The sequence below is a fragment of the Lissotriton vulgaris genome, chromosome 2_1 (assembly GCF_964263255.1).
Source record: "Lissotriton vulgaris chromosome 2_1, aLisVul1.2, whole genome shotgun sequence".
Classification (NCBI taxonomy): Eukaryota; Metazoa; Chordata; class Amphibia; order Caudata; family Salamandridae; genus Lissotriton; species Lissotriton vulgaris.
Genome location: NC_141687.1, coordinates 583,556,925 through 583,845,282, shown reverse-complemented (window position 1 = coordinate 583,845,282; position 288,358 = coordinate 583,556,925). Strand labels below are relative to the sequence as shown.

Sequence of the window (288,358 nt, the reverse complement as noted above, 5' to 3'; positions counted from 1 at the left end):
ACAGCAATGAGGGCTCGGTACAGCCCAGTACTGCACACTACACAACAAACAAATATCCGTCCATGTAGGGCACGCACAGCAATGAGGGCTCTGTACAGCCCAGTACTGCATTTAAAATTTAAAGCACATTAAAGCTCAATGCTCCGATAATAAAAGAAACGTTGTGCCGGCAGTGAGAGTGGCTCACAGAGAAAAGAAAAAAGTGCTTAGCTGCTAATTAAGAGACACTGGGCTAGATGTAGGTAATCCTAATTTATCGATTCTAAAATACCAAATTTTACCGATTCGGTATTTTAGAATCGGTAAATGCTATGTAGGGAAAAATTCAATAAGTATTACTGAATCGGTATTAGCCGATTCAGTAATTCCCATTTATTCCTATGGGCATGGCGGCCCATACGAATGAATGGGATTTACTGAATCACTAAATACCAATTCGGTAATGAGGGAATACATTCAAGGGTGGAAGGGTGTGACATTTACACCCTGTTGCACCCCTGAATCGTGCATGTGTGCACATGTGGCACACATACATGCCCAAAGGGCATGTATGTCTGCCACATGGCACTTTTGAAAATGCACAAAAATGCTTTTCCAAAAGTTTTCAATATTTACCACCAACTTTTAGTTGGTGGAAAATTCCGAATCCTTAACTATGCAATTCACTCATTTGAGCGCTCCCTACATTGCTGATTCGGTAATTTACTGATTCTGTATTTTAAGGGATCGGTAATTTACTGATGCCTTAAAATACTGATTCGGTAAATTACAGAGTCTGTAAATTGGCCACCTACATCTCAAAAGCCTAATACCGGTTGGTAACGGCCGAAATTTGGTAATTTCGACCGTTACCGACCGGTATTAGGCTACCTACATCTGGCCCACTGTCTCCCGCCGCAAGTAACAGATCCAATCTCAGTGGGCGGGTCCAAAAGTGGACAGGTTGGACTAAAACGCCTCCTGGACAATCGTACACCTGGTTTTGCATAATTGGTGACGCAAAATGACACGCACCAAAGCAAAATACGGGCGGGGTAGAAAGCGAGCTTCTGGAATCGTATTGATTCCAAGAAGCCCTCGTATGGCGAGTGCAGCACATACGTGCTGCTAACGCCACGTGAGACCTAAAAATAAACAAGACAAACTTCACCTACAGAAAATTAACTGATTATACACGTCAGCTATAAAAAAAGCAAAGTAAAGGTACTATTCAGACAGAATTCAAAATGCAAAATGTGCAAATAAAGAATTTTATAAAATACTCAATGAATTTTGTAAACCAAATTGCCTAGAAGGAACTCATCCCGTTACTCAAGATTTCACAGACAAACTGGCAAATCATTACATGAACAAAGCAAACTTGTTGGACTCATACTTAAAACAGAGACAACGCACCAGCACTAACCTTTTTATAAAACAACAATTCCAAGAATACTCTAACTCAGCCTCTCCGTTCCTTCTAACAAATTTCACACAATGAATTTATGGACCTGGTCAAAGCAAGCAGGCCTGCCGGCAGCCCTTCTGACCTTTGTCCACCAAAAACTTTCAAGACAATTCTTCTAACAACCTCTGCTGCCAATCCAGTAAGAAGAATCATCAACGATTCCTTAATTACCAGAATATTTCCAGAAGAACTGAAAAAGTCATACATATATCCTTCACTGAAGAAAACAAAGTTAGACCGTTGAACCCTGACAACTACAGACCCCTTACAAAGGGACCTCTCCTGGGCAAACTGATAGAAAGAGTAGGGTTCGCCCAGATGTCACATTTTATTGAAGACAATGCCATACTTTCAGACTTCCAAACGGGATTCCGTCCGGGAAGAGGCACAGAATATGCCCTCCTTGTCATCTGGGATGACCTGAAGAACACAGTTGTCCGCAACGGGGTTGCTGTGCTACTCCTCTTGGACCTCTCAGCTGCTTTTGAAAAGGTTGAACATGACACTCTGGTACAAAGACTCTTTGAAGCCGGCATAAAGGGGACTGCTTTAGACTGGATCACGTCCTACTTTCGAAACAGAACTAATGTCATCCATACCCCAGCTTTCTCGTCCAAATCATACTCCACAAAAGCTGGGGTCCCTAAAGGCTCTATCATCTCACCCATGCTTTTTAACAGTTACATGAAGTCATTACTGGTTCTGATCAATCAATTTCACCTCACGTGCTATAACTATGCAGATGACACGCAAATACTCCTTCAACTGGAATGCCCCAAAGACATCAGAAACTCACCAATTTTCAGTTGTCTCAGAACCATGGATCAATGGATGACGTGGAGCCTTCTCAAATTGAATGCTTCCAAAGTGAAATACTCATGTGTGGCGATTGGAGACATTATGACCCACTTGCCGCCTGGCTTGATGAACTGCCATCACCACCTAAAGTATCGAAGGAAGAAAGAAACCTCGGAATGACCATGGACTACAAGCTGTCAATGAATGCTCAAGTGGACAAACTACCATGATCAAGCTTTGTTACTATAAAAACTCTGCGACAAATTTTCCCCCATTTGGGATTTCCACACAAAGTCCAAACTACCATCTCCCTTGTTCTATCCAAACTCGATCACGCCAATAGCCTCTACCACAGATCAGCTTTAACGACTATGAAAAGACCACAACAGATTTAGAACTCGGCTGCTAGACTACTCTTGCATATCAAACTGCAAGACCACATCTCCCCTGCCTTGAAAGCCCTGCATTGGTTACCGGTTGCGAGAAGATCCACGTTCAAGCTGCTTTGTATCCACAAAGCGATTAATGGAATGGGACCGCTCTTCATCAGGAATAACATCACCAACACACATTCGTCAAAGGAACCTCCGCTCTAGAGTAGCACCTCGCCTCAAAATCCCAAGATACAAGAAAAAATCCATGGGTAGCACATCCTTTTCTGTTCAAGCAGCCAAAATATGGAATTCTTTACCTCCAACATAAGATCCACCAACAACCACCTTATCTTCAGAAAAATACTCATGAATTGGCTCTTTCCCACATAAGCACCATGCGCAAACAGAAATATACAGAATATCTCTCTGTATATAAGCATTTATTTGTAATATAGATAGGTACCTATATATGTGTATTGCTTTATATAAACATGACAAATAATTATGTTCAAAAAAAATAATGACTATATAAATACATTTTTAAGTACAACACTTGAAAACCATACGGCTTTGATAAGGCTAATGGAGGACAATGGATTAATAGACATCTGGGAACAACAGCACAAGGTTGGGCGGGGCAGCACGTATTTTTCCGCACCCCATAAAACATTAGCAAGACTGGATTATTTTTTGGTATCCCCTATAATAGCAACCATGAGCAAAGTTAGTAAGCTTCCCCGTGTCATATCGGACCATAACCCACTGATTTTGGACATTGTAATCGCAACACAAAATAATCTAAGCTTAAACTGGACATTTGAGAGGGCACTATTACAAGATGTCAAATATATTGAATACATGAGAGGTTGGTTAAAAGAATTCTTTGAGGTCAATAGAGGAACAGCCTCCCCAGCTATAGTATGGGATACTATAAAAGCACGCATAAGGGGGGAGACACTCAGATATTCAATTAGACGAAACAAGGTTGAAAAGGAGGAGATGGCAGGAAGAATAGGAACTGTGGCAAACATTGAGGAAGAACTAGTTGGAGCTATAAGGTCTAAACAAGACACTGTTGTAATATCACAGAGATTAGCAATGGCTAAAGCAGCGGTGGGGGAGATACTTGCATCTAAAGCAGCAGGGAAGTATCTGGCCTGGAGAAAAGAACAGTATGAATACAGCGAACAGATCGGCCGCATACTGGCCGTGCGAACTAGACAGGAGGCCACAAAGGGTGATATCGCAGAGGTAATGCTTCAGGATGGCAGCATGGTTACAACACCAAGGGATATATGCGCCAGATTTCAAGAATTTTATCAATTACTATATAATCCTGATCAAGGGGTTGAGAAGTATGAGACAGAGGAATTTCTGGAAGGTGCTAATTTAGAACAACTGGGAGATGCTGACAAAAGGGCTCTGGACACGATGGTTAGTCGAGGGGAAATGCATAAAGCAATTTTGGATCTTCCAGCAGGGAAAGCTGTTGGTCCTGACTCCATACCACTAGAATTTTATAAAATCTTTTTTCCTGAAATAGAAGAGGATTTTTATAATTTAATAATTAATATTCAAAAAGATATCCCTCCTCCAGAGTCATGGACCGAAGCAACTATGATAGTGTTTATCAAAAAAAACAAACCGCCAACTAATCCAGGGTCATATAGACCAATAAGTTTAATGAATAGCGATGCGAAAGTTTACTCGAAAATTATGGCAAATAGATTAGGGAAAGTAATAGGTAAGATACTATCCCCTAGACAGCATGGGTTCATCCCTGGGAGAGGCACCACAGAACATATCAGGAGAGTTGTAACCCTGTTTGACGGAACGACAGCCTCACGAGACCCTATGTCATTAATATTATTAGATGCAGAAAAAGCATTTGATAGGGTCTCGTGGGGGTTCCTTTGGTCAGTATTAGAGAAGGTAAATCTTGGGAGTGGTTTTATAAAGGTTATCAGGGCTTTATATGTCAATCCAAGAATTAAACTTAGAATTATGGGCGAATGGAGTAAAGAGATAATGATTGGACGGGGAACTAGACAGGGATGTCCTTGCTCTCCACTACTCTTCGCCCTATATATAGATGCATTTATTAGGAAAATAGAACAGAATATAGACATACGGCCAATAGTCTTGAATGGACACGAAACTAAAATCCTGGGGTATGCGGACGATCTGGCGATTACCTCTTGCGATCCTGAAAATGCATTACGGGCAATAGAAACAGAGGCAGCTATATATGGAAGATTATCAGGATATAAGCTAAATGTAGATAAAACGCAAGTTGTAATAAATAACAAAATAACGCTGGCGGATCAAAGAGTCACTGAGACTGCGATATATTTAGGGTTTCAATCTCCTCCGATATCACAACCATAGTAGAGAAGAATCTAGAACCTATAATATGCAAGGCTAAAACTGACTTTAACCGATTAAACAACCTACATTTTGACTACAATTGGCCGATGCAACTTGATAAAAATGTCCTTTCTGCCTAAAGTGTTATATCTTTTTAGGTCCATTCCCCTACTATTCGACAATAAATGGTTCAGAGAGCTAGAAGGGGTAACAAACAGGTTTATATGGGCAGGAGGAAGAACGCGACGTAGTCAAAAATTTTTGTCGCTGCCCCGAGAACGTGGTGGGTTGACACTCCCAGACTTCAAAACCTATTATTGGGCATCAGTTTTACAATTTATAAGAGGGATGCTGGGGGGAGATATATCGGACAAATGGAGAGGGAGGGATATGACTCCGGATGTATATGAGTTTCTGGTCAAAGATTCGGATAGCTGGCTGCTCAAATATGATGAGAAAAGTTACTACAAGAAGGTACGGTTTAAGACCCTGGGGGCTGCCATAACAATATGGACTGTCCTTAAAAAGAAGCTAAAATTGGGTAGAATGAACTATTATACACCATTATATGGGAATCCATCGTTTCCAGGAATATTTCATGATTCCATAATGAAAGATTGGGACAGGCAAGGGGTAAAAACTTTAGGAGACCTTGTAAGTCCGACAGGGGCAATTATCACTTACGAAAACGCGCAAAGGCTTTATAATTTAAGGCGAAGAGATTTTTATAAATATTTACAAATTAGGTCAGTCCTATCAAGAAAGAGGGGCGGAGAGGCTGACATGCAAAAGGTAGATTTGATGGAAGACTTGAGAAAGGAGTCAGGCTGCTCTATTTCGCAACTGTATGCCGAAATATGTAAATTTAAGAAGGATGACTCTAAAAAAATGTTTGAGAAATGGGGAACTAAATTGGGGTTGACTGGGAATGAGGCGGAGAAGTCGTTAATAATGTCAAATAAGGTGCTGAGTACAACAAATCTGCAAACACAGCAATATAAAACATTGTATGAATTGTATCATACCCCCCACAGGGTGGCACAGTGGGGTGGAACAAGTGGGATAATCTGTCCAAGATGCCACTCTACCCAAGCTGACACGATTCATATGTTTGCTTCATGTCCCAGGTTGGATAGCTATAAACAGGATATGGAACAATTTTTTCAGAAAACACTGGGAATGAATATAACACTGTCAAATAAAGTTATGATCTTAGGAGTTGCTAAGGATGGCGTGGTAGTTCCTCACCATGAGTTTTTGTATATAGCCATGGTATTAAGCAGACTATGTATAGCATCGCTATGGAAAGATCCTAGTCCACCGACTGTACATCAATGGATTTCTAGGTTGCTGGCAATTTTTACCCTGGAACAGGCTCTATACGAAAAAAAGGGAAGGGTAAGAAGGGAAGTTGCAAGGCGAATATGGGCTCCAATAATAACATGGAAGCAAAAGCTGGGGGAGTTATAAGCATACAGTAAGATAACTAATAATTTGTTTTAGGCATTAAATTGAATTTGTAAGATCTATCATGGATAAAATTTATTAAATGCAAGCACGAATTTATGAACTTGATAAGGAATTAAGGTAATAATGAATGTCATTTGATTTTCTTATCCCGTTGAAATACATAATGAAAATGTAATTGTAATCTTGATGATGATGAATAAAAAAATTAAAAAAAAAAAAATGAAAACCAGAGTTTATCAAATGCATCTTTAATCAACTTATACCTACTTCCTTTATGCATCTATATACCTTCCTTGTACTTGGATCTATGTGTTTATTACTTCCCCCCCAAAAAAACACTATTTCAATGCACTACTATATTGCTCACCCTATACCTCTATCAATATCTTTAATCTACACCTACTTACTTCCTGCATGCATCTATAAGCTTTCCATGTAATTATGGATCTATATATTTATTACTTTCTTCTAATTCAGCATATCCAATTCACTACCCTATTTCTTACCCTGTTCCTCTCTGAATATATCTTCTACCTCAACTCTCTGACTCATCTCAAAACTCTTTCTACTCCTCTTTCCAATGCACTACTCTATTTCTCACCCTAAACCTCTCTCAATATATTCTCTGCATCCTGTTGTATGGCGTTTTAGATTCCGAATGGATTTTCCCGATTCATGCCCTTATATAGGTACAATTCACGTTGCCCTTATATAGGCATAGAAATCAAGCCCTTATTTAGGCATAGCCCGTGCTGCCCAAATACAGGCATGGCTACTTCCATCCGTTCACCAAACGTCACAACGATTTCTTGGAAAACCAGCTTAAGCCGTTAGGGACTTCCCCTTGCTTGAATATTGATTTCTCCAAGAACTCAGTTACTTTACAATGAACAACTATTCCTCAGGGGTTCATTCATGACGTTCATATGCCCGACTTTATGTCAAACATGGCATTCTTAAGCACCTTCAAGGTATAAATATACCTTCACTTGCTATGGCAAAGCACAGTGGTTCGGAGCAGTTCGAAGACCTACTTGCCCCACGCAGCTCGCTACAGCAAGTGCTGAAGGAAACCGACTCTCCAGCCGACACACTGATCAGGAAGCTGCCCTTCTCTGCCGAGCATCCAGCCCCAGTGTTCCTGACTCCCCTTGCGGGGTGTTGGGAAATCGAGTCCCGAGACAGAGAAACTAGACCTCTTTCATTCTAAAAAGTTATGGAGCTGATTAGATCCTAGAGGAACCTTTGGTAGATTCTTGGCAAAACTAAACCTATGCAAAAGACCATACTTACTTCTTACCACGTACTAGACCTAGGTTAGGCACATTGGGGTAGGCATATTGTAGAAGCACCAGTTGAGTATTTTAGTCTATGTTATTTATGTATGTATTTTTATATGGCTTAGAAACCATACACTGCTCTTACAGTATTATTTCATATTACTGTTTAAGCTGTACGCATTATACTTTGCATTCTGCCTAACGATTGTAGCAGTTCACCTCTCTTGCATGAGAAAGAAGACTGTTCAATAAACCTTTTTATTGAAAATGCCTGTCTCACTATTTCTCTGCAAAACTCTGTAGAAACTAAGAATGCACGATTGACCGAGTAAAATAGTTATCTATTGTTTCCACGACTCTGAGAGATATGTTCTTATTCTTGGGGAAACAAAGTTGTCATGTTTATGCGGTTGTCAGAAACTAATCCCTTCTTGTGTATTCGAGAAAGTTTCTAGTGACCTCTGAGCTAGCTGGCACCACTATTAAGTTTAGTATATTCGATAGAGACCTCTTGACCTAAGTCCTACGTCAAATCTATAGGATATATTATTCCAATGAGCAGAGCCTATTGGGAATATAGGAACTACACTACATAGCGCCCAACGTTTGGTAAGGCACTAATTTAACTCTAGATACTAAAGTAACTCAGTTGTGCTTTTCTCAGAGACCCCTTTTTCCGTAATACTCCAATAGACGTCTGGAGTGGGTAAAGGGATACAATCCACCATAGCTGAGTAGGACGAAAATCCTATGTATTCGTTTTTGGTTTGTTCATCGTTGAAGGATACAGTGTTCCAAAATATTGTGCACCTTATCTTTGTTTCCTTGAAACTTGCTCTGCAATTTTCATTAAACAATGTTGAATAACGGCAACAACACCGAAACCGGTGGGGCTGTGGCTGATCCAGCCACTGCAGCTTTAAACTATTCAGGTTTCTAAGAAACCGACGAAGATGCTATAATAATTGCTCCAAGTTTAAGGAGAGCCATCACTATAAAATCTATGAGAAATGGCCTAACATCAAGAGGTGGTAATGTAGTTTTTGTGACAGAGGCATATGAATATCATCAGACAGAGGTATTCTTTTCATGGATAGTCTTCCCTGAAGTAAATCCAAGAACACATGAGTATCACTTCTACAAAGAAGATGAACTACCAGAGGAATACATTCCTTTCAAGGATGTTGAAATTCCACTAACTTACCAAGAGCATGCTCTCTGGTTTAAAGGCCCCCTAAAACATATAAATCATATTACCAGGCTCGGTCCACTAGGTAGACCAGGAGCAACATGGCTGGCTTTTGCCAGCTACAGATCTGACTCTGATATTGAAGCAATGTCGGATGAACAATTATTTAATAATATACAAAATAGAATTATATAGTTAAAGGTCTTTACAAAAAACACGGCTATTCCTATTAAAAGGAAGTGGGAGAATAGCAAACAAACTTCTAAAGAGAAGCGTTCTCATTCCAGAGGTAGGTCTCCTCAAAAGGAACCCTCTGAAAGGAGGTATAACTTCAGGAACAAGGATCATTTGAGAAAACAAGATACTGATACACGTTCCTCTCGTAGCTTTCAGACTTCATCACAGAAATCCGAAAGAAGAGGATGGTCAGAAAACAAGGAAGAACATGTGAAGTCCAAAGACGACCAACACGTTCAGAAAAACAAGAAAACTTAAATCACCAAAAAGAAGGTAGCAGGTCTAAAAATCAGACATGCCGAGGATTTTGAGGACACAACTCAAGAACGGGGAATGGGCTCAAACAATGTTGGACAGCGCAGCAGAAGTCACCATAGCTCGCAAGAACTTGAAGGATCACCTGGAGACAGTGGACTTGAATGAATTCATTCAAGTTGAAACTGCAGATACCAGTGTTAGTTGTCAGGGGTGGCTCCAGGCTCATGGTGGCCCTGGGCAGGGAGCGTAGGTAGGGGGCCCCGGAAGAGGGGGTCCGAGCAGGGTGGAGCGCGGAGGCCAGTGAAGAGGGGGGGTGAGGGTGTTTGGAAGTGGAACAGAGCTGAAGGCCACCAAATCCCTGCCAGGGGCCACCACGCAAATATGTATCCAACTTCAGAGGATTATTATATTAAAGATATATATTGGCGTGGTGGCCCCTGGGTTTTGGTGGCCCTGTGCAGGTGCACAGCTTGCACATGCCTAAGGCCGCCCCTGCCCACATAAGTTATATGAAATAACACTCCGGATGGAGGGGGACTGTCCCAGGTCAGGAGAACTCTCTAGGTCAGATTCGGATCTTGTGGGACTACCCTGGGATGTAGAAGGAACGATAGAGCAAGAGTCTTTAAGACGGTTTTATTTTTATATAGCAGCGTCTCTGTATACTAGTGATTCTCTCCCAGGCAAAGGCTGCAGGGTCAAAGGGTGGCTTTCGCGGTGGCTTCAGTTTGCTTCACCGGATCCACAGGGCTATCTTCTTCACGTCTACCTCCAGAACTCCTGGGGAGCCCAAAAACAAAAGAGAAACGGGTGTCAGGCAGCCATACGCTGTGATACAGTTCATAGGGCCGGGGGTGAGGAGGCAAACAACCGGTGTTAGTGCTCAGAGTCTACACGCCGTGTGGGAGTGCTCGTGTAGGGAAGGGTCTTGGAAGGGGCTATTTTACACTGGGGCTGGACACTATACAGTCGGAGGTACCTGCAGAGACACCCAACCCGCTACCCGGCCCCGTACCTGTTGCAGCCACGCCCCTCCCTTGGGTGCGTGGCGGGGCGACTCGAGGGTACGTTGGCCTCCGGGCTTGGTCTCCGCTTCTCTGCTCTGCTGCTCTCGTCTCGGGGGGTATTCACAGGATTCTCCTCTGCTCTCCGCTCTCGATCCGCCAAGCTCCTCCAGGGATACGCCGTCCATCTTCTCCGGGGCCGGGCTCCCTTTTCCTGTTTCCGGCCTGCTGATGGGCGGGGCCTCGTCCGTCCATGCCGAGGAATTAAAGGGACCGCCGACCTCCGTCTCCGCCGGCCAACCTGTGTCTAGCTCTTCCCTCCATGTCGGGACAGGCAGATGTTGGGAACGAAAGGCAGTGGGTGAAAGGGGGGTGGCTTCCCACCAATTGCGGTTCAGTTCGGTGTCCGGAGTAGGGACCCCCTCACATAGCTCCCCCCCTGGCATCTCCCGATCGGGGAGAGGAAAGACACGGGACAAAAAGTCAGCGTTTCCGTTCTCTCTACCCTTGCGATGAACTACTGTGAAGGAGTAGGGCTGCAACGACAGGATCCACCTCAGCACCCTCTCATTCCTGCTACTGTTTTGGTACATCCACTTTAGAGGGGCGTGATCGGTATGCAGGATGAATGGTTTCCCCTCTATGTAATACCGTAACTTTTCTATTGCCCTCTCAATGGTGGAATACCGACATTCCCTGGGGAACAGCTTCCTGCTAATGTATAGAAGGGGATGCTCCTGTCCATCAGCACCGGTTTGTGACAGTACGGCCCCGATGCCGATATTAGAGGCATCGGTGGCCAGAGTAAAGGTCTTATTGAAGTCGGGGGACATAAGCACCGGGGCTGAGGTCATACTTTCCTTTAGCTGATGAAATGCGCCAAGCGCGGCTGCTGAGGGATGAGTCAGGTTTCGGGTTTTGGTCTCTTTGCCTAGGAGATCCGTTAAAGGGGCAGCTCTCTCGGCAAAGTTATGAATGAAGCGGCGATAATAGCCTATGAGGCCCAAAAAGGCACGTAGATCCCGTTTGTTGCTAGGGAAGGGGACATTGGCTATGGCTTTCACCTTCTCACTTTGGGGGGCTATGGTTCCCTCACCCAGGACGTACCCCAGATAACGGACGCTAGTAAAGGCCAATCTGGATTTTTTTGAATTGATGTACAATCCGGCTTGACGTAAGGCATCAAAAATGAGGGACAGATGTTCCAGGTGCGTTGTCCAGTCTTTGCTGTAGACCACTATGTCATCCAAATAGACCGAGCTGAAAGTAGCGTAGGGCTGTAGTATTGAGTTCATGAGTCTCTGGAATGTCGCAGGAGCTCCATGAAGGCCAAAGGATAGCACCGTAAACTCATATAATCCGCTGTCCGTGACGAAGGCCGTTTACTTGTGATCCTCCTCACGAAGAGGCACCTGCCAATACCCCTTCGTGAGGTCGATGGTCGTGATGTACTGAGCCTCTCCAATCTTTTCGATCATCTCATCCACCCTCGGTATGGGCTAGGTGTCGAAATTAGAGATGGCGTTTAAGGCCCTGAAATCCATACAAAACCGTTTGGATCCATCCGGCTTGGGTATCATTACTATCGGGGACGACCAGGGACTAGTAGAGGGGCGTATCACCCCTAACCGGAGCATTTCTTGGACCTCTTTTTGAACCGCTTCCCTGCGGGCTGCCGGGATTCGGTACGGACGTTGTCTTACTGTTTTCCCTAAGGGTGTATCTATGCAGTGTTCTATTCTATCGGTCCTTCCGGGAAGGTCTGAGAAGATGTCTGTGTACGACTGTAGAACGGCCTGCAGGTCCGACGTCATCGAAGGGGTTAGCTCCGGATTCAGTACCAGCTGGTCTGCAGTGAATACCGCCCGAGGGGGGGCTGCTTCCATCCAATGGGCTTCCTGCGGTACAGGTCCGACCACTCCTTCAGTAAATTGATATGGTACGTCTGCGTTTTGTTGGCGGAGAGTCGTAACCGGTAGGTGGTCTTCCCTATGGTCTCTATGACCTGAAATGGACCCTTCCACTCGTTTTTTGCACTGCTGCTGATGGAGGGGAGAAGTACCAGGGCCCATTTCCCAATGGCAATGGTTCTTAATTTTTTTCCTTTTCGTAGTTCTTCCTGTACCGGTTTTGGTGGTGTTCCAAGCTGGTGTGGGCCAGGTTCTGCAGTTTCCCCAATCTGGACCGGAGCTGAGTGGTAAACTCCAACATGGATTTCTGCTCTTGGAGTTCCTCGTTTTCCCACAAGTCCCGGGTCATTTCTAGGAGGGATCTCGGCACCCGTCCGTACAACAGCTCAAATGAGGAACACCCCAGACTGCTTTGTTTCTGTGATCTTAGCACATAAAGAGCCAACGGAAGCAACCGGTCCCAGTTCGTGCCTTCTGAATTTAACATTTTCTTCAAAGTTGCTTTCAAGGACTGATTATACCGCTCCACGAGACCATCGGTCTGCGTATGGTACACCGACGTTTTCAGATGTGTAATGTCTAAGGATTTACAGACTTCCCTCATAAGTTTGGAGGTGAACGGGGTGCCCTGATCACTCAAGACTTCCTTCGGGAAGCTGACGCGGGCGAACAGTTCCACAAACCGTTCGGCTATAGCTGCAGGGGTAGTGGTTTTCAATGGGAACGCCTCCACGAATCTAGTGGCGTAATCCACTATAACGAGGGCATACACGTTTCCTTTTGTTGACCGGGGTAAGGGTCCAATAAGGTCCATGCCTACGCGTTCAAACGGAACCCCTATAATAGGCATGGGTTGCAATGGAGCTGCTATAGGACGATGGGTGTTTTTTCTTTGACACACCTCACATTTAGCACAATACTCTTGTACCTCCTTATAGACTCCAGGCCAGAAGAAATGACGGGTTATGTGCTCTGTAGTTTTCTCCTTCCCCGCATGTCCTGCTGTGAGATGGGTGTGTGCGAAAAACAACACTTGGTCTCGAAAGGAAGAGGGTACCAACAGTTGGCAACCGCTGGTTTCGGTGGCCTGTCTGTACAGTAGGTCATTCATTATCAGGAATCGGGGGTACGCCGGGGATGGGTTATCCTGAGTCTGGTGAGCACAGTCCCATGCATTAACAAGTGTTCTATCTTTGCTCTGCGCGAACCTGAAACTCCTATCGATTTCCCAGGGATCTGGCGTTAGGTATGCGGGGTAGGGGTTGTCCTGTCTAGAGGGACTCGGGTTTAACTTCTCTTTGAAGAGGGATAGGAACTCGGGGTTATCTGTGCCCAAAATCATCTCTTCCGGTAAGCTGTCCACCACTCCCACCCGGACTCTACAGGTACTCCTATTTGGTAGTTCCACCGAGATGGAAGCCAGAGGGTAAGGCTTCACGTCTCCGTGGACACATCTTATGAACACCTGGGTCTCTTGTAGGTACTGCTCGGGTCTGACAAAGCGCACCTGTACTACTGATTGTTTGCACCCAGAATCAAGAAGGGCTTTTATCTTGAAACCATTCATCCGCATACTCACGTGGAAGGAACTTCCCAACTCTGCAGAATACATCACTGTCTTTGGGAGGTATCCAACCTCCATTGGTTCCTCCGGCTGTCTTTTGCGGGGACACATCCTTGCTATGTGTCCCCACTCCCCACACTCATAGCACTGAGGTCCTCTAAACATCGGGGATAGCATTCCGCTAGCCCGGGGCCTCGGGGCTTCTATCGGGGGCCTTGGTTTCTTCTCAATCTTTGGTGGCGGGAGAATTTTGCCAAATTTATCCGAGTCCCCGATACCATGTCGGGGCTGTGCCCGGGCATACTGGGCAGCCATCTCAATTGCCTGGTCTACTTCCATGCCTACGTGTTGTCGAAGCCACCTTTGTGTAGCATACGGCAAAGCATCCATGAATTGCTCCAGATAAATTTTGTTGAGGATTTCCTCCTTACTACAGGTCTCAGGTTTAAGCCACTTATTGGCGGACATCCTCAAACGGAAGAACAGTGTCTTTGGGTTTTCTCCTGGTAGGCCTCGTTCTTTCCGGAACTGCACCCGGTAAGCTTCCTGGTCTAAACCCAAATGGTCAAGAATAACCTCCTTCACGACCACATATGGGGTGTTGCCTAAGGTGTTCGCAGCTTGGTACGCTGATTGCGCTTCCCCGGTTAGGAGGGGGGCCAGAAAGAACGGCCATTTGTCCTCAGGCCATCCCAAGGCCCTAGCTGCTCGCTCAAAGTTAAGCAGGAAGGCATCCGGGTCTTCTCCTGAAATGTACTTTTGCAGAGAAATACCGGTTGGATGCGGTGTATGAGGACGGGCATCGCCGGTAAACAAAGGCACAGGAAGGGGCGCACTCTTCAACCCTTCGATCTGGGCCGTTAAGGAGGACTTGAACAACTCCCTGTCCGCTTGAGCGGCTGACAACTGGCGTTCCACCGCCCACTCAAGTTTCTGTTGTCCCTTGATGAGATGCTCAATTAGGGTATCCATCTTGTTACCACAGATGGGGGATGACACCGATCCCACTTCTGACACCACTTGTCCCAGGTCAGGGGAACTCTCTAGGTCAGATTCGGATCTTGTGGGACTACCCTGGGATGTAGAAGGAACGATAGAGCCAGAGTCTTTAAGAAGTGCTTTTAAAGATGGTTTTATTTTTGTATAGCAGCGTCTCTGTCTACTAGTGATTCTCTCCCGGGCAAAGGCTGCAGGGTCAAAGCGTGGCTTTCGCGGTGGCTCCAGTTTGCTTCACCGGATCCACAGGGCTATCTTCTTCACGTCTTCTTCCAGCACTCCCGGGGAGCCCAAAAACAAAAGAGAAACGGGTGTCAGGCAGCCATACGCTGTGATACAGTTCATAGGGCCGGGGGTGAGGAGGCAAACAACCGGTGTTAGTGCTCAGAGTCTACACGCCGTGTGGGAGTGCTCGTGTAGGGAAGGGTCTTGGAAGGGGCTATTTTACACTGGGGCTGTACACTATACAGTCGGAGGTACGTGCTGAGACACCCAACCCGCTACCCGGCCCCGTACCTGTTGCAGCCACGCCCCTCCCTTGGGTGCGTGGCGGGGTGACTCGAGGGTACGTTGGCCTCCGGGCTTGGTCTCCGCTTATCCGCTCTGCTGCTCTCGTCTCGGGTGGTATTCACAGGATTCTCCTCTGCTCTCCGCTCTCGATCCGCCAAGCTCCTCCAGGGATACGCCGTCCGTCTTCTCCGGGGCCGGGCTCCCTTTTCCTGTTTCCGGCCTGCTGATGGGCGGGGCCTCGTCCGTCCATGCCGAGGAATTAAAGGGACCGCCGACCTCCGTCTCCGCCGGCCAACCTGTGTCTAGCTCTTCCCTCCATGTCGGGACAGGCAGCTATTGGGAACGAAAGGCAGTGGGTGAAAGGGGGGTGGCTTCCCACCAATTGCGGTTCAGTTCGGTGTCCGGAGGAGGGACCCCGTCACAGGGACATACCAAGAAAAGTGAGAGCACTATTGTGGGAGCGACTTTCTAAGGGTTATGACATTTTTCTAGCTGAACAAGACTGGCCATCAGAATTTGTCAGGGAGTGCCCACATAGCGAAGAAATCATCATGCCAGCTTTCTCCAACCACATTCGAATTCATTTAAAATATACTTATGCCAGGAAATGGGCAGTAGCCCAGGCTCCTGCATTATATAAAAATCATGTAGGATGGGATGACGATTCTCCTCACCATGAAATCCAGTTGAAAAATCAACCAACAGCACAAATGCAGTATTCAGTTAAGCCAGAAGTTAAAAAACAGGTCAGGGAGATCTTAGATCAACTTGAATACCAAGGGGTGATTGAAACATGCAACTCGTCAATGAACAATCCTTTGTTTCTTGTCTCCAAACCAGACAATACATATTGTCTAGTATTGGATTACAGACACTTAAACTCTTGCAGCAAAACTTTTGCAGTACAAAATGCACACAGTGCAGCATTAATGAATAACATTGTGCGGAAAAAGTATAAAACCATATTAGATACTTCTAACGTTTTTTTCTGTCAAAACATTGCACCAGAAAGTAGGTATTTGACCGCTTTCTCAGTTATGGGGACACACCATCACTTCTGTCGTCTGCCACAGGGATTCAAGAATAGTCCTGGGTTATTTTCAGCAAGGGTAACAGAGTTACTACAAACATATGATGACGAAGCATTGTCATATGTAGATGACATCTATCTAACAGACGATGACTTGGACAGGCACTTGAACAGGGTGAATACAATTATATTGGGATTCGCCTACGAAGGGTACAAATTCAATTTAAAAAAATTGAGAATTACCCATTTAAACGTCCTCTTCCTTAGATATGAATTATCAAGTGAAGGCAAAAGCCTGGCAGCAAACTTTCTAGAGAAATGTGCGCTGCTCCACCCTCCAAAAATGCTGAAAAACTTACAGTTGATTCTAGGTTTCCTAAATTTCGGAAGAACTTACATTCTAAATTACACAGAAAGGGTTAAACCTCTCTACGAACTAATCAAACCTGATTTTAAAACAGTTAATTGGACACAAAAACACACAGCAATTTTGTGTTCATTGCAATCAGACATGTTAGCAACTAAACACTTGCACACACGCGTAAACTTACGCAACTTAGTGATCCGAATCATTCAAGGACAATGTGGATTCACGTACTTAACTTATCAACAAAGGAGAAAAAGTACCAGTAGCTTACAAATCACACTTGTACACACAAGCAGAAATGAAATTCACTTCAACAGTAAACATTCTGACAGCGGTTCAAACTGCAGTAGCAAAAGGAAGAGCCCTCGCACAGGGTAAGCTCATTATGGTCATTACACCTGTACCTGCCTTAGAAGCAGTGACAAAAGCAAGCTTTCCAAATGCAAAAGCTTTACATCCAAGATGGATTCAATGGGTTAATTCTCTTGCTGCAACAGACGTTGGATACATTTTTGATCCTTATTTGAAAACACAAGCATTTTTACAATATGAACAAGAATGTCCTCTGCCTACTGAAATTCTGCCTCTAGATCAGTATGAATGTATAATTTATACTGACGGATTAGCTCAACTCGCTACGGGGGGTAAACAAGCCTATGGTGTGGCGTGCGCGATCGTTAAAGGTCGTTGGACCGATGGCAAATTCAGACCAATGGTCACTAAAACACAATCTCTAGGAGATTGTACAGCTCAGCGAGCTGAACTACTAGCATTCAAGATGGCGCTTGAGAATACGGACTACGAATTCCCAACACTCACAGTGTGTAATTCGTATGATTGTGTTCAATCTTACAATGAATACTTGCAGAACTGGGTTCTAAACGGTTTCAAAGATGCAAAAGGTGGCACAAACAAGCATAAACTGCTTTGGGAACAAGTAGTTCAGTTACGACACTCACGGGATACATACGCTGAGTTATCAACGTGGTGGCGTTCATGCTGCAGGGAATTAATTGGTTGATGAAGCCGCGAAGGCAGCTGTGCAAACGGCTTCCGTAGCTACAATCACTTGTTCAAAAACGAAAATAGACGGCAAAATAATGCAAGCTGTCAATGCTTCAAGCAAAGACAGTGGAAAAACATTACCTAAAGGGTTTCCACTCAAATACTCATATGTAACTGATGCTAACAATGTTCCATTTGCTCGAATCCCTGGAGTGGGGGATAGGGTAATTCCAAACAGGAAACGTAGAGTAGCTTTGATACACTAACCATATTTGGGAGAGGGTCTGATACGTCAGGAGATCTATAAATCTATACTAGAATTAAAAGAGTCGTACTGGTGGCCAGGGATGAATGCTCACATTCACACATTTGCAATTAACTGCCATGACTGCAATAGAGAACACAGCAGAGAATGCCGCCCAATACCTGACTACAATGTAGCCAGCCCAGTACAGATACCATTATTAGACATCATTAGACTTTCTACATTCAGGCGTCCCTATGGACAAATGCGGTCCCACAAATATTAAGACAAGATTCATTTGGATGTGGCCTCAGCACTCGGCTGATGCTCAAACTGTTATAAAAGATTTGCGCGTCTTTATAGGCACATACGCAGTCGGCACGCTACATTCTGACCAGGGTCCTGTGTTTACCTCTCAAGCTTACAAAGAGGCCATGGCCAAATTGGGCGTTGCATTGCGGTACTCTAGTCCATTCCATCCTGAGGGAAATTCGGTAGTGGAGAGAAAAAACCGGGACATAAAGCAATCTATAACAGCTGGGGTATTAGGCTCAGGTGACAGGTGGGTCAAACATCTAATGTGTCCAATGTAGTATTACCAATCTGCCAAGACGTTCTCTAGGGGGTATCACTTCATATAAAGTCCTTTTTGGGACCAGAATGTTAATATTGGACCTCGATTGTCAGACTTTAGTGGTAGACCAAAATTCCTTTGATATCAAGAACCGATTGGCTGTTTTACAGGACTTAAATGAAGTAAGAATGAAACAAACTAACGTGTTCCTGAAGCCAACAACCACTGAAGAGAAACTGACCGTCCCAGCAAGGCCTGTCTGGATTCCTAAGCTTGGGGATCTAGTCAGATAGAAGATCGCGGACAAGAAGGAATTTGGGCCTTCTTACAGACAACCAGTACCTGTCCTAGCAATCCGCAGATCAAGAACAGTATTACTGCCGCCCCTTGCTGGTAACAAGGAGAACAGGTTTGTGTTCATCGACCTGGTCAAACCACATCATGTTGCCGATCATAAGCAGTAGGCCAAGTGGACTCCGCCAATGTAGCAGATGCCCAGCTCTGGCTACTATCCCAGAGGTTCAAACTGAGAGACTCATCACCTTTGAGGAATCTGCAGTGCAAAATGAAGGACTAAGCAACCATGCTATAGAACTTGTACCTCTTGAAACCCAAATAACAGTACGTCAAGAAACGCCTGTCTACAATGAAGTATCATCTAAATACACAAATGTAACAAGTGATCGGGAGATTCCAGAGATTTCAACGAATCCTGATGCAATCCCAACAATTGACAAAACTGCCTCTGGCTATTTCATTAACTTTGATACGTTTCTTGAGGATCCCAGCGAGCCTGAAACGACGCCAGTAAAAATACATTTGAAAGAACAAGCAACAGACCTTTTTCACCACTTGGAAAAGACTTATCTGGTTTCACCATGGATTGAACTTTGGATTGTGTTGGGTGTACTTTTTCTTCTACTTTGGTTGACTCTGGTAGTAACTTTGGGAATGCTGCTAAATGGAAGATATGTTGTAAAGGAATCAGCAAGTAAGAACATCAACTTACTACTCAAGCCACACAAACCGTCTCATCATGAACAGAGAGACTTGTAATCAGTGAATATCACAGCAGTTCCTATACCAGGGGGTATAGCTTGGAACAGAACTGATTATGACATTTTTGGCCCTGCGGAGCTGTTGAAGATTCCACACAAGTTCAAGATTTCCTTGAATGACTTTGTTTCATCTAGTACCTTTTCTGATGATTGGGACTTTAATAATATGATGTCAGACTTAGAAATGTCTGCTGTATTTACAAATCATGAATACTTAGAAGGTTCATCAGATTATGAACAAATGTATTGTTATAATCACTATGGTCATCATTTCTTGCACACATCTGCAAACCCTAGAAATGTATTGATGTATAACCAATAGGAACCTTGTCCTACACCACCAAAGGGTAGATCAAAAACATTTTTGGAAAAATTTCCATACTTTCAGGTTTTAATGTATCCAATCCAGAATCAGTTTACTTTAAAAATGGTAATAAGACAGGAATGAAAAGTATGTTGACAAATACCAAGCAAATTTATTTTGCAGCCTTTTATGCTCAGCTGTCTGCACTCGGTTTTGACTTTTGGAAAGACAACATTGAGACAAAAACTGTCTGGCGCACAAAAGATTGGCAAGTGCAGGGATTAGAAGCCTTATTTAGAGTGTGTATCATCCCAGAGCAAATTATGTTTGTGAATGACACTGTCCAACAGACATCTTGTCTTGGGTTAGCCAAGATAAAGGACCTGAACAAACCATCTATACCGACTCAGACTCCTGTTATTGGCAACACTTCAGAGAGTGAGGCCGACATACATACTATTTTGCATCACAACAGAACAGATCCAGATTGGAAAAGATGGTTATTCTGGCCCAAAGACACAAACAACTGTCAAGATAGATTCTTGAACAAAACACAAGGTTTCACATTCACTAGGCCAGATCCAAGATATGTTCAAAGACAGCATCCAGGTATAGTAACAATATACAGTGTAGGGAAACTGTGCCTTGAATGGTTACATAGATCTACCCTCAAGGATGTAAAACAACACTTATCTTTACTTAAGGGACTTCTTGCAAGGACCTACTAAACCGCGTCATAAACATTTTATATATGCCGGTATCTATGCTGCTTATAATGAAGCGTGGAAGATTACGCAAGCATAGACTGCAGAACAAATACGAGAAATTGATCGTATTAATTTAGAGAAAACTCTCTCTGTAGTTGACAATTGAGGTTCTGTGACAATCATAACGATGTTTTTGACTCGTTCGAATATGGACGAGTTTGGTATCTATGAACCGCAAATGACGAGTTTAGTGGGTGTACGCGTTTTCGCTACGCTGGCCTGAACCGTTCGTCTTATTCGTGGGTTTCTCCATCTGAACCCACAAGCTCCATTTTAGATACGGCATCCATTTTGTCTCTTGCCCTCAAGTAGCCAGCGAACGGACACTGTCCGCTTCGTGACCCTGGGATTCCCAAGCTCTTGCGGAAGACACGTGTTCCTTTGAGGACGTCTTTATGATGAGGGGGATGACACTGCAAAGGCAGATGGCTCCGCTCGAGGCTCATCTTGTCGTGCCGGTCTATTGTTTCAGCCGTGCATGCATTAGGCACGAATCCTTTGATCCTGCAATCGTGTTTCCGATATTGACCCCTACACTCTTTTTCAATCTGTTGTCTATCTTTGTCTTCCCTGCACCTGTTTCTGCTTCTTTTCCTCTACTCGTTTACAGCCAGAATGGAATGTACTTAATGATGGGATAACGTACTTTTACAGTTGGGAACCGGCGATGCTACTGTAATTATGTTCCGGGCTCTTGAATACATGAAAGCAACCCTTTTGTGGTTTACTGTGGGAACTGAGTTGTAACCTTTTGTTCGCCATGTTGTGCTATGACTAAAATATGTATAAAAGGAGCGATCCACTGTTGCAATTCGAAGCAGTCTCTCAGAACCTACACGTAGTGTACTTCTTGCGATTTCTGTATCCCTAGAGTAAATAAACCTTGATCTTTGACGCCGAAGGAAGTGTCCCGTGTCTCTGTGATTTGTACGCCGGAACAGGTAACCCACAAAGGTTTCAGGTGTTGTTCCCTGGCACCGCTGGGCCTTAGAAAAGCGACATCAGCGGTACCGGTCCAAAGCCCGACGATCGTGAGGAACTTCGTGTGAAATCTCCGAGGAAAGGTGCACCCCGCTTCATCGATCCTGTTGTCGAAATAAGTGGTCCGAAGACTTTTCCCGCGAAGATTCCCGCCTCCTGACGGCTGCAACGGACTGATGCCCTGACTGTCGACCTGTTTTGGCGCCTGGCGTAGTCCTTTGTACAGCGAGACGATAGACGGGCCTTCCTGGTGACGCCATCGTTCTTTCAGTTAAGTATTTGTGGGTCGCTCCCAGAAGCCTTGGTTGTTGTTGAAACTTGGTTGTTTGCATGGTTTCATTGCATTTGTGGTTCTTAGTTGTTGGTTCTTAGTTGTTGGGTTTTATTTGACGATTGCAATTGCCAAAAACCGAGGGTCTTGCATTTTTGCGAGGACATCGTAATTCGATAACCCTTGAAGTTTGTAAACTCGGTTAGTGTGCACGATGCCTGGCCGTAGTACTTTGTTTGGTTTCTTTAAGTGTTGTGGTGCGGATTCCCGATTGGAGGACTCATGTCCGATACCTCCAGTTAGAACTCCAATTTATGAGCTCTATAGTCGCCATGGAGTGGGTCCCATCGTGTATAATGATTATTGGATCCGCTATACTAAAGACGATGGTGTCCTTAGTTGGCCACCCCATGGTAGTTTCGAAACTGCAATTTTGGACAATCTCGAAGCAAAATTGTTTAAAAAGAAATCTAGGCCGGCCATCTTTGATTCCTTTCGGTTATGGCGCAAAGAGGCCAAGCAGAAAGAAATCAAGCAGATTAAGAAAAATAAGAGAGAAGGTATCGTTGCGGTGATGAGAAATGCAGAGCAGTTTCAGCGAGACAAAGAAGAGAAGGAAAAGGAAGTTTTTGCTAGACTGCAACACATGGCGGTGGATAAGTGTTATCCGGTTTTACCGTCGAGTTCTGATAAGAAGGGAGAAGAAGCGGTAGAGGACCCTTTGTTGTCCTATCTACTGAAATCACCACCTCCATATGCACAGGATACTACAGCCCCTGTGGTTCCCCCTGTTCCTCAACCTGTCGTTCCGGCAGCTGCTGGCCAGCCTGCCGTTGGTCCTGTCCTTCCGAATCCTCTTGTTCCTCAAGTTGTCCCTGCTCCCTTACCTGCCCTTCTTCCTACTGCTCCACTGTCTATACCTTCTCAGTCTGCTGTTCCCGCTACTTCTGCTCTTTTTGCTACTCCTACTGCTCCTACGTTTAGCCCTCATGTTGTTGCCCCTGTACTTCTCTCCTCTTCTCCTTCTGTCCGGAGTCGCATACCTAATGCTGTTGCTAATCTTTACTCTCCATTTGGACCGATCCTCGGGTCCGATGTTTCTGATGTTCCTCAAAGACGAAGTCAAATTCCTGGTGGTAGGGAGAGTGATACGTTAGTGAAAATGACTCGTAAATGGATTAGGTATCCCGTTAAATACACCCCGCGCATGGTTTGTGAGACGTTCTCTCAATTTAATGAGCCCACGCAGAGATTTGTGTTTGAGGAAATGTGTAAATCCTTACGAGAGGAGTGGAATAATGATGAGGTAGACAATGTGCCACCCGAAATGACTGAACTCCAGAATCAGTTTTCGAACGGTATGATTGTGGGTAGTAATGTTTGACATGCTTTAGAGCGCCTCCTATCCTTTCGATCTATAGTACAACCTCGAGCATTGTTTAAGGACGAAACTGAGGAGTGGATGGCACAACCTGGTCAGTATCCCATGCGAGAAGTCCCCCCAGTGTGGATGCCAGGTGATGCTACTGCTAATCCTGCTATTCCGCCACACTTCCAGAGAGTTTGGATACACCTTCCATGGAAGCGATCGGAAGTTTTGCAGGTGAAGCAAACTTTGCCTGACCCCCGCAAAAATCCGGCAGGTTATTATAAGGAGTTTTCCCAATTAGTGGATGCTACTGTTATGAACCTTGCCGATATCGACATGCTGTTCGGTAATGTAGTACCTCAACCAATTTGGGCTAAAATCCGTCAAGAGAATCACGTAGCCAAGCTAGGCGGTGATTGGGCTGCTCTTGCGGCGGACGACGGACGACAAATTGGTGGGGCTAAGCCTGAACAGATCATTGAGAATCTGCCCCAGAGGATAATTACACTTATGAAGACACTTATGCCAGCAATGGAAGTTAATTGGGATAAACTGTCTGCGTGCAAGCAAAAGAAGGACGAGAGTGTCTCCGATTTCTTTACCAGATTTGAGGAGGCATTCATCGATCATAGTGGTCAGGATATGAGCACTGAGGGAGGTCAGCGATTATTTGTAGATAAATTTGTATCGAATTTGTTGCCTGAACTCAGCAACAAGTTGAAAAATTCTGAAAGTTTGTGGGCTGTTTCTACTTCTGCTCAAATATTGGCCACGGCTCAATATTACGAAAATAGGGAGAAGGAGGAAAATGATCGTGCGGATAAGAAAACAAAGTATCTTAAAACTAAAGTTCTGTTGCAGTAAGCGTATCCTCCGCGCTCGAATCAAAATGACTCACAACAGCAAAATCGATCGCAATCACAGTCTTCTAGGACGCAGTCGCGTACTGACTCCTCTACACCGAGATCTATGCTTGGTTATAATCAATGCGCATATTGTAGGGGCGAGAGCCATTTGAAGTTTAATTGTCCGGTTTTACGTGACCGAAATAATGGTGTTTCGGCTCGAGGAGGTCGTAGTGGTCCTCAACAAGCATCACGTGGTAGAGGCCGTGGTGCCACTCAAAATCAGAATGAACGTTCTACCACTTCATCAGATTCGAACAATTGCTTTGATCAGCCCGATTCATCATCTGGTAGATCTGCACAGTATCATGTGGACGACTATTACGTCGAACATGATATCGATGCTGACGGTAAATACTAGGACAGCCGCAGACAAAGAGAGGGAGTAGTATCAGTTCCGGTTGATCAGAGAGGGCCTTACGTCGCAGTTGCCACATCGGGCGTAGTTGAGCCTTTTCTGTTGGACACTGGTGCAGCGAAAAGTTCCATCATGCATTCGAAACTCCCTGGCGCACCTTTGTCTGGCTTAACAAATGTTTCCGTTGGATTCTCTGGCGCCCCCGTTAGCAATTCGGTTTCTAGCCCTTTGCCCCTTACAATTGGGCCTCGTGAGCTAGAGGCTCCTTTGATTTTAACTACTGGTTGTGGTGAGAATCCTTTGGGCCTGGATTTGTTAAAACGGTTATATGCGACTCTGTACTGTTCTCCAGCGGGAGTGGAGCTTACATTGGGTCAGAGAGTGATCTCTCCTATGTACTTGTCAACTGATAAGCTCCCACCGGGATTGAGTTCTCTTCCTGAGTCTTTGTGGGCAACAGGTCCCAATGATGTGGGCATGCTGGACATATCACCTTATGTTGTCCAATTGAAATCGAATGTGCGATTACCACGTATTCCCCAGTATCGTATCTCTCTTGATGGTGAACGAGCGCTATTAGCGATCATATATGACTTGATCAAGAAGGATGTCATTGAGGAAACTCGGGGAAATGTGTGTAATAGTCCTGTGTTACCTATTCTAAAACAAACTGATCCATCCAAGCCTCCTGTGTACCGTTTTGTCATTGATTTAAGAGAGGTAAATAAAATTGTGATTCCACAATTCCCTGTGGTGCCTGACATTACGGCTTTACTGACTCTGATTCCAGCCTCTGCCTCTTGGTTCTCGGTGATCGATTTGAAGAATGCTTTCTTTAGCATTCCGATTGCTGAGAAAAGCAGAGATCTATTCGGTTTCTCAATAGGAGGTCGCAGATTTAGATTTAAACGCGCTCCTCAGGGCTACTGTCAGAATCCATCGATCTACAGCCAAGCTCTTAAGAGTCAACTTGATGCGTTTGTGTTACCAGCTGGTGCGGCCTTGATTCAGTACGTCGATGACTTATTAGTGGCTGCTGACACTAAAGAGATTTGCAAAACGGCTACAGTATCGCTGTTACAGCATCTATGTGACTTACATCACAAGGTGTCACCTTCTAAGTTACAATATTGTTGTCAAGAAGTAACCTATCTAGGTCACTTATTGTCAAAGGAGGGAAGAAGGTTGACCCCAGAAAGAATTGCAGCAATCGCTCGAATGACTGTGCCAACAACTCAGAGAGATGTGCGTGCCTTTCTAGGTATCACGTCGTACTGCAGGCAATGGATTCCAAATTTTTCATTGCTAGCTAAGCCATTGGTCGCCCTCACGTGCAAGGATGTTCCGACTCCTTTGCCATGGACTGAAGAGTGTCAGAAAAGTTTTTCTGAATTGCGTGATGCGTTGTGTTCGGCTCCTGTGTTAGGTACCCCTGATTACAGTAAGCCGTTTACATTATACGTTCACGAGAGAGAGGGTTGTGCGTTGAGTGTTTTGACACAACAATTTGGCGGTAAGCAGCGTCCATGTGCATATTTTTCCTCGACCTTGGACCCAGTAGCTAGAGCATTACCGAGTTGTATGAGAGCGACAGCGGCAGCTGCAGTGTCCATCCGGCAATCTGCAGGATTGGTTATGGATAATATGCTTACGGTGATGGTTCCGCATGCAGTTGACACTCTCTTGAATCGTACAAAAACTCAACACTTGACGAGCGCAAGGTTGTCCGGTTATGAGTTGACGCTTTTGGCAAGTCATATACAAATAAAGCGCTGTTATGTACTGAACCCGGGGTTATTGTTGCCGACTAATATGGAATCAGATGATGTACCACCACATGATTGCTATTTACGAACTGAGGAAGAAACAAAGGGTCGTGTTGATCTAAAAAACACTCCATTGGCAGACCCCGATGGTACTTTGTACGTTGACGGTTCGTGTTTCAAGTTGCCGAATGGTGATGTGACGACTGCGTATGCTGTAGTGACGTTGAGTACGGTTGTGGAAACTGCGAGATTGAGTCAGAATTCCGCGCAAGCGGCAGAGTTGATTGCGTTGACAAGAGCGTGTGTTTTGTCTAAGGGAAAGCAAGTGAATGTGTTTACGGATAGTCAATATGCATTTGGCGTTGCACATAACTTTGGTCGTCTGTGGAGAGAAAGAGGATTTATGACATCGCATGGCACGAAGATCCAACATGGACAGCTCGTGAACGATCTTTTGGACGCACTTACATTGCCTAAGCAGGTGGCAATCATTAAATGCAGCGCGCACCGAAAGGTTACGGATGATGTTGGTCGTGGTAATGCATTTGCGGATGAGATTGCTAAGGAAACAGCTAAGAATCTTGCAACCCGAATGTATTTTACGAGTTCAGTAAGGTGGCCTGCGAAGACTAGTATGTGTGAGGACACTGTTGAGAGTGTGAAAGCGATTCAGAATGAGGCCACTGAAACTGAAAAGACTAAGTGGAAAGAAAGAACGGGAAAGTTGGATGCGCATGGATGTTGGATTGATTTGTCGGAGTGTCAGAGGTGGATGTTACCGGATGCATATGTGCTAGCCGTTGTGACTATGGCTCACGGCTTGTCACATATTAGCGCGAAAGGTATATGTAAGTTGTTGTCCCCTGTATGGAAGAATGATGGTATTGCTAAGTGTGCTGAGAGAGTGGTTAAGAATTGTATAGTATGTATGATGTACAATCCCGGCAAGGGCACCCCCACTCCACCTGGCCATTTTGCTCCTCCTACATGTCCCTTTGAGGTTATCCAACTGGACTTCATCCATATGGAGAGATGCAATAACCTGAAGTATGTTTTAGTTGTGGTTTGCGCGTTCTCCAGATGGATTGAGGCCTATCCTCTGAAAGATAATACTGCCCTGTCTACCGCGAAAGTCCTGCTGAAGGAATACTTTCCTCGGTATGGAATGCCACGGATTGTATGGTCGGATAACGGAAGTGAGTTTGTGGGGAGTGTGATGAAGAGTGTGTGTGAGGGCCTTGGAATTCGACAAAAATTCCATAGCGCCAATCATCCCCAGTCAGCAGGTTTAGTGGAAGGGTACAATGGCACTCTGAAACTAAAACTTGCTAAAATTCAAGCTGCGACTGGTCTGTCATGGCCTGATGCCTTGCCTCTGGCTCTCTTGTCGACCAGGGCGACTGTACACTCTCGAGTAGGGCTTAGCCCATATGAGATTGTGTTCGGCCGTCCTGCGAACATTTGGGGAGTCCCGAGGCCTAAGGCCTTTGATAGTCTCGAGTATCCAATGTTAATTGATTATCTTCATGATCTGACTGCTAAACTGAGGTTAATTCATCAACAGGTCTTTGAAGCCCTACCGGCACAGACAGAGGGTCCTGGACTTCGGCTCCAACCGGGTGACTGGGTCGTCACCCGCAACTTTGGCAGAAAACGTAACTTGGAGCCGAGATTTGTGGGTCCTTTCCAAGTCCTGCTGGCTACAAGGACTGCAGTTCGGTTGGAAGGCAGAAAGAATTGGGTGCATGCCACCCACACCAAAAAAGTTCAGATCCCTTTGCCAGCAGATTCTTGGGTGAGGACTGGGATTGCCGCAACGGAAACAGAGACCCCAACAAGTTTTGTGCCGTTTAGTGATGCTCAACCTGTAGGAGACACTTCATTGCAGCCATATACATCTGTTGAACCATCAGCATTGGAGAATTCAAGACTTGAACTGTCGTCGGATCGATTGGACGCTGTTTCGCAATCTGAACAATTATTTGAAGAACAGACTCGACCTGGCAGAAGTCGATATTTTCTTCGTTCTCGTGACAAAGACTAATAAAACAATCCTTTTTTTTTCCTTTTGAATTCACATTACCCCTTATTGTTGCCACGAACATTATGAACAATTGCATCCTCTAATAATTCTTGAGGTTTTTTTTTCTCATGTGTGTTCCTTTTTCCACAGCTAGGAGATTTGCATTAAAATTGAATGTTTGTTTAAGAAAACCTTTCATCCGGGTTGACCGTAGGGCCGTGCGGGTACTTCCTTCTGTTTAGCAGGTTCCTGACACTAGGTCGGTTACTTTTGTCGATTCCTGGGAACTCCTGGGAATTGATAATCGCTACTCAGAACGAAGTGCGTCAAGAACGTTACGGATGGTTTTTAGAGGATGGAGTTCTCTAAGCTGTCGGAAGTAGAGAGGATGTCAGCTCAAAGATCGAAATTGCATAGGGTTGTATGAACAAAATGCTTTCTATTTCAAGTATTCCTGCTGTTTCTGACTGTTTCCATGCTATTGGTGGGTGGAGTGTATTTTGGAATACAATCGTTATTGCCTTCTGCTTCACCTACTTTTTCTTCTGAACCGAAATCTATTCCCACTGTTTCTCCACATTCCTTTCATCCTCTGCCCCAACATGAACAGGTTAGACGTGCGGAATTCATGAACAACTCCTTTGTCCAGCTCCTACATCAGCATCAGTTGGTGATGAATACTACTAACTGTTGGGTATGTGGGTTAATGCCACATACCATGGATAGGGGTATTCCGTATTTGGTTCTTCCTTACAGCTCCCATGGGTCAGCTCGAGCATTCCAAACTATGTTCCGTAGCGCACTAGATTCCTACCCCCATCGAGAGCCACGCTCTGCAGATCCTGGTCCCGGCCCGTATCACAAGCCTTTGGCAAGAGCGATTGTTGACTTAGATAGAGATATTTTTGATGCATCGCTTATTCCAGAGGAAGAGGTGCGAGCATATAAGGATATGAGTGAGGCTGAGTATAGCATGTCAGTGGGTGATAGACAGCTCAAAAGCTCGTCTCCGATCTGGATCGTACCCCATCTCGGTAATTTCTGCTTGCAAGGCCTTGGTCGAAATCCGCGAGCCAAGCTTGGGAAGAGTGCTTGCACTGAAACGTACGTTTTACCAATGCTCTCTTCCCTGTATTTCTGACTGCCAAGGGTACATACTTTGTATGTTACGATCGCGCATATACATGGTTGCCCCGTGACTTCTCGGGCACCTGTTATATTGCAAATTTGTTGCCACCGACTTTCACAGTTGCCTCGGACTATCACAAGACTAGAGTTGTGAGAGGCGTTATTAGCAAAGAGGACACTGCCGGTCAAGAAGCAGGAGACTTCTTCAAGGGTTTCCTGCCGTTTTGGGGACCTATGGTTAACAGTAGGAACCTGAGACAGTTGACTCGTGTGGTGGAATCGACTGCTAATATAACTGCAAGTGCCCTTGGTAATTTGACAGCAGAGCTTCAGGCGGATAGACTTATGACGTTGCAGAACCGTATGGTTTTAGACGTTGTACTTGCAGATAGAGGTGGTGTGTGCAAGGTGATCCATTCGAGTTGCTGTATTTTCATCCCTGATAACGCTCCAACTGTATATCAAGCTATCTCAAAGTTGCATAAGATCTCCGAGTCCATACACGTGGACGTAGGTGATTGGACGCTACTCGGATGGTTTTGGGGCCTAATGTCGACGTGGGGTTGGAAGATTCTGATGATCATTGGAGTTGTTGTGACGTTCCTGTTCACGTGTTGCCTTTGTGTACAGTGTGGTCCTGCCTTATGTGGCCTCTGTGCTACGTCGTGTATAAGACGGCCATCTGTTACCAAGGAAGCATTGATGGATAGAATAATGTTGCAGCAACATCTGAATGACCTGATGAATATCGAGATCGATTCTGATATCGACTAGTGCTTGCCTACATGAGGGCAAAAGGAGCGTCTGAGGTTCTGTGACAATCATAACAATGTTTTTGACTTGTTCGAATATGGACGAGTTTGGTATCTATGAACCACAAATGACGAGTTTAGTGGGTGTACGCGTTTTCTCTACGCTGGCCTGAACCGTTCATCTTATTCGTGGGTTTCTCCATCTGAACCCACGGGTTCCATTTTAGATACGGCATCCATTTTTTCTCTTGCCCTCAAGTAGCCAGCGAACGGACACTGTCCGCTTCGTGACCCTGGGATTCCCAAGCTCTTGCGGAAGACACGTGTTCCTTTGAGGACGTCTTTATGACGAGGGGGATGACACTGCAAAGGCAGATGGCTCCGCTCGAGGCTCATCTTGTCGTGCCGGTCTATTGTTTCAGCCGTGCATGCATTAGGCACGAATCCTTTGATCCTGCAATCGTGTTTCCGATATTGCCCCCTACACTCTTTTTCAATCTGTTGTCTATCTTTGTCTTCCCTGCACCTGTTTCTGCTTCTTTTCCTCTACTCGTTTACAGCCAGAATGGAATGTACTTAATGATGGGATAACGTACTTTTACATCTGATCTGAGTTGTAACCTTTTGCTCGCCATGTTGTGCTATGACTAAAATATGTATAAAAGGAGCGATCCACTGTTGCAATTCGAAGCAGTCTCTCAGAACCTACACGTAGTGTACTTCTTGCGATTTCTGTATCCCTGCAGTAAATAAACCTTGATCTTTGACGCCGAAGGAAGTGTCCCGTGTCTCTGTGATTTGTACGCCGGAACAGGTAACCCACGAAGGTTTCAGGTGTTGTTCCCTGGCACCGCTGGGCCTTAGAAAAGCCCAGTCCTTCACAATGGGTAAAGGACTCTGTCGTCCAGGATACATTCTTTGGACAGCATTGTATCCTCTGCCATAGACATATTGGAACAGGACTTGGTCATGTTGCAACATGGTCAGTCGCAATTACATTCTATCATGCTATTAGGTTCGACGTTGCAAAAGCTTCGTTCGGGCTATGTGCCTTGGCGTTTAATCAATACTACAACACTATTTTCAGAATTTAATCTCACTGATATACAGATCAAATTGGCACAGAGGGGAGCAGACTATAAGATACTGAGCATTGAAAAATTGGAATGATTGCCATTTACAGTTGCTGAAAAACTAGCCATTGAATGGTTTATACATGGAACAATCACTCTTCCTGTTACAATTTTCCATTTTCAGTATTGTCTAAAACATATATCAGCAGGCACATATGAAAAGTTGGGTAAAGAATACATCAAGACATCCTGGGAATTACCGTACACACACAGATGTTGGAGTGGAGGAAGAGAAGTGTTTCTTAGTGGTGTAAATTGTGAAAACGCACTTAGCGGTTCTCTCCTTTGTCAGGGTATTAATTTACACGGGGCCTGCGATGGTTCCTCTAACAACTTATCCTGCCACCTGCAAGGTTCACCAGCTGCGGTGATTGATCCAATTTTTGGACAACTTTCTAATGGAAGTTACATTATGTTGAACGATCACAGCTGCTGTGGCATGTTGCCAGGTTTACCCTATCTAGTAACTGTGTCAGCCAGGGTCACTTGCTGTATGCAAGTATTGTTTCCAAAAACCAAGACAGACCGGGAGTCGCCTTTATGGCCTTCACTGAACATCGCTTCTTCACGAATTGATACTTTAAGCAGAATGAAAGCCATTCTTTTAGAGAAAACTGTGCTACTGGCCTCGGCCAAAGAGGCCTATGATCTGCAAGTCACAAGGACTTCTGTTGAGATACATGCCCTCTTAACTACAAATTGCCCTGTACATTTCTCAGAAATGCTAAGTCGTATCTTAAACATGTCTGATACGAGTGGTATTGTACATGTATTTAAGGCAGTTTTTTCGGGACTGTTAACAGTCCTAGAAATATTTCTAAACTTCATGCACTCTGTGTTTGATTAGAGTGTTAGCAATTATTGACGTATACAATGGTGCTATCTTGGGTAGATTAATACATTTTATAGGTCACAATTGCACTTTCTAGCATCTTTATTTCAATGTGTTAACAGCTTTTTTATTGCCATGTTTAGTATGCCACAGGCTGAAGTACTGATCAGCATAATACTTGTTAAATCTCTTAATATATATAAAAATCTGGGGCTCAGAGGCCACCTTGTTAAAGTGGCAACGTTAGCACCTCTCATTCCAGTCTCGGCTGTTTTCCCGCCCATGCCAGCTTAACATAAGAGTTCAAAGTTGGGCAAAGAAGACCTTTGTTTGTGGCATGGGCAGATATATGAAAAGATACAAAAACTTTGGCAGAAACACACTTTTGGCTGGCAATGGATAGTGACAGTTTGGTCCAACTTGAGACCCGCTCCTCCATCCACACAACTGCTCTGCCGTAATTCTCCAGCCAAAGTTCCCCCGTCACAATTCATCCATAGTCTTAATGGGAAGTCCAAGTTAAATTTATTTGTGGCAGACATCAGTGGAAAATTACTGGTTTGGACCAACTAATGGTTATTCCCTCCAAGTTTGCCAAAGTAGATGAACTCATGCAGGATGGGCAATAGATTGACCTCGTGTTTCCTGATGTAGGTGATAACATTGTCTGTGTACATCGACACAAATAGATTCCAGGAGGTGTAAGCGAACCCATGTTCCACATGATGCTGCCGTTATCATGCAGCGAGCTGTTCAATTACGATGGTGTAGAATATCATGGATAGAAGCATCCCTCGCGGGTGCCTGAACCCACTGGAAATGTGCCCAATACATCCCCGTGCACCCATATGTGAGCATTGGGCTGGAGGAATGTGGAACTAAGCCCGATTTTGCAAAGAAATGTAAAGAAGCATTGCGATTCCAGGGAATCAAACACCTCAGTGAATGGCCACCACTTAAATTTCAGGATTCACAGAGGAGAGCACAGCAAACATTGCTAGCAGATTGTGTGCGTGGACCTGCCTGGTACAAATCTGGACTGGTTAGGGCAAACAATCTCTGGGAGGTGGAGGAGGACCCACTGATCCACTATAAGTTTGGTCAGTATTTTATTATCGACATTGATCATGGATAGTTCGCTGAGAGTCACAAAGACCTGAGGGCTTTTGAGGCTTGAGTACAGTAACCAGCATGGCCTCTCTTCCCGATGGCGGGTTCAGGCCGGCAGTTCTTGCCTCCTTGTACTCAGGTTTCAAATGTGGGGCCAGAAGTACCACGTATTCTTTATAGAATTGAGTTGTGAGGCTATCCACTCCAGGAGCTTTGCCGCTCCACAAGCTCCTTATTATGCACAGAATGCCCTTTCTATCAAAGGGGCACGCAGACATTGCCTATGGGTATCATACAGCCACAACAACTGGCTGGAGTCCCAATAATTAGTCATGCCACCCGGGGCCAAGAAGACGCCAAACCAGTAGTGAGCAGCATATTACTTCATCATTGCTTGCATAATGTTGCCAATAAAGTGCCATATATGTTTCTCTTCAGTCAACAGGTCTGTGATGTGGGAGCTGCAACCAATTTTCTGCAGTAGGGCAGCAAGAGTCCTGCCAACTCTATCCTCCTCCCTGTATCGTCTGGCTGATTCTTCTCTAAATAGGAAATGGATTTCTTGCTTAGCAGTCTCACTGTATTCAGAGAGGTTGCCACATAGGGCAGCTACATGGAACACATCAGTTGAGATGAAACATTGAGATTCATGTTTGCAGAGCTTACATTACAGTTAACTGAGGAGAGCACTGAGAGGGCGCAGAACCCTATTCAGTTTTTACATACACATTCCGCTAATGTAGACTTTGAAGGCCTGCCAGAGCACACCAAGGGATTCAGCAGACTAGGTAATATTATCAAAGAAGTCCACAATGTCATGGCTGATGCCAGATCCCACTACCGTGCCTCTGAGAGCATTGAGTGATACGCTCCAGGTAAAGGAATGGTCCCCGGCAGCCATCAGAGTCCAGGTCAGTGCTAAAGGTGCATAATGGAAGAGTGGTTCAGGCTTGTGTTCCACTCGCTGTGTCCACTTGGTGCCGTCTCTTGCGACTAGCAAAAAGTCTATATGAGACCAGTCTTGTGGGACGTTGTAATACATGTACCCCTCATTACCCCTCTGTGTCTCTCATGCCAGATATTCACAGATCCTAGTCCGCCATAATGTATTGTAAGCTGCATGTGAATGGGGCAATGCTTCAACTGGGACTTATCAAGAGTTGGGTTCAAATCCACATTGAAATCGCCAGTGGACTGTCCTAGGAAAATTATTTTATGCCAGAGATAGAGGAAAAATGAGGGCGATCTGTATTAGGGCCATACATACAAGCCACTGTAACTAATTTTCCCATAAGGATGCCATGCATGATAAGATATCTTCCTTCCTTATCGCTGATGACGCCAAGCCTTAGCCACTGCCCAACTCTTCTAATCAAAATTGCTACTCCCCTGTCATGGCTAAAGAATTGTCCATGAGGAGCAGCTCCTGGAGCAGCCATACATTAAGCGCAGGTCTCCTATAGTAGCTGAATAACTGCCTGACCTTCCATGGATCGCTAAGGCCTCCCATACTCCCGGACATTAGCGTAACTCCATAAATCTTTCCACACATGGACAATGCGTAAAATCAACCCAGCTACAGCTCGTCAGTTGCTGTCATTTCAGTCATACAGCACAACCTGTGTTCCCATCAATAGTTGGTAGGTGTACAAAAATCCTCAAAACAATAGAATGAAAAGTCAAATTTACACCCACTTCAACACCCTTAACTAGTTGAAGAACATCCAAAACAGAAAACTCAGGAGCCCAACATGAGAGGCCTGTTAGGCCAAGTGGGAACCACCTCAGGGGAGCCCAGGGAGTCACACAAACCTTCATGATCTGGCTGCGTGGCCGAGACATCAAATGGGAGCCAACATCTCTGGTGTGATTATTTGTGTATCTCTCTGTGGGGGACGGCAGGTGCCGAGGGCCTGTATTAGCCAGCTGGGACACTGTGAGATGTGAATAAAAAAGAACTGATAATTAGTAAGGGCAGCCAAGTCAAATTATGCGTGCACCCGTCCAGAGAAGCAAGGCATAAGCCGTCCACATGATTAATAATATGACATATTTTACAAAGAAAGAGAAAGATATTCTGGCAGTAGAAATTACTTGCCCATAGTCTAACTAGATCATTTCTGATCACAAGCATTCCATTGATTACCGTCAGTTGGAGAACTAGTAGTATATAAGGCCAAGCTATAGGGGATCAATCATTATTGCTGAGGCAACCACGAAGTGTGTCTGCGGTGCACTGTCGCCCTTAGGGGCATCTGGGTGCTCTCTCTCAGTCGAAGAACAAGATCTTGAGTATGTTTCTGAAGTCTGTCAGCGAGGGGGCTGTACGGAGATGGAGGGGTAGGTTGTTCCCGGTCTTGGCCATGATGTAGGTGAAGGAGCAACCACTGCGACGCATGCAGGGTGTGTGTGTGTGTGTGTGAGGGCGAGGGTGGCGGAGCGCAGATGTCTGGAGGGTTGGTGGAAGTTAAGTCAATGGTTGCTGTAGGAAGGTCCTAGTTCATGGAATGCTTTATAGGTGTGCATGAGGATCTTTAACTGGTATCTCTTCTGGATGGGGAGCCAGTGGTGGTTTCTCAGGTGGGGGTTTATAGGTGTCCATTTAGGGAGGGCCACCATGAGTCTGGCTGCAGTGTTCTCTATGGTCTGGAGCCTTCTGAGGATCTGGGTGAAGATGCCGACATAGAGAGCTTTGCCGTAGTTGAGGCAGCTGGTGACAAGGGCCTGAGTGATGGTCTTTCTGGTGTTGGTTGGGATCCATTTGAAGATTCTGCGGAGCATGTGAATTGTGTGGAAGCAGGAGGAGGCAACTGTTAACTTGTGACTGTCGAGCTGAATGTCGTGGATGCTCCCTAAAAAGTGCACGGTCTGTCGGTGTGGAGGTTGGTCCAAGTTGAGCTGGCCACCAGTTTCAGTCCCAGGCGGAGGTGTTGTTCCCGAGGGTCGGTACTTCTATTTTGTTGGAATTAATTTTGAGGTATTGGTCTCTCAAACAATTTGATAATTCGGTCATGGCATTGGAGAAATTGGGTTTGGCATTTGCAGGGTCCTCGTTGAGCGAGACAATTCGTTGAATGTTGTCTATGTAGGAGATTATAGTGAGCTAGGCATAAAGAGTACCTCTTAAGAGACCTATATTGCTTTTGTCAAAAGAATATATCCAAGAAACATTTACATGTAATAGGATGCTATAGACATGAGCCAAGACTAATAAATATTACAAAAACATTATTTTATTTTCTTTTCTTTTTTATAATTTTTTTCTTCTTTTTATAGATTTGTACAACTGTACATTTTATATTTTATCATATAACAATACAAGTAGAAATTTGCAAATGTTTGTTATACATTTTATAGATTTCAAAACAGTGCAGTTGAATAGAGTGCAGTCGAAAAAAAGTTTGTGCCCCTAACAATATTGTGTCATACTAACATACATACTCTCTCACATACCAGTCATACATCTACATTCATTTAAAAATACATGGAAACATGAAAACAGGACTTAACAAAATAAAACGGTAACCCGAAGGTGCATGTGGTGGTTCACTATTGGTACATGCATTTGAAAATTACACCAATTAAGCATTGATCTGTGTGTTGTTGACCAATCTTTGATTTATTGTCCAGATCTTATTGGAGTGTACGGCCTACGTACGTTTCGGTGATAAGATCACCTTCCTCAGGGCCAAGATGATTAAACGCAAAAGAAAACCAACATTTACACTCAATCAGTATACCAGGGTTTAAAAAGAAGGGGCAATGCGGTTTGTTTCTTTTCTATTTTTAGTCACATATGTACTGATAATATGTACAAGGGGAGAGGTTCGTATCCACTCTTTCTGCTACAGGTGGAATAATATCTGCTAAGCAAAATAGGTCGATATTATAGAATGATCCAGGAGTTGATTGTAGACTGGGTGACACCGTATATTTGTAAAGTTAGACGATGTACATTTTTTATATATATTGTTTCTTCATATGATTCTGGATATTAAGCTCTATCCATTCTGATGCCAGAGTTTGATTGAGGAATTTTATCCTCTCCACCTTTGGAGTATTGGAAATCGCTGTAACCGGGGGTTCCAAGCGTGTCCGCACAACGTACAAAAATCATAGTAGATTATAGTGAGGCCATGGTGTGGTAAATATATTTTACCGTATACTATTTTTCCGTATAATGACAAGTAAATGAATAGCTCAATAAAATGAGAGGCAGAGTCCGGGGTGTCTGAGTCTTAAGGGCTTTAATTCAGAATGACTCGAGTCATGGAAATCAATTCCATCAATACAAGGGTTCGGGGGTATATGCAATGATGGCAAAAAGATGTCAACGATTTATTAGCAGTACATGACATATATAGTAAAATGACACAATGGCAGTGAATACAGTAGGCGTGACAAGTGAAATGTATATGATAAGAACACATGTGCGTAGCAAAAAGGCGTGATCAAGGGTGTGCACAGAGGCGTGTACTAGAAACGTCACAGAAAAGTGTCATAAGTGGGTGGATACATAGAGAATTCTGCAGAGTCAGCTGAAAACTGTAACTTGGGTGCGCGCGCAGCTAGTATGACGTGTGATTGACGTGTATCTGAAGAAAGCTAAGGGTCTGACTTTTAGCACTAGTAGAAGAGACAGACGTCTGGCATGTCAAATTCGATTGCGGAGGGAAGTTACATGCACCTTAATCTCGTACACGGAGACGATGGGGTACTCGTTAGGGGACATACCTGACCATAAAAATTTCAATTACCTCATTCCCTCCTTGTCCCCTACGGACCCATTAGGATATATCTATTTTCATGAGACCATCTATTTGTTCATATAACATCATCTGTTCTTCTTTCTTTAATCGGGAGTGGGAACGTGAACTCGAGCGGGGAATACAAGCTGTGGCGCACAAGCCGCAAATCGCTGGCCCACATTGGAGACATAGACAACAACTGAATACTATGGCCAATATAATCCCTAGGAATGACAATAGCTTCCATCCCCAGGCTGTTATTACACTCCAGAGCCAACCGGACCAAGTCCAGGAGCCTGGATTCTGGTGTATCTGATGGGCAATTTCGTGAAGTCTGGTGATGGCCTTATAGACTGATGGCGCGTTATTAGGAATAAACACACAACAACTGGATCCGATGACTCTACAAGCTCCGCCCCTATCGGCCAAGATGACGTCAAGGACAAGGCGGTTCTGAAGAACAACAAGTCTCATAGCAGACTGCTCCTCTGTTAAGTTGCCCAAAGCTGAAGTAGTCTCATTCACTACTGGTTCGAGAATTCTGGTTAATTTGCGTATCAGTTTACTATTGGAGACAGTACCTAAATAGGGAAAGAATCCTTTATTGAAATCTGTATATTGTTCCCATGCGGTTTCAGTCTGATCTACTAATGGGAGATCTCTCTTGTGCCTAACAAGATTGAGGCGGGAATTCCTGTGATAGTCAGATGGGGCTAGAAAAACTGGTGGCAATAGGAATGCAATGAAACAAGTATCATCCCAGTCTAGAGGTAAACGTACATAAGCTGTATGGCCACAAACGAAATAGGAATGTCGGGTAGCTTTGAATGTAGACTTGCCTTCATCACTAAATTCGACCACAGTAGTACAGTCACTATGGCCTAGATGTACTGAACCATTCTTTCTGACGCATAATACACCCTTTGCTGGTAAAACTGATATAGATGGCAAGTCTGGACTAGTTTCTGACTGAACATTTAGAATCATGAGGTTGAGTGTAAAGTTGCCTAATCCATATACTTCATTTTCTAAATCGGTCCCTGTCATTTGTGGAAGACCTTCTTCATCTGGGAAACATGCTTTGTTCATGACTGTGTTCAGGTTCCCCCATATCCATTTGCCTTGGGAAACCCTTGATTCAGTGTCTAAAGAGGATATTAAACTAAACCATGCACCACAGGAACCATTATGTGTAAACGGGTAAGGAAAGAGGGGCAGAGCTCCCTTGTAATTCTGATAGGGAGGGATCCGGCCACATATCCAACAGTTAGTAGCATTGTTGATCTGGTGTGAATGGTGTAACATACGAATGAATGTATTGTTGCGCAGCGCAAGTCGATAAGATAATTTGTGTGGGGGTAGTTCACTAAACGTGTGCTCTGCAGTGTCATTAGAAGAATGTACAATCGGAAAATACATATATAACATCCAACTGATGCAAGTTAACGTAAGACTCAGAAAAAACATAATAATCAGGGTGCAGATGCACCGACTACGGAGATTTTTACAATAATGATTTCTTTTCAGGATCTCCTGTCTATCTCTCTCTCTATTTGGGTCTAACTTGTACATTGTCAGAAACTGCCTAACCGCTTCACCCAGGAGGGGACTTAAACAATTAAACTGTCTGACTTACCAGACCTCAACTTCATGCGGAACTCCTGCTGAGGAGTTTTCTCTACCAGGGGGAGTTTAGTATCAGTCTCTGGAATGTGGCAGGGCTGGGAACCAGTCTTTGACGGAAGTCCATGAAAGCGTTTCACATGACTGGAGTGAACCCAGCCCTTCCTCCCCTCCAATTTAACTGCAGTCCTGGTTGTTAACAAAACGATCTTCGGCTCCTTCCAGCGGGGCTCCAGAGGGCTTGACCTGTCGAAATTCCGGACTACAACAACGTCCCCCGGGGCCAGTTCATGTGGTTTCACCTCGGTGTTGTCTGGGAAGGCTGCCGCAACCTGTGAACGACATGATTGTAGTGCAGACATCAAGGAAGCAAGGTAATCTGTCAGCATATTACTGTCAACATCAGTGATTTTGCGCAGCAGAGGCGTCCCCCACATATTAGGAGGTCTACCGAAGACCACCTCATACGGGGATAGCCCTGTCCTAGAATGGGCTACCATTCGCATATAAAAAAGGGCAACTGGCAAAGCTACTATCCAATCTACACCCTTCTCTTTACATACTTTAGCAAGACGTGTTTTCAGAGTCTGATTATGACGCTCCACGAGACCTGCTGCCTCAGGATGTCGGACACAGTGAAATTTCCACTGATACCCCAATAGAAGAGAAACCTGCTTCATAAGTTCAGATGAGAATAGCTGACCGTTATCTGAATACACGACACGGGGCAAACCGTATCGAGGGAAAAACTCACGAACCAGCTGCTTGGCAGTGGTCGGGGCAGTGTAATCTGGAACGGGATATGCTTCTGTCCATCGGGATAGGGCACATACAACTACGAGGACATATTTAAAACCTCGACATCTTTCCATCTGAATATAATCCATCTGGAGGACTTCAAAAGGATGGTCGGGAGGATGAAATCCACCTCGTTCCACGGGAATACCTTTTCCTGGGTTGAACTGACAACAGATCATGCAGGTACGCACTTTCTGTTTTGCTGCTGCTCGTAAATGTTTGTTAAACCAGAGGTTCTGTAAACTGTCTAACATGGCTTTTTCACCTAAATGTGCTGGACTATGTGCTGTGTTGATGATAACCTGAACCATAGAGTCGGGGAGAAACCATGTGGTCTTTCCCCTCGTCATCCATCCCTGGTCTGTCTGGACCCCTCCTTGTTCAGCCCATTTCTTTATTTCGTCTGGAGTAGCATGTGTCTGTATGTCAATGACATCTTGTGTGGGGTCTCTGACTGTCATGCAATGTGTCAGTGATGATACGTCCGTCTTCGTCATGTCAGTCATATGAGTATGGGTCTGTGCTGTATGTTTCGCTGTTCGATCTGCAAAGTCGTTACCCTGAGAAATCTTGTCTGTGACCTTTGTATGTGCCTTGCACTTCATGATGGCTATGGCTATAGGCAAATGTATTGCTTCTAACAGAGCTTGAATGAGGGGACCATGCTGGATTTTGGCTCCATGAGAGGTCAGAAAACCTCTTTCTTGCCAGAGGACACCGAAGTCGTGTACGACTCCGAATGCATAACGTGAATCTGTGTATATGTTTACTTTCAAGTTCTTGGCTCGTATACAGGCTTGAGTCAGAGCAATGAGCTCTGCTGCTTGAGCTGACAGGGTGTCAATGCGATGTGTTTCTAAGACTTCAGTTTCAGTGGTCACGGCATATGCGGCCACTAGTTCACCTGTATTTGTTCTCATACATGAACCATCCACATAAAGTGTCAGGTCTGGATCGGGTAAGGCCACATCTGTCAAGTCTTGTCTGGGCTTCGTGATAGTATCAATGACTTCCACGCAGTCATGTGGAGTAGGATCTGAATTGCTCGATGGTAAAAGTGTAGCAGGATTCAGTGTATTGCAACGTCTGATTTCTATGTGTGGTTGGAATAATGTCAATTCATAACCTGTCAGTCGTGCTATGGTCAAGTGTTGAGTCTGTGTTCTGTTTAGGAGAACTTCCACAGAGTGTGGAACTTGTACTGTCAATTGATGTCCTAACACAATGGAGTCACTTTGTCTGATCGCTAGAGCTGTTGCTGCAACTGATTTTAAGCACGCAGGCAAGGCCTGGGCTACTGGATCCAATGTACTCGAAAAATAAGCACACGGTCTATGTTTGTCTGCTTGAAGCTGAGTGAGAACCGACAATGCTGTGCCATCGCGTTCTGTGACAAACAGTGTAAAAGGTTTGCTGTAACATGGTGTCGCTAAAACAGGTGCTTGACATAAGGCTTTCTTTAACTCGTCAAAGGCTTGTGTAAGTTCCTGAGTCCATGGGAGGACAGCCGAAGACGCTGCCTCTTGTGTTGTCAACTGTATAAGTGGTTTAGCCAGAAATGCGTATTGGGGAATCCATTGTCTGCAATAGGAAGTGAGTCCAATAAAGGCTCGTACTTCTTTCTGTGTCTTGGGTTGTGTAAGATGTGCTATTAACTGTATACGATCTGGTGTCAACTGTCTTCCTTCCTTGGATAGCAAGTGCCCAAGGTACACCACTTGCTGGGCACAGTATTGTAGCTTCGAAGGAGACACCTTGTGTCCCTTGTCCGCCAGGAAAAACAAAACTGTCAGTGATGCTTGTTCGCATTCTGGTTCACTTCGGGCGGTGATCAATAGATCATCGACGTATTGGAGCAGGGCAGTATTAGGAGGCATGTGAATATTGTCAAGTTGTCGTTTCAATGCTTGGCTGTAGATGCTGGGGCTTTCTGTGAATCCTTGAGGGGCGCGTGCAAATTTGAAGCTTCGGCCATTTAAACAGAATCCGAAAAGATACTGGCTTTCCGGATCAATGGGGACACTAAAGAAGGCGTTCTTGAGATCGATTACAGTAAAGAACGTCGCTTCTGAATCAATAGATGTCAATAATGAAGAGATGTCTGGGACCACAGGATACTGTGGTATAATGCATTTATTCAATTCTCTTAAATCAATCACCAGTCGATAAACTGGAGGTGCATTTGGATCAGTACGTTTAAGAATCGGAATGATAGGGGAATTACAAACATTGGAGTCGGTCTCTACAACTACTCCTTGTGCAATGAGCTCGTCAATGATTTTCAGTAAAGCCACTACAGCATCAGGTGGTAACTTGTATTGTCGGATTCGGGGCAGTACTACTTCTGGCTTGAGTGTGACACGATAAGGTGTAATGTGCATACAACCTACATCAGTGGGGCCTTGTGCCCATAAATGTGCAGGAACATTCTGTAACCTGGGATCAAAATCTCTCAACACATAATGGCCCTTGAAATCACGAAGAAACAACCTTACTCCTTCCGGAGAACAACAAATTACAGCTCCTAGAGCTTTCAGAGTTTTTATACCAAGCAGGTTTTCTGGACATGATTTCGTAAGCAACAAATCAATAGTACGGGATAATGGACCAACTGCAAGGGGAACAGGTTTCGATACTTCGTTAACAATGGGCTTTCCTGAAAATCCAAGGGAAACATTCTGTGAGCCTGAGAGGGGTGCCCCTGGGACCTCGTCATGACTGATGGTAGTTCTGCTTGCCCCTGTGTCAATCAAAAACTTTCTATCCTTCCTTAATACCTGACTATGTACATAAGGACCCTCTTGGTCTACAGGAACTTCAATAAGAGGCAAGCCAACCTCCCTCTCTAGGCTGTTTCATGTGTACTGCTGATAATCGGGGTAATCGGATTGTGCATACTGGTACATCTGTTGTGTGACATGTTGTGTTGCGGCAATAGGTTGGGGCTGTGGTACCGCTACGGTCTGTTGTAGAATCTGCATAGGCTGAATATTCTGCGGAACGTGTTGTCGGACCTGGTCCTGTCGAGGAGGACGCGATCTCTCTTTAGTTTTACCTGTAGCTATGTTGTGTTTCAAAACTGCACAGTCGTTTACATAATGGCCTGGCTGTTTACAATAGTTGCATGTCCCTTTAACGGGAGCCGCCGAATTATTGGACTGTGTCGTACCCTTTTTCTGACCATCAGCTGGAACTGACTGAGCAACTAGCATTTTCATTTTTGTGTCTTTCATTCGTCTTTGTTCGTGATCATGTTCCTCCCTGATTCTGTTCTGGTGGTACTGTAACATTTGTAACATTTGGGAAGGTGTATTAGCTTGCCATGTGCTCTCGACTTTCAATACACGGTTCTTAACCTGGGGCAATGAATTCTCAACCAATTTGGTTACAAATAGATGCGGGTATGACTCGCTACTTGTTTTCAGGCCACTATTAATAATAAAACATTTCTCGAATCTGGAATAAAAATCACTAGTGTCTTCATCGTGTTTCTGTTTGCAGGCTGAGATTGCATCCCAGTCCTCCTTTTTAGTTGTCAACAATCTTGGTAGGACCTGTACTAATAATCCTGGTAAAGCTTTAGTTTTCTCCCCAAGACCTAAACCTGGGGTTCGACCAGTTTCTTCGTTTTCTAATTCAGTCCAATTAATCTTTTTGTCTCCCACCTCCCATTCTTTTTCTTTGAGTTTCTCGTAAATACCGGCAGGCAATAACACTTTCAATATTTTCATAATGTCGGGATAGGTGTAATCTCCCATGAGTAACATGTCTTTTATTTCACGGTGAAAACCTGCAGGGTCTTTATCATGACTTGGCACTATTTTCTTCATTTCCAATAATTCCATTTTAGTTATGGGCGTGTATACAAACACGCGTTCCAATGTATTATCTGGTTTCCTGACTGGATGTACTTCTCGTAAAGGATTCTGTTTGTCTAGGTGATATGATTGCCTAACTGGGGGTGGGACGGAAACAAGATGTGGAGTCAAGAAAGTTCTATATTTGTGACGTTGTTCCAAAATGATGTCAATTAAATCGGTACCTAGACCTCTCCATCTTCTCAGGAGTAAGTCTTGCAATACATTATATAACGGACCTGGATCAGATGCTTGATTTTCATACTGTACAATGAGATGTTGAGTCATGTATATACCAGCCAATTGCTGTTCTTCTGGAGTAAGACTTAAAAATGTTTGCACTACTGAATCGTCTTTATATATGCTGTCATCCCCGGCCCACTGGACTGCGGACCGGGCTAGTTCCTGATCACGTAAGGTATTGAGTTCTTGATAACCTACTCGTTCTTTCAGCATTTTATCAGTAATTTGGAAAATATGCTCAAGAGTACATCGCTCTGGTATCGGACAAAGGTAACGTTTCTTGTTTTCTAAACGAATGGGTCTGTCGAAGGGCCTATCAAGAGGATACTGTCTAGGGAGTTTCTCTCTACCTACGTATGCTAACAGGTCTCCCCTCGCCGGTTGCGAGGTTTCTGCGGCATCCTCTGGTTCTTCCTCATCTGAGGTTTCCTTATCGTCTGACTCGAGATGCCTTTCAGACTCTCGTCGGGCATGTATTGCTACTATTACTTTACGGATTTTTCTAGTCATAGCCTCTATACATTTCTCTTTATCATGTTTACACTCTGCAATATTCTGACTCCATTTTGACAATCCCTCCATCTCTTCTTGCGGAAAGTTGGGCTGGTCTTGTTCCCTTATCAAACAATTAATTAAAAATCGCATTATTAAAGTTTTTGTCTCGACTTTCTGATGTGCCATGGCTTCACGAATACTCTCTGGTCTCTCTCCTGTTCTGATAAAATGATATATATTGTCTAGATCCGGGGTCTCCAACCAGTCGATCGCGAGCTACTGGTAGCTCGCCGAGACCCTGCCAGTAGCTCGCGCTGGATTGTGCTAAAATGTGCCTTGTCATGTGGCAATTATGCAAAAGCCATTGTAAATACCCAAAATGTATTTCCGTGAATGTTGTGGATTATAATTATTTACGCAGGCAAGACTGAGCGCTTAATCATGTGCTTATTGTTTATAACCCACCCACTCACTGCCTCGAACAGTCCTGGCCTGCACTTCCACAGAACCCGCCCTCCCCCAAACCAGCTGCTAAGATTGTCCGGCAGCTTAGCTAGTGCGGGGCGGGGTGAAGAGTATGACGTGAACAGGGTCTCGTGACACTCTGTAAGCGCCCCCTGCCTCTTCCTCGTAGGCACCACGCTGATCAGTGACGAGTGCGGAGCAGCATCGGGAGTGGCAGGGCAAAGCAGCAGGTCACGCAAGCAGTAGATTAGATCTGTTTAGACGCGCGCCATCTGCCTTCAGTACAGCCCCGCTGCCGCCTTCTATCAACCGAGCAGCAGGTAGTCCTCTTGGAGGTGTTAACACGGATGTGTAATATCTTTTCATTCATACCTGTGATAATTGTTCCTTTTACTTGTCACACTGGAGGCTGTCACACGTCGCAGGGTGTGTACCCGCTCCATGAACCCTTCTCTGGCTCAATCCGTCTCTTTGAGCCAACGCGTTCTGTGCTGAAATGTGGGCCCCAAATCGATGCCTGCAGAGTCAGTCAGGGCCAGGGGTTCTAATTAATTTCTGTGCAGCTGGTTGTAAATGAGTTAATGTTGCACCCCAAAGCTCTGTTCCGGTGGTGGTGCTTTAGGTTGGATATCTGTTCCCGAATACCAAGGCTAGGTGGAGTTGAAATAAATTCACCCTGCCTCGGATCGGCAAGGCGGTCCTTCGGCTGAGGCCAGTTGGTGGGCCGTGTTTTTTTTGTCTGCTCCATTTGATTATGATTAGCACTTGCTTTGCTGGAGACTGCAGCAGTGGAGAGGGCTGGAGGGGTGGTGGTGGGTTGGCGAGGGGCAGCGAGGGAGCTCCTCAGTTTGTCTCCCCCTCCACACAAGAGGCGGTGATAAATCAATATCTGCTCTTCTTCGTCTGCTCTGTCAGATATGAATTACTCTGCAATCAACAGGGACAGGTTGTGCATAGGCCAGGGTGAAAAGAGTATGTAATGGCGTTCACAGAGTTGTAACCCAGGCATACCTGCCAAAACTACTGTCTTTTTTCAGCAACACAACCTAACTAACGTTTTGTGAGTCATTCATCTTGATTTGCACTTTTGCAGTATTTGTATGATGTTGTGGATTTGGTGATCTCAATGTAAAAATATGCCTTGCATTGTGCATCAAACATTATTTATTAACCACAGTATGGTGGACTCGGAAGAAAATAGTTTTTTTAACCTTAACGTCAATGAAACTGGGCGTGGGAGGTTTCTCGGAAAAATGCGCGAGTTGCATGGGGTGTGGTAGCTCACGATAATTTTCACTGACCAGAAGTAGCTCTCACTACACAAAAGGTTGGAGACCCCTGGTCTAGATGTTCTGGCATTTCTGGTAGTAACATCAAATAATCTGTAACCCGTCTTAAACGTAATGAGGCTAACATCATGGGTCCTACTCTGCCAGGCACTGTATCATATCTGCAATCTGTAAGATATTCTTTAAGCTTTTCGGCAGGGGTTGCTTTAGGTGTACGCTGCATTGCTAATTCTCTCATTGTCATACGTCGTACATGTGGCGGGGTGCGATAACCTCCTGTAGCACCTCCTGAGGCGGAAGCTTGAGCATAACCTGACTGTAGGGTCGGTATCTGTAACGGAGTTGATCCCTGAGTAGCAGCGGGCCCAAAAGGATTAAGCGGATGTATACCAGGAGGAACAGTAGGGGCAGTAACAACAGGTGCGGGAATTTGGTGATGTGGAGGGGTCGTGGCTTGATCAGCAGGAATTTGCTGTTGCAGGTTATTATTAACAGGCGGAGGCAGATTACGGTTAACAGGTTGTACGGGTATATTGGTATATGCGGGAGCTACATCGTCTAAATAAGAAGAAAGGAAAATGTCTGCTGCGGTCTTTTTATGACGTAATTTAGTCTGAACCAATGGAGGGGGCAGATCTTTCGGTATTTCCGGGGTCGCCTTGGGCAGGCCCTCGGCCACAACTGGATACAGTCCTGTTATAATTGCATTACTCTGCCTGTCGTGTTGTTCCATTCTGACTCGCTGTCCTTCTTCTAGTAGTTCTTTTTCTTTAGCTTTTTCGGAATCTTCTCTACTCTTTTCTACTTTTCTGAGTGCTTTCTCTGTCCGTCTATGTGATTCTTTGCGCCACAATTCAATGGCATCTTTCTGTGATTGTCTGGCTTTCTTTTTCCATAACGCTTCTTCTACTCTCATGATGCACTCGGCATCCCATGTCCCTGTAACGGGCCATCTCTGATTCTCTGCCAGGTCTTTAGTATAGTCTACCCATAAGTCTAAGAACAGTATGGCATCTAAGCCATGTTTGTGGTACATAAAATGTCCAGGAGTGTCCCTAGGTGGGATGGGAACTGCTTCTTCAAGTATCCCTTTCCTAGTTCCTATCTCTCGTAACTTTGAAAACAAAGGCATTGCTGCCTCTAGATTGGACGCAAACACAATGAACACAGTAGAATATGCAAACAATCACTCATACCACGACATTAAACACATTGAAACATTTCGAACAGATATTGACTACCCATAAGTTCTATAACGAAAACAAAACTGAATCGTTGAATAATTGTATTACTCGATGTACTGCTAAACAGCACAGATACACTGCTAAAACAGTGCAGACCGGATCTGTGTACCCAAACCCGTCTTGACCGGATACAAAGTGATGCACCCGTCTTGATGCGTCCCCAGCAACGGTACTCACCGGGAAGCACGGAACGGAAGGCCTCTGAAACTCGACTGGACTGGACCGCTACGACGTCACTGCTGCTGCTGCGCACTACGCATGCGCCTCGACGCTTCGGACAGGTGGGCCTTTGGACACCTCGGACACTGTTCTCTCGGCTGGGCTCTGGTCGAGATCCTCCGCACTCCTCACCGCCTCGTCTGGATGTCGATCGCGGTCTCCGTCACCTCCGTAGGCCTGAGGGAGATACAGGAAAACCTGCAGATGCGCATGGGGTCCGTCACGGCTGTAGTCGGGGGCAAAGCCTGCGACGCATCACCGGCGTGTGGGGTGGGGGAGGGGTCCCTATTCGGGCGCCAAATTATGTGGTAAATATATTTTACTGTATACTATTTTTCCGTATAATGACAAGTAAATGAATAGCTCAATAAAATGAGAGCAGAGTCCGGGGTGTCTGAGTCTTAAGGGCTTTAATTCAGAATGACTCGAGTCATGGAAATCAATTCCATCAATACAAGGGTTCGGGGGTATATGCAATGATGGCAAAAAGATGTCAACGATTTATTAGCAGTACATGACATATATAGTAAAATGACACAATGGCAGTGAATACAGTAGGCGTGACAAGTGAAATGTATATGATAAGAACACATGTGCGTAGCAAAAAGGCGTGATCAAGGGTGTGCACAGAGGCGTGTACTAGAAACGTCACAGAAAAGTGTCATAAGTGGGTGGATACATAGAGAATTCTGCAGAGTCAGCTGAAAACTGTAACTTGGGTGCGCGCGCAGCTAGTATGACGTGTGATTGACGTGTATCTGAAGAAAGCTAAGGGTCTGACTTTTAGCACTAGTAGAAGAGACAGACGTCTGGCATGTCAGATCGACCTGTTCCTATAACATGTCTGCTATCTGATATTTGGGGTAGGCGTAATCTGAAGTAAAAGGTCTCTCGGGCAGAGGCTATTCTATACGGGATGCATATGTGTCTAAGTGCAATGCGCGGGGCCATGGGCCTACCATGGTAACGGGAGCTATGAATTACATGAGGGAGACAGGGAGGCTTGGCCCTTTGCGCTGCAGCCGGGGAGCTGTTTACCTATTTCACTAGACAGGAATGTGTTTTCGAGGAGGCTGAGCCGGCTACACTGATAACTTGAAGGCAAAATACTGTTTGGCAGGCAGGTCAGGCCGAGCTAGGCACCGCTTCGCTTGACAGGAAGTAAGGCAGAGGTCAGGGATGCATCTTCACGCTGCAGCTTTCGGAGACAGAGACAAAAAGTGGTTCGAGGGCAGGAATCAGGGCCTAGCTCTGCAGAGCCAGGAAAACGTGAAAGTGCACCATGTAAAGACGGTGGCACGGCATACTTAGGAACTGAATTATCAATCCATTCATGGTGGATCTGATAGAGGACATGTTAACGTTGGACGCAAATGTATTTGCGTCTTCAAATTCGATTGCGGAGGGAAGTTACATGCACCTTAATCTCGTACACGGAGACGATGGGGTACTCGTTAGGGGACATACCTGACCATAAAAATTTCAATTACCTCATTGGGATCTTACAACATGAGCGAGGGAGGTCATGTAGGGGTTGAACAAGAAGGAGCTGAAGGGTGATCCTTGGAGTATGCCACATATGATGTCTTTGGTGCCGAGGTGAAGGGGGGCAGCCTGGTGCTCTGCGTGCTTCCTGTGAGGAAAGAGGCAATCCACTTGATGGCGTCTTGCTGTATTGTATTCTCATGTGTTGGAGTTTGTTGATGAGGGTATTGTGGGAGACGGTGTCTAACGCTGCGAAGAGGTCGAGGAGAATGAGGGCCTCAGTTTCTCCATGGGTGAGGAGTGTTCTTGGCTTCCTTGATGTGCGATGATAGTTTCTGAGGGCTGTTTTGTAAAAGACACACAATTGATGGACAGAATGCAGAACAAATCAAAACATTCATCCCCAGTCAAGAGTTCTGGGTTAAATCAATCATTCTTTTGCTCACCATTCCACCCCTGTTTAGACCTGGCTATGGGCAAATCAGTCTTGACCCTGTGCTGCATGGGAACAGTCTAGCCAGAACTGCCAAGCCTAGTCCTCCCTGGACCGGAAACAAGCTCAAGTTTTGTGAGCAGCTCTGTCAGTTGGGTTCTTACTGGTGTGCCATTGTTTCTTCAGTTGGCGGCAGATGTGCTTGGTGGTTGTGAGCTCTGGGGTGTACCAACTGGCATGTTTCCATGTCTTGTTGGATTTTGTTGGTTTCAGTGGGTGACTGTCGGCACAGCTGTTGATCCAGGCAGCAAAGTTCTGGACAGCCTGATTGAGGTTTGCTGAGGGTTCGAGTTGGGAGATGGTGAGGGCCTGTGACCACTGGGTATTGATGACTTTGCTCCAGCTGTGTTGGGAGGAGATCCGTTGCTTAGTGTTTGTGTGCTGTGCATCTGTGATAGTGAAGTGTATGATGGTGTGGTCAGTCCAGGTGGGTTTTTTGGTGTGGCTGAATTTGATTCTATCACTGGAGGTGAAAATGGGATCGAGTTTGTGTACAGCTTTGTGAGTGGGTTTGATGACCAGTTGGAGGAGGCTGATGTTCATGTTTTCCAGGAGAGCGATGGAGTTGGCGCCATATGGGTCATCAATGTGAAAGTTGAGGGTGCTGAGTAGAACATAGTGGTAAAAGCCGATTGCTAGGAGGGGACGATGAGGTTGCGGATGATGTTGCAGAAAGTTACTCGTGGTCCTGGGGGTAGTGTGCCTCTTATCGTGGTCTTCACATCAGTTTGTAGTAGGAAGTTGAGGTGTCCCCTGAGGGAAGTGGGTTCGTCATTGTTGAAGGTGCATTGGATGGTTTACTTGAAGATGATGACTGAAGGAGAATAGGATCTGCTTCTTATAGTTACCCCCACTTTTTTCTGATGTTTCACTGTTTTCGAATTAGTCTGGCTGGGAGTCTAGCTGCTTTTTCCTCTAAATTGATTGCATGTACTTTAGATACACTCCAGATTGGATTCTGCAGTACCCCTATAAGTCCCTAGTATATGGTATACTATGTACCCAGGGCATAGGTACCCCAGAGGCCTCTCAGGGGCTGCAGCATGTGTTATGCCACCCCTGAGAAACCATTCAAAATGACACAACAGGTCTGATACTGCAATCTGTGTAAGGAGGTGCATGTACCCCTTACTTAGATATAGGTTCACTATATCTATCCCTATCACTGCACATATAAACCTATCAGTCACCCATACCAATCCTGAAGGTAGGGTGCTGAGTTTTATGTGAGAGGGTGCTCCTGTATGTGCAGAGCCCCTCTGCAGCCTTCAGAACCTCTATTCCGGGGATGTTTGCGATGCAGCCAACCATATACTCTTAAGTGCATTATAAGCTAACGGTAAATGCTAACTTTAAAACGGCTTCAAGGAAACATGTTGTGTTTGGTGTCAAACACCTTGGAATCATACCTCCACACCAGTAACTGGTGTTGAAGGTATGATTCCACCCTCTTAGAGGGAGAAATAGGACAACACCGGTATACCCGGTACCAGCTTTCTCGACCCTGGCATCACAAGGTGGATGCTGCCAGCCACAGACACGCGTCTGCCCTCCTGCTGCTGGACGAAACTCCAGCAGGTGAGCCTGGGCAATAGGTTTCCTGACACAGAGAGGTGTGACCACCTCCCAGACAGGCAGAGTGCTTTGATGTCTGCACCGGGGGCACATTTGGTGTCCCTGTGCGTAATCCAGCTCAAACCGGTTGCAGGGGCTACCAGCCCCTGCTCTGGCGTGAAACTGGACAAAGGACATGGGTGTAGCCACCCCTTTGTCCTTACCTTCCCATAGGTGGGTCCCCAGAGTTTGTACCACCCCTTCCTTGGGTATAAAGTAGGAACCCCTGACTACAGGACTTTAGATTTTACCTGGACTAAACTCTGCTACAGAAACCAAGTACTTCTATGATCTGCACTATGCTGGATGACTGAAGAATCTCCCTTGGAGTAAAGGAGTTACTCCCCTGCAAGACAGGCACCTAAACGCATCTGACCGGTTTGCATCTACGCAGCTACCGACGGACTCCGAAGATTGCAACACAGGAGGTGGGTTCCCAAGCTTCCCGAGGCCGACCTGTGCTCTAAGCAAACCTGAGACCCGCAGCCCTCATGGGGACCGTGCAACCTGAATCCCTGGGCACTGTGAACATTTGCAGCAGTATGTGCCTTTTGGCCATCCCTGAGGCTGAGCTTTGCGCTACTCGTAGTCCAAGCCCCAAGCAGTGTTTCCACTGAAGATTACTGGCCTATACTCGACGAGTGTTCCATGGGCTGGTGTTAATTGATTCCTCTCGAGGCCCCTTCGCGATCCCTGGTCCTTAACTTTCCATGGGCTTACCTGGTTTCCCCAGACGTGCCCTAATTCTCCATAGCTTGGGGAGTCCCAAGGACCTTGCTGGTCCTCACCTAAGCATTTTTCTCTGACCACATGGGTTGCAGTTGCCAACTCTTGTTGGTCTTCAATCCGGACACCGACCCCCCAGCACTCGACATCCTTTGTGGGATAGCTCTCCTGCGAACTTTGGTCATCATCGACGTCTCCTGGTACCCACGGCGGCAGAGTTAAGCTTCACCTCTTTCCACCTGAGGCACCCAACATCAGTGGACATTTGTCTACCGAGCCCCTGGTCACTGGCAAGTGACCCAGACTCTGTCCCTTCTGCTTTCAGGTTCTTCTCATCTCCGATCCAGGCTTGGATAACACCGGACACTTTCCTCCTTCACGGCAGCAGCACTTTGCAGCATCTCGCCATTGAAAATGACAAAGATTCCCGACACCATTTGACACCTATGCACCCGGCTTCCCTGGGTGAGGTAACACAAGTACTCCGGTGCTCACATGTGTGCTGGTCTTAGAACCTTCTAAGTCTAAAAGGGTTTGCTCAAAGTTCTCTTCTACGTGTCCTTAAACTCCAAAATTCCGACTGCGACTTTCCCATAGGATTGAACGGAGCTCGCGGCTGTGTTCTCACACTGCACGCATCCCCCGTGGGTCCCCTGTGTCACTACCTTTGGGTGGTTCGTTGGGGGTCCCAGCGATTCTACATGCTCTAAGCACTGTGTCTAGTCAAGTCGGGATTGTTATACTACTTTCTTAATATATGGTTTGGTCTCCCCCTGGGGTCCACTGTGTATTGTGCTATTTACTGTTGTTCTAGTGTTTTCATTTTGAGTACCCTGCTCTCTAATCTCATATAGATTATTAGAGAGTGTTTTGTAATAAATACATATATTTTATATATACCTGGTGGGGTTCTCCTTTCATTTGGTCATTCAGGAGGTTATAATCTGGTAAACCAAGCTGCTTTACATTCCTTCGAGACTTAACTGGAAGGCTGCTGTCCATAGCTACCACTAGGATAGCTTTCATTAAAGGTTGTCTTTAACCTAATCCTCAATAAGGTTTGTTTGGACTGGTACAAGGTACCCACTGTAACTAGTAGACAGCATATACCAGGCCAACTTCTCACAATGGTAATGCCTTCGCCTTGTTTGTTGGTGCAGCCTCAGTGTATCATCTTGTAGGCTTCAGGAGTGGTGGTTGTGATTTTGGGGTTCGAAGAAGAGTTGAGACACGTTTCTGTGATGAAGGCAACGTCTGTGGAGAGGCTGGTGATTGTGTACCAGATTTCAGTGGCAAGTTTGCACAGATAACGGATGTTAAGTAGTATACATTGGAGTGGTTGCATGGTCTTCTAGTAAAGACTGATTTGCATATGCCTGGGTCCAAACTGGAATGGCATGGTGAGCAAAAAAACGATGGATTTAGGACCAAATCTCTTTACTGGGGTGAATGTATGACATTGTTCTGCATTCTGTCCATCAATAGTTCTTTTTGCAATTGTAACTCCGAGTGGGATGGGTATGCTCAGATGTGAGCCCATGCCACAGGAATCAAGCTATCCTGGCTCAAAAGGGGTAAACCCCCAAAACTGTTCCTAGGATGCTTGTTTCCAGTCCAGGGAGGACCTGGCCTGGCAGTTTGGTCTGGACTGTTCCCATTGGGCGCAGGGTCAAGACTGATTTGCATATGGCTGGGTCCAAACTGGAATTGCATGGTGAGCAAAAAAACAATGGATTTAGGCCCAGATCTCTGTACTGGGGTAAATGTATGACATTGTTCTGCATTCTGTCCATCAATAGTTCCTTTTGCATTTGTCACCCCGAATGGGACGGTTATGCTCAGACGTGAGTCCCGTGCTCTCCATGCCACTGGAATCAAGCTATCATGGCTGAAGAGGAGTGAAACTCCAAAACCGGTACTAGGATGCTTGTTTCCAGTCGAGGGAGGACCTGGCCTGGCAGTTTGGGTTGGACTGTTCCCATTTGGTGCAGGGTCAAGACTGATTTGCATATGGCTGGGTCCAAACTGGAATGGCATGGTGAGCAAAAAGCGATGGCTTTAGGCCCAGATCTCTGTACTGGGGTGAATGTATGACATTGTTCTGCATTCTGTCCATCAATAGTTCCTTTTGCATTTGTCACCCCGAGTGGGACGGGTATGCTCCGATGTGAGTCCCGTCCTTTCCATGCCACTGGAATCAACCTATCCTGGCTGAAGAGGAGTCAAACCCCAAAACCGGTACTAGAATGCTTGTTTCCAGTCGAGGGAGGACCTGGCCTGGAAGTTCGGACTGGACTGTTCCCATTGGGCGCAGGGTCAAGACTGATTTGCATATGGCTGAGTCCAAACAGGAATGACATCGTGAGCAAAAAAACTATGGATTTAGGCCCAGATCTCTGTACTGGGGTGAATGTATGACATTGTTCTGCATTCTGTCCATCAATAGTCCCTTTTGCATATGTCACCCCGAGTGGGACGGTTATGCTCAGACGTGAGTCCCGTGCTCTCCATGCCACTGGAATCAAGCTATCATGGCTGAAGAGGGGTGAACCCCCAACACCGGTCCTAGGATTCTTGTTTCCAGTCCAGGGAGGACCTGACCTGGCAGTTCAGGCTGGACTGTTCCCATTTGGCGCAGGGTCAAGACTGATTTGCATATGGCTGGGTCCAAACTGGAATGGCATGGTGAGCAAAAAAAACGATGGATTTAGGCACAGATCTCTGTACTAGGGTGAATGTATGACATTGTTCTGCATTCTGTCCATCAATAGTTCTTTTTGCATTTGTCACCCAGAGTGGGACGGGTATGCTCAGACATCCGGTCCTAGGATGCTTGCTTTCAGTTTTAAAACGATGCAGCGTCAATCATTTTTTTAAAAGGTCTGCTCGCTGTGTTATTAAATATAATGGGCCAGACCCAGTGCTGATCTGAAAAGGCCTGGCTGGCAGTTCGGGCTGGTCTGTTCCAATTGGGCGCAGGGTCAAGACTGATTTGCATATGGCTGGGTCCAAACTGGAATGGCATGGTGAGCAAAAAAACGATAGATTTAGGGCCAGATCTCTGTACTGGGGTGAATGTATGACATTGTTCTGAATTCTGTCCATCAATAGTTCTTTTTGCGGGATGTGTAGGCTGGCAGAAGGGATCTTAAAGGCGGCGCCTGGGTGGGAAAACAAAGGGCAACGTAGCGGCCATCTCATCCTAGCAGCGGAGGCTGCTGGGAAGTGTAGGCAGGCTGGAAGGATCGGAGGGATTCCCGTGATGCGGGAGGCGGCGTAGGGTCTTAGAGGCTCCTGGGTGGGAGAATACCACATTTTCCAGCTATTTAGATTTTATTAGGGACATGGAGGAGAGGATTATGCTTACTCAATTTCTTTACTGACTCACAGCAGCCAATGAGAATAAAGTAAATATTGCAAAAAACGTCATTTCCCATGAGGCTTTGAACCACGCCTCCTCAAACAACCAATAGTAACATATCACAGTAAACAAAACAGTTAGGCACTATCTTGGCTTTCTCTTTCTTTCCAAAACCAGTCCCTAAGTGTCCAAAAAACAATTAACAGACCTGACTCTCAATGGAGAGCAATAACAGCAAAGCCAGTTCTCAACGGAGAAAACGAACCAAGAATCCTGGGAGCAACAGCCATCCTCCAACAAGGTGATCCATCTCAAGGAACAGCAGAGCATTAATTCTGTCTAGAATCAGTTTCTGAAAATAGAAACAAGTTTGAAAATAGGCAATATGAAAGGTTTGATATCTCAAGGTGGGTATAACATTGCCTAAGTAAATATCAGACAACATGACAGTTGACATGTTACCTGTCCCAATGGGTGGGATAATCCTCGCCTCCGTGTCCTTAATAAAATCTAAAATTCTTCTTGCAATAGCTGTAAAATGTTGTATTCTATGGCAGGACCGTAGGCTCAGATTATGCTGGTTCAAAGCTCATCAATAACAACCGATGAAACATGCGTAATAGGTTTATAGTAAAATACTTTAAACATTGAATCCGAAGACCAATCTGCGGCTTTCGAGCTGTCTTCTAATCAAGACCCCAACATATATGCTTTAGAGGCCATAGCTCCTCTGGCGGAATGAACACCATACACCGAAATGTCAATCCCTGCATCAGACATTACCCATCTGACCCAGTGCGCCAAGGTGGCTGCTGAAACTGGTCGAAAGGGCTTTGGTATTGCTAAAAACAATTGACCCAAGGGGCCGGTCCTTTGCACCAGTGTACGTTCTTTATAAGCTTTTAAGCATTGTAAAACACAATTTATCGTTGTGTGGAAAAGCAGCGTATCACAGAGATATTGAAAAACAATATTCGCACAGAGCTGATACTCTGTGATGAACCCGCACACCGGCATCCATAGCTGGTTTTCACCACGTCATAATCCTGTCAAATTCGGCAATTCTGCTACCGGAGCACTGGCGGATGAGTCAAGACACAACGCCGCCTCGCTGTGATCCCGCCGCGACGAGATATGACCCACAACATCCCCGCGTGGAAATTGACCAAGATGGCGCCCGGGGAATTATGAGTATACACCCGGCGGCCAAGAGAGGTAGACCGCGATGTCGCCGGCCGCCGCTTTGACATCCGATGGTGGCCTTCCCCTTCCTGCCCTCTAATTGAAGCACGGTTCTGGCAGCTGACTTCCCTGGGGGAGAGAACTCCGTGACCGGAAACCCACTTGTCAGCATCATCAGCGAGGTGCGAATACGACTGGAGGGGGAGGAGCCCGTGAGTTTGAGTCAGCTGCCCTCACGCAACAGGGCCCCCTCTGGAGACTGGAGTCTTGCCAGGGTATATATTGTTACCCATTAGCCTGATTCACTATATATGAATCAGGCAGCCGAGCACAAGTAGGACTACTCATCCCTGTCTGAACCGTTTCTCTTCCTGTGTGCTAAGCTCCACTGGGGTATTTGAGGGCCATTGTAGATGGGGTGGATTGCGGGTTGTGCCTGTAGCTCTGGAACAGTGTGGTGGTCGCCTGGCAGTTCAGAAAAAAAGGTGCACTGGACAGCGAATCTCAGGATTGCATCTCAGGGCGATGACCCCCCTGTTAAAGCACACGCACTGCTTCCCACGGGGATGAGACAAACTATGAAGAGGTGAGCCCTCCCTCCGCCCTCCCTATTACTACCTGTTAATCCCTTGCCTGACCCCAACATGGCTGCCACTGGGTTCCATTCCACATCGTGCTACTCCTCTGGAAAAACAAAACGGACTTTGACCAGACCTCAAACACTTCCCCTACCCTTCAGGACACCGAATCTGTAAACCTACCTCTGACTATTGAGATCTAGCTTTTTGGCCGATGCCCATTGGAGCTACTTGATAGCTATAAAGGAGATGGGCTGTGGACTACTCCTTCGCCCGTTACCTACCCAGCCGGACATTGGGCAGACCTTACTTCGTCTCTCCATCATACTCTCCCTCCCACCCCTTTACTCCATCCACTTTCTCCTTTACGCTCCCTTTATCCCTCCTCTTTTCTCTCTAATTGTTTTCTCATTGAGACCTAGCCACTTGACTGATGCCCGGTGGAGCTACCTGATAGCTATAGAGGAGATGGGCTGTGGACTTCCCCGTCGGCCGTCACCTACCCAGCCGGACTTTGAGCAGACTCTCTTTCATCTCTCTATTCATCCTATCTCCATCCTTTCTCCCTCTTGTACCTTTACCCCACCCCCTTACTCTTCTAAGCTCGATTTATTCCATCTTCCGATGTTCTTGAAATGTTTTCTTGTAACTGATGTAACTTGTAACTGATGTAATTTTGTGGATCCTTATGTAAAGTGCACTGATACTTCTGGGTCTAGCCAGTGCTATATAAAACTCAAATAAATAATTAAATAAGTAATAAGGCACTCATCTAGGCTGAGGAGCAGCAAAGAAAGAGGGAGCCAAGATGGTGCCTCACTGTTTTGTTTGGTATGATATGTTACTATTGGTTGTTTGAGGAGGCGTGGTTCTAAGACTCATGGGAAATGACGTTTTTTGCAATGTTTACTTTATTGTCATTGGCTGCTTTGAGTCAGTAAAGAAATTGAGAAAGCATAATCTGAAGTCTCCAGTCCTGCCACAGAATGAAGGTCAATGTAGCTCAAATCTCATCTTAGTAGCGGAGGGTGTTGATTGTGTAGGCTGGTGGGAGGGATCGGAGGCAGCGAGTCCCTTTATGTGGGAGGCAGCGCAGGGTCTTAAAGGTGACTGGGAGGGAAATCGAGGGCAATGTAGCTCCAATCTCGTTTTAGCCGTGTAGGCTGCTGGGATATGTAGGCTGGCAGGAGGGATCGGATAGAGCACTGCAATGCGGTAGGGAGCGCAGGGTATTCAATGCACCTGGGCAGGAGAATGAAGGGTAACATACCTCCAATCTCGTCTTAGCAGCGGAGGCTGCTGGGATGTGTAAGCTGGCAGGAGGGATAAGAGCAAATCCTGTGACATGGGAGGGGGCAAAGGGTCTTAAAGCCACCTGGGCGGAAAAACGAAGGGCATCTAGCTCCAATCTCATCCTAGCAATGGAGGCTGCTGGAATTTGTAGGCTGGGGGAAGAGATCAGAGGGAGTCCTTCCTGCTAGCCTCCCACCAACTTACTGATGACAGAATTTCAGGGCCAACAGCCGGCGTAAAGTCCGGGTAGATGGCAGTCTTGTTGCCATATTGTTATACTTCTTTTATCTCACATGAGCCCACAGGATTGTGCCTCGATCTATGTAATGGAGAAGGCTGGTGATGATCAGTCATGCCATGCTGGAGCTCCCAGAGGAAGGCGGGGGGTTTGTGGGTATGGAGGGCAGAAACCCAATGAGCGTTGTGCATGTTCAAGTCAAAACAGACTAGTAAGATGGTTTCCAAAGAAGGACTTCAGTAGGACTTCAATAGGCATCTCAGTTTTGTCCAACTTAGTGGAATCGGGGATGCCCAGGGTCCTAATGTTTTTTCTCCTGGAGCAGGCCAGCGGTTCCTTATTCTTGTCATTAATAACTTCCAGTACTCTTTTGGTCCTCTGCAGTTTTTCATTACGCATTGTTGCGTTAGTGTCTGATACCCTGTGTTTGAGCTGTTCAAGTCGATTGTCACGCTTGTTCATCCTATCGTTCATGCGACCAAGTCTGTTGGTGAGTATGTCGATATTGGCCTCAATAGTGCACAGACTGTGGCACATCTCCCCCGCACCCTTACTTCCAGCTCCTATGTTGCTATCCCCACATAGATTTGAACCCAAGGCCCCCCTCTCACGCTCATTAACAGAGACAGCGCTGCCTATTCTAAAACACCACTATTTTTCACAACTCATCATGGTTGTCTATCATTTGATTTTGCCTCCAGCTTGTCTGGGAATCAATTCTGATGAGCATATCCTCGTTCACTAACAACCCCATGCGCCAACCTGGACAACATATTTATTTCAGAGTAAACCCACTTGAACAGGCCTCTAAGCCAGTCTCCCATCAAAAGTACCACGGGGGACTTCCAGCCCATGGCAATATGCCTTACATTTAAATATGTGCTTTGTTTTCTTTGTGCACCTCACTAGTCCCAGCAAACACCAGTGGCTATCCAGTCACCTTTGATTGACACAACCGCATCGCCTCTCAGTATCGAGCCACCACTGGACACTGCCACACCATGTGACAGAACCCAGCATCCTCTTCCGCACACCTAGGACTGACAGTCGAAGCCCATGAGTAAATCTGATTTAATTGGGTGCATTTTAGCCTTTCATTCTTAGTTATTGCGTTCCCATTTACTCAAGCATTGGGGCCCAGTCCTTCGATATTTGTTGCTGGTCGAAATGTGTCTCCCACCAGTCCTTAAGTGGGTTCTGTTGCCCCACAGTGTTGAGCAGTAACACATTTTATAAACATGCGAATGCCCTCATATTATGACCATGTGTTCGGAGTATCTGTAGGAGTTGGGAGGGGTTCGACTCCACCTAATCACAGCTTCAAAGAAAGAAAGACCTGCATGTAACTACGGTGTACAATAAAAGGAGTTACCTGGGGTCAGTTTATACATTTCCATAATATTTACAAACGAACGAACGCAAGGACCTATTTATTATCAAACACATCTCCCCATAAAATGAGTACTGCCTCCATCTATATATTGTATACTCTTTTAAGTTTGGTATCATTGGGTACCCCTCCCCCAGCGCCTTGAGACCCTCCGGGTGAGTAGTGCGCTATACAAATGCTTTGATTGGTTGATTGATTGATTGTTTGGGTATCGACCATAGAGGCAATTCGGGGGTGTAAGGTATCCAATATGCTTGGGGCTGCAATTCGTGGTTAGGAGCACCTAGCACCCCTTCAACCAAAGAAGCATGTCATGTTGATAACACTACTCTTTGCCTCCCCTAGCCCCAGGTCAATGCTGTAAGAAGGCAAACCCCCTCCTTCAAACATCCCTTATTCAAAACCACAGGTACCGTCGCAAAGAAGTACATGAGCTGGAGCAATGCCAGCAATGGAGCTCCAGCCATTCTACCCACTGGTGACAGTTGCAAACGGGAATGACTACAGCCCATCCCACATTAGCCTCCACCAAATCCATTTCCGAATGATACACATTCATCCCCAAATATCTGAGCGTATCGCAGCCCCCCTGTAAATCCATATGCGACAAAGGCCGACGCCGCACATCCATCCGTCTAGAGAGGGAGATAAACAATATTTACCCCAATTTACATTCAGCACGAATACTTCTCCAAAAGTCTCTAGTGAGGACATTAGCTGTCCTTAAACTGTAGGATCTTCCCGAATATCTAAATGAGCATCGTCCCTATAAAAGGAGACTGTATGTCACCTTTGATTTTAGCAAGATAAAAACTCTTGAAGCTATAAACTGCTCTCCAGACTGAGTAAATCCGTTTGTTGCTACAAATGTTTGATTCTAAAATAAATAGTACAACATCAGACTTATTATTATTATGACTTTTACTAATTCAAATGCAATGCTAATATAAAAATAGCTCTTGCATTTTAAAGAGTTATTTGCATTGCCTTTTAACCTCTTAAGCGTTCAAGGACTTGTTACATGCTCAGAGGACTGACTGTTTGCTCTCAGCCCCGAGTCTGCAGTCAAAGAGCTGTGAACCCTTAAAGAGGAAATAAAGATCAATGCATTACAAAGTTCGTGATCACGGTCATGTCATTTAAAGTACTGTTTGAGAACATATGCTACAAATAACATAACATGTGCCTATGGCAATCTACCACTCACAAAAAAATTGATCAAAAGCGAATACTTCTAAGCAACTGAATAAATGGATGAATTAAGGAAATGCTTTTTGAGGGGCAGCTGAAAAAATAAATGAAGGGAAAACACAACACGACGTGCCTGATTCACTCCCTCCGGAGTAAAGCAATTGGCTTACTCTGGTTTGGGTAGGTGACGTCCCTCCCTAAACCTCTCCCTGACCCTCTTACACCTCCCTAATCCCATCCCCTTTTAGAAGTAAGTCTGTCCTTTTTCCCTTCTACTCCCCTGTGTCCCTCCAACATTTACTACTAAACCTGTACCTAAATGTGGGGAGGCGCCACAGTCTGAGTAAGCATGGGTAAAACTTAAATTTTGTAGTACGTTTTGTACTACGGTGTGCAGTTTGTGAATCAGGACCTAAATGTTCCAGATTTTGTGAGCTTTAATACTAAGTATTTGATGTATTGCTTCAGTAAAACAATAATTAAGTCAGCTGCCCTGATAGAGGTGTTTTAGCACACCATGGTCCTTCCATGTTTAAGCCTGTCACGGTCTGGTTTCTTAATACTGTAATAAACATTTATTGGGTCTCGCCTGCCGATGCGCTTGCGCATTCGAGCTGGCGTGAGATTAAGGGGCTTATCCAGAGTTTAACCAGACTGGCGATTTGATGCATTGTATGTGCGCTTTTAGCTCAATGCGCAAGCGCAATGAGTTAAAATGCGCGTGCACAGCATCAAATCCTCAGCTTGGTGCCGCCAGCAGCTCTTTCCGCTCCACCCCCTGCTGCATCAAAGGCTTTGCGCTCTGCCTCAGCCCAGCCATTCTCCACCCCTAATTGCCCCCTGCTGCATCAAAGGCTTTTTCACGGCCGGCCGTGCTTTCAGTTTCACGGCCGCCAGGCCGTGTCTCCTTCTTTTAAAAACTTTCATTTGTGTCATCTATGCTGGTTCTCACTCGTTCCCAGTCAGCCTCCTTTCCCCTGCCTTCCCTCCTTTTCTCTCACCTCTTTCCATCCCTTCCCTGGTTCTATATACCATCCTCCCCCTATAATCTATGCCCTCTCCCTCCTCCCCTTCCCTCTGTCTCTTCCCTGACTCCGTTCATAGTCTCTCCCTTTCTATTCGATCTTCCTCGCTCCCTCCTCCCCTTCCAGTCTTACTCTCACCCTTCTCTTCCCTCTGCCTCCACCCCTGTGCCCCGGATACCGAGCTCCTTCCCTCCCTTTAATCTCCCTGCTGTGGAGCTCTGGCTGCTGACCTCTAGCCCTCACCTGACTGGAGGAATGTCCCTGGGGGTACTGGGGCAGCCCTGCTTTCATGGAGCAGCTAACAGTTCCTGTACCTGCTGGCACACGCTCACCTCCCTCCGCCGCCCAGGGGCTCACTTCAAAGCTCAGCTCCAGAGCTGATCCCCCCTCTGCAGTAGGCCTACCGTCTGCATAAACATCCAGATATGTCAAAGGCTTAATGCGCAATTTTTCCAGTGATACCAAGGCTGTCATGCGTTGTGCCCAAGATCACACGGACTGTCAGTCGAGTAAACTCAAAATATATTCTAGTTCTTCAGGATAGTTTCCAACTGATAAATGCCATTTAAATGCACATACACAAAACACTGTGATGCCATTAATGCCAGATTTGATGAAATAATTGTATTTTGAACCCATCTATGTTCGTATTGGACTAGGCCTCTCTACTTGTTGCAGCAGTGTCTGTAGTGATATATGTGGCATAAGGAGATGCTTGGAAGTTGTTCGTGGTTAAATAAACAGTGCAGCCACGCCGTTTTAATTCGGACTTGTTCCTTAGCAACACAAGAACCTGCAAAGTGAAAATATGCATTCTTAACAGCCCTTGTTGGGTAAACATCAACAAGGACATGATCTGTGAAAAAACAGCCTCCTTTAAAAAAATAAAACACCGCTGCTGCTGCACCCGAAAACACGCCAGACTGTTTTATTTATTCTTTCCACTGTAACCTTCATCAAAATGTTTAAATTACATTTATTGTTAAAAACTCTTCCACCTTTGTCATTTCCTTCCCTCTTACACCCCCCATCCCTGTTCCACCGTCCCCTGGCATGTGTTTACGGTTGAGAAGAACCGTTACAGACAAATGTGGCAATAAAAACCATATGCTGGTTAGAAGGACGATAACAATCTTTACAGCTAAGCACAGCCACAAAGGATTCTTCTGTCTCTCACCACTACATTTACTCTTCAGCAATTACAAACTTTCCAAAGGTGCTTTTTGGAGTCAATTCTGTATTTTAAAGCCTTTAGACTATTTTTAGCACGCAATCACTTTATTCAAAGCGAGAAGGATGCGACAAGGACTCTGCTGTCCGAAAACAACATTGTATACTTTGCAGTTTGGTAACAGGCGATAGGTACACTATATAAAAGACGATATTAGCACAACTGTTAAGATTATCACTGCTAAAACATATGTTTTTTTTTACAACTTCCACAGCATTGGAACTTACTTTTCAAGAGGCTTAGTTATTGGATGTAGATTACAAATTACATTAGTGTGGTTTGGGCGGTTTAAAAGTTTTAAATTAATGAAGGAAAAATTGAATATTCATACTATCATTTTTGTGCATGCTTTACTCCACTCCCCACCACTCTGCTTTACTCCGTATTACTCTGCTTTACTCCACTCTGCTTTACACCACTACACTCAGCGCCACTCTGCTTTTATCCACTCTACTTTACACGACTCTGCTTTATTCCACTACGCTCTGCTTTACTCCACTCCCACCACTCTGCTTTACTCCTTATTACTCTGCTTTTCTCCACTCTGCTCTACACCACTACACTCAGCGCCACTCTGCTTTTATCCACTCTATTTTACTCCACTCTGCTTTATTCCACTATGCTCTGCTTTACTCCACTCCAATCTGCTTTACTCCACTCCCCACTTCTCTGCTTTTCTCCACGTCAGTTTTACGCCACTCCAATTTACTCCATCCTGCTTAACTACATTCTACTCCACACTGCTCAACACCACTCTGCTTTACTCCACACAACGCCACTCTGCTTTACTACACGCCATTCAGCTCAATGCCACTCAGCTCTACTATACTTCATTCAGCTCAACGCCACTCTGTTTTAACTCACTCCACTCACTGCCACTCTGCGTCACCTCACTCTGCTTTACTCCACTCAACTCCAATCCACTCAATTCCACTCTGCTTTACTCCACCACACGCACTCTGCTTTACTCCATGCCATTGTGCTGTACTCCACTCTACTTTACTCCACGCCAGTACCTCTCTAATTTTTTCTCTATCCTCTCTCGCTCCACCCTTTTATTCTCTGTACACCCTTTCTCTCTCTTTCCACCCTCTCTAATTCTCTTTCTCTCTCTCCACCCTCTCTTATTCTCTCTCTCTCTCTCTTCTATCGCTCCACCCTTTATTCTCTGTACACCCTTTCTCTCTCACTCAGGAACACCACAGCGTCACTGTGCACTACCACAGCATCACTCAGCTTGACCACAGCATCACTCAGCACCCCCACAGCATCACTCAGGGGCACCACAGTATCACTCAGTACCACCACAGCATCACTATGCGCTACAACAGCATCACACAACGCCACCACAGCGTCACTCAGCACCACCGCAACATCACTCAGGAACACCACAGCATCACTCAATACTACCACAGCATCACTATATGCTACCACAGCATCACTCAGAACACCACAGCATCGGTGAGGGGCACCACTTCAACACTCATCACCACCACAACATCATTCAGGAATACAAGAGTACCACCACAGCATCACTTTGCGACCACAGCATCACTCACTACCACCACACCATCACTAAATGCTACCACAGCATCACTCGGCAGCGCAACAGCATCATCACAGCATCACTCAGTACCACCACAGCATCACTCAGCGCCACCACAGCATCACTCAGGGCCACAACAATATCACTCAGTGCCACCACATCATCAGTCAGCACCACCACAGCATCACTCAGCACCTCCACAGCATCACTCAATGCCACCACAACACAGCATCAGTCAACACCACCACAGCATCACTCAAAGCCAGCACAACATCGCTCAGCACCACTGCAGCATCAGTCAGCACCACCACAGCATCACTCAGCGCCACCACAGCATCACTCAGCGCCACCACAACATCACTCACCGCCACCACAGTATCAATCTGTGCAACCATTCAACAACAACTGGTTCAAATATGTTCTCTCAGTGTTTTAAGCTTTATTACAAATGTCACAAAAAGATGTTAATATTTCACTTCTTGGATTTTTGTCACAATAAAATACACTGAACATAATCGTCACAAAAGTTTTTTTACAAAACTTTAAGCTATTACCATTATAAATTACAATAACTTTTATTTAAGTATTAATTATTTAAAAAAATTAAAAGCCATTGCTATTTGTAATATCAATACATCTAAGTCACGTAAATACAACACATATTGCATTACAAATGCTATTGGTGTCACATTTGCGAAAGTTATAACTATTGGCATTGTAAATGACAAAACTACTAATTTCGCTATTTTCAAAACCAACACATAAATAAAAAAAATTGTCATTTACAAAAACAGTAGCTCAAACTTTCCTAATGCGAGACCTATTGCATTGCAAATGCTTGTTTATTTATTTAGTTATTTTAGTGTTTTATAGAGCACGAACTTGACCCGTTAGGGTATCAGAGTCAAAGAGTCATACAAGAGGCATGATAAAACAAGAGTATACTGGAACTTATTCATCAGTGTGAAGGAGTGGGTACCATGGAATGCTGCGACCATAAGCATCTGAGTTAAAAAAATGATATTTAGGGCAAGCAAAATCCTCTATGCTGGGCCAGCTTTAGCTCTGGCGGTGCACCGTGTGCCAATCATTTTTGGCCCATGACATCCTTCTCCACAGATGCCCTCACAACAATCCTAAAGCAGTGCCCCTCATTTCCCCGTAGCCCCTCTCTCACATGCATTTCATTTGTTTTAAACGGCTACTCATACCTGTGTAGGGTGTCAGAGCACTTTACATCACACACATTATACAGAGACAATGAATCACACATACATATGTGTGTAAATCCTTCTATAGGATATATTACATAAGACAGTGAGAATTACAAGGAATAGGAATCACGTCATTCAAGTTAGTAGGCAGTATATATTAAGAGAGTTTGGTCAGGAGACGCATACATTCAGGATTTAAAATGTACCACAGAGTTTGGGGTTGACTTTACTAATAGGAATTTAGTTCTACCCAAATAAACCCTTTTTTATCAACATTAGGGGGATGAAAGACAGGGGAAAAAACATAACATTCTAACCTATACCATGCAGTTTTCATGCAGATCTTTCATGATAGTTAATATGTCACTGTGCTGTATTAGGATTGTAACTTAGTAAATGCAAGTAACAAAAGGATCCCTCTGATAAAAGCAGTAACCCACTGAGATATCCACATAAAATACAGTTTTGAGATTTGCATGGTACATGTTATTTGCTGCAGGCATATTAAGCCTTTGCACTACTTAACGAGGAGTCAAAACTGCCACTAGACAAAACTTAATCTCTCTCCAGCAGAAACACTAATTACCAGAGTTATCTTGACATTGTTATTGTTCCCTGAAAACTGCTGGACACACAAGGAACACTGCAGCAGGTTCTTTTAAACCCATAAGTTATTTCTAAGCACTGGTCCCCCCTGAACTCTGTGCCAGATGTGTATGCATCAGTTGCACTGCCCTAAAGCAGGGCTGGACTGAGAACCAAAACCGGCCCTGGCAAAGTGCTCGGCCGGCCCCCTGGGGGTGCGACAGAGCTCTTTGCCGGGGCCGGTTTTCGGCGATTTTGTTACAGGGCCGATTTTGCAGCTATCCTGCAAAAACGGCCCTGTAACAAAAACGGCCCCCAGGGCCCAAAACCGTCCCCCACACTTGCGGCGCACCGGGGGATTGCCCGGTGCCCGCAACGGCCAGTCCGGGCCTGCCCTAAAGTCAGCCCTGCTTTACGGGCACCCAAATTCATTGAACTTCAGAGGTGCAGGGTACCTAAAGGAGTCTTTGGAAGTCATAAACACCATGCAACCTGTCAAGATATGCTTTCCTTTTTGGTATACATTTTTATTGGCATTGGAAGTAAACCAAGACACAACATATTTCATCAATATATGTGTGATCGTAACCTACCCTACACTCCTGTGCTCTACTTCAACAACCATATAGGACAATGCATAGTATAACAATGGTGGATGTCAACGGGGAGCTGGCGAGAAACACAGGCATAAGTCTTGTGCACCTCAGGTTCACAGCACTCCAAAAACTAGCATCCTTGTCTATCCCCCTTCTCTTACTTGCACAATCTCCATCTGGTAGCCAGACCATGTATCATCCCGCAGCATTCATCCACAATTGTTCCTCACAAGGGCATAGCATCAGGCACATCAAGTAGCTCAGCAAGCATCGCCGTCCAAGCCTGTAAATCATGTGCTACCTTATTGTCTCTCTGAGATTTCTGCATGTGGCTTTTTTTGCCACTGCCCTCTCAGACATGTCTCTCATCCAGTCATCCACCAGTGGAGGCTATGGGATATCCAACCCAATAGCCTCCCTAGGCTTAGTAACCATCTTCATCAGCAATAGGAATCTTCTTCTGAGCGTTTTCTTCTATCGTGCTGGAATCATCCCTAGTAAGCACTGTTTGACATCTCTGGGGACTGCCCATCCCGCAGTCCCATTTCATCGATCAATTGCTGTCTGCCAGTACACGTCCAGCTTGGGACACCGCCACTGCATGTGTACAAAGTCTGCCCCAGTCGTATAACAGTGAGGGCAGGAGGACGCCCACTCAGGGTAAATAGCATGCAATGTATTTGGAGTGAGATACACCTGTTGTACTATATTGTATTGTAAACAACATGTCAGGACAAAGTCCCAGGTGGCCAGAGATTTGGAAATTGATTGGTGTGTAATATAATGAGGCTTTCCTGTTTTCAGTCTCTATTTTTGGTAAATTCTGGTGTTTTTTTCAGTGTTTTCAAGTGATTTCAATACCTTGAAAAAAACAGTTGTTATCAGTGGTTACATATTTTCGCGCCATTAAAAACAACAGAAAAAGTGTTTTTTCGGTGTTTATGGAATGTTTTGGTTTTATTATTGCTTGCTTTCTGCACTGATAGAACATGGTATATAGACAGTGTATGTATAGTGTATATGAGTTCCAAATAGATTTTTGCAAATTAAGCTTCTTGTGGTACACCATACAATATTTCTTCAGTGAGTCTTTGGCCACGTGCGCTCGCTCTTTCCTTCCCATGTAAACTTCTGTGAAAAGGCCCTCTCAACATTGGCACTTGAGACGGGCCACGCCAAAACATCCAGTACACAATTTGTTAAGTCTGGCCACTGGCATAGCTTTCAATGCCAATACTGGTGCACTCGAAGATTGCGATTCTCAGGGCAGGTTCTGCAACATTTGCATTGAGCTAGGTGCTTATGCCCTCAGAGTTATTGAAGCGGTCAAAAATAAAGCAGCACTTTTGAGACTACGTAGGAAATTCCCCTTTACTGAAGGGATCTAGAACTTGTACAGAGTACTACAGTGAGGTATCATTGACTTCAAATGCCATTGGTGGTGAAGGGACATTTCTATGCATCATTGCAAGCCATTTCTCATACCGTATAAAATAAAATTCCTGAATTGCTCTCCAACATTGCATTGCCTACCAAGTGGCAAGCACTCTAACATGGAACATGTTGCAGTACCATGCACTAAAGGTGTCGCCCAGCCTACTCTCAAGGAGATGTTTCACATCTACACCGATTATACTGAAAACTTGACCGACAAGGGTTTTTTCAGATTCCATTTTTTTTATTATGTCCACTACAGCAGTTATGTTTTCCTGTAAAAATCTAATAATGCAGTAGAGTACACTTTTTTCACATCACTATCTTTATGCGACCAAAGATCCTCACATTTCTTGCCTTTGGCATCATCACTCAGCAAAAATTCTGTAAATGGTTGCCACATGGATAATATAGCATTCATAGCCCCTTGGACTGGGAACCATCAGCTTAGGGACACAGTTGGGATGACTCTTTCTTTGATGCCACACAAAGCACAACATTATAAATATTTGCATTTTAGTTCCTGTGCATAAGAAAACAGTACACCAGAATAGACCAAAAAGTCAATAGCATCCTTCATTAACTCTGAAGAATGTAAAGATGCTTTCAGCATACCATCTAACAAGTGGCAAGGATCTCCTATAGGGAATCACTTCAGCTCGGGTATCAATTTTGACAGGTCACCACACAACGTTTTCATATACGTAGCTGAATCACTGCAAATACAAACAATATCACTCCAATCTTTGTTGAACTTGGAAAGAACCTTTTTTGCAGATCATTCCAAGTGACACTGCGTTCCATGTTTTCCAAAAGTCTGGTGTCATGTTTTTACCACTATCCCAGATGCTTGGTGATAGCACTCTTTATACATATACTTGTCACTATACCTTGCATTGAATTTTATAAAGCCTGAGGTGTTGGCAATTCACCTACTATCAATACTGGCCCACTAGAATCTGTGGGTTGATGTATTAAGGGATTTTACCCATTCTCTGCGGGTAAATGTGATGACACATATTAGGAAAGTTTCTTATGAAACCAGCCATTTAACCTATCTGTGAAAGAATTAAACACAGCCAAAATATCAAATATGATTTTTCCTGATTCTTTACAGTTTATAAAATAATTAAACAAGACCTAAAACATGCTTCTAAACCCTGCATCTTTAGACCAAAGACCACAAAATTGAAAAAAGGAAGAAGAAACAATATTTTAGTGACATCCCTAAACAACAAAACTGAAGCAGAATAATGTTAGCCCAGTCTTTCTTACTGCTAGCTTGTATAACAAAGTTACATTGTATTGGCCCCTTCAGGAAGAAAAAAATTACTCATTCACTCTCTTTTTCCTTTTTTTGAATGGCATTTATTTTGTGGTTGTGCAGGTGTTTTTAAGTGTTTATATGTTTTCACTGATGAGGGCTATTGCTCTTTCAGTGGAGTTTTATCAGTTATTATAGGTTACACCTAAAACCCCAGGCCTAAATATAATTAAGTGACTACTTGCTTTTTAAAGTGTTTGTTTGTTTAGCCAGTTAATTATTAATTATTGTTTCTCTAGTGACGGCCTAAATCAAACACTTGTAAAACTATTTTGAATAATAAAAGGCCTTGGTTTATCTGGAAAATATATGTTAAAATACCAGAGCTGGCAGGGCCTTGTGATACCACAGAGAAATGGGTGTGCAAAGGGATTTTTTGATCTTTCAGATAGGAGCATTAAAAGGGAAAAATCGGTTTCTCATTGAGTCCCTCTTCCTTTCCCACTTTCAAAACAACAACAACAGAGGTCTGAATCTCATCTCTGAAGAGACTAAGAAGCAGTGATGAAAAGATAGGTAAGCTCCTTGGACACTAGCTGTAAGGTGGATTGGATTGAGGTGACCTTGATGCTGCTCAAAATTCTCGTTCACTACACAGACTACTCAAATGGTGGAATGATAGCCTACTAAGGAGCGCACAGCATGGTGGTGGGGTGGAGTAGTGGGACATTGTCCAGGAGGACTGTGTTGCCGAGCAGTGCTTGATCCATTAGGGATGTCATTGGGTCCCTTTGGATAGGGACCACCTTGGTTAACTGTTTGCTGTGACTCAAATCATGAATCCGTTTGGAGGTTCCTACTTGTGTCTATACTCATGAATGATTAGTGTGTAACGCCATTGAGGGACTCTTTATCTGAGTACAGGAAGAGTTCATTGGCCACCATAAAGTGGCTTAGTCCCCAGAGTGTGTCGTTCAGAGGTGGAGAGGTTCTGGAAGGGAGTTCACTCCAGAAGTGTGTATGTCCAGCTGGCACTTATGTGTTTGACGAAAGGCCCCTATTCTTAGGTTGAGCCTAGGGCAGCGTGCATGCGGTGCTTTAGGAAAACGGCCTCTTGGAATCAATCTGGCCTTTTCACACGCTTGTGTGTGTGTTTTTTTAAAGCATTTTTTCTATTGGGCTTTGTATGCGTCTTTGTAAAAAGACAACACGTAATTGGGCAATGGCGGGTGCATGTCCCACCTTTCCCAGGAAATGTATCCGCTCACGGCCTATGGCTTGCAGTTACGAGCAGCGGCGCGTAGTGTGCCATCTGTTATGTGTCAGATTTCCCACGAGCTCGCGCGCACCACTCGTGGGACGCTGCAGCTGCCTTCCTCGTATCCCACGGTGTTTAGCCTGTGGGAGCAAGCAGCTGCAGTGCCAACTTGTTTTTAGGTCTCGGCTAAACGCGCGGAAGCGCGTCTCGCCGAGATCTTTTGTTAGCGAGTGTGCTTCCCAGGAGACAGTTCCGGCCGCGCGCATCCTTGGAGCCGATTTGAAACGGGAACGCGCGCTGTGGCCAGGCGCTGTCTCCTGGGAAGCTCAAGCACCATACACGCATGCGCATACACACACACAAGCGCCCATGCATGCACGCACATACATACATACAGAGACACCCCCCCTGACACATACACACACGCGCGCACACACACAAGTGCACCGATGCCCCCCCTCCCTCCCTCCCCCGCCGTCACCGTCGCACACATACATACACACACGAGCATACACGCACACACACACACACAAGTGCACCAAGCCCCCCCCAGCCTTTTGGAACTTACCTGGCCAATGTCGGGGACTCTGCTCTCAGCACGCGGCACCCAACCTCCTGCTGGCGCGGCCCCGGGGCTCCACACCGCTCACAGGAGCCCCGGGCCGCGCGACGCATCGACTCCGCCTGCCTCCTCTTCCTGTCTGGACGTGGCCCCGCCCCCGTCACAGGCGACCGTGCCTGACTACCGGGGCGGCCGCGGCGGGCTTCCGGGGGCATTTAGGATGCTGCTGTTATTTACAAAATATCTTCTCTGTTATTCACAATGTGTCTTTAAATTAGTTCAGCTCTACAAGTTTTTTTAGCAGCAGATGCAGAACATTGCTGTAGGCACTCCCTAACTTAATGAAACCTGACATACGCACAACACAACTCTTTTTCTCCCTTTGGTTTTAATTACATGTCTCCATCTATTATCCACTCTCCTTTTCAAGAAAATGTTTTGGGGTGCTGGGGTGCCTTAGGGAATATCGTCAGGCGGGTTGCTGTGTGCTGTCCACTCCCTCCCCAGCCCATAGCCTATGACAAGGATGCCATGGGTCTATTTCACTCCTCGCCTGAGTACACTTTAGCCAACTGAAATTCCAAATATTGGCATCATGTACAGACTTCTGTTTCTCCCCTCAGATTGATGCTTGCGTCGGTGTTATGCAATCAATTAATCACTCTCACGTCTGGCAAACGTCACTCAAAGCAGAGAATTAGCTAAACATGCAAAACAAACAAAATTGCTGAAAACGTTAAATGAAATATTTTTAAACGTTATCTGCCCCTCAGTTTCCATAGATGTGAAATGAATGGTGGTCAGCCATCAGCGGTAGTATTTTTGTGAGAAATATTTTAAATATGCATCTGCTCCACTTACAATTTTTGAGCACACCTGAAATCTGCTACCACGTCTGTGCTTTCTTGAAAGTAGCCATCCGGGCCAGTAGTGAGTGCAGAGTAGTGAGTGCAGAGTAGTGAGTGCAGAGTAGTGAGTGCAGAGTAGTGAGTGCAGAGTAGTGAGTGTGCAGAGTAGTGAGTGCAGAGTAGTGAGTGCAGAGTGAGTGTGCAGAATGCAGAATAGTGAGTGGAGAGTAGTGAGTGCAGAGTAGTGAGTGCAGAGTAGTGAGTGCAGAGTAGTGAGTAGTGGAGTGCAGAGTAGTGAGTGCAGAGTAGTGAGTAGTGAGTGCAGAGTAGTGAGTGCAGAGTAGTGAGTGCAGATTGATGCTTGCGTCGGTGTTATGCAATCAATTAAGCACTCTCACGTCTGGCAAACGTCACTCAAAGCAGAGAATTAGCTAAACATGCAAAACAAACAAAATTGCTGAAAACGTTAAATGAAATATTTTTAAACGTTATCTGCCCCTCAGTTTCCATAGATGTGAAATGAATGGTGGTCAGCCATCAGCGGTAGTATTTTTGTGAGAAATATTTTAAATATGCATCTGCTCCACTTACAATTTTTGAGCACACCGTAAATCTGCTACCACGTCTGTGCTTTCTTGAGAGTAGCCATCCGGGCCAGTAGTGAGTGCAGAGTAGTGAGTGCAGAGTAGTGAGTGCAGAGTAGTGAGTGTGCAGAGTAGTGAGTGTGCAGAGTAGTGAGTGCAGAGTAATGAGTAGTGAGTGCAGAGTAGTGAGTAGTGAGTAGTGAGTGCAGAGTAGTGAGTAGTGAGTAGTGAGTGCAGAGTGAGTGTGCAGAATGCAGAATAGTGAGTGCAGAGTAGTGAGTGCAGAGTAGTGAGTAGTGAGTAGTGAGTGCAGAGTAGTGAGTAGTGAGTGCTGAGTAGTGAGTGCAGAGTAGTGAGTGCAGAGTAGTGAGTGCAGAGTAGTGAGTAGTGAGTGCAGAGTAGTGAGTGCAGAGTAGTGAGTAGTGAGTGCAGAGTAGTGAGTGCAGAGTAGTGAGTAGTGAGTGCAGAGTAGTGAGTAGTGAGTGCAGAGTAGTGAGGGCAGAGTGCAGAGTAGTGAGTAGTGAGTGCAGAGTAGTGAGTGCAGAGTAGTGATTAGTGAGTGCAGAGTAGTTAGTGCAGAGTAGTCAGTAGTGAGTGCAGAGTGGTGAGTAGTGAGTGCAGAGTAGTGAGTAGTGAGTAGTGAGTGCAGAGTAGTGAGTGCAGAGTAGTGAGTAGTGAGTAGTGAGTAGTGAGTAGTGAGTGCAGAGTAGTGAGTAGTGAGTGCAGAGTAGTGAGTAGTGAGTAGTGAGTGCAGAGTAGTGAGTAGTGAGTGCAGAGTAGTGAGTGCAGAGTAGTGAGTGCAGAGTAGTGAGTAGTGAGTGCAGAGTAGTGAGTGCAGAGTAGTGAGTGCAGAGTAGTGAGTAGTGAGGGCAGAGTAGTGAGGGCAGAGTAGTGAGTAGTGAGTGCAGAGTAGTGAGGGCAGAGTGCAGAGTAGTGAGGGCAGAGTACAGAGTAGTGAGGGCAGAGTGCAGAGTAGTGAGTGCAGAGTAGTGAGTAGTGAGTGCAGAGTAGTGAGTAGTGAGTGCAGAGTAGTGAGTGCAGAGTAGTGAGTAGTGAGGGCAAAGTAGTGAGGGCAGAGTAGTGAGTAGTGAGTGCAGAGTAGTGAGGGCAGAGTGCAGAGTAGTGAGGGCAGAGTACAGAGTAGTGAGGGCAGAGTGCAGAGTAGTGAGTGCAGAGTAGTGAGTAGTGAGTGCAGAGTAGTGAGTAGTGAGTGCAGAGTAGTGAGTGCAGAGTAGTGAGTGCAGAGTAGTGAGTAGTGAGTGCAGAGTAGTGAGTGCAGAGTAGTGAGTAGTGAGTGCAGAGTAGTGAGTAGTGAGTGCAGAGTAGTAAGTAGTGAATGCAGAGTAGTGAGTAGTGAGTGCAGAGTAGTGAGTAGTGAGTGCAGAGTAGTGAGGGCAGAGTGCAGAGTAGTGAGGGCAGAGTGCAGAGTAGTGAGTGCAGAGTAGTGAGTGCAGAGTAGTGAGTGCAGAGTAGTGAGTGCAGAGTAGTGAGTGCAGAGAAGTGAGTGCAGAGTAGTGAGTAATGAGTGCAGAGTAGTGAGTGCAGAGTAGTGAGTAGTGAGTGCAGAGTAGTGAGTGCAGAGTAGTGAGTAGTGAGTGCAGAGTAGTGAGTAGTGAGTGCAGAGTAGTGAGTAGTGAGTGCAGAGTAGTGAGTAGTGAGTAGTGAGTGCAGAGTAGTGAGTAGTGAGTGCAGAGTAGTGAGTAGTGAGTGCAGAGTAGTGAGTAGTAAGTGCAGAGTAGTGAGTAGTGAGTGCAGAGTAGTGAGTGCAGTGCAGAGTAGTGAGTGCAGAGTAGTGAGTGCAGAGTAGTGAGTGCAGAGTGAGTGTGCAGAGCAGTGAGTGCAGGTGCAGAGTGGTGTGTGCTGTTGAGTGCAGAGTGCTGTGTATTGGCAATGTAAATGACAATGCCATTTATTTATGATTTAAAGAAGAAAAAGAAATGTCATGAGCAATGCCAATAGCTCTACCCTTAATGATGCCGAGACCATTGCATTGCAAATGCTTGTTAAACATGCAGCAATATCACCGGTTTCACTGAATGCTCCCCAGCTACACCAGACAACAAAATAGTACACAGAAACGAAATGCGGTATTCCTGTTAGAAAAAACTGATATTTAGGAGAGGTGTTTAATTCAAGTGCCTATTTCCAATACTGAAAGTCACAAGCTGTGGCTTCCTGCAGGGCTTCGCATCCGGCTGACGTTTTAAAAGCACTTTAAGAAACCTACGATACCGCCATTCACATAGGGCCATTGTTTATATAAAAGATAACAAAAATCAGACTAAGGTGAAAGGAACTCAGATTTTTGGCTTAAAACAAATTCACTATCACCAGGACGTCGAGCCCCTTTGTGCTAAGAAACAACTTCCTGTGAAGTCGTGTCCCCAGGACTCGGAGTTCAAGACTTAGTCATTACTGCGTCACAGCACCACCGTCAGCAGAATCAGTCATCATAGCACCCTGCCATAGAGTGGGGAGCAAACGCATTTCAGCCTGCCTTTAGAACAATCATTGGCAGTGAAAAAAAATCCCAAACCCCGCTGTGCACACCCACTCACGGGGGCTGTCTGTATGTCTTGAGACCTTTCAAGTACAAAAAAAGGCAGGCATGAAGGACACTTGCTAAGCAGGTTTGTATGAGTGAATATGCAAATTTGACAACGATGGCACATTGCCCCACTGCTGCGATCCATTTGATATTAATATTAGCCTTAAAACTAATTCTACTTAAAAACAAGCATTGGCATAGCCAATAGGTCTCGCCTTTGGGACCTTATAAGTGTTTAATTATCCAGCACAATATCCTTGGTGCAACAACATCAACTGTTGCATGGCAAACACATATAAGGTCCCAAAGGCGAGTCCTATTGGCTATGCCAATGCTTGTTCTGTTTATGCTGCTGCTGATTGTCAAGATTGCTGATGTCAGTCCGCATGTGTTGTGTTGTGTTTTCGCTGGTATATAACCCTGCTGTTAAGAGTTGCTGTTTTCACTCAGCCTGGTCAAGCATTCTCAGACTGGAGGACGAACATGTGATAATTTTTTTGAGCTTGTTGTTGTGGATGCCGCTATGAGGATACTGTTAGTGTATTTTTAAATATGACGTGATGGGCCTGTGATGCCAGTGTGCTACAGATATCTACAGTAAGCTGCAGTGGCCTCACTGGGCTGTGCTATGGAGCTCTTTGCCACATTTGCTATTACTAGGCTGCTTGTGTGTTTTCTTCTCAGACACACCTGGCTGTTCATGGTCTGCATTGAGCCTCAGTGTGTACAGTTGAATATATATTTGACTATAGTAAGCTGTTGGTAGCATCAGCATAGGACTTTGTGCGAGTAAATAAAAGTGTATTTGATGCAAGGAGCCCACGTTACCCCTGCACTCATCTTCAACCTCCACAGACTAAAGGCGTATTTATGAGCCCCTGCATCACTTTTGCGCCGCCGTCGTGTCACTTTTTGTGACGCAGCAGCAGTGTAAACAATACACCATGTTGCTCCATATTTACGGAGTGTCGCATCTAGGCAGATGTGTCACTTCGTAAACCCCTGCGTAACATTATACCTGCATCAGGTATAATGTATGCAGGCTGGGTGTTTCCCCGCAAGAAAGGATCTTAGGAGTGGTGCAGTGAAATCTATAAGTTTTCACTGCGCCACTTCTAGGATGCCAATGCGTCAATATCTTACACCCGCCTCATGGCAGGCATAAGGGTGACGCTGGCCCTTTCACATGGAGTTTACCCCATGTGAAACGAACATTGCTAGAATTCCGTCATGCTTCCGACCCAACTCCAGCAATGCGCCACTTTTGCGCCAACAGATACGTCAGTAATACTGGTGTATCTGTCATTCCTTGCGACATGATGAGTCATACAGTAAATATGACTGCATTCATCATGTCGCATAGAGGGCGCACTGAGAAATGTCACATCGCTGCTTTCACGCAGGGATGCAACACTTCTCATACATGGGATACATTCTGGTTCCCAGTCCGGCCCTGTAGAGCATGCGATGTTGAGACCATACCAAGAAAGTTATATGGACATACATACCATAAGTGCCTTCTCTTTGTTGTTTCAGCTTTGGAAATTTGAGCCAACGAATAAAACATAAGCAAACCAACATATAAAATGACATTCGAATGTAAGGGTTACATCATGTCCGATCATCATCCGCACTCAGGCAATCAACAGTCTGTGTTGATTCAATTTAGCTATGCTGAAACTCTGCTCTGATATCTAAAGCTGATAGCAACTAACCAACAGCACTTACAAGATAATATCTGATACTAAATTTAATAAAAATCATGTGTGTATCAGCTAACAGAATTAAAAGAGAAAGATATTAGCAATGGACCAGATTTTATCACCATCTTGTGCAAATAAGCATTTCATATCAACCGGTCAAAGATAGTAACCAAAATGTTATTAGCGATTCCTACAGATTCCAAAAGGCCCATAGGAATGAATGGGAAAGCCATTCCTTATTAGCGATTAGCTATTACCGAATCGTTAATGTTCCGCTATTTCAAGGGTGCCAGGGTGTCCAAAGGACACCCCGTTGCACCCCTGAAATGGACCTGTGCACAAATGTTACACACACACATGCCCTAAGGGCATGTGTGTGCGCAACATGTAACTTTGAAAAATTCACAAAAGTGCTTTTTTCAAAGTTTTAGCAAATTACCACGAAGTTCAACTTCATGGTAATTTGCTCCCCCTATTAGCGAAATCGCTATTTTTTTGGGTTTCATGCATTGCATTTAAGGAATCTCATTTTGGGATTCCTTAAATGCAAGAGCAATTTAAGGAATCGCTATTTAGAGATTCCTTAAATTGCGATTTCTGCATTTGGGATGATGCATCCCAAATGCAAAAATACCGGGAGCAAACGGCCAGATTCTGAGAATCTGCCCGTTTGCTCCCGGTATTTTCTTTGATGCATCTGCCTGTGTATTCCTTAGAATGAACAAGCCAACATGCATTTGTGTTTGTTGTGGTCATTTGTTGGCCGCAGTTTTATTAGGAATACATGGATACACTTTGGCATTATTTGCATGCCCTGGACATAAATCATCGTCATAGAACTGCCATATTTGCGTCATAAATCATATGCATTTGTCATCCGTAATATCTGTCATAAATCATATGTACATCACCAATTAGCAAATTGGACTGACAGTTCGATGGTTAGCTCCTTTGGATGATTGTCTTGTTTCTTGTCCTTTCTTTTGGGTCAGGTTTCCGGGATCTTCTGTACATGTCCATGGCATCGGTCCTATCCCACTTGTGATGTAAAGGCTAGCTGTAGAGTGTCCGACCTGCCGGTTTAGGGGGCCATCTCGTCCAATCTAGCCTGCAGTGCCAGTACCAGTGTCCCCCGCTGCGTAATGGGTGTCCCTGTCCCATCCGTCTGTGCATACATGTCAAGTCTTTCATTTAGTGGTGCTCCATTTAACCAGGTCTCGGGTCAAGCACGTTATTGGGAAGGGATGGGAGCTTTCCAGTGCATTGATATGTTCCATTTCCCCAGGAGAAGCGCTATATCTATAGATTTAGTCGTGTGTTTTGATTTCAGGAGTCTGAAGATTCGTCCCAAGGCATACCCCCACAGTGTATATTTGTGGGCGGTGTCACACCATATGGAAAAAAATCTTCTGGCATCTTCGGCAGTCTTACAGGAGCTGGAGGTTTAATTTTGCCAGTCTTGCCGGAGAGAGAGATATGTGCAATGAAAATAGCTGAGTTGGTGTTCCTGCTTATTTTTTGTGTGTATTCTAGGATACGCCCCCCATTGCCTGCAGTTATTGTGCAGGCAACAGGGACATTATTTGAATGGTGCAGCAGGTGCAGTAGCACCATTCTTTAGCAGATACACCTTCCCTCATTGGTTGCTCCCATTTGATTGCAGTGGCGGCTCCTCCGCTATAGCAGAGGAGCGTCACCCCTTCCCCAAAACAAGCATTTGCAATGCAGTAGGTCTCGCATTATTTAAGTTTGAGCTATTGGCATTGCTAAATAATGCAACACCAATAGCTCAAACTTTAATAATGCGGGACCTATTGCATTGCAAATGCCTGTTTCTTAAGGAGGAAGGATTAATTACATTTAAGCCAATTAGAGTTCATGTATGAACAAGCTGAGCAGGACCAACGAGAATATTGCCTGATGGTCTCAGTTTGACCATGAACATAATGCAAGCCCCTGTCTTAGGCTGCAGCAGTGACTCCTGGGTAAACCATTTGTACATATAGGAGTAGATTCATCACTCAAAGAACACGTGCAAGTGTATTGAGCTCACTGGGTCAGGTGACGGGGTGTGTAGCAGTGCACATTATACTGAGATTTATAGGGGAGGATGTGTGTTCGCAAATGTACAGTGGTGCAAAGTACCCTGAAGTCCGGCGCGAAGGGTGTGTGCACACACTACAGTATTGCAGCGTACAGTGTGGCCTGGAGTGGATGCGATATGAGCATACATGTGCAGGAGTGCAGAATACACAGACCAGGACTGGCTGATATATGTGCATACATGTGCAGTGGTGGAGAGTACAAAGGACTAGAGTGGATGATGTATGTGCAGACATATGCAGCACTACAGAGTACACTGATGCCTGTAGTGGCTGGTACATGTGCATAACTGCATACACGTGTAGTACTGCAGAGTACACAGAGGCCTGTAGTGGATGGTATATGTACATACATGTGCAGTACTGTAGAGTACCTTGAGGCGTGGAGTGGGTGGTATATGTCCATATATGTGCAGAAGTGCAGAGTGCACTAGGCCTCGAGTACAGGGTGTACGTGTACATGTGTAGTAGTGATACATACACTAAGGTGTGGTATGGCGGGTGTAAGCATGCATGTGCAGGAATGCAGTGTACACAGACTAGAAGCGGGTGGTGTATGTGTACATGTACAGTACTACAGAGTAGATTGAGGCTGGAGTGGCTGGTTTATGTATATACATGTGCAATGCTTCAGAGTACACTGAGGCCTGGAGTGGATGGTGTATGTGTACATGTGCAGTAGTGATACGTACACTAAGGTGTGGTATAAAGGGTATTTACACACATGTGCATGAGTGAAGGGGGTGTGCATACATGTGCAGTTCTCTGAGGCCTGGAGTGGCTGGTGTATATATATACTTGTGCAATGCTTCAGAGTACACTGAGGCCTGGAGTAAATGGTGTATGTGTATAAGTGCAGTAGTGATACGTACGCTAAGGTGTGGTATGAAGGGTACATACACACAGCCCAGGAGTGAAGGGGGTGTGCAAATATGTGCAGTACAATGAGGCCTGGAGTGGGTGTTATATGTGTATACATGTGCATTACTGTTGACTACAAGCTAAACACGCATTTGCAATGCAATCGCGGCACTCACGCTTTAACTGTAAACATCTTAAGTTAAAGCACGGGTACCCGGATTGCTTCAAAAGTAAAGAAATAGAAAACAAAATTTTTATCTATTTCTTTAATTTTGAAGCAATCAGCCCACCTACGCTTTAGCTTGAGATGTTTACAGCCAAAGCGTGAGTGCTGCGATTGAAAGCAAAGTAAATAAATAAATAAAAAAACGGCTGACACACATTTTCTTTCTCTTTATTTACTTTGGTTGTAATCGCTGCACTCACGCTTTAACTGTAAAGATCTTAAGCTAAAGCGGGTGCCGCAAATGGTTCAAAAGTAAAGAAATTTAAAAAAAAAAGGTTTTATTCTATTTCTTAACTTTTTGAGCAATCGTGGCACCGCGTTTTAGCTTAACATCTTCACAGTTGCATTCAGTTTAAGCTGCTGGAGCATTTGAATGGCAAATGGTGATCACCCGCGGCCGCTTTGATGTTCTCAGTGGCCACACGGCTCACTGAGAACATCAAAGCGGCCGCAAAATTGCTCCAAAGGCTGCAGGCGGACAAATAGTGCGCGCGCCCGGCACACATGCACTGTTCCTGATCCGCAGACTTTGGGAGCATTTTTTAAAGTCCCCACTTGATTCTCGCAAAGCATCACTTACGCGATGGCTACAGCGAGACCTAAAAATGTCAGGAAAGGAAAAAAAAAGTGTTCTTTTATTTTTCCTGCCGAATCTTAGGGGTGGGGCATGAGGGGTGACGGCACTGAGGGGTGTGGTAGTGCACTCCCTTGACTCCGCATGACGGTTTGGCCGGCCATCTCAGGCCTCTTTCCATTGCTGGTTTGAACTGCACTGTATGTCAGGAACTGGCCTTTATGTAATAATCCATATTAATCCATAATCTTCCACTAGGCAATGAAAAGCGCAAAGTTTGGCCTCTGTGTATAAATCACCTTTCGTGGTGACCTCAGCCTGGTACCATGCGTGCATTGTGCGATTGGCTGCTACCGCCACCAAATGTTGTGGCACCCACCAGGGGAGCTGTATCAACTCAAAGTGCCCAAGTATATGGGCGTTTTGTTCTGCTGTTATTTAGTAGCACCGTCAACAAACTCCCTTCAGCCAAGATGTGGCCGATATTCAGCCTCTCAGGGTATGTGTCTACTGATAGCCATCTTGCAAACCATATCAGTTGTGCTGCTATGTAGTAGGTCTCTGGGTTAGGCACCCCCTTATCACACTCTCTTAAGGGCGCATAGCAATGCCTATTGCTAGGCATCTACTTTTAGTCCCCCATATCATATCTGAGAGTATGGATGACAGCTCGCAGAAAAAGCATTTAGGTAGGTTTTAAAGCAGGGCTATAACGAAATACAGACTTTGGAGGTAGAGAGATCATTCTTAGGTCCGCCTGCAAAGCACTTGCACTGTGCACTGTGCTTGTGAAATCTCTTGTGTTTAATGTATTGCGGAGGGGGCTCTTATCAGTTCCCATCTCCGAATTACTGTGTTCATTTGCTTTTGTGTGGAACCTTTTTTTTTTAACTTCCCCTGGCTGCACGCATCTACGATACTTCTAATAAAGCTGTTCACATGGTTTAAGCCCCAGTCACCTCAAGATAAGATCTCTTTCCACAGAAAAGGCAGACAACTTCTAACAATAGGCTGGAATGCATGCATTTTATTACTTAGTTGTGTAAAGCAGATGTTTAAGCCATAGAACGTTTGTGGCCTTTCCTGTTCATGCCTCGGTACCTTTCTTTGCACTATCACTTTGCATTATCAGATTGATTGTTTCAACTTAATCTATTTGGTCTTTATGATCAAATTCTAAATGTTGGAATAAACATTGCACATTAAAAATAAAGTTAATATACAAGAGCTCTGCTATATTTTACTGCTAAACAAGCAGTCACAATTCCAGTTCACTTGCAGACAACAGTGTCATGATTTGAATGGTGCAGCAGGTGCAGTAGCCTCGGGTCCAAAAGTTGTCAGAAGTCCTTTAAACACATACTATTGCTATATTTGACTACTAAACAAGACATCACAATTGTAGTTAAAAAGAATTGATTTGAATGATGCAGCAGGTGGTTGGACTAAAAGCTTTAGGGACCCCACTAAACCAGGATTATTGCTAAAATTGAAAACTAAACAGGCACTCACAAGTGCCGTTATCTTGCAGACAACAGAGTCAAGATTTCAATGGTGCAGTGGCACCGGGCCCTAAAGTTGTCAGCACTCATCTAAACCCATAATACTGATATATTTTACTACTATACATACATTTGCAATTGCAGTTTACTTGCAGTTAAAAGGGGCTTGATTAAATGGTACAGTATAAACATATGGTATCCCAACTGGTATTATTTGGAGACAGTTACAAAGGATATGTTAAAAACATTATCAGAAAGGAAAAAGGCAACCGGGTTTTACTCGCCCCGAACAAGCCAACTCGTCCAGAGAGATTGAATCTCCCGTCGTCGATCACACCAGGATAGACCTCCCCCCCCCCCCTTGATGATTATCAATGCTATTCCCTGATTGATGCCCGCACGGGACGGCAGATTACCTACCCCCGCTCTCCCGTTCATCAGATTCTCCAGACTCCCTCAAGTATCCAATGGGCGCCCCTAACTCAGCTCCATATTGAAAGGATCCGCTTTATTCCCTGCACTCCAAAACCATCAGCACCGCTCATCATTCAACCCTGTCCTGAGGAAGATCCCCATTAAAGAGGATCGAAACGCCGTCGACCACTCAGCGCAATCCAAGGCGCAACATACAATGTGGTTCATCTAAAATTACATCCAGCCTGCATCTAAACCAAAAGACCTTAAATCAGCTGGACCCCTATTGTTTCTTCTACCCACTGTATATATTCATGCACCAGTCACCTTGCGCCGTCTTTGCTGATCACTTTGTCACTTGCGTCGCCACCGTGTATATCACTAGCACCACTTGAGCACCAAGTACAAATAGGGTTGTTTTTATTGAATTGTCTACAGTGCTGATACAACTGTAATCAGTCCTATTGCGTGTTTGGATAAATATGATGCCATGAGCACATTTAAAACTATGTACAGGCCTCCTTTTTCCTTTCTGATAATGTTTTTAACATATCCTTTGTAACTGTCTCCAAATATTACCATTTGGGATACCATATGTTTATACTATATTATTTACCCCAATCCCAACGCGGTTGATGGGTTTATACTCCTGTGGTCTATACATGATTAAATGGTACAGCAGGTGTAGTGGCACCAAGGCCAAAAGTTGTCATAACTCCAGTAAACACAATATACATTGCTGTATTTTACTACTAAACAGGCAGTCACAAGTGCAGTTATTGTGCAGGCAAAGGGTCATTATTTGAATGGTGCAGCAGGTGCAGTGGCACCAGGCCCCAAAGTTATCAGAACTCCTCTAAACATCTAATAATGCAATATTTTACCGCTAAACAGGCAGTCACAAGTGCAGTTATCTAGCAAGCACTAGTGGCACTCGGACCAAAAGTTCCAGGCACCCACTAAACACCTAATATTGCTATATTTTATTCCTAGACAGACAACGACAAGTCAAGGGACTTTGCAGACAATGGGGTCATGATTTAAATGGTGCAGCAGGTGCAGTAGCACCTGGTCTAAAAGTTGTCAGAACTCCTGTAAACACATATTATTGCTATATATTCGACTACTAAACAGGCAGTCACAATTGCATTTACTTTGCAGTTAAAAGGGACTTGTTTTGGACGATGATGATTGGAGAGAAGCATTAGCATCCCCACGCGAAGTAGTGATTCGATCACGATTCAGACTCATACAGCTAAAATTGCTGCACCGGACGTATTATACCAGCTCTGTACTGGTCAAGATGGGTGTGAAGGGTTCTCCTGCCTGCCCCCGTGGATGTGACCAGGATGGTACCTATATACATTAATGGTGGCACTGCCCTGTCCTTCGGAGGTATTGAGAAAAAGTTGTCGCTGGTACATCTCGTGTTTGTACTGCAGCTGCTGCTGACTTTACCCGGCTGTGTCTCCTTAATATCTCGGATGCCATTGACTTGTCACGGAATGAGAAGATCTGGGTTACCCTGGGCTGTATGGTGGCGAAACGCAATATAGCTAGAACATGGAGGGGTGACATACAGTTGAGCTATAAGGATTGGGAGTCAGACATGGACTGGTGCCTGCAAGCTGAGAGGGTGGTTTATGAAAGTAGATGTTGCCCACAAAAATGGACCAAAATATGGGGCCCTTGGAACGAAAGTAGAGGTCTGTTGTGTACTCCTGTTCTCCTCTCTCCCTCCCTAGTGGTGGACGACGAAGATATTTAACTGCTTTAAATATGGATCAATGATTAATCTCTTTTGTAACACTGCCTAACGCCTATATATGTAATTGTATTGTGTAATGTGTTTTTTTTAAAGTCTCAATTAATGTAAAGTATTGTATTTTTTAATTTATTTTTTATTTTTATACTTTATCTTTGAATACAAATATATATATATTTTTTTAAAAGGACTTGTTTTGAATGGTGCAGCAAGTGCAGTGGCTCTGGGGCCAAAAGCTCTAGGGAGCCCAGTAAACCCAGATTGTTGCTAAATGTTACCACTAAACAAGAGAGTCACAAGTGCATTTATCTTGCAGGAAATAGGGTCATGATTTAATGGTGCAGCAGGTGCAGTAGCACCAGGACCAAAAGATCCAGGCACACCTAATATTGCTATATTTTATTCCTAAACAGGCAACCACAAGTGCAGGTACCTTTCAGACAACCGGGTCATGATTTGAATGGTGCAGCAGGTGCAGTGGCACCGGGCCCAATAGTTGTCAGAACTCCTCTAATAAACAAATATTGCTATATTTTACTACTAAACAGGCAGTCACAAGTTATCTAGCAGGCACTAGGGCCATGATTTCAATGGTGCTTCTGGTGCAGGGGCACCGGGGACCAAAGTTGTCAGAATTCCTGTACACACCAAATATTGCTATATTTAACTACTAAATAAGCAGTCACAAGTGCAGTTACCTTTCAGGCACTAGGGCCATGATTTTAATAGTGAAGCAGTTGCAGTGACACCGGGGTCCAAAGCTCTAGGAAACCCTCTAAACACCAAATATTGCAATATTTAACTACGAAACAGGCAGCCACAAGTGTAGTTACCTTACAGGCAATAGGGTCCTGATTTGAATGGTGCAGCAGGTGCAGTGACACTGGAGCTAAAAGTGATCATAACTCCTCTAAACAGCATATATTGCTATATTTTACTACTAAACAGGCAGTCACAAATGCAGTTATCTTGCAGGCACTAGGTGCATGAATTGAATGGAGAAGCAGGTGCAGTGGCTCCGGGCCCACAAGTTGTCAGAAGTCCTTCATACACATAATATTGCAATTACATCATTGAATCATATTATTTCCCTTTTTCATTTCATTTGTCAAAATTTAGCTATTACTTCCCCGCACTATACCACTAGCAACAGCACAATATATTGCCTTTGTATACATCAACAAGTCATAATACTTTAACCGATTTTATGTAACCTATATTGTACAACTACTTAGCAAGCTACAACTCACAACAATAAACAGCTTATTATTAATCACATGGGTGAAACCTAATGCATTTACCAATGCTTGTAATTATATCCTCTCGGCCGAGAGGGGTAAAGTCTGATGGATCATAGATATGCGTTTTTTCTAAGTTGCCCTCCACCCCTCAGGTCCTGATCTGTGTGATATATTTGGACTCCCTTAAGTCTCAAGGCTTTCCCAAATTCACTCGGTATTTGTTAAAGTTGGGGTACGGCATGACTGGGTCTTTGAGGAACATTAGTACATTGTCTGCAAACCACGCTGCCGCAGAGTGGCTTCCTCTTATTTTGATTCCCCATGCTGGCCCTTTATATTTTAGGAGGCAGGCCAGTGGCTCGAGGGCCAGTTAAAAAACTAATGGATGACAGGGGACAGTCCTGTTGGATTCCTCTACGAAACCACCCTCTGTTAGAGCGTACCCTGCTAGTGCATACCCTGGCTTGAGGTTCCATGTGGAGGTTACCTTTAATCCCCATTATAGTAAGTACTTCCGACAAGTAGGGCCATAGAAGGGTAACAAAGGCCTTTTCTGTGTCCAGGGAGACCACGGATGGTTCCTCCAAACGTCCGTCGACCAGGTCTATGCTGTGTAGCAGTCGCCAAATATTCATGTGTGCGTTTTGACCCAGGACAAACCCACATTTTTCTGGGTGTATCAGTCTTGGTAGGTGTGGGAGTAATTGGTTGGCTATGGTCTTCCCATATATTTTAAATTCTGTAGTTAGGAGGGAGAGTGCACAATATTATCAGACATCTAATGGGTCTCCGCCATGTTTTGGGAGGACCACAGTGGCAGCCTCCATGGTAGAGTCATGGATCAGTTCCATGTTGAATGCCCCAGTGTACACTGTGTGCAGCCTGGCCACTAGCCGGGTTCAGTAGGTAGCATACAATTCAGGGAGGAGTCTATTTATTCCTGGCGACTTCCCTTTTGCTAGTTGATAAATAGCCACCTTAATCTCATGTGCCTCAATGGCTAAACTGAGAGACTCCGTCTCTGCGGGTGTGAGGCCAAGGATTCTTATATGAGCCAGGAATTTGACAATTTGGGTAGGTTTAGGGGTTGTGGGGCCCGTATATATGACTTTGTAGTAGTCCACAGAATCCCTGTTTATTTTGGTCCGTGTCTCGACTAGATGTTCCATGGACAGTCATATATGTAGGATATATGTCCTCATCAACCAGGCCAGAAGACGGCCCATTTTATCCCCTTCCCCTTACTGTATATTCTTTGTAGTGTATGGAACTAAGTTGCTGCATTGGGGACCAGCCAGTTTTGCCAATTTACTTAGGTTTGGTTTATCTCTGGGGGTATCCACTGCAGTGACTTCCATTTTGCAGACGCGAGACTCCACGTCTATGACTTTCCTCATCAGTGTTTGCTTGACTTCGTAGGAGGTTTTAATGCATAGTCCTCTGATAACTACTTTAAACATGTCCCACTCTATATTTGAGTGGGAGGCTGTGCCCTCATTAACTTTGAAATAATTGTCTATTGCTTCTACAACTGTGGCTCTGAATGGGGGTCCAGGAGTGCATCAGGTTGTAGTTTCCATGCCGGTATCACTGACAATTCCCTCTCAAATGTCAGTATTGCTAGAAGGGGTTTGTGGTCAGAATCGGTGCGACACAGGTATTCCGTGCTGTGGACATCTGGGATAAATGGCATAGATCCCATTAATCTGTGTCATTGCGTAAGTATTCCATGTGCTTCCGAGTAGTAGGAGTACTTCAGATTCACAGGGTTTGCCTCTCTCCACAGATTCACCAGTTCTCACCTTGTTGTCCGCATCTGGATCCCCCATGCAAGTGGCTCACTGGGGCCTGATGGGACAGGTAGTTTGGAGTTATCCAGTGTACAGTCAAGCACCATCGTGCAGTCCTCTCCCCATATTTGGTATGTAACTACGGACCGGAGAAAGGTGTGTAGTGAGATATTTGAGGAACTGTAGTTGTCTGGTATTATGTACATATATGCTAGTGATTGATACAGGCATTCTGTCCAAAGCACCAACTATTATGGTGAATCTGCCATCAGGATCTGTAGCTGTCTGATGAATCGTAATAGGGGCCAATATCAATGTGGCTCTCGCGAAGGCAGAAAACACTGTACTGTGTAATTGGCCTCTACATCTTTTCCCCAGCTTCTCCTGCTCCCAGGCTGTCATGTATCTCCTTCAGGCAGGCAACCTGCACTTTCCTTTGGTGGAGGAAGGAAAGGAGTACACCCCGTACCGCTTCGCTGGGGAGCCAAGACCCTGACATTCCAAGTAATGAAACTGTATCTATGAGTCATGATGTCAGGTCAATAAGGAAGCAGGTATTCGGTGATGTCTCTGGTATGTATGAGTGTGTTGGGTATCTTATATGGAATGTCACAAGTGTGCTGCTTGTCCCTCCCTAATAAGTACAGTAAGGTCACATCACATAACATAAACATAAACTAGCAAATTAAAGAGTTGCCATTATGATATACTGTTACCATATATCACATATCTCCTTCCTTACATAATGAAAATGAAAAATTAATTTGAAACATAGTCCAGAAGTTTAGTGTGTAACAACCGCTTTCATATAGTGAAATGCAAACCCTCTTGAGAATGATCAGATCTTCACAGGTTAGCCCACAAACCTCTTCTCCAAACTCCACACATAAACCAAGACGACCGTTAAGTTAACCCACATCTTCATCTTACCTGACACTGCACCACTAAATTTGTTCAACAAGATTTCTTGAAAACTGCATGACCGAATACTGACATAGGGGACATCATTTTCTACATAACTCGTTTCAAGTGTACTGAAATACTTCACCAGTCTAATGAGACTCTACAACAGACCAAAGCTCAAAATGGCAGATTTGCCTTGAGAAATCACTTTGAATGGCCTTGAAATGTTAGCAGATCTTTTTTAACAGCACAATGTATTTAAATATTACCAGATTTCAAACTTTGGTGAACTTCTCAGACACAACCTTGTGTTTGCTGTCATACCACTATATTTCTTTTTCTTCAATTTAAGACTAGTGATCAGTACCAAATGCATTTTCTTAATAGACATATACTTGGTTTACTTAAATAAACACCTGCAATACCTTTTAGGCAATGGCTTGGGACTATTAATACATTAACATAGAGAAACACTTGAAGTACTGTGAGTAGTAGCAGTGATGAGACCTACTTTTCTTTACAAATTGTTAATCACATTTAAATGAGCCAACATTGCCAATTGCCCAGCTTTGTCTCTTGACCAATACAATAATGTTGGGTGAAAACAATGCATTTCATTTGTCAATCAGTCAAAGGTTTATAAAGCATGCTAGATCACTCATAAGGATCAAAAGGCACTGGGATTGCTAGCTGCTGCAAGGTGATATGTTAATTTGAATAGCCAGGTCTTGAGTCCTTTCCTGAATTGCTCGAGCGATCGGGAGGTCCTGAGGTGCCGGGATAGTTGTTCCAGGCTTTGGCTTCCATGTGTGAGAAGGAGAGTTTTCAGCTGTTGGCTCAGGGGATCTAGAGGGTGTCTGCGAGGAAGAGGGAGGCCGATTGTAGGTGTCTGGTTGGTTGGTGGAAGGTCATGTGTTTGTTGATGTATGATGGTCCTTTATTGTGCCGAGCTTTGTATGCATGGGTCAGCATCATGAAAAGGCATCTCTTCTGGATTGGGAGTCAGTGTAGCTTCTTGGGGTGGGGTGTGATGTGGGTCTTTCTGGGGAGGTAGAGGATGAGTCTTGCAGCTGAGTTTTGTATTGTTTGTAGTCTCTTCTGAAGGCATGTGGAGATTCCTACGTAGAGTGTGTTCCCGTAGTCTAGCCTGCTGGTGACAAGAGCATGCATGACGGTCCATCTGGTGTTGACTGGTAGCCACCTGAAGAACTTGCAGAGCATTGGTATGTTGAGGGAGGAGGCTAATGAGACAGCATTTACTTGTTTCTTCATGGATAAACTTGCTGTCCAGGATGATGCTAAGGTTTGGGGCGTGGTCTCTCGGGGCATGGGGTGGGCTGAGTTTTGCGGACCACCATGCATTGTTCCATGGTGAGGCGTTGTTCTCAAAGAGGAAGACTTTTGCCTTGTCCGTGTTTAGCTTGAGATGGTTGTCCTTCATCCAGTCAGCCATGTCAATCATGCATCTTTGGAATTTGGGTCTGGTGGCTGAGGATTCTTCTGACAGCGAGAAGATGAGCTGAGTGTCATCAGTGTAGGGAATGATGTTGAGTCCATGCGATCTGCCAGTGTTGGCCAAGGGGGTCATGTAGATGTTGAAGCTGGTGAGGCTGAGGTAAGAACCTTGGGGGATGCCGCAGATGATCTCATTGGGTGCTGAAGTAAAGGGTGGGAGACAGATTCTCTGGGTTGTGCCTGTGAGGTATGAGGCAATCCGTTTGAGTGTGTCTTCTTGAAATCTGAGGTGAAGGAGTCTGTGGATCTTGATGTGATGAGAGATTGCGTCAAAAGAGGCTGACAGGTCCAGGAGGATGAGGGCTACTGTTTCTCCACAGTCAAAGAGGTCTCTGATGCCTTTGGTGGCTGCGATCAGGGCTGTCTTGGTGCTGTGGTTGGCTCGAAATCCAGATTGAGAGGAGTCCAGGAGGTTGTTGTGTCCCAGGTGTACTCTGATTTGCTGGTTGATTGCTTTCTTGAGAGATTTTGCTGGGAAGGTTTCTTAAGGAGAGGACTCACTGCAGCCTGTTTCCAGTCCAGCCATAGTGATGGAGGTGTTCAGGACTTTCTTGAGCTTGTTGCCAATCATCTTGCTTCCAAGGTTGTAGATGTGGTGGGGACAATAGTCTGTAGGTGCTCCCGAGTGCACAGAGTTCATGAGAACTTGTGATTGTGGTTTAGCTGTGGGAGGGTCCCATTGGATTAGCAGGTGTTCTGAGTTTGTGTTCCTGGGCATGAGCAGGTTGATGCTGTTGGCGATGGGGTGTGGCTTGTGAAGCTTTTGTAGTTGGCTGTGATCTTGTTATGGAAGAAGTCTGCTAAAGTGTCACACAGTTCTTGGGAGAGGGTAACATCATTCTCTGTGGCTACAAAGTTGAAGAACTCCTTCATGATGGTGCAGAGTTCCTTGCTGCAGTTTGTGCTTGCTTCTATATGGTCTGCAAGGGCGTTCTTCTTTGTTACTTTCAGGAGGCAGCGGTACTGGTTGAGTGCTCTCTTAAATGCGGTGTGGTCTTCTGCCTTTATGCTGGTGAGCTACTGCCTTTCTAGTTGACTGCAGTTACATTTCATAGATTTCAGCTTCTCTTTGAGCCAGCTTACTCGTCTGGTGCGTCTTTTAGATTTGGCCTGCTTGGCTTGGGCGATTGTGTGGACGCACTATGTGATCCGTTGGGTGAAGTACTTTGCGGCTTATTCTGGGTTGAGTGATGTGTAAGGAAGGTGGGAGTTGAGGCCTTGACTTTGTCACTGGAGGTGAAGATGGGGGTGGAGCATGTGTCCTACGATGTAGGTGGGGTCAGTGACCAGTTGCTTGAGGCTGATGTTGCTCATGCTTTCTAGGAGGTCCGTTGTCTTGGTATTACTAAGGTCATAGAGAGTTGAGATTGCCTAGTAAGATGTAGTGCTCGGAGTAGATGGCAATTGGGCGACTATGTCAGAGTTGCAGAAGCTGATATGTAGTACTGGTGGTTTGTAGTGGAGGGTGCCTCGGATGGTCTGTAGTTGAGGGTGCCTCGGATGGTCTTTTACCATCTGTGTGGAGTTGGAAGTTGTGTTTCATTATTGGGGTGGAGTCGCCTAGGGAGGTTGTGCAGCAGATGGTGTCCTTGTAGATAATGGCAATTCCACCTCAGTGTTTGTTGGTTTGGTATCAGTGTTTTATTGTATACAATATCATTAAAAAACTGACTATTGTTTATGAAAGTAAACTACATATCTTGTAAGTAGTGAAAGAATTTAGAAAACCGATCCTATAAAAACTCTAACTTAAGACATCCAAAACCGAATCTGTGCTGAGTTGAACAAGCTACTAAACTTTGTAAAAGTCAGTGAGAAAAATTATATATATTATATATTGTTATTGTTTCCGAGGTCCTTAAAATGACCATGGAAATCCAATGCCAAATCCTGCCAAAGACCACTTGGGACCGACACTTAAATCAATGGTCTGCTGTGAGCTTTAAACATGTTTTCTGTAGTGAATCATTTGCTGCATCTCTTAATATGCAGACAAAATGTTCGTCCATGAAAGGCCACCCTAACATCTTTCAGACTCTTCTTTTGTATGCAGTTTCAACCTAATACCCCAAATTGGCTGCTTATATAAAAACATTTTTCAAACATTCAAGTGCAAATAATGTATTATTCTTCATTACCGTTTCATCCGTAATGCTTAACTTTAACTTTTTTCTGACTTTCCATACATGTGAGATTCTGGGACCCATGCTTTCTCTGTCAGCCAACTTTCACTGATGAATCTGAGGGCATTTTTTATTACCATATAACTGTGTAAGTCTTAGTTCGTGTTTAAAAGACATTTAGTTTCAATAAATACCATAATACAACATAAAGAACTCTGATGAATAGTTTGCAACTTACATATGGCATTAAGTACATGGAATAAATAATAAAGTATTTATTAATTTGTAAGGGAGGGAAGGAAGGAGGGGAGAAAAGGATAAAAATGAAATAATAAGAATCCTAATTATAACGATCTAAAAAACAACATTCTCTTCTATATCTTAGAATAAATAAGTGAAACAAATATAAGAGCAGAGAGAGAATATTCATGGGGGAATAAAAATTCCCAGATAATACATTGGTAGTGTACATAACATTTTCAATCTGGTTAAGAAATGTAGTGAGAGTTAGCCATAACAAGTCAACATTGTGAGAAGATAAACATTGCGCATTATACACAATATTTAATGTGTGATGTGAGCACAGCGAACCCCATCACATCTTATAAGATAACTTAGATGATGATTTCTAATTAAAAGTAGTTTGCTGAAAAGCAATTGCTAATAAAATGTCTAATAACTTATGCTTAGGAAAAGATGATACAAGATAATAAGTTAAAGAGCCTAAAAAATATACAGAATATTAAAGGAATAATTAAAACCTAAAATCTTTCTAATCTACGACCAGACCTTATACCAAAAAGAAAGTTCATTGGGACAACTGAATAACATATGCATAAGATCTGCCTTTGGAAAACTGCAAGTCCAACAGCTATCAGAGGTGACTGAGGAAAATCTGAAGCAGTGGAGAGGGGTACAATACAGTCTGTGATAGGTCAAAAATAAGGACTGAGTAATACTTGCTGATCTAGAAATATTATAAATTTGTACTCAAATCTTATTCCAAAAAGTAACCTCCCAATTAGTATCAAGATCCTGATCCCATGGGTTCGAGAGGGGTTCGGAAGAGAGAGAGTTTTATAAGTAAGTGAAACTTTAGGACCATTTTTCAGAAAGTCAGTTAATCTGGAAAAGAAAACTGAATAAGTAAACTGCTGAATTGAAAAATAGATGTCAAGAACCACATTCATTAGTGATATAAAACGAGGATAAAAGGATTTGGGACAGTAATAAGCAAGACAAAATTGAGGTAAGGAGATAGGAGAATTGTTATGGAAAAGTTGTGATATCCACATAATACCTCTGTTTTTCCGAGTACGCCAAAACAGAGGTCTGTTATTCAGCGTATCAGAGACTTATACCAAAGGAGCATTTGCAAAATATAGAGGAAGTCAAAGTGACTGGAAGATATGTGGATTTGATAAATGAAACAGTTTTTTCCAAAATAGAAGCCACTTTGCAGAAGAAAAAGACAATACCTCATTAAATGTAAAAGGATATACAAGGGCTTTTTCAAGCTCAAGCCACAACAGAGAAAAAGACGAAGTCAACTCAGAAGCCCAAAATGATGCTTGACGGAAGACAAAAGATTTATGATAATCATAAAAATGTGGAAAATCGCACCACCTTCTAATTTGGATCTTTGTAGAGTAACTAAAGCTACCCTTGTTTTTTTGTTATGCCCTAAAAATCTAATAAGCAGAACATTCATTTTCTCAAAGAAATACTTCGGAATGTGAACTGGTAACATAGAAAGAAGATATAACAAAAGAGGAGAGATAATCATTTTAATAGAGTCTAAACGCCCCCACCAAGATAAAAATAAGGGATTCCCGGAATATAATCTCTAATTTAGTATTTCATTCTTTAAAGTTAATTTTGATTGTCTCAGGAATAGAACTGGTGAACCAAAACCCTAATTACTTAAACTTGGCAGAAGTAGACCATTTATACCCTGTAAGGTGATAATAGTGACTAAAAGTATATTTTCGCTTTGTTTATTTTATTTTATTTTTTTTATTTTTATTTTCTATTTTTTTAATTTCAAATCGTTTTTATTGAAAATTTAGGAAAAAGAAAGGAAAAAACAATACAGTAAAGCTGCAATTACATAGATTGATTCAAACATACTATTAAGTGACACTTACACGTAACTAAAAGAAAAAGAAGGTAAAAGGACCAAATACATGACATCCAAGCTAACAGCAATTATGGTATTCACATTGTGATCAGGTGCAGAGCTATACAAGCAAAGGACCAAACATGAACAAATACAGCATTATATGCTACTTCAAGGGGGTCCTCTTTGTTTATTTTATAACCAGACACCGGCGAAAATGGGGAAATATACTGTAAAAGCGGGGGCAAGGAACCATCAGGAGAAGAACTAAAGAAAAGAATATCATCTGCATGAGCAGCAAATTTTAAATGCCGAACCCTGTAAGGAAAACCAGTGATAGAAGAATTATAATTTTTGTATTGACCAGTACTGATGTCTGAGCAAATGTGAATGTGAATTTAGGACCAAAACCAGGCCATTGAAACGATTGTAGCATAAACTCCCAACGTATTCTATCAAGTACTTTATCACCATTCATTGTTACAACTGTAAGAGAGGTTTTCAATGCAGAGGCTTTACTGAGACCATTAAGAAATAGTTGAGCATTATCTGATATAAGTCTCTCTTTAATAAAACCAGATTGTTCTTTCCCAATATGAATAGGAAGAAAGGACTCCAGACGACAAGTTAACAGTTTAGAAAATATTTTATAGTTCACATTTAATAAGGAGATTGGTCTATAAGTTCTACAATCTTGGGGATCTTTACCTTCTTTGTGTATAAGACAAATAATTGCTTCCGGTAAGGTTTCTGAAGTGATGGAGGAATTAATAAATGAGTTAAACAACCAATATAAATAAGGAAGAAGAAGATGAGAGAAATGAAGCTAAAATTCCACTGTGAAACCATCAGGACCTGTTGTATTCCCTAACTTTAAAGAATTGAATGCTCCAGATAGTTTATCAGAAGTATGATTACCCTCTAAAGAATCAAAATCCAGGTTGGGGGAGTAGTATGGTAAGTCTGACTTAGATACTCTGCAATTCTGGAAGATTGGGGTACCGCCTCTTGGATGTATAAGGACTTATCCAATTTAACAAACTCTTCCAAAATAGCTTGATGGTTAGTAACAGAGTGACCTTGTGAAGATGATATAGAGTCCATAACACATCTCTCTTTTCTTACCTTTGAATAATTTGCTAGCAGTTTACCAGCCTTATGTTTCCCACCATAATACTGAGCATTTTCTCTCAATAGTATGTGATTAGATTTATCTGAAGAAATAATATTGAATTTCACAGCTCTGCTAAAAGTAACTCTAAATTAATTAAATATCCGCACCTGCAGGCATGCTGTAACAAGCTGGATGGGGGGCGCATCAAACATCTTAATTTGCCATGGAGTAAAATTCATGACACTGCCGGACAACCTCCTACAGAAAGCGGACAAAGAATAAATGATTGGGGTTAGAACAGGACTGGAAATTTTATATAATTTGTAAATATTTCATTTTCTTTATCGGAAACCCTTTACTTTTAAATTTTGATTGTCATAAATGATTTATTGCATGCTTTATGGTGTGATAAACCAAATAAAGTAGTTTTTTGACTGACTGACTGACAGAGGACAATTTCGAAAAAAAATATTGTTGTACCAAGCTCTTAATTGAGGAAAGCAATGCATTATGTTTTTGCATTCTACGTCTCTTTTTATTAGAAGCAAAGTTTAAATTAAAGTCCTGTGCAAACGCTTTAAAAGTATTCCACAATGAAGAAGGAGAAATGTCTGAATTGCCATTAAAGGAGAAGAATCCAGAAGCAAACGAGATAAAAGAAGTAGAAAATTGAGCATCCTGAAGTGAAAAATTATTGAATCTTTATTTATGGGGCGGAGATCTAGAGGGAACTAAGTCCAAGTCAGTGACAACCATGACATGGTCAGAAAGTACAACTGAAGTAATGTGGGAATGTATAAGGCACCGTGAAAGAGACTTGGAGAGAAAAATATGGTCTAGTCAAGAAAGTGTACCATGAGTGGCAGAATAAAAGCTTTTCTCTCTAAGAGTGGGGTCGGATAATCTCCATGAGTCTTTCGATGCACTTTTCGAAATGGCAGTGTGTAATTGTTTAGATATTTTATGCGACAAAAAGTGAACTGACGACTGTCTATCCAAAAAAGGATCTAAAATTTGATCACAATCCCCAACTAGAACAAAGTATGCATCACAGTACTGTGTACATTTTATATAAATGGAAGGCCAAAAGTATGATCAGGTTATCTAAGAGCTTTTAACCAGCTAAAAACGACACAATAAATATTGACATATTTAAAAAAAACAATGAGGAAAAGCGAAGGAGGAAACAAAAGAAAAAAGAAGGCGAGCCAGTAAAGCAGAAAGGGAGAGCAACAAGAAAGAATGAGAAGCAGGAAGAAGCGACAGTACATATCCAAAAAGGATAACGTGATACCCTTGCACACAACAAATACTTTACAACAAATTGTGTCTATGTAGACACTACTACGAAATTCAGGTAGAAACAAAGCATGTGAGATCAACGGGTCTTTGTGAAATACAGTATTTTAATGTTCTTAAGAGCAGTCCAGCTGACACGTGTTTCGTCGCATATGGGAATGTCCTCCCGCGACTCCTCAGGGCTGGGAAAGATACAAGTGACATGGGTGAAAAACTTGACATTATGCATGTAAACACTGTTTTTTTCTGACACGTCCTCAAGACGGACTGTCCATAGAAAGTGTGCCATAAACAAAGGAAAAACACCTAACACGTGAAAATACCTTGTGGTAGAGAGTCTTTCCATGTCTTACATATCTCCCTTCTGGCCAGCAAAATTAAATAGAAAACGAGCGTCTTCTCCAGACTCTGAACACCATCCAGAATACCAAAGATGACAAGTGGGAGATCAATAACAATGTTCAAGTTCAAGGACAATGACAGAGTTTTACTTATTGCTTCCCAGAATGCGGTCAGGGAGGAACACTCAAAAAACATATGGCAGTCCGAAGCGGCCGCTAAACCACACTTAGGGCATGCCACCACGCTACCCGAAGAGAACTTTGAGAGCCTTACAGGGGAATAGTAGGCTCTATGCATGGAAAAGATATGATTTCTTCGAAGCCAAGATGGTTTCACAACCTCCCACAACATTTCACAAGATGAGGTCGAGAGTTCTTGTAAATTGCTGTCTCCCATAGAGGAAGACCAAAGCTTGTCAGGAAGTGAAAAGACCCCCTCTCTTTCTTCGATGATCAGTTTATACCATGTTGAGATTTATTTTTTTGCAGGAGATTTATCAACCAAAAGGGATATTAACTGGCTATGCCCACCTAGGGGAAGTTTGTTTCCACGGATTGGCCTGGAGCTATGTGCTTGGGACCAGCTAGATATTTGTATGTACTTAAACCTAGCAAAGCTAGGGCCTATAATGTTTCTCAGGTATTCCCATGAAAATAATTCACCCTCCAAAAATAAATCGTCCCATACAGCCAACCCAGCTTCCTTAATCGGGCCACCAGACAATAATTCAACCAATCTGGGCTTTCTGGGAGATCCCAGAGCGGGGTCCCCTTCTCCTGTAAGGAGGGTGGAATACAAAGACCCCACCCACTACAATAGAAGATTGGTTCACTTCCATATTGGCTGTCTCCAAGCTAGATCTGGGAAGGGCCGGCATTTCGAATAAAAGAGCGTTTTGGCACTTATTGGTCTGGGCACATTGAGCATCCGTTTTTTTTTTAGTTTTTTTTTTCCCGGGTCCTATGATTAAGCCACTAAAACTAAATCTGGGGCCTGACACGATTGTGGCAAGACTCTCCACCTTTCACTGGTTTTTGTTTGATGCCTACATATGGTTGAAGTTGGATGAGCTGAGGGTAGAGTACAGTTGGACAAGCTAAGCCCTGCCAGATATTTTAATCTGAGACAGCACTCCGCTTGTATACCATTGGATTTCATAAAAGCAAAATCAAGGTGACAAATGAGGACAAAAAAATAAATAAATAAATAAATAAATACCTCGTGGTGTATCAGGGTTAACTAGCGTAGGGTTGGTGTGGCGGAGAGTGTGTTTGTAAAGGATGGAGTGGGTAGGTTCGAGGGGGAGGGAAAAAAAGGGGGGTTTTAAATGCTAAATGAGGCCACCGCTGTTGGTATTAGACGAGTAATCGGATATGTAAAAAGTCATATTGAGAACAAACCGTCCAAGTGTATCTAAGGTAAACATGCAAGTGGCTGAATGGAGAGAAGACCGAAAAGAAAACCTCAATCATACCTATGATGCGATGAAGGTCACTGTCGAAGTCTGAATAGAAAGGGGAGACAACGAGTGGGGAAAGAATCTGAAAAGTGGGGAGGGGGGTGTTTTAGGCTTAAAGCTGGCATATACAGAGCAAAGGAGCTGAGAGACTCACCGCTCCGCCGGTGATACTTCCGACCCGGCAGGGCCCAGGACTCAATTGTCAACGTGTGTAGGCTTTATTTTGTAAGAATGTCTTCCTATCTCCCTCATAAACGTTGATTATATAAATTACTTGCTCTACCTCTCAAACCTCTTTTGCCTGCTCTAATTGATTTAGAACAATGCAGCTTCATTAAAGGCAGATTAACTTCTGCTAATTCTCAGCTGTTTTTCAATGTCCTAAATAAAGCTTCCACTCTCTCTTATTCTCTAGCTGCAGTTTCTAATGATGAGGATAAGGCATTTCACAGGGTCGATTGGTCTTTTTTATTCAAAGCCCTGCACTTGCATGGTTTTGGTCCCAAATTTATCTACCTCATTTCTTTACTTTTTACGTCTCTAGTGCCTCTGTTTTAATTAATGGCCTTATTTCTCAATTCTTTCCCCTTCAGTGGGGGGTTTGTCAGGGATGTTCCCTATCCCCTCTTTCATTTGTTTTATTTATTGAACCCTTTTTGCTTTGTCTCCGTCAAAATTCTTCTGTCACTGGATTTATTTACGGGAATTCCCTTTTGAAATTGTCAGTTTATACAGATGATATTTTGCTCTCTATTTCTATTCCTGAAACCTCTGTTCCCTCTTTATTGCAAGAGTTCTCTGATTTTTCTTTGATTTCTGGGTACAAAATTAATCCTGATAAGACAGAAATCTTGCCCATCACCAAATTTTGTCTTAAGCAGTATTTTGATTTGACTTGCTTCCGCTGGAATAACTCTAAAATTAAATACTTAGGTATCTGGTTTAATAATTCAATTTTAAATGATGATTACTCCATATATTTTAAAAATATTTGATTCACTTTTCTCTAAATTCTTATAGCATGAGAAGAAACCTAGAATTTTCTTGAAATTTCTCAAAGAACTAAAGTCTAGTGGAGGAGAAAAATGAACTGATTTTTGACTCTATCATAGGGCTTTTTGCCTGAAGCAAGCATCTAAATGGCTTCTTACAGACATCACCTTTTATACACCTTCATGGGTTAAAGTGGAACGATCTTTGCTCGCTCCGTTCTCTGTAAAGGAAATTCTTACCTTTACTGCAAAGGCAAACATTACATCTTTTCCACTATTTCACCACATATGTTCTTTATTAAGACCTCATTATCAACCAAAGATATCTACGAGACAATCTTTCCTATAATCTTCTCTTTGGTATAATTGTCTTATTACTATTAATAATAAACCTTTATATAAGAGATCTTGGAGACTTCAGGGAATTGTTTGAATGCAAGATATATTTGACGGTATGATCCCTTGTTCTTTCCCTCATTTTCAAGCTACTTTCAATTGTCCACGTTCTTTTTGGTAGAGGTGCTCAACTCTTGTGGAGATCATTCTAGATGTCTTCTACTCCTTCCCTTCTGATGCTTCCTCACCTTTAGCTGATCCATTTTTAAAAAACATTGCTACTATTTCTTGATCTATAAACACCTTTCCAGCCCAGATCCTTCACGGTCTAAAACAAATTTGGAACTTGCCTGGGAAGTGGTTTTGGATTGTGTATGGAGCATCGACTTCTGGAACAAGATCTGTGCAAGATCATTGAAAAATTCTAGATCCCCTTCTACCACTCAAATCATATTTTGTCTATATCATACACTATATTTCACTCTCCTATCAATAGCTACATACACTAGTAATTATCCTTGCTGGTCCTGTAAATCTCCTTTAGCCGATTTGTCACATCTTTTATTTTCCTGTCCCAATGTAGCCTACTTCTGCGTGGATACATGGTCTCTCATATCCAAAATCTTTAATTTACCCATGCCCCTTGTGAGAAGGTGGTATGATATATGCTGTTCACTAATTAAAGTGGGCACCCTGTACCAATCCACACAACCCTTATGATGTATGAGGTCAAAGATAACCTTATTGAAAGCTATCTTAGTGCTAGCTATGAAGAGCAGCCTTCACTCTTAATCTTGAAGGAATGTAAAGCAGCTTGTTTTACCAGAATATCACCTCCTAAATGAAGGAGAACCACAAACTAGTTATATCAAAATATGTATTTATTAACAAAGCACACAATACTGGATCAATAGAACAGTTGTAAGTAGCACAATACACAGCGGGCTCCGGGGGAGACCGAACCATATACTAAATTAGTGGTATAACATTTACAACTTGGCTAGAAACAGTGCCTAGTGCACGTAGAATAGCTGGGACCCCAAGGAACCACCCAAGGTGATGACACAGGAGACCCACGGATGAATGGGTGCAGTGAGGAAACACGACTGCATGCTCCGTACAACTCTATGGGAAAGTCGTGGTTGCAAAGTTAAAGTTTAAGGACCCTTCTAGGAGGTCTTCAAACCCTTCAGAACTTAAGAGTTTGAAGAGCCACCCCACCCATAGATACCATAATATCAGAGATACCTATCATATGGAAGCCGGGTGCATAGGTCTGAAGTGGCGTCAGAATCTCTCGTCCGACGCCACGGAAGGAAGTGAAGAAGCACTGCTGCCATGAAGGTTATGTTATGTTATAGCCATACTTTTAGAGCGCACGGCTACCCCGAGGGGTGTCCCGGCGCTTTAGCAAAGAGGCCTGAAAAACTCAGAAAACAACAAAGCAGAGACGCAGCAGTCACAGAGATCATGTAGAGAAAAGCACGGTCTTCAGCTCCTTCCTGAAAGCCAGAAGATTATTGGCTTTGCGGAGGGAGAGAGGGAGCTCATTCCAAAAACGAGCCGCCACGTATTGGAAGGACCGGCCTCCCATCCGGACTCGTTTCACAGCAGGAACTACCATTTTTGCCAAATCGGCAGACCGCAACATCCTCCGCGGAACATAGGGAGCAATGCGCTTCCTAATGTAGCCGGGGCCAATAGAATAAAGGGCTTTAAATGCCAACGTGAGAATTTTGAACCTAATTCTACTCGAAATAGGTAGCCAGTGCAGCCTTTTAAGCAGCACTGAGGCGCTGGCTCTCCTTGGCAGGCCAAATATGGCTCTAGCCGCCGAGTTCTGGACGATTTGCAGTCTGGACAAGAGGTACTTTGGCAGACCTGCAAAGAGCGCATTAGCGTAATCTAATCTAGATCCCACAAGCGCCTGGACTACGGTTTTACGGTATTGTAGGGAAAGCAGTGGAAGGAATTTCCTAAGCATCTTAAGGATGCCGAAGCATTTCCCCGATAGCCCCAAAATGTGGGGTCGAAAAGAGAGATCGTCATCGAATACAACTCCAAGGTTTTTCACTTGGGAGGATGACGTCTCAGGAGGAAACATATCCTGGGGCCACCACGACTTCCACCCAGGGTCAGGGGCACAGCCGAAAAAGAGCAGCTCAGACTTATCTGAGTTGCATTTCAGGCTGTGCCGCTGAAACCACTTGAAAACTGCACTCAAACAGTCTTTAATTCTGTCGCCGTCAAACACCTCTCCCTTCCTGCATGTAAACAGGAGCTGAGTGTCATCAGCGTATGAGATGACCCGGGCCCCATAAGCCTCCGCTACCCTCGCCAGAGGGGCCATATAGATGTTAAATATGGTGGGGCTCAGAATGGACCCTTGAGGCACCCCCACCTCTAGCGATGGCATTTCCGCGGAGAACGGTGGAGCCCAGATCACCTGCCGACGGTCGGCTAGGAAGGATTGGAACCAGTCCAGCACCGTCCCCCTCAGTCCTATCTCCCTGAGTCTTAAAAGGAGGCCTGCGTGGGGGACGGTGTCGAACGCCGCCGACAGGTCGAGCATGACTAACATAGCCTTTCCCCCCAGATCGAGCGTCTCCCTGATGGCGTCGGTCACCTCCACGAGGGCTGTCTCCGTGCTGTAATTAGCCCGGAAGCCAGATTGAGAATCGTGGAGCAGGTTGTTATTCTCGATAAAGGTGGTGAGAGAGTGTTGAACATGTTTCTCAACCACCTTCGCCAGAGCAGGGAGGAGGGAGATCGGTCTATAGTTAGCCAGCTGCAGGGGATCCAACAAAGGTTTTTTGATCAGCGGCAGAATGAGTGCATGTTTCCATTCTCGAGGTACCACCCCGGAGCTCAGTGACAAATTGAGCAGGGGGTTCAGCAAGCTGTTCACTGCCGAAGCCACCTTGGCCAGACACTTAGCTGGACAGGCATCCAAAGGTGAGCCGGATTGAAGCCGGGATAGTAGCTCAAGTGAGGTTTCACAGGACAACTGGGGAAAAACCGATAATGTGGGCCCTGGCTCTACCTCTGAGGTAGAAGCCGACCTCCAGTTGGAAACTGGGGCAGCGGCAACCACAGAAGGAGCCACAGGGGGAAAAGAGTCCTGAATCTTTATGATTTTTGTGACAAAAAAGTCAGGAAGCTGCCTAATCCAATCTTCCGTGTGAGAGTGTGAGAGGGCGCCTGCAGCCGGATCTACAAACTCCTTCACAATTCTGAACAGTTCCCTGCTCGTGTTATCAGCTTGGTCTATTCTATGTTCGAGGTAGTCCTTTTTGGCTACGGCAATCTGTTTGTGATACAGTTTCATAACATCACGATACTTGGTCTTCTCCACAGGATCGTACATACGGCGCCAGAGTCTTTCCGCCTTTTTGCAATCTTGGCGCATTGTACGTAGTGTGGGGGTAAACCAAGGAGCGGAGTCATGGCAAGGGGCTGTTCTAGCTGCCTTCAAAGGGGCTAACTTCTCAAATCTTGTTTGTAACCAGTTCTGTACCAAGGTTACATCAACTTCTAGGTGCCCTGTCAGTTGACACGGGTGTTGATATAGCGCATCAGAGAGCATGTCAGCTGTCACTAAGTGAAAAGCTCTAGACTGTCGAGTCTTCTCCCTCTGTGATCTTTGGCTGGTCCTAGACTCATGTATTATAACAAAATTTATTATAAAATGGTCTGACCAGAGAACAGGGAGCGGCGGGGACACCTCGATAGGCACCGTAGAAAAAATTAAGTCAAGCGTGTGGCCTTTGACATGGGTGGGACTATCTATGAAAGGGGCGAGGCCCAGCAGTGTAGTGAATGTCCCGCAATTTGGACGCTTCAGCGTCTGTTATTGAATCCATGTGCAAGTTTAAGTCGCCCAGCAGCATGCAGTGCTCTACTCGCATGCAGGGTGTAGCTAAAGCAGACTGCAGGTCCTCAAAAAAAGAGCCAATGGGACCCGGTGGTCTATAGATGAGGATCCCTGTACACGTCTGAGTGGCCGAAAGATGGAGATTGAAGCCAAGGGCTTCACATCCTGTGATATTGTCCACCGGGAAGGACGAACACCCCAAAGCCTTGTCTACTATCAAGGCCACTCCACCACCTCTGCCCCCAACTCTGTCTTTCCTTAAGATGGTATAGTTAGAAGGCAGGGCACAGGCAATGTCCGGTTCCGAGCCTGCCCCTAACCACGTCTCAGTCAGAAAAAGACATGATAGTTTAGAATGTGCCAAAAGATCCCAGATATCCGAAGAGTGACAAGCCAGGGACCTGGTGTTCAAGAGGGCACTATGACAAGACAGAGTGGAGACAGAGGGGACAGGTGTTGGCGTAGGCGAAGCGCGCCACCCACAGACGGGACAGCCTTTACCCCGAAGGCGACCTCCGGGGAAAAGAGAATTGCATCCCACTCGAGGGGGACGAAGAGCAAACAAGGCAGCAGCGCTATAGGAGATCATCGTGGCAAAGCGGGGCAAAGCGCCGGCTCAACAATCATGAAAAGCCTACCTGCTAGATAGATAAGATGAGTTCCAGAGTCCCGCCTCCACCGCCTCCGGATCGCGGACGGGCGCAGACGGGCAGGACTCTGGCACGACTCAGGCGCAGTGAGGGCGCCACCGCTGCGCGTAACCGCTGCGCGAATTCAAGCGAGCTTTAAATAGCGTGCTCTCCGCGTCCCAGCTCACCTGGACGCTCCAAGATGGCGCTCACACTCCACTACCCAAGGCAAGATGTCCGCCGTCAACCACAACCTCCCCAGAACCGGACCCGCCAAACAGCGGTGGTTGTTCCAGAAATTATGTGCAAGGTAGGGGGCAGGAGGGGAGCTAAAAACGAGGGATAATGCAAATAAAATAAAAATAAATGCCAAAAACGGGGCTTTAAAATGCAGCAGTGCAATGCACAAGGAAACGCGACCAGCGCGACCAACAGCGAGGCGCCAAGTGAATTCTCAGCCTCAGGATACCTTACCAGGTAATCCCCTCGTGATGCTCGCCCTAAATAGCGTGCTCTCCGCGTCCCAGCTCACCTGGACGCTCCAAGATGGCGATCACACTCCACTACCCAAGGCAAGATGTCTGGTGAAATGGGTCTGGTGAAATGGGTCTGGTGGAATCCAAGTCTGGATTCTAGATGGAAGGAACCTGAAAGCAGAGGGGACAGAGACTGGGTCTCTTCAGAGTGGCCAGGGGCTCGATAGACGATTGCCCACCGATGTTGGGTGCATTAGGTGCAAAGAAAGGATGCTTGACTCTGCAGCCATGAGGTCCCAGAGGCATCGAGGACAACCAGGAACTCGATATTAGCTGTCCCACGAAGGATGCCGAGTGCTGAGGGGTCGGTTTTTAGCAGTAGCACCAACAAGTCTTGGCAACAGCAACCCACGCAGGAAGGACAAACAGATTACAGTGTAGACCAGCATGGTCCAGGGGACTCACCAAGCAATGGGGAGTCAGGGCACATCTAGAGGAACCAGGAAAGCCCAGGAAAAATCAAGATGACCCTCAGGGGGACCCAGAGGTCGAAGGACCAGGAGTCGCGAGGGAACCTCAAGCAAGATTGCAAAGCACCTGCCCTCGGAGCACTCAGTGTGAGGAGGCCAGAGTTCTTTGATGCAAATACTGCTCAGGGTCAGGACTACATGGAGTCCAATGCACAAGCTCAGGAATCACCAACAAGCTTATGCACTTGCAAATGGATGCGGTGCACAGGGGTTTGGGTTACACAGCCCCCACAAGGGATACTGGCCTCAACCTCGGTGAGAGGGCAGATCAACCTCAGGGACCTTCAGGAACCCACCTCCTGTGTTGCTGAAATCTTTGGCTTCCACAGATCTTCAGGATCAGCTACAGGTCAGTTGCATTTTAGGTGTCTCTGAAGCAGGGGAGTGACTTCTTCTCTCTAAGGGAGATTCTTCTGTTGTCTTAAGTGCTCCACAGGTCCTGCACGGAGTCGGTATGGAGTCACAGCACCAACTTGGCTTTGGATGAAAAGAGGGACCAAGACAAGCCCAGTCGAGGTCCAGCGAAGTTCAAGGTGTCCAGATGGTCAAAGGTCAGTGGTTTCTTCTTGTAGAATCTTGTCCATGTAAAATCTAATGTCCTGTAGCCAGGTAACCCATTTTATACCCACGGGAGAGGGTTGGATAGATTCAGGGGACCCTCCAAGGGGAGGGGCAGGACAGAGGGGTGGTTACACCCATGTCCTTTGTCCTGTGTCACGCCAGAGCAGGAGCCAATGGCTCCCAGAACTGGTTTGAACTGTACTATGCACAGGGATACCAAATGTGCCCCCAGTGCAAACTTTCAGACACTTTCAGAATGCACCTACCCAGCCCAATACACTAAACCCTGTCTGGGAGGTAGTCACACCTCCCCGTGACAGGATGTCTATTATGCTGCCTTCCTCTGGTCGAGCTTGGCTCAGCAGCAGGAGGGCAGAAATGTGTCTCTGCCCGGCAGCATCCATTTTGTGCTGTCCGGGTCGAGAAGGCTGGCACCGGGTAGGCCTGTGACCCCATGAAGCTCGCTTCAGAAGGGTGGAATCATACCTCCACACCAGTTACTGGTGTAGAGGTATGATTCCAAGGTGGTTGATACCAAACACAATATGTTTCTATGCAGGCGTTTTCGAGATAGCATTTACCGCGAGGTTATAATGCACCTCGACCTATATGTCCGGCTGAGTCGCAGACAACCCGGGAGAATGGTCTCCGAAGGCTGCAGAGGGTCTCTGCTCATGCAGGGGCACCCTTTCACATAAAACTCAGCACCCTGCCTTCAGAATTGATAAGGCCTGCTATGGGGGTAACTTCTAAGTATAAGTGTAGTGACCATTAGATATAGTGAATCTATATCTTACACAGGCTGCAGTAGCTGACCTAGAGTTACATTTGGCATTGCCTCTCATGGGTGGCATAATACATGCCTCAGCCTATGGGAGGCCTCTGGGTACCTATGGGCTGGGTACATGGTGTACCATATACTAGGGACTGATAAGGGCACCCCAATATCCAATCTAGAGTGTACCAAAGTACACGTATGTCAATTTAAGGGAGAAAACGGATAGCCTGGGGTCCTGATTAGCAGGATCCCAGCCAAACTAGTCAAAAACAGGGAGACATAAAAAAAAAGTGGGGGTAACCATTAGAAGCAGATCCTACTTTCCTACACAACCCCCCCAAACGAAAGGACATTAAACTAACCTTGGCCAGTTGTGTCTTCATGTTCTAAGTGGAAATATCTGGAGAGTCCCTCTGCATTGGCATGGTTACTCCCAGGTCTGTGTTTCACTGTATAGTCCTTCCCTTGTAGGGAAATGGACCACCTCAAATGTTTAGGGTTTTCACCCTTCATCTGTTTAAGCCATAAGAGGGGCTTATGGTATGTCTGAACAATGAAGTGAGTGCCAAACAAGTATCGCCTCAGCTTCTTCAGAGCCCAAACCACAGCAAAGGCTTCCCTCTCAATAGCTGACCAACGTTTCTCTCTGTGGGTCAGCCTTCTGCTTATAAAAGCTACTGGCTGAACCTGCCCCTCTTCATTGAGTTGTGATAACACAGACCCTACACCCTACTCAGATGCATCAGTTTGAACAATGAATTGTTTGGAATAGTCAGGAATTTGCAGAATGGGAGCAGTGCACATGGCCTGCTTCAGGTCATCAAATGCCTTTTGACAGCTAACTGTCCGCTGAACCTTCTTAGGCATCCTTTCAGAGGTCAGATCCTTCAAAATGGTCACTATGGATCCATATCCTTTGACAAACCTCCTGTAGCACCCAGTCAGGCCCAAGAAAGCTCTGACCTGAGTCTGGGTAGTTGGAGCAACCCATTCCATTATGGTCTGGATTTTGTTCTACAATGGTTGAACCTGACCATCACCCACAAGGTGGCCCAGGTACACAACCTTACTTTGCCCTATCTGGCACTTAGTGTCCTTGATAGTGAGGCCTGCCTTTTGCAGGGCCTCCAAAATATTTCTCAGGTGGACGAGGTGATCCTCCCAGGTGGAACTAAATACAGCAATATCATCAAGATAAGCTGCACTATAGTCTTCCAGGCCTGTGAGAACTTTATTCACCAACTTTTGAAAAGTGGCAGGTGCATTCTCCAAACCAAAAGGCACCACAATAAATTGATAATGTCCACTAAGAGTTGAGAATGCTGTTTTGGGCTTAGCATCCTCAGCTAATCTGAATTGCCAGTAGCCAGCTGGAAGGTCAAATGTACTTAGAAGCTTGGCTGAGGCCAAAGTGTCAATCAGTTCATCTGCCCTTGGAATAGGATGAACATCAGTCCTAGTGACTGCATTGAGCCCCATATAGTCCACACAAAACCGCATCTCTCTTTCACCACTCTGGGTGTGAGGTTTGGGTACCAGGACCACTGCACTAGTCCAAGGGCTGTCTGAGGGTTCAATTATTCCCAATTATAGCATATTTTGGACCTCTGGCCTGATGCAGTCCCTGACATGGTCAGGTTGTCTGTAAATGTTGTTCTTTATAGGTAAGCTCTCCCCTGTGTCCACTTCATGGGTTCACCAGGTGGTCTGACTGGGAGTCAGTGAGAACATGTGTCTATACTGTTTGAGGACTTTCCTGCAATCAGTCTGTTGCCATTCAGTGAGGCTGCCTGCCAAGGCTACACCATCTACTGAACCATCATCAGGGTTCTGTGAGAGGAGGTCAGGGAGTGAGTCACTCTCTTCCTCCTGTCCCTCTTCATTAGCCATGTGCAAGCCCATGTCTGCCCTGTCAAAATATGGCTTGAGCCTGTTCACATGGAGCACCTTGTTGGCGCTCGATGGGAGTTTCAAGGACCACCAGGTAGGGAACCTCTTCCTTCTGCTCAAGTATGGTATGAGGTCCACTCCACATATCTTAGAGAGCTGCTAGGGCCACAGGCTCCAACAATCATACCTTCTGTCCTGGTTAGTACACAGTCAAAACCACATTTTGGTCATGCCAAGCTTTCTGTAATTCTTGGCTAGCCTCAAGGTTTTTGGATGCCTTCTTCATGTATTCAGCCATCCTGGAGCGGAGACCAAGTACATAGTTTACTATGTCCTGTTTAGGTGGTTTGAGAGGTAACTCCCATACCTCCTTCGCTAGACACAAAAGACCTCTAACTGGATTTCCAAGCAGAAGTTCAAAAGGGCTGTACCGAACCCCCTTCTGAGGGACCTTTCTGTAAGCAAATAGAATGCAGGGCAACAGGACATCCCATCTTCCCCTAAGCTATTCTGGGAGGTTCATGATTATGCCCTACAGGGTATTGTTGAACCTTTCAACTAATCCATTGCATTGTGGGTGATAGGGTGTGGTGAATTTGTAATTCACTCCACACTCCTTCCACATAGCAGTTATACAACTTGACATGAAGTTTGCACCTGTCAGTTAAGACCTCCTTAGGGAAACCCACTCTGGAAAATATTCACAGGAGGGCCCTGACCACCACAGGAGCTGTTGTGGCTCTAAGGGTTATAGCCTCTGGATACCTAGTGGCATGGTCCACCACCACTTGAATAAATCTGTGCCCAGATGCAGTTGGACCAACAATGTCAATCCCAACCCTCTCAAAGGGAACCCCCACCACTGGTAGTGGTATCAGGGTGCCTTTGTATTACCACCTGCCTAACCACTGACTTGACAGGTAGTACAGTAGCGACAAAACTACTTTGTGTCCTCTGATATATGAGCCCAGTCAAAGTGAGGGACAAGCCTGTCCCAGGTCTTACTTTGGCCTAAGTGTCCTGCTGATAATAGGAAATCCCTAAAATTCAGAGGTATGACCAACCTCCTGGTGGCACCAGGCTTGTGGTCTCTAGCTGAATAAATGAGTCAATCATCCCAATAGATCCTGTGGGACCCACTGGCACTCCCAGCAGCCTCAGCAGCAGCTTACTGTTTGAGGGGTTCAAGAGAGGGGCAGCTGAACTTCACCAGGCTCAGATCTGCTCTGGAAGGGCCTCCTGTCCCCAAGAACCCAACCTGATCAGGCTCAAGTTCCTCTGAGACAGTACCTTCACAGGGACTGGCATCATCTTCCTCAGGAGACTGATCCTCACTCTGAGTCTGGGAGAAGACACTGCCTTACCCCTACTGCTCCTTCTCTTGGAAGGTACCCGGTCCATTTTTCCAGGACCCAGGGCCTGTTCAGTGGAAGACATTTTTGCCTGTGACCTAGTCACAGCAAACACATCTGCAGAGATGCTCAATATTGCTGCATGTGTCCTGAGTGCCACTTCAGCCCAAGCTGAAGATTACAAATCATTGCCCAATAAGCATTCCACAGGGAGGTCTGAGCTACCCACAACCTTCTTAGGGCCAGTTACCTCTCCCCAGCTGAAATTCACAACTGCCAAGGAATGGTCTGTACTGACATTGCATGCATTGGTCACTTGGTACATCTCACCCAGTATAATCTGATCAGGTCTCACCAGATCCTTAGTCACCATTGTGGCACTGACTCCTGTGTCCCTGTATGCCTTGGCCTCCTGTCCATTGATTAGAGGCTGTTGTCTATATTTGCCCAGATTACTGGGACTGACAAATATGGAGGCAATATCCATGCCTCCATCACAGACTAGAACAGCCTGAGCTGGAGTTCTGACTAGGTCAGAACCCATCTCAGTTCCCAGGGTCAACTCTACTAGAGCCTTATTTACAGTACCACCACTTGTCGCTGTACTACAGGCAACAGTTGCCTCAGGGGCAGTGGTGTTGGTAGGAGGATCCTTGGCTCTGGCACAATTGGCATCCCTAGGCCAATGTGTCTTGTCCTTACAAAGGTAACACCAAGGCTTCCTTCTGCCTTTTCCCTTGTTAGATTGTGAACCACCCTCAGATGCAGGTTTTTTGGGGCCCTGAAGAAGATTTCTGGGCTTTACCCTTCTCCTCACCCTTATCTGCAGATTTAGAATCAGAGTTTTTTTGGTCACCACATTGGTTCTGAGTTGTCTGCTTCACCCTAGTTCTGACCCATTCATCTGCCTTCTTTCCCAATTGTTGGGGAGAAGTCAGATCAGAGTCAACCAGGTATTGATGCAACAACTGATGTTAGCAATTATTAAGGATCTGCTCCCTCATATTTAAATTGTACAATCCGTTGAAATCATTCACTTTACTGCCAGGTAACCAGCCTTCCAGAGCCTTAGTCGTACAATCTACAAAGTCTACCCAATCCTGAGTCTGTGCTGTCTGGTTGTCTCTGATCTTAATCCTGTATTGCTCAGTGGTTAAGCCAAACCCATCAATGAGAGCACTCGTCAGAACTGATTAATTATCAGCATCCTCTTCTCTAACAGTGAGGAGCTTATCTCAAAAGGGGGTGGTGATGGTCGGAGCATCTGAATCAATCACTCACGCCCTGTCAAATCCATCACCGTTCTTTAGCCCACTCTGCCACCCCAGTTCAGACATGGCTATATGCAAATCAGTCTGACCCTGTGCCTCATGGGAACAGTCCAGCCCGAACTGCCAAGCCATGTCTTCCCTGGACCGGTTTCTGGCATTCCAGCCGTCTTCAGCCCGGCTTGCTTGAATCCAGTGGCAAAGTGAGCAAGGGACTCACGTCTGAGCAACCCTGCCACACTTATGGCGGCCAAAGCGGTACAAAAGGGGGTGGTGATGGACGGAGCATCTGAATCAATCAAACACTCACACCCAGTCCTCAGTTGCTCAGACGTGAGTCCCATGCTCTCCACACCACTGGATTCAAGCAAGCCGGGTTGAAGACGGCTGGAATGCCAGAAACCGCTCCTCGGAAGCTTGTTTCCGGTCCAGGGAAGGCATGGCTTGGCAGTTCGGGCTGGAGTGTTCCCATGAGGTACAGCGTCAGACTGATTTGCATATGGCCATATCTGAACTGGGGTGGTGTGGAGTACAAGAAAACGATGGATTTAGGCCCAGATCTCTGTACTGGGGTGAATGTATGACATTGTTCTGCATTCTGTCCATCAACTATGGTTTTTGCAGTTGTCACCCCGAGTGGGATGGGTTGCTCAGACGTGAGTCCCATGCTCTCCACACCACTGGATTCAAGCAAGCCAGGCTGAAGATGGCTGGAATGCCATAAACCGGTCCTCGGAAGCTTGTTTCCGGTCCAGGGAAGGCATGGCTTGGCAGTTCGGGCTGGACTGTTCCCATGAGGCACAGGGTCAGACTGATTTGCATATGGCCATGTCTGAACTGGGGTGGTGTGGAGTGCAAAAAAACTATGGATTTAGGCCCAGATCTCTGTACTGCGGTGAATGTATGACATTGTTCTGCATTCTGTCCATCAACTGTGGTTTTTGCAATTGTCACCCCGAGTGGGATGGGTATGCTCAGATGTGAGTCCCATACTCTCCACACCACTGGATTCAAGCAAGCCGGGCTGGAGACTGCTGGAATACCAGAAACCGGCCCTGGGAAGCTTTTTTCCGGTCCAGGGAAGGCATGACTTGGCAGTTCGGGCTGGACTGTTCCCATGAGGCACAGGGTCAGACTGATTTGCATATGGCCATGTCTGAACTGGGGTGGTGTGGAGGGCAAAAAAACGATGGATTTAGGCCCAGATCTCTGTACTGGGGTGAATGTATGACATTGTTCTGCATTCTGGCCATCAACTGTGGTTTTTGCAGGAGCTTATCTCTACCTTTGTCAGCAAAGGAGAGCCATAACATAGCTGCCCACTGCTCTTTGGGACCTTATGTACCTTACACGCCCTCTCCAGGGCAGTTATCCATTTGTGGTTGTCAACCTCACCATGGTAGGGAGGGACTATCTTGCTCAGGTTCCTATGGTCATATGTATACTCCTTAACCATAGGGACACTGTTGCTGTCACCATGGGACTCTAGTCACAATCTCTTTGTAGCCCTCTGGGGCTCTCGGGATTCCCTGTCTAGGGCTAACTGCTCTTTCCAGAGCATAAGCTTTAATTTCTTAAGCTCTAGAAATCAGCACTGTCTATCATGAGTTATATCTCTTATTGGATATGGAAGTCCATACAGAAGTTCCCGAGTGTTGAGATTCTAACAGGTAATAGAGGGCCACTGAGGCCTTCACCCCCACCTAATGAAAGATCTAAGTTGTCCAGGTTGTCCAGGTTGGAATCATCTTGATCCTCCTGGTCAGGGGTTGAGTCCAGGTCAAAGAAGGTTTCACTTCCTGGCCTTTCCTCATTCCCTGCACCACCCACTCTTTCTACCTCATCAGGCCCTGGGGTCTTCCTAAGGTCATCTAGGAGTAACACCTCAATGAGATGTTGGGTGTTTGCATTTCTCCCTGTCCTCAAATTCCTAGACACACACATGGCTTTCAATTCCTGGAATGAGAGGCCATTGTACCTAGTTGGCAGAGAGCTACTGGCTTCTCCTCTAGAAGACATACTAGTGTTGTGTGGTGTAGGCACCTAGCTGACCTAGTGGAGACTAAACTCTCTTGAGTTGGAGAAAGGGTGTGCTAAACCCTTAACTTATCCAACTCCAAGTTCAGTAGAACTTACTTATTCAAATCTTGAAGTATAAGTATTATATGTGCCTAATACTTTTAGTGGTTTTCAGTTAATCACTCAATGAGATTTATATGGTAAAACAATAGCTACCTTGAATCCCAACCGCTGCACACCAATGTGAGAAGGTGGTGTGATATATGCTGTCCACTAATTAAAGTGGGCACCCTGTACTAAACAACACAACCCTTATTATGTATGAGGTCAAAGGTAACCGTATTGAAAGCTATTCTAGTGGTGGCTATGGAGAGCAGCCTTCAGGCTTAATCTTGAAAGAATGTAAAGCAGCTTGTTTTACCAGAATATCACATCCTGAATGATTCAATGAAGGAGAACCACAAAGTAGTTATATAAAAATATGTATTTAATAACACAAAGCACACAATACTGGATCAATAGAACAGTTGTAGGTAGCACAATACACAGCAGGCTCCGGGGGAGACCGAACCATATACTAAAATAGTGGTATAACATTTACAACTTGACTAGAAACAGTGCCTAGTGCACGTAGAATAGCTGGGACCCCAAGGAACCACCCAAGGTAATGACACAGGAGACCCACGGAGGAACGGGTGCAGTGAGGAAACACGACTGCGTGCTCGTACAACTCTATGGGAAAGTCGTGGTTACAAAGTTAAAGTTTAAGGACCCTTCTAGGAGGTCTTCGAGCAAACCCTTCGGAACTTAAGAGTTTGAAGAGCCACCCCACCCATGGATACCGTAGTAGCAGAGTTACCTATCCAAGGGAAGCCAGGTGCATAGTTCTGAAGTGGCATCGGAAACTCTTGTCATTCTCTATGGAAAGAAGTGAAGATGCACTGCTACTGTGAAGGTGAAAAGGGTCTGATGGAATCCAAGTTGGGATTCTAGATAGAGGGAACCTGAAATCAAAGGGGACAGAATCTGGGTCAATTAAGAGTGACTAGGGGCTCGGTAGACGAATGCCCACCGATGTCGGGTGCTTCAGGTGCGAAGAAAGGATGCTTGACTCTGCAGCCACGAGGTCCCGGAGGTGTCGAGGATGACCAGGAGCCGGAGGTGAGCTGCCCAATGAAGGATGTCAAGTGCTGAGGGGTCAGTGTCCGGCGGGAGCACCAACGAGCCTTGGAAACAGCAACCCACGCAGGAAGGACAAACAGGGTATGGTGTGGACCAGCAAGGTCCAGGGGACTCACCAAGCAATGGGGAGTCAGGGCACATCTGGAGCAACTAGGAAAGCCCAAGAACAATCAGGATGACCCTCAGGTTGACCCACAGGTTGAAGGACCAAGAGTCGCGATGGGATCTCGAGAAAGATTGCAAAGCACCTGCCTCCGGAGCACTCATTGTGAGGAGGCTGGAGTTCTTTGGTGCAAATACTGCTCAGGGTCAGAACTACACAAGGTCCAATGCACAAGCTCAGGAATTGCCAACAAGCATATACACTTGCAAATGTACACAGTGCACAGGGGTTCGGGTTACACAGCCCCCATGAGGGATACTGGTCTCAAACCCAGTGAGCAGGCAGATCAATCTCAGGGACCTTCGGGAAACCCTCTCCTGTGTTGCTGAAATCTTTAGACTCCACAGGAGCTCAGAAGCAGCTACTGGTTAGTTATACTTTAGGTGCCTGAGAAGCAGAGGAGTGACTCCTTCACTCCAAGGGAGATTCTTCTGTTGTCTTAAGTGCTTCACAGGTCCTGCATTGAGTCTGTATGGAGTCACGGCACCAACTCAGCTTTGGATGGAAAGGGAGAGGGAGTCAATCCCAGTCGAGGTCCAGCGAAGTTCAAGGTGTCGAAGGTCAGTTGTTTCTTCTTGTAGAATCTTGTCCACGTAAATTCCAATGTCCTGGAGCCAGGTAACCCATTTTATACCCACGGGAGAGGGTTGGACAGATTCAGGGGACCTTACTAGAGGAGGGGCAGGACAGAGGGCTGGCTACCCCCATGTCCTTTGTCCAGTTTTGTGCCAGAGCAGGAGCCAATGGCTCCCAGAACTGGTTTGAGCTAGACTGTGCACAGGGACACCAAATGTACCCCCGGTGCAGACTTTCAGCCACTCTCAGATTGCTCCCACCCAGCTCCAATACACTAAACCCTGTCTGGGAGGGGGTCACACCTCCTCGTGACAGGATACCTATTGTGCTGCCTTCCTCAGCTCGAGCTTGGCTCAGCAGCAGGAGGGCAGACATGTGTCTCTGGCTGGCAGCATCCATTTTGTGCTCTCCGGGTCGAGAAGGCTGGCACCAGGTATACCGGTGACCCCACAAATCAACCTACCACACCAGTCATAGAACACTGCAGTGACACTCCACACAGTGGTGTATATACCACCTAAAAAATAAAATCCTCCACAGTCTCAGGTAAACCTGCAGCTTTTACTGAATGCATTCTCTCACAAATTCCAAATTAATTAAAACATTAAGTGCGTTCCAAGGCTCCCAGCAGTATGCTCAATTTTTCCTCATCTTCGAGAGAAGAAATGAAAATGGCGACTGCTACATGTAAGGAGTCTGTGACGAGACCAGACTCTGCGCTCCAGCATCCAAAACATCACAGCAGGAGCTCTTCATGTTCCTCTCATCGCTGCAGCCCAAAACCTCCAGAAAAGTGGCGCCAGGAACGCTGAAGAGACCCAATCAAGTCTGTGGTGCGCAGGAGCCTTCCCGTCAGGCGGCCATCTTAGGTGGCACTGAAACCACGCCCCTCCAATGTAAGTCTTCTTCGCATGCCTGTTCTCTCATCACATTTACATGAATTAATGGCATAATAATCATTGACCACAATCAAAGGCAATCTGTAACCAAGTTTCTAGATCTGGATTGTATATCATTCTAAAACTATTGTTGTACATTTTTGACAAAATGCGGACTAATCTTGCACATTCCTTGCTCATCACATTATTGATCCGTTTTGATTTCCAATGATTTCAAAATACAAGTAAGAGATATGTTCAAACCCCGTCGCATGCTAGTGAATCCCAAAGACAGAAGATCTACTTTCAGCACCAGTAAGTATTCTTGATGTGAATTAATTTTTTTTATCCCTTGAATACTTTGAGCAAGTACAGCACCTAGACTCTCACAGGGATCATCAGCAGTAGAGAATGAATTCCGCGGAGGCAAGATGGCGGTCTGGCCGTAGACCGCGATGCAGCACTACGCCGGAGCTCCGCTGAGCTGAGCAGAGTGTAACTTATTCATACCTAGCTTATCGGCGTCCTGTGAACGGAAAGCCCCCAAGGAGGAATGCGGTTTTAAAAAAGACTAAATGGACATTGATAAGTGAATGCCGAGCAGAAGGGGGAAAAAAACAAAAAACGGCAGTCTCACCTAAAGTTTCACAGATATTCATAGCGCTCTTCACGACCTTCACCTGTTCCCTTGCTCGTCTGCCGTCTGTTTGGAAACAGCATGTCATGCAGCGCAGGGCAAGAATCCATTGCCGAATACGTTCAGCTCCTTGAGCTCCGCTGCCTGCTCCTCGGGTGGACTGCTAGCAAGGTGCTGGGCGTGACTATTGACTCACACAGCTGTCCTCTCTCCCGCCAAGCGCTGCCTGACTCACTGCTTCAGTGGAAGCAGAAACAGCAGAGAGAGTATTACTTTCAGCTTGGAAACGAAGAAAATGAAGAAAATTCAGACAGAAATATACTTTGCTCCGTTTTAGCTGAAGTGTTACAGCCTCTTTTTGGACAGAAAGTTTGGAGCCGAATTAGAACCCAGCTGCTGCTAGTCTGCAGTGAATTGTTCACATTGCCATTTACTCGTAAAATGCCTTCTAAAGCTTCATCTGCAGCTGCAGCACGCACCAGGTTGGCAAAAGCCGCTAGAGCTTTACGTGAGGCAGAGCAGGATGAGATGCAGCAGGGGGAATCCTCGAGCAGTACTAACCCCTGTCGAAATCCAAATCCAAAACTCAGAGACCACCTGCTGGGGAGATCACGCCAAGGCAAGCAGCCCTGGCTGCCAAAAGGAAAATAAATAAAGAAAATACTCAGACCATAGTCCTACCCGGCAATACAGTTATGGATATGCTATTCAGGAAACAGGGGGCTCTTGCCTCTCCTGCCTCTCCCACGACCGGTGTACAAACAACCACAGTAGAGAATCAAAACTAAGCATGAGCGGATTTTGCGGATTGGCAATCCGCGAATTTTGCGGATTTGCGGATTCGCAATCCGCAAAATCCGCGAATTCCCGCGAATTTGCGTTTTTTTTTTTTTTTGTGTTCGCCCGTGTTTCTGCCAGTTCGCGAGGGTTTTTACAATTTCGCAATTTGTGAACTTACCTGTCGGGTCGCAAGTTTTGCGAACTTGTTGTTTCTACGTGTCCAGCCTGTTTGGGACACTCTTCTTCATCACTGCCACTCTCTGTCACCACTGCCACTCTCTGACTACTCATGCCACCCTCTGGCCCACCCATGCCACCCTCTGTTTCATCACCACACCCTCTGGTTGTCCAGTGTACATTATTTTCGGCAAAGCAAAGCACACCTTCCCTGCCTCAAGTGACCTGAATTAATTTGGGGCTGATTAATGTGTCACAGAATATTTTTTTAGCTGGCACCTGCTTCCTTAGTGCGCCCTGATTAGTGATCTTTTGCACTTGCTAAGTGCTTTCATTGTTGCAAAATTAGTTACAACACCTGCCCTGCCCCAACTGACAATAATGAATTAGGGGCTGATTAATGGATTTTAACTTCCAGCCTGGCTCCTGCTTGTCTCCCTTAGCTGTAATTCAGGACCTTTGTGGCATATGTGTAACTATTCTGAGGTTCAGAGCAGGGTCACATAATAGTTTCAACTGGCAACTGAACTCTGGAGGGGCCCCTCAGGAAGCACTACAGGAAATGGCTACTAATGATGTGCCTGAACTTTTGAACCTGGTAAGTAGTTACTTTCAGTTTTGCTAAGATCGTATTTCTGCAATTTTGCACTTATTCGCGGGGCGCAAACTCACGCGAACAGTGCGAGCAGCGCGAGCAAAATCCGCTGCTCGCGGATTTGCGGATTTTGCGGGAAATTCGCAAATCTCGCGGATTGCGGATTTCCCGAAAATCCGCAAAATCCGCGAGCGTAACGGATTTTCCGCCCATGCTTAATCAAAACCTGGTCTCGCATGAATCGCATGAATCGCAGGAATCAACGCTACAAAATCCTGAAGGCTCCGGGGGCAATTCGGACTCTATCTCCATTATCGCTGAAGTACAGGCAGCGACTGCAGAGACTGCCATACTGACCCCAGACAATCGAACTGTGAGTATTCCACTTATTGAAACACAGGAGAAGCCGTATGATGATGTTACTACTATCCAGATAGCTGAAAATCAATCTATGTCTTTTTCTGGAGTGGGCGCGAATATAATGGGGGTGCAGGAGGTGCAGGAGGACGTTAGTGAAACAGTATCAGTCTTATCTGTTGTCCCGGCTGGAGATATAACCTCTTTAACAGCTTCAACTACACCTGAATGTATGGTCGAAGCTCCGTACCCTGATGAACTCACTGAACTCACTAACGCAGGAGGTAAAGGGGTGCAACTCGAGGGGCATCATACTTCTAATCCACAAGGGGCTACCCTGGAGCCAGATACGGACCGTAGTGAGTTCTACTCATTTACTGATGAGGCAGGATTCGATATTGAAGTTGGTGGGGAAAGTCAAGGCAATTTGGGTCTCAGTGGGTCTAGCTCAGAGTCAGAGGATGGTGGTGAAGACGAGGAAGTAGACTCGGAGTCTATGGGGGTCATCAGTAGTGAATTCAGTGAGGAAGAAGACGCGAGGGCCAACACCGTGAGATCCAAACTGAAGCCCATGACGAGGCTAACCCAAGCAGGGGGCTCACTGCAGACACCAGCCTTACCCCACCCATCTGCACAGGCTTCGGACCCCGATTCTGGAGGAGCTAATATACATGGTATTTCTAACACTGCCGTAGAGACAATCCTACAGGCCATTGGCGCCCACAGAGAGGAGACTGCTCAGGATAGCAGGCGATCACAGGCGGCTATCTGCAAAATGCAAGGTGTGGTTAAAAAGCTATCGAAATCATGTAAGCAGATTGGTATCAGAATGGCGGAAGTGGAATCAAGGGTTCTTTCCACAGAAAATGAGGCTATGGCTAACACGGAAAATCTAAATCTTCAAGCAGCCGAGCTAACTGACATTAAATGGAAGCTCGAGGATTTTGAAAATCGTCAACGCCGCAATAACCTGCGCGTACTTGGAGTTCCCGAGAAAATGGAGGGGGAAAATGTACGCACTTTTGTGATTAGGTTATTTAAAGAATCATTGCCCGAATTAAAGGATTGGACTTGGGAATTCGAAATCCAGCGTGCCCATCGAATGCCGTTCAACCCTCCCGCTAAACCAGGCCCTTATCCAAGAGCAATACTGGTTTATTTTGGCAACTTTTTGTTAAGGCAAACTATAGCTGAGAAAGCCAGGCCAGATCATAAAGTGACATTTCAAGAGATATCATATTTCACGAGACCTGATTTTTGTCATGCAACGGTTGAAAGGCGCTGGCGATTACGTATGTTAATCAAGCCTTTTCAGGAGAAAGGAGCCCAGGCCTATTTAAACAATCCTGCAAAACTTAAGGTGGTTAAAGGGGGTCTGACAAAGTTTTTTGTATCCGAAATCAAAGCTCAGGCATTCCTTGAACAGATGAAGTAATCAACTCTGCATGACTTTGTATTAAATCTTAGCCTTACAGTCTGTTAAGGATGGGGACTATGATCAACTGAAAAAACAGTATATCTCCTTAATCATATCTCTTTGATCAGTAATAGTAAGACCAGCCTATAAACTAGCTGGACGTGATTTTGCCCATATGTAGGGCAACAGGATATTAGCCTCTAGAATTTTGGTTTCATATTCTTTTTTCACCTTGTGATCTCGTTTGAATTTAATATAGTAATCATAGGTTATGGTAGTTAATCCGTTGCACGTTACATTTTTTTTTTTTTTTTAGACACTCTGTTTATTATCACTTAGCATTTTCTGTCTCAAATGAAGATAGCGGAAGCTCTGGTGTTGTTCTGCAGCCATCACCCAGACTCTAATTGAGTCTGATCGCCTCACAGATTGGGGGGAGGGGGGAGGGCAGCGGGTAGACGGGGCTACTCGGGGCGGGGGGGAGGGAGGGGGTGTGCAAAAAATAAAAAAATACGAACCTAGCCGGACGGCAGATGCCTCACAAATAAACATAGAATTTGCAATGAAGATAATTGTAGAAATGAAAGAAACTATATCAAGTATCAACTCTAATAAAGGAATAAGTTTTACACCAGTTCAGTTTATCTTATACGACAATGGGTAGGTTGAGTATTAAAAGCTGGAATGTTGGAGGGCTCCTAAATAGTGAGAAACGCAGGCGATTGGCGGAGTTAATTGGTTTAAATCCAGTGGATGTTATATGTCTCCAGGAGACACATGTGCCTTGGGATAGGAAATTCTTGTTAAATGTAAGGGGCTATAATTTAGCAATAGCTTCAACCCAGACGTCAAATATTAGAGGGGTTGCAATATTAACCAAGACACATCTGGGGGAGGCATCACGCTATCTCTCCGATCCTCACGGCAGATGGGCTATAGTTAAGCTCACACTTGGTATTACTGTATGCAATGTGTATGGATCCAATGATGATGATCCTGCTATATTTGAACATTTAGAAGCAGAATTAGCTACCTGGCAGGGACCCTTAATTATATGTGGGGACTTTAATATTTCTCTTAATCACTCACCTAAAACCGGCTTCATGACAAAATATGTGGGCCGAAAACCCAAAGTTTATAAAGCAATTAAAAGGCTAGTCAACAGTTTTGGTTTAACAGATGTCTGGGCTCAAACTAACTAACAAGATCCAGGGTACACGTATTTTTCGCACCCACATCAGAAACACGTACGTATAGATTACATTTTTGTCACCCAGGAGTTAGCCCCTCAGTCTACGATTGTTAAATGTCCCCAAATAATATCAGACCATAATGCCCTCCTCCTTTCTACTGAATTTGGCTCCACACAAAAACAACCTAGACACTGGTCATTCGATCGTAAACTTTTGGTTAACGCTGATTATATTATGTATATCAAGAAATGGACAGAAGAATTTTTTAATATGAATCGTTTTAGTTCTTCAAGAAATATAGTCTGGGATTGTTATAAGGCAGCGCTTAGGGGAGAAACTACTAGCTATCAAAATAGGATTCGAAAAAAACAACTTAATGAACATAACATGAAAATATCCACCCTAGCTAAAGCTGAAGCAGATCACACCAGGCTAATCTCTTTGGGGCAGGATGCCAAGCAATTAATGTATCAAGTAATCACATTGAAATCTGAGATTAACACAGCTCTTAGCCAGAAAGCGGCGCAAACATATAGGGCCCATAGAAAAGATCTGTATGAGAACGGAGAGAAAGTAGGCAGACAACTGGCTCTAACCACCCGGCAAAAAAATGCTGCCAGTAATATCAGTTCAATTCAGGAGGGTGGTCAAACATTTACTAAAGCGACTGATATAATACAACTATTTCAGCAATACTATCAAAGCCTATGCACTGAAGATTTAGTTACCACCGACACCCAAATAAATGTCTTTCTTAACAACTTTTTGGATAACGATAATGAAGAGAAAGTTCTCGATGAGGCTACTCGTGAAGATCTGGAAGGGGAAATCTCCATCGAAGAAGTATTAACAGCACTTACTGCACTACAAGCAGGAAAAGCAGCGGGGCCTGATAAAATTCCAATAGATCTGTATAAAATTTTATCTGAACAACTAGCCCCAATTTTGCTTGATCTCTTTTTAGGCATACAATGGAACGGAGTTTCTCCAGCATCTTGGTCTGAAGCCAGTATAGTTGTATTTCCTAAAAAAGGAAAATCACCCGTACTTCTTACTTCATATCGCCCCATATCCCTTATTAATTCGGACTCCAAATTGTTTGCTAAAGTAATGGCCAGTAGATTAAGCAGGGTTATTGAACATCTGGTCTCCCCTTGGCAGCATGCTTTCGTCCCAGGTAAAGGGACTACTGATCATACCTGCAGAGCTCTAGCCCTCTTTGATGCCACTGCTGTTAGGGGAGGGCAGATGTCAATGATCCAGCTAGATGCCGAGAAGGCCTTTGACCGGGTCTCATGGAAATTTCTCTGGGCGGTTATGGCAAGAAATAATTTTGGCCCCAAATTTTTAAAAGCTATGAATTCTATGTATACGTCCCCCAAAGCAAAATTACAAATTATGGGTTCTGAATCTGGACAGATTAATATATCTCGTGGTACCAGACAAGGCTGTCCTTGTTCACCACTGTTATTTGCGCTTTATATTAATCTGCTTATATTAAAACTCTTAGAGCATACACTTATTACCCCCATCCAGAGTCATTCATTTGAGACTAAAGTATTAGCCTATGCGGACGATATCGCTGTTTTCACTGCTGATCCAGTAGTGGCCATGCGTGAAATCGAAACAATAACTTTGGAGTTTGGCTCATATTCAGGTTACTCCCTGAATAGGGGAAAGACTATTATACTGGCTACAGCCAATACAGTATGTAACGATCAAAGAAGGAGTCCTAAAGCTACCTATTTGGGAGTCATTTTAAGCCCCGACATCAAGCATATCGTAGCTCAGAATTATGACCCTCTCATTGCCAAGATTAAACAAGACCTAGATCGGGTCAATAATTTACACCTCACGATCATAGGAAGAGCTAACTTCCTTAAAATGAATGTCTTACCCAGATGTTTATATCTATTTCGTGCAATACCGTTAGTAGTAGAGTCAAGGATATTAAAAACACTCGACTCACTTATGTCGAAATTTTTATGGCAGAATGGAAAGATTAGGAGATCACATAAACTGCTCTCTCTTCCTATAGAAAGAGGAGGACTTGCTGTTCCAAACTGTACGCTTTACCACTGGGCTTCGATCTTAAAACTCTCAATTCCGATGTTTTGTAATAGTAATGGAACTACACATGTTGATATTGATTACATTCCTTCAATATATGAGCTGGTTCTTGGTAAAGAAGTAAAGGGGCTTTTCCTCCAGGCAATTGACACTAAGTATATGAAAAAGAAATGCAAGGTCGAAATTATATCTAGTGCTTGGAAAGTCTGGGAACGGGTTGTTAAGCTTTTACAACTTAAGAAACTTAACAGGTATACGCTATTATGGAAACATAGTACTCTTGGCGCACCATCCTATGATGTGATAGCAAGAAAATGGGAAAGGATGGGTATAATCACAATTGGCGATTTCTTGATAAACGATTTTGAAACCACTTTTAATGACCTAAAACAGAAATATCTACTCTCAAATGGCGACTTCATTAAATTTGCGCAGGTAATAGCGTATTTAAGAGCAAAACGTCTCTCTATCTATTTGGGGAGAGTAGAGATAATTGAAGCCCTTCACAATACAAACAATAGAATAGGAGCATATTATAGGCTACTACTAATTAATATGTCGGATGACTTGGAGAAAACTGAAACTAGCTGGGCTACAAAATTAAATAATCCTGATGTGGATATCGATAGGATACTAGAGATGAGCCAACTTTTGGTTATGGCCAGTAATTTAAAAGCCCAAATATATAAAACAGTTTTCAATCTCTATTATACACCCGCCAAGCTGTTTCTATGGGGGAAAAGGGAGAATGACATCTGCCCAAGATGTTCGAAAGGTCCCGCCACCCTGATACACATGTTTAGTAGCTGTCCCTCACTTGTTTTAATTAAGAACATGCTTTCAAATTTTTGGGAAGAACTTTTTGGGCATAGGGTACCAAATTCAGATACACTCTTTGTTTTAGGATACGATTCTACTCTAAAATTGACTAAAACAGAGCAAAAAATACTTTATATTGGGACCGCTGCCTTTAGAATCATTCTGGCAGCTCGCTGGAAGGAGCAAGAAGCTCCTAGTTTCCAGATGTGGCTATCCCGTTTTCTTGCAATCTATAACATAGAGACGGCTATATATACTACAAAGGGAAAGAGAGCAAGGAAACATGGGGAGTCACTCTGGCTTCCGATAACTAATTGGAAATCTAAACATAATCCTATGACTATATAAGGCTTCTAGTTCGCTCCATTCTAGAAGCTTGCTCTAATGTTATACGAAGTATTTCTGTTATTTCTTTTCTTTTTAATGAATCTGTAATGTTTTGCTTTATATGTATTGTATAGATTTTGTCCGGCTCTGCCTGTGTTGGGTTCGTAATAAAAAAAAAAATAAAAAAAAAGAGAATGGATGCCATGCTAGAGCAGATAAAGTCATTCTTTTGAGCGCTTAAAATACCATCTGATGATCATCTGACCAAATAAATGTAGTACCAGTGGCGGTGCGTCCATTGGGGGCGTTGGGGCGTTGCCCCACTAGCCTGGACGACCGCCGACTGAACTAGTGCCAACATGTTATAATAAAAGAAATATAATTGAATCCAATTAAAAAATGAATCGCGGTGAGCGCACTAATGCCCCGGGAGAAGCCCGACAGGATCGGGCATTCATAAGGAAGTGGGCCGGGCCGGCCCGTGGGGGGCGGGGCTGGCGCTGCGACAGGCAGGCAGCGCACAGGCCAGTGGGTGACGTGACAGTCTGTGAGTGCGCAAGCAAAAGGCCGGAGTAGTCCTGATTTTGACTGGCCCACGCATGCGCACACTTTAGACTCCCCCCCCCCTCCCCTCTAGCACTATGGATATACTAGGCATGGACCCGGGCCCCGGGTCTCAAAAAGGACAGATTTCAGTCTGCTCGTAAGCCAATCCTGGCGCAGTGGCGCTGCTAACTCTGCGCCAGGATTGGCTGCTGCAGCAGGATGGTGCCGCGCCTGGGTGTTCGTCGGTGATTGGCCATTCATTGTCCCTCGTCACTACGCGGCGTGCTGGAATCATGATGCCAGGCAGATGCCCAGTCTGTGGACTCGACCGCCTGCTGCCAGTGCCACCCACCACGTAAGTTATAACTTTACTTTTACTATACTTAAGATGATCATGTCATGATGACCAATCTGCTGTTTTGTTTCGTTATTATTTATATGTCCGTCTGTCTCTCGACTCTCGCATGATAACTTTCTCGTGCTCCCCATGTCCCGCTCTCTCTTATTCTTTATTTTTGATCCTCGCTCAGTCGCTTCGTTTCTTCTTCTGCCTGGCTGCCACTCCTTATTTCTCTCTCACCCCAGTATCAGCCTCGGCTCCGGCTCTGCTCCTCCTGTGCTGCTCAATAATAGTATTATTTGCGCAAGGTCACTGGTTTGGGATTGGGACTAGGCCTAATTGGGACAGAGAAATAAACTGACCAGTGAGCAGGCAGAGCGCCTGCTGCTGTGCCTGTCTTTCCTTCCTCCCTCCCTCCCCACCTCCTGGGTCCGACTGGGACAGAATTAGAAAGCAAGCCCTTTGCACCAAAATAAAAGTACCCCCGGCCGTTAGCGGATAGGATAGCTAAACAGTGGCCCCATGGTGGGCCATGTGTGCAAATCGGGCAGTTGGGAACTTTTAAAGACTGCACGCCATATAATTGTTTAATTTGTCATGCAAATACAACCTACAAATATTGTTTACCAGTTTAAAAAGAGCTGACTAGCTCATCTCTGGCCAAAATACACGAAGAAATGTGCAAATCTCAGCTGACAAACACCCCAAATCACTGTGCTAAAATAAAGTTATTTACGGTGAGGAGAAAGCCGTCAGTGATAAGTACCATGTGGCAAATCAAGGGACGAAGAAGCATGGTTTGGGAGGGTGAAAAATTCAGTACCTCAAGGGCTGTGTATCTTTCATGCCCCCCCGAGGCAGCACTTTTTACCAGCTTATACAACACAGACGTGGGCACAGTCAGTGTGAATGTTAAGTATAACATAGAACTACGACCCTTTGACCGACACAGCCTAGGCTGTCACCAAGCTCTACAGACAGGTACCGTCATTCAAGACGATTGGCCTGCCACATGCGATAAAAATACAGACATAATCAGGCAGGCGCGCTGTCTTCACCAAGTTGTTTGGAAACGTTTTTAAATTGATTAATTGCGATTATCATTCCCTTTCTATCCCGGAAGTGCAGAGAAAGAATCGGGAGCTCGGCCTTCCTGCAGGCTATCAAGTTGCTACTGTCCAAACGAATTTCCAACCACAATTGCCCTAGTATTTCCTTCACAGGTCTGATAAGATGACCGGCTGCTTCCAAACGCAGGACAGGCCATTTATTTTCATTTCGGAAATGCAGAGTTAGAAAATAAAAGTATAATCCCGAGACCATAAAACTAGCGCTAATGCAATACTTATGCTCGGTTTGAAAGAATCCAGACTGAGTCAAGGGGCATTTCGATTTAGTTCTCAGAGGAATGTACTCGAGGCCCCTTTTTTCGTATTCAAGATATATTGTCAGTCAGCCGTTTCCTCACACAGCACTGTTGTGTACCATCGTGCAACCTTAATTAGCCCCAGGCCTTCGCTCCACAAAGGGGATAAAGTTTAAAACACACTGGGTGCAGATTCTTGGACTATACTCTTGAACTAATGACTGGAGAAAACATCAAAGAATAAAGTAATTTGACCAGTCGTGATGCTGTGATTGCTCACTGTTATATAATCCTTACATGTTAATTTTAAATATAACTACATAACCATGTGAATTAAAATGTGATATGTATCCTTCCAAACCCTATTTGTCATTTCTCTGCCCTTTACATTAGACCATGGCGCAAACTCCTACTGGCAATGCATGAGATCCCTAGCTCCCTACTGCTACCTGGCCATCATATTTCCGGTTTGTTGGTGGCCTTGAGTTGAATTTGGGACATGGGAAAATGCTCCTCGTTCCTCTTCTAGAGGCTGAGCCCCAAAGATGTTTTTTTTGGTTTATCTTTCTTGACAATAATTGTTGATTTCAAGCATTACTTTTCACCAGCCTTCGCCAAACACGAGCGAAGCCCATATCACAAACATTTGGGGCTATCAAGCAAAGCACGTCCACTGAGTGACACTGGAAATTAAACAGAACATTTCAACTTACACATTCGTAAAAGAAAAGCAAAATCTTCAGTCCTATCCTTCAAGGTCTGCAGGTTCAATGCACTCGAAATGTAAGCCGAGGGTCGGATCCTGAAAATCCCTTTCAAATGTTCTCTCATCTTACATCATTTTGGAACTCATGATGAGCCTGACACTCAAATACGTAATATGAGGCTGCGAGTTTAAAATGACTGCACAAGGTTTACGAGCCTTCCAGTAGCGGGCATGGCTCTGCAGGCAGCGCTGAACAATGCCTTTGTGGTAATTCTTTAAAAAAACTCACTTCCGCATATTTTACAGTGTTTCAAATTTCCGCCTAATATCCATTCTGCTGTATTCTCATGAAGCTACTGCTGCAGGAGAGACACTGAGCAGACATAACACATTATTTACCATACAACATCACGGGTAAAGCCAATAGCTTGGCAGTCGCTCTTTAAAGGCATCATTAGCTTTGCAATGTCACTCCTTCACCTATGTGCCCAGGTCCAAAACCAAGAATATAGGGCTGCCTTGATAGTTCGATTACTGTAAAGGTCTTGCATATTCAAACTATAATTGGCAGCCTCCATAGCATGTTCTCAGTACCAACGGACAATTCCCTGCTTGCACTGATCCGCAAGATCTCACAGCACAGTTAAAGCAGGCAGGGAAACAAAAAGATAAATAAAAGAGTGTGGGAGGAGCCCACTTCAAAAGAAAAAAAACAGGTGTGCGGAAGGGAGGGAGAATGGGGGCCGTAAGAAAAATAAGAAGACACAGTAGGCGTGTCTTGGAAGCAAATTAATTATTAATTTCCAGTTCTTGTCCACCACCATGAAAGTCAAATGAAAAGCATCCTTGTTGGAATCCCCCCCCCCCCAAAAAAAAACAAATGTTGCAGGGAAGAGCGGTGCAAAGAAAAGCGTGCTTACTGCGTGCAAATCACCGACTCGAAGCACACATCAGGTCGTTTTTCGTGGATTACCACTTTTCACCATTTTTATTCGTTTCAGGCAAGTAGGTTGAGGACTGCCATCAACTCCAGAGTACCAATTGGTCTTCAGTAGTACATATACGAAAAGCAACTTCTTAGCACATGCAGCTACTACAAACCTCCTGACCTAACCCAAGCCTCCCTCTCACAAAAGTACAAAATAACGAGAAAAAAGGCAAAACACCTTCTCTGTATCACCGTCCAGTGTACGAACTTAAGAATTCATTCCCCACCAAAATCTGATAAAGAAAGCAGACTGACTCTTTTGCTCCAAAAACGGATCTACCTAAATGGATCCATCACTGTACCTAGTACCTACTCATTTATGGTAGAAATCCCTTAAACAAAACCCGTGTCCTGGAGAGGACGAAACTTGTGTGTCCGCATGCCTATAATGCTGCGTTGCCAAACTTGCCATGCCAATGCCATCTGTCCATAACCCTTCGGCAAACACCATCTGCCCATAAAGCACACTGTCCACTCCCCACTGCCGTCCCTACTTGTGTACACGTTTCTTGGTTAGGTTGGTTGGTTACTGTTTTTGCTGTACAGGACATATAATGTACCTTGCTTAAGCTATAAATGATTTAATATCAACTCCCAATAAAAACATAAGGATATTTATTAAGGGAAGTAAGGAAATCACGCAGGCTTTCTATAATATGCCGGAATGTAGCTAAAAGACAAATAGGTTTGCTGTAAGATGGCAAATCCGCAAATGAGATTTGAAATTGGTATTTTATTTTTAGAGAACGTCATGCAGCTGCATACATTACTTGATTTAAGACGGTCACTATGAAGGACTAGAACATTCAGGTTATTCCAGCAAATATGCCCGAAACTGACCTTCATACCTCACAAAATAGAAATGTATATAAAGCTCAGAGCGGGGCTGCACATGCTTCGTGCTCTCCCACACTCACAGCCACACGCTGCTGGCAGCCGCTCCGCCATGTGTGCCCTGCGCCCAAAACACTGCAAGGCAGCGCCTTGGGGTGACTTCACGGTCTACGCGCGGCAGACAGTGGGCTTGTGTGAAAGGCGCGAGTTGGACTCTCGCCCCATAACTAAGTGCGCAACTTTCCCTTCAGACTTTGTTTGTCCTCACCCTCCGCCCATCGCCCCCGCTCGCGTTTGACGAAACGGCAGTACTTGATTTCATTGGTTATGTTTATTGGTTTTCCTGGCCCGGGATTCATTCAGTCTTGTTGAAACTCAACTCTATGTACAGACATTTAGCTGAGACCGGTGTCCGGATGATTGCTCTCTAAGGCTGGTGTGCTCGGACTTTCTCCACTGGCACAGGCACGTGAACAGGGGTCACCTGGGCACACCAACCCTGAAAACATCTGTTAACAGTCATTAGTTTATTTCTTTGCAGTTTGAAACCACTATTTTAGCCCTATCACTTCATAGACTTCAATTCACCCAAAAATCATGGGTTAATGCAATGGAAGTGACCTCACGTACCCCTAGAGCTCAGATGACATCACAGTGTGGAACCCTGTAACCCCAGGGGCAACAAGGACCGTGCAAGCAGCAGTGCTTTAGTTGGGCAGGTGCTAACAGGTACTCAGTACCTGCGCTCTTTTCATTCGGTAGGAGTGGTGCCTGCACAGCTCAGCCCTGCGCCAGTGCTTTTAATGGACGAGTATCTGCACTCAACCCCTGCAATGTGTCCGCCCTCATCAGCACTGCCTGCCTCTTGTGTGCAGCTGTCTCGTATTTGTACTTGGACTTGCAGCCTGAGCTCTTCCGGGCAATAACCAGAATTACTGGTTGTGATAAGGTTCTCATCCCATTAAACTTCAGCTGTTCAAACCTGCCCCAACGTAATAATTGAAAAATGCTTTCTAAGCACCGGAACATTTAGATTTAATGTGGTAAGCACCGCAATCCTCATGCTATGCCACATTTTCAGGACAAAATTCACGCAAGGCCAAACTTATCGCACCCAATAAACTGCTTCCAGCCGATCATATTTATTTTAATGCGATACATTATGCATACCTGTCTGGGTAACTCGTAATCAGGCCCAAATTAGTCGGGTCATGAGGGAGCAGCACTGACTCACATCAAAAGGCAAAATGTGGGTTTTTAATGGGGCAGCACAGTGCAAATTATCACTACTTTGCCTCCTCTTCTCCAACATTCAAATGCTTCCCTTTTTTACCTATTTTTAACATTTGCCGTCACTGGGTGAACATTTCTAGAAGTGTTAAAGTTCTCTGCCAATCTCTTTGCTGTTTATTAAATCTTTCTCAGTTGTTACAGACTAGTGCCTGAGGAATAAGGCCTGTGACTAAGCGGGTGGCCATATCATGGACTAAGTTCTGTTCCATTAACGATATTGACATGGCAAAGTTAAAATAATGGCTACTCTGGGACCCTTACCCCAATATTTCTAATCTTTCTTTCTCTGATTCTTGTTTATGTTTTATATTTTTTCATACATTGCAATAAAGCACTTCTGCGGAGGTATTTACAGGCCATTGAGTGCCTTTTCTTTATTGTTGTAGCCCCCCCCACTTGTGCTGCAGGCCTTTAATTAAGATAGAGATAATTTAACTGCAATAGTTCAATGCAGTGGGCTCTAAGAGGATTTCTGTAAAGGTTACAAGCTTTGTATGGTTGTAAACAATCACCATAAAAAGTTGCTGCCATTTTATTTCAAACTCTGTCATATTTTGAATGCAACAGCTAGACTGTTTGTTTTATCATTTGTGAGTGCTTTGTAGGTTTAGCTAACTGTGTTGCATTCTGTCACTACTGACAGACACCTTCTTGTGTTTGATTGAACCATGTTTAGCTACTATAATATCAACTTTTTTGGGTTGTTGTTAGCTAAGTAGAGGTTTCATGAGAGTGGAATTCAGAAGAATGCAAGGCCAGCTGTTGAAATCTTCATGAATCTTTTTGCATAGTGACAGCTCCTGAAATGTGTACTGTTTAGGGATAGCAGTTGTTGTAGCACCACTGGGCAGGTTTACTTTTTCTCACCTTGTCTACTAACACTACACTTCAGGTTTCATATACCTGGTTTTCCAATGGTTCTTGATTGTGCTGAGAGGAGTCAGATATAGGGGACCCAATGTAGTTATCCAGTGAGGACCAGGAATTGGAAAATTGACCTACAAACTAGTAATTAGATTCATATATATAATCCTCAACACTATGCAATACAGATACAGAATTATCACATCTAGACCAAATCTCTTTAAGAAATTCACTCGGTCTAAAATCATACAAACCAATAACTCACTTAGAGCTATGCAGACTATTTAACATTAGAATTTGCTATTCAGAGATCTCTCTATTCAGATTCCCGGCTCTCATTAATACTCAGTTGGAATGCACAATCAATAATTGAAGATGAGACATGGATAGGCAGAAACATGATTTGAGGATGGTTTAGTTTTATCAGTACATTTTAAAAGAGTAAATACATAAATATCAGGCCTTTATTTCTCCTCGGAGTGCAGAGTAATCAAATTTAGTCTTTTCCTGTTGTCCAAAGGGGAGCGTTATGTAGGAGAGTAGGGTCTGCTTTCCTATGGTCACCCCATTTTTTTGCTTTTTGCTTTACTGGTTTACAACTTAGAAAGGCTGTGGTCCTTCTAATCAGACCCACAGTCCAGCTGTTCTCTCTCTAAATTCACACAATGTACTTTAGGTGCATTGCCAATTGGGTATTGGGTCACTCTTGTGAGTCCCTGTATAGTGTACCATAGGTACCCAGGGCATAGGTGCACCCAAGGCCTACCAGGGGCTGCAGCATGTATTATGTGCCACCCCTGGCTGGCCATTCAAATGAGCTGTTGCAGCTATATTGCTGTCCTGCACAAGATATATGTATTTGTACTGAAATTTGATATTGGTGATAGTTTGTGACCTGTTTAGTTGGTTCTTTTGTTGTTTGCAGTTTAAATCAAAAAAGTTTTTTTATTGTTTGTTGTTGTTTGCAGTTTAAATAAAAACAATCTGTGAGGTTTTCAGCATTGTATCTTGAAGTCTGTGATGAAGCTCTGTTGTTATACTGAATAAGCAGCTACCTAGTATGTTATATGACAGCTCTTTAATAATGTAATCCCTGCACTTTCACAATTGCTTTATTAACCTTCTTGCTTACTCAGATTTGCTTGGAAATGCACCATTTTTCCACTATTTTTTCAAAATTTTCTCGGGGGGAATTCCCCCCGAACCCTCCTTAGGGGTTCCGGGCTCCCTCGCAAAGCTCGCTCGCTACAGTGCAGTATGAATATCAGTTTCCGCCCCACCACTTTAAAATGTCACCAGCCGCCACTGTGTAGTACTGAGAAACTGTCTAAAATATTTAGTAACCTGGGAAAAATTCTCAGCAAATATTGAATAATATTTACACAAACCAAAAAATGATTAAAGTCTGTATTTGTTACATGATTGTGAGACCAGCTCATTAGCTTGTAACACATTTTTTTTTGGGGCGAATTCCTTTTTGTGTAATCAAGTCCCCAAGTACTTCACTCCCTTAACTTTGCAATTGCAGAATGCTCTCTCTGGCCTCCAAAATATATAATACTCCATTTATTTTCGGATTATGTAAGTTAATAGTATTGGCAAACACCAAGACAATGTACTAGAAGATCACAACACCGTCCTTGCTCTCAAACAGGGAATGCATGAGTTTTTGGAATAGAAACCGCTAAAATCAATTAAAGTGGTTTTCTGATGTAGAGGAATGCTCCTTCAGGAACATGAATGTTGACAGGAATCGACACTAAGCTCAATCAGATGATAGATGGCTTTATGACCCAATGTGAAAAAAATACCTTGCAACCTCTGAAAGAGTCATAAGTTCCCGAATCCTGGGTAAGGAGTGACAGTTGAGCAGGATTTGCTTATTCACTAAATGGAATACAAATTCTTAATTAGATTGTCTTTTTCATTACTAAGTCGATTGGTAAACCCCAAACCCAGTCCAAGGAATCCACAGGTTCAATTACCTCTCAATTGCACATTGTTTATAATATCTGGTTTACTTCCTTCCTGACACTTATTGAGACGTTCTTTGGCTTACTGTGTCGCATTCTCCTTTAGCGCAATTTGAGTGAATGGTAACACTTTGCACACATATTTGCGGAGAACACCCGTATCCACATTTAATACATGTTCAATGTTTGGGCGTTCTAGAGTGACAACAATAAATGGGAATTTAGAACCAGCAGTTAACTGGATGCACACATTCCCTAGATGCAGCCACCCTTCACCATCTGTAGCTACGCGCACCTTCCCAGTAATCCTCTTCTGGAAAGAGATGGTGGTAACAAAGCCATCCAACATATCTATCACAATCATAGTCGACCAAAAGCAAAAGCTTTCACATCATTGAACTCCAACTTTTACTATCCTAATGCTCAGGAAATTTAATGTCAGATAAAATAGTGAAAAACGATCCAGAATGCTGTGCAATTATTTCCAGTGCCCTTGAATCCACCACTATGTTGCATAAAGACTCCTCATTTACACCTAAACATGTTGGCCACAAAAAAATGTCCACACTTCCAAACTGCACTTTGGAGCCTCTGCTTATCAAGACAATTTACATGGTTAACGATTACAACCTTAGCATTATCAACACTTTTTTATTCATCAAGGTCGTTTACAGGGTTGACTATCCTTACGGAACTATTAGATGCTTCGAAACATTTAACAACATAGTGTTTTTTAAACACTCTTAAAACATTTAACGTTAGTTGTATTCAATCCTCAACTTTATTACATATAACACTTTTGTTCGTTCTTTTTAAGAGTTGGGTTCACACTTAATAGCTGCTTCAACAATACATGGATGTTTGTCCTCATTCAAAGTTTTGATTGTTGTTATAGAACATTCCATACTTCTGGCAATATCCAAGGTCTCTTCTTAAGAAGAGAGGTTGTTCTTGAATGTTTTCATTCGAACACTGGGTAATCACTCACTAGTGCTGGAAGAGTTTTCAGAGTGGGAGTTCTGCCATCTCATAGCCCGGCTCTAACGCCCCGCCCAACATCCACCCGCTATGAAACCATCAACAGAGAAAAAACACTGGTATAACTTGGGCATCAGGTACAGTAATATGCATGCATAACCAACCCACGTATGAAAGTGTCCTATCCATTGAAAGAGTCACCAGGTGTCAAATCTGGGGGGATTTGGGGACTTGTGGAGGATCAACAGAAAAGGATGGCTAAACTACACATGCCCAACCGGACAGTAAATACCCTTTCTGAAAACCGACACAATGATTCTGTGACATCGGATACTGCTATCCAGTGGTGATGGAACAATCCATATGGCTAAGTCATAGGGATTGTGAAAAATTCAACCTTCACACAAAGAACAAGTGTGACAAATAAGCCACGTCCCTTCAGACAGGGAGAGGTAAGGGTGTAGTATGTACCCAGTGATACATTTTGGAGAACACTGTCACAAATATATTACAAAAGCATGGTGTGACAGTGCCCTGTCATTTACAGACAGCATATTTTCCATTGAAGACAGCACATTTTCTACTGAAATGGCCATTACATTTGCACACACATGCAGTTGTGCACACACGTGCATGTGTACTGCAGATTATACTATATAATGCACAAAGCTAATGTTTCAGTGAATATTCATCATTTGAGCATTACCAAACGTATTGATTTATCTTGATCCTGATAAAATCTTTGTTTCCATCATACTTCATAATTACAAAAAAGTGCTTTATCTGTGCTTTCCTAACTGCTGATATATTTCGAAATATTTGTACAGTTAATTTACATATATTGCAATGTTGTTATGTGCTAAGAAAATTGGCATCCTACAGCCTATCCCTTCACACTCCATGTGACCCAGCAAGATAGTCACATAATCTAGTTTAGAAAAACCTTTGAACTTGCATTCAGAGAAAGTAAAGTAAACATCAGTCTCCAAATAGGCAGCAATTTGCCAGAATATATTGCCAGGCATCTGGCCTCTGGCCTCTATCTTGAGGTGGGGGATGTGTGGGTCCAGTAACAGAGGTCGAGGATGAGTCTGATCGCTGAATACTGTATGGTCTGCAGTCTCTTCAGAAGCTGCGAGGTGATTCCTCCGTAGAGTGCATTGCTGTAGTCCAGCCGGCTAGTGACTAGGGCTTGAGTGACGGTTTGCCTGGTGTTGATTGAGAGGCACTTGAAGATCTTACGGAGCATACAAAGAGTGAGGAAGCAGGTGGAGGGGACTGCGTGGATCTGGCTTTTCATGGTGCACTTGCTGTCTAGCATGATGCCAAGGTTGCGGGCATGGTTTGTCGGTGTGGGTGAGGGTCCAAGTTTGTAAGGCCACCAGGAGTCATTCCTTCCCTGCGGAAGTGTTGTTCTTGAAGATCAGCACTTAACTTATGTCAGTGTTTCATTTTAGGTAGTTGGCTTTCATCCAGCTGGCGATGCTCGACATGCACCTGTGGAAGTTGGCCAGCGTGGTCGAGGGATTTTCTGATAGCAAGAGGATGACCTGCATAGGATATGATATTTAATTCACGGGTTCTGACGATGCTCACAGAGGTGACTCTGCTGGTGAAATTGTTTTCCCAGGCAGAGCATTTCTTGACAGCCTGTTCTAGGTTAGTTGTGGTATATGGTTGGGAGGTGTTGAGGGTCCCTAGTTAATGGAACTCTGTTCAATAAAATCTCAAGTGGCAAAAGGTCACCTTCAATTCTGGAAAAAATATGAGAACATACCCATTCCTCTAATCCGGAAATCGTTTCACCATACCTTCCCTTGCTTGTTCGCTTCGTTAAATTACACTCTGTGTTCTCCAATCCGCACACATAATGAACCATTCAAAAGGTAAACCGAGCATTTTTCCCTCCTGTTTGCTCAACTCCCTGTATTTTTGTTTTACTGATGAAGGCTATAGTGTACATTATCTATGCCGTTTTCTATGGTTGTTGCACCCCAAATCTCTCTAACACCCGTCTGTTTAAAGGAAAGCAGCGCTTCTTAGAACATAAAATGTGTGGAACCAGAACTGATTTTCATATTTTTGATTAATTTCTATAACGAAAGAGACTTACGTGGCATTTCTGTCTGGCACTTTTTGATGCCTGGGCTGTGATGGGTTACACTGGTTACAGCGGGCAGTAGTGCACTGCTGTGCCTGCAGCGAGTGAAATAACCTGCAATGTCTGCAGCAGTTTACAATAGGCTCTGCTGTTGCGATTGGTGTTGCAGTCTGCAGTGGCTCTGCATATGGATAACTGGACAAGCCAGGGCAGGCACGGGCTTAGTTGTGACCAATGACCTGGCTTGATTCCCCGGCCCAATTGAAGGCACTGCCCTCTCTGCACCTCCACTATGCAACTTTGTTGTGAAAAAACATAAGCAGCCCTGCATAATGAGTAGCCAGTCCTGCAACACTCTATTAACAGGAATGAAATATAAACTGCTTGTCCTGCATACAAACAACGTTTAGGTTTAATCAAATGCAGAACAGGAAAGTGAAACGATGTCTCTGATACATGATGGCTCGTTCCATAGGACCGGTCTTTCCTCAGCCTTAGGGCAGCCAGGCCCTTACATAGTCTCTGGCTCGTCTGTGTGTGTGGCTTTCGTAGCTTGCCCACCCATGGATCAGCTGTGTGCAGTGACCTCCAGTGCCTCTGCTGTAGTGTCCCGTTCTGTGGGTCCGTTGCCAGGGACGCCGTTGCCAGGCTACAGGTGTTGTGTTCTCTTCCAGCCTCTTGCAGCCTGGAGCAGCGCGCGGGCCCTGCCGCCTCTGCTCCTGCAGTCAGCGGGTGTGTGGGGAGCGCTGCTCTCCTCTGATCCTAGCCCCGGCAGGCAGGTGAGAACTCGGAGCCCCCCAAATAAGAATCTCAGCGTTTAGAATGTTTTTGGTTTATTTGTCTAACTCATTTATTTCCTTGCGTCGACTCTCTACTTATTTGCCCCTCCATTCCCGAGACTCACCCGCCTCTTTCTCGTCTCACCCTCTTTCTCACCCAATACCCCATTCTTGCAGTATGGCGTTGTGTGAATATATGTTGTGGACCTGTTTACGCATCATGTTCGGGTTTTTGTTGGGACTTACGGTCGACATACGAAGTTATGTATTCAGAAGACACAATTTATAGTGTATATTTTGCAAAAATGAACGTAGTCCTCGCAATGAAACTACTCTGTATCCGGCTCACTATTCATTGAAAACCTGGGTCTAGTGGACGATTTAATAGAGGACTGTGTCCATGTGCACGTGTATATGTGGCGTGCTAACAATCTTAGTGTTTGTTAACGTGTATGCATTAGGACCACACCTGCACCAACCCTGCCCTTGGGCAGGTGACCCGACGATGCCTCCGCACACCAGCCCCTGGGAAGTTACACCGCATATATACATGATTGCTGCCCACGTCACTGTTTGTACACACTGGGAAATATTCTCAAGGACTTACCGCCGACTTATCAGCACTTTAGCGCCGCATAAGTGGCGATAGATTTAACGTCCTATTCACAGGTTGGTGCAAACAGCTGACATCGCAAGTTTTCCAGCGATTGCTGCCGCAAAAAACATCAGCACGGATGACAGCGACAACTAATGCTAATGAAATGCAGACTAGGCATTCCCGTGCAAAAACACACGAAAACACAACTTCTCGACATTCTCAACAACCAGACAGATCTGCAATGCGATCCAAAAACAGGCGATAAGGCGTGTTAGCAGCAGGATTTAACACCTACCTTTTACTGGTGTTAAGCAGGACGACAACCTGCAGTAGCCACATCTGAAGACCATCACATGTCATGGAGCCACTGATCATGCAGCTGGAAGACCCAAGAGGGCCACCACACCCACTGCCACCACCCCTAGGACCCCCCCCCCCCGGATTCCCCACACCCTGGACTTCCACTGAGGCAGCGCAGAACAAAACAGCTGACCTTCCAAAAACAGCATGGCCCCCAGCCACACAATTGAAGAATGTCGGGTGAGGTAGGAACAAAGTATGTGTGAAGGAGGCAAGTCACCCATGAAGAAGAATGTACACAATGCCAAGTGTGGCAGTCATGTGAGTGGAGTGGTGTGGCTCACTGGTTAGAGGCGGCAGACCCAGAAGCAGAGAACGACCTGGGACCAGGGTTCAATTCCCGACGCGGCAGGGCCGTGGACCAGGGTCAGCGGACTCGATAATTCTCGCCTCGGTGCCTACTCTAACCAGGGATCACACTTGGCAACACTGGACATTAGCTTGCCTCATCTCTACAACGGCCCCCCACATTAGCCGGGGATGCCTGGTTTCACCTTGGAGATACCCAGTAGGGACCATCTCACAGGGATAGCCAGGACGGGTTCCCCAGTGGTCTACATCGCCACGACGCCTCAGGGCAGCGGTGTGCTTTACAAGACACATACACATGTGCTGGACAGACTTCAGTATGCAGAGCACAGACATTTTCATGTGGACATATACTGATGGTTTTCGTAGTGTTGTGTACTGTGGACTCATCCATGTCAGCTCAGGCAGTGTCTAAGACCTTGGACATGTAGCTTTGTCGTCCCCTCCCTGTAAGGGTAAGCAGAGTGGGCTGGGCCGGCATGCACCAGTCCAGCGTAGGGGTGGGAAGAATTTGCCCGGGGCTCTGGGCGTGGTTCAGTTCTGGCCTGGACCAGGAAGTAACTAATGCGTGTGTCTCTGTTGTAGTGTCTGCGCCACCCGGCCCGCAACCGACAATGTTGCAATATAGCATGCACCCGGGGAGCGGGCGCGCACGAACAGAGAAATGAAGGTGTGCAAAACCGCTCGGGGTCTTGGCTCATACATGCCAAGTGTTGTGTGTATCTGTATTGGCGCAGCATGAGCCAAATGCATATCCCTACTCGCAGCACAAGTTCAGCCAGGCATGAACTCTACATCTGTGTCCGCCCTATCCTTACAATAGGCCTACACTCACATGGCCGCCCACCTTCAACGGCCAACATCACTGTGTAGTTGGCAGCCTTGTGGACATGTGCAGACAGGCATTACAATGGAGTGACGTAGGAGTGCAAGTGATGCAACCGTGCAGCACACACAAGTAAATAGGCTCGGGGAGAGGGAGGAGCAGCTGTGAGGCAATGTAGCTCACAGTAATGCCGCACATTTGCCACATGCTAGGCATGTCAAACATGAATGCCAAAGTTGCACACATCCCACACCACCCCCAACAAGCCACTTCATAATTCCTAAATGCAAGCAGATGACAAACTAAAATTAGTGAAGAAAGCTCCTTTGTGTGAACTATCAGGCGGGAGCACATCTGCACCTCCGACCTCGGAATTGCATGTGCCCTTTCATGGACGAGCAACTACCTACCTGCAGCCACAATTGATTTGAACCCATTGCACATGTCCCAATACCTTGTTGCATCTTGGAGATCTGGTCACATATCCCACAACAACAGTGGACATGGCTACATTTGCCTCGTCTCCGACTACATGAGGGGACAACAACGCGGGTTAACAGACACCTGTGAAAGGTGAGTCACTCCCTCGGAGTGGACAGCTGCACTTGGCAACATACCTCATTCTGACATACTGCTGCATTGGTCTGCACGTTGTGGCACTTATCTTGCCCAAACTAACATGCATAGGCTTATAAAGTCTACCCACCTTCACTTGTATTCAACTGTGATGAGTGTTGATTTGAATGACAATGTGTGTCTCACGCCTATCTGGGTCACGGCCATACATGCACATTGATTGCATTACCCAGGGAGTACCTAGGAAATCACTGTCCCTACATTCATCCATACTTACATACTTGATTGATCATAGCCATGATACATCTGTGTGAATTAGAATGTTTTATTCACTTTCAGTGTTTTTTTTAACCTGGAGCAATACAGGGCCATGCAAACCCCACTTTAGATTGTTGCCCCGTGTAGGGCCAGCCAGAGTCCTTTAGGGATTGACAAGTTCATCAGAAGTGGAATACCTCAGTCTGCAGTGTTATTGCTGTGTCATTGGTGACCAGAAAAAATATGTCAGTCAATGTCGAGGTCCAAGGTGAGTGTCGCTGAGCGTATCGGGGACAGTGGAAGGTGCTATTCCATGGCATGATGCAGAGGGCAGAACCAAGCTGAAACCGCTCATATGGCGTAGATGAATGCTACCACTTCATTCAGACCATAAAGCGAGATTCATCATCATCATTTTCTTCCTCTGATGTGTCAGGTGCCTCACATGGTGGTGGTGTTCTGTCTGCATCACTGTGTGGCAGTGACACATCAGGAGCCGGAGGTGGAATGTCTGCCGCATTGTGTGGCACTGACACTTCAGGGAGCGGAGATGTGAATGGAGTAGTAGCAGCAGCATACATCTGCACCAGGCCTTGTGGTGGCAATAGAATAGCGGTGGGGATAGAGTCAACTATCCTCAAGTTTACGCGCTCAATTATCCATGAAACGATTAAGTTTCTTCTCAGGTTTTTCTTTTATTATTTATCATATTCAACCAATTATAAGTTTATTGGTACATCCGATTATTTCAATCTTGTTTTTGTGCAAACATAATAAACTCCTTATGTCGCCATTTCAACAGTTTACTTGCATTTATAATCCACCCAATGCATTTCGGGTCATAAAACGCGACCCTTCGTCAGGGGTCTGTGGACAAGGGATAAGACAGGACCAAATTAGTTGCTGCCACAACTGTCATCAACTCAAAGGAGATAATTCACAAAAAATATAGAATGGTGAAACGGAAACATAGAGAAGTTCTGAGCAAAGTCGGGAAGGCAGGGTAGTAAATACGTGAAGTACTAAACTAACAGCGGTGCATAACATGCAAAAGTTAAACACAAGGATGTTTTTACGAGAAACCCAGTGCTCTTTACGCGTTACCTTTACAAGTGTGCAAACCGGAATCCCAAGCGTCAGTATCACAAACACTTACAGAAAATCGGCAGGCGCCGTAACCTCGATCAAGTCGCGGTAAACCTCAATGTGGGGCGGTATGTGCGGCAAGCGTTTTAAAAAATGGTCATGTGATCGGAAGCTGGTCCAATCAGTGAACGGTAAAGAAAAAGTGATGAAAAAACCCAATGGGAGAGAAGTATAGACAAACGGGTGTAACCAGAAAACTCTAGTCATGTGATGTGAGTGTTTAGGCTTCATGATAGGAAGTTAATGACAACAAACGTAAATACAAAACCACATACAGATTCTTGAAATGCTATATAAATAAAAACATATAATGGATGAGCGTGGTTGCGTGCAACCTTTGATTTATTTCCTTCTTGCTCATATATTCGAATTGTTTGAGCAGTTGAGCTGTTGTGGTTTTTTGTGGAGCAAATCTGATGGTCTCCTGAATTAACCCATAAGTTTCCTTCGCGGCTTCTGCCGTGTATCCAAGAGTCTCTGCTTTGTTAGTGGTAAGTAAAGCTATATCGTCAAGTTGCATTTTGTAGAGGTGGTGCAAACAGGGATGGGATAGACTTTTAGGATCAATGAGAAACAGTGTAATCCCTATGCACTCTGTATTCCAAGTTTATCTGAGTGTTCAACAAGTTAGTGGTGGCGCGTGAACGTCGCACGTAGTCTGGCCGTGCCTTGTGTCAACAGAATAGTGGTGGGGATAGAGTCAACTATCCTCAAGTTTACGCGCTCAATTATCCATGAAACGATTAAGTTTCTTCTCAGGTTTTTCTTTTATTATTTATCATATTCAACCAATTATAAGTTCATTGGTACATCCGATTATTTCAATCTTGTTTTTGTGCAAACATAATAAACTCCTTATGTCGCCATTTCAACAGTTTACTTGCATTTATAATCCACCCAATGCATTTCGGGTCATAAAACGCGACCCTTCGTCAGGGGTCTGTGGACAAGGGATAAGACAGGACCAAATTAGTTGCTGCCACAACTGTCATCAACTCAAAGGAGATAATTCACAAAAAATATAGAATGGTGAAACGGAAACATAGAGAAGTTCTGAGCAAAGTCGGGAAGGCAGGGTAGTAAATACGTGAAGTACTAAACTAACAGCGGTGCACAACATGCAAAAGTTAAACACAAGGATGTTTTTACGAGAAACCCAGTGCTCTTTACGCGTTACCTTTACAAGTGTGCAAACCGGAATCCCAAGCGTCAGTATCACAAACACTTACAGAAAATCGGCAGGCGCCGTAACCTCGATCAAGTCGCGGTAAACCTCAATGTGGGGCGGTATGTGCGGCAAGCGTTTTAAAAAATGGTCATGTGATCGGAAGCTGGTCCAATCAGTGAACGGTAAAGAAAAAGTGATGAAAAAACCCAATGGGAGAGAAGTATAGACAAACGGGTGTAACCAGAAAACTCTAGTCATGTGATGTGAGTGTTTAGGCTTCATGATAGGAAGTTAATGACAACAAACGTAAATACAAAACCACATACAGATTCTTGAAATGCTATATAAATAAAAACATATAATGGATGAGCGTGGTTGCGTGCAACCTTTGATTTATTTCCTTCTTGCTCATGTATTCGAATTGTTTGAGCAGTTGAGCTGTTGTGGTTTTTTGTGGAGCAAATCTGATGGTCTCCTGAATTAACCCATAAATTTCCTTCGCGGCTTCTGCCGTGTATCCAAGAGTCTCTGCTTTGTTAGTGGTAAGTAAAGCTATATCGTCAAGTTGCATTTTGTAGAGGTGGTGCAAACAGGGATGGGATAGACTTTTAGGATCAATGAGAAACAGTGTAATCCCTATGCACTCTGTATTCCAAGTTTATCTGAGTGTTCAACAAGTTAGTGGTGGCGCGTGAACGTCGCACGTAGTCTGGCCGTGCCTTGTGTCAACAGAATAGTGGTGGGGATAGAGTCAACTATCCTCAAGTTTACGCGCTCAATTATCCATGAAACGATTAAGTTTCTTCTCAGGTTTTTCTTTTATTATTTATCATATTCAACCAATTATAAGTTCATTGGTACATCCGATTTTTTCAATCTTATTTTTGTGCAAACATAATAAACTCCTTATGTCGCCATTTCAACAGTTTACTTGCATTTATAATCCACCCAATGCATTTCGGGTCATAAAACGCGACCCTTCGTCAGGGGTCTGTGGACAAGGGATAAGACAGGACCAAATTAGTTGCTGCCACAACTGTCATCAACTCAAAGGAGATAATTCACAAAAAATATAGAATGGTGAAACGGAAACATAGAGAAGTTCTGAGCAAAGTCAGTTTAGTTAGTTTAGTACTTCACGTATTTACTACTTACCTGCATTCCTCCGTATTCTGGTGTTTACTCCCCTAACCTGCCCCTCCTCCACCCCACGTCACAGCCCGGTAGCACTCCCACAAGGAGCCGCAACTGAGTTTGGCTGACATGAGGTCGAACCCCACCCGCATCTGATCAGCCATCTTCTCCTGGAACCCTAACACACGGCGTTGGAATGACGTTTTGGTCGTGGGGTTCCTGGGTGACAGCCATGGTGTTGGGTGCTTCCTGCTGTGTGGTGTGTTCAGGGGGTGGGGTCTCCTCGATGCAGCAGTCTGCCCTGCTCCTGGAGATGGGGTGTTGGAGCTGTTCATGAACTGTTGGAGGGCGTTGGTGTCGATGTTGGGGAGGTCCTTTTCATCATCAGTGCTGTGTTGTTGGATCTGCTCTGCAGGAGGTGTTGATTCTCCCTCTGCAATGTGACGAGGAGATGCAGATTGACATTGTGTTCACATGTATGTTCACGCATTGTACAAGTTAACGAACAGGCTGCATGGCAATGTACATTGTGACTATTTGTGGGGAGATGCCTTTTTGATGCGGGACAGTTGACATGTCTACACCATTACAGGTGTGAGGTTGTACTTGTAGATTGTCATCTCATAGTTTCCTGCTATGCCAAAAGCGATTGGCCATTTTCTGCACACGAGCGGCAGCAGTTGTGTCTTCTGTTCTGTTGTGAAAGTGTTGCAGTTTGTACCACATTGTTTGTCAATGTTGAGGTGCTCGGATTCTTATGTGTGTGTGCTGCATTGTGGGTGAGTTCCCCCTTCAGCTCTGACTTTGCGGGCCCTTATCCCTTTCAGGCAGTGTGCCTTTCACTTCTGTGCTTATACAGTGCTGAGATGTTGCAGACTTGGGAAAATTGGGCTCTTGTTCGGAGTTGTAACTCTTGGGCATGGTTTGTCCGCAGATGTTCTATACTTAATTGTGCATGTGTGCCATTGTGTCCATCTCCCCCGTCCCCAAGTACCTGATCGTTACTCACCCTGTTGCTGTTGGCTCAGGTCCTGTTGTGCAGTGTCCAGTCCCCCAACTCCTGCCACCTTCTCACCAATGATGGTCCCAGGCTGGTCCTCCGCAGGGCTTCTGGGGTTCTGGTTGTCCTCTGTCTTAATAATATGATGTCAGAATTTGAAATGCCTGCAGTATTCACAAATCATGAATATTTAGAAGGTTCATCAGACTATGAACAAATGTACTGTTATAATCATTATGGTCATCATTTCTTGCATACATCTGCAAATCCTAGAAATGTATTACTGTATAACCAATAGGTACATTGTCCGATGCCACCAACGGGTAGCTCAAAAACAATTGCAAGAACATTTCCGTACTTTTCAGGGTTCAATGTATCCAATGCTGAATCGTTTTACTTTAGAAATATTAACAAAACAGGCATGAAAAGTATGTTGTCAAATACCAAACAAATTTATTCTGCAGCTTTTTATGCTCAAATGTCAAAACTAGGTTTTGACTTTTGGCAAGACAACATAGAGACGAAAACTGTCTGGGGCACAAAAGATTGGCAGGTACAGGGAATGGAAGCTATGTTTAGAGCCTGAATCATCCCTGAACAAATTATGTTTTTGAATGACACTGTCCAACAGACGTCTTGTCTTGGGTTAGCCAAGATCAAAGACCTGAACAAACCGTCCATACCTACACCTACAACTGATAGCAGTAACACTTCAGAGGGGGAGGTAGACGTACACACTATTTTGCATCACAACAGAACAGATCCAGATTGGAAAAAATGGTTGATCTGGCCCACAGACCCAAACAACTGTCAAGATAGATTCCTGAATAAAACACTGGGTTTCACATTCACTAGGTCAGACCCAAGATATGTTCAAAGACAGCATCCAGGAATAGTAACAATATACAGTGTAGGGAAACTGTGCCTTGAATGGTTACATAGATCTACACTTAAGGATGTAAAGCAACACTTATCTTTACTTAAAGATGGCGCTGATCTTAGGGAATTCTTGCCAGGACCAAGGAAACCGCGTCATAAAAGTTTTCTATATGCCGGTATCTATCCTGCATATGATGAAGCATGGAAGATTACGCAAGCAGAGACTGCAGAAATACGAGAAATTGATCGTATTAATTTAGAGAAAACTCTCTCTGTGGTTGACAATGGGTTAACAACTCTGTTGTCCAGGATATATCCATTGGACAGCATAGTGTCTTCTGCCATAGACATCATGGAACAGGACTTGGTCATGTTGCAACATGGTCAGTCGCAATTACGTTCTATCATGCTATTAGGCTGGATGTTACAAAACCTACGTTCAGGCTATGTGCCTTGGCGTTTACTCAATACTACGCCTCTGTTTTCAGAATTCAATCTCACTGATAAACAGATCAAATAGGCACAATGGGAAGCAGACTATACGGTGCTGAGCATTGTAAAACTGGAAAGATTGCCATTTACAGTCGCTGAAAAGCCAGCTACTGAATGGATAATACATGGAACAATCACTCTGCCTGTTACAATTTTCCATTTCCAGTATTGCCTAAAACACAAACCAGCAGGCACATATGAAAGGTTGGGTAAAGAATACATCAAGACATCCTGGGAATTACCCTCCACACATAGATGTTGGAGTGGGGGACGTGTAGTATTTCTTAGTGGTAAAAACTGTGAAAATGCACTAAGCGATTCTCTCCAATGTCAGGGTATAAACTTACATGGGTCCTGCAATAGCTCCTCGAACAATTTATCCAGCCACCTGCAAGGTTCACCAGCTGCATTGATTGATCCAACTTTTTGGACAGCTTTCAAATGGAAGTTACCTCATGTTGAACGATCACAGCTGCTGTGGCATGTTGCCTGGCATACCATATCTAGTAACTGTGTCAGCATGGGTCACTTGCTGTATGCAAGTATTGTTTCCTAAAACTAACACAGACAGGGAGTCACCTTTATAGCCTTCACTGAACATCTCTTCTATACAAACTGATACTTTAAGCAGAATATAAGCCTTTCTTTTGCAAAAAACATTCCCACGACCTCGGCCAAAGATACCTAGGATTTACAAGTCGCAAGGACTTCTGCCGAGATACATGCCCTCTTAACTACAAACTGCCCTGTACATTTTTCAGAAATGTTAAGTTGTATCTTAAACATGTCCGATATGAGCTGTATTGTACATGTATTTAAGACCATATTTTCTGGACTGTTAGCACCTTTTCAAGCAGTCCTAGGAATATTTCTAAACTTCGTGCACTCTGTGTTGCTCCTACTGCTGCGATATGGCAAGCCAAATCACTAGTGACACCCAATTCTCCATGGAGACAACTCTACTGGCGATGAAGTGTCGTGAGCGCATCGTCCAAATTTTGGGACTACCTCGTCTACGAGAATTAAATACTACATGCTTTCTGTCATTCAGACCAATCTGCCAAGATTGCATCTTACCTGGTCTACGCTGTCTGCTATGCGGAGAAGAATGCGTGCTATACATGTGTCTAACACTCCCATCAGTCATGCCAACGAATGTCATCTCTTTAAAAAGCGCCTTAAAACTCATCTGTTTAGTCTGACCATCTAACAGTGGAGTGGTGTGGTGTGGCTCACTGGTTAGAGGCGGCAGATCCGAGAGCAGAGGACAGCCCGGGACCAGGGTTTAATTCCCGACGCGGCAGGGTCGTGGACCAGGGTCAGCGGACTCGATACTTCTCACCTCGGTGCCTACTCTAACCAGGGATCACACTCTGCAACTCTGGGCATTTGCTTGCCTCATCTCCACAACGGCCCCCCACATACGCTGGGGATGCCTGGTTTCACCTTGGAGATACCCAGTAGGTACCATCTCACAGGGAAAGCCAGGACGGGTTCCCCAGCGTTCTACTGCGCAGAGATACTCCTTCGGGAGTCGATTCTAGCGCATTACAAACCCACAATTAATTAATTAATTAACTGACCTTCCCTTTTGCCCCAGCTCATCCGCGCCAGAACATTCTCGAGTATTAGTGCTCGCTATAAATCTGCTAAATCATATCATATCATATCATGTTGATACTTTGCTGGACCCGGTAACGACCCATGCGCAGTGTTGTCCCCAGCGGCTACCAATTCTGATGGCGGCATTCATTGAGATTTCACAGACGCAAAATGCTGACGGTGAGGTACGAGAGGAAACTTCAGGCACCTAGGTACCATTCAATTTGAACATTGCTAATGCGACCATTGCTGTTGGCGATGCTTCGCATCTATGTGCGGTTAATCTTCTAAACGAGGTAATCCAACTTTCACCTACAATGGTAGACAACTTTTTTACAGACTTAGAAGATTTCATGCTTTCTCCAAGCGCTAAAACTGACTTTTGAATTGGCACACAGTGTTCTGAGATACTTTGAATTTGACCTTCATTTTTACAAACAAAGAACTTTTTCCTATGATTCATTTATTTTCTCCAAATTTGTTTTTTTCATTTTTCGGCACAAAGTAATCTGCTTATAGTAGAACTATTCATAGAGAACAAGAATTATTTGAATACTTCCAGAGACAATATTTGACCTTGTCCACATGCAAACAGTTTATATAATCTGAAATTAAATGGTTTCAGACTTTTTTCTTCTGTATTTACGAGCCATTTCATAAATGTATATTTTCATGATGCATTCATTTAGCATTCAAATGTCAACATATATGCTTCAAATGAAACATTGCTTTAAATGCGTACAGCACCAATGCATCTTTTATGTGTACAACCAGTTCAAATGCATTTTTATGTGTTTCAGGTGGGTTTTTCACTCTTCATGTGTAGATATGTTTTAGATATGTTAAACATGTTTAGAATTTTAGTAATGTCTTACATAAAAAAATGAAGTGGGTTTTGTATGGCGTTTTAGATTCCGAATGAATTTTCCCGATTAATGCCCTTATATATATGTACAATTTGCATTGCCCTTATTTAGGCATAGAAATCAAGGCCTTATTAAGGCATAGTCCATGCTACTGAAATACAGGCATGGTTACTTCCATCCGTTCATCAAACGTCACAACTATTTTTTGGAAAACCAGACTCTTAAGCAGAAGGGACTTTCCCTAGCCTGAATGTTGATTTCTCCAAGAAACTCATTATTATGCATGAACAACTATTCCTTAGGCGTTCATCCATGATGTTCATATTCCCGACTTTACGTCAAACCTGGCATTCCTTAACACCTTCTAGGTATAAATATACCTTCACTTGCTATGGCAAAGCATGGGGTCGTTCGGTGCAGGTCAACTACCTACTTGCCCGACGCAACTCGCTACAGCAAGTGCCGAAGGAAGCCAACTCTCCAGCTGACACACTGACAAAGAAGCTGACATCCTCCTGCCGAGAATCCAGCTCCAGTGTTTCTGACTCCCCTTGCGGGGTGTTGGGAAATCGAGTCATGAGACAGAGATACCAACCTCTTTCATTCTAAGGTTTGGAGCTGATTAGAAACTAGAGAAACCTTTGGCAATTCTTGGCAAGAACTAAAACCTATGCTAAAGACCACACTTACTTCTACACTGGTACTAGACCTAGGTTAGGTACATTGGGGTAGGCGTATTTTAGAAGCACCAGTTGAGGATTTTAGCCTGTGTTATTTATGTATGTTTTCTTATATTTGTCATAGCACTAGACAATGCTATTACAGTATTATTTTATACTACTGTTTACGCTGTACGCATTATACTTTGCATTCTGTCTAATGATTGTAGCAGTTCACCTCTCTTGCATGAGAAAGAAGACTGTTCAATAAATCCTTTTATTGAAAACACCCGCCTCACTATTTCTCTGCAACCTCTGTAGAAACGAAGCATGCACGATTGACTGAGTAAAATAGTTATCTATTGATTCCATGACTCTGAAGATATTTGTTCCTGTCCTAGGGAAACAAAGTTGTCATGTTTATGCGGGTGTTAGAAACGAATCCCTTTTTGTGTATTCGAGAAAGTTTCTAGTGACCTCTGAGCTAGCCGGCACTCACAATTAAGTTAAGTATATTCGATAGAGACATACTGACCTCAGTACTATGTCATATCTATAGGATATATCATTCCAATGAGCAGAGCCTATTGGGAATATAGGAACTACACTACACCACTAATCACCCTCGTTTTAGGCAACAGCTTGCAACCATCCATAGTTATAGTCCTTGATGAAGAGGTCAATCCTCCGAAGACCTCTATTGGAGGTACAGTCCTTTTGAAAAATATTCTGTGGAACAGCCAGAGAAACCCACAATGCACCATCCAGCATCTACCAAGTCACCACACGATCAACACAGAAACAATGTATCTTTCCAACACCTCCATCCTCTTTCTTTTGTTTATCAATATTTCTTTTTACATAATGTGCGCACCTCCACCTTATCTTGGAAACCAGAGATCCAGCATGAATCGACTTTACCTTGGTGATGAGGTCTGTCATTTTAGTGTCCACCGCCTCCAGTCTATGACCCACCGAAGTTACCTCTCTGAGTATCTGATCCATTGTGGTCTCCGATGAACCTTGCAAATAAAATGAAGACTTAGTTTGGGGGACCACCTCTCTGATGAGCAGCTGTCTCATTGATTTCTCGTATGCCATTCTGGCAGTTGCGGCCGGTATGATTTGCGGGCGGGGTGTTACATGGAGGGGGTGTTTAATCTTTAACTTATTTCGGCGGCTCGGTTCCGCATCGTTTGTCTGCGTCATCCTCTCTGCAACAGGAAGCAGCCGAAGCCGGCTTCCCTCTCCTAAGCCAATCACAATGCTGCAATGACAGCACTGTGATTGGCTGGGATGCCGACCACACAGTATGGGGAGGCAATGGGGCCATGGGGAGGCCATTTTCTCCATGTAGGCTGCATACAGCCTACATGGAGAAAAGGGAGAGTGTGTATGACTGGTTTGGTCGGCCCTGGGGCCGACCAAACAGTCAGCTTCCTCTGAGTGGGCAAGCCACTCCTCCCCTGCCCTACAGCAGGACCGCTCACCTGCCCGTCCCCAACTAAACCCTTCTGCTTTCTCGCAGTGCGAGAAGCAGAAACGTAAAATTATATTAATAATACCATTTTATGTTCATGCTCTTCTGCCCACATGGAGGAGCCGGCCCTGCATTCTGGGCTGGCAACAGTCATTATCCAGTGAGAAAGCAATGCTGGTTCAGCATGTGACCTCAAGTACAGACAATCTGTATCTCCTTCTCGTCACTGGGGAACATTAGGATTATCAATGTATTGCAGATCTCTTTGGGGGTGCCCACCCGTGCCATCGGGGATGCAAATCAGTGGTAGTCCAAGGGTCCAGGATATTATCAGCAGTACCTTGTCACTCTGAAAAGGAGCAAGGGATCCATGCCCACCTCTAGGGAGGTATCCAATGGCATGAACGAGAGGCAGGCTCCAGTTGCAGGGACCCAATTTCCAGTGCTCCACTCACATTTCAGGAAAGGTCAACCACCAACCTTAAGGCAATGGCAGGCTTCTGTGCCAAAGGCACCAAAAACCACACATGACTATGGACTCGGTCACAAAAATAAGACCAAGCTCAAAAGGAGGACCGATGTACAAAGCAAACCCACTGTTCCTGGTAAGTAACATTTGTCTTCCTTATTCTAAGACGTTTGTCCGGTAAACAAAGATACATTGTCCATTGCATGTTGCCACAATAGCTGTATCCAATTCCAGCCTTTATTATGCCATTGCTGCAGCTCATGCACTCCTCTCATGCAGTCAGTTTTGTTTAGGATCTCGTTGCAATTTATCATGTGTTTGTAGTTACATTCGACCAGTTGCAGTCTGATATTCTTACATACCATTTTTACATACAAACATATCCTGTCCCATGCTTTTTTCATAATGTCAATACAGACGTTGTTTTTGGTTACTCCAAAGTCTGCCAAAGTTGAGCACTTAAGCACATGGTTGTATAAGACAGAGACATGTTCCTTGTTATTGATAAGATCTGTCAAAGCTCCAATTGTTGTGGTTTCCATTGGTTTTACGAGTGTTGGGCCCACATTGTCCCTCAATGCATTCTCTCAGCTATATTTCTAAAATTGGCAAGCAGGTGTATGCATACCCCATTGTATTAGGTGTACTTCTGTAAGTTGTAAAGTTGTACAGTCACTGAGCCAGAACATTTCCAGATTCTCCTCAGTTTAAAACAATGGAGGCCATTGTATAAACTAGCTGAGAAACCTCGTCTTTCTGAAGATTTCAGTGCAGCCAATACCACTCTGCTCCTCCCACCACCCCAGCCTACCTAGAACCTTATTTAGATATTTTATTATTCTCACATAACAATGTGTGTCTGCAATCTCTTCTAGGAGTTAGATTGGAAGCTCCTGGATATTTATACCCTTCAGTCCTCACAAAAGGAACAGGATGACTTTTCCCAGTTGAGCCGAAGACCCAATAAAAGACCAAAGGTGTTCACGCTAGTGTTAGCAGCAGTTTTCACTGCGGCTACCTGAAACTATCACCTAAGAGGGCGATAGTTTTCAGGGATAGCCTGTGTTAAGAAAACTGCAGCTAACTAACGCTAACGCGAGTTAGCGGCAGTTCTTGTACATATACACCTACATTTCTATCCTCTACATGTTCTGTTGTTAATGTTATTTCACAGAGCCCAGAGTGGCAAGGCCCCTTCTAGCTTGGATGGAGTCCATCACTCCACCAGAGCTTTGTTATCCAGAGCTGGACATCTGCCCATCTGATGCATGGACTGTCTCCCAGGACTCCTTTGAACTTGCCCAAATCTGATAAAGGCTACTTATGACCCCTTTGAGACCAATACTCAATGAGGACTCTGACACAGGTGGGATTATAACCCCCATGTCTGTTCTCGACCTCTTAGGTGGGCCTAACTGTACTCTGCGTCCTCAGCAGAAGTTTGCGGGAGTCTCGGTTGTGGTGCAGTGAGTGGTCCAAAGCCCTTCCACCTCCTAGTGGCACTCTTCAAAACAGGAATCACTTGTAGCACCCTTTGGAGCTGTTGGCATTGCCCACATCATGGCAGGAGTGGGCATGCCCAGGTGCCAGCTGCTCTGCCACCCTGACCTCTTTGTGGTCTTCCAGAGGTCTGGAAATGTCTGCAGAGGGACAGAAAGACGGACAGAATTAGAACTTGCCAGTGAAGCTATTGGTGAAAAGGATGGGACAAGCATAGTGGTGTTGCCTGCCATGCACTTGGGGATAATGCTCCCAGAAGAGAGTATAGCTATCTCAGAAGGGGAAAGGGCAATTACTTACATTTTAGGTGTTAGCGTATTTCTAGTAACAAGAAGAAAAAATAATCTGAATTGGCACTGTCCTTTTAAAGTCATTCTTACCAAGAATGCAGCCAGTTTTTTCCAGTAGGTGCAAGTCTGACAGAAAGAGCATAATGGCTCTTCCAATATCTCTTTATTTGTATGGTGGACACCGTCTTATTTTATTTAGTCCATAAAAGTTACAGTTCCTCTTTTTTACACCGGTTAAAGTTCAGTTTCCCATAGGGTCGCCAATGGAAGATTAAAAAAATTGGGAGGGAGCGGTGGGGGGAGGTGGGGGGGGGAGCAGACCACAACCAGCTTTTGTGTGTAAAAGGACGCTTTATTAGAACAGGTGCACATAACAATTTTACTCCTCTGCCAATGCCTTACAAAACTAGACCTCACTAAATACAAACACTTACCTAACCCCGTCCCCCCTCCCCGCCCCTAACATTTCTCGAATCCGCCCCCACCCGAACATAACAACTTTACAAAATTACAAAAACTTTAATTCAATGCATACACATATAAGCCTATAAATCTAAAACATCTCTTATCCAAACTCCCCAGCCTGCCCCTTCACCACTTACGATCACCCCACCTCAGTAAGTACCCCAACAATCAACCTGCCTAAACAATTCCTATCAATGACCCAACTTTAAACTAAACAACATAAACTCTGCCAAACCCTGGCAAACTTCCATAATCCCGGCACAGCACCTGCTCCAAGCGACAATACAAAAACCTACCCTGCACACCAGAACCAACAAAGAGACCAAATAGAAAAAAGGAAGGAAAAGAAATAAGTAAAACCCCAAATTAAAATTGTAATTAATTAAATGAACAGGAGGTAGGGAGGGAGGGAGGGAGGGGAAAAAGTGTTCCTGACTAAAGCTCCCAGCCACCAGGTCACCAAAGACAAAATGGTGGCTAGGAGCAGTAGCCCAAACCATTTATACGTTGGGCTACAAAAAAGGAAGCCCCAAAAAAAATGCCCGCCTGCTATCTGCAGGCTCCCTCCCCCCACCCCACCCAAACCGCCAGGGAGGGGGACCACCCTGCGGTCGTCCACCCCACCAAGCCGCCCTTGGGAGGGAGGGGTGGGAGGGAGCAGACCACAACCAGCTTTTGTGTGTAAAAGGCCACTTTGTTGGAACAGGTACACATAACAATTATACTCCTTGGCCAATGCCTTACAAAACTAGACCTCCTTAAATACAAACACTTACCTAACCCTGTCCCCCTCCCCCGCCCCTAACATTTCTCAAATCCGCCCCCACCCGAACATTACAAAATTACAAAAACTATAATTCAATGTATACACATATAAGCCTATAAATCTAAAACATCTCTTACCCAAACTCCCCTGCCTGCCCCTTCACCACTTACGATCACCCCACCTCAGTAAGTACCCTAACAATCAACTTGCCTACAAAATTCCTGTCGATGATCCAACTTTAAACTAAACAACAAAAACTCTGCCAAACCCTGGCAAACTTCCTTAATCCCCGCCACCCAGAAAGTCAGGGGGGAGAAGACTACCCCTTTCTGCCCCCAAACAAAACAACGCATCTATGCTACTCTCAAACGCTCCTGTACGTTGAGACACCTGGATAACACCTCTATAACCTCCAACAAATAAAGGTCCATACCATCCTTGACAAGTGCACCCCATCGCTGCTGAAAAACTCCACTGACTCAAACCGAATGTCCCTATGAGACACCCTCCCAAAACCCAAACTCCTGCAATATCTTGAAATCTCCAGATTTACCTTCTTACGCGCCCTATCAATCGCCCCGGATTCGGAGCGCCCCTCCAAGTCCTACGCGGCATTAGCTCAGTCCACAAAACATGGCAACCAGACCACTGTTCCCGCAAAAGTCCCAAATCCCCCTTCATTGCCCATAACAAAACAACACCTTTTACCCTACAGAGATTATTCTCCCAAAAATGAATTAGCAAAGCAACCGGGCACTGGCCCCCAACCAACCACTTATTCAAAGCAGGAATCAACTCCTTCCACAACATCCCTCCCTTCCCATTCCAAACAGTTTTAAACAAACGCTCATTAAAACCCAACATTTTCCCGAAATAACATCTGCCAGCCTGGACTTGAGCCCATTTTACGAAAGAGTGCCCCACTATCCATATGGTCAGTTCCGGGGAGCGGGGAGCCGCTACAGAACCTGCAACAAGAAAAACAATATGAGATTCATGTAAATGACGCAAGCGCTTCTTCCGCAGTACTCCTCACATAGCGTTGGAAACAGTTGGATGACCAGCGCCAAAGCCGCATAATATCCCCTGTAGACCAGCCTCGATTACAAGCTTCTGCTGCTGCCCTGATCCTAAAAGAATGTGTCCCAAACTGAGACCCATCCAGACCTATATGCCTCAAGGCTTTACGCAGCACCATGCGCAGCTGATAATCCGTCACCCGGCCCCCACCAGCATGTCGAAAAACCCTTTCACTACCTTCCCCTCCAGACAGTGCCCTCCACCGCCTGGACCAATGTAAAGGGCACGTGACACCAGAGAAGCTGCTTCCAGCCATACACCCTTACCACCACTTCTCTGGTCCGTTTTTACACTGGCCAGCCAAATATGAATCCCCCTCTCAAAGAAGAAAACCTTCTGCCAAGTGATACCTAGTTTTAACCTGTAACCTAAAATCTCGTAGACCCTAAAGGCTCCCAAAACATCCAGACCAGCATAGAAAACAAACATACTTCAAAACCATCCCTACAAACAACAAGCAACGCCTCTAGCAAACCCGCTAATGTCTGCCATGATAACGGCATACGTGCTAAACGTTTCCCACCCCGCTCCCTAGCCCAACCTTCCAACATCCTCCTCCCTACTTCCCCACCAGAAGGGGAGTAGCCCCACAGAAATTTCCCCATAAAAGAAATACCTGCCAATTTCCCTGCAATGGTACCTTAGAAAGACTCTTCTCAATGAGGTCCAGCAGAAACTGTATTACATCATCTAATCGCCTCCATGACTCCTCCACCTGACAGGCACCTGATGCTATGAATTCACTCCAGGCCATAGCATTAGCTGTACGAGTAGAAGCAGAGAATGAACCTACCACCAACTGTATAACCCTACGTTGCCTACATACCACAGATGTTCCGGCATTGAGGTCGGTGTCCTGTCCGCTTCCTCGGCCAGCCCACGGAATCTCTCCCACTGCGAACGAGACAAAGCATCCACAATGTCATTGTCCACACCAGGGATATGAAGTGCCTTGAACGCAATATCATGTCTAAGGCAGCCAAGAACAAACACCCGCAACAACTTCAAAATCTGCTCATCTCTTGCCGACTGCCTGTTGATGATTTCCACCACTGCCATGTTGTCAATCCTGAACAACACCTTCTTATGTGCCCGCTCCTCACCCCACAGCAACAATGCCACTAACACCGGAAAAAGTTCCAAAAAGGCGATGCTCCTCCCACTCTCCTTCCACTGCTCAGGCCACTACTCCGCACACCACCTGCCCTGCCAGTTTATACCAAAACCATCACTGCCTGCTGCATCTGAAAAAATGTGCACATCCCACTGAAAGTCATCCTCTCTCACCAATGGTATTCCATTAAAGGAATGCAAAAATGTTCTCCACATATGCAGATCCTCCTTCACCCCAGCCGACAAGCAGACATGGTGGTGAGGCAGATGGTGTCCTGACAAAGCACGTCCCAGTCTCCTGCAAAAAGTCCTCCCTGCCCTGACTACCCTGCAGGTGAAACTGAGATGGCCCAACAAAACCTGAATGTCCTTCACTGTTACCCTATGTTTTGCAAGCATTTCTTCCAACAAATCAAATATCTTTGCTTTCTTATCAGCTGGCTCCACCTAACATTCGAAAATTACACAATCTACTTAGATGGTTAATTATGCATTCAAAGTGTAATTAATTGCTATCATATATGGTGGAAACTGTATACCTAGCTAAACTGATAATGCCTGGTATCTCCAACTGACACATGTCCTTTAGACTATAAAGATATGTTTCAAGTAACAAAAGAAGGCCAACTCTTGAATAGAAGATCCTTGAAAAAGTGATTAATTGAAGGTGCATAGTAAATTGTACTATCCTTTATCCACGTTATTCAAACCTTATGCCAATAAGATAAGCGAATGGCTAATCCTTAAAGGTATATACTGTTTGTAGCCAAGGTATCATAACTAAGGGCTACTTACCTAGTATTAGTTCTTACAAAAGTTGATGCAATAGGGACCACACTTTCTTTATCTTTCAACGTCCCTCGATTCTAATCATTCATAAGATGGTATGATAGGAGAAAAGGAAAAGCAAACTATCAACTGTACTGCCGAGTGAATTACTTTTAATGCACAAAGGATTTATAAAACACTACATGGCGTGTCAATTAATCTAAAAAAGACTTACGGGCAGTGAAGGTAGTTGTGCCCCAGAGTTGCAGACCAATTGTTCGATGCTAGCCGATCAGGTACGTTCATATAAACGATATCTGGTATGTATTTCAACTGATTCCTTCACTTGTTTATTAGTTTCATGTTACAAGTTCCTAAGTAAGAGCATAGATTCGCAATATAAGAAAAAGGATTACTCAGTGTGTAAAAGATCGATATTATGGTTAAAAAATATATTGCAATGGGCTATGCATACCGTTAAAAGATATTGCAGGCTACTTGCAATAAAGTTACAACATCTAGCTCAATGGTTGCTGAGTCCCTTTATACAGCTTCCATATGGCTTCTATTCATGATATATATCTACAGGGCGGTGGCTGTCATATAATCCCGATTAAGAAATAGATTGGAATGGAATGTACTAGCCAGGTATGGTTGTAAAATAGAGCAGATAGATACAATATCAATGGAGGTGAGTTGTTATGCATTATTGAATAAATATAGATATAGATATATATCCAACGACCAATGAGACAGATGGTATAGACGCTATACTAGGTCAGCAATAAATTTGATTAATAGCCAGACCAATATGTAATATCAGAAATACAATTGCATATGTATACATTAGTGGTTTCCCTATGCAGTGGATTTATTAAACATATAGAACGGAAAGAATCGATCTCCTTCTTCTTCCGTGTCTTCAGAATAAACTGAGAGGTAGTTCCCTTTAAGAACAGACGTTAACGTATTACGTCAGCCCGAAAGACGATCTTACTGGTTCACATATAAAGGTGGGCCTTCACACTCGACAGGTGATATTATTCCTAATGGCTGCGGGACGCCAACAGCTATCTTTTGCGGTGCCCGTGGGTTTATACGAGCAACATTCGATCCATCTTACCGGTAAGAGCACCTTCGCTCTCTGGGCTAACTCTCGTGTCCCTTAGAACCTCTTGCAAACGTAGGCATTTCCGATCTCTGACTGATGTGTATTTTACTTTCACATTTAGAATCGCACAGATAAGAGGTGATATTTCTTTCTAACGGCTACGGGACGCCGGCAATCATCTTTTGCAGCGCCCGGACGCAATATAAGCAGCGTGCAGTTTTCGTAACGGTAAGGATTCTTAGCTTCTGGAACTGAATTTCTTAAGTCTGTGAGAGCGTTGACATCGTTTTAGTCCCAGTTGCTGTCTTATACGCATTCTGTTTTCTTTACCCTAGCACCATTCTGTTCTTATGAAAGGACATTGTAATCAACACGGTTACGGGACGCCAGCAATCATCATTTGTAGCGCTCGTATGCTAGAAAAGCAACATTTTGTTTCCCCATTGGTAAGGATATTTTGTTATTGAGGAACTCTTTCAGACCACCGAAATCCTCCTAACTAACGAGACGTTTCTAGTCTTAAACTGTTTCATATCCTGTTTCCCATCTTTAGATCCATTTCATGAATAGAAGCCATATGGAAGCTGTATAAAGGGACTCAGCAACCATTGAGCTAGATGTTGTAACTTTATTGAAAGTAGCCTGCAATATCTTTTAACGGTAAGCATAGCCCATTGCAATATATTTTTTAACCATAATATTGATCTTTTGCACACTGAGTAATCCTTTTTCTTACATTGTGAATCTATGCTCTAACTTAGGAACTTGTAACATGAAACTAATAAACAAGTGAAGGAATCAGTTGAAATATATACCAGATATCGTTTATATGAACGTACCTGATCGGCTAGCATCGAACAATTGGTCTGCAACTCTGGGGCACAACTACCTTCACTGCCCGTAAGTCTTTTTTAGATTAATTGACACGCCATGTAGTGTTTTATAAATCCTTTGTGCATTAAAAGTAATTCACTCGGCAGTACAGTTGATAGTTTGCTTTTCCTTTTCTCCTATCATACCATCTTATGAATGATTAGAATCGAGGGACGTTGAAAGATAAAGAAAGTGTGGTCCCTATTACATCAACTTTTGTAAGAACTAATACTAGGTAAGTAGCCCTTAGTTATGATACCTTGGCTACAAACAGTATATACCTTTAAGGATTAGCCATTCGCTTATCTTATTGGCATAAGGTTTGCATAACGTGGATAAAGGATAGTACAATTTACCATGCACCTTCAAATAATCACTTTTTCAAGGATCTTCTATTCAAGAGTTGGCCTTCTTTTGTTACTTGAAACATATCTTTATAGTCTAAAGGACATGTGTCAGTTGGAGATACCAGGCATTATCAGTTTAGCTGGGTATACAGTGTCTACCATATATGTTAGCAATTAATTACACTTTGAATGCATAATTAACCATCTAAGTAGATTGTGTAATTTTCGAATGTTAGGTGGAGACCACTAGAAGAGGTACAACCCTAGTTTTTGCTAAGAACGATCAGACTGTATCTCTATCAGTAATCTCCGTCTATTCTCCATGCATAAGAAAATAAGTCATCTTACAGCTTATATCATTCCTTTTGCCTTGTAGATATTATTTCTACTTAATTACAACTGCTCAAATATAGTATTATTAGGTTTGTACCTTGTTTAGCACCATTTAGTTTGCCATAACAAGCAGGGAGGGAGTGTCACTAAGGGACCTGTTTTTAATTGGTTGTATTAACTGTTTATTGAATTGTCATAATTAAAATGTATTTTTTTTAACAAAAATGACACTGATTTGATTTTACTAATTTTGAAAAAACTATGTTTTTCAGATAGATTTGTGGCTCCTGAGGAAGGCGTCTCTTTGTAACGCCGAAACGCGCGTCGAATAATATTGATTGCACCCTTTTAAAAAAAAAAATGTATTGACTGTATTATATGGAAATTATATAAGTAGTTTTTTTGTATTCTTTGTTTGTTCCTAAGTTGATTCATTGGTTGTTTTTAACATGAATATTTGTATACCTATTAAATGAAACAAAGTTTTTTTATAATTATTTGTCTTTGCGGTTCCTTTATGTATGCATTTCGCCATCTCTGCAGTTGCGCCCGCGGTCACAACCAGTGACATAGCAACATCAACTGAAGAATATGACACTGAAGCTGTCTCCTCGTCAATAAAATCATTGACTGAAGACCCCTCAGGCCACGATAGGTGTTGAATTAATCTGTACTTTCCAACTTCTTTTTTGGGAACCACCCCGATTGGGGAAACAATCAAGTCTTCAACTGGCCAGTCATCAAAAGGACCCGCCATCCTTCCTTCTCGAACTTCTTTGTCCAACTTGTCTTGCACCACTGCCTTATGTTCAAATGCTGACTTCAAATTTTGTGCCCATCGCGTCTGTCAAGGCTCCTTGTAACCCAAACAAAACCCCTCTTCAAATCCCCCAACAATACTTGTTTTGCTTCCAAATCCCCATACTCCCTCAAACCTGTCGCCAATGCTGCCAGTCTAACTGGCGTAGGAGCTCTTAGGCCCAGACCCCTGGGATCCCTTACCTCCCCTACCACTTTGGAACTGCTGTGAGGGCCCAGATGTGCTAGCACCTGTCTGTTGCCACTGCTGATTTCCTTGCTGCTTGACGCCCCAACATTTAACGAAAAGGTGCTGAGAGCACTCGTGCTTGAACCTACAATACTCTCTTGTGCACATGCCTTTATTAAAGTCCCGAAGCAATACAAAAGGAGATGATGGACGGAGCGCTTGAGCAAATCAAACACTCACCCCCAGTCAACTGATCTGGGTTTAATTCATCACCATTCTTTAGCTCACTCCGCCACCCCAGTTCAGACATGGCCATATGCAAATCAGTCTGACCCTGTGCCTCATGGGAACAGTCCAGCCTGAACTGCCAAAGCCATGTCTTCCCTGGACCGGAAATAAGCATGCTGGGACCGGTTTCTGGCATTTCAGCCGTCATCAGCCAGGCTTGCTTGAATCCAGTGGCAAAGTGAGCAAGGGACTCATGTCTGAGCATACCCTGCCAACTTAGGGCGAACAAAGTGATACAAAAGGGGATGATGGATGGAGCGCTTGACCAAATCAAACACTCACCCCCAGTCAACTGATCTGGGTTTAAGCCGTCACCATTCTTTAGCTCACTCGCCACCCCAGTTCAGACATGGCCATATGCAAATCAGTCTGACCCTGTGCCTCATGGGAACAGTCCATCCCGAACTGCCAAAGCAAGACTAAACTCCCAGCACACCCCTGACCCAGCTTGTGTAGGTGTTGTACTCCCCACCCGTCCCCGGGTGGGCTTCCCCTGAAATGGCCGGTACACTAAAGGTACGCCACTTGCAGTAAATATAGTCTTACCCCTGCTGGTGCCCCCATTGTGTGTTGCCACAAATCAGAGTCTAATTCTCCCCACTTCGCTTCTGGATCCCAAGCCATACGGGCCCTTAACCTCTCATCATATTGTGCCCATGCATACCCGCTACCCGTGTTCTGCGCTTTCCGAATGACATCCATATATTTAAAAATAGGCACGCAGCGCAATATATGCTGGCATATATCAAAAATGCCGCCGTCCAATTTTCAATGGTCAACGGCACCTTAGGCCTCTTGGCCAGCTCATACTTAGACCCTTCTTTGGACCGCACCTCCCTGTAAAGTAGCTTCAAAATTTCAACATATTCCCCTTTTCAGATGCGCTCTTTAGTGGCTAACTCTTTACTCTGTAAAGGCGCTTTACCTGGCACTTCTGGTTCGGTATTCATCCCACTCTCCACTTTAGCGCCCGGTGCAACCACATCACCCATCCCCCACACCTTGATCTTTAACATATTTAACTTTATGGAGCTTACCTTCCAGCTTCCCGTGTCCGTCCTCACCCCCTGTCCCCAACGACACCATTTTTGGTTTGGCCCGTGGGACAACATTCTCACCTGGGTCTAACAAGACTGCCCGACCAGGCGCCGATCTCCATGCCACTTGCTCAACAGGGTCCACTGTCCGAGGAGCCCTCACCGATGGGCCGTGCTCTCTTCTGGGTCCCAAAAACACTGCCCACCTGGACTGCACCGCCTCTGGTGCCTGTAAAACACTAGGAGACACATGAGAAGGCACCACCCCTCCTCATCGTCCCTCCACTCCCCTTCTTCGGGGCTGTCCTCATCATAATCCAGTACAATCGCTTCCTCCATCTGGAGAGGATCCGCCGCAAAACCAACACTGCTGGCCTTAACCGACCCAACATTGCTTACACCAGCCCTAGCGGCCCCTGAATTCACTCCTGGCGGGGGAGGCAACTGTACTCACCGGTACTCCCCCCTACGTTGACTGTCCTGAGAATTCCTGTCCAGTGGCCCTGGTGACCATCGTGTTCTGCCTGACGTTGGCGCCAGCGAGGTCACGCCGGACCTTCGTAAGCTGGCCGCGCCAGGATCCCCCGCCGGTACGGAATGTGCCGTGCAAGGCTCCACCTCCCTCCTCTCCCTTCTCCTCGGCACAGTCGGGCCGCACCTCGCCCTACCGAGTCCGCTGTCCCGTGTCGCTCCCTACCCTGTAAAGAGAAAGTTTGGACTGGTGTGCTGGGACCCTGCAAAAACCTGACTGGCCTACTCTTCTGCACGCCCCAAAAGGCACCCTCCCCCGCCCCATCCCTGCCCTGACCTGCGTACCGCGACCTAACCTACTTACCCGGGGTCAGACAGGGGGAGGGGTCCCCCTCCATTTGTCCCCACTCCATTCCAACATCGCCTGCGCCATTGGCGCAGAAGCCGCCGCAACCTGGCCACCCCTACCTGCCCCGGACAGACCCAAGGGATTCAAACCTCGCCACTTCGTACCCCCCTGTGTTCCCAGCACCCCCTAACGAGCACTTGCTCCGCGGGGCAGGGCTGACAAATTCACTGTGCCCACCCGCCACCATGCCCCACACTTCCTCCGCCCAAGAAGGAAAAACATCCAGGCCCTCCCATGCTTGACCCCCCACTGCCAGGTCCAGTTCTGCATTGGAGCGCCCGTAGGCCCTCACATTACTCTCTTCAACACCAATGACCTGACCTTCCTCCACCCCCAAGGGCTGTAACCCCCCCACCCACCAACCTGCGCCCATTCCCCTTCCCCTGGAGAGCTGCCACCCACCGAAAAGGCTTTCCCTCTAACAGAAGGAGAAGGGGAGAAAAGAAGAGGGCTAATTGTATCCCTCCCACCCCTACCCTCCCCACCCGGCCCCACACCCACATCCCTGTCCCTCTGCTCGAGCATGACAGACATCAACCCAGCCGGGGACCTTGCCTCCGTGGCCCACTCCCCCCCTCTCCTGCCACCAGCCGCCTCTGAATGCTCCCCCATGACATGCAGAGATGCCATCTGACCTTGGTGCTCCCCCCTCCCACCCTGCTCGACCCTGCAATCTCCCGAGTACTAGAGGGAGGCGCTACACAAATGTGCTGCTCCCCCTCCTTTACCCAATTCACAGTGAGGGGAGCACTGAGAAATTCCGCAAAAGCGCCCTCCCGCCCACCCCCCGCTGCCGCAGACAACCCACGAATGACAGAGACGCAGAGCACCTCTTGCCGCCTCGACCCCCCGCGCTTTGCTCCTCGCGCGGGGGCGGATAACGCCCGCTGCTCCATAACAAAGGTGGCAGAGACCTCCTCGGCCAACAACGCAGCAGCACTCCCTCCGGCCGCACCCTTCCTGCCTTCCCGCTCCCCCAGGCTCACCTCCGCAGAGCCAACTTGTCCTTCGGGCTGCAAGTGCCGTACAGGGGCTGACTTCCGCAAACGTGGGCAGCCCCGTTCCACCGCCGGCGTCATTCTGGGCCGTTTGGGAGAGGTGCAGGCAGCCACTGCTGCTGCTACCCCCGCAGATGCCTGCTGCGCCTGGTGCGGGGATCTGGCCACGTCTCCCAGGACGAGGTCTATTCGCCCATCCTCGCTCAGGAGCCTGAGGGCCTTGAGCACCCTAACGTCTTCAGCAGCCATAATCACTCGCCACAAAAGCTAACGACCATGCTAAAGAAAACGCCCTAAACTAATCAATATATATTTGACTAGATAGAGATTTTCCTGTAAAAAAATTCCTGACTAAAGCTCCCAGTCACCAGGTCACCAAAAACAAAATGGTGGCTGAGAGCAGTAGCCCAACGCATTTATACGTTGGGCTACATTTGGGCTACAAAAAAGGAAGCCCAAAAACAAAATGCCCGCCTGCTATCTGCAGGCCCCCTCCACCCCCGCCCCTCCCAAACCGCCTGGGGGGGGGGGCCTCCCTGTGGTCGTCCACCCCATCCAAGCCCCCCTTCTCTCAAGCCCCCTCCCCTCCCGCCAACTCCCCCCACACTGTATTCTTATGCCTCCCAAAGTACGACCTGTTCCTTGCCAGGTGACACAAGGGTTTAAAAACAGTATATTTTATTACTCCTCTGATGGGATGAAATGACCTGATCGTAAAGGCGGTGCATGAGTAACATATTTTCATTTGAAAACTGGAAGGGGACTCATCTCCCAATTAATTGTTCTCGAAACTCAGGTAGGAGGCGAGAGGCTAGGCTTCAGTTTCCTCTATGCGAGTTGCGTTTAAGGCCACAGCTCCTCAAGATATTTAGCCTGATTGCTGTTGATCTCACGGTGTCACTGCATGCACTCCGTTGTGGCCATTCCTCTTGTGATGATGTCTCTCTCATGCTTATCTGTGCAGTTCCTGTCACCTGGGGCCCTTGGTGACCTCCATTGAGTGGTAGAGCAACAAGATGAGGCGGCTTCCCCTGAGTACCATCGACCCCCACGTGAGGACCAGTAAAGGGGGCAGTGCTGACTCCCTCAAATTCTACTCCACCAGCTACGCCACATCGTATGGTAAGGACACGGTCTCTGTCTCAGCCTTGCGTGCCAATGTCATGTCCTGTCGTGGTTTGAGAGATGCTGTGTACAATCCTGGATTAATAGCATCAGCTGTGTCATAACTAAAGGTCCTGCAAATCTAAATGCATGTAACTGGCAACAGAAGTGCCATCGCCATCTTTGACCAAAAAGCCTTGTGACCTTGCACTTCTATGCATGCGCATGCACACGCACACACTCGTGCACAATTCTATATAGAGCTTGTGTTTTTGCCCTTTATTTTGTCATGATAACTGATCTAGTATACTGTCATCTGCTATCCGTCTGTTCTGCGGTACCCATCTCTGCAGGTGGCATTGTGATCTGGAACTGCAGAACATGGGAAATAAGGGTCTTTTTTCATGTATTTATGTTGCCATCCTATGTGGGTAATCAATGGAGCAGCATCTCCACATTTGCACAAAAATCAAGATGCATTCAGAGAGTAAGCCGCAGATGCGGATGTATCATATTTTTATGAGGTTCCCTAAAACTCCTCTTAGTGGCCTGAAAGATAGGCTTATGTTGAGCGCTTCCCTAAAACTAAAGAGGGTAGGCATGATACAGAACTCCGAGGGCAGTTTATTCTAGAGCCGTGGACTGTAAGTCTCCTGTCTTCATTCCACTTGAAATGTGAGCTGTGGATTTATATTAAATACCCAAATTGTTTGACCGCATACACTGTCAAGGGGCATAAGGATAATTCTTATCCATCATTAATTGTGGAGTTTATTCGTGATGTGTTTGAAAATCAAGCATAGTGACTTATTTATGGTTTGGCAGATGGCCTGTCCACCGTATTACAAGTGCATTATAGCTCATTGCACTTATAGTGGACCATGTTGTTGGTACCTGTTTTGGCATCATGCGCAGTTTGCGCAGGGTTTTTAAATGGATACCGATGGAAGCCCGTAAACCTTTGGTACAGGGCCTCATCATAAACAGGCTTGATTATGGCAATTCGTTATTACTTGCCACAAATGAATGCCATCTCAGGAAGCTGCAGGTCTTGCAAAATACTGCAGCTCGCCTTGTTCTCGAACTACCCCGAAGATCCCCCTCTATGCCGTGTTTAAAAACTTTACACTGGCTCCCTGTAAAAGCGCATTATGTTTAAAACACTGTGTATGGTTCATAAACAGATGTATGGAAGGGGCTCAAAAAACTGGACCCAGAAACTCACATGGTACATGCCAGGGAGACAGCTGAGATCTAGTACTGAGGCACTGCTCACCCCAGTAAGAATTCAAACTGCTCAGAATGGAGGTCGTGCTTTCTCTTTCCTGGCACCATCTTTCTGGAATAAAATGCCCCTTAGTCTGCGCACAACCTTTGAACACACTAGTTTCCGAAAGAAGCTTAAGACCTGGCTCTTTTGTTAACTCCAGCTATTTTCTTCCTTGTCAGAACTGTCTGCATGCGCCATGAGACTCTTTGGACGTGATATATGCGCAATACAAATATCCTGACTTGACTTGACTTGACTAGTCAGGCAGATAGGGAGAGGATATGGCCACATGGTCCGACTAGCTGACTTTGGAACTGGGGAACAGGTTGGGTTTCAGGCATTGGCTCAACGTTCTGTGATTGTGGGCAAATCACTTGATCTCCCGGTGGCTTAACTCCTTCGACGCTCATGACGAGCTCAGCTCGTCATGATGTACACCTCCATACACTCAGCTCGTCATGAACAATGGAATAACCAAAATGTCAGCACAGGAGGAAAATAACACAAGCATCGATGGTGTTAAAAAAAACAAAAAAGAATCTGGCCTTGTGTCATTTAACTGGTGCTTTTTTTTGTGATTTATTTTCATCTTTAAAGAACAAACATTTCAGTGACAACAAAGAGTCTGTTACTCATCATTACAACACAGTGCAACAAGCCATTGTGAGAAGTTGGCCTGGTACATGATGTTCACTATTCTAGTGAGCACCTTGCACCAGTCCAAACAACCCTTATGGTGAGGGTTGTAAAGTTAACCTTATAGACCAGCTATCCTAGGGGTAGCATGGACAAAGCAGTCTTAGGCTAAACTCAAGAGGGCATGTGAAGCCAGCTGTTTTACCATATGTAACCCCTTTAATACCAAATGAAAGGACACCGCACAGGAAATATATAAAATATATATGTATTTATTTCTAGACAATCCCTCTGAGCTCTTTATGAGGTCAGAGGTACAAGATACCTAATTAAAATATAATAAGTTGCACAAAATACAGTAGGGCCCTAGGGGCACGCTAAACCATATACTAAAATAGTGGTATAAGTACCACTGCTCGGAAAATGAATAGGCCTAGGACCTAGGGAATCGCTGGGGCTACGCTGTACTACCAAGGGATAGGAAGCAGGAGGCCCACGGGAGGCGTGTGCTGAGTCTTTACTCACACGCAAGTTACCATAGAGAATGAATGGGAACGAAAGAGTTAGAAAATAGCGGGCACATGCATCATTGTCAATTGCATTCGCAAACGGTGCGAATCGCAATTTTCGGCCGTTTGCGAATGCAATTGACAAAATTGGGATGCATCATGTTTTTCGCAATTTTAGAAATCGCAATCACGTTGAGATTTTTAAAATTGCGATTGCATTTAAGAAATCGCAATTTGAGATTTCTTAAATGCAATGCATGAACATTTTAAATTTGCGAATTCGCAAATAGGGAGAGGTAAATTACCATGAAGTTGACCTTCATGGTAATTTGTGAAAACTTTCAAAAATGCACAAAAGTGCATTTTTGAAAGTTTCATTTTACACACACACATGCTCTTGAGGCATGTGTGTATGAAAAATGCACTTAAAGTTATATTTCAGGAGTGCAGGGGGGTCCCCTGCAGGCGACCAGGAGAAAAGTGTCCGGTTGGATCCAAGGGCGGATCGAGGATGAAAAGTACCTGAAAGCAGAGGGGACAGAGTCTGGGTCACTAGCCAGTGACCAGGAAGGAACCAGGCATTGTCGCAAAGCAATCAGGTGATGTTGTGAAGCTTGTCTCTGCAGCCACGTAGACCAGGAGGCATCAACGACGACCAAGAGTCAGGCACGGACTTTCCCATGAAGGCTCTCGCTGTCGGCTTCCGGATTGGAGTCAACAAGCCTTGGCAAAGGCAACCCAGGCACGAATCAAAGTTGGCTTCTTAATCAGACCAGCAAGGTCTGATGGGCTGCTTCTTTTCAGGGAAGCAGGGACCAGTCTGGAGCAACCCGACCAACATTGTAAATTCAAGATTTCGTCGTCAAGATGGCCACTAGCCAACAGGCAAGTGACCAGACAGACGCATCGAGCGGGAAATGCAGAAGGGCCTCACGCAGAACTCGTGGAGTGTGCAGGGCTGATCTTCGGTGCAGATAATGCTCGGGCTGGGGCTTCTGAATCCACAATGCACAGCTTCGAGGGTGCCTCAGAAGCTGCACGGAAAGCAAGTCGCTGACTTTTCAAGATGGCTGGTTCCACGTCTCGCGTCGCCTCCACGGGTCTCAGCTTTGCTGGGACTGTAGATCAGGCTGAAGGAATTCTGGAAGTCTGGTTCTTGTCAGGCTCTGTGCTCGGGCTCCGGCGGAAGCATCGACAAAGCAAGCCGTTGATCGCTGGATGGTGCCTGCTTGTGCATGGTGGTTACTCCTTGACCACAAGGGAGATTCTTCAGTCTTCTATCTTCAGGTAGCATGTCGAAGGTCCAGAGTTTTGTTTCAAATTTCAGTCAGGATAAATCTAAAGTCATGGGACTCAGCTCCTACCTATATACCAAATCTAGGGGCTGGATTACTTGCTCGGTCCGTCCTATGGGTGGGACCTGGGAAGGGGGTGGTTACACGCCTTTTCCTTTGTCCAGTTTCACGCCAGAGCTGGGGTTGGCGTGCCCCAGCACCGGTTTGAACTGGACTATGCATGGGACAGCTTGTGTGCCCCAGGCAGTGTCTCATTTCTTTCAGCCCTCCCTGTCCCAATACACTATAGCCTGTCTGGGGGGGTGATAGCACCTCCCAAGGCAGGAAACCTATTGTCCAAGCCTCGCTCGCTGGAAGGGCTCCCAGCAGCAGGAGGTCAGACTTGTGTCTGTGGCAGCAGCATCCATTTTGTGATGCTGAGGCTCTGGTTAACTTTAACCGGGATTAGTAGGAACAACATGTCTTCTCCCTTTAGAAGGGTGGAATGCTACCCCCGTCGCCAGAACTGGCGAAGGGGTAGTATTTAAAAGCGTATGACACCTTTTCGACATGTTTTGATAAAGCCAAACCAGAGTTAGCATTTAACCGCGAGGTTCATAATGCACTTAAGAGTATATGGTATGGCAATATCCTAGAACAGCTATACGGACATGGTTCTGAAAGCTGCAGACAGGCTCAGCTCCTGCTAGAGCACCATCTCACATAAAACCAAGCACTCTGCCTCCAGGATTGTTAAGGCCTGCCATAGGAGTGACTTATAGGTGTATATGTGTCTAGAATTGAATTTAGAGAGAGCACAGCTGGGCTGTTGGTCTGATTAGCAGGCCCACAGCCACATTAAGTCGAAAACCAGTGAAACAAAAAGCAAAAAGTGGGGTGACCATAGGAAAGCAGACCCTACTTTCCTACAGCCATTCCCATTAGCTTTCAAACCCTCAACACATCCCCACCTTCCTAACTTGTCAAACCCACTGGACCACTCAACAGACATCCATTCAAGATATCTGAAGAGGATTAATTTGCTCAATGGTTGTACAAAACAGGCCCCTGTACTCGTTCCCCCTTCCCCCTTTCAGTTCATTTATTTGAGCAGCCTCTGCTTAAGTACACAACTTGTTCGGCCTGTATGCACCAGTCCATATCCATTGTCCATTCTTGCAGATTACACAGAGCCCTCCACTTCCAGGCGATATTGCGTTTGGGCATCATAAATCCCAAAGGTCACCCAGAGAAGCTCCTAACTATTAAGGTCAGTTTTCTCCCAGATGTTCAACAAACACCACTGTGCCGAAAGCTTCATGGCACCCCCACATTGCTTCCTCATACAAGTAACTGGTGCTATTATGTATTATGTACATTTTTCATATGTTCTTGGGCCGAGTTTGCCCTTTATAAAAATGCAAAGACAAAAACAAAAAACATGCTCCAAATTCTGAACAAAGCCCAAGTGTCTTGGACATTGTTATTTCCTTATGGTCAGCACATGGAACACAGAATCAAATTTTTTCAACCTGAGGGTCAGATATGCTGTGGCTTTTTGCATTTACTACAAATGTTGCATCAACCGCGTAAAGTAAATTTGCATATTCTAATTTTGGTATGACTGGGGAAATCATTTATCTGAGATAATGGCGGCTTCTCCGCTAAGTTGGAGGAGCGTCGCCTCACTTCTGCTGCTGTGCAGCAGTAAAAGAAAGGAAAAATAAAATGATAGTAACAGAATCAATGCTATTATCAATTTATACTTCCCTGCTGCGGCAGCATGAGGGTGGGCGGCTCTGCTGAAAAACTAGGGCAGGAGTGGTGGGCATTCTAAAGATTGCATCATGCTTTGACCGGCCCTCTTGGGCCGGCCAAACAGTCAAGCGAACTTGAGCATGTTCTCCATGCAGGCTTTACAGGTGTACTACACCCAACGTGGAGAACATGCCCAGGCCCAGTCGCCGTTTGAGCGCTGAACCACAGCATGCTCAGCGTTCTGATTGGCGCAGGGGATCCTGGCTGCTTCCTGTTTGGCGGAGGAGAGATGACGTGGGACAGAGCGGTAAGGAGTTAAGTAAAAAAAAATTTTATACTTCTACCTCCGTACCCTCTCACCCTCGCCTCACCACCCCAGATCTGTACTGGCCGCTACTGATCTGAGATAATACTGCCAATAGAAATGTCCTGGGATAGATATTCTTATCTAAGGGGTCATTTTGGGATTGTCACCCCAAAATAAGTTGTTTTAAAGTACAACGCACCAAGTGGCACTGGAAAAGCATTGGTAACTCTTTGGACAGGGAGTTATGGTCAGATTGAAAAGACGCCACGGTAAACTTAAAACAGAAGAAAGTGTTTGCTGCCCTCAATTAATGTGTAAAATTGTATGAAATATTTGCATCTGTTAATGCCAGATCCTCTTTATTTTAGGCAATCCTCAAATGAATAAGCCCCCAAAAACTAGGGGTGACTGCACTGTGTGACTTTATATGGGCATGTAAATTATTATATATTCATTTTGGGATATATGGCCATTTACACTTTTGTGGAAAGCTTTCATGCAAAAAATATAGACCTCACCATATCCTTGATTAAATTGACCCAAGCTGCTGGATCTGACAATTTCTCAGCTACAATTGTAAAACTTGATATTGATTTGTGGACTGTCCAGATTTGTACCTTTTTCTGCAAGATGAAATCAAATTGGGCGGAATGTTGCTGTATTCAAACCTATAAAAGCCCCCAAATATTATAGATTGATCAATCTGCTGGACATTGGGGAGAAAGTTTTTGCAATAATAATTTTGGTAGATTTAAGGATTGGGTGGAGCAGTGGTCGAGTGTGCCTGTGGAACAGGGTGGCTTCAAGAAAGGCCACTCCACGATTGACCATGCTGCGCGGAAGTCAATTGAGCAAAGAGGGAAGCTGTACTGCTGTTTTGTGGACTTCCGGGCAGCGTTTGACCTGGTAAACCGGAAATGTCTATGGAAGACTCCGAAAAAATATGACATCCCGGAAAAACTGCTGGTCTTAATATAGGAGCTACAAATTGGGCACAGATTATTAAGGATACGGTGGGGACCTTGACATCGAAAATAGCAATCGAGAACGGTCTTAGACAGGGCTGTGTGCTGGCCCCTATACTCTTTGCCATATTCTGAGCTGATCTGCCCTCTGTGTTAGAGATAGATAGAAGTGTCAGCCTGAAAATGAACGGTAAACATTTATAATGTCTACTGTATGCGGATGATTTAGTAATCCTTGACCAGACAGAGCTGGGCCTTCAAAGGAAGTTGAATGTATTCAGAGAATATTGTGTAACAAAGCATTTAGGTTTAAACGTGGATAAAAACAAAAGTTTATGCTTTGGAAAAGAGATCACAGGTGCATTTGGTATGTGGCCCCATTAACATTTTTAATTGTGAATGAGTATAATTGTGAACAGCGCCAAGACACCCTAGGGTATATGCTGCGCTTTATAAATGCCAATAAATAAATAAATAAATAAATAAATAAAAAAAATACCATGGCGTCTGGTTCGATAGTACTCTAAAGTGGCATAAGCATTTTAGAGGCCCTGAAAGCAAAGGCCCTTACACCAGTATGTGGGTTGAAAAAATGTAATTGGAACTTTGGAGACATGTCCCATAGAGCGTTGTTAAAGGTCTACAGTGCGATGATACCCCCTCAACTGGAGCGGTCCAGAAGGCCTCGCAATGGTGTAGAAATGAGATGCAGCTTATGATTTATAATGGCCCAAGGAGTCTGGGCGCCAACTGACCTAAACCATGCAACACAAGATTGGGTGATGTTAGGAATGATGTTAGCCAAACAGAATAAAGCTAAATTTTGAGGTTCCCAGTGCTCCCAGATGCAACATGACTGGTGCAGAGATATGGATGGTGCTATAGTGGCAGAAAAGGCAGCATACATACATCGAGGGTACCCAAAAAAGTGGGAAAGAATATGGGGGGGCCTGGAACGCATATAGAGGGAACATTTGTGATCCGCCTCTGACCGAGTCAGACAAGTACTCTGACTAATTTAGATGAATAAGGAAGGTTGACTGTCCATTTCTGCTAAAATTAAAGTATTGAATGCAATGCTCACATGGAAATATCAATGTTATGTAAGATGTAAAACGTACATTAAGATATACCTTGTAACCGTATTTTGTACAACACTGTTCAATAATCAATAAAAAAAGTTTTATTAAAAAAAATAGACCTAGGAGATCATAGAGAAACTGTATTCTGTCAGTGAGAATTTTAAAGTGAGAATTTGTCAACACACATTGCAAGCTGAAATCACCAACAGCGCACTCAGATCCCTAGGGAAGGAATTGTCTAGGAGGGAGGATGGGGAGTATCTGAGCAAGAAAAAATCGGTACAATTTATAATGTCTAGCTGGCTGAATGAAGCCTGATACCCATACCTGGATACATTACCTAATCATTGGCTCTGATGCGAAATTTTAAGATTGAGAATTGGTATTAACCACGGGATGTACATGTGTGGTGGGCACGAAATGTGACATCCTGCATATATTAGTAGACTGTTCAAAAGTATTAGCTCTACGGAAACAATTTTTATGTCCCATTTAAAAAAAAAAAATATGGCACTGCATCTCGGGCACACGCAGTAGAACTCCTTGCTGATATGCCTAACCTTGATATCGCAATAGTAATTGGGAGGCATATGAATGCCGTAAAAAGGTCTTTTATGGAAAAATGAATTCGAAGATTGTAAGTTTTGAAGAAATCGGGTTTTTAGATGGTTTTAAGTGATGGAAATTTTTAGATAACAATTTTGCAGTTATTTCTTAATAATGATTCTTATATAAATTTTTAACAAGTCCTAAATTATCCGTCACACAGTTTTGCCTATAATGTTTACATTGAGGAATTGTGCCATTATGTAACTTATTGTATGGAAATCTGTGCTGCTTTTTACCTCTTCTCACAGGTTATTTATTTTAATGGAATTAGTGATGATATTGTGATGATTTTTGATGAAATCTCGTGTTTTTATGTTGTTTAAAGACCAGTGCTCTAAATAAATGTTGCTTTGACTGACTGTAATTTATGTTTTATATATTTGATAGACAAAGATATCTGATTAACCCACTATTTAAAATATATAAATAAATACATTTTTACAAGTTAAAACTACCATCGAATAGTGTGGTCCGTTAAGAAAGGTACATTCTCTGTCAAAGAACATAGTAGGGATCAAACAATAAATACTACCATTTCAGAACATTCTGGGGCTGTAATAGAGGAACCTCTTCTTTGCTCCTTTCAGTTTGAGCCCTCTAGAGGTAATTGGATGTGCTACAAGTTCATGTTTCTCATTCGCTAATATTAACTTCTGCTTTTGCCTCCATGAAGCAAACTGATCTCCGTGGCGTGTAAGTGAAATTGACAAAATTAGGTTCTTAGCAGATTCCTAATAGTTTCCATACAGAAACTAACCCTCATGCGACAGAATAGATGCCTGAGGTGCCACACACTGCACTGGCAGAGACGATGACATGAGGTCCTTCAGCCTCACCCTCTGGCTTGCCTTCCTATAAACCTTTATAAGTACAGTCAAACACACCAATTTTGATTCCGCCACCTAAACATGTCAATGTCAAATGATCCGGAAAAATGGAGCAGCTACCTAATTGACTCCTTTCCTAATGGCTAGCAAGACAAGAAGAGATACAACTCCCTTATCTGCCATAGGGAGCATGTAACCAATTATGTGTGTGCAGTGTCGTGTGTGAAACTCTGATTGATTAGAGTTGAGCAGCCCCATTTCTTCGAGAAACACCTGAAGGTTGCACACCAGCACTCTGTCCTAAAACGTGGAGCCATAGCTAGGCCAGTAGCTTGTTTGTAATTGACCAAGTCGTTAGGATCCATAAACCTTAGTTTTAAGAGTGAACTAAGCCAAGGATAGAATTATTCAGGTATTATGCACCTACCCAGACATCGTAGAGAGGTTCAACTTATTGGTAAATGCAGTAACCATAGCATCGGCAGATTCCTCACGAACAAGAACTGGTATCAGATATATGCAGTGCAGGGTAGATGTAGGTGCTTTACTAAATACACTAGCCGAGTCACTTCAACTTCAGAAAAACTGATTTAGCACTTTCTCCGCAGGAAGGTAACAAGTAGTTTTCACTGGAAAACTCACAAAAAAGTGGGCCATTGAGGTATCCCGTGGTTCTTCAACTCTCCGACTTGTGTTGGGTGCTCGCTGCCGCCCCCTTCCAGTAAGGGGCCCATTCTATATAAATGTAAATGTACAGGAATTTATAAAGCGCAAATCACCAACCGGTCTCTAAGCGCTTGCTTAGGGAACCCGTCCTGGTATTCCCCTGTGAGATAACCCCAGCAGGGTATCCACAAGGTGAAAGCCAGGCATCCCACTGCGAGTGGCCGTTGTGGAGATTAAGCAAGCTATTACCCAGAGTCGCAGAGTGTGAACCTGTGAATCAAGTAGGCACCGGAGCGAGAATTGTCGAGTCCATGGACTTTTTTTTTTTTTAGGACTCAAGACCCCACCCAGCCGGGAATTGAACCCTGGTCCCAGGCTGACCTCTGCTTCAAGGTCTGCCTCCTCTAACCAGTGAGCCACACTTCTCAAACATAAACATAACCTCACACATAAACAAACACCACCCAAATATCCAGCAACACCAGAGGGACCGTAGTGCGTGCATTATACGGTTGAAAAATGAGCACTGCCATCGCTATGTCCTGCTCTAGCTTAAGGACACGGAGCCATTCATGCCCTTGTGCATGACCAAGCATGCATCCTGTTCATGTTTAACTTCCCCTAGCATAGTTTAAAAGCTCTGGCTTTTTTCTTCCCTTTTGGTAGGGTCTGTTTTCCCACTATAGTGAAGTCTGTCTGCGCCCTGCACCTAGTGCCCACACCGCCATCACTCGCTCCACTTGTACCCACTACATTCACACCAAGAAGACTCATGAGACATGCTTGTGGGAAAACGGTGGTGCAGGTTTATTTGCAAACTACAGCAGATAGGTGGGTCATCTTACAGGCGATCCAAGACGGCAGCCCCTCGCTGACCCGCCTGCCTAATTAGCCAATTTGCACGGTAAGTCGATGCTCTTGACGGTGCAATACCTTTAATGGTTATCTCGTTTACTCCCGCCCCCCCTGTCGGGGCGGAGCGATGAGGCACACCCCCGGTCGGTTTAGGCCCCCCGACCGCCCGAAGGACTAACGGGGCGCCGACGTTGCTTCCTGGAACCCCCTCGGCTCCAGAATTTTGGCTCGGGCACCCCTACTGTGCCAGGCAGAGGTATTGCAGTCTCCTTCTGCCGCAGAGGTACCCTTACTGTCCATCTGCTTCCAGATCGCCCTGTGACTCCGCCTGCAACACAAAAAAGACCATTAATTGTTCACACCAACCTACTGCTCTGCCGCTGGGTCTGGGCCAGGGCGGGAACAGCGCAGAGTAGTCCATCCAACGTGCGGCGGAAAGAGGAAGTGTTGAACCGGGCTGGCCTAGATAAAGGCCCTAGGCCCGCCTACTACCTAAATGCCGCGCCTGCATTGGTCCCCTAGACGGAAGGGGGGCCGCGCCCTGCCTGTCGCGCTGGTGACGTTCTGCTCGCGAGGCATGTGTCACTAAGACGCTGTCTCGCGTTACCTCCCCTTCGTGTCGCGCGGCCAGCGGCATAGTGCCCACACCGCCATCACTCGCTCCACTTGTACCCACTACATTCACACCAAGAAGACTCATGAGACATGCTTGTGGGAAAACGGTGGTGCAGGTTTATTTGCAAACTACAGCAGATAGGTGGGTCATCTTACAGGCGATCCAAGACGGCAGCCCCTCGCTGACCCGCCTGCCTAATTAGCCAATTTGCACGGTAAGTCGATGCTCTTGACGGTGCAATACCTTTAATGGTTATCTCGTTTACTCCCGCCCCCCCTGTCGGGGCGGAACGATGAGGCACACCCCCGGTCGGTTTAGGCCCCCCGACCGCCCGAAGGACTAACGGGGCGCCGACGTTGCTTCCTGGAACCCCCTCGGCTCCAGAATTTTGGCTCGGGCACCCCTACTGTGCCAGGCAGAGGTATTGCAGTCTCCTTCTGCCGCAGAGGTACCCTTACTGTCCATCTGCTTCCAGATCGCCCTGTACTCCGCCACAGCTCTGGATGAGGCCTCCGCCGATGACAGAGTCCCCCACCACCTAGCACCTTACTTAGACCTAGCACCCGTATCTCAAACACAGCCTGCTGCCGCCAAAGTTTCCTGTAAGTCCAGGAGAAACACATCCATCCCCGTCTCAGACAAGTGAACCCCATCCTGTTCATAGTAACCCACAGCCCTGTCCTGAATTAATGAATGCCTAATAAAACCCATACCCCTTTTCTCGGTGAATTTCTGCATGGCCCTGTTCACCCTTCTCCTGCTCTGCTCGATGGCCTGCGGTGACCGCGCTCCTCTCCATGTCCTGCGTGGGACAATCTCTGACCATACCAATTCCGTTGTTCCCAAATCGTTCGCTATTGCCGTGAATTCCCGCTGCATTGTATCCACTAAGGCTCGCCTCCCCCTTGTAACCAGGTCGTTACCGCCCAGATGTACTACTAAAATGTTGGGAGGTCCCCCCACGGCTGCTACTCCCTGCGCCAGTCTACGCTGCAGCTGATCCCACTTCATTCCAGGTGAGCCCATCCATACTATCCGTGTCTTTGGAAAGGCCAATTCCCATTTCCTGAATGCAGCCCATCGCTCGAGTCTGGAGACATATGAATGCCCCATCACCCACACGCAGACGCCGACTGAAAGAAAAGACACATTTGGTATAACGCTTTTATTCTAAGCTTCACTGCAAACCATAAACAAAAAACACACCAGAATTCAATGGCACCAAATACATGTAAAATTGGAAAATGACAGTTCGGCATTGCCTTGCATTGCATCATGGGCGTACATATCTTTGATAACATGCTGATGACCATCTCCCCACTCTTTTGACCCCTTCTTCCCCCAGGCCCGCCTTGTATGCAGCTGTGGCTGCCCCAATTCTGAACGAATGGCTGGAAAATTTTTTGCCATCCCCAGCTGCTGCCAACCCCGCCTTTGCCAGCACTTTCTCCATTACCTTTTCAAATTGGAACTTAGTTAAAGGCGTGCCGTCTGCGTGAATCAAAAAAGGTCCCGCCAGCAGTGGTCTAATTCTCAGATATTCCCGCGCCAAAGACACCGGACAATATCTGGGGTCCTCAAAAGCATGTAATGTTATCTCTACCCCCCTCCCAGCCTGATCAGTCTTGGATCTGCGCAACCATAAGATCAGGGAATCCCTGGCATTTACATCCATCATGTCCAGTGCTCTCCCCGACCTGTCGTTCTTGGATCTGACCACCAGCTCACTGGTCCGGAATGCCCCAAAGAAGGCCAGGCAGAACGCTGTTGCAAACAGGCGGGCCTCAAAGGCCGAACTGGCCACCGCAGGCAATGTGTCTATCATGCATTTCAGGGTAGGAAAATCTATCCCGGCTCTCTTGTCAGGGCTCCTGATTTCATCCCTCGCCCAGCCTTTCAGTGCCGCCCTAATCCTAAATGCCCCCGTGGGGTCGTCTTCACCATTCAGCTTAGTATCATGCCTGAGTGCGGCCAGGTGGCTGCACACCCAAGAATGAGATTTGCCGGACTCTTTCGCCCAAACGACAAAGCCTTCAACCTGTCCCATCAAGCCACCCTCTGTCGCACCAAGGTACTTCGTCACTGCTTGGAATGTGTCTAGCTGGGATGCATATCTCCTCCTTGTCGATAGCGCCAAGGAACGCTGGCCCATCTGCTTTAAGCGTTCCCCCACCGAAGGAGTCGCCAGTACACTGCTGGGAACGGTATCATCTCCTTGCTTGCCTGCGGCCATGCCTCCCGGAATCGTGACAGCTGAAAGCGAGAGAGAGCATCAGCTGCCACATTTTTGACACCCTCCACATGTCTAGCTCTAAACTCTATGTTGTGGCGCAACCCTGCCCTGACCAACTCTCTCAGTAAGCTAAGGACCAGCGGGCAGTTTGCGCCTATTCCTAAAACAATCTACCCACAACTAACGATCCCAAACCCGCTCCGCCTAACACGACCGGCAACCACCAGCCCCCCCCGTGGTCGATACCACAGGGCCCCATCAACCTGGTCATATCCAGGGACCGGGCCGGGGGGAGGCTAGTAGGAAGCCACATACCTTAGAGACCGACGGAAAACGACGAGAGGTAACACCGGGAACAGCGCAGAGTAGTCCATCCAACGTGCGGCGGAAAGAGGAAGTGTTGAACCGGGCTGGCCTAGATAAAGGCCCTAGGCCCGCCTACTACCTAAATGCCGCGCCTGCATTGGTCCCCTAGACGGAAGGGGGGCCGCGCCCTGCCTGTCGCGCTGGTGACGTTCTGCTCGCGAGGCATGTGTCACTAAGACGCTGTCTCGCGTTACCTCCCCTTCGTGTCGCGCGGCCAGCGGCAATTCATTGATATCCAGTAATGTTCCATATTTGTCTCTTTCCACTTAGGAAATGGCCATTTCTTCGAGAAACACCTGAAGGTTGCACACCAGCACTCTGTCCTAAAACGTGGAGCCATAGCTAGGCCAGTAGCTTGTTTGTAATTGACCAAGTCGTTAGGATCCATAAACCTTAGTTTTAAGAGTGAACTAAGCCAAGGATAGAATTATTCAGGTATTATGCACCTACCCAGACATCGTAGAGAGGTTCAACTTATTGGTAAATGCAGTAACCATAGCATCGGCAGATTCCTCACGAACAAGAACTGGTATCAGATATATGCAGTGCAGGGTAGATGTAGGTGCTTTACTAAATACACTAGCCGAGTCACTTCAACTTCAGAAAAACTGATTTAGCACTTTCTCCGCAGGAAGGTAACAAGTAGTTTTCACTGGAAAACTCACAAAAAAGTTGGCCATTGAGGTATCCCGTGGTTCTTCAACTCTCCGACTTGTGTTGGGTGCTCGCTGCCGCCCCCTTCCAGTAAGGGGCCCATTCTATATAAATGTAAATGTACAGGAATTTATAAAGCGCAAATCACCAACCGGTCTCTAAGCGCTTGCTTAGGGAACCCGTCCTGGTATTCCCCTGTGAGATAACCCCAGCAGGGTATCCACAAGGTGAAAGCCAGGCATCCCACTGCGAGTGGCCGTTGTGGAGATTAAGCAAGCTATTACCCAGAGTCGCAGAGTGTGAACCTGTGAATCAAGTAGGCACCGGAGCGAGAATTGTCGAGTCCATGGACTTTTTTTTTTTTTAGGACTCAAGACCCCACCCAGCCGGGAATTGAACCCTGGTCCCAGGCTGACCTCTGCTTCAAGGTCTGCCTCCTCTAACCAGTGAGCCACACTTCTCAAACATAAACATAACCTCACACATAAACAAACACCACCCAAATATCTAGCAACACCAGAGGGACCGTAGTGCGTGCATTATACGGTTGAAAAATGAGCACTGCCATCGCTATGTCCTGCTCTAGCTTAAGGACACGGAGCCATTCATGCCCTTGTGCATGACCAAGCATGCATCCTGTTCATGTTTAACTTCCCCTAGCATAGTTTAAAAGCTCTGGCTTTTTTCTTCCCTTTTGGTAGGGTCTGTTTTCCCACTATAGTGAAGTCTGTCTGCGCCCTGCACCATTCATTGATATCCAGTAATGTTCCATATTTGTCTCTTTCCACTTAGGAAATGAGGGGTTTTGTCCTCGGCGCGGCCAACACTCTGGCGCTGGCTACAATTCCAACCTGCGCTCGACGGTGCGCTACAGCCCCAGTCTGGACAGAGTGGATAATCCTGCTCTTTGGTAAGTACAGACAACATAGAACCCCACTCCTGAATACGTATGAGCCGTCTATAATGCTGCCTTGGAGTAAGTACACACTGTCTACCAAGGAAGATGCCAGGAAATTAAAATACCCCTCACTTTTGACCAAATATTTAACGACGCCAAATGAGAGAAACAGAAAACCCAACAGTTTCTAGATTATTTCTCTTCACCTGTACATCCTTCAATCAATCTGTTCATCCTCCCATCCTTCTATCATCTATTCTTCGGTCCTTTACCCCCAAACTTTCATTATTCCAACAATAAATTGACATTGGCTCTATCCATCAATCCATTCATTTATCCATCCATACTTTCACTCATCCCTCTTTTCAACCATCTATCCATTCATCATTCAATTCAATTTAATGACCATTCCCTTCACACATCTATTATCCACCCTTTCCCTCTGCCATCTATTTACAGCCCCTTCATCCTTTTACCCTTACTTCCAACATTTTGTTCATTGATACTTTCAAACCTGTATCCAATCTTTCATCCTTCCATCCGTTCATCCTCGATCCAAGCTTTCATCCTTCCAGCAGATCATCCTTGCACCCTTTCTTTATTGTTTTCAGCCATGCTACCATTCACTTCTTTCACCTTTCCTTCCTTCCTTGTTTCCTTCCTTTTACCTTTCTTTCCATCTTCATGACTTTCTCCTTTCTAAACACCAACATTTTTTCTTTTTTCAAGCATTTTTTTCGATCTAATCTCAAACCCTTTCCTCGCATTCCCCCACTCACTCCGCTTTCTGGTCATTGGTGAGATTTTCATAATTTCCTGTTCTCTCTCTTTTCCCTAGCATAGCTCCCATGCAGTTCTTAACTTTAACCTCAGCACCGCTCTTCCCATAGCTTGTTTTATGGGTCTTTGTCAGGCATGGGAGTAGTTCGCGTAGTTTTGCTACGTTGAACTCAGCGAAGATCCGCGAGTGGCACACTGCAGTGCGAACTGCAGTTTGTGTTGGTATTCCTAGTATTCCTGACGCTAAGGTAGAAATTCTACCCAAGCAGCAGCTCACGAACTTGCGATCGTGAGCAGGTAAAAAACTCCGCTGCATATCACGAAGTGGAGTTTTCTGCACTCTGCGAGCTCCGCGGAGTGCAGAGTAAAGGAAACTCCGCAAACTCCGCGAACGGAGCGAGGTTCAATGCCAAGGCCTAGTCTTTGTCTGCAGGCCTGCAGACATAAGAGGCCAAATATTAAACGATTCAATATTTAGTGGGACTCAGATTACAAAGGCAAATGAGGTGCAGTGGCTACTCCCACTTAAGCTACTAAAGCGGGGGGTTCCCTACGTTGCTTAGGTGTGAATATGCACTGCTTTTATTCCTCCTTTGTGGTAAGAACACCCTTCCTATTACATCCACATACTCATGCCTGCCACATACCTCTTTCTTTACATTTAGCGCTTCTTGAACAGAACTACTGGAGTGGTACATATCAAGAAATTGATGATTGGGCAGCAGTTAGTTGAATGCATAACATTTCCTTGGTTGCAACATGGCTTTTCAAGGCTGGGGTCACAGATAGCAGTGGCATTCAGCAAGTAAATATCCACAATATCTAGGCATCATTAGAACAGTTCAGGCATTGGTCAGTGAGTTGAATAGCCTGATCCTGAGATGATTGTGCTATCTATCCTCAGATGGTGCCTTAAAAGAATCACCTCTGAAACTACCACCCACTCTTTACACCACTCCCATGTCCATGGTGGGGCAGGCGATCCTTCAGTACAGTGCCTGCATACAGTTCGTAGATTTGCAGCCCGATGGGTACCGGTAAGGTGGACTACGATAAAGTAAAGCATGATATACGCGATGCTGTGACTTGAGTGCCATCAGCTGAAGAATGGCACTCCAAGTCATGCATGCTTCTTCCCCTGCAGGGGAAGCTGAAGCTCTTTTCTGGAAGCCGACCAACTTGTTCAATGGGTCCTAAACTAGTCATCCCCCCAACGAAGTAGCCAGTGGATTAGTTCGCCTATTGTCAAGATTACCTCCATAAACAGCCATGAGCCAGCATCAGTAATCATCCCCAGAGACAAGATGGTTTACCTTTGTTGAGTCTGTTCGTGAGGGGGACAGGCCAGCCCCCAAAATGAAGGATGCTCCTGAGGGGGTGGACTCACCTGTCACTTCTCAGTATCTACGTAACCAGGTAAGGGCTGTAAACTCGACATTCTCTATCTCCTCAGAGATATCAGTTTGTCAGTGTTACTATTGGCCCCTAGAGGTCACCATCTAGTGAGCCATTGGCAATGGAGCCACAACAGCCTTTCTATGCCCAGCCCACAGGATATAATCAGCCGCTGGAGCCCATGCGAATTGCCATTTCCTTCACCACTCAAGTGAGGACGTAATAATGGCCTAGTTTACTGCCAAACATGTTGCCACTGCTTTCCTTCCATTCGGTTGTTTCTACCTTGAGATGGACTGACGAAGAACATTTGCCTTTGATTCATTATCTTCTTCTTATGCAGTCAGGACATTTGGCAGTCCTGTTGGATAGACCTCTCTCGATCAGATCCTGTCCTAAACAAAGATACGATTTTCCAATAGGCATACTCTGAGGTCCTCTTTACCTGTTCATCCGGATATTCTGAAGCTGATCAGACATGCCAGACATTCCAGAAGCCCAGCTCTTTTAATTTCAAGTTCTTTTTTATTATTAACGTTTCCATAAAAGTTGAAAAAAATAGAGGGGGTGGCCTTGCATAGAACCTCTGTAAATAAAAAATGCCCTACTTTGAGTTATATTTATAAATAAGGTATTTCTTGATTCATAATATAAAGCCTGAAATAAATATAAATAGATATTTAAGGGAAGCTAAACAGCAATCTATACCAAAGAAAATTCAAATTCACTAGGTCAAAGTCAAGAAATCTATGATGTTCTTACCAATACTTGGCCCCTTTATAAAATCCTGTTCTTTGTGAAGTAGGGTAGGAGATCAGCCTGTATTTTGTGAGTCAAACGTAAGTCGTAAATTTCGCTTTTGGTATTTAACAATTAACTTGACCGATAAAATGAGAAAAGGGTTGGGTCTTGGCCAAAGTTTACGAAATAATGCCAAGATGTATAAGTCTGCCTGCATAACTGATGTATATGAAGACAGCCTACTAGAGTGTTAATATTTAATATATCTTTGTACTGTCCCTATTTTGGAAGGAATTCTATCAGTGCCCACAGATTTCTTTTTTTTGGTTTTCAATACCTATTCTAATCTCCTGAATCATAATCTTTCTTTCAAGCAGAGCTAGCGACTGATTTAAGGGATAATAAAACAGTACAGAATGTAATTTGTGTCTATGGATTGAAATTTACAGGCAGAGAGTAAAGGGATTAAAAAAAGAAGAGAAATGCCTTTTGAATCTCAGCATCAGCTCTCAAATTTGTCTTTTCCCACTTTGTTAGGCGTAGCTTATTTTGATTTTAAGTTTAACAGCTTTCCAAGCAAGAATTGGCCCACATTTCTTACTTTGCTCATAGATGTTTCTTAATATGAAATGATTTTCATTTGAGCAAGACGCATTTCTCATTGGGTATATAACTTATGTGTTTTATTCACTTACTTTATAAGGGATATTTTGGTAGCTTTTTCAACTTTAACTTGCAGTTTATTTTGCAAATGCTGTATTTATTAAATAAAACTATATTGCATACTGTATAGAAATTCCTCCTACAAACCAGCCGGGCCAATAGCAGAGATTTACAAAGTACAAGCAAGCGGTGCTACAATGTATGGGCCTGAATTATGGGGTTATTGCTCTGCTAGTAGCCTGAGCAAGGTAGAGAATAATTTTATGAGGCAGATGCTATGCCTCCCCTTAGTCCCTCAGCCCACGCCGCCTTGACTTGGGAATCAGGCATATTGGGGAAGAGATTGGCCTTAGACCCACAACTTTTTGGTGTAGATTGTGGGTGGCCGTTTATCGGTCAGAGCTCAAAAGAGCTATGATTCTCCCGGGTTTTGGTAAAATACCTTGGTTAGTACATATAAAGGACGTATGTCATAGGTTGGGAAAATCAGGCTTTTGGAGCAATCCTGAAGAAACCGGCCCCTTAATTTCGTAGTCAGAACTGGTAAGATCCTATAGGATGTACAAATTTGCTGCTATGCAGAAAAGAAGGCCTTAGGACATTTGACAGCTGATTTTTTAAGAATTATGGACAAGTACATTATAGAATCCTTCCTGGATGACATACAAATAAGTCTGGCAAGGAAATTATATGTTCAGTTCAGATTTGGGACCTTACCGTTCCGTGCTTTATCGAACAAATGGTCTAAAACTCTACCCCGAGGATGTCCTGCCTGTAACTGTAAGGAAGAGTCAGAGATACCTGTTTTTTTCTTTTGTCCCGGTTATAAATTAGCTAGACTGCGCTGGCTCATCCAACTCTGCAGGAACAGGCTTTGAACACTATGTAGAGGCATTTAGAGTCCTATAGTACGACCCTTATGTACCCATTGTCTTTGCTGTATCTTGCTTTTTAACCTCAATGTGGCGTACACGTTGGATGTTTTTAAACCTGCCACTACGGCCTTAGAAATCTGTATTGCTTACATTTTCTCAATACTTTTGTACTCATTTTCACTCTTATTAATGTCTTAATGATAATATCTTCTGACGAAATAAGTTTTTAACCACCAACTATACTGTGGCGCAGATGTTTATGCCCTATGTGGCTCCCAGGCAGTTTGATCTGGAAGGGTTAGAGATATGATTTGTCCAGATCTACCTCCTGGAAAACTCAATGATGCACTATAATGTTGTCAAATTTGTTAAACTGTATAGTTATCTATGGGGACCATTTTATTATACACAGTTTTATGTGAGTACATTTTATATCTTTGTAGTATTTATGTATACAGTCTTATGGGAGTAAATTTTATGTCTATGTACTTTTATGTTCCATGTGACCGAAATAAATGGCTATAAATAAAACTTACTTTTTCTGACCTCCTATTGCTTTCATACCTAAATCAAAAGAAGGCTTTGCATGAATTGTTGGCTAAGTTAAGGTATTGATGAATAATTCTTTGTTACTGTATAAAGTGAATAAACTCTGGGTTCTGTAGTAAAGGGCAAACACACATCCAGTGTGATTTTTTTCTGGTGGGCTTATCATTGATAATGAAATCATAGCATGAGCTGAAAGGCGGCGGGGTAGTAGTAACATGGTTCATACTTTCCTGGCCAATGAAGATGAGGTAACAAATATTAAATCTGGAGAATAATTTATATCACGCTTATCAAGCAAGTCTTGTGGGGGTAATTTATGGTATGGTAGGGATCATAGGCATCTGGGTTACGGGATCAGATAGATATGGTCTCTATTGATATTGAATGTGGAACGGAACTTCTTTTTACTCTTTGAGTAACCTGCCCCAGTACTGTATTCCAATTCCTTCCAAAAATATATGGCGAAAACATCCCAGTACCTCCAATTCCAATCGTTGGAAAACTGACAGGTCATCTAAATATTACCCATATACACAGAGAATTGTAAATCCGAAGTAAGCAACTTTAAGCGTTGCAGCTGTTCAAATGCCTAGATTTAAACACACCAAAAATGATGAGAGGAATGCCTGCATAAGTCTAACCAATGGCAATGGCTTGTGGTAGAATTCCAACCCATTGTTGTTTTTTCTACTATAATAATAATAATAAAGGAGTTTGTAAAGCGCCTGGTGACGCCATCCCGGCGTGTCCCCGCGCTGTGGAGAGAGTAGCAGGAAAGATGGCAAATTAAAGGGTGTACAGGTGAGTTTTTAAGAGTTTTTTGAAGATTGTTTCTGTTTCAGCTAGTCTGATGTTCATGGGAAGGGTATTCCAGTTTTTTGCCGCCAGCACACGAAAGGATCGTCCTCCCATCCTGGCCTTCCTTATACGAGGAATTTTAAGGAGACCAGTTCCCATAGAGCGAAGTGCTCTATTAGGCTCATAGGGTATGGCTAGGTCCTTGAGGTATTCAGGGGGTTTCCTAGAGTTGATCCTGTAACATATGAGCAGTGCTTTAAAGAGGATCCTTTTTTTATAGGAAGCCAATGGAGGGCATCCAAGGTGGGTTTAGAAGGAGCTCTTTTGGGTAGCCTAAGGACTAACCGTGCTGCCGTATTTTGTAGGACTTGTAGCTTTTTCATATTCTTTTCTGTTGTCCCTAGAAGTAGCACATTTCCGTAATCAATACGGGAGATGACTAGTGCTTGGGTCAGGGTGCGTCTGGCCTCTAGAGGAAGGAGGTCTAGAGTACGATTTAAGGTTTTTAGTACCCCAAAGCACTTCCCTACTACTTTGTGGACATGGCTGTTGAAGGAGAGTTTGGGCCACTATGCCACCTTCGTTTTGAAGAAAGCAACCCAAGACCAGTTTCACCCTGATTGGGGCTCTTCCTTCAGGTGTTGCTTGGTTCTGATGGCACAGTGAGCAAGGGATCCTTGTCTGGGCATACCTTTGCCCATTAAATCAAACACACAAAAGGTGATGGGAGGTATGCTTCTAATAGGTCTAACTACTGGCAATTGCTCTGGGCAGCATTGCAACTCATTGTTCTTTTGCCCACAATGCTACCTTAGTTTGGACCCAGCTATATGCAAATCTGTATTGGCCTTGCTTCAATGGGAAGAGTCCACCCGAGCTGCCAGAGCTGCCAGGCTAGGTCCTTCCTGAAATGGAACACAAGCAACCCAAGACTAGTTTTCTCCTGATTGGGGATCTTCAGTCGGACATAGCTTGTTTCCAATGGCATACTGGGCAAAGGAAATTGTTCTTTTGCCCTTTATGACACCTCAGTTTTTGCAAAACTTAAAAATCATGAAAGCATTTTTTGATCTACATGGTGTGTGTCAGAATGCTCCTCTATAACTTTCTGTTTGCTAATCTATCTTCTTTTTTATATAAACAAAATACAAGACATCTATGGCTTCTTTGAAATCATAACTAAGCATAAGGTCGGTCTGTCTAACCCATACAGATCTACATCACAGCTAAACCGGATACTTCACCGTCTTGCCTGAACCGTGGTCTTTTGATTCATTGACTGAGTTTTCCCCAGTTTCCATCGAGTTGATCAGTTATGAATCTGGTGAAGTTGATCCCCCTGATGATTCCTGCCGTGGTAGGATCTTGCAGCAGGCTATTAATACTATTGCTCCAGCACTTTTTCATCTCCCAAATACCTCACTCTCTACAGCATCAGTCCTACTAGACTGGAAAAGCGCATTTCTTATCCCCTTGCTGAAAGAAATCTTCCCCAGACCCCTCTGATCTGAGTAATTACAGGTCTAACTTGCTCCTCCCTTTCAATGCCAAGGTTGCTCAGGCAGAGACCAATTTTCAACGTTCCTCATTTATTACTACTCTGACCTCATGCTCAGGCTGGCTTCCGACAACACCATGGCTATGAAGTCCAAAATTAAATGTACATGATTTTAGATCAGGGCAATATTCCAGTCTGATTGTTCAGGATATCTCTGCAGCCTTCAATACTGTGTCCCAAGTAACCATTTTGCTTAGGCTGCAGTGATAGCGCCTTGATGCCTACGGGTTTAGTTGCGCTCTACAAATCCTAATTCATTCATTCATTCATATGGGATTAGAGGCAATGCCCCAAAATGGCTCTTTTCCTATTTATCAGTTTGTGATCAATCAGTCTTTTTGATTCCTTTCAGATCTTCTTTTAGAACCATGACCTGCACCCTGAGGAGTTCCTCAAGGTTTCTCCCTCAGTCCCACTCTGTTCAATTTGTATGCACCCCCTCTAGCCAAATTAAGTTTCTTATTTAGCCATTCTTTTATGTATTACACTGATGATAGCCAGCTTATATTGAGGTTGGACAGGAACACCGACCTAGCACGCAACAACGTTTAAATGTAGTTTCTCAGTGGATAGTGACTAGCTCTGAAACTAAATACCAACAAACCTGAGGTGGTGGTCTTTGGGCCACCCCATCCTCTGCATGGTGGCCTGGTACTTTTTGACCTTCCTCTCATCCCACTAGAGCAGTCAGGAATCTTTTAGTATACTTTGATGATGAATTTATTTGTCAAATATCTTTTGAGTTTTAAGACAGTGTATACATAGTAGTTGCCCTGTGTCCCCCATAGCACTGAATATTACAGTCACATCAGGTAACTACCTTTCTGAATCCCTCCATAGCCTCAGTGGAACGCCGCTGGTCCTGCCTTGCAGTCTATTTTAGTTAGCTATATACAATAGCTCCGACACATGTACTGCACATTTCACTTATAGGCCATTCAGTATCAGTATCTCATCCGGAATGTGTTTAGAAACAAGTCCCTCACTCTCCATCTTGGAGGACAACCTGCATTCGGAAGGCCCCGAAAAACATAATCAAGTAGTGGTCTCCATGTCCCCTCAAACTGTAAATAAGACCCATCCAGGTTCCTAGATAAACATTCCAATATTAGTATAGACCGTAATCCGTGATGTCACTGCAATAGCAAGAGAGGGGCCTTCTTTTCCCAGTGGATGCTACTGCTAATTTCCCACCCCCCAAACATTGCCACATTGGGTGACAGTCAAATCTAGTTAGGCTCTTATACCTGACAGGTCTCATGCATAGAAAAAAATCTCTGTGGTCAATGGAAACGGAAATCACAATTTTCACTTATCAGAAGAATGATAATCTGGGCCAGCTCCACCACACACGAAAAGTATCCCCTTTCTCACCACACCCTCTTCAACCTTCCTGGCTGACCATAGGCTGCATGAGATTCCTGGAGTATAAAGCCACCTGTAGAGGATTGTATGCCTCACGATTTTTGACACTCTACAAGCTTTTATGTATATCTTTTCTCAGGATATCCTACTGATGCAGCATAACCTGCCACTCAGAGATGTCCCCCAGGTCATCATGTGTGCCCAAGCAAATATGGATAGTGAGTCAAGAGTATCCCATACATTCTAGATTCCAATGGGTCCCTTGCTCACTTTGCAACTGGATTCAAGCTAGCCTGGCTGATTAAGGGTGTTACCTAGAAACCGGTCCCAGGATGCTGGTTTCTGGTTCAGGAAAGACCTGGTTTGGCAGTTCGAGCTGGACTGTTCCCATGATGCACAGGGTCAAGACTGATTTGCATATAGCTGGGTCTGAACTGAGGTGGCGAAGTGAGCCAAAGAATGATGATGGATTCCACACAGATTTGTGACTGGGGTGAGTGTCTGAAAAGTTTTAGCGCTCTGTGCATCATCCCCTTGTGTTTGCTTTGTGCAGGAAGGGACACCTTCCTGCACAAAAGCAATAATCAATGGCGTTTTTTTCCTTCTATGCATGCTGCACAATGCAATACACATAGAAAGAGCAGAAAACAAGGAGAAATCAAAGTATTTCTCCTCGTTGCACCACTCTTACGCCTCACCCTGGGGAGGCATACGTTTTTGACGCTGCCTTAGATTTTCAGACCCTTGTAATTCTGGAGCAGTGTCAGAAAGCAATGGACGTTGTGCGTGAATGCCCACAGCAACACGCATTGTACGCCCCTTTAATGCAGAAAACTGTGAAAATGGGGTAAATAAAATAAATTCCTAATTACGAAAGCGCAAAAATTGAAATAATATAGGACCACTGTGGTGCAGGGAGGAGGAGGAATGGAAAAGTAGCGAGAGAGAGAGAGAGAGAGAGGAAGAGAGAGAGAGAGAGAGAGAGAGAGAGAGGGATAGGGAGAGGAAGAGAGAGACAGAACAACATGAGGTGCGGCAGAAGCACACGATGGAGATAGCAACATGGAGCACGGAGGCTGGATGGGAGAAGCACACAAGACAATGAGCGGCACACAAGGGAAAGAGCTATAAGACTTTGGGGTAGAAGTGCCCAAGGGAGACAGCAATAGAGAGCGAGGAGCAAGGGTGGGGAGAGGCGCACGTGAATGAGCATCACTCAAAAGAGAGAATAACATGGTGTGCGGGGGATATTTGACAAGGGAGAAACACACGAGGGAGACAGCTTGAACACACATGCTCTCACATGGACTGCTTAACCAAAAATGAAAAAGTAGTTCTCTAAAAGTGAGGAGGGGAAGGATACAAGTCAGCCAATTAAAATGGATAGTACGGTAGCCGTCCTCAAGGTAAAGTACAAACATGAAAAAACAGGAGGTCGAGACATCTAATAAGAAGCAAGCAAATAAGAGTGGCACTACAACCAACCAATTGTAAGCAATGGGCAGGTTGCAAACCCTTTGTAGGTTCACAATATGACTTTCTAACCAGACAGGTTGGCTAGACCAAAAAGACATTAAGACATTTATTGAGAACATTTTGCCATTACGAATCATTACAATAATTTCTAATCGTGCTTTGAGCAAGAAGTCTGTATAAACGAATGACCTGCATGTGTGAGGCTCATAGAGAGAACATTGAGCTAGTCACTGCTTGAGTGAGGTGAGAAGGAGTTTATGTGACTATGAGTGAATGCCTGAGAGATGCACGACAGGGTATGTTTGACCCTTGATGCGCCGATAATAAAGCTTTTCATCTCTACTTTTAGCTTCCTGTTACAAGATAACTACTCTACCATCACCAGTAAGCATTTCCGGCCACTCGAGAGGCCCAAGGGCAAAGAGGTGCTGCCATGGAGCCTGCACCAGACTGACAGCGGCTTCAGGCGCAGCGCAGGGCTGTCCCATCCCTGCTCCAAAGCGGTAAGAGAGTGCCTGGGTTTCCCATTCCAGAGAGTGAGAGTGAGTGTGTTGGCACTGAAGTGAGACAGCACCTCTCCTATCCCAAGTTTTGAATGATCTGATAATGTCAGTCTTCTGCCTGCCCCGGAGTCTTAAGAGAGAACATTCCTTGTCGCAGATGCTGGTGGTAAGGTAGAACCTGTTGTACTCCTGACCCAGAGTGTTACTAAATTCCATGCTGTATGCCACACCTAGAGAATTAAGATAATCCTACCATAGCTCAGCTGAAAAGTGGGAAGAAAGACATGTCCAGCCTCAGCCCTAGAGTTGTAAGATAGCACCTGCCCTCCAGATCCAGATCCTATCTCAGATTTGCAAGAGAGCGCCTTTAACCAAGGTCAACATTGGTAAAGACATGTTGTTGTCCCTCACCTAAGGAGTGTTAAGTACCTGTATCCTATCCCAGCTCTGCAATGGAGAGAGAAGGGTTGTCCTCCAGCCATGTTTGGGTAAGATATTTTGTAGTATCTGATACACCCGTTTGCTTTGTTAGCATCACGAGCAGCTGCCTGGACATGCTGCCCGTGCTTGAAACCACACAGATGGAACTCAAGGTTCACACACAAACCATGTGGAAGGGCTCATTTTCCCCACCAGCCTGTTTCACTCTTCAATTTTCAAACCAGAAGGTTTTTATTTTTAACAGGAAACCTTTTTCTGATTACAAAGCAGCGTGCACAGAAAGTTCCCTCTGTTATATACAATGAACCAACTGTTCAAAGGCAATCTGGAGGACTGTAATGTAAATGTAAATGTGTGTGTCTTGTAAAGCGCACTGCTGCCGTGAGGCGTCCTGGTGCTATAGACCGCTGAGGAACCCGTCCTGGCTTTCCCTGTGAGATGTTCCCTCCTGGGTATCTCCAAGGTGAAACCAGGCATCCCCGGCGTTTGTGGTGGGCTGTTGTGGAGATGAGACAAGCTAATGCCCAGAGTTGCTGAGTGTGATCCCTGGTTAGAGTAGGCACCGAGGCGAGAATTATCGAGTCTGCTGACCCTGGTTCACGACCCTGCCACGTCGGGGATTGAACCCTGGTCCCGGGCTGTCCTCTGCTTCCGGGTCTGCCGCCTCTAACCAGTGAGCCACACCACCCCACTGTGCTTGGTTTGCTAGATTGGTTTTAGAATCTTAGTTAGAAAAACATTTCTACAAAAGTGAAGAAATGTTTTGAGAGTCAAAGCCCTCAATCATTAGGTCATTTATTTGCACAAAGCTTTTCTTAGGGCTAAATTAATAGAACATTGCAGGGAGACACACCAACAAGGTGCTTATTATTCTGGGACCCATCGTTTACCCCGAGCATGAAAAAAATACTGGTGGTGGCTAATATGTCCCACCCCAGTTCCAGAGTTGGGATGCATTAAGTCATCTATTTGAATGTCACATGTCAGGTCTTGATCTGAACTGATCGATTTGGATCAGAGGAGGACACCTGCACATAGGAATCTATCAAGCATTTGGGTGTAGATAAATCCTTTTTTTGGTTTGAAGAAAAAACCAGCCCCATTGTTACTTGATTGTGTCACAGTTAGTAGTTTTGTTTGGACTAGCTTCCAATTCACTATTCATGCTTTATTGCCACAATGGGAAGAGAGGGCATATCTTACTCTAGGTGGGGAGTTGTAAAACATTGTAAAGCTCTACTGTGGTACAAGATTGACTGACCTGTCCTCGTTCAACATAGTTTCTGTTATTAGACAGTGCGCCTCCTACCGCAGCTGCAGTATGGTCGCTCTTGCCTCAGCTCTAGAGCGGTGTGAGTGCTTCTCCAGCCGGAGAGTGATGACTAGGTCCACCCTAGCCTATCTCCATAATAGTCAGAGTGCCCTAGCGTGAGCCCAGAAGACCATGCCATAGATGCCTTAATGATCAATCCATTTGCAGGAATAACATATAGAAGCTCCCTCTCACCCTAGAGCGGGTGCGTGGATGTGGCTTGACTTACATGGATCTCTTCTTGCAGGTGAAAAGCGTTTTCGTCGATACCCAGGACCACGGCTCCGAGACGATCGCTGGAATCCCTGGTAAACATCAACCCCTGCTTTTCCAGACGCAGGGAAAAGGCTCATCTGATTTGGAGAACTGCAGACATGTGAGTCAGAGCAGCTCCTTGTGCACCTTACCACACACTCTACTCCCTGGAGAATTAATCACATCCCTTTCTTTCTCAAATACATTTCTCCAGGTCTTCCTTTCTAAGTGATCAACATTCAGATCTACTCCTATCACGATAAACAGTTTGCATATAACGTCTTATCTCAGTGACTTATTGAATAACTTTAACATTTCCATCTATTTAAGTGAGGTGACTTCACTTTTGTCCTCTTGTGACCGAGATTCACATTCTTCTGTAGCTTGCCTTTCCGCAGATTTCCTTGTTCATTGTCAGGACCTCTGGGTCTGACTAGGCCTCTCCTTGATGGACTGATCGCCACAAATCATTCCTAAATTTCACACTCATCTTCTCCACTCTCTGTACACAGGGGCCATCCTTCATGTCAACAGAGTACAGAGCAAGGTTTCATGAAGGACCATCATGCGTGCCAGGTAAATAACTTTCATTTGACCTCTGGAAGAACTCCGCAACCTGCATCTCTCTTCGGAGGAAGGATGAACCTGCAGACTCATTTAATAGCAAAATCCCACAACCTGTATTCTGATGTTGGGAAGAAGTAATACAATCTGAAATTTGACCTGAGGAAGACCCCATAACTTGATGCCGAACCACACTCATCTGCTCCGGTGGTGGAAAGGTTTGGTTCAAGACACTCCCTGCCCTTGCCTCTTTTTTTTAAAGTCCTAGCCCTGGGCTTGCTTTACCTTGGCCCATGTTTTAGAGACTTGCCCACGGTTAACTTCTTAACTCTGCCTTTACGTTGGAAAAATGAAACCCTGAGTCTGCTCTCTCCTGCTTCTTTTAAAAAGTTCCAGCACTGACGTTGCTTCCCGCCTCTAACTGGGTTGGGGATCCTGGCCAAGGGATGCTCCATCCCATCTGCCCCTGTGTTGGAGAACCTTTTCTTTGGGAATGTTCTCTCGATCTGCACCACATTACATAGGGCTTGCTCATGTTGTGTAGCTCCCTTTGCATGCAACGGAGAGCACTTGCAGTTGTGTCCTGTAATGGGAAATCCTAGTTCACAGTGCTCCCAGCTTCTCACCCCTTTGTTGGTGGGGCTTGGCCCTGAGTGCTTATTTTTTCTGACCTTCTTTCTGTCTGGCTCTAGATTGCCTCCTCCCTCAGTCGTTGTGTGGAAGAGGCCTGGCCCAGGGGTTGTCCCCTCCTGCTGTCCTGCAGATGTCTGCTACTCATTGTGATCACTATTTTCTGCTGCTGGGATGTAAAGCACTGTGTTGGATGGAAAAGTCCTCTGCATGGTAAAGACGTGTTACCCGGCCCCTGAGTGCCCAACTGTATTATGTCTGGATCCTTAATGCTGACTTTTTTTTGTTATCGGCAAAGATGGATCATGGGTGTGTGCCATGACATAGGCCTCTCTCATGGACTGCAGTCTTATAGGACCAGGATGGGCACTCTAAGTGCTACGCTTATAGTGGAGGAAGGCTACTCCCTTCACCAGGAGTTTAACAGCACAAGCCCAGGGGTGGCCGCATGCCGTGTGATGATTAGAAGTAGTTACCATTGGCCAGATTTACAACCCTGATTTGCATGGGCAAAGAGGCTAGCGACCCGTTTGCGCCTGCAAAAACAAATAGAGCCATGTACAATTCCTATTTAGTGAATCCCAATTTATTTGGGACTTGCTAAATTGGAATTGCGACTTGCTATTAGGAAGGGGCGTTTCAAGGGTGCCCCTTCCTAATAGCGACTCACTACCCCATGTATGAATGTTTGTGACCGCAATTGCAGTCGGTATTTTCCGCCCTCTTCAAGAGGGTGGTAATGCACTTGCAAATGGTAAGGGGTCCCAACGGGACCCCTTCCCTTCCCCACGGGACCCCTTCCCATTTGCAAATGCAGGGGAAAATATTTTCTAGGGGCAGACGGTGGTCCCAGGGACCACTACCTGCCCATAAAAAATGAAACGAAAACGTTTCATTTTCTTTTTTAAATGCATCCCGTTTTCCTTTAAGGAAAACCGTGCTGCATTTAAAAAATAAAAACACTGCTTAATTTAAAAGCAGTCCCACACATGGAGGTCTACTGAGCCCAGCAGGCCACTATACTTGGGAGAGCCAGCCATTCCCAATGGGATCAAAATTGAGTGTGCCTCATGAATATTCATGAGGCATGCAATTTGCGACCCCATTGGGTTTCGCAAACAGTATCTCAGACATTGTTGTACATGGCATTTTGCGACTCAGAAATTGCGACTCGCAATCAAGCGCAATTTGCGACTCGCAAACTGTAATTGTTGTACATCTGGCCCCAGGTCTTTTAACCAATGTCATAGGAGTAAGGCCTCTGGCTCACTTACTTTTTAAATAGTTTCACTCCTGTGTGTGTAACTCACCCTTGGCCTACACTAAGTTAATGTAGAAGTGTGTGCGCAGTGAAAACATACTGAGTGCATGTGAGTATGCAGGAAATACACTACACAGAGTACAGTGTGGAATAGTGGGCACATAGTAAATGTATTTATGCTTGCAGAGGGTGCTTTAAGTGACACTCTGGTGCAGTGCAGAGGCTCAGCGTCGTTTACAACACGGTGTTTACACTGCACGACCTTTACCATACTGCCATTATAACGCAAGTCATTACTACGACTTGTGCTGGATGGCGCTGTTGGTTAAGGAATATTGTAATTTTCTATTCCAACACCTTCTCTACTGTTACGTGGGCTGGTGTTGGAATAGAAAATTATAATAATCCTCAATCCACGCCCTCCAACGCAAGTCGTTATAACGACTTGCGTTGTAAAATCCACAATGTACTATCATACATCCAGTGCAGAGAGGCTGTATAGTATTGGACAGAGTGCGCAGACTGAGTGTGTGTGCTGCATGTGGAAATGCTGGTGGTAGCATAGGACATGGGAACAACAATACTAAACAGTATAGTGTGCTTTGAATGTGTTCCGAGTGCAGAAATGCCTGCACTGCTACATTGCAAGGAGGATATTTGGTTCCATTTTGGGAAGTCCAGGCCTGCCTGATGAAAACATGAGGCGTAGAGGAATCTCCCCCAGACAGAATTGCATATTGCTGCATTCCTGTAAGCTGAGTGAGACAAACACTGGGTGAGGAGGAGCTGGCCTTATCCTATGCATTTCAAAGGGCTCTTTGATTCGGTGACAGATTACAAGGAAAGGGCCAGGACACACCTCAGGAAGAGGGATATGAGGCTGTTAAGGGAATCATAAAGGGTAGGGATTAATCTTTGATGCACAGATCACAGTAGCTGACATCTAAGTGTCAACTCTGGTCACTCCCATTAATCTTGTTGTGGGTTAATCAGCTTTAGAGTCATACCTGCTGTGACAGACATCTTTCAGAGATGTCCATATCATAGAAGCAGAACCCCAACATAAAAGTTCAAAGGGCTAGACCCTAAATCACATTTGGTGTCTGGAAAAGAATTTTAAGTAGGGGAGTTGCAGACCCCATACTTTGTCAACTGCTGAGCAGCCAGGCAGGCAGAATGAGGAGGGGAAGCTCTGCAAGACTACTTCCAGTGACGAGGACTAGAGGCCAAGACTGCTAGTCTCGGTGCTGGGTGAGGGGACATCACTCAGGGAAACCAAGTTCATCTGGCCTGGAATCTGGAGCACCAGTACCTGCCTGCTCTCCAAGACTGGTGTGCCCACGAGGGAGAGCAGTGTGTTGGAGAGAGTGAGATACAGAGAGGATCCCAGATGTGTGGGACTCCTGAGTGTTATGTGAAGAACTGTGACGCGCCAATAAGGCCATTGCCCATGTGCTGCTTTGTGAACTTCAGCGACCCTGTATGTGAGGAAGGGCTGCAGTGCATCAAGAACTGTGTCACACAGATCAGGCCATCGTCCATGTGCTGTGAACTTTTTCAACCCCGTATGCCAGGAGAGGCGGTGGGCATGAAGGACAGTGCCGCAATGATTGGGCAGTTGCCAATGCGCAGCTTTGTTGAAGTGGTGACCCCGTAGGTCAGACGGTTGTTGGACATTACCATGACCCTATGTGCCAGGAGGGGCTGCGGAGGAGGCAAATTGGAGTAAGCCTTACCAGACAGAAGTAACCCAGTATGTCATGGGGGACCACTTGAAATGCTAAGGCCGGAGATCTGGTTCATTGCCCGGGACCCCAACTTGCTGCTATTAGAAAGATGAGTTAGGCTTTGTGTCCGAGGAAGCCCAAGGACTGAGGAGATGCCGTTGGTGCCCCACCCGAACAAGAAGACTGCCCGCATCCCAACAAAGTCTTACCTCGTGTGGCTGGAGATGGGGCAACTCCAATCGTCAGGACGCTAGTAAGCGCGGCTCTGGAGAGAGAGAGAGCCAGGACCTGCCAAGACAGGTGTGAGTGAACGTGTGCAACCCGATTTTGCCAATCTGAGCCAAGACTGCAATGTACTGACTGCCAGGGTTCGTATGGCTGGAGTGGGTAAGCAGAGAACTGGGTCGACTAGGCCTCGGACGATATACCACTTTTGTTTTTTGCAACCTTTCTTGACTCTACGTCTTATTGACTGGGTCCAAGAGGGGGAAGCCTCAGAACAGGGCCAAGTAGTTTGCATTACCTGGATGTTGCCACACATGACTGGGACATAACAGCACACCAATTACATGGGAACTTAGTAACCGAGGGAGGTGGCCTGACAAGTACTTGGGTGACTACCTCAGAGGGGACTGTGGTATTGTTATTGAATGTTGTAACTTTGAATGTGTAGAATTAGAATTAAAATCCTTCTTTTATACAAAATAAGTATTTGACTCACCATTGATTTATTGTGGGTGATGCGACCACATTGAGTTATGTGTCGTGTTCACAAACCTGTATCTATAGTTCCATCTGAGGGACTTTTACTGCTCACGCTACATTAACAATTGAAAGTCAGGTTCAAAAGGAGGTGCATAACCCAACTGAGAGGGATCTATAGTAGGGTGGGCCCCGGGACAGCAGGAGTAAACGTCCCAACCACCTCGGTTGGGACCAGTAACACCTGCTTCCCGAAGGCCCTTTGAATGGGGTTCTGACACACTGGTTCAGAATGTTCCTTGTCTCTGTCTTATGTTGGAGATCCTGGACACTGAAGTGCTTCAATCTCTCCCTTTGTCCCTGAGCTTCATAGCTCTGCCACTGCCCACAATTTAGAGAGACCTCACCTTGGGGTGCTTCTTCCTTTGGTCCCAAGCTGGAGGGTCTGGTGCTGACCTCTATATTTTGCGTGTTTCTCTGCAGGTCGATTCCGAGAGAAGAAAGTTGGGTGTAAGGAGAATACTGGATTCACTGAAGGCTCTGACCGGGAACCAATCACGTACTGTCCCAAGTCACAGTATCGCCAGGACCTCCCTGTGAGTGTTTATAGCAGGGGTAGAGTGGGATTGCATCTCCCATCAGTCTCCCATTGAGCAAGCACCCATCAAAAGAATGAACCACCCTGCAGGACCCCCAAGAGCAAGCACCCACTGTCAGTCTAACCCTTCCTCCCCTCGGTAGGAGCTGTGATGCAAAGGAACCCTTCACCCACAGCATGCATCCACCCATAACAAACATTCACTGGCCAGCATGAGTCCAAGTACAGAAAACTGTCACTCCCAACATCTTGAGGAGGGGGACAGGAAGCATGAGCTCACAGCAGGTATAATCCTACCTACAGAAACCACTCACTGAAATTAAGCACCCATACACCCACTCATCCAGCACATGGATTGGCTGTCAGTGTGACCCACCCACAGGAAGATTTCACCTAGGGGAATAGGTCAGCCACAGCAAACACACAGTGGCAGCATGGGTTCACTAACAGGAAGTCTTAGCCTACAGCAAACACCCAAGAGCACACCTCCACTAGCAGCATGAACCTACCCACAGGAAACCTTCACCCACTGCAAGCACTTACCCCTGTCAAACATCCTCTCAGTTCCCACAGCAGACACTCAAAGCATGCACCACCTAGAAGCATGGAAGCTATAACCCAGAGGAACATGTCACCCACACCAAGCACCCATCAAGAGATGCACCCACCAGCAGCATGCGTCCACCCACTGCAAACTATTACCCACAGCAAGCACCTACCCACATCCAGAACACACATGGACACAATACCCCCAGTAAGCATACGCTCAGCGTATGCACAATCAGCAACATCATCCCACCTACAGCAAGCTGCCACCCTCAAGTGTGACCTATTGGCTTTGCCAATGCTTATTTAACAATTAGAAAGAAGCTTCCAAAGAGCCTCAATGGGCCTTACATCAGGCTTTGGACCTAGGCATTGCAAACATTTCAGACACATCTCTTTATGGCCCTGCAGCCACATCTGCGGTACCGGATAACATCTCTTCAGTGCTTGTACCGTAAGTATCCATCACACACCTCCTCCTTGCCAGCATTCACTGCAAGCAATCACCCAACCCTAGCAAGCACAACATGTACCAAGCACTCACAAAAACAGACATTGCTATGCCAAAGACTCAATCAGAGCAGGCACCCTCCAGACAAAATACCCAATGAGCATCCACCCAGAGCAAACATGTATAACAGCATCAAGGGGGCATACCTAGAGCAGGCACACAGTGACAAGCAGTACGTTACCAATGACATCTGGGACATAACCAAAGCAGTCTCTCACAGACTGCTGGTATGTACTCACAGTAAGCACCCATTTTAAGTGAACACACACCAGTGTGTGGGTTCTCCCAAGGTAATCACCACGCAATCACTGACTCTGAGCTAGCCCCCACCCACCGTGGCCTAAAATAAAATTAATCAGTCGCAAAGAGTGGGGTGTGAGAAAGTACCAACCTAAATGGTCACTGGAACACCCACTCAGAGAGAGCACTCATTGAAGTAATTCAGACCAACAGTCAGAGTTGGCCCTGAGCAAGCACCCAACCAGAGTGTACATTGAGTGATTACACTGTTAGAGAGGGCACTTTGTGAGCACACACTCAGAACATCAGCCCAGCCTGCTGTGAAGCTGAGTGAAGGTTGGGTATGGAATCTCTCCTAATCTCATTCTCATGTCTATGTTGCAGATTGGTGATCCCAGCCGTCCATTGGGAGTGAGCATCACAAAAACTGACTTCTTACCATCTACAGGTCAAAGGGTGAGTTCTCCTACCTCAGGAGCTCCTGGCCGAGGGTTAGCTGTATGTGATTTCTCCTGTTTATGTGAGATGCCAAGACCTGGAGCAGTCAAAAGATGTCTTTGCCTCCTGCAGGAGTTCCTCTCTACTTGTGGGCTGGCATTAAGTGGCCTGTTTATGAGGGTCATGATTGCCCAGACCACGTGTGGGGAGTGTGCCTTGTTGTCCACTGACACCTGCTACACCGAGCTCTCACCAGGCATGAGATAATCTCATTATATGTGCACTGATCAAAGATGGGCTGAAGGTGAGGGATTTTCCCAGGGCTGGCCTGATACTGCTGCGGATCACTTTGATCATGCATGGGCTGAAGATGGTCTTCCTCCTCTGCTGTGATACCTGATCATGGTGCCCGCTTCATGTATGTGCTAGAACCAAAGCATCTGAGGATAAGGGTTTTTGGGGGTGCACTAACCATGGTGGGCATAAACTGACACTCCTACCTCAAGGCACCCTGACTAGAAAGTGACTAGCCTGTGCCTCTCGGTGCTGTGATACCTGCCGCAGGGTGCGCCTCCATCTATGGACTAGAACTATGTGGCTTGAGGCTAAGGGCTCTTTAAGGTGCATTGACCACAGGTAGGCTGAAGGTGGCTCTCCTGCTTTAAGGTACCCTGATTGTGAAGTGAAGATCCTGTGCCTCAGAGTGCTTTGATACCTGCCACAGAGTTCTCTGACCATATATCAGCTGAAAATGGATCTTGCAACGAGGGCGTTGAACATGGGTTGGTTGGTACAGTAGCTTTATAAGGAGTCACATGATATAACTCAAGTGTGACAGAAACACTGCCTTCTCCCCTTCTTTCATCACATCTCTTTACTGAAGTAACCTCTATGTTTCTTTTCAGGGCAATGAGTTTTTACCAGCCTTATCCCAGCGCGCTATGCATGACAGCGGCTTCACCAGGGACTTCGACAAGTGTGCCAAGGTGGGTAGTCTTCAGCAAACCTCAAGTCCAGCTTTCTCACTCTGTCCACCAGTCTCATCTCTCTGTCTCTTATCTTTTCTACCTGCTTCTCCTAGCTACCTGCTCTCTGGGAAGGTTATTAACCGACAAAACAGCCATGGCTCGGTTTGAGGGTTTGATCTATGAGGTTTGATCTACACATTAACTACGAAAGAAAGTGAAGGAACTAACACATACAACATGTTTTTTCAACATTCCAACTCCCTGACAGGCGGCATTTTTTTAGTTTAAACCAAATGGCGAGCTCTAATCTTTTGTAAATTACAGAGATTCTAATGGTACCCCAATTTGATTTTCAAAACATGTGAGCTGTTGAGAATATGCAATAAGGAGAAATGGAAGACCCCCTATCGGCATCATAGGCACTCTGAACAATTGGTAATGCTGTTCATGTCTTTTGAGCTATATTGTATACTGATGCATTTGTTTCACTGGGTGCTACGTTTCATAATTTCAGTGCCTTTAGAAGTACATTGGTTGCATACTAAGGAAGTACTCTTCAGGTTAAACACACACTTCCTATTTGTAAAGCTGTAAAAACAAGTTGTTTTGAAATGCCTACATTGACATTTTCTGGATTTCTGCTAACTTCCTATGGCGTGCAGTGGCACAAAACGTCCAAGCCATTCATTTTTGGCCATGGCCAGGTTTTTTAAATTATATTGAATAATTTTTTAACTTCGTACATTTTTTGTATGGGTACTCTACCAAGACGTCCTAGTGTCATCCCATGGAGTCCAAGATGCCCCCATACTGAATTTGCCAGGGTTTGCCACGGATTTAGTGGAAACGCCATTTACTGAGCTCAGAAAGGCTTGATCCTCTAGAAGATGAAGTGGAATTGTCAAAATTTCCTTCAAAGGCTTCTTCATTTCTACAACAACCAAAGAGCACAAGATTCCCAATCTTGATAAAATGCTATGAGAGAGAATGAGGTTCTCAATCTCTCCTGGTCTTCAAACCTCTAGTACATTGCGCAAACACAAAATCCCTCATAAATTCCCTATTCCTTCCGAATTTCATTTCTTTGGTATTTCTGTTCCTGTTTCCTGGAAGCCCTTCCTTAGTGCCAGACACTGGTGTGATCCAAACATGCGCTTCAATGGTGGACCGGTGGCAAATAGGGACAGGGTCAGTTGCCTAGGAGAGGATGGAGGAGCTTAGCCGGCTTGTGGCTAGTTTTTTGCTCTCTCTATATATAAGAGAAACCCGGCAGACCCTCGTGTACAGAGGGTGAGATTGCGTGATCACTCCAACGCTGCAGCTGTTTATGCCTGTTCTTACAACTTCAAAATGCCAGAGTGAAAAACGAAAGCACAAGTTTACTACACAAAAACGTATACACTCAACGGATGCAGTGGGGTCTGACGATGGTCTCACAAGCAAGTCTCGGACAGCCTTAACTAAGGGTGGAACCATGCTGATAGGAACCATGCTGATAGCACTTATGAAACAACTACAGCAAATGTCACAGAGGACTGACTGACCATAAGTGACTTACAAGGAAAGAACGATGGAAGACACTATGTTTTCATTTCCAATCATACGGTTGAATTGAGTACTCCAGGCTTCCAAATTCTGGGGTAGAAATATGAATGCGAGGTGCTAAGACTTATACTCAAAGGCATAACCACGTTCAGAGCTTTGCTGTGGTGTCTGTAGTGCAGATGGAAAGTAATACAGATTACCTTGAAAATACTGCAAGAGTCTAAGCATAGAATTGTGGGTGCACTCTTTTCTGTTGGTGGAGAAAATGAGTTATGTTATATTATGTTGATTTGCATATCGCACTACTCACCCATAAGGGTATCCAGGCGTTTTAACGGGTGAGAGGGCGTGTGGTCCCCATAGAGTTATTTGAAGAGCCTAATCTTCAGGTTCTTGAGGAGCTCCAGAACATGAAGAGGAGGCTCTGATGTGTTGTGGGAGGTTGGTCTATGTTTTGGGTGTGATGTTGACGAACGAGCCACCTCCTGCTCTACTTTTGTGAATGCAGGAATGTGTGCGAGTCAGACTGAGCATAGGTGTCTGGTAGGCTGGGAAAGTGTATGCAGTTCTTTAGGTATACTGGCCCAGCGCTGTGCAAGGCTTTGTATGTGTGCGTGAGGAGGTTGAATTGGCTGCGTTTTTGAATGGGGAGCCAGTGGAGCTCTCTGAGGTGGGGTGAGGTGCGGGTGCGGCGTGGAAGGTGAAGTATGAGTTTTGCTGTGGCATTCTGGATGGTCTGAAGTCTGTGTATGAGCTGCATGGAGACTCCGGCATAGAGTGCGTTGTCATAGACGATTCTGCTTGTGATGAGTGCTTGTGTGATTGTGTTTCTTTTGTTCTATGCCAGCCACTTGAAGATCTTTGTAACTTATCAAGGATGTGGAAGCAGGCATCGCTCACTGTGTTGACTTGTGCCATGTTAAGCCTGCTGTCCAATGTAGCGTCCTACCCTCCCTCCTGGGTACATGCACATGATCATGTCACACACATAGTTTGGTATTACACGTCTATATTCCTCAGTTTTTAACAGTTAACAGAACATTCTACATTATGAATTCTATCACCCACACTTACACACTTTTGTCACTGTTCTACCGAGTCCATCAGGAACCAAAAGGGTCCCCTCTCTAATTCACAAGACACTACATCCAGGATGATTCCTAGATTTCTGGCATGATTGATAGGTGTTGGTCCTTCCTCGATCAGCCAGCAGGTGGCGTGCCACAGGGAGGTCATGTTTCTTGAGACAAGTACTTCCTTCTTGTCGGAGTTAAGCTTCCAGCAGTTGGTTCTCATCCATTCTGCTACCATGGTCATGCAATTGGTGAAGTTGGCACTGGTGGTGGTTTTCTTGTCTGTCAGGGAGAGGATGACTTGGGTGTCATCGGTGTAGAAGATGAAGGTGATGCTTTGGGAACAGATTATGTTGGCAAGTGGAGTCATGTAGACATTGAACAGGGTAGGACTGAGAGACGATCCGTGGATGACTCCAAATCAGGCTCTTGGTCTTCAATGTGAAGGGTGGTTGTCACCTACTTTTTCTAACTTCTCAGATCTTGAAGGGGGGTCTCCTCCTTGGTCTATTTATATCCTGTGTGTTGTCGGGCTTCCTACAAGAGAGCCAGCTGGCAGGGTGTTCCTTTTGGAGTTTATGGATCCGGGACAAAGGGAACTTGTGACCTACAGACAGCAGTGAAGATGAAACTAACCTGAGTGGGGAGAGAAGTCACGTGCTTCTGTACCTGATTCGGGCTATTTTGTCACTGACACAGGACAGGAGCTAGAGGATATCAAGGAGGAACTGTAACCAGCTGACGCTGAGGCATTGATGCTGTTCCATGCAATGCGTAAAGATTGCAGCACAGAGGAAGGAATCATTTCATATGCCGCCCAGAGGTTGCTTATGACTTCCTGCAACAGACCAGGTATTTGTTGCTAGTGGTGCTGCCGTGAGTATATCATGGGCATCTCTTGTAGGGACCTGAGGCCCATATGTGCTAACACATTTACCTGTAGGCACAGAATGGGGAAAACCCTTGATACATCAGACCCTAAGTTGTTTAGTTCTTGTTAGTGCTCTGATAAACATTTCTCCTCCTGGGCTAGGGTTTATGACGCTTGAGACTATTAGACAGAGTTCTTGATTGGGACTTTGAGACTGTGTGCTGAGTTTTACTGCAAAATTCTGGTGACCCTCTGCCCCCCTCCACATCTTTTTTATTACGGCCTGCTAGCTGGTTTCTGGAAACCCAGGATCCTCAATGATCAATTAATACATTGAGACGATTCAAAAATACATATTTTTAATATTGACATGTAATTGTTGCTTTGTACCATTTTAGGATAAAAATACAAATGAGTGAGTAAATAAATAACTCTTTATTGCAGTCTGTGGTAAAACCCTCATGCCCAATAATTAAAAAAACATTGTTAAAAAGTTCAGGTTTAATGAATATAGAGAAGCTAAAAAATACATTAATCACTGCTGTAGATAATTCTTCATTATTATCAATAATAAGATAACAGTAATGCAGAATAAAAACATTGACAAATACTAAATTAAAAATATCACATTATTTTCAAAATACTAGAAAACTATTTACAATGAGGTCCTCAGAGGGTCGATCTCTACGTTTAGAGACCCCTTACAGAATTTCTAATTAGGGATGCCTCATCTGTCTGGAATATGACCTAATTGAAGTCTAATTGCTGTTGTGGGGTTCATCTTCTGTACTTAAAATGTTTCTCCGGGAATTTTTCTCAATTACAGTCAATCTCTCGTTACACTGCCAACTGCATATAGTAACCCAGTATATCAGTACAGGAACAAGCTTCATAGCAAACTGCAGCCAGAGGAAAAGGCGCAGTGCACCATATGTTCCAAAGAATTCACTCAGTCCAAATTCTGCGTGAGTGAACTTACTCTTGAGCTCTTCCATTTGTGGGATCCAGGAAAATGTAGGATTCAAGCTGATTCCTAGATAAACACTTTTCTTTTATTAATCTGTTAACTGACTGTGATATTAGTTTTACTCAAGATCATGATATTTGCTTTCTGTAAATTCAATGCAAATATAGATTTCTCTGTTGTAGCTGTCTAAAGTGTTTAAAAGATCCTGAGGTCCGGGGGCTGATATGGATTAATGACGAGTCATCAGCACGCGCCAACATAGAGGCATTTGTATTGCCTAGTTGTGGAGAAAAACTATTTTCTACCTTTAAGTAGTTAAATAGGTCTGCACCTAGATGAAAAAGGGAAGGTGCTAAAAACAGCTTTGTCATTAACCATTTTCTGTTGGGCATTTCTTAGTGACAACTTCTCGTTTGCTGAACTGAACTTCCACCCAGGTATTGTTATGAAAGCCTTTAACTAGCCCACGTACGCTAGGATCTATGCCACATTTCAAAAGCTTTAAATGTGACCTGAGTGCACCGCAAGCAGTGGTATTTTGCTGTTCTTCAAGAATAAGCGGTTTAAGAAAAAGAATAGTGCCTGTAAGAGGAGGATGCATTTTTAGCATGCTCCTCGCCCATGATAAGGGCGTGTATCTATCTGTAAGGTTTGATTCATGCCTAAAGTTCTCATATATAGGAAGAGAAAAAGCCTTCCTAGGGCCCCACCCCTGGTGTGAGCATTACCAAAGTGCCAGGAACTTCGCACAATAGAGTTAGAGTGGCTGTATGATCCCGGGTGATCTAAGTGGTCGACTAGTAGACAATTTATTTTGCTGGAGCCTTCTACTGCTGGTAAGACCAATGGTGATAGACATTTCCTCCGTTTTTTTAAAAGCAAAATTGAATTGTCACTCACATTGAAACAGCTCATACATTACAGTAATGTCCAGTTGCTTCACCACATCAAGGCAAACGTTTTCCAGACTTTTTTAAAGATTAAGCTGGGAAGAAACAAGAAAACAACAAAAAAATAGTAGATTACCACCCACCATATTCACTCCGTCCCATCTGGCTACTTTCAGCCAACCATCTGTGAGGTTAGTTACAAATGTCACCATACATACTTTAATGTTGTTTCTCTATCCATCTCACACTTTGAAGTACCATACATAGATAAGTAGTTGTCTGCTCACTCTATCTAAAAAGGGTGCATTGTATTTAATCTTGGTGGGCAAAATGTGCCGCCGTGAGAACTCCAACACAGGGCCCAAATCCCTCGGTCTCCGGCGTTCTCCTTTACATTGACAAGTCACTCCATGGCAACTGTATCCCGGAGCCTACTTTGCCAGTCGAAAATCGAGGGGTTTCTGGCTTTTTCCACTAGAGAGCTATTGTCAGTTTAGCTGCTCCCAGGCAGGTCTATAGTATTGGTTAAGTGTTTTAGGCCCGGGTCTTTTAGTTTCAACAAGAATAATTCTGGTGGTGTGTGTGGCACGGGGTACCCCAAAATCACTTTAAGCGCCAGTGCCATCTCTTTGCAGAACTGATGTAGCCCAGGGCACTCCCACCATACATGAATCATGGACCCACATTGTCCGCATTGTCTATAGCCACATGGGGCTAGCAGGTGGCAATATTTTTCCTACTCGTAATATCATTGTTATCGAAGTTTATAATTTATTGTTCTTGTTCTTAAGGAAGATGAGCTTTTGCTAATGTCTCGTCATAAAATCTCCCATTCTTTTCAATTTCTCTTTCAAGCTCGTTATCCCTTTCATTTCGAAATGCGCATTTGGAATTGGTTTTAATTTCTAACACTTTTGCATACATTTTAGAAATGTGGCCATTCGGAAATTTCACGTTGGCAAAGAGTTTTTCAAAAGTTGTTTTTTTCTCATGTGGAGGCTATACTATACTATTTTCTGCCTGCATTAGCTAGTGTCTGAGTTGAGCATACAGTAGCCTTTCAGTTTCGTCCAGTCAGAAATCTAGTTTACATTGCATAAATATTTTTTTATTTTATTTTTGTAGAACATGTCTGATATAATTTAACAAACTCCCTTCTCACCAATTATATAAAAAAAGGGCCCTATTAGAGTGCAGGAGAAGTCTGGGTTGAAGTGGATTGGGGTGTATTGAGATGGAAAGGAAGTAAAATGCCCCCTCTTGACCAAATTATCCCAGGGGAATGATATTTTCCTAGTGGGAGTGTCTCAAACATGCATTACGTAGTCTATGCACCCTTCCCAGGCAGACCGTTTCCCATTGTGGTCTCATGATTATCACCCTCACCATATGTGTACATCAAGTATTTGCTTCCTCCTTAGACCATTCTATTATTCTCAACTGCGCTGCTAAACAGTACGGGTCAAAATCAGGTAGGGCTCACCACCATCGCCGTTCACTTTTACATATTAATTTAAGAGGTGCCCGAAGTCACTTGCCCTCCCAAATTAATCTATTTATTTCCTCTTGCAGAAATGCAAAGGATACTTCTTCTACCTGAATAGCTAGTACCTAGAAAAGGTAAAGGGCTCTCTGAGAGCATCCATCTGTATTACCTTAATTTGCCCTATCCTAGATAGAAACGGATAGGTACATCTTTTCAGGTCTTGGCCTTTGTCTACTAGGATACGTGGATAGTTCGATTGTACAGGTCTTGTAACCAAACCCAAATCATACTTTAGTCAGCTGTGTCGGCAACCATAAAAGTGCAAACGATACATAGAAGCGAGTGATATATGACCAAAAACAGATAAAACAATGAGTACAAGCAGCAACATATCATGATTTTAAAATGCAATTATATGAAAAATCAATAAACATCAGCAATTAATTTCTCCACTGTCAGTATCTCTTCCGAGTCCATAGGCAACAGTTGATGAAACTAATCACGTCATGACAGTACAAGGGAAAAAGCAAGCTTATAAGACTTATTATTATAACTATATAATGTAGAAATAAGAAATAAGAAAACGTTTCCTGTGTGTTGAGTAGAGTCTACAAAAAAGAATGAAGTGCAATGTGTTCTGGTTATATCTATCATCACATGCAGCGACGGACAAATACAGCGAACCTTGAGTAGGAAACGCGGCAAAAAAATTGACAAGATTAAAACGTAACCTTGTTAGGAGAAATCTATGCCTGGACCCCTCACCTGCAGTTCCTCCCTGTGCTTATTAAAACATTTTTTATCAATACAAATCTTTTACCAGCTCGAATGCTGAGTGTGGAGAGAACTCAGGATATAAACAAGCATTTGTAATGCAATAGGTCTCGCATTTACACAAGTTTAAGCTATTGGGATTGTAAATGACAATGCCTTTTATTTGTTTTAAAAACCAAAAATACATAAACGCATTGTCATTGACAATGCCAATAGCTCAAACGCGCGTAAATGTGCGACCTATTGCATTGCAAATGCTTGTTATATTAGCAAGCAAGGCAGTTGCATAAATGGCCAAGAAATAACTGTGTTTTTGACTGTGTGTCTGACCAGCAAGCAGAGATGCTTTACTAAATTACACTGCTTCTCACTTCCACTTTGATGGAAAGAAGAAAGCAAGATCTTGGTGTTCGGAAAGTATTACATTTTTAAAATTATAATAACTATGACTGGTGCTGAAAAGATTATGTTTGTGCTGCCTAACAGACCAAGAATAGGTTTCCCATTGCAGATCTTGCAGTGTGCCACTCGAGCTAATGCCACACACGGGATCACAAATACAGTATCTATGGGGTGGGTAAATGTATCTATTTATCCATGAGATCTTAAAATAAATAAAATCCCAACAGCCAATGGCGCTAAACATCGAGATTGACACACAAACCAAGGAGCGCTTAATTAGCACTTTGGCTTATCGTGTTTCACAGAATCGGTACCAACATATGCCTTAATTTAGGATTCTTCAAACTGTGGGGCGCGCCCCCCTGGGGGCCGTGGGGGGGCGTGGCACCATCCCAGGGGGGGGGGGGGGGGGGGGGGCGCCCTCCACTCCGATCTTCCCTTTGTGCCCGTTCCTTTGTCTGGGTGATTCTCCCAGGAGGGGGGCAATTCATGGAGTGGACAGCTTCGGCTGCAGTGCAGGCAAGGAGTCTCCTCTGCTAAAAACGAAAGCAAACAAACAGACACGCTTTCAGCTTTAGCAGAGGAGACCACTTACCTCCCACTGCAGCTGAAGCTGTCGACTCCGTGAATTGGCCCCCTCCTGAGAGAGTTAGCTCTTCCCAGAAGGGAGAGAAGGTTTCCGGAGAGGGTTTGAGGCACGGGCGGGGTGGGCTCTGGCCCAGGGGTGGGAGTGAGGGGGAGAAGGGGGGGCGGGAGTCCTTCAGTTATTTTGGGAAGGGAGGGAGAGGTTGCAATCCGGGTTTGGGTCATAAATCGGGACGGTGGGCTCTGGTCTGTGGTCATCAACTCATGAGGATTTTTGTGTGGGGCACCGAAGTGTCTGTGTTCAGGGATGTTGGTCTGCAGATTCGAATTTGAATCATCAAATGTGTGAGGGATGTCGGGTGGAGCCGGCCACCAGACGTCCGTTATGTTGCCATGTGGGTGAATAGATGTATGGGTGGAGTGGTGGATGTATGGGTGGAGTGATGGGTGGAATAGTGGATGTGTGGGTGACATGGTGGATGTATGGGTGGGGGGGGTGGATGGATGAGTGAGGGGATGGATGGATGGGTGAAGGGGTGGATGGATGGTGGGAGAAAGGATGGATGCATGAGTGGAGGGATGGATGGGAGTGGATGGATGTGTGTATGGTTGGAAGGGTACATGGATGAGTGGAGGGATGGATGGGTCAGTGAAATGGTGGATGGATCGATGGGGGGTGGATGGTGGACGAGTTGGTGGGTGGATGGATGAGAGAGGTGATGGATGTATTGATGTATTGATGGGTGAAGGGGTGAATGAATGAATGGATGGATGGATGAGGGAAGGGGTGCGTGTGGGGATGGATGGGTGATTGAGGAGGGTGGATGGACGGGGGGATGGATGGAGGAGTGAAGGAGTGGGTGAGAGGTCAATGGATGGATTCATGATTGGATGAGTGGATGGATGAGTGGGTGGATGGGTGAAGGGTGGATGGAGGGATGGGTGGCTGCGTGAGGGGGGAATGGAGAGAGAGGGGGAGGATGGATGGATGGATGAGTGAGGACATGGATGAATGATTGGCAGAGTGGATGGGCAGGTGTGTGCATGGATGGGTGAGGAGAGGAGCATGGAGATGGATGGGTCAGGGAGTGCATGCATGAGTGGGGGGAGGGTGGAGAGCGGGAGGGATGGATGGGTGGGTGGATGGATGAGTGTTGAGTTGAGTGGGTGGACGGGTGAGTGACTGGGTGGATGGATAAGTGGGTTGGGGGATGGCTGGATGGGTGAGAGGGTGCTTGGTTGGATGAATGAGTGAGTGGATGGATGGGTGGAGGAGTGGATGGATGGGTGGGAGGATAGCTTGGGTGAAGGGGTGAGTGGTTGGATGGATGAGTGGGTGGATGAATGGGTGGAAGAGTGGATGGATTGGTGAGGGGATGGATTGGGTGAAGGGATGGATGGATGGATGGGTGAGGGGGTGGATGGAGGGATGGATGGGTGAGATGATGGATGGAGGAATGGATGGTGGATGGGTTTGCAAGTGGTTGAAGGGGTTTGGATGTGGATGGGGCACAGATGGAGGGACGAAATGAATGGTGGGGGAGTTGGTGGATGACAAGGTGTACATAATGGATGGGGAGGGTTGTGATGACTTCCTTTGCCTTGGAGGATTGTGTTTTGAGCTGTGTGGTACGCCTCTGTCGTTTCGCCACACCCACTCACAGGCCTGCAGTTTGCTAGGCACTCTTGTTGTGTTGAGCATTGTTTGCCGGATATGGCCCGTGGTGTGCGCGTGGCAGTCGATCATGTGGTGTGCCGGATTCCCGAGGTTTCGGTCGGGTGGTGGGGGGGCCCAAAATCTGGGGGAATTCAGCTGGGGGGCTCAACCTGGAAAAGTTTGAATACCTCTGCTGGTTCTGTGCGATTATGAAAATGTAGTTTTAGAAATCACAGGTCCTTACAAACATGATGCTATTAAAAGAAGCCCGGTCTCGGTTAACTTGTCTTCCTCATTCCCAATAGTCAGTTTAATTTGTTTTGATGGTATCGTTTTCCTTATGTCTCTTTCAGACGCCTTTTTTTCTAATTGCACAAAGGAAATAAAAAAAGAAAGTAGCAGTTTTTGTAAAGTTGATACATCTGGCAGTTTCTTGCATCCTGCACTATGACCCCTGTGATCCTCTACCAGACGGAGTTACTGGAAAGTGGAGGCGATATCAAAACCAGATTCCGCCACCCGTTATCCCTGTCAACATATGGCCTGGGTGGGTGCACAATCAACAGCGGCGCTTTGTTCCTATTTAAAGCAACAACAGGAAAAGGGAACGTGAAAGAGTTTGGCCTCTTCAAAATGGTGTCCCAAGTGATCACATTTCTAAACCTACTCTCTTGATTGCCAAAGTTCATGGCAACTGCGAGGTTTTTGCAGTCTGTAAAAGAGCAATGCTTAGGAAAGAAACGGCTAACATGCCAAACGTGTGGCGCCCCGCTCACCTCCTCACATATAAAGGAGCTGACGCATCGGGCTGCTTTATAAACAAGCATTGGAAATGCAATAGGTCTCGCATTAGAAAAGTTGGAGCTATTGGTCTTGTAAATGTAATAATTTTTTAAGTTATGTTTAGGTTTTTAAAATAGCTAAATTATTAATTTTGTTATTGTAAATACCAATAGTTATAAAATTTGTAAATGTGCATTAGTAAAGCTACATGTTTATTATTTCCCTGACTTACATGTATTGATATTACAAATCTCAATGGCTTATAAATTTGATAATTAATTAATAAGTACATAATATTTGTTGTAATTTATAATGGCCTGGATTTAATGGCGCACCAGGAGAGAGGGGGTGGAGGGGGAGAGGATCGGCTGAAATCACGAGTGCTTACTGAAACAAGCACTGTAAAAACAAACAAGCATTGCTCATTTTTACGCTATAGTCAGGAAGCAACATGGGAGGTTTGGAGGGCGGGACCGGCCGGTATGTAGAAGGCTGCTATTGTTAATGTGGCACATATTGAGGAGAACAATTATGTGAGAATTTGTGTCCTTGAGTGTTTGTGTTGCGCGTCAATGTTACACGAGGTTGGGCAGAGCAGGGAATGGCTGCGGGAGGAGGAATGATCTCGAGAGGTGGTGGGGGCAGGGTGAAGTGTTAAGGGGTAGGGAGAGACGGCACAGGCTGGGCAGGCTGAAGCACTCCGGGGGGCAGGGACGGAGGGAGAGACGTGGACTGAACTGAAGCTCGAGCGGAAGTAATTCACCTCGTCTTCCTTCCTGGATACAGGGTCCAATACCGCAGCGTCTGCTCAGCCTTTCATCCTTCTGAGGTCGACACCTTATTGGATATTCTCGTTCATTCCCTATCATTCACAAGTACATTACTCATGTCATAAAGTACTTAACGCGCACAGGTGATAAACACATGCATTCACGCATCTGAGTAGGGTTCGGATAGCTGCAGAATTGCGTTTACATTCCATATTATTTTTAGCATAAGGAACCCAGCACATCCTGCAAAACTGGAATGACAAGTGTCCCTTCTAACGCCACTTATGTGTCCCATCATCTCCCATTTTTTATGGGAATCTTCGCTATACAGTTATTTGCGAATTGTGTTTTTATTTCGGTTTGTGCACAATGGTACCATTTTGTGGCTGGAACGAAGCCATTCACAGTCTGGGTAACCGTTTTTACATACTGGGCGGTGTACGAGAAAGAAACAGCCATTTTTAAAGCGCCTCCGACAGCAAATCAGTCAGAATCACCACGTCCAAACAAAGTGAGTCACAAGTGAACGCGGGTGCGTTAGACTGGCCCAACCAGCAAGTTTTGCCAGGTGAAGTGTGACTGATTACAGGGAGTACCGACAGGCGGCCTGGCAGTAATCACTCCTCCGAATGACTAGCGATTGTCAACCCAAGCCAGCTGCATCGGATGTCGGGAGCGAGCTTATCTGGCCGAGGATCACACATGCCCGCTTGTGTGTGACAAGGAAGCGCCAGAGTGACTCAGATGGGAGGCTGGTGACAGACCCCTGACTCATCACCGCCTGGGGTGAAAGAAGGAGGGTGCGAGGTGGGGATGGGAGGGGGCCTTCTAGACTCCGTTTAAGGCACAGTTTGCACATGGAGAACTGAAGCAACAGGGAGAGAGGCGTGGAACCTGGAAAACCAGACCCCCCCCCCTTTGGAGTGCCACCCGCCTGGAGCAGGTATTACTGGAAATAAGCTGCTGCTAGAAAAGGCAAACGTCAGTACAACGTTTATTAAGATCGTCAGCTCCATTTCAAGCCACCAAACACCTTCTCCGCATAAGATCGACATAAACAAGACAGAGGGCATTGCTGTGAGGAGGGGGGAGGAGAAATGCGACACGGCCCCTGCTGCTTCACACTATTCACGGCCTGGCAGCCGTGAATAGTGTGAAGCAGCAGGGGCCTTTGAAGTGAAGCTAAGCTTCACTTCAAAGGTGTGGGAGGAGTGCGGCTGAGGGGAAGCTTGTGGTGCGGAGCGGGAAGATCTGCTGGGGAACAGATGGCTGGCGATTTGATGCTGTGCACGCGCATTTTAGGTCAATGCGCTTGCGCATTGACCTAAAAGCACACAGGCACAGCATCAAATCGCCAGCTAGGTAAACCTCTGTTTAAGCCCCTATAGTCTCGCTCCGCTCAATGCGCGTGCGCTTTGAGAGGCGAGACCTAACGAACGCTAATCCATTAAAAATAACTCATGCCAATGCATAAGCGTTATGCCATTCAACCTCTTTAGACTGCTCCCCCCCATGTAAGACTAACCCCTATTTAAACTACTCGCTGTACATCACCACATAAGAGCTGTAGTGTACTTGCATCAAACTTGTGGTTCAACCGCCAGGCTAAAGAACAAGCAGGAAATAAACCAAGTAGTTCCTAAGGGAAGAACTAATCAGCTACAGCGTAAGTAAGCTGTAGTTGGTTGGTGCTGCTTGGCAAAACCGGAAATGATGTTTCGGGACAAGTACCCAATAACGATCCAGGAAAGAAGAGTAGCAGAGGAGAGAACCAATCCCAAGCAGAAGGTGGGATTACATTCAGTACAGGAATTGTCTGGGAGATAGGGTTTGTGATGAGCCAAGAAGTGTGGCGCCTGCCATGTTTGCGTTGTGTGTGTTTTGAATGTGTGTTTCACGGTGCCACCAGGATAGGGAAAGTACCCTATAACCCATATGTGCGTGTAGGAAAACCTGCACTTAATCAGAAAAATGAGACCCCAGGCACACGTAACTAGGATAAATATGCTTAGTAGCAGAATTTCTGGAAATCGCAAAATGTCTTCTTAATAAGTCCAACCAAGTTTTTATAGAAAGTTTTTCAATTCTTTTTACTCCTTGTTATCGATAAGCACAACCAGCCAACACGTGTTTCGTCACACAGGGAAGTATCCAGTGACTTCTTCAGGGCATTTATCTGGTGATAATTCCAAACCAAATTTTAACCAAATCTCGACCTCTTTTACACAAGCCTTCTTCCAAGCCATTAATATAAAGTAAAAAGAGGAAAGGTGCTGTAACGCATCCTTGGCGAAGCCCAACAGACGCATTTATTTTTGGAGATAGGGCATCCTCTGCGCTATAATGGATTTTAGCTGTATTATACCAGTGTATCTTTCAAAGCAGATCAACATTATCCCACTAACACCTCATGTATTATCATTAACTTTAAAAGTCCATCATTTACCCGATCAATTTTACATTGTCTCTACCCCTTAATAAATTCACACGGTAACATAAAGTTCATCCTTTTTCCTTTATTATTGTCCAGCTTCTCTTTCATCACCTATCACCTATAGTTGCTATAGACCTTAGACCCCCTATATTGTGCAACCCGGTTCTAGTGCTAATCTATCTGGCGATTTATCAATTTCCAATAGGTTGGAACCGCTCTCATCCCGGGACAAGATGGACTGACTTTTCAGTCCTGGCTTGACTGCCTGCGCTGACGTAGGGGTTGGTTCAGTGAAGAGAGCTACTCTCTCTGGTGGTATTGGAGCAGCTGCAGTCCCCCAGGTTTTAAAAATAATTTCCTGGAATGTGGTAGACCTACCGGCTGAATTGAGCAATGAAGACTGGTTGCAACTCATTACCCGGTTTGACATCTGCTGCCAAGAGGCTTGGGACTGTGATCCGCAGCATATAAGTGGGTATTTTTCTCCTTTTTTTGTCCTGCTGCCTTGTCTCCTGTTGGAAGGGCTAAGGATGGTCTTGCTATTTTTGTCTTCCTCAATCTTACTAAATTGTCTGTCAAGGAACTGCACTGCACCCCCTTTTATCAAATATTATTGCTTAAGCTCCAAAAGTCTTTTGATAGTTTGCTGATAAACTTCCATCGCAACTTCTTTGATAATTGGATAACCGGGGATGTTGATGTTTTGAAAGATTATCTTTCGATAGTAGAGTTCCTCTTGAAAAAGGAACCTTTGATCTTGTGGGTAGGAGATTTTAATATTTGCACTTGCAACCCAGAAATTGCAGCTGTGTGCGGACTGCATGATGACCTTGACTCCCCACTTAAACTACCCCATGCCTTCCATAATATCCCACATTTTAGGGTGTTGCACGGTATCAAAGGCATGAGTGAGATGCATAAATGCTTAAATGGATAGTTTCTCTCTTGACTCTAAGATATTTTTGTGTTATAAGGTGGTGTTAACTCCAGAGTGTCAGACAGAACCCTATTCTCATGTGCCCATTCTTCAAGTTTTGACAAAAACACCTTCCCAAAAATGTTAAAGTGCTGTTCAGTAATGAAATAGGACTGTAGCAGCTTGGATGCGCTTTGTCCCCCTTTCTAAATATATGGACAACTACGGCCACCTGACCAATGGGCCCTACCATAGCATCTTTTAAGACATTTGATTAATGCTCTTTAAATAGATCCACTGGAATTCCATCCGGGCCATGTGCTTTCCCTGTTAGACTACTGTCAGTGGCCAATTTCATGTCAGTAATTCCAAAGGCACCGCAGCCTCATAATCATAGACGGGTATTGCATTGAGCCTAGGCCCCTGAGTCTGGCTGACCTGGTCCAAAATCTTAGAAAGATGCCCTACTCAAGTAGTAACTAGGATGATGTTATTGATCTTATATGGACATCTGGCTGCAAATTACTTACTTTAGAATTCTCCACAGGCGCCAGACTAGATCTGGAAATATTTGTACAGCAGAACCTCCGCACGCTGGTCGAGGGCCTTGAGCGACTCCATAGCGATGTTGTCCTCCAGAGTTCATATAAGCCCTCCTCTGACGTGCTGAACTCAGTTTCTACTTTTATGACCTTACAGCGCGGATGCGATTAGCTGTTGCTGTGCCCGTTTTTTGAGTTACCTCGATTACTTTGTCAAAGGGAATAGTGTGCCTTTTCTATTTCCTTGAGGTTTAAACCCTGTGGGCCTGTGAATGACAAATGTCTGCCATGGACCCATATTCTATTTGTATGTGGTCCTTAAGTGAGCACCATGACTCCGAGGAGTGTGAGTCATGTCAACAACTTTGACCGAAGGCGTTGAAGGAACGCCGGCTGAAGCTTCTTGCTGTGTGGTTGCCTCAGCCTTCAAAGATATCCCATTGGCCTTGGTCCTCTTCGCACTACAAGGTCTAGCCTCAAGTCCAATCCAGAGCCGTTCCTGTAGACATCACTCTCTTTCAACGTCTATAGATGAGTCTCCACGCATGTGATCAAAGTCACGGTGTCAACCGACTTCTTCACTTCAGACCTGCCACCGATCTTCGACTGAAGATCCGGTGCATGAGTCTACTCCACACCTCCCAACTTACCCTGGAGCTGGTGCGAATAAGACCCAAATGAGGGAATAATATAACTCCCTCCATAGTTTCTTTTGGTCTTCCCCTTCCCGTGGAGCGCCCTTGGGCCCCAAGGAGGTGCACAGTACCTTTGGCCTCAGGGTCTTGTCCACCGACTCCGGCAACAACATCAAGGTCCAGCCTGTTGATTTCAATAGTGGTACCGTCAGTGTCGCTCAAAACTCCATCTTATTTCCTTTCAGACTCCGATGAGTCACCTCTCTGGCTTCAAATGTGGGGCCGGATGCGGCGTCGCTGTAGCCGACCATTTCTGAATTCCCTCCTCCTGCCTTTCCTGCAGAGGAACATGATGTTGGGGATGATGGAGAGTTTTTCCAGCCTGTTTTTCAGATGGTTCAACCTCCTACAGACTCTAGTTGGTTGATATAGTTAGGGGAAGCTAGTGGTTTGGAACCTTCCCCAGCCTCAGGCTTTCTGTCACCTCCTAGTTTGGCTACACAGATGGGCTCTTCATTGGCAGATATGCTCAAACGGGTTTCACCAATGCATCCCCTACAGGCCAGTGGTTTGGCCTGATGCACATTGCTCCTGACATTGATGCATCAACGACGTTGCACAACTACAGAAATGACACATCACGTCGGACAGTGACGCATACCCTCCTTTGCTTAATGCATTGTCCCCGATCTTCGACACATCCAAGGTACTCTCAGTAGGTCTGCATGACTCCTGTGTCTAGCCCGCACTCCATTGCAGCCGGACTGAACTTTTATATTTGCCCCAGTCAAGTGTGACTAGATAGCCCCAGTTTGAGCTATGGATTTATAAGCACTGCATTTTGATTTAATCATGCAAAATTCCTAACTTGGGTTGTGTATATTGGATTTTCTTTTATTTTGGGCTTGTTGTACTCAGCTAAATATTGGCTATGTTTCTAAACTTGGTGGAGTACTTTTGTGGTGTTTTCACTGTGTTATATTGCTTGCGTGCACAATTACTGTACACATTCCCTCTTTAGTTTAGACTTACTGCTCTGTGCCAAGCTACCAGAGGGTGAGTACAGGTAAACTTTTAGTGTGTACTACACATACTCTGACTTGGATTGTGGTTCCTGCTTGGACAGGGTACATCCAACCAGAAACTGATCTTATAACAGCACTCCAGTCTGTTTAGTAAAATATGTAGTTTTGTTAATCTAGTGTAGCCAGAATTCCTCAATGTGTTAAACTTAAACTGATTATATAAACAAATATGAAACTGTAAACAACTACTCTAGCTTATAACTGTTGACTTTACTATCCATTGGTGGCTTTTTGGAGCAAGGGGAGACTAATCTAAACGTCTCCCCTGTCTCCTACGAAGTGAACGGCTGTAACAAAACCTACTCCGACCATAATGGCACATCAAGGAAGGGAATGTTGATTATTTCAATGTTTCGAGCCCCCCTTCCCATCCCCGTACACGCCTGCATTTGAGGCTTTTTTTCGGTTGTTAACCACTCTCTCTCTCTCTGTCTCTCTCTCTCGCAGTATTGTCGGCCAGACTCCTAATTGCAATAAGCTCACTCTAGTTATAGTCTTTATTTCTGCATGTTCCACCCTCAAAAGTTGCTAATATTGATGAAGTACAAATGTGATTGGCCTGGGCAGGGGAGTTGTCATCACCTCATGCTGACATGTTTAATTTCTTAATAAACACTTTTGTCTAACATGTTGCGTGTTAATCTAGGTTCCTGATCGATACTGTGACCTTATGCCCCTATTCGGCTATAAATCACTTTATTCCCTATATTGGCATAACCGTTCAAGTGCGATTTTCTGTAAAGTCATCTCTGGCCTCACACGAACAGAGCCACAGAGCCACATTCCAGCATGACTCTCTGCTACTTCCTTTGCGACCAATTAGTGCAATGACAGAGCAGCAGTCACTATCTGATATTCCTAGATAACACTCCGAGTTCTTCAACAAGATAAAAACTTAGCAAACCTGGAAATCCCCGCTTGCTATGTTTTGATTAGTAATGGAACTCTAATGAGCAACTGATAACTGTCACTTCCTAGTGACATCTTTAATTGACGTCTTATGTCCAGCAAACTTGCGTCAAACCCGGCACCTGTCAGGTATAAATATTACCAACGTTGCCTTAAGCAATGAGAGAGATACGAGCTGTGAGTTCGTTGCCTGTTGCTGATGCCAGCTGCCTGCATGACCCCGTGTTGGTAAAAACTAGCACTCTGTCGCTGCAGCCTGCTATCCTGTGGTGGTGAAGCTACTGATTACCATTATCGCCGCTACAGCGCGACCGATGGTGCAGTAAGCTTGAGGAGCCGTGCAGCCGTCCTCTGCGAAGACATCCAGCCCAACTGCCCGCGGACGCTGTCACCCCTCCTTCCTCGACGCGCTGAGAGAAGCCGCTGCCTTTCTCGTGCAGAGAAATCCAGTCCCGGCGCTTCCGGTTTACCCTCGCGGGTGACTGGGATATCGAGAGAGACCCCTGAAGGAGATACCAATCCTCCATCATTCTATTCAGAGGTATGGTGTTGACTAAACCCTTAGACGAGAATTCTTGAAACAAACCTTGGCAAAACCAACTTAACTTAAGCTACTTACTTACTCCCCCTTCTCACGTGTTAGGCTTAGGTCAGGCACATTGGGGTAGGCTTAGTTAGAAGCACCAGTTGAGTATGTTAGCCTAATGTATATATGACTGTATATATGTTTTATTACTTTTAAACCATTGTATGGCTAAGAAACCATATCAATGCTTTTACAGTTCTATTTCGCAATACTTATCTTACTGTACGTACTTTTTATAATAACAGTTATTGCAATTGTGGCAATACATTTCTCTTGTACGAGAAGAAAGACTGTTCAATAAATGTTAACCTTTATTGATACACGCCCGTCTCTCTATTCTCTACATCTCGTGAAAGTAAACTGCACTAGACTGACTGAGTGAAATCTGTGTCTATTGTTTCACACGACCCTAGAGATCGACTCTTGATCTGAGGAGCAAAGTTGTCATGTTGCACGGTTGTTGGAAAACTGAATCCCTTCTTGTCTGTGCCAGGGAAGCTGATCACTTCCTATGCAGAGAAGAAAGTTTCCAGTGACCTCTGAGCTAGTTGGTAACACAACCTAATTAAGTTTAGCATAGTCAGTGGAGGCCTGGAATATCCGCAGTTCCACGTCGATACTACTGTTTATGTTATTCCAATGCGCAGGGCCTAGTGGGAAACTAGGAACTACACTACATGGCGCCCAAACGTTTGGAAAGGCGATAAACTAACGTAAGACTTGTAGAGTAACTCAGTCGTGCATATTTCACACCCCTTTTCTCCCATAAATACTCCAATAGACGTCTGGAGTGGGTGAAAGGTTAAAATCCGCCCGACCTTAGTAGGAAGAGATTCCTATGTAAAGCTCCGGTTTATTCAACGTTGAAGGATACAGTGTTCCAAAATATTGTGCATCTAATCTTTGTCTCCTTGGAGACCTACTCTGCAAAGCCTGCATTTATAAAAAATGTCAGTAGAAACCAACGGAACCTCTGGGGCCGCAGTAGATGCGACTCAGCAAGGTCCCGAACAAGCAGACCCGGATGCTATTATCATCCCGGTCCACTTAAGAAGATCTATAACGTTAAAACTTATAGAAAACGGACTGACACCTCAAGGTGGTACAGTAGTTTTCGTGATAGAGGCTCACGAGTATCGGCAGACAGAGGTATTCTATTCATGGATAAACTTTCCAGCGGTAAACGCTATAACAAAAGAGTTTCACTATTACAAAATAGAGGAACCTCCGGATGAGTACGCCCCTTTCGAGGAGGTTGAAATTCCACTTAAATTTCAAGAGCACCTGCTCTGGTTTAATGGCGCCCTAAAACACAATGATCACATAACCAGGCTCGGTCCACTAGGTAGACCAGGAGCAACGTGGCCGGTTCTAGCCAGCTACACACCACATCCTGACATTGCAAGAATGTCAAGAGAAGAGCTGTTAGCACAGCTAAACACATTAATAAAGATACATAGGCAATTAGTCCAATATGTAATGCGGATTACTACAATCCAGCCAGCTGTTAATACACCACAGCTGACCCCTCATCAGGGGAACACAAATAAAATTACACCACAGAACATACAGTCATGTCTTGGTAAAACACCCGTAAAACGGGAACAAATTCCTTTCTGGTTAGCCCAGAAAATCACTCAAATAGAGGCAGTATTTCCTGATACTACCCCTATTGAGAAACACAGAATCTTGACCATCTGCCTTCCTATGGGAATCGCACCACACGTGGAGGACTGCGACACTTGGGGTACAGTCTTTGCTTCCATTTACACAAAAACACACGGTGTTCCGTCTATGGCGGTAATACCAGAAGTGCTAAAACAGATTCAAAATGAATTCGGTCCAGAGCCCGCTTTAAATCTAGGTATGAAATTACTGAAAGATTTCAAGCAGGTCACGGCTATATTATTAGCCAACGTAAAGGGAGAAGCGGCATCTGTGGCGATTCGCCAGAAGTTGAGGGAAACAGATATAAAAGATCCTGTTGAGCTAGAAAAATCATAGAAAAATGCTATGAAGAATTAGGTAGAGACAGCTTGGGTGGAAAACCAGTTAAGCCCCAACTGCTCGAAAATCCTGAAAAATTATTTATTAAAAATAATTTAAATACTCCTAAAAAGAGCTGGGATGGAAATAAACAATCCACTCCCAAGGAAAAAGTTTTCCAGACCAGAGGAAGGTCTCCTCGACGGAGGGAAAGAACTCCGACTCGAGAACGCCAGTCTCCCCAGAGGGAGTCCTCTGAGAAAAGATATAACCTTAGAAATAGGGATAATATAAAAAAACCTGATAGATATCAAAGTATTGATACACGTCCCTCTCGATCTTTTCCACAGAATTCGGAAAGAAGAGGACGGTCAGACCCAGGAGAGCACACCAAGTCCAAAGACAAGGAACCTGCTCAAAATAAGAAATCTCAATTTCCTAAAAAGAAGGTAGCCAGTATTAGAGTAATCAACCATGCCGAGAATACTGAGGACACAGTTGAAAAACGGGGAGTGGGCATTGACAATGTTGGACAGTGCAGCAGAGATCAGTATAGCGCGCAAGAACTTGATGAGTCATCTGGAGACAGTGGACACGAATGAATACATTCAGGTTGAAACTGCCGACGCCAGACTTAGCGAGCCCCATAAAATATACGAAATAACATTGCGTATGGAGGGTGATAAGACTAGGAAAATTAAGGGTCTATTTTGGGATAAGCTCTCAAAAGGCTATGATATCCTGTTAGCTGAAAAAGATTGGCCCCCAGAGTTTGTCAGGGAGTGCCCTCGTGGCGAAGAAGTGATTATGCCTGCCTTCTCGAATCACATACCGATTCATAAAAAATACACATATGCAAGGAAATGGGCAGTAGCCCAGGCACCTGCATTGTATAAAAATCATGTAGGATGGGATGAGGATTCTCCGCCTCACAAAATCCAATTAAAAAGTGAACCAACTGCCCAACGGCAGTATCCCATAAAGCAAGAAGCTAAAAAACAAGTCAGGGAGATCTTAGATCAACTTGAATACCAGGGGGTGATTGAAACATGCACCTCTCAAATGAACAATCCTTTGTTTCCTGTCTCCAAGCCAGGCAATTCATATCGTCTAGTTTTGGACTACAGACATCTTAATACATGTTGCAAAACTTTTGCAGTACAAAACTCGCATAGTGCAGCCCTAATGAATAACATAGTTAGGAAAAAATACAAAACGACATTAGACATTTCTAATGGTTTCTTTTGTCAAAACATTGCACCAGAAAGCAGATACTTGACCGCTTTCTCCGCATTTGGGTCGCAGAAAAATTCTGTCGACTCCCACAGGGGTTCAAGAACAGCCCAGGACTATTCTCAGCTAGGGTAACAGAGTTACTACAAATCTATGATGATGAAGCATTATCTTACGTAGATGATATTTATCTAACAGATGATGACTTGGATACTCACTTGAAAAGAGTGAACACCATTATACTTGGGTTCGCAGCAGAGGGTTACAAATTCAACTTTAAAAAGTCTCGAATTGCCCATCTGTTAGTGCTGTTTTTAGGGTACGAATTATCAAGTGAAGGGAAAAGCCTAGCGGACAACTTCTTAGAGAAGTGCGCTGTACTCCAAGCTCCAAAAACGCTGAAGAATTTACAATCCATTCTAGGTTTCCTGAATTTCGGAAGAACTTATATTTTAAATTATGCAGAGAGGGTTAAACCTCTCTACGAACTAATTAAACCTGATTTAAAACAAATCAATTGGACTCAAAAACACACAGAAATTTTGAGATCACTGCAAACAGACATGTTAGCAAAAACAAAATTAGATACACGTGACAACACACGTGATCTTGTAATCCGAGTCATCCCAGGAAGATGCGGATTCACATACCTAACCTCTAATGAGGGAGAAAAGGTACCAATTTCAATTAAATCTCACTTGTACACACAAGCAGAAAAAGCATTCAGTCACACAGAAAGAACTGTGAACGCAGTGCAAATCGCACTAGCAAATGAACGAGAACTAGCACACGGCAAAAGGATTAACATCCTCACAGCGGAATCCGCCTTCGAAGCGCTATTCAGCCCAGTAAACCTGCCTACAGTGTCACTGGATCCAAAATGGGTACAGTGCATAGATTCTCTAGGAGCGGAAGACGTGAAATACTATTTCGCCCCGCAATACGAAGAACTGAATGATTTAGAGTATGAAGAAGAATATCCTCTGCCAATCGAAATTCTGCCTCTCCCATTATATGCCTGTATAATCTATACAGATAGCTCTGTACAGCATTTCAACGTAGAGAGAAAATCCTACGATGCAGCATGTGCGATCATTAAATGTCGTTGGCTGTGCGGTAAAATCAAACCGAAAATAACAAAAACTGAATCAGTTAAGTACTGTTCGGTTCAAAGAACTGAAATCAGATGTTTAAAGATGGCGCTAGAAAATGCAGAACGCGAATTCCCCACACTTATAGTGTGCGATTCTCATTTTTGCGTCAATTCTTTCAATAATAAACTGCAGAGTTGGATCGAAAACGACTACAAAGATGACACAGGTGCCACAATAAAGCATAAAAAGCTCTGGAACGAGGTAGCTCTTTTAAGTAAAGAACTACAAAAGACTCACGTGATTCACGCACAGAGTCTTCAACGTGATGGCGTTCACGTTGCAGGGAATTCATTGGCTAATACAGCCACCGCGGAAGCAACTAAACCGGCTTCCGTAGCCACAAAAAAGCGTACAGATAAATACATAGACGGGGAAACCATGCTAGCGGTAAAAACGACCGTAAAAGGCGACTGTGCAGCACTACCCGTAAACTATCCACTCAATTATGCATACATAATCGATGCAAACTCCGTTCCGTTTGCTCGAATCCCTGGAGTGGGGGATAGAGTAATTCCAAACACGAACAGGAGAATATTTTTAATAGCAGATGCACATATGGGTTTGGGTCTGAGACACCAAACAATTAAGGTTTCTCTGACTGAATTACAATCAGTATACTGGTGGCCGGGAATGAGTGTAGAACACCAAATATATGCAAACAACTGTGAAGACTGTATTAGGGATCGCAGTAGCGAACCTTGCTACCGGCTACCAGTCAGAAGGAGCGTAACGCTGCCTGCACCCCAACCTGCGTCCTATTAATTAGTTAAGATGAAAAGCACTTAAAAAAAATGAGGCCCCAGCGCTCGGCTGACGCTAGAACGGTTATAAAAGATTTGCGAGTCCATATCGGCATATACGCAATTACCACGTTCCATTCTGACCAGGGTCCTGCTTTCAGCTCTCGAGCCTATAAGGAGGCCATGGCCAGCATGGGAATTGGGTTGCGGTATTCTTGTCCGTCATACCCCTGAAGGGAATAGTGTGGTAGAAAGAAAAAACCGGGACATAAAGCAATCTATAACAGCGAAGGTATTAGGTTCAGGCGCTGGGTGGGTCAAACATTTAATAAGTGTCCAGACTAGTCTTAACAACATGCCAAGAAATTCTCTAAAAGGTTTCAGCCCATACGAACTATTGTTCGGAATTAGAATGAACGTTCAGGACCTCGATAGTCAAATGTCAGTGGTACAAGAAGAAACAAAGCAGTTTGAAGTAAAAGACCGTTTGGCTGTTTTACAGGAACTGAATGAAACAAGAAAATCATTAAGCAACATAAAGTTAAAGCAACAGCCAAGTACCACTGACGAGGCACCACCCGCAACAGCCCCAGCAAGGCCTGTCTGGATTCCAAAGATTGGGGATCTAGTCAGAGAAAAGATCGCGGTTAAGAAGGAATTTGGGCCTTCTTACAGAAAAGCAGTACCTGTCTTGGCAGTCACCGGAACAAGATCAGTTGTGCTACCGCCCCTTGCTGGTAAAAAGGAGAACAGAGTCGTGTCCATCGACCTGGTAAAACCACAAGCATGTGGCCTATAATCAACAGTAGGCCCAGTGGACTCCCAAGAAACAACAGAATACCCAAACTTGCAACAATCCAAGATGTTCAAACTGAAAGACTAATCACATTCGATCAGCCTGCAGTGCACAATGAAGGACTATGCAATACAGCCATGGAACTCGTGCCTCTTGAAACACAGATTGAAACAGTTCGTCAAGAAACAACACCAGTCTACAATGATGTGGCATCAGAAAGTGCTACTGAGAGACAGATTGAAAGAACAATCCCATCAATTGACAGAACTGCCTCTGGTTATTTCATCGACTTCGACAACTTCTCTGAAGATTTAAACGACCCCGAAGTGATGCCAGAAACAAAAAAGTCTTTTAAAGAAAAAGCAACGGAACTCTTTCATCAACTGAAGAAAATCTACCTTGTTTCCCCTTGGCTAGAGTTCTGGTTCGGTCTAGGTGTATTTTTCCTCCTGCTTTGGCTCATCATGGTACTGTGTTTGGGAAAATTCATTGAAGGAAAATATATTACAATGGACACAGCAAGTCAGAACATCAACCTAGTCCTGAAACCACGCAGATCATCCCACGTGAAGAAGAGAGAACTGTCAACAGTAAATGTCACAGCAATTCCAATACCTGGTGGGGTAGTATGGGAGAAAACAGACTATGAGATCTATGGTCCGGTCGAAATCCTGAAGTATCCTCATCAACTAAAGGTTTCCTTAAGTGACTTTGTGACACCAAGTACATTCTCTGATGATTGGGACTTTAACAGTATTAATGACATGATGTCTGATTTAGTAATGTCAGCTAGATTCACAGATCATGATTATTTACAAGGTTCATCTAGTTATGAGCAGTTATTCTGTTACACCCACTATGGGGATCATTACTTGCATAAATCTGCACAGCCTAGAAATGTTTTTATGTACAATCAATGGGAACATTGTTCTACACCACCTAAAAGCAGTTCTAAAGCATTTTTTGAGAAATTCAAATACTTCTCAGGGTTTAACACCAGTGATGCAGAAACGTTTTATTATAAACTGTTAGAGAAAACAGGAATGAAAACAATGCTGACAAATTCTAAATTGATATATTCAGAAGCATTTTATGACAAAATGATGACATTCGGTTTTGATTATTGGAAAAATAATATTGAAACAAAAACAATTTGGGGTACAAAAGATTGGCAGGTGCAAGGCATAGAAGCACTATTTAGAACCTGCATGATACCAGAACAAATGTTATTTTTAAATGACACAGTACACCAAACATCTTGTCTTGGCCTAGCTAAGAACAAAGACCTTAGAACACCGTCTATTCCAAAGCCAATAGCTGAGAATACAACCACAGATATTGATTTAGACGTGTCACAAATTTTACATTTCAACAGAACACATCCTGATTGGAAAAAGTGGTTAATCTGGCCTACAGACACAAATAGCTGTCAAGATAGGTTCCTGAATAAAACACAGGGGTTAAAATTGACCAGATTAGACCCTAGATACTCCCAGAGACAACATCCAGGGATTATAACAACATACAGTGTAGGGAAACTCTGCCTAGAATGGCTAGCTACATCCACACTGGCTGAAATTAAGCAACACTTGTCTTTATTAAAAGATGGTGCTGATTTGCGCGATTTCATTCTTGGACCACGCAAACAGCGTCAAAAGCGTTTCATAGCGACCAGCATCTATGCTTCTTACAACGAGGCTTGGAAAGTAAAGCAGATTGAAACTGCTGAAAAGATACGAGAAATTGATCGTATTAATTTGGAGAAATCACTTTCTGTGGTAGACAATGGGTTAATGACTCTGTCTTCCAGAATATATTCGTTGGACAATATTGTATCCTCTGCCTTTGATGTGATAGACAGAGATTTGCTAATGTTACAACATGGCCAGTCTCAATTACGCTCTATTATAGAACTAGGCTGGACGCTGCAAAATCTTCGTTCAGGCTATGTGCCTTGGCGTTTAATCAACACAACGTCATTATTTTCCAGTTTTAACCTTACTGATAAACAGATCAGTTTGGCACAGAAAGGAGCAGACTATACAATCCTGAGCATCGAGAGACTCGAGAGATTACCATTGACAATGTCAGAAAGTCCTGTCATTGAATGGATAATACACGGGATTATCACAATTCCGATAACAACTTTCCGATTTAAAAAGTGCCTTGAATACATACCTGCTGGCCAGTATGAACAATTGGGTAAAGGATATGTAAAATCCATATGGAAATTACCATACACTCATTCTTGCTATAGTGACAGCGACAAAAATGTATTTCTTAGTGGTGACAACTGTAAACATTCACTAAGCGGTATACTTTTGTGTCAGGGTATTAATTTACACGGAGCATGTGATGGAAATTCAAACAACCTTTCATGCCACCAGCTAGTCACACCTGCAACTCAGATAGAGCCCTTCTTTATGCAACTCGCAAACGGGAGTTACATTCTTAGAACGGATCACAGGTGCTGTGGCCTCGCGCCCGGAAAAAGTTATCTAGTACAAGTAACATCCACGGTCAAATGCTGTATGCAAGCATTGTTCCCGAGCGGGCCTCCAGACATAGTGACTCCCCTCTGGCCTCGTCTGAATCTCTATTCTATACGAATTGATACATTAAGCAAAATGAAATCTGTGCTTTTACAGACAACAGTGCCTATAACGTCATCTAAAGAGACGTATGATCTTCTAGTCGCAAGGACGGCTACTGAGGTCCATGACCTTTTATCAACAAATTGCCCCGTGCATTTCATAGAAATGTGCAGTCAACTCCTTAACATGTCTAGTGCAACAAGCATCCCAGGCATATTTAAGACAGTCTTTACGGGACTGCTAACACCCTTCCAGGCAATTTTGGGAATCTTTCCTAATTTTGTGCACTCCATTTTTGGTGGTATTCCACTATTTTTGGGACTCGTCGCAGGGATTCTATTTTTGACCCTCCTGCTACGTTATGGCAAGCCTCGGCTCAGACATAGCTCCCATGGGAATGGAAGAAACAATCCTAGCAATGCGCTACAGGGACAGGATAACTGACGTCCTCGGATTGGCCAGGCTGAGAGATCTAAACATGACCTGGTTCCTTTCATTCAGACCGATATGGCAAAATTGCATTTTACCTGTGCTACGGTGTATGCTTTGCGGCGATGAATGCGTGTTGGACATCTGTCTTTCACTTCCATCAGCAGTACCAATGGACGTCGATACTTTGCTCAGTCCAATAACGGCTCACGCATTGTGTTGTCCCCAGCGGCTACCAATCCTGATGACGGCATTTGTGGAGACTCCTGTACTACAGCCAAGTGGTAACAGTGGAGCGAGTGACAAAAGCAACATCACCCAGGTACAACGTGCTGTGAGCATTGCTGGTCCTGCCTTCGATGACAGCAATCATTCTCACACCTGCCAAGTTACAGCGCTATCTAATTTGGTTGAACTATCACCTGATTTTGTAGACCAATTCTTTGCGAGCCTGTCTGATACGATGTTCTCTCCCATAGAGAAACAATAACTTTTGAGAAGCTTTCCGACACACAGCGTTCCCATGAACTCTGAATTCGGCCTTCAGTTTTAATCAACAAAAACTGCCAGGAGCTTTGAGAATCTATTTTCTTTGAATTGGACAATTTTTTCTAATATTGACCTTTTTTGGCACGAACAATTCTTTGCTTAACGTAAAAACTATTCTTAGAGAACAGAAGCTTCACACTTCTATTTCTAAACACATCTAGAGACATAACAACATAACACCAACCTCTAGCACACATGTAATTACAATGCATTTTTATGTGATGATTTATCTCGCGTTTCTTCTGTCAGAGATACTTCATGTGTAATTCTTTATGCAGAATCGTTCATTGATTTCATATGCAATACTTTTTGAATGATTACTATGCTTTTAAAACTACGTACAGTACCTAAATTCCATGTATTACAAGTACGCCTATTTCGAATGCATTTATGTATTTTGGGGTGGGCTATGTTACACAATGTTACACATGCATCTAATTGCTTAGTTTTAGTAATTTTGATGGACATTACCCGTGGAGTGGGTGTTGCGTGTTAATCTAGGTTCCTGATCGATACTGTGACCTTATGCCCCTATTCGGCTATAAATCACTTTATTCCCTATATTGGCATAACCGTTCAAGTGCGATTTTCTGTAAAGTCATCTCTGGCCTCACACGAACAGAGCCACAGAGCCACATTCCAGCATGACTCTCTGCTACTTCCTTTGCGACCAATTAGTGCAATGACAGAGCAGCAGTCACTATCTGATATTCCTAGATAACACTCCGAGTTCTTCAACAAGATAAAAACTTAGCAAACCTGGAAATCCCCGCTTGCTATGTTTTGATTAGTAATGGAACTCTAATGAGCAACTGATAACTGTCACTTCCTAGTGACATCTTTAATTGACGTCTTATGTCCAGCAAACTTGCGTCAAACCCGGCACCTGTCAGGTATAAATATTACCAACGTTGCCTTAAGCAATGAGAGAGATACGAGCTGTGAGTTCGTTGCCTGTTGCTGATGCCAGCTGCCTGCATGACCCCGTGTTGGTAAAAACTAGCACTCTGTCGCTGCAGCCTGCTATCCTGTGGTGGTGAAGCTACTGATTACCATTATCGCCGCTACAGCGCGACCGATGGTGCAGTAAGCTTGAGGAGCCGTGCAGCCGTCCTCTGCGAAGACATCCAGCCCAGCTGCCCGCGGACGCTGTCACCCCTCCTTCCTCGACGCGCTGAGAGAAGCCGCTGCCTTTCTCGTGCAGAGAAATCCAGTCCCGGCGCTTCCGGTTTACCCTCGCGGGTGACTGGGATATCGAGAGAGACCCCTGAAGGAGATACCAATCCTCCATCATTCTATTCAGAGGTATGGTGTTGACTAAACCCTTAGACGAGAATTCTTGAAACAAACCTTGGCAAAACCAACTTAACTCAAGCTACTTACTTACTCCCCCTTCTCACGTGTTAGGCTTAGGTCAGGCACACTGGGGTAGGCTTAGTTAGAAGCACCAGTTGAATATGTTAGCCTAATGTATATATGACTGTATATATGTTTTATTACTTTTAAACCATTGTATGGCTAAGAAACCATATCAATGCTTTTACAGTTCTATTTCGCAATACTTATCTTACTGTACGTACTTTTTATAATAACAGTTATTGCAATTGTGGCAATACATTTCTCTTGTACGAGAAGAAAGACTGTTCAATAAATGTTAACCTTTATTGATACACGCCCGTCTCTCTATTCTCTACATCTCGTGAAAGTAAACTGCACTAGACTGACTGAGTGAAATCTGTGTCTATTGTTTCACACGACCCTAGAGATCGACTCTTGATCTGAGGAGCAAAGTTGTCATGTTGCACGGTTGTTGGAAAACTGAATCCCTTCTTGTCTGTGCCAGGGAAGCTGATCACTTCCTAAGCAGAGAAGAAAGTTTCAAGTGACCTCTGAGCTAGTTGGTAACACAACCTAATTAAGTTTAGCATAGTCAGTGGAGGCCTGGAATATCCGCAGTTCCACGTCGATACTACTGTTTATGTTATTCCAATGCGCAGGGCCTAGTGGGAAACTAGGAACTACACTACAAACAAACCCTTCCCCTTTAGCTCATTCATTATTCTGTCTTATTTCCTTTCCCATATATTTAATGTTGCAAATCAGATACATATTGTATGCAGTTTCACAGTTGAGGTTTCATACAGCTGTTAACCTTGGCTCTTGGCAGCCTGTCAGCGACACGGTCAGCGGCTCATTTAATGATTCCACTGCGCATGCTTAGCTTGCCTCCATTTTCGCCACCATATTTTTCTATTCCATGCAACAATAGGCCCAAATGTACACTATTAATAAAAGAATCTTAAACAGATGTTAATTTGTCAAATAAGTGATTTTCACTGTTCACCACCCACTTCTACTCTATCCCATGTTATCTTACCTCTTTCTTTAAGGAAAAGCATTAGCAGCAATAGCTCTTGTAAAATTCAGCCAAGCATATGCCAGGCATGCAGGCCCTCAAGATCTGATGTTAGTAATTCCTGCGCATGCGTGAGAGGTTTCCCTCTCAAAATGGGTTAGTCACATTGTTGTCTACGTAATTCTGGTTTGCACATGGGAAAAAACATTTTCCAGTTTAAAGCGGGTTTTAGTCGTGTTGCATTTTATTCTTCATTAATTAAGCATGCGTAAAGCTCTTTCCTCATATGTAAATGTTGTGAATATATTAATTTCGTTTTCTTTATTATTTTTACCGATTAGTACTGTTAATGAGGGATAGCTCCAAGTAAGTTTCATTTTCGTGCTCCATCAGATGAAGTAGAACTCGGGAGACTTATATCACAACTCTTGCTGTAGTGCACTATTTTATCTTCTTTTGTTTATCATATCAGTTCTATTTATCCAGAAACACTTAGATCTTAGATCATTTAAGTTAATGTTTTCCCCATTTGTCCTGTTTCAAAATGTCGTTGAGCCCTTGTTTGGTTCGAGTGCTGTAGCCAGTGGTGGGGCAAGCGGGATGATAGGACCTGCTGCTACTGGGCTCGCTAACATGTCCTCCTGGGGTTCTGTATCTGTAAGATTTAATCTCAAATAGGCTGAGTAGAGGGATGTTTTAGTGTCTTTTTCAAATAGGATACCAAATGGGAAAGTCCACGTATATAGCTAATGCCGCCGCCTCTGAGTTTGTTTGCAATGGATTGAAAGAGTTACTTTTCTATAATGTTTAGGAAGAGATATCATGTAATAATTGCCAGGAAAAATAATTGCCAGAAAAAATCCTTCCCGAAAGGATCCGTCTCCCCTTCTGCCTGCTTCTTTTGTAGTGAAGTGGTAGAGTATATCCAATATAATAATATATCCAATATGTCTCTGGGGCGTTTGTCCGATGGCGCCCTTCTCTGTCCAACTCTAACACAAACTTCTCTTCTGCTTCCTGTCCAAGCCCCCTCTGAAAATCCAGTCTAATAATTTTATTTTCATACTGCTACAATAAGGAGTTCAAATAGTCTGCCCCATGCATGACAGCCATCTTAGATGCCTTTGTGATCCTTTAGTTGACAACAATAGTGCAGCATTCTAATAAACATTGGCTACTCTGAATAAAGAAATCAATTACACTGTGGTATTTTATGACACTACATGTTTTTTTTTCTTTTCCATCCCATTTCTTGTTGATATGTGTTAATTTCTACAGTACATTTACATCTAGTTTCTTTGGTCTGGTATTACCTTCAAGGTTTCATCTAATCTGTTGTAAAGTGAAATGCCTTCGTCAAGAACAAGGGGGCATATTACCAAGCAATAGTGATAATTATCGCTATTGCTTGGTTAGAGACAAAAATTTACCGCAGAGCTGTGGCGATTTTTATCGCAAATAAACCTTGGTATTACCAAGGTTTATCGCAAATGCGATAAAAATCGGCCGCAATGCATGAATATCGCTGAAAAGTCAGCGATATTCATGCATTACCGAGATAATGCTCTTAGCCATGTTATCCACCTCCCATTGGATAACATGGCTAAGAACTGCTCAGGGCAGGTGTTAGCTTTTGGAGATATTCGCACTTAGCGCGAATATCTCCAAAAGTTGGTAATAGGAGATAGCGATGTTAGCGACTGTTTCCAGTCGCTAACATCTTGGCACGCCCACTTTGCATGTCATTAGTGATAAATATCACTGACATGCAAAGTGGGGCCCAAGATGGTCGCTATATCCTACTAGCTGTCGCCAACTGGTGTTAGCGACAGCTAAGTAATAGGGAGATAATTTTATCTCCGCTTTCTTGGCTTTTAAAGCCAAAAAAGCGGAGATAAACCCCCTTGATAATATGCCCCCTTGTTTTGTTTTGTTTTGTATCAGCTCAGGGCAGCGGTGAGTCCTAGAGATTGAGCCCAAGTAACTACTCTGGGGAAAATCTTGGAAAAATACAGATGATGATGGCTTCCTAAAGGAGAGTCTATAAAATGCGTTATCAAACTGAACACACCACCTAGGAGGACAGCTTAAAAGGAGGGCTCCATCAAACTGCCTCTTCCCCTTCTCCCGCATACCCTTCTTATTCTGTCTCTATCTTCCATTCCCTCACTCTGTAAATCTGCCTACTTCCGTCTCCCTCCATTCCTCTAACCTTTTTGTGTGTTCCATGCAGGAGAAGGGCGCACCTGAGAGCAGTGTGATGAAGAAAACTTTCAAGGGGCTGCAGAGACCAAGTCCTACACAGACTGATATACTGGAGCGAGTTGACTGTGGAAAAAAGGTGAATCAATGGACAATTGTGAGCAAAGAGTGATGACCACACTGCAATGACTGTCCAAGTGTCCCCACCTGGCCCCAATAAATGCCACGATTGACCACCTAACCCAGCCTCTGGCTGAGTGCTGGGTTGATTCCAATTACTGTCCTGATTGGGTGACTGACCACAGTCCCACATCACCACCAGCCTGTTTCCATTTACTGCCTGTGTCTGAGTACTTGACTCAGGTACCTGCCTGGGGGCCAACATGATCCAAATCCTTGCGCCCATAGAGTGACCTTTTCAGAACTGCCCTGTTTCCAGTCATTACCTCAAAATGACTGATTGACCCAGTTTTTGCTAGAGAGTCAGTACGGCTGCAGTGTCAGCCTGAGTGACCACTTCACCACAGTCCCTGCTAGTGTGACCGGAACAGGTGCTGCTTTAAAAAACACAAGGTTTATCCTAGTGTTTTTTTTGTTTTATGTTTAAAGCTAGGACGGCATTCAGGTAACAGTGGTACTCTATACCAATTAATAATAATAATAAAATTAATAATAGTAAATGGTTAGCTGGACTGTGGCTACCTTGTGCCTCCTGGGCACTCTCCATCCATCCATCCAGGGGTCTCTATGCAGGTTTTCCAGTCAATTAGACCTTGTGCAAGCGCAGTCCAGCTCCTCGGCATGCATGCATGCTCTTAATCTCTCTGTGGGTCAGCATCAGCTTGACTCTGCTGGCTTTCAAGAGTTTGGGTAGCATGGAGGGAACAAGGCAACCATACAGATGGTTGCCTTTCTCCTATTCCAATATCTTTGCTCCTACATTGGGTTGCAGACCTCCTTGTAAGATGAAGCCAAGGGGCCACAGTTATAGCACCTGGATGGACCTTTACTTGGTAGAACTGGTAGGCAATCCCTGTAAATATCACTGCCACAACCGCCAGCCACCTCATACCCTGGTGCAGTATGCACCCTCACTCAGAAATGGGGTATATTGTGGGAGTCCCCCAAAATCAGAGTCCACCGAAATCAGAGTTCAGATGTCAACAAAACCGAACACTACATGGAGAAATAACACACCTGGAGGGCTTTTGTCCCCATGAGGGATAACTTAACATCACACTTCTTAATATTCAGGGGATTCAGGTTTGACCAACAACAAAGTTTAGTACCTACTCAGTTCAGGTACAATTTGTCCGGCGAGGCGTATTTGTTGACTGTGGGATAGTTGACCAATGATTTCTTTTGAGACAAGTATCAGATAATGTCACAATAGCCTAGTCTTTCTGTGACCAATTCATCAGTCACTAGCCTACTAAGAAGGTGTACCATAAGTTGGGTTAATGATTACTTACATCACGGGGCATAACTTATGCAGTGAGATTCTGGAGGTTTAAATCTCAAATGTCTAAACTAAAAAAGTAGTGGGCCGCGGTGTGAAAGGGTGAGATAATCAAGGTTCGGGATGGAGTGTTCTTATGAGGAGCCAGGTCACTACTGATTTGCATTAGATGAGTCTCAGGGGCTGATGTAGAATTTGACAGAGAGGTACTACATTGCAACAGCGATAGAGTACCCTGTCCGCCAAAGTCAACTGCTATGACAATGGTTCCTAGCAATATGTAGAGATTTCTCTCTCCCTACATGTGGTAGGTGGAGTAAAGACATAGTGGCAAATGTAAAGTCCTGTGCCACACTGTCTGCCTTTAATTCTTCTGGCAAGCCCTAATCAGGGCCTCGGTCTAGTGTTGCACAGAAGGCGAAAAATGATTGTTCGGAATGTCACAACAAGCGAATGTCAGTGGTTAGACTATTTGCAAGTATTCTTTCCATCAGCTTTTGGATGTTCGATTATCAGTATTATGTCGGTTAACCTTGAACTGGCACAGCTTACCAAGCTTCCTACAGACAATGTTTGTGAATTCCAAAAAATAATACATTTGCATTGATTCAACGAGAACGTCTATGGGTGCAGACATGTTACTTTTTTGGTGTACAGGTCGCTTCATATATATTTAAGTTCCTGATCCCCAAAACCTCTTAATGAAATTAAGACAACAAGAAAAACCAACACAGACAATGCAGACTCATCTCAGAGCCCCCAGACCCGACTAATAAGCCAACAAAGCATTTATTTGGGGGGTGTCATGCCCCAAACACCCCCATAAAGCCATGCCCTACTTACACCCACTCTTCCTCATCACTCACATAAAGCTTGTCATTCAACTGAGAACTGTCTTACCTGGCTGTTAAGCTGCCTTTTGATAATTGTATGCCTCATAGGGGAGAAGTCAAATTTACCTCGAACTAATTTGAAGAGTTCATTGTGCTATGCTCTTGATAGTCTGAAGGAAGGCAGATGAGCATGTCGGAAAACCACTTTGCAAGAGACAGACACCCTGTCTAGAAGCCTATATAAACGTTGGGAATAGTAGAAGAAGGCATTGAAGCCAGTCCAACCTATCCCTGAATCCTGTCCCATCTACCCCTAAAAGGTCCACACCTAACCCGCCCAACTGCTGCTGGTTTCACCACATCCTGCAGATTAAGATCCATCCAGATTAGTGCTACTTAGTCAGGCCACCAGTGTGACATACTAATGACTGCGGCAAATGATGGGCGGCACAGTACAATAGAGTCAGTGGGGGACAATAGTACCTCTGGTGGGATATGCAGGTGGGATCAAAGGACATCTGAAAGAATAATGGTGTGGGTGGGAAGAGTGGTGTTACATTCTTGGCACTATTGTCTTAATATCTCTTCACAGGAGCTAACTGGATACAGCGAGAACAATAAAATGTACGTGGCTTCTGCTACCGCCCCTAACCACCCTGAACCGTATTTGACTAGCTACAACCTAAGGTGAGTTGGCACACCCCAATCTGACTAGACCAACCTAAGGTGAGAGCACTAGCTCCAAAAAGACTTGCAACCACCTATAATGAATGCACCCAAACTGGAGAGTGAGGGAACCCTAACCCAGCTACAACCTGCTGTGGGTCCTCGTCTGATTATCCCCTGGCCAGATGCAACCTTTTATGAGTCTACCCATCCATCCACAATCTAACCTGAGTCTACCTTGACCTCTCCATCTACAGCCTGCTGTGAATATATTCCAAAACTTGTGGTAGTAACTATTGAAGCCAGAATATTGACAGGTCACAATATCGTGATTCGTGATCAGAATATTTAGGGAAAAATATTCAAGAGGCAAATGCACACAGGAAGCTATCGATTTACTATTCCTAACTAGAAAATCTACATATCTTGCGGATATATATATATCACCAAAGTGCATATATTGCGAGTTAGGTATTGAAAATTACTTTACAATATTTTCCCCTTGTTATTCTAGTCACAATATTGTGACCTGTCGATATACTACAGCCTTCAGTGACTAAACACCAACTTGAATATTTAAAAACCTGTAGTGTTTCAACTTCCCTCGATCTGCTATGAATCTACCTGATCCCTATCAGCTATATTCTGCTGTGCGTTAATTTATCAAGGCACAGACCTCATTTACGACTCCCAAAAGCTCTCAGATGGACCCACATTTAGGTCTAAATCGAAGGCGTGCCTTCATGAGTCTCGATGGTTTGTGATTTGGTGTACAAGTATAGCTATATGTTGATATGAGGAACTCTTCATGCAGAAGTTAAACGCACTCTATGACTCTGGGCGCCACTTCACCTGGATATGGTGGGATTGGCATGTGGTGGTATCCAGAGGTCTGTGTAAACATTCCCTCTCCTTGTCACTTTTATCCCACAGATTCCATGACCGGACACCGCAGGGCCTGGACAGGGAGGGATGGACACGAGGAGGGATCCAGAAGATACTGCCCAGCAGCTTTTCTGCCAATAATGTCTCCCGCAAGCTGGGGACCTGTGCCAATTCTACAGAGACCTTGCGGCAGCTTCACCCTCACGTTGCTAGGTACTGCCTCCCAAAGGCGTTCACCGTATTTTGTGTGTCTCACTGCACATGCATTTTGTGTATTTATTTTGCATGCATGAGTCTTTATGAAAACATGTTTGAATGTTTGGGGCCTACACTTTAATATAAAGTAAACTGTCTTATAGGGTAAGGGTAAGCTGTTTCTGAGATAACAGTCTTTGATGTTTAGATCAATCAAAGATTGCCATTTTGACTTCTTACTGGGCTTGTACGGGCGATAATTGCCAGATAAAACTTTGAAACTGCTATCCAAGGCTCCCACCACTGGCCATCTGCAAACAGCTGCCAGGTATTCCCTGCGACAGGGAATGCAACATCCTGTACCTACTTCTATGCTCATTTGTTGCAACTTGATCCTTGTCGAAGCAATCAGGTACACCAGAGTGCTAGTTTCACTGTAACTTTCATGCAGTCCCATACTGTGGAATGAGGAGCTGTGAGACTCCCAGGACTACCCGAAATTACACTCTTTTAATTAGAGCACGCTGTGTTCAATGGGCCATCCTAATTTGCCCAGATACTCTGTAAAATGCACTTGTTTTGTTTGTTTCCGGACAATAATCCAGCGGTTCCACACAGACATATCTATTCTACTGCAGAACAAGCCTATGAGAAATCAATTATTGCGCAACTGGAGCTTCAAGTAACTTTTGAATGTGGGTCCTACTTGGGGCGCTTGGGCATAAGTGAACACGTTTTTTAGTAAGTGTCAAAACAAAGTGGTACCATATACATTCCTCGTCTGTCCTCCATGTCACAATCATTACCATTTGAGTCCGGTTTGGCCACAGACAGGTGCTTACCGGCTTGCCTCTCTTTTTAGGTCTTGCCTACGCAACTCGCAGGCGTTGCATAGGAGAGAGACCTCTTGGGATCGATGTAGCTTTCCAGGCAAAAACGGGTTGCATTGCTTTCAATGCACCACGTGCAAGTTTTTGCGATTTCCTTTCTGGAGCACGCAGCGCCATTTGGTCGCTCGCTCCCGCAAGGGAAATGCTGCCTGCTCTCGGCCACACCCGCCCTCTCCTTCGCAATCACCTGAGCGAAATGCATGTTTTTGTAAGCATTGGCCGAGCACGCACCAATGCGCTCCCCACCTCGCGCGCAGCCAATGCTTGTTGAATTTGCACTGAACTACGTATTTACCGATGGTACACATTTTCCATAGTGTCACAGAAAGGAGTTTATTTTCTTCACTTCTGTCACTTAAAGATTTTTTTTGCGAAAACGTAGTTCTGCCTTCATTTGTGATCGGGACTCTACGTTAAAACGGAAGTGTTCTATGGTAAGTTTCACAGGGCCTTCCAACTGGTCATTGTGTCCCTTTAAAAAACAGGCCACGCTGCGTGTCCACCTTGGATTATGTAGTGATTTTGACTTTCATATGTGGATGCCAAAATGAACTACTCAAAAGTCACGTCTTACGCTGAATCCTGGCTACAATTCTAGGCGGACAGGTCCATTGTGCCCCTGCGGTTATACGTCGTTACCAAGAATTCCGTTGCAACGCATGCCTTTTCCACGCATGCGTTACCACGGAATTTGTTTTCCCCTCATCATCTTTACCACGTCATTGTTACGTCGTAAAGAGGAAGTGGAAGTTTATTCCGCTTCCTCTCTTACGACGCTGATTTCTATGGCACGGCGGGATCGTTTTTTTATGGGGGGGAGACCCCCCCCAACCCCCCTTTTTAATCCTACGGGGTTTTTTTTTTCGTAGTAAAGACGATCGTTGTAGGCATACGCGTTGAACAGACGTTTACGTGGTAAGTGCCTCGTTGTAAACGTTACGCGTGGTAATGCCTTCGTTGTTAATGATGTTTCCCGCCCCTGCACTCTTTCCTGCACGCACATAGCACAACACAATGGCCGACGTACCATGCTTAGTGTTTTGTTAGGTGGAGCTTGCTCAGGGTGACAAAAAGGCACATTTATTTATGTCGTGTACATGCCGTCTACTAGTCAAAGAAGGAAACAACTGTAACGTTTAATAGAAACACACACTAAACATGAATACACTGCAGGACACCATACTGGAAATATTGAATGTAGTTCTGCACATTAACATGTCAATTATTAAATGAAAAGCTTTGTCTAATTGCTCCGTTCTGCACAGCTATACTTCTTTGCATCTCCGTTCACACATGCTTAGTTCAACCACAAATATTTCTTTATGGCACTTGTGCAGTTCAAACAAGTTTGCAGGGAATATATTTTTCTGATTACTATTTACGGTTCAATTAACTTGATGGAGACGCTAATTGAGAGTTATAATAATGAGACAGAGAAATATCTTTCAATTCTTACTTTGCAAAATATCTTGTCACCTTCTTCCGCCCACTCTAAGATTTGGGATGCTGGAAAACAGTTGACAATGGCTTGCTGTCAGAGACCACCTTGTGCTCTTTACTATTCTAGAATATATCCCCGCTGGCAAACTGTCTTGCTCTCTTTTACTTTGATTATTTTTGCATTGCTCCATTGTGTGCAAATGTATAGGAGTGGTTTCTCATTTGTTTTTTACTTGTTCTCTGTAGAACTTCAAAAGTGTTTTTTAATCAAATGCGGAGCAAAATCATTGCTTCTGTTAATAAACTATTCTCTATTTTTCCCTTTTAAGAATTTCTCTAGCTGTCTCGCCAGCTTCATGTTAAAAAAAAGCTTCCCTCACCACACAACCGTGTATTAGGTCAGGGCACTTTATCCATTGGCTATTTTGCACTGAGTGACATCGTTTTCCTGATTACAGGTACACGACTGATTGAAAAAGAGTGCATTTCAGTGCCAAGGGCTGCGGTGTGACAAGTCACTTTTATATTTTAGTTTATATGTTGCCAAGTTGATGTGCATATTGCACATTTTTAAGAAAATGCACCCTTGCCAAAACCAGACCTATTGGCTTTGCAAGTGCTGGTTCTATTATATCTAAAATTCCAAAGTGCACACTTTCTTTGTCTAAAGAGGTGTAGAAGAGCTGCTCCCAGTGGGAAAACATACAAGGAGCTCTCAAGAATGTAAGTGAAATTACGTGTTCCTTGTACTCAGATTGATTACTGACGAATGTATTACTGGAGTCTACTGGAGTCTACACCTCCCTGCCACTCACCCTTGACCCTCCTGGCACTAGCCCGGTTTCCCCCAAGAAAAAACTAAAACAAGCAATGGTATAGCCAATAGGTCTCGCCTTTGGGACCTTATAAGTGTTTAGCCACGCAACAGTTGATGTTGTTGCACCAAGGATATTGTGCTGCATAACTAAATACTTAGAAGGTCCCAAAAGCGAGACCTATTGGCTATGCCAATGCTTGTTATTTTTGACTACCTATCTCATGGCCCATAGCTTCCAGAATAACTTCCTCTGGAAAATACAACTTGATTGGTCGAGAGAAAACTTCCTGATTCTCTTGTTACAGTATAAAATGTCACCCATTTCCCGAGTCACAACTATTGATTTTATAATGTAATTTCAGCACTTTGCAATAAAGACGTTTTAAGGATTGTTACTGGCTTGCTAAATCAGTCGTGTAAGTTCTATAAAGTGTCAAGCTCTCATACCCTCTTGCTGTAGCAGTTGGGTGAGAGCCTTAACTAAGTGCATTACATCCCCAGTTGTGGAAGCACCCGATCACTGACAGTGCAATTGCTCATAAAGCTGCTGGCATTCACCAGTGTCTTAGTGTAACCTACTGTCTATATTGCTGTAACCCACTTCCCGTATAGAGTCCCGCTTCATCAGTCAACGGGGCTACTCATCGCGCAGGTTCTTGAGCAGGGCTACCACAGGAAGACAGATTCTTATCCTCTCAGTTTGATTCACGCAAGAGTGAAAGGAACAAGACTTGGCTACCATAGCATTTTTATCTTGGTGTTGCATTGCCTTTTTGTAACGCCAGGTAATGCAAGTACAACACATCACTAAAGTCAGATTTACCAAGCAATGCAAAGCCACCTTGCATGGCCCCGCGGAGCTTGGTAAATATGGAGTAAAGCAAGCTAGTGCAAGTCGCTGCCTTGCATTACTCTGCTATTCAAAAATTGATGTCAGGGGGAGAAAGGCTATGTAGGGCAGCCCCTCTTACAATTTTCTGACTTCTTTCTCAGAGAAGCGGTCATCACACAGAAATCGTTTGTGCAGGACACCACAGACATCCTCAATATCTTGAAGGATAGGACCTTTGACCCCACCAAACAGTTATTGGTTACTATCGATATAGAATCATTATACACCAGCATCCCCCAGGGCGCTACACTGGTGGCAGCAGCTAGGGCCCTGGGTGCGATGGAGTGGTTCTACGACACACCAGTATCATTTGTCCTCCAATGTATTGAGCTGGCACTTACTAGAAATTTTTTTGAGTACAAAGGACAACTGTACCTACAGACATCTGGGACATCTATGGGGGCTACTTTTGCCCCCAGCCTGGCCTGCATCTATGTGGGCCAGTTTGAGGACAATGTGATCTAACATCCCTCGAATCCGTTCCTGAGTAACATCCAGGAATGGAGACGTTACATTGATGACGTCCTCTGTATCTGGTCCGGTACAGAGGACCGACTGCATTCATTTCTCAACTGGCTTAATCAAGCTGATTACAGCTTACGGTTCACCTGGTCCATTAGCAACAGCAAGGCTGTCTATTTGGATGTGGACATACTGGTGGAGGAGAACACATTGGTCACCACTGTTCACCATAAAGGCACGGACAGGAATTCTCTCCTGCACTACCGCTCGTTCCACCCAAGAGCTCTAAGGGACAATTTACCGGTGGGCCAGTTTCTTCAATACCGCAGGAACTGCTCTACTACTGAAACTTACATGGACCAGTCAGCGGGGCTTGTTACCAAATTGCAGCAGAGACAGTATCCGACTAGAGTAATCAAACACGCACGCAAGAGGGCTCTTAACACCCCACGCGAGGCTTTGCTCGAACGGAATGCAAAATCAAATCATCCGTGTTTACCGGTCGTGACCACCTTTGACCCTCTGTCTACCAAGATAAGACAGATCATCCGCAAACACTGGACACTATTGGACACTCCTAATGACAAAATGCCAGCCCCACGTTTTGCATTCAGAAGGGCAGCCAACTTACGCGACAAGTTGGTACATACCGGGGATGCTACAATGAAACCTGAACTCAATACCATCCCGGCAGGCCACTACCCTTGTGGCGGATGTTCTGTGTGCCCACTGACCACTGCCACCAAAGAAATCACCTTACACAATGGCAAAACTTGGTACCTGACTAAATTTAGCAATTGCAACACGACACACCTCATCTACAGGATCACCTGCAGCTGTGGGTTACATTATATAGGTCTTACCACACGCAAAGTGAAGGTCCGTATCCAGGAGCACCTCAGTACGATTCGGGCCAAGAAACTTACAACACGCTTGGTACAACACTTCAAAGAAAAAAATCATGGACAGGGTGATCTGCGTTGGACAGTATTGGAGAAAGTGGTGGGAAACACACATAACCTAGATATGATGCTGGCCAGAAAAGAAGCTAGGTGGATCTACCTGGAGAAGGCGGATAAAGAGGGGCTTAACGATTCCATTGAGTGGAATAAAGTGAGCAGAAGTTAGGCTTTCTGGGTGGTCCCCGTGTAGCATTAATGTCATGCAGATACAGACAATGCATATCCCGTAATTCCCTATCTACCTGTGGCATCCCAGAGTAGGTCTCATTTATTATCAAGTAATCCCCTTGGGCCCTACTTTGTGTAGGGTTTGGTATCACTTAACACTTACTCATGACAACTTTTATAGGGTACATTGCTGCATTACACTTCATTGCATTCTGCCCCTCTGCACCACTACTTCCTAATTGAATCATTCCAATTCATATGCCTGTCGCGGACTGTTCGCCCTTGATATGAGCAATTTATATAACTGTCAGCACCGCGTTATACTCTTGACACTCAGGGCGATGTAAATAGTGTCTGAAGTGACCCGATTCATGTAACCTTTTTCAATAAAGCCCGGCGGTCACAATCGCCTTTACTTTAACTTCAACCCCTACCCAAGATGGCCGACATGTCACGTGATGGGAGGAGTCCCTCCAGGCTTACTTCCGTATCGCCTTTCCAGCATTGCGCTGTGATACGTCGGAAGCGCCGGAGGGACTCGGCAGCGGTAGGTGAAAACTGAAGGCGAGATACTGTTCCAGCGGACACAAATACGAAGCTGCAACGGTAGGATCGCTTGCGCATATATTTGAGAAGGATGGTGGGCCCTCACTAATATCTGGACTGCAGGTAAGTCCTGCAGCGCGTCCATAACCACACGAGGTATATGTGTGTTGCCTCGCTAACTTGGCCCACAATCGGCGGGCGCCGTTAAGCCATTATCTTACTCATCCTTTACAAAACCCGGTTCCGGGGGAGTCCCAGGCCAGATAATTCCGAGGGTTCTGTACGAGTATGTAGGATATTACCACTATATACCCCAGTGCCTTCCTATAGATCCCGGTGACAGCCAGATGGGAAACATTAAAAAAAAACCCTTACTATGCTCACACATCCGGAAAGATTTTATTTCCATACATATTCACCATAACTTAGAAACGGCATCATTATATGTTTTTGCACAGGTAAACTCACATCTCGGAGTTTCCAAGACGGTCTTGTGATCTGTGACACACCGTCTTCTTGATGCTCGAGGGTACGATTACCACATTCGAGCATAAGGTAATGATTGTGCTATACAGCCTCCGGCAATGGGGTGGTGTTGTGTGCTGTGGCCTCCTATATTTACCTACTAAATAACCACTGCTGTGCTCTGTTTGTCTTTTTAATATATGCATGTGTACAGGTCCTCATATGAAAGGTGGAGGATTGTGAATAGAGACCCAACTATTTGCCCTGACGAAGTTGCCAATGACAAGGCAATGAAACATGTCGGTCCAGTCGTAAAAACTTATGGTATCAGTTGAACCATTTTTAAACGTGGAGTTTGGCAGCACCAGAATAAAATCGACTCAGCCAGCCAAACTACACATTCTTAATTACAACTTTTTTGTTTGTTGGGTGTGGGCACTTCTGTTTTCAATAACTTTGTCTGTCTCCTTCTCTATTCTCTCTGGTGCACATCTCTTTTGCACTTGTTTTATCCTCCTTGCCAGGAAAGTAGCCGATGATGAGAAGCGGGTATACCGGTGATTAACAAACCGGGAACCCCCTCGGGTGTTGCGTCCGTGAGGTACTTTCCTGGCGCTCTCACATATTTTTTCTATGTGGGTGAGTCTGTACACTTTCATGTTTATATATTTTAAGGCATGTACGGACCTGTAACACTGTAATATATATTAAAATTTCTTTGGTGAGCCAATATGACGTGTGGCCCCATTAGTTACAGAGTTTGAGAATTATATCATGCAGGCTTAATAGGGCTTTCTGTTTCATTTGCATTACTCTGCGCCAGGGAGGCGTTCCATGGGTGGAGAGTGGATTTTCCCACGCTCTACCCACAGATTTTGGCACATTCTCAGATGCCATAAAACAAACACTTTAATAAGAGGGTCCAAGGGCGAAATTAACGACTCACATTAGGTACATGCCCCAAAACAGTCTCTCAATACACAAAAGAGTACCTAAAGGTCGAAAAAACCACTCAACTGTCCTGTGGATGTCGTGTCTCTGACGTGGTGCGACAACAGTATGTGGTTGTACTAACAACCTGGATTTCTCAGGTGATATGACTTTTTATCTTTCACACAAAAAGCAGTAGTTATGTTACAACGGGTCCTGAAGAAGGCATGAAAAATGTTCGTTGATATGCTGAAACATGTTGACCACTACTGATCACGTATATTTTGTTAAATCTGTGTTTGCACTGAGTTTTTAGAGTTGGAAGTCTGGGGGTTATCAATAAATCATTTACATCCACCTAGCCTATCCAATTTTAAGTATTGCACCTTTCACTTTTTTCACTTACTTTCACACTGCTTTTTCATTAGCCACACCAATACTGTAAACTTTTACACTACCTCCCTTTTATAAGTATACTTTATGCACATTTGAATACGGCTAAGATAACAACTAGCCATTTGTTTTGTTATGTCTCCTGGGCAAGGAGTACCCAAATGATGCAAAAGAGGGCGGTACAGTGTGGTTTCTGATGGGAATTTTTCCCTATGCCCTTGAGTTTTAACTCAACTATTATCACACTTAGCTCACACTGTTGGTTCCCACTGTGTTGTCTGTATGGTGTTGGGGCTGTTTCTACAGTTGAGTGGTTTTTTCGACCTTTAGGTACTCTTTTGTGTATTGACATTCTCAGATGCACCATGAGTGGGGAGGAAAAAGCCTCAGAGGATTGTTTTTGTGCAGGTAAGTGGAGAAAACCTACAACACAGACACCCTTACATCACACCACAAGGGTGCCTGCATTGGCGCTAGGCATCAAATCTACTAAGGTATGACATATTCTTGCTCTATTCCTGCGCTGGCACACTGAGTGCATCCTAGCACCAATGCAGCCACCATTGCGCTATAGTGCAAGGGTGTCTACATTGAAGGAATGATTGTTTTTATGCAGATAGGGACATTGTCCTGCACGAAAAACCAATCTTCAGAGGCAATTTCTCATTTCTATGTGTGCTGCAGAATATAGCACATGTTGAAGGAGGTAATAGAAGAAATAACGTTTTTTCTCCTCGTTATTCCTCTTTTGGAATAGCATAGCATTTCCAGGTTTACTATTCTTAGAAAATCTGTGAATGCACCAAACTCTATGAGAGGATGTGTAGTAACGCCTGCACTCCATCCATGGAACGCATCCCTGTAGTGCCTTACGTTACTCTAGATTTAGTAAGCCATGCAGATCCATGCAAGGTGGCTTGACATGGCTTAGTAAATCTGACTTCAGAGCTTAAGTTGCCTTGTGTCACCTTGCAAGATGCAAAGGTAATACTAGTCTTCAGTAAATCTGGTCCTTTGTGCATTGTTGTGCATTGTTAATCCCATGGCCTCAAGCTCTTATTGTTGCCTTTCCCCCTGCTTTCCATTGAGTTTCTGTGTACTAAGGAAAGTACAGGAGGAGAAAGACCGCATCCTTCTGGTACTCCTTTGTTGACCCAGACAACACTTGTATCCAATCTTGATTCACTTGGCCTCTGCTTTACCTTGGATCTTTTCAATGCCACCCTCACCTCCCCTCTGGGAGCTCCAACACTGTCAATAGCACTTTGCCACTGGATTCAAGCTTTCCTGGCTGATGAGGGGTGTTACGCCGGAATCGTCCCATGATGCTTGTTTCCTGTCCAGGGAGGACCTGGCTTGGCAGTTCGGGCTGGACTGTTCCCATGAGGAACAGAGTCAAGACTGATTTGCATATAGCTGGGTCTGCGGTGGTGAAGTGAGCAGAAGAATGATGATGGATTTAACCCAGATCTAATTGTGACTGGGGGTGAGTGTCTGAAAGGTTTCAGCGCTCCGTCCATCATCCTATTGTGATTGAATAGCAGCCCTCAGACGTCTCTGTATGGTGGTCTGGCACTTGAAAGGTTAACCCTGGAAGCAAGAGACTGTTTTTCAAATATTAGACATTTCAACGGTGTTGTGAAGGTTTGTTCCATACATTGGCACATATTTGAGATTCAGAAAAACAGCATTCAAGCCACCTCCTGTTCACTAATGAAAGTTCTAGACTTCTCTGGGATGTGCTCCAACGCTTTGTTAGGAGTAGTAAGCACTACATATGTGCAATTAAAATACAACACCATTTGTTTTGCATTGAGTTGCTTGTAGTGAAGAATTTATAACACAAAAAACAACATTATGTGTATCCGAAGGCAAAAAAAATAAACTGCATTAAATCAGTTAATTACATTTTCTGAGCCAACTAAAATCCTCTCGACAGAGGAACAGATTCTATTTTGTTTGTGGTCATTTTGACAAGAGTGTGACAGAGGATCAGATCAGCTGTAATATAAAAATGAAAAAAACAACAGCTAAGTCACAGAAGAGGAGGCAATAATAGGAAATAATAATTGGAAAGGGAACACAACATAGGTAGAAGAAATGGCAAGGAAAACGGATGCTATAGAAGGAATGTGGAGGGAAATCACAATAGTTGAGAGAGAGAAAGAGAGAGAGAGAGACCGGTGTGAGAACTGCGACGGAAAGAGAGCAAGAAGTTGAGAAAGGGAGAGCTAGGAGGAGAGGAGAGTAGAAAACAGAATAGAGGGAGGTGTATATATACATATGTATATTCACTTAAAAAAACCATAGGCTTCAGGCCTTATAAAGTTAGGAATTAGCATTTAAAAAAACCATTGAAATTGTACTAACTATATTTCGCGCACCCGCAATTCACTGCTGATGATGTCACATATTACATCATTCATGACATGGTCAGTGACATCACTGATGACATCTCAAATGACATCACTGATGACATCACTGATGACATCTCATTTGACATCACGGATGACATCACTGATGACATCATCCAGTGACTGTGTGTTTCTGTAAAGTTTAAATATGTTTTACATATTGAAGAATGAGTGGATGTATAAGTGTCTGGATGAAGGATTTAGTAGGTGCATGACTGACTGTATGAGTGAGTGATTAAATGTGTCTTACTAAATGCATGGGTTAGTGACTAAACTGTCTGAATGTGTGCATCAGTATGTCTGTTGTTGTGTAAGCTGCTGCATGTGTTGATCAGTAACTATATGAGTGGCTATATGGGTTATTGATTGGTTGCCCAAGTATTTGAATGGGAGACTGAGTGTGTGTGTTGGTGGCTGGGAGGTGTGTGACTCTGTGCATAGATGTGTGAGCAGTTGATTCACTAGGTGTATGAGTTCAATAGTGCATGTTGAAACAGCTATATGGGCGGTTGACTGTGTGCATGGGTGTGTTGGTGAGTGAATGGATATCTCAGTGCTACATGTCCAAGTAAGTACATATGTAAAACACAGTGCATGTGAGAGTTGGCATATATAAATGACTATACATGAGAGCCAGTGAATGTGCGAGTGGCTGTATGGATCATTGTGTACTTGTATCAGTGATTGTATAATTGAGTAAGTATGTGTTAGTATATGTTTGAATAAGTAAGGTGTTGTCTGTATAACTGTATAGTTGAGGAAATGGAAGTGTGATTGATTCTTTGCATGACTGACTAGGTGTGTGAGTAACTCCATGGATGAGTGGCAGTGTGTGAGTGTCTGTATAGGTGTATGAGTGCATATGATAGTGTTGTATTGATGAGTGACTGTATGTATGAGTAATTCTATGGGTGAATGAGTGAATGTGTGTGTAGACCTAGGAATCAGTGAGTGCGTATGTAGTAACTGGTATTGGTGTATCAATGGTTTCAAGAATGGTAGTCTGTATTTAACAGTGGGTTTATCAAAGGTTATATTAGAGTGTGAGGAGGTGCATCGTATTATCACATGAATGATATCATCAGTGATGTGATCAGTGATGTCAAATGAGATGTCATCAGTGATGTCATTTGAGATGTCATCAGTGATGTCACTGACCATGTCATGAATGATGTAATATGTGACATCATCAGCAGTGGATTGCGGGTGCGCGAAATATAGTTAGTACAACTAACTATATAGGAGCAATTTCAATGGTTTTTTAAATGCTAAATCCTAACTATATAAGGCCTGAAACATATGGTTTTTTAAATGAATTTGCAAGGTTTTTAAAATGCTAATTCCTAACTATATAAGGCCAGAAACCTATGGTTTTTTAAGTGAATTTGCAAGGTTTTTTAAATGCTAATACCTAACTATATAAGGCCTGAAACCTATGGTTTTTTAAGTGAATTTGCAAGGTTTTTTAAAAGCTAATTCCTAACTATATAAGGCTTGAAACCTATGCTTTTTTCAGTTTATTTGCAAGGTTTTTTAAATGCTAATTCCTAACTATATCAGGTGTGAAACCTATAATTTTTTTCAATAAATTTCAAATGTTTTGTAAATGCTAATTCTATTAGCGGATAACGTTTATATATGTTATTATCCTTCTGGGACCACCTGGGCAGCCATTTGTTTCTCAGGAGAAGTGAGGCGCAAGAGAGCACAAAACAAGAGTGGAAAACGCGAAAAGGGGGCAGGGTAAAGACCCCCTGACCCGCTAGCCCTTCTCAGGGGGTCCCAGAAGGGCCACCTAATGCAAAAAAAATGTTGTTTTTTTTAAATCGCGGGGTACGCACACGGTTCGAAATAATTTTTTTTTTTGCACTTGGGGGTCCTGTTGGGACCCCCTGAGAGGGGCTAGGGGGTCAGGGGGTCTCAACCCTGCCCCCTTTTTGTGTTTTCCACTCTTGTTTACGCGCACGTAGATATATAATTTGCTCAAATTCAATTTTCTCAACAATTACTGTAGGGATTTTAACCAAATATATCGCCAGTACGTAATATATACTTCAAGAGGTCTTTATTCAATTTGCATCATGAAAGACAAATACATTTTTTTAAAAGCAGTTCATACTCTTACATATAAGATAATAAATACATACATTTTTAAAAACAAGTTAAGAAAAGTATTAAATTTTTAGACGATGATGTACAAAAACAAAAAGACCCCTTACTACATAAACAATACTACATTCGAGCTAAAAAATATAAAAAACATGTACTGTGGGAACTTCATTTGGCAAGGTTGCGAGAACAGATTGACCATGCCCAGCTCACAAATTTTGCTACACCAATGGCAATAGGGGTTGAAGTATCTGTTTTAAGAATCCTAGTCGCTGCCACTGCAGATCTGGTACCTAGTAGGCGACAGACTGGCAAAAGCCAAACTTTCCTGGGTAACAAGTACTTAGGGCAGCAAAAAAAAAGATGTTCAATATTTTCTACTGCTGTTACACAGAAGGGACACTTGTCGCTACCACCAGTTGACCAGGAGTGCGTAAGCTCCCTCACAGGTAACGAGCCTACTCGTAAATGGTGATACAGTTTGCGATCGTTTGGCTTTGTAATTAAGTCCCAGTAGGCATCATATTTAGGGACATCCTTTACAACCAAAAATTCGAGTGTCATGGTGGGACCAACAACCATTACGGATCTCCTCTCAGGGATCCAGTGCCAATAAATATCTTTAAGTGCCTTTTTTGATGGAAAGGTCGCACGTGCAGGATCAACCCACAATGCCTCCAGGCTCAAGTTTTTTAAAAGCATCCTGAGATGCGAGAACCAGGGAACCCGATGGGACCCCTCAAGCCCCCTCACCTCAGTAATGGCCTCAGAAAACAGGGTTAATTCAGGTGTAGTCCACAGACGACGCCAGAACGCCAATGGTCTATACTTTACTGCATCCTCGATGGATTTAACACCTAAATCAAGCTGCAAGGGTAAGGAAGGTGTAGATTGTGGGAGACCAGTTGCCATTCTGAGGAACCTATTCTGAGCCACCCTCAGAGTGGTTAGATCACTATACCCCCACAATTCTGCGCCATAAATGATTGCAGGAATTATCTTGGAGTCATATATTTTTACCAACGGTGCCAAGGGTTTAGTGAGAGATTTTGCGAGCTCCTTCAGTAGGGCACCCCCAAGTTGAGCATGTTTCAGAGTCATAAGATCCAACTGGGGTTTCCAGCTCAAGTTCTCACTTAGTGTAACACCTAGGTATGTAAAAACCTCAGTTTGTTCCAAAATTGCTCCACTCATTGACACCTTGGGCTTCACAGTCCTAGGACCTCGCAGGACCATAAATTTGGTCTTATTGACATTCACTTCTAACTCATGGTCACTGCAAAAACACTCAAAACGGGCCAGTGCGGACTGAAGACCCTGCTTCGTTTTTGATATAATTAGAGTGTCGTCCGCAAACATAAGAAGGGGAATTTTCCTTCCAGCAAGGGAGGGCGCGTCCGTTGGATAGTTAGAAAAGTATTTATTCACCCCATTGATAAACAAAGAAAAAAGGGTGGGGGCCAACACACACCCTTGTCTAACCCCCTTGGCAACTTTAAAACTGCCAGTAACCTCTCCTGGACCGCCCCATCTTACTTTGGCATAAGTATTTAGGTGCAGATTAATCAATAGCGCCACCAGCTCTTTGGGCATGCCCAAATCCAGCAGGACTTCCCAATGCTTGGTCCTGGGCACTAGGTCAAACGCAGACCTAAGATCCACAAATGCCGCAAACAACAAACCTCCACCAAGATAGACCACTTTCCAATAGAGTAGCATGAATCTAAAAACTTGCTCTAAAGTCCCCATATGTTGCCGAAAACCCGCCTGAAGAGGACTTAAAACATCGTGATCAGAGATCCAAGTCTGAATCCTACCCAAAAGAAGGCGCGCCACAATCTTTTGTATAACATCAATCAGGCTAATAGGACGATAATTAGCCGTTACTGAGCGGTCACCCTTCTTGTGGATAGGGAGGATCTCCGCCCCTAGCCATGAATCAGGAACTTTCGCACCCCTTGCCAAAGCATTGGCTAAAAGAACAATGTATGGGACCCAGAGGTCCTGTTCCTGCTTAAACATATCAGCTGGAATGCAGTCAGGACCTGGTGCTTTAGCCCCCGGGATAACCCTTAACACTGCCCTCACTTCTGCTGGCGAAAAAACCAAGGCTTCGTTAAAAGTAATGGGCAGCAAAATTGCTGAACTAGTGACATTCGCTTTGAATTGGTTCTCGTAGTATTCCACCCATTCCCCTGGCTCAACACAGTTTGAAGGGTATCTATCCTGTGGGTGATTGCCCCATTTAAGCTGCCGCCAGAATTTAATCATGTTATTAGTCTGGCAGGCCTCCAACAATTCCTTCCAACGAGTCTCGTCCCAGTTCTTCTTAGCAGTGGCCTGCACAGTTTTGTAGGTGGCCCTGCAACTACGGATTAGGCTCTGATCTCTTAACTTTAAAGCCGCATGCAGCGCCTTTTGTGACTCCCTGCATGCACTATTAAACCAGGTTAGGGGCTTCAGCTTATTTCTTCTAGGGCCAGTAGATTTAATAAAAAGAGTTTTCAGTTTTAAAAAAAGATCCCTGTGTAGTGTAGTAATGTTATGTAGAAGGGCCGACTCTTGGCTGAACCCACTGATTTGAGTCATTGTATCCCTCAACATGGATCTAATCCTTGACAGAACCTCCTCATCCAGGGCAATTTTGGGCCAGCTGACCCTTCTTTCATTGTTGGATAATAAGACCTGCGGCGGGGACGCCTCTACCACCGAGGGCTCTAAAAAGAAACCTTCTTTGAACGATAGGACCAGGGGATTGTGGTCACTCTCAGGTCTGTTTGCTACCACCATATCCAGCAGACTTGGCCACATTTCCACATTCACCAGTATGTAATCCATACGGGAACCAGATCTGCCGTTGTCGTAGGTCATTGCCCCCATCCTATCAGACTTCAAACGCCCATTAACTGCACGCATTCCCTGGTTCAAGCATAGACCCTTTAAAAATATGGCTGATTGGGACCATTTCTTAATAGGTTGTAACTCCAACCCCGGAATGCCCCATAAAGATTCCTCATCTTCTGTAAGCGTGCCATCGTCCGGCCCCATAGGTTCAAAACAGGTGTTGAAGTCCCCCAACACCACCCTATTGGTATTCACCGGAAGAGAGCTTAAGAAACCCTCCAACACCAAGGCAACAGGAGTACATTTTCCCCCTTGGATACCCCGCATATAAATATTTACAATCACCATAGACAATCCCGTAGACGATTTTACCTGTATGGCCAACATATCGGGGTTATCCAGTGGGAGCTCCTCCACTGATACTCCCACATGTTGGCGTACCCATATTGCTAGACCACCCACTGGTCTACCCCTTGCACCCTTCACAGCTGGTCTAAATAAATTCAGAAACCCCGCACGGAAAATAGGCCGTGTAGCCCAGGTTTCCTGGAAAGACCAGATATCAGAATGGTCTATAAAGGACCCCGAGTCGGGTAAATCAAGCTTTGATTCAAGGCCAGCAATATTCCATGAGCATATGCGTAACATCGGTAAACACAGATCAGTTGCCCCCTTCCCAACTCCTGCAAGACTAGATAAGACTGGACAGGGCGGACAAAGAGTTGGGCTAACATAAGTGCAAGAGGGTAGGCGACTTACAGGCAAATCAGGTAATAATGATTCACCTAGGGTAGCTTTAACAACATTTAAACCAGCATTTAAACCAGATATCCGCTTTTCGGATCCCACAGTGAAAGAACAATGGTCAGCAGAAGGGAGTACAGTTTTAAACTCTACAGTTTGTACAGACAAAGGACTCTCATATGCTGGATATAATAAAGAGTTAGGTGTTGGAGTCACTGTACCCAGTGGACTATCGACGGAGTACCCCGGCTGTCAATCACACCCATCGAAACAGGAGAAAATATTAAATCTGTTAGATGTTTCCAACGGAGTAAAAGGAATCAAATGATCCATTCTCCTGTTCCCATGTAGGTGGTCCAGCCTCCCTAGAGGCAAACTATAACCTCTAGCAGGCACTGTACTCCACCCAAGATCATTCCTCGTGGGCAGAGGTCTAAGAACTTGCCCCGTATAACTATTGGTGGGTTGCAAATACCTGTCAGGTTGTATGTCAGCTAATCCTCCCGTAATATATACAATTACCCTTGCCTCCCACATCCCCTGCTACCTCCTCCGTTATACACCATCTCTAAATTTCCCCCGATTGATTCTATGGTCTTAGGACAGCTCATGAATCGAACAAAATCCGGCTCCCCTGCAGATCCCAGCCCTCCCAGTATCTTTCGTATGGCACTTCCTGCCTTTAGAAGTCATTTTGTCTCCCTACTAAACAAATCACTAGTTTCCAGCCAGCTTCCATCCAGCTTTAAAGAAGCTCGAGTTAGGCCCCTAATAAAGAAGCCGGGGCTGATCCCATCAACCTAAAAACTATAGGCCTATATCTCAGCTTCCTTTCTTGTCCAAGATTTTGGAGCAACATGTTCTGATGTCTTTGTCATCTTTCTTGGAGTCACACCATCTTCTCCACGAACGTCAAGCTGGGTTTCGGGCGCATCATAGCACCGAATTGGTGATGCTTTCGGTGCTTGATGAGCTCAGAGGTATGGCTGACAGTAAAAAACCGAGTGCCCTGATATTATTAGATCTGTCAGCGGCATTCGATACTGTCAGCCATACCCTGCTCTTGGACAGATTGGCCGCGTTTGGGATACAAGATGTAGCCTATAAATGGCTTAAATCCTTTCTTTCTGAAAGATCTCAGAGGATTCAATTGGAGGATTGTACATCAAACCTGGGTACCCTGAAGTGTGGAGTCCCCCAGGGATCTGCCCTGTCCCCACTTCCTTTTAATCTTTACCTGCAGCCGCTAATTGACTCTTTAGTAAGCATGGGCTGTAAAACCTTTAACTATGCGGATGACACTCAGCTGTTACTCAGCATTGATAACACTGCATCCGCACAGACCCATGCTCAAAACATACTTAGCTATACGGTGAATTGGATGACAGCAAATTAACTGAAGATCAATCCCGATAAAACGGAGGTCCTGGTGGTTTCATCTGAAGCGTCTCCTTGGGGTGATTTGTTTTGGCCGCAAGATCTTGGCCCGACCCCTAAACCCTGCGCCAACGTTAAAAGTCTTGGCATTAAGATCGACCATGAGCTGTCAATGGTCAGCCAGATCTCGTCAGTGGTTGGGACCTGTACTAACTTCATTAGACAGCTACGTAAGTTAGTCCCTTTGCTTTCCCCCTCCACGCTCCGGACAATTGTCTCTGCTACAATCATCTCAAGACTTGACTACGGGAATGCCCTGTATTTGGGTCTCCCCCAAACACTGATAAATAGACTGCAAGTAGTCCTGAACGATGCAGCCAGGCTGATCTTTCGGCTACCTCGACGCACTCATGCATCGCCATTGTTATGTAAGCTACATTGGCTCCCCATAAAACAAAGGGTGGAGTTTAAAAGTTTGTGCCTTGCCCATAAGGCAATCTATGGTCAAGCACCGGCTTACATTAAAGAACGTCTTGGAGTCTATAGACCGACATGATCACTAAGGTCTTCAGACACTGAACTGCTGTCCTGCCCTCGCTATAAACTAGCTACGAAGGGTGGTAGATCTTTCTTGGTGGTTGTCCCACAGGTTTGGAACAAACTTCCTGAATTCCTTCGTAAAGAATCTAACTTGTTGCAGTTCAGGAAATCCTTAAAAACATTCCTGTTCAGAGAAGCTTTAAGCTCTACTATACCCGTCACACAGAACTCTAAAATTTACTTTAATTAAATCTATATACTAAATTCCCTGAGTGAACATAACTTGGGACGCTAAGTACTATACTTGTGATGTAAACACACCAGTCCTTTTGTCTGTCTTTTATGCTTAAACAAATATTTTGCTTCAAAACTACATATCCCACAATGCCACTTAATGGCTCAAGTGGGGCAGTATATAATGAAAAAGCAAAAAAGGACTCACTGACCGTGAGAAAAGCCGTGAGGCTGAAACGCGTCGGTGGAGTGTTGGTGAAATAAAGTAACTTTCAAAAAGTATCCGGTTGTGCCGCCCTTCTTGTACAAAAAAAAAAAAAATATATATATATATATATATATATATATATATATATATATATATATATATATATAATTATTTTTTTACCACCAAAGATGCGGCACTCAGGGTTTAAGTTTAAGTTACACAATAAAGGTTTATTTCTCCAGCTCGGACCTATATATTATTATCAGATTTTATATATATATATATATAAATAAATATTCATATATATTTATATATATATAAATATATATATTCACTGACAAAAACAAAGGTTAAAGGGATGTTATAGTTAGGCGAAAATGTTACATAAAACGTACCATTTGAAACTACCGAAACCACTGGAATTCACCAGTTACTTCAGGGTACAAGTTATAGTTACTTGAGTCAACCAAAACCCGTGAATTTTAGTTGTTTTGTTAGTTTTAAAGGGTACGTTTTACATGACACTTCCACCTAATTATAACATCCCTTTTGTTGTAAATTAACAGCGATTGGATTAAGCATTAGCAGAAGACATCTTAATATCTTAGTATCTTAACATCTTGACATCTTAGTATCTTAGTTCTAGCCGTTAACTTGACATTTAGCGGACTCCATTTTGTATTCACGGCAGCCATTTTGTCTGCTACATGCTGCCTCGTGTCGACCATCTGCTTTGTCCTATCTTGCTCTCCACGGCATTTGAAATCTGCCCGGCAACAAGTTATATTTAGCATCCCCCACTTTTGCGCATGTCAAGTAGGGTCTACATCTGTTAGTGATTAGTTCCAGATAGGAATGTGTTTGTCGACCCCCAGAACTGTTAGCTCCTCCCACTGATCGATTGTGCCTCTCGATATTACCTTATATGTACATAAACTGCGCTCTTGTGTTTTGTACCGCCCTCTTTTGAGCCCCTGTGCGGGTATAAATAAACCATGCTTTCTTAGCTCGGGGTGCGACTTCTTGCAATGCCGAAGGGTACTGTTTGAACCGTAGCACCACCTCATGAGGTGTAATAAATATTACTTTTTCTATTCCAGTTTCTGTGCCAACTTCTTCCTAATGGTCTGAGGACTTTGTGCAGAGAAGGGCGAACCCCTTGCACTGGTGGGTCAGGCTGAGGCCTGCTCCGACACTTTGTTATTTTCAGTGAATTTCTAAGATTTTTTAAACGTAAAGTTAAATATGCATAAGAATCCTTGCTATAATGTCACTTTAACCGTTTTTTTCAGTGAATTTCTAGTTTTTTTAACATAAAGTAAGATCTCTATTTTAATGCATGGCGGGGGTGCTGGGCGTAGGGTCTTGCCTGGCATTGGCTGTTATGCTGTCTATCTACTCCTTTCCCTCCATTGTATATGTCCATACCGCTGCCCCCTCACCCAGCCTTGTGTAGCCATTGTTTTGCTTCTTCCATTCCTGCCTGCCCTGCACAGATAGCTTGCTGCCCCTACCCACATCCTCCCTGCCCTCTGTTTTAAAGTCCATGTACCTGCTCCCTTCCTCCTGCCCTGCATGGTACGATGAGCTGCCACTGCCCTCCAGATAGCTTGATGTCCCTGCCGACTTCTCCTGCCTTCCGTTGCCTGAATCTATTTTCCTATCATTGCCCTCCTTCTTAGCTTCCATGCTTAGCTTGCTGCCCCTAACCTCTTTCCCCCTGCCCTCCGATGTCTTGTGCATGCCCCTGCTCCCACTTTTTTGCCCCCCACATTGCATGTACCTATTACTGCTCCTCATGTCTATTCTGACTGTTCTGTTGAGCTGCCACTGTCCTCCCACCTGCCCAACATGGTCAGATGGCTGCCACCTATCCCTGCCCAATGCACCCTGCCTTTCATTGACAGAGTTCCATGCCCTTATCCCCTTCCTCCTGTCCTCTATGGTCCATATTTCTGCAACTCTCTTATGTCCTCCATGCTCTATTGTCGTGCAACTGCTCCTCCTTACGGCTCTGCGTGGTCTGTTGTGAAGTTCTTCCCCTTCCCTTGCCCTCTCTTGTCTACCTCACCCTTCTATCCTCCATGTTTTTTTGCACAAGGCCCTGCTGCCTTCCCTTTCGCCTACCATGGTCGTTGTGTTGCCAGTGACCCTCCAGCTTGCTATGCATGGTCTTTTGTGCTGCCACTGCCCCTCCCTTCTGCCACGTGTGGTCCACTTGCTGCCCCTGACCCCCCTCCCACTTTCCCTCAGTTGTCTGTGTGTATGCCCTTATGGCCACCCTGCTGCTGTTCATGGTATGTTGTGCATCCAGTGCCCATCCTGCCTGCAATGCATGGTCAGCTTACTGCTGTTGCTCCACCTCTGCCTGGTCTTTTGCCTCTACCTTTTCCTGCACCTCTGTTGGGAAAGAATGTCCCTTGGCATCCATCATGCCAACTCTTGTGCTTTTGAATTGGCCTCTATTGGAGGCTTCATACGGCCCTGGCAAAAACCTTTCCGGGAAAAATCTTTTTTTTATTGATGTTTGTGCTTTATCTACGGTGGAGAAAGTGGAAATGAACCTGCCCAACTCCTTGACAAAATGCTTTCTAAAGAGGTTCCTCTGAGCTATGGCCCCTACTTTTGAGACAGCTAGTTCCCCCAACTTGGGGTCAATCTTAATAAGGAGAGACTTACACCTCTCTGAAGATAATGCGCAGTTCACATTGTCCAATAAACGTCTCTCTGTGCCCAACCTGCCACAATGTCTGTTGGCATGGGTGCCCCTGACTGTTTATACTGCTCCACTAACTCTACAATCTTTGTGAGGGCCCACACCAGCTAGGACTTTGTCTGGATACGCCTTCCATGAGTGGTCAATGCCCTTCTTTGTGTCCTTCATATATTTTCCAAAAAAGGTGCATATCTTCACATCTATCTCAGGCTTTGAAGCTACTTTCCGTCCAAATGAGGTTCTGGAACACTCTGTCCTCTATCGAGCCCTGACATCCTTCTCAGGAGGTTGACCGATCTTGCTGGCTACTTAGTCTGCCACCTTCTGATCTATTCGAAGGAATGAGGATGGTAATTACCATCTGGTTCAGACATATCAGTGTGGCCGGACTCTCCATCTAGTGAGTCAGAGGCGTTAGATCCAGTCACGTTCCTCATCCTAGGAGACCTCCTCATCGGATTCACCCTCCCCTTTGTTGGGGAACGCAAAATTGGGTTCAGTATTAGGTACAACTAAGTTGTGTTTTTTCCCTGGAATGTCCTCCTCCGAGTAGGGTGTGTTTTTTAATGTGCATGCACCCTTATCGAAGACTTTGCACAATCTATCGAAGCATTCCAGGTACCCTGCATTACATATAGAGGTCTTCCTAGCCCCAGAGGAAGAAAGCCCACTAGGACCTGCGCCTAAGGCCTTAGGTTCACCAAAAATCCCCATGATCTGGGTTGCTAACCTATTTGCCTGGTCCTGCAGGGGGTCAAGAGCTTTGGAAATTGCCTGTGCAGCACTTTGTCCACCTCTGCAGGTAGGCATCATCCCTCAGGTGCCCATTCCTCTTCATCCCCATAATATGAAGAATATATTCATGCTCTTTGAGGGACACCATAATTCTTGATGGTGAGAGCACAGTGTCATTGAAAAAATGCCTGTAAATGTCACACAGGGCAGCCCCCTTGCCGTGCTCTTAAATATGACCTTAAAGGTGCACTTACTTGAACTTGCCGCATGTTGGCGCATGAAGTCAATCTGGCCGTGTATGAGGCTACATGTCGCAAACAGACCACCAAGGCAGTTTTAGTCTGAGTTAGAGTTGGAAGGGAAAGCCCCAAGGGAATATCATAGGTTAACCTCAAAGACAATTCCCTAGCGCCCTTCGCAATCCTGGGAGGGTGCACAAAGCTTCTCTGTGAGGCTGCTGAGTCCTTTAGTGGCGTAAAACAGAGCCACCTAGAGGACCTGTTTAGGAGCAGAAATCAAAGCGCTTTGGCTGAAATGCCTACCACGCCTGCAAGTACCAATAATACAGTGAATCACCACCAATATATCCAATATAGCATCAATTAAAGCCTCTAAAGAATAATGAGTTAATAAGGTAAATGACGTCACTGACGGAGGTGAAGAAAGAGGGGGCCTGGGACCAAAGTTAAAACAAAATCAATTTTTGTTGCGTACCTGCGGGACTCCTGCAAGATCTGGAAAAAATAAACCCCAATATTGTCCAGGGCTGCTTTGTTTACTTAGCGCAGGGGGTTCGTGGCCCCCCTCTCTGAGCCATTATATGCCCCAGGAGCCCACACCGAGACACATTTCATACAGGGAGGGGGGCCCGTGGCTCCCCTTCCCAGACTGTTTTTGGCCTTGGGGGATTCCATTCCCAGGGCCCACAGTTATCTTTCAGATGAGGAGGGCGCACAATCCTCCCCTAACGGAACGCTCTAAAGGAATACCACTAGGGTTAAGAGACACCAAGCGGTTGTTCATCAGGAACAGAATCCACACCCACGCGACCAATGCCAAAGAACTCTTCAATGTCATACAGCAATTCCCCAAACCCCCCAGCGAAGCCACGGACATCACACCATCCTAGGGACTCTGCAACAAGCTCAGCCCCTACTTCTATCTAAAAATCAAGGCCCTCTACGACAACTTCAGCGAGCAGACGGCAGACACCATCCCATGCCCTACCACCACCGACTATCAGCCAATCATCACCACCTGGAATCCTGCCACCGCCGAACACACCGCTGCGATCATGAAGAACACCCACTCATGTGCCCCCATGGAACCCTGCCCACCACACATATACCACAGGGCCACCATGACACCCAAAATAGGATGCACCATCAACACCTCTTTCGAATCTGGCATCTTCCCAGACGACTGGAAGCGAGCAGAGGTCAACCTCTCCTCAAGAAGCCCATGACCAACCCAACCGACCTGAAAAACTACCGGCCCATCTCTCTCCTCCCCTTCGCTGCCAAAGTCACAGAGAGACTCATAAACACCCAGTTGACCACCTTCATCGAAGAAAACTCCATACTAGATGCCTCCCAGTCCGGGCTCTGCAGAAACCATAGCATTGAGACAGCTCTCCTAGCTGCCACCGACGACATCCGCATGCTACTAGACCAGGGGCACACCACAGCCCTCATCCTACGCGGCTTTCGACACCATCTCACATCGCAACCTGGCAACCAGACTCCACGATGCAGGAATACGAGGAACCGCCATCTCCTGCATCTGATCTTTTATCTCCAGCAGAACCCAGAGGATCAGACTCCCTCCCACACAGATCAACTGCGGAGTTCCCCAAGGATCATCGGTTAGCCCCACGCTCTTCAACATCTACATGGCCCCCCTCGCCGCCATCGTCAGACAACATGGGCTCAGTAGTATCTTACGCCGATGACACCCAGCTCATCTTCTCCCTCATGAAGAACGCCGAAAACACCAGACTTGGTTTCCAGGAAGGAATGAGAGACGTAGCCGCGTGGATGTTATGTTATGTTATGTTAGGTGCCATTTGTAAAGCGCGCTGACGCCGAAGCTTCCTGGCGCTGATGAAAAACAGCTGCCTGAAGCTCAACTCAGAGAAAACCGAGGTCCTCATCCTCAGACCCTCCACCTCGGCCTGGTACAACTCCTGGTGGCCCTCCACACTCAGAAGTCCGCCCACCCCAACAGACCACGCCTGGAACCTTGGCATCATCCTCAGCCCCGCCCTCACCATGGCCCGTCAGATCAACTCCATCACCTTCACCAGCTTCAACTGCCTTCGGATCCTCCGCAAGACCTTCAAATATATGCCCCCTGAATGCAAAAAACCATCACACACGGACTCATAACCAGCAGATTGGACTGCGGCAACAGCCTCTACGGCAGAATCAACAGAAGTCTCCTACACAGGCTACAGACCATACAGAACGCTGCAGCTAGACTCATCCTCAGAACCCCACGTCATGAACACATGACCACATGACCCAACACCTACGCAACCTCCACTGGCTCCCCATCGAGAAGAGTGTTACCTTCAAGCTGCTCACCCATGCCTACAAATCCCTACACAACATCGGTCCCAAATATCTCAACAAGAGAGAGTCTCCTTCCATGTACCCAAGAGAAACCTTCTCTCTGCATACCTCGCCCTCACAGAGACCCCCCACATCCACAGAACCAGAGCAGGAGGAAAAGCCTTCTCCTCTGTCGCAGCCAAAGCCTGGAACAAGCGCCAGTGAATATCAGACACTCCCCCACCATCTTCACCTTCAGGAAGAACCGCAAGATCTGGCGTTTCAAGTGATCCGGAGCTGCACCCCCCGCGCCTTGACACCCTCACGGGTGAGTAGCGTGCTTTATAAAACTCCTGATGGATTGATTGATTAATTGATTATGCACTTGGATCAGGGGCAAACCACTAGAGAGACGAAGAAGAACTGAAGGGCACCATAACTGGGGTCAAATAAATAATATCACTCACAGTAGGATTTTAAACAGCACAAGCACCATGAACTAGGAGCAGGCACGGACCAACACAAGCATAAGGAAGAACACTGGATATCATTCCTGACCTCAAACAAATAGACAACCTCCTTAGGAAGGAGGCTAGTGTAAGCAAACACTCTGCATACACGGCACTGCCACAATGTGGTAAACCAATGTGTGCTTCTCGAAGTATAAGACATAAGCAGAAAACTCCTGGTTTGGGGAAGAACTGTGCAAACCTAAATGCATGGCTCAGACAGACTACCAGCAGCAAGGGCAAGCCACCTTGCATAAGCAGCACAAACAGAGCAGGTAATAACACAAGGGAGCATCAAGCAAGATAAGCAGGTTGCAAGTCCTTGCAGATTAAACACCGTGACAGGTTTACAAACAGACTAACCATCCACTGCAGATGAATATATACATTTTTGGCACAACTAGACAATCTGTTGCAGCAAAGCTTATAGATAAGAAGAGCTGACAGGACATCCCTTGCAGGTGAGCGCAAGTATTGGAAGCATAGAGAAGCTATCCCCAGCAGCGAACACTGGGAGCATGGGTAAGCCATCCCTTGCAGGCAAGAACCATGACAGATCAACCTGAGCGACATACACAGTGGATGTGCATTTAGGGGTGAAGAGAAGGCTACAGTGAAAACCCAGGGACAACTGTAATGTCTGTTTCACATTCCAGGCTAAAAGGCTGAAACACGTTAGTTGATCTGCTGTGCACAGAGATTTTGTTTGGGCTAGGTACAGAGGGCAACCACAGGTTAGAACACACCAACATGAGCACTATACAAAGAGGGTGCATGTATGAGTGAGGAAAGTGGTACAGACATCACCCCTTGACATAACCTAAATGAGCACACTGTGTGGATGGTACAGATAGACCATGTCCATGTTAATCGAACACATGTTAATCGAATGTGTGGAGGGTGTGTGAGTATGAACAGACACCATGCCACCGGTGGGTCAAAGTGAGATCTCCCACGGGGATGGAGATCAGCACATTGTATATATGCGCTGTTTCGCCCCACGCAGCACGTGCACAATTTCCAAGTACAGACAACTCTCACAGACACAGGGCATGGAATACAACATTGTAGGAGGTCAAACTAACGAAGCATGTGATTGCGATGCAGTTAAAAACATTTGAAAGAGACTTAGGGGCTTATTTACAAGCCCCTTGCACTGCTGGCGCATTATTTTTAACATGGGAGAAAGTGAAGTACTGGCGGTACATGGGGCTTGTAAACAAACCTTTAAGCCTCTGCTGTTTAATAACTTTGTTGTCATTGGTGTGCTCTCAGCCTCCCAACCTACATAATTACTTCTGAATTACCAGAGTGGTATCTGATGTGAGGTATGGAGAGGCTAACCACAAGAAAAAGATCCTAAAGTTCCCCTTTTTTTGCATAATGACTAGGATGGTTAATAAAAGTGGTTGTCTTAATGATAGTAGACATAGAAGTGGCCGATATAGTGAGATATTTTTTAAATAATGGGAAACAAAAAGCACAGTGGCCAAAATAGTGCACTAATATTTAAATAATGGGAAACAAATAATAGAACAAGCATTGTGCATAATTACTTCTGAATTGCAAAAAGTGGTATCTGGTGTGGGGTATGAAGGGGGAACAGCGTTTACAACGCAACTTTTACCACGCACTACCTTTACCACACAACTTTTACAATGCAAGTCGTTACAACGACTTGCGCTGGGGAGCACTGTAGGATAGGGAATGGTTTAATTTACTATCCAAAACCTTCCCTACTATCCACGAGGACTGGAGTTGGAATAGTAAATTAAACTATTCACTATCCAGCGCCCCGCAACGCAAGTCGTTGTAACGACTTGCGTTGTAAAAGTTGCGTGGTAAAGGCATGCGTTGTAAAAGCATGCGTAGTAACGACATACATCCGGACAGGAACCACTATATAAAATAGAACAGTATGAGAACATTCACACTACCGCCAAAACTCGCTGCAAACTTCGTCCTTGGGATGTTACATCTGTTAGTCATGTAAAGATACAATACACCAAAAATTCAGGCAGTTTCAAATAATTCACGACTCTTTTCTATTCTTCAAAGAAAGAAATGCAGGCACATTTATTTGTCATGCATGTTTAAGGCCTACTGCATTAATTAGCAACTATAATATGATTCCATCTGCATTTCTAGTTCATTAATAAGCTTTCTCAAATTCACATTAAGGGTTCATGTTAAAACAACATTCAAACAAGACCCTACCTCAATTTCAGTGGTGGACGGCGGGGAACTGAGGTGGTGGTGGATGTGGAACAAAATATAAATAAAAAAAGTGCCGTGGTTTGGCTTTCAGACAGGCAGTGGGAGCCTGGGCCTGTTCCCCACCAGGCTGTGCATTACAACCTGGTGGGGAGGATGCAAAGTGCACATGACTGTTTGGGCTGCCCAAAACGGATGGACAAAACGTCATGCGCACTCAGAGTGTGCCCACCGCTCCTCCTTGTGTGACCTCAGGCTTGCCTCGCCCATAGCTCTGAAAAATAAAATTATAATGATTATGTTATTATCATTTTATTTTTCCTGCTCTGAGAGCAGTGGGGCGACACAAGCGTTAGCGGAGGAGCCGCCCCTGCTCAATTTTAGTTCATAACTGTGAGAGGGGAAGAAAACCGTCGCCCACCTGGAAGACTACTAGCTCGAAGGATGGAGGATTAAGAGACTGTAATTCTGCATGAAGGAAAAGGCAGAGTACATGACCCCCTTCCACAACTGCTAACATAAGGAGTGATTTTGCAGATATCTGACTTTGCCTTGAAATACACATTCCTTCCCATTCGAACAGATTCTCGAGGTTTTCCTAGGATAGAGTTTGCAGAAGTTCTCTCTCTCCTGAGCAGAAGGTTACCTACAAATTACTACAAAGCCCCTCGCTGACTATGAGTTATACTCTTAATATCTGAACTGAACATGCACTGGACTTTTCAGTCAGTATTTGAAAAGCAGCACCCTCATGACCTGTGTGGACCTAAAGATTAGTCTCTGAACATGGAGCTACATACTGCTCAGATCAATTCAGCTGGGGCTAACTAGGGTCAAGCATGTTTTTCGGGCCCTTAACCTGAAGAGCCTGCCTGCTTGAAGTGCTTATCTGCAGACCTAACTACACATGAGTAGTGGCTACGCCTCGTGGGTAAACTCAATGAGCATCAACTCTTCTCTGTTATGGGGCCTCATTCTCTCACTGTAGCAAGTTTTGAGCAGTGCTACATCATCACACGTGTGCTTAGAGTGTTATCACTCATGGGGTCTCCTTCCTTTGGTCTAACCTGGACAATATTGAGCCATATCAACTGTTGCCACTGCACCGAATCCAGTGTGCACAAACACCTTGTGACCCTTTAGTGAACTGCTAGGCTCTCTTGGTTTAACCCCCTCAGGAATGCACACATTTTTAGGTCACTTCTTAAATGGTTTATAGGTTTGACCCTACAACATGTCTACCCTCTCTGGTTCTCCAACCTGGGGTACATGTATTTTGGCGTGATGTCCTAGAGTTTACCAGACTTTCCTGTGCCACTGGTATACTACCACACCTCAAAGTGAAACATTTTCCTGTCTATCATCAATCCTGCAAGGTTTTGCATTTTGAAGGCAGCCCTCCATTTAATTTCAGCTTTGCTACTTTTATTGAAGTGTAGTGTTGGCATCTGTATCTGATTGTACATTGTGTTTGGTTTTGTGTTCACCAGTTTCTCTGTGTCACCAGTGCCATTTTAAGGATTTTGTGAACCCCAGGCAAGAAATATTTTGGGGGGCCCTTGTTTGGAACAACTTGGAATTTTGTTACCCATTTTTTCTAGCTCAAGCCCATGTTGCCTAACAATAGTGAATTATATGCTAAAGGCTGAGATACAAAAATACACAGAAGTGATTTAGAGAAAAACTTTGCTTTCCCAAGGAGGCTCCTTGGAAGGTGGAGGGCCTGGCCAATTGCTCATTTTGCCCATGCCTTAAAACGTCTCTGTAAGTGTCACCTCTGACATGTTTGGTGTTTCTCTTCACAGCACATTTAAAGAGACCGACCCCTTCTATGATGACCATACGCATGACAGAGCCTTCCGTCCTGTCCACCTCATCTGCTAACCAGGTATATATCGCTGGACCCTAAATGCCTCCTGTACACCTAGGATGAAGAGTTCCTGGATTCATCGGACCACTAGGAAAGTCGTACTGGGGACAACTGTAATATACAGTGCCCATTTGTAAAGTAGTTCCTGGGCTTTGAGCAGCGATTTTGGCAGCACGTGAATGCTTACCATTCTCTGTGGTATCAGTTACAATTTCCTTAATATTCTCCTGCACATATTGCGTTGAGAGTTCCTACTCCTCTTGGTTTTGGAGGGCTTACATTCTCAGCAGCCTAGTTTCTCTAAGGATTAAGGATTGCTCAGTGCCTCATCAGCATATAGAATGCTCTCTGCATTCGGACTGAGTGGAACTTCCTGAATATAGGGGTTTCCCTTAGATATTGAGTGCTTGGCCCTGGGCTTATGCTTAGAGCTGTGATGCACTTAGGCTCTTAACAGTCTTGCCAATATGAGCGACTGGTCCCTCATGGACTTGGTTGGGTTGGATTGTTTGATGCTTCCTGTTATTAGAATGCCCCTGGGTGTGGAGTGTGTGGGTTCCCATGAGCACAATGATCTCTGGGTTTGAGTGATTGTGCCTTCTTCATATTGAATGTTGGCCACCATGCTACCAGGGCATGGAGAGTTTGGGCTCTCATGGGCCCACTGTGACTCCTGGTTGGAAAGCGCTTGGGTCTGCTTGATCCTGAAGTGGACAGTGTTGGGCATATTTATGACATTGTCCCGCAGTGCAGTGCAGCAAGTCACCTTGCTCCTCTGCACTGTGTTTCTGCCTTTTTTGGTTGCCTAGAGCCAATGCCGGCACCCTTGCACCATGACACTCTTGCCCCATGGTACAAGGATGCCTATGTTGCATGCAGGATTGTTTTTGTGAAGGAATGGGCACCTTCCTGCACAATAACAATCCAGAGAGGGTTATACCTGGATAAAGAACACAGCACACATAGAAAGAGGAAGTAATCAGGAGGAATAAAGATATCATATTTCTCCTGGTTACGCCTCTCCTGGGAAGACCTATCTTTTTGGTGCCTTCTCAGGTTTACCAGTTCTGGTACATCTGGGAATGCAACAAAAACCGTAGGAGTTGTGTGGGAACACGCACACAATGCCCGTGGAACACCTCCCTAGCGTAGAGTAAGGCAATGCAGTGATTAGCACTGCTTTGCTTTACTCGAGGTTTATGAAGCCACTCCGGGCCACGCAAATTGGTCTTGAGTGGCTGCATAAATCACAATTTTCAGTTGCATCGCACATGTACCACGTTGGTGATGCAACTGGGGTCATAAATATGGCCCTGTGTGTGGAGGAAAGGGCCCTGGTGACCCTAGCGAGGGTGCTTGTGGAGTGACTGGACCCACGCAAGTCTAGCACTCAGCGTTTGGGTCCTCTGGTGTGGAGTGTGCTATGAAGTGCATTGGGTGTGGGTCATCGCTGCACCTCTCTATGCCTCAACTAAAAAGACTGTCCTTGTGTTTTTTTCCAGATGTTTGTCTTCGACACACTGTTACATTGGATGTGAGACTACATAAAAGAATGTCAAGAGGCTCTTTTTTATTATCTTCGAAATAATCCTATGACTAAAAATGTTATTGTGCCTCAAAATTGTGACAGAATGCACTTACTAATAAATGTGGTGCTGATGGTGATGCGGTGACGTTCAAGGAGCTTTGGGACAGCTAAATACCTTGATTTGCTGGCTGAATAAACAAGTGCGGTCTGTCAGCTGAGGCTGTTCATATCTTGAGCCCTCCCTTCTGGAAATGATGGCCCACAACCTCAACATTGCTGTCATGGGACTGTGAGTGTCTTTTGATTCAGTTCTACTGGGGTGCACGAAGACTCTCTGCTCTTTGACTTGGAGTTAAAATGTGTTATTTTTAAAGATCAAGCTAAAGTCATGATGAGAGCTAAACTATGGATAACTTTATTAAAATGTATTTTGGATCAAATCAAACAGGGTTTCTTAAGCCCTCATTTGAACCTGCCTGGAGATACCTCCTGCACTCGGGGTTCAGTACCTTCAGTGCCTCACCATGCTCACTGTCACTTTTCCCATGCAATGAAGGATGTGGGCGGTGGAGGTCATCAGAATGGCACTGGTGATGGTGGCATGCTGTTCTCGTGTTCAGCTGTGCTTGGGCTGGCATCCCACAGCAAGGAACTCTGTTCACCCCTGTGGCAGAGGAATCCCCGAGCGTGCATCCTAGGCTGCTGTGTGTAAGTGTACATGTCCCTTTAACATCAAGGAGCCCCTTATGAAAGACATCCCTCATGCTGCAGAGGGTATCAAAATCCTGAAGAGGGTAAACCATATCACCCAAACATTAATGACCTGCACTGGTTCATCCTCCAAGCCTGCGTCATCTTCAAATGCAGCTACATTATTTACACTCACCGTAAGCTGCACCCTGTGAAACCATCTCAGTAAAGCAGCATTACACCAGGCAAGGACATCACCAGACTATAAACCAAACATTGCAAGAAAGAGACAACTACAAGACAGCCCTTCGACATCCATGCTCCCGGGATCTGGAAGAACCGTCCCTGTCAACAGCAGAACTGACTCCATCCCTCATGAGATGTAGAAGGGAGACTGGCCTCTTCAGAAGGCACTACCCAAGTTCCCAATTCACAGAACTAACTTAAGACAAAATCCTAAGCTTACTACCATGTTGGTATTCACAGAAGGCACCTACTCATTTTGGTATTCACAGAAGGCACTTACTCATTGACGAGTAAGTGCCTTCTGTGAATACCAAAATGGATAAATGGTAGTAAGTTATAGATTTTGCCTTTAGTTAGTTCTGTGAATTGGGCTCCAAGAAAATTAGTCAGTAATGAACATAACTGAGAGTGGAAGAGAGAGTGAGAGTGAATGTCAGGGTGCGTGTATGTGTCCCCGAGGGATTAAGTAAGAGACCAGATCACTCCAGCTACACATGCTGATAGAGATTGTGGCTATCATACCAGTGTATCAAGAACTGAAGAGACAAAAGTAACCACTTGGATTCCTTGATCTTGGATGCACCTTTGCCTCCTGGGAACACTGAAACCCCCAAAAGTTCTCTTCTGCCTTGTGCATGTGTGAGGAAACCTATGCTGGTGGCACTCGTACCCAGGAGAGGGTATGCATTTTCCACTGACCTGAACTGAAGGATTAGAAAGATGTAAGTCTACACTTAGAAATGGTGAACAACACAAAAGTGTAGATTTACATCTACATGCAGGAGTAGATTTACACATGAGAAAATGTACACGTGTAACTTCATCTTTCTGAATAGGCCAGTCAGATTTTCAAATACATATCGCCTTCCACCCGGCATTGTTCCAATTGGACATTATAAAGGGAACGGAGGGCAGTGTACAGGGGAGATCAAAGAGACATAAAAAGGTGAGCGAGGGATCGAGAGGGAGAAAGACAGTGACAGAGAAATAGGAAAAGACAGATGGCCTGACTAACAGGGGCCTTTGCACTTGTTGCGCAGCCGTGGGGGAGTCGACGCACTCGGAGCAGAATCTCCGCCATGAGAATTCATCTCAATGGGGAGATTCAGCCCCGAGTTCGGTGACTCCCCCATGACCAAGTGGCCTCTGCCAGGAGTGCAGAGGCCCTTTGAAAGAGGGAACAGGAGAGCTAGAGACAGAGCCAGAGGGACCATGGCTGATTGGCCGCCTTGTCAATCCGAGTCTGGAGACAGTAATCTACAGTAAAGATGACATTTCACTTAGTTCCTGAAATAAAGATGGCTGGCACGATGCGACAGGCAGAGCATGCCATCATTTGTGGCAGGCCACGGTAGTAAAGAGCGCTTGTGCCCATCCTGGACTTATTGACCAGGGAGCAAGTTGTAGATAGATATCGAGATAGACCACAAATAGAACTGATGCTATGGCCGGCGACGGGTTTCTTGGACATGGGAACCAGTCGGACTAAAAACAAGATGAAGAAAAAAATCAAAAAATTCACACTTTTACTTGCTAGAAGAAGACTGGTGATGCACTGGTTAAGCCCCAACACACCTAACATAGAAGGTATGGAGAAAGATACATAATTATAAATATAATGTGTATTCGCATATACCTGTTTTGGTACGTATCCTTTCTGTTGTACAATTGTACTAAAGTTCGGAAGTTATTGTTTGTAAACAACAGAATTGAACAAATATATTCTTAAACAAGCATTGGCAAAGCCAATAGGTCTCGCTTACACAAGAGATATTGATTTGCCAATATGTTTTAGCTATGTTGTACTTTCGTCAAGCAAAAAATTCCCTTTGGGACACCTTACTGTTAGACCGTACGTTCTCAAACACACATGAGTAGAAACGACAACATTAACGTGATACTATACTGGCGAGGCAGAATGTACAAATAAACAAAATTATGGGAAAATACTAGACAGTTTATTCATCTTACAATACATCATAAAATAATTTTAAACAGGGACAGACAGTTAAAATAAGGAAACAATTAGATTACTATTGGTAAAAAGGAGGTCATAAACAGAAACTTAATTCAGCAGAGCGTCAGAATTATCTCCAGTTAACATAGAGCATAATCCTCCTTTCTTTTTTTTTTTTCTGCATGTTGTACACCAACATGGCTAAAATTTGTGGTGTAAAGGAGAGTGGCGTGGAGTGTAGTGTTGTAGATTAGAATGTTGTGGAGTAGAGTTGAGTGTGATGGAGTGGCATGGAAGTTGTGAAGGGGCGTAGAGTAGAGTTAGGAGGAGAGTCATGGAGTGGAGAGCAGTGACATAGAGAGCTGTGGAATTTTTATTTTTATTTATTTATTTTTTGATATTTGTAAAGCGCATACAAATGCCCATGGGCGTCTCGGCGCTAAGTATCTGAGTATTTACCCTATGGAAACTGTAGATGATCTATTGATTAAAAAGCCAAGTCTTGAGTTGTTTACGAAAAGACCATAAGGACGGACTGGCTTTAATCGTTGATGGTAAGGTGTTCCACAATTTTGGGGCTGAAACCAGGAATCTTCTATCTCCCCATAGGACTGTTTTTGTTCGGGGTATAACAAGATCTCCTGAACAGGATGAACGTAGTGTTCTGAGCGGACGATATGGAGTCAAATTGCGGATGAGGTGTGCTGGTCCTTGGTTGTGCAACGCCTTATATACAATGCACAGGGTCTTGAACTTTATCCTGTTTTTAACGGATAACCAATGCAGCTCTTTGATGGTTTTGGAGGCAGAGTGGTGTTTGGGGATATTTCCCAAAAGCCTCGCAGCAGAGTTTTGTATTGTTTGAAGTTTATTCAGGACTCCTTCCTGTGCATTGAGGAACAGGGCATTGCAGTAGTCCAAGGTGGACAGTACAAGAGAAGTTACAAGGGTTTTACCAGCTTTGTCGGGGAGGAAAGGGAGAATTTTTTTGATAACTTTCAGTTTATAAAAAGCTGAGGAGGTGATCTGGTTGGCGTGTGGATGGAACGTGAGGCGGTCATCAAAAATGATTCCCAAATTCCTCACTTTGCTAACAGGCTCGGGGGGGGAGCCCAAGGAGGAAGGCCACCAATTGGATGACCACTCAGGTGTTAGTTGTCCAAAGATAACTACCTCAGTCTTATCTGAGTTTAGCTTTAGGCAATTGGAGGTCATCCAACTCCCTATTTCCATCATACCTGCCCTGAGGTCATCCGCCACTTTATAGCCATTGTTCTTAATGGCTAGAACCAGCTGGGTGTCATCTGCGTAGGATGTAAGGCTCATCCCATAGGCCCGAATGACATTGGCTAAGCCCGACACATAGATGTTAAAAAGTGTCGGGCTTAGGGATGAGCCCTGGGGAACACCACACGGCAGTGACATAGTAGACGACTGAAAAGGCCCTGTTGTAACTACCTGGGTTCTATCCGCCAAAAAGGAGGCCAAGAGTTTGCTGGCAGTCCCTTGTATCCCCAGGCCCTCGACACGGTCAATCAGGGTAGTATGATCGACCGTGTCGAAGGCTGCAGATAGATCCAACAGTATCAGAATTGCTGTACCCCCAGTGTCGCGGATGAGTCTGATGTCGTCAGCTGCTTTAATCAGAGCTGTCTCCGTCCCATGACACTGGCGGAACCCAAACTGAGTTTCGTCAAGTAGCTGGTGTTGTTCCAAGAAGGCGGAAAGTTGTTTATTCATTGCCTTTTCGGCTATCTTGGCTAGGGCCGGTAAGTTGGCTATTGGTCGGTAGCTTTTGGGTTCGTCCTTGTCCAAATGTGATTTTTTTAACAGAGGTTTTATGATGGTTTTTTTTAAACTTTCAGGATAAATGCCTGTTTTAAACATAGCGTTACATATAGAGGATATGGCCGGGGTAATCTCTTCTAAGACTGGCTGTAAAACTTTGAAAGGGCAAGGATCAAGTGCTGAGCCTGATCTAATGGTAGCGGTTATGTCCAAAACCTGAGCTTCTGTAATTTCAGCAAATTGAGTCAGTTTGGGAGCATTATGTATGCTAGATGTGCTTTCGGAAGAATTTTTAATGTTAGTGGCAAATGCGGAATATATATCGTTGACTTTGCTAAAGAAAAAGTTAGCCAATGTGTCACACAGAAGTTGGGATGGAGGAGGAGTCAAGTTGGGGGAATGACCAGCTAGCTGTTTTGCGGTGTCATACAAAAGTTTGTATGAATTTTTTGCAGTTTCTATTTTGTGACTAAAAAATGATTTCTTGGCTTCATCAATCATTTGTTTATATTTGGCTACCATTTCCTTATATTTGGTTTTGGCCTCTTCAGCATAATCTTTCCGCCAAAGCCTTTCTTTCTGCTTGCATTGTTGTTTTTGCTGTCTTAAGGCAGCTGAGTACCAGGGGGCTGAGGGAGTAGATCTATTGCGAGATATTTGCTTAATAGGAACTAGTGAAGATGCAGCTGCATCTACCCAGTCATTAAATTGAGAAGTGGCTGTATTTGGGTCTTGTGAGAAGGCAGGCATGGATGCTACTAGAGAGGCTTTTAAGTTGGAGCTGTCTATATCATCCCATGCTTTAAAGGTTTGATTGGTATTTCTGGATTTCTGTGGAACAACTAATTGGTGGGGGTTAAGAGATGCCATAATAACATAGTGGTCAGACCAAGTGACCGGAAAGGTTTGTGTTACATGAAGGTCATTGGAGTTGGAAAAGATCCCATCCAAAGTATGGCCCTTATCATGCGTAGGAGATTTGACCATAGGAGATAGTCCAAAAGTAGTCATATCCCCAAGGAATATAGCAGTATCCCTATCTTCAGGTTTATCAAAATGGAAATTAAAATCTCCAAGGACAGTAAAAGAGCTGTCAAGGGCGCGTGATTCCAAGATAGATCTTATATCAGTGATAAATCCTGTTCTTAATCCAGGGGGACGATACAGAAGGATCCCTTTGAAATTGTCAGAGGGAGTCAGTTTGACAGAGAATTGTAAAACTTCGCATGATGGCAGGGGGATGGTGCTGGTTCTAACCGTGTATGAGTCACGTACAACAAAAGCAATCCCCCCACCTCTCCCTCGTGGTCTATCCAATCTATGGATAGAGAATCCTTTAGGGACTGCAATGACAATATCTGGGTCGGATGAGTTGTCCATCCATGTTTCTGTCATGAATAGCATATCTAAGTTGTTATCTTCTATGAGGTCGATTATATCCTGGCGATGTTTGCCCAACGAACGGACATTTATAAGTGCCAGTTGAAAAGGTTTAGGGGGATGAGTCTCTTGTTTATTTGGGTTGGATAGGTATCTGCAGTTGGCAGCAGGGACATATTTGGAGGGAAGCCGACCCTTCAAGGTGTGTCGGGTCCAATAGGATACAAGATTGTTGTATAAGAGGCCGTAGACCCCTGAGCGTGTTCGGCGTATATGGGCCAGGGCAATGTGGAACACACGGGTCAGGAGGACCAGGGGGACTGGCCCTCGGCCCGGGCCAGGCGCGGACGGGCGCAGACGGGCCCGCCTTTGGCGCGCCCGCTGCGCCCGCCCGCTGCGCGGACGGGAAAACCTGTTGTTTATATCCGCCATTAAGGTGGGAGGAGAGAGGGCGGTACCAGCAAGCAGCTAGACCGCCAGCCTTCCCCAGTCCAATATGGCGCCTGAAATGCGCCTGAAATCGGCGTCGCGAAGTACAGAAGGCGATTTTAGAGGAGCCTTGAGCGACGCTAAACTCGCGCCAAGGTGGGGGCCACTGGTAGCTAATTTAGATTTAAAATCCTGATAAATTTAAAAAGAGCGTTATTTTTGAATAACTAGCAAAATACTCTGCTACATGAATTAAAAGCGCGCAGGTAGCGCAGAGAACCCCCGGCTTCCGCCTCAAGGGTGAAAAATCGGTAAGTAAACAGATACCTCGCACATAGAAGGAAGCACCCTTTTATATCCGGGGAGGGCGGGACCAGCGAGCAGCTAGTCCGCCAGCCTTCCCCAGTCCAATATGGCGCCTGAAATGCGCCTGAAATCGGCGTCGCGAAGTACAGAAGGCGATTTTAGAGGAGCCTTGAGCGACGCTAAACTCGCGCCAAGGTGGGGGCCACTGGTAGCTAATTTAGATTTAAAATCCTGATAAATTTAAAAAGAGCGTTATTTTTGAATAACTAGCAAAATACTCTGCTACATGAATTAAAAGCGCGCAGGTAGCGCAGAGAACCCCCGGCTTCCGCCTCAAGGGTGAAAAATCGGTAAGTAAACAGATACCTCGCACATAGAAGGAAGCACCCTTTTATATCCGGGGAGGGCGGGACCAGCGAGCAGCTAGACCGCCAGCCTTCCCCAGTCCAATATGGCGCCTGAAATGCGCCTGAAATCGGCGTCGCGAAGTACAGAAGGCGATTTTAGAGGAGCCTTGAGCGACGCTAAACTCGCGCCAAGGTGGGGGCCACTGGTAGCTAATTTAGATTTTAAATCCTGATAAATTTAAAAAGAGCGTTATTTTTGAATAACTAGCAAAATACTCTGCTACATGAATTAAAAGCGCGCAGGTAGCGCAGAGAACCCCCGGCTTCCGCCTCAAGGGTGAAAAATCGGTAAGTAAACAGAATGTTGCAGAGGGAGTAGAGTACTGTGCAGTAGAGTAAAGTGTCGAGGAATGGAGTGGAGTGGCGTAGAATGGAGTGGAGTAGAATGGCATAGAGTGGAGTAGAGTGACGTAGAGTGGAGTGGCACAGAGTGTCGTGGAGTGGCATAGAGCAGAGTGGCATTCCGTGAAGGGAGCTGCATAGAGTAGAGTGTTGTACAGTAGAGTGCCTTAGAGAGGAGTCAATTGTTTTAGAGTGAGTGGCATAGAGAGGACTACTGTAGTTGAGTGGAATGTCAAGAGTAGAGTAGAGTGTTGTGGAGTGGTGTACAGTGTCATAGAGTGGAGTGGCATACATTGGTGTGGAGTGGCATGGAAAGGGAGGGAGTGGAGTGGAGTGGCGTAGAGTGGAAGAGTGGAGTGGAGTGGAGTAGAGTGGAGTGGTGTGTTATAGAATGGATTGGAGTAAAATATCCTAGAGTGGCATAGAAGAAGTTGCATAGAGCGTCGTTGAGTGGAGTAATTTCGTAGAGTGGCACAGAGTGGATTAAAGTCTTGTCGAGCGGAGTGGAGTAAAGTGTCAGAGTAGAGTAGAGTTTAATAGAGTACAGCTTACTATTGTGGAGTGCTGTGTCATAGAGTGGAGTGTCGTAGATTGGAGCAGAGTAGCTCAGAGTGGAGTGGTATAAAGTACAGTTGTGCAGAGTAGATTAACATAGAGTGCAGTGGTGTAGAGTGCATTGGTTTTGAGTAAAGTGATGAAGAGTGCATTGGTGTAAACTGCAGTGACGTAGAGTGGCATAGAGTGAAGTGGTGCAGAGCAGAGTAGAGTGGAGTGGCGCAGCATAGATTGCAGTGGCCAAGAGTGCAATGGCATAGAGGGGAGTGGTACAGAGTGCAGTGGAGTAGAGTGTAGTGGCATAGAGTAGATTCTTTCAGAGTAGAGTGAAGTGGTGCAGAGTGGAGTGGTGCAGAGTTGAGTGCAGATGTGTAGAGTGGCATAGAGAGGTGTGTTGCAGGGTAGGGTGGCATAAAGTGCAGTGGCAGAGAGTGGAGTTGAGTGGTGTAGAGTTGTGTGATGCAAAGTGCAGTGCAGTGGAATAGAGTGCAGTTGTGCAGAGTAGAGTGGCAAAGAGTTCTGGGGTGGAGAGTGCAGTCTTGCAGAATAGAATATTGTAGAGTGCAGTGGTGTGGAGTAGAGTGCATTGGCAGAGAATGGTGCAGAGTAGAGTGGTATTGAGTATAGTGGCATAGAGTTCAGTGGTGCAGAATAGAATAGAGTGGTGTAGTGTGCAGTCATGTAGAGCACAATGGTGTAGAGTGGCATAGAGTAGAGTGTTTCAGATTAGAGAATAGTGGGGTAGACTGCAGTGGTGCGAAGTAGCTGTCGTACAGTGCAGTGGCGTAGAGTCCATTGGTAAAGTGTTGTAGTGTGCACAGCTATAGACTGCAGTGGTTTAGAGTAAAGTGACATAAAGGGCAATGACATGGAGTAGAGTGGCATGCATTAGCATGGAGTGGAGTGGCACAGAGTGGGATAACATGACGTAGGGTGCAGTGGCATACAGAAGAGTGGCATCGAGTATATTGTTTCAGAGTAGAGTGAAGTGTCATAGAGTGGGGTGGTGCAGGGTAGAGTAGAGTGGTGAAGGATAGAGTGCAGTGGCATAGAGTACTGGCATAGAGAGGAGTGTTACAGAGTAGAGTTACTGGCGTAGAAAGCAGTGGTATAGAGTGTTGCAGAGTAGAGTGGCACTGAGTCGAGTGGTATAGAGTGGTGTGGTGTAAAGTAGAGTGGAGTGGTCTAGACTGGAGTGGTGTAGAGTGCAGTGATAAAATGCGGTGGTGCATAGTAGACTGAGGTAGAGTGCCTCGGCATACAGTAGAGTGGTGCAAAGTGGAGAGGCACAGAGTGAAGTGGCATAGAGTGCAGTGGTGCACAGTAGATGAGAGTGGCATACAGTAGATTGGCGTAGAGTATAGAGGTGTTGAGTGAAGTAGAGTGGCTTGCAGTAGAGTAAAGTGCAGTGGCATAGAGTGCAACAGAGTGGTTTAGAGAAGTGTAGAGTGCAGTGGCATAGACTGCAGTGGCACAGAGTGGAGTGGTGTAGGGTGGCACAGAGCAGAGTGGTAGAGAGTTCAATGACAGAGAGTGCAGTGTTGCCGAGTAGAGTGTTGTAGAGTGCAGTGGTGAGTAGAGTGGCATAGAGTGGTCCAGAGTAAAGTGGTCCAGAAAGCAGTGGCATAGAGTACAGTGGTGAAGAGTAGAGTAAAGTGGCATAGAGTTCAGTGACACAAAGTGCAGTGGCATAGAGTGCAGTTGAAGAGTAGAGTGTTGCAGAATAGCGTGGGACAGTACAGGGGTACAGAGTAGATTGACATTGAGTGTATTGGTTTTGAATAAAGTGGTGTACAGTGTATTGGCGTAGAGTGCAGTGGTATAGAGTGCAGCAGTGTCAAATAGAGTGGCGTAGAGTGCAGTGACACAGAGTGTAGGGGAGTGACACAGGTTAGATTGCAGTGGCATTGCATGGAGTGGTGTAGAGTGGGATGTCACAGAGTGGAATACAGTGGCCTATAGTGCGGTGGCATAGAATAGATAGCTTCAGGGTAGAGTAAAGAGGCGTAGAGTGAAGTGGCATTGAGTAGAGTGTTGTAGAGTGCAATGTCATAGAGTGCAGTGGTGCCGAGGAGATTAGAGTGGCATGAAGTAGAGTGGAGTAGAAAGCAGTGGCATAGAGTGGAGAGATGCAGAGTGGAGTGGCGAAGAGTGTAGCGGCGTACAGTGCATCAGCATAGAGTGCAGTCAAGTGGCATAGAGTTAAGCGCAGTGGTATAGATTGCAATGGTGCAGAGTAGAGTGGCATTGAGTTCAATGGTGGTGAGTTCTTTGTTGCAGAGTCGAAGTGGCATACAGTGGAGTAGTGCAGAGTAGAGCGTAGTGGTGCAGGGTAGAGTGCAGTGGCATAGAGTGAAGTGGTGTAGAGTTCAGTGGCAAAGAGTACACTGTTGCAGAGTAGACTGTCATAGTGTGCAGGGGTGTGTAGTAGAGTGGCATAGAGTGGCATAGAGTGCATTGGGATAGAGCAGATTGGTGCAGAGTAGAGCCGTGTAGAGAACAGTGGCATAGTGTACAGTAGTGCAGAGTGGGATAGAGTGCTGTAGATTGCAGTGATGTAGCATATGATTGTGTAGAGTGCAGTGGCGTAGAGTGTTGCAAAGTAGAGTATAGTGGTATAGAGAGCGGTGGAACAGTGTAGATTGGTGTAGAGTACTGTGGCGTAGAGTGCATTGGTTTTGAGTAAAGTGGTGTAGAGTTTATTGGCACAGAGTTCAGTGGTTAGAGAAGAGTGCAGTGGCGTATAGTGGCAAAGAGAAATGTGGCACAGAGTGGAGTGGTGCAGCATAGGTTGCAATGGTGTAGACTGCAGGGGTGTAGAGTAGAGTGGAGAGGCGCAGAGTGGAGTGACATTAGGTGGAGCGGTGCAGAGTACAGTTTGGGCAACAGAAGGGACAAACCCATGCTGAACAGCCTAAAGCAAATACAGCCAGCAAATAGAAAGCAAGCATATGGGTGTTACCACAAAGCCAAAGGTAAGCAATAATGCATTCCCAGGGACGTTTTCTGATTGTCTCCAAGATGTCGTTAGCAAAGCATACAGCTGCACTGTCAGGTAGACTTAGACCTAGAAACGCACACCAGAACATGTTATTGGAGCCAGGTCAGTGGTGAACAATCAACAAAGCACAAATATCCTATCACTGGTCAAAAATAACAATCTCATAGGCAAGACTTGGAATATATGTTTATAGACACATTAGGACTGGGTGGGAGCAGCTGCAAAGGTACTGCAGCCTTCCCCTACATTACATTTTGATTGAAGATTTCCATTTTATGTTACAAACCCAAATCCCTATGGGCCATGAGGCCAAAGCCCTGGAGCTTCTGTAATACGGTTACCACTAGAAAGGATAGGACTGCGTATCAGGAATACAGGATGTCAGAGTTCAGGGACTGAGAGGGCAACACAAACACTAGGATATATTGTTCTGTTCTTAGCTTTGAACGAACTGTACAGATAATGTAGTAGAAAAGGCTTTCTAAAAACAAACAGGATGTACAACGTCTTTCTAGAATAATATTGTGTAATAAAATATGTCTAAAACGAAGTCAGATAAAAATGTATAAAATCTAAAACTAAAAGGGAAACCAAAGTGAATACAAGAGGGACTTAGTCCACCCTTCCCTTGGCCATGAAAAGACTCAACTTCCACATAGACCCATTCTAAAAGCAAATTATATAGTAAATAATAAGCATGTTCCCAATCTAAGAAAACTAAAATCACATTTAAAAATATTGCAATTAAATTGTTCTACTAAAAAAAGTTGTTATTAACAACTTATAAGAACAAGTGCCAAATTTAAACTCAAAGGAGGCTCCCAAGATGGCATCCATGTTTCCAGTGTCAAAGGAATCCAAGATGGATTCAGCATCCGCAGATGACAATTCCACTATGGCCTCGTTGATTAGTTTCAAACAGCAAACGTGGTCAACACTCTCAGCAACTGCTGAAGGAGTGTCACCCTGAAGTGCCCCCGCATTCAATGAGCTGCAAACCAGGAACTCAGAAGCCAAAGCTTCCATATCCCTGGTTAAGCATGGCTCATAGAAGGCATCCTGACGCGCAGAAAGTCACATGAGACATCTCCACAAAACCGGGTCCCCATTGAATGCATCAGCAGATCCATGTCCATAGATTGTACCAATTGCATTGTAAGGCAGATGCTGAGTGCACACTCAAAAGGGCACTACACAGGCTGCACACAGGTAAGCCACACTGGTCTAAAGGAAGAAAACCGTCACAGTTTACATCCTGAAGCAAAGATACTCAAAAAACCTGTATCATGCATTCACAACAGAGTTGAACGTGTGGTAGATCCATTACCATTTGGCCGCGAGGTGGAACATCCATTACGGAACAAAAGAAATAGAACCAAGATACCATAAATCAGGAATAACACACGTGATATGCCTCCAAAACACTAGAAAACCCAAACAAATGGGCAAATGGTCTAAATCATGCTAACAAAGCCAGACCCAACTAAGCGGTGTTAGAAGCATTAAAGATTTATTGCACAAGTTCACCAAAATGCCAAGACAAGTTAGTGCCTAGTAGTCATTGATTTTTGGAGGATGACCTTGCCACTGGTAGTTCAAAGGTTTCACAGGCAGATGTAATTGCCACGTCCTTCTAAAACAATAAGGCTTTTAGGGCCAGATGTACATAGAAACCCGTTTGCGATTTCCTAATTGCAAATTTAAGTGATTCGCAATTAGAAAATCGCACACGGGGCTGTCACGTCAATAAACTTGAAAGCACTGATTTATATACATATATATATATATATATATATTCACTGTAAAAAAAAAGGTTTCAGGGACGTTATAGGTAGTTGGAAAAAAACCAGAAATGTGGTCGTTATAGTTAGTTGAGGAGGTAACTATAACTCGCGCCCCCCGCAATGCCCTGCTGATGACGTCACATATTACATCACTCATGACATGGTCAGTGACATCACTCATGACATCTCAAATGACATTACTGATAACATCACCCACTCTAAAATACAGACTACCATTTTTGAAACCAAATACACACCAGTACCAGTTACTACATACCCACTCACTGATTCCTAGGTCTACACACACACACGTCTACTCATTCACCCATACAGTCACTCATACATGCAGTCACTCATCAATACAGCACCATCATATACACTCATACACCTATACAGACACTCAAACCACAACTCACCCATGGAGTTACTCACACAAATAGTCAGTCAGGAAAAAAATCAACCACACTCCCATTTACTCACCTACACAATTATACACACTCCACATCACTTATTCATACAGATACTAACACATGCATACTCTCTTATACAATCATTGAAACAAGCACACACTCATCCATACAGGCATTCTCACAATCACTCACTCTCACATATAGTCCTTTATATCATAGTCATTTATATACTCTAACATTCACATATACTGCCTTTCACATATATAGTTACTCACACATGTACGACTGAGACATCCATTCATTCACCAACACATCCATACACACACCTACCCACCCATACAGCGCTTCACAGATGCATTCTTTTAAAAAAATATATGTTTATTGGCATTTTCTTAATTGCAACACAAAACAGTGTTAATCAGCAAGACATATAAACATGTTTAGATTGACATCAGCATCATATCCAGACAGCAGTGGCGGGGAATGTAATAGCATTGTTATGTACTAAAACATCTTTGTGGGCCCCTTCCTTTCCTTCCACCTGTACACCCGACCATAGGAAATCATTGTGAATCAGAGAACGAGAGCCCATAGTATGTGAGCCATGGCTTCCATATTTTCCAAAACTTTTTAGGACAGCCCTGTGCCTTGTAGGTCGTCTTCTACCCTAACATGTACATATCCATACTCTATCTCCATTCAACCAGAGACGGACTCGCCACAGCACAGATACACTCTTGAACCCATGCACCCAGTGAAACACGCACTCACATCTATGCAGAAAGGCACACACCCCCACCTGCCTACACAGACACTCAGGCACCCATTCAGATACTCAGACAACCAATCAATTACCCATATAGACAGTCATGTAGCTACTCGCCAACCCATGCAGCCGCTTACACACCAACAGACAGACTGATACAGACATTCACACAGTTTAGTCACTAACCCATGCGTTCAATAAGACACATTTAATCACTCACTTATACAGTCAGTCACGCACCTTCTAAATCATCCATTCAGGCAGTCATACACCCACTCATTCTTCAATACACCTTAGCCTATATATATATATATATATATATATATATATATATAGGCTAAAGTGTATTGAAGAATATATATACATATATATATCATATTTAAGCTTTACAGAAACCCATAGTCACTGTATGATGTCATCAGTGATATCATTAGGGAAATCATTTGAGATGTCATCAGTGATGTAATGAGTGATGTGACTGACCATGTCATGTGTGATGTAATATGAGACGTCATCAGCAGTGCATTGCAGGGGTGCGCGTTATAGTTACATCAACTAACTATAGCGGACAAATTTCTCTGGTTTTGTACGAGTGAAATGTCAAACTAACTATAACGTCCTTGAAACTTGTGTTTTTTAGTGAATTTCTAAGGTTTTTTAAATGATAATTTCTAACTATAACGCCCCTCAAACCTATGGTTTTTCAGTGAATTTCAAAGGTTTTTTAAACGCTAACTTTCTAACTATAATGACGTTGAAACCTATGTTTTTTTCAGTGAATTTCAAAAGTTTTTTAAATGCTCATTTCTAACTATGCCTAGGACATGTGCAGAAAGAGGAAGAAAGGTGCAGAAAAAAGTAAGAGAATGCAGAAAGAGGCAACAGAAGTCCAGAAAGACGAAGAAAGGTGCAGAAAGAAGCAATAGATATGCAGAAAGAGCCAACAGAGGTGCAGAAAGAGTCTTTGTTGCAAAGGCATGCTGTGCCCCCAACTTTTTGTTGACTGGTACTGGTGGTAACTGACTCTGACTAACCAGGCCCGGAGCCTGAAAGACACTTAGAATACAGTGAAAACACCTACATACACTATAGTTTGGGGCTCCCCTGTGATTGGCATGACCTCCCCTGTAATGCCCTAGTACATAATAGGGCAGGGGGTTAAAACTACCTCTAAGTCAGAGGTGCATAAAGAAGCAAGAGCAGTGCAGAAAAAAAACAACAGGGGTGCTTAAAGAGGCAAGAGGGGTGCACCAAGAAGTAAGAGACAACCTCACAGATCACTACAACTCGACTATGACTAACATTTTGGACGATCTGACCCCACTTAAGCTCAAAAGGTCCCAAATCAAAGACAAGAACCCTTGGTTCAATGGACCCCTCAATGACAAAAGGAGAGCTCTCTGTCTGAAAGAAAAGAACTGGAGACAGCACCCCTCAGCCTCCCACCTTAAACTTCTCCATCAGGCCAGAAATACATACAATAAGAATTTCCTTTTGTCCAATAAAGAGTTCTTCAATTCAGATCTGGAAAATGTGAAGAGCAGACCACACAAACTTTTTGAAATAGTCAAACTGCACTCAAACAAACTAGCGAAATCATCAAAAGAAACCACTAAATCTACAATAACCTGTGATGAGTTCTCCTTTTTCATAACCAAAATCAACTCGCTTGGTAACAAACTTAATGCTTCTTCAAACTCCCCTCCTTTGCCGTTTGGGACCGTTTGGGACCCTTCTCTCCTCTCATCCCCACGAAGCAACACCCAAAAACAAGGCTCACTGGTTGAAATTCGACCTTTATGATGACCATTCCATCTCGAAAATTCTATCCTCCCTAAAACCGAAAACCCACTTTAACGATCTACTCCCCACCAACTGCTTGGCAGCTACCACCTCACTCATTGCTCCCACCTGGACTACCATTCTCAATGCTTCCCTTCTCCAAGGGACCATACCCGACTCACTGAAAACCGGGCAAGTCATCCCCATCCGAAAAAAAACCACTCTGAACCCAGAAATTCCAGATAACTACAGACCCCTCTCGAATATCCCTCTTCTCGCGAAAGTTCGGAGAAATGTGTGCAGCTACAAATTAGCGAACACATTGCCAATTTCAATCTACTCAATGAATTCAAATTGGGGTTCAGGCCTGGGCACACTACTATTCTTCACATCGTTGATGATGCTCTCCTAGCCCTTGAGCAAGGCAAAACCTGTCTTCCGATCCTTCTGGATTGCTCTGCGGCATTCGACACGGTCAACCACGAGAAAATACTTGCACGCCTCGAACACAGGATGGGCTTAGGAGGTGGCGTCATCAAATGGTTTAATTCCTTCCTCCAGAACTGCACACAGAGATTCCTTGTCAACAACAACCTATCTGCTCCCTCCCCAATCTCCATCGGTGTCCATCAAGGCTCTACTCTGTCCCCTAACCTCTTCATTATCTACCCTGAACCTTTAGCTGAAATTCTCCACTCGGTCAACATCTCCTTCCACATGTATGCTGATGATACCCAGTGGGTGAGTAGTGCGCTATACAAGTATCAATTTACCCAGATCTACATTAAAATCTCTTCTCTTGAGGAGATCACCCAACTAAATGATGCCCTGAAACTGACTGTCCATTACCTTGCCAACAGCCAGCTTAAACTGAATGCCCAAAAAACTGAGTTTCTTCTCATTTCCACTCCCAAAAAATCTGCTGACATCCTGGAATGGACTAACTCCATCATAGCACTCAACTGCACCCCTACCATTGTGAATTCTGACAAATCTCTTGAGATTATTTTGGACCGCAAACTTAATATGATTGAACACATCAACGAGATTGTCAAAACTGCCAGATTCCATCTGAGCTACTTGAAAAAACTAAAACCATTCCTTGGAATTGCCCACCTAAAAACCGCTGTGCAGGCATTAGGCTGCTCCACACTATCTGGCCTGCCTAAGACTTTGACTGCCCCCCTAAAAGCTTGCCTCAATGCAGCAGCCAGACTCTTATCCGGTTAAAAAAAATGTGACCATATCTCACCAGAACTGAAGGCCTTGAACTGGCTTCCATTTGAAGGCAAAATTCAACTCAAGCTGACATGCATCACTCACAAAGCCTTGTACACGAACTCCCCGGCATACCTCGCCCAGAAAATTGTTTTATCTGGGAGATCTAGAAACTCCAGATCCGCCAGAGACCGTGTGCTCCAGCCACCTCGCTTCCGCAAGGCACTAAGAATCTGGAACCCGCTTCCTTCCTCCATCAGAAGAATACCTTCCCTGGCGCTCTTCCAAAAAGAAGCTAAAACTTTCTTAATGAGCAAATTCCTCCAATTACGCTCCTTTGGTGCACATACTGCCTTTTTGTGATTTTTTTTCTCACTTGACCTGCTACTACTCTCACTCCTTCCAATCCACCCTGATCTTTGTACATATCTTTTACGTCCTATTCTAATCAAATCCACCACTGACTCTGGAACTGTAGTGACACTTGTATATATCCACAGCTTTGTCCTACGTTTGTCATTTCCCTAACCCCCATCCTTGTATTCTGTCCACGCCATCCTGTACTTGGATCTGTACCATTTATTGTATATATCTCTTCCTTGTGCCCTACTGAACTCAAGTCATTGTTGATTTTGAAACTGTATTGACTCTTGAATTTATCCACAGCTTTGTCCCACTAGTGACTTTTCCCTATCCCACATCCCTGTACTTTGCCCATGCCTTCATGTATGTAACGTATCTTTCCTTGAAAAGCGCTCTGATACCCTAACGGGTCATGTTTGCGCTATATAAAACTTCAAATAAATAAATAAACAGAGGCAAGAGAGGTACAGAAAGAAGCAAGAGAAGTGCAGAAAGATGAAAATGAGGTACGAAAAGAGGCAAGAGAGGTGCAGAAATAGGCAGGAAAGGTGCAGAAAGAGGGAACAGGAGTGCAGAAAGACGTAAGAGAGGTGGAGAAAGAAGGGTGCAGAAAGAAGCAAGTGAGGTGCAGAAAGAGGCAACAGAGTTGCAGAAAGACGCAAGACAGGTGCAGAAACAAGCAAGAAAACTGCAAAAAGAGGCAAGAGAATTGCTGAAAGAAGCAACAGGTGTGGAAAGAAGCAAGAGAAGTTCAGAAAGAGGCAAGAGAGGTGCAGAAAATAAGAAGCGAACAACAGAAAGAGGCAAGAGGGATGCATAAAAGGGAAGAAGGGTGAAGAAAGAATCAAAAGAGGTACAGAATGAAGCAAGAGAGGTGCAGAAAGAGGGAAGAGAAGTGCA

The 288,358-nt window shown here is 44.8% G+C and overlaps 1 protein-coding gene and 1 long non-coding RNA gene across 2 annotated transcripts; both read left to right on the top strand.

The window, feature by feature from the left end:
- Positions 1-138,170: 138,170 nt before the first annotated feature.
- On the top strand, positions 138,171-270,479 carry SAXO4 (stabilizer of axonemal microtubules 4). Its single transcript, XM_086958629.1, has 14 exons — positions 138,171-138,304; positions 165,928-166,085; positions 181,487-181,604; positions 192,142-192,295; positions 194,296-194,424; positions 194,816-194,879; positions 199,671-199,783; positions 201,467-201,538; positions 202,426-202,506; positions 235,469-235,576; positions 238,322-238,416; positions 239,329-239,493; positions 268,442-268,524; positions 270,009-270,479. The coding sequence occupies exons 2-13, from the start codon at positions 165,980-165,982 to the stop codon at positions 268,518-268,520; spliced, it is 1,284 nt and encodes a 427-aa protein (XP_086814755.1). The 5' UTR covers positions 138,171-138,304; positions 165,928-165,979; the 3' UTR covers positions 268,521-268,524; positions 270,009-270,479.
- Positions 159,363-160,112, top strand: LOC147730780 (uncharacterized). The gene is made up of 4 exons (XR_015308601.1): positions 159,363-159,447; positions 159,555-159,665; positions 159,773-159,879; positions 159,981-160,112. It is a non-coding gene; the product is annotated as an uncharacterized LOC147730780 (long non-coding RNA).
- Positions 270,480-288,358: the final 17,879 nt, after the last annotated feature.

What these genes read in the sequence shown, in the direction of transcription:
- SAXO4 (XM_086958629.1), top strand. Translation starts at nt 165,980, where the DNA reads ATGAGGCGGCTTCCCCTGAGTACCATCGACCCCCACGTGAGGACCAGT. An exon ending in GTGGATAATCCTGCTCTTTG is followed by an intron (nt 181,605 to 192,141) that starts GTAAGTACAGAC and finishes CTCTACTTTTAG; the next exon opens with CTTCCTGTTACAAGATAACT. An exon ending in TACCATCTACAGGTCAAAGG is followed by an intron (nt 201,539 to 202,425) that starts GTGAGTTCTCCT and finishes GTTTCTTTTCAG; the next exon opens with GGCAATGAGTTTTTACCAGC.